Source organism: Macaca thibetana, chromosome 14, assembly GCF_024542745.1.
Source record: "Macaca thibetana thibetana isolate TM-01 chromosome 14, ASM2454274v1, whole genome shotgun sequence".
NCBI classification, from domain to species: Eukaryota; Metazoa; Chordata; class Mammalia; order Primates; family Cercopithecidae; genus Macaca; species Macaca thibetana.
The window spans coordinates 37974034-38217826 of NC_065591.1; the positions used below are offsets into that span (position 1 = coordinate 37974034).

At 39.5% G+C, this 243793-nt stretch overlaps 2 protein-coding genes, 1 long non-coding RNA gene and 1 pseudogene across 6 annotated transcripts; 3 read left to right on the forward strand and 1 right to left on the reverse strand.

Moving 5' to 3' along the window:
• Positions 1-43763: 43763 nt before the first annotated feature.
• LOC126934735 (uncharacterized) lies at positions 43764-222751 on the forward strand. Its single transcript, XR_007719105.1, has 4 exons — positions 43764-43886; positions 45063-45226; positions 110944-111046; positions 222402-222751. It is a non-coding gene; the product is annotated as an uncharacterized LOC126934735 (long non-coding RNA).
• On the reverse strand, positions 133717-227036 carry BBOX1 (gamma-butyrobetaine hydroxylase 1). Of its 4 annotated transcripts, none has more exons than XM_050755447.1 (8): positions 226733-227036; positions 210637-210890; positions 208780-208894; positions 168782-168980; positions 146750-146855; positions 142204-142400; positions 135904-136070; positions 133717-134101 (listed from the first exon to the last, which is right to left on the reverse strand). In XM_050755447.1, exons 2-8 carry the CDS (start codon positions 210853-210855, stop codon positions 133941-133943), a joined length of 1164 nt encoding a protein of 387 aa, XP_050611404.1. In that variant the 5' UTR covers positions 210856-210890; positions 226733-227036; the 3' UTR covers positions 133717-133940. The 4 variants fall into 4 exon arrangements, with proteins under 4 accessions (XP_050611404.1, XP_050611402.1, XP_050611403.1 ...); XM_050755445.1 differs by lacking the exon at positions 226733-227036 and adding an exon at positions 226300-226566; XM_050755446.1 differs by lacking the exon at positions 226733-227036 and adding an exon at positions 218997-219084.
• LOC126934647 (cTAGE family member 15-like) lies at positions 196938-199506 on the forward strand (annotated as a pseudogene).
• On the forward strand, positions 218288-219618 carry LOC126934689 (ETS domain-containing protein Elk-1-like). The gene is given in 2 exon segments (XM_050755474.1): positions 218288-219111; positions 219114-219618. Coding segments are annotated over 2 exon segments (1278 nt in total). The 5' UTR covers positions 218288-218318; the 3' UTR covers positions 219599-219618.
• Positions 227037-243793: the final 16757 nt, after the last annotated feature.

The following is a 243793-nucleotide window of genomic DNA, read 5'->3' on the forward strand; positions in this document are numbered from 1 at the left end:
TGGTCTTGAGCTCCTGATCTCGTGATCCACCTGTCTTGGCCTCCCAAAGTTCTGGGATTACAGGCGTGAGCCGCTGTGCCCAGCCTGTATGATTTCATTTATATGAAGTGTCCAAAAATAGGTCAATCTATTAAAAAAAAGTACACTGAATTGTTGTATCTTTGGGAAAAGGGTCCAGCTTTAAGAGGAAAACAGTATGAAAGTCAGTATTTCAAAAACTTATATATATATATGTATGTATACACACATATTATATATATTTATAACTATGTTATAAAGGGCACCTAATGGTGCCCTCCTACCATTTTATATACCTCCTACCATTTTCTAAATGTATTAATACATATATAATTTTTCTTTTTTTTTTTTGGCAGGAGAAGACAGTAGGTAACCAATTATGTATTCATCCATCATCGATTTGTTTATTCATTTATTCTGTCGAAATCTGCCTACTGTTCAGCTTTCAATGGTAGAATAGATGGTTCCTGCCCACATTCAAATGAGAGAGATAGTTGAACATTGATTAAAGAATCAGGCAAATAACCAAAATCCACTGTGATAAGGGTTGTGGAGGGGAGAAGCATCCTTGGAGCTAACGAGCAGTCTAAGGCAGAGCTCCCTGGCCAGGGAGGAGGAGAAGGAGTGGTTTGGTGAAAACGAGGGAAGTGGAAAAGGTTTCCAGCCAGACAGGATACCTTATGTAAAGTCTCTGATAGGAGGATAATAGGGAGTTGGAGGAACAGAAAGAAGCCTAGTGGGGCTACTGCTCAGAGCACAGTAGGAGATAAGGATGGAGACATCTGTGATGAAAAAACCTCATGGGACATTAAAAAGAGGGGGGCCACATAACTTACCATATAAACTGAAACACTTGTGAGAGTAAAATAAAGGGGCAAACCCAAACAGGCATAAACTCCAATTACCCTGGGGACACCAGGACATATGCACACCTTACCTATAGAACATGCTAGGGATTTTAGTCTTCATCCTAAAAGCAATGCTAAGCTACTGCAAGGTTCAAGATTGGGGATGAGAATGAATGAAGACATGATCACATTTGTATTTTGAATAGATCTTTCTGGTTATGCTGTGGAGACAGGAATAGTAGTTATTTCCTTATATGCCGAGAGACCTGGCTTGGGATTTTCTTTATGTGCCACTTTCCCTTCTCTGCTCCCAGCCCAGTGCTCCACACACATCTGTGCAGCAGCTGCAGAATTGGATTCCAGAGGCTCTGGTAATTTGTAGCATTATGGAGATGTTGTCTGGCAGTGGACTGCTCCCATTAGTGCTGCTCATGTAAGCTTGATGCCTTCCACATGCTCCTGGTTTATTCCAGTCCTCCTGAGGCCAGGCCAGTAATGAACTCTTTGGGGAAATCTAGTCCGATCTAGTGTCTTTCATTGCTCAATATGCAAGAAAACAGGGTCTGTGCATGTAAATCAGTGGGAACAGTGCCTCAAACCCACAAGGGGTCTATGTCTCTTCCAGAATCTCTTCTCTGCTTCCCATAGAGTCATCGACTCAGAAGGGGCTTCAAAAGATCTGAAACCCTCCCTTTGAGGGATATTGAGGGATGGCCTGTAGAGAAGTGGTCATCCCAGTTCTCTTGAGGGATGGCCTATTGAGAAGGGGTCATCCAAGTTCTTCCAGGGACCTGGACCACACTCCCTCCCAGGACTCTATCCCAGATCTGCTCTCTTCTCTCTGTCTCCATTGCCACCCCCTTGGTCCAAGCTGCCGTCTCTCACCTAGATCACTGCAATAGCCTCCTAACAGACCTCCTTGCTTCCACTACAGCCTCTCGAATCCATTATCCATAGCAAAGTCAGTGACCATTTTTTAAACAAAAATCAGTCAAGTATTAAACTTGACTGCTTAAACTTCTTCAACAGTTTCCACTTCTTGTGGCCTTTGAATTAGGATTCAAACTCCTTACTATGCCCATAGGGTGCTGTTTTCTGCTTATTTCCTCAACCTTCTCTCTCTCTCCATTCTCCTCTTCTCACACTATGCTCCGGCACCATTACCCTTCTTTCACTGTTTCAAACACATAAGCTCTTTTTTTTTTTTTTTTTTTTTTTTGCCTCTAAGCTATACCCTGGAATATTTTGTTGCTGTTTATATGACTGGCTCCTTCTCATTCTTTAGATCTCCACTGAATTGTCACCTACATGGAAAAGTTTTTCTCAACTATTTGTTTGTAGTGGTCACTCTCACTACTCTATTTCAGGCCCTTTTCTTGTTTATGACACACAATTTGTGATTATTATTATTATTATTATTTTTAAGACAGAGTCTCTGTTGCCTAGGCTGGAGTACAGTGGCGCTATCTTGCTCACTGCAACCTCCACCTCCTGGGTTCAAGCGATTCTCCTGCCTCAGCCTCCCGAGTAGCTGGGAGTACAGACATGCGACACCACATCCGGCTAATTTTTTTGTATTTTTAGTAGAGATGGGGTTTCATCATGTTGGCCAGTCTGGTGTCGAACTCCTGACCCCAAGGGATCCATCTGCCTCGGCCTCCCATAGTGCTGGGATTACAGATGTGATCCACTTGTGCCTGGCTTGTGAGTTTTAATTGGTGTATTTGATTGTTTTGTTTCAGTTGTGTCTCTGGCTAAAATGTGGGCATCCTGAGAGGGGAGCTGAGCATGATTGCCTTGTTCCCTGCTAGCACATAGTACTTGGCACATAGCAGGTGTGCTCAATAAATATTTATGGAATAAATGGACAAATGACAGTGGCTGGCTTTTTGTTTAACAGCTCCATTTGTTATGAAGTAATTTCTTAATTTGAATCTTATAGTCATGGTTACCTTTTGTTACAGTTCTCTTTAGAATTCCCTTTTCATAATAAAAATCCCTCAGATATTTGAAGACCATTATCTTGTCCATTCTAAGACATCTTTTCTCTAGTCAAAACATCCTCAGTTCTTTCAACTCTTACCCTGTGAAATGCCATCTTGTTTGATTCATTGTATTGTATTTTCAGCCTATCAAATTCTCTTTGGATTCAGAATCTGTCATCTACCATAATGGTTATGACTTTCAACTCCTAGGCCACTTACAAATTTGATAAATATGCTGGCTAAGGCCTCATTCAATTCACAAGCAAATATGTTGAATGCCCCTAGAGTCCTTTCTTCAGGTAATGATAACTTAATATGACCATGGAAAAAATTACAGAGACCATTGCATTAAATAGAAAGCAAAGAATTGAATGCTTCAACCAAGAAACAAATTATTTGTGGAGCTGTCTAGATGACATTTCCAATTGGATCTCTTGCCTGCTGCATACACTTAACATGTTTGAAAAGAAACAAATTAAGATACATAATAGTAAGTGGCCACTTAAATGGTGGTTATAAAGACTATGTAGCAATATAGAATAATGATTCTGCTATGTGATACATGGTAAATGGAAAAAGTACAATGCCAAATTATGAGCGAATTTTCTTCTCTATTTTGAAATATGTGTTTTTCATATTTATAATGAAAAACATACATTTATAGGAAAACTACTTCTATTCCTCTTGTAAAAATCAGTACTTTCTACTAAGGAGTCTTGCTTTCTCATAGAAATAGGAATCGGGACTTTTTTTTTTAGGAAATACAAGGATACGAATTTTTAGGGACTGGGAGAATCAATTCCCTTGTATCTTAACCACTTAGAGAGCTTAAAATTGTACCTACATACCATTTTGTAAGTTTGTGGCTCCTTTCTTTTGAATGACACTTTTTTTTCTATGAAACTTATTAGGAAAAATTGTGAAATGAAGACAGTTTTTTTTTTTTTTTTAATTTCCCTTTTTCCTTTACCTTTTTTCAGTCCTCAGATACCTTGATTTCATGCTATCCCCACTATAGCACCCACCTTAATCCCAGAATTCTTTCTTTAATTCTCCTGACCTTCATCAAAGTTTACCTATTCTGATTCCTACTTCTTCCTACTCCAAAAGTAATATAGATCAGGAAAGGTCTCTCTATTTAAAAGATACATATAAGAATTCAATTTGGCCTAAAATGTTTATGGATGGTAATGCCTTAGTCTCTCCTGTCCCTTTTTTACTCTAAATGAATAGTGGTCTTTAAACTCCTGTACTGGAAGGAGTGGCTTATTGGCGGACATTTTATTTCCCGTAATGAGGTTGCAGGAGAATTTTCTTAGGAAGATCAGGAAGAAGGAGCTATTCACCTTCTTCAAATGAGACCAGTAAGCAGCCACTTACTCCATCTTCTTAGAAATGCATCCTCTCTTCAAGCTGCCATGTGGAGAAAATGCAACGTAATACTCTTCCCTTATTTCTTCATTCAATAATTTATCTCAGTCCTCACTTCCCACTCCTAGGCAGTTCTCCAGCTTCCAGTGCTATTTATTGGGGACAGGCCACCCAGCTAGTCCATGTCTTCTCTAAATTCCTATTATATTTCATTGTCTATTCTGCTTGATTCTTTCCAGCCTTGTATATTTCCTTAGTTGTTTCTTAGAAAGAAGGTCAGCCTTTCACCCAGACATGATTCAAAGGGCCAGCTCTGGGCCTTACGTAGAAAAATCTCATTTAATCAGAATGATTCAGGGGGCTTAGGGCTGGTGCACTTTACTATAAATGTGAGTAACCAAAAAACTAATCTGAGTTTTTTTTTTCTTCAAAATGTATGCAAGATAACTGATTCTTCTTTTATGTCTCCATAATAAAGTTTAGAGAATATCATGAACTTTCCATAATTTTTAAAGAACTTGTAGATTCAGTATTCTGGGCAAAGGTTCTCATTTCCAAAAATCTTACTCTTAAAGCAAGAATATAAGATTCAAGGTTTCATAATCTCTTTCAGTCTTTATTCCCAAGACAACCTTCAGTCATCATCACTTGAGGTGTCCAAGTCAATAGAAGTGATGTTGAAAGGGAGGATGAAAGATGGTGTTGGTAAGACAAGAGAAACTCAAAGTTATGGCCAGGGCTACTCATGTGATGAGGAAAGATAGCAGGGCACCAGGAGCCCAGATTAGGGCAGTCAATGCATTAAGTTTCCCTGAAGGAGTGTCAGTCCTGTACAATTTTTCATAGGGCAAAGGGTGGTTGTTTGTGATGCTGGATCCCAGAGACTCAACTTTTGACTAGAGGTAAAAACACATTTTACTATAATTTTTCTTTCCCCTCCCCAGCATCAAGTCATCTGTTCTCTTTGGAACTCCTCTGAGTATGTGATTGAGATGATACCGTTAAACATTAATGGGTGAAAATATAAAATAAAGATTCAGAGTCTGAAACATAGAAAGCATTCAATAAATTTCTGGTGGCTGGATGAATAAGTACACAGATTTGAATTCTGCCTTTGCCTCTAATTTCCTGAGGGACCCTGGAAAGTCGCTTAACCTCACTGAGCCTTAGTGTTCTCATTTGTAAAATGGGGTGCTAGTACCTTCCTTATAGGATTTCTGTGATGATTAAATGAGCTAATTGATATAGTTTGGCTCTGTGTCCTCACCAAATCTCATGTTAAATTGTAATCCCCAGTGTTAAAGGTGAGGCCTGGTGGGAGGTGATTGAATCATGGGGACAGATTTCTCATGAATGGTGTAGTACCATCTCCTTTGTACAGTCCCCACGATAGACAGTGAGTGAGTTCTTGTGAGATCTGATTGCTTAAAAGTGTGTAGCACCTCCTACTCTGTCTCTTCTTGCTCCTGCTTTAGCCATGTGAAGTGCCTGCTCCCCCTTCGCCTTCCACCATGATTGTAAATTCCTGAGGCCTCCCCAGAAGCCAGCAGTTGCCAGAATCATGCTTCCTGTACAACCTGTGGAACTGTGAGCCAATTAAAGCTTGTTTGTTTAATAAATTACCCAGTCTCAGGTATTTCTTTATAGCAATGAGAGAAAGGACTAATACACTAATGCATGTAAAATATAGAGTACAGTGGGGTTTTGTATGTATGTTTTCTGTACTTTTAGTTGTGTTTTCTTTTTTTTTTCCTTTTAACATTAAACAAACTTTTATTTTAGGTTCAGGGGCACTTGTGCAGGTTTGTTATGTAAGTAAATTGCATGTTGTGAGAATTTGGTATGCAGATTATTTCCTCACCCAGGTAATAAGCATAGTATCCGATAGGTAGTTCTTTGCTCTTCACCCTCTTTCCATCCTCCACCCTCAGGTAGGTTCCAGTGTCTGTTGTTCTCTTCTTTGTGACCATATGTACTTGATGTTTAGCTCCCACTTATAAGTGAGAACATGCGGTATTTGATTTTCTGTTTCTGTGTTAATTCACTTAGGATAATGGCCTCCCTGTGTTGTATTCCATGGTGGATATGTACCACATTTTCTTTATTCAGTCGACTGTTGATAGGCATTTAGGTTGATTCCATGTCTTTGCTGTTGTGAATAGTCCTAAAGTGAACAAACATGTGCATATGTCTAAATGATTTGTATTCCCTTGGGTATATACCCAATAATGGGATTGCTTGGTTGAATGGTTATTCTGTTTTAAGTTCTTTGAGGAATTTTCCACAATGGTTGCTTTCCACAATGGCTGAACTATTTTAAATTCTCATCAGCAGTATATAAGTGCTCCCTTTTCTCCACAACCTCTCCAGCTTCTCTTGTTTGACTTTTTAATAACAGCCATTCTGACTGATATGGGATGGTATCTATTCATTGTGGTTTCTATTCACATTTCTCTAAAGATTAGTGATGTTGACCATTTTTCATGTTTGTTGGTCACATGTATGTTTTCTTTTGAAAAGTGTCTGTTCATGTCCTTTGCCCACTTTTTAATTTTATTTTATTTTTGTTTTTTTTGCTTGTAAATTTAAGTTCCTTATAGATCCTGGATGTTAGACCTTTGTTGGATACACGGTTTATAAATATTTTCTCCCATTCTGTAGTTTGCCTATTTACTCCGTTGATATTTTCCTTTACTGTGCAGAAGCTCTTTAGTTTAGGTCCCATTTGTCAAGTTTTATTTTTGTCGCAATTGCTATTGGCGTCTTCATCATGGAATCTTTGCCAGGTCCTATGTCCAGAATGGTTTTTCCTAGGTTATCTTCCAGAAGTTTTTATATTTTATGTTTTATATTTAAGTTTTTAAATCTTGAGTTGATTTTTGTATATGGCGTAAAGAAGGGGTCCAGTTTCAATCTTTTGCATATGACTAGCCAGTTATCCCAGCACCATTTAGTGAATAGGGAGTCCTTTCCCCATTGCTTGCTTTTGTCAACTTTTTTGATCAGATGGTTGTAAGTGTGCAACTGTATTTCTGTCTCTATTCTGTTCCATTGATCTATGTATCTGTTTCTGTACCAGAGTACAGTGGTTTTTATAAAGTAAAATGGTAGCAATAGTAGAAGTAAGCCCAGTAATAACTGCTATTATTGTTATTTTTAGTATGTAATGCCAGTAAATTAGGACTACTTTTAGTTATATTCGATGTGTTGAAATTTGTATTATACTTTTATATTGTAGTAGTCTAGTTGCCCAGTATAGGTCTGAGAAGACTGTAGGGCCTCAATAAATGCTGTTGCTGTATTTTTGTTCTAGGGGCAGAATTGAAATCTATTCCTTTGATTCTTTCTCTAGCCTCTTAGACCATGCACCCTTCCTCATTATTCACTAAATTATTGCAAATAACTTAATTATTGGTGGCAAAATTATTTCATGTATAAAAAATGTCAGATAACTTCTTTAATGATGAAATTGCCACTTATGTCATACATGTATTTTGGGGGGAAAATGCTTAATTATTTTAAGATGTTGATCTGCCCAGTCAGAAGAAATGACCTTTAGTGTCTAGTAGATTTTGTGGATCAAGCAAATAGGTTCTTTGGGAGAAGAAAACCAGTGATGGTTTGGATCTGTGTCCTCACCCAAATCTCATGTCAAATTGTAATCCCCAGTGTTGGAGATGGGGCCTGGTGGGAGGCGATTGGATCATGGGGGTGGTTTCCAGTGGTTTAGTACCATACTTGTAGAACTGTTCTTGTGATAGAGTTCTTATAAGACCTGGTTGTTTAAAAGCTTGTAGCACCTTCCCGCCAGCCTTCCTCCTGCTCTGGCCATGTAAGATGTGCCTGCTCCCCCCTTTGCCTTCTGCCATGATTGAAAGTTTCATAAGGCCTCCCCAGCCATGCTTCCTGTACAGCCTGTGGAACTGTGGGCCAATGAAACCTCTTTTCTTTATAGATTAGCCAGTCTCAGGTATTTCTTTATAGTAGTGGGAGAATGGGCTAATACTACCAGGTTCTGCAGAAACTTCTTAATCTTCAAAGTCCTGTCTTCATTTTGCATTTCTCGCTCTTATAATGAACCACACCTTCTGGTATTCATGCCTTTGTGTAGTCTTCATCCTCCTACTTTGATTGTAGGCTTGACCAAGTGACTTGCATTGGCCAATGGAATATTAATAATTGTGATGCAAGCAGAGACTTGATAAACACGTGCACATGGGAGCATGTCCTCTTGGAAAGTTTCCTCCTGAACTCCAGGCTTCATGCTGTAAATAAGCTTAGGACAGTCCACTAAATGATGAGAGACCATGCGAAAAGAGACTGAAGGATAAGAGCCAACTTGGACATTCCTACTTCAGCTGAACTCAGAGTTGAATGCAGTACCTGAGTGACCTCAGCTATACCATATGAAACAGATAAACCACCTAGCTAATCCCAGGCAACCACAGACTTGTGGAATTTAAGACATTAAATTTTGGGGTGTTTTGTTTACGTAGCAATATACAATGGCTACATAACCTCTTTTCTCCCTTCCTCCAGCACTCATGGACAGACCAAATGGAAGCATCGCATGATGTATCACCAAAAATATATTGGTGTTCAGAATAGTCACAGCTCTTATTTATCCTGGGAAAATATCATTCATCTCTTCAAATGCCTTTGCTTTAAAAATGTGAATATTGAGGCTCAGAGGGAGTAAGTAACTTTTCCAAAATTACTTGTTTAGATCTTTGGATTCAGCATCCAATGCCTTTTCTATGAAGAGCCATGAAAATATCTTCAGTTTCAGAGAGAATTTCAGATCAAAATCATGTCATAACATCCAATGTACACATAGAAGTTTCTATCTACTCACACAACAATCCTTGTTTATGGGATGGGATTCTTTTATAATATGAACTAGTAATCAAAATATCCTAAGGAGAGTCATGTTGGCCATGGAAATTAAAAACTAACTTAGCCCAGGGAATGCAGATAAGATGCTAGCAAAAATACAAATGGATATCATAAAATGAATATAGATGCAATTCCTACTGATTCTTGCTAAAAGTTACACAACCTTTTATAAGTTCAAATTATGCCTCACCTATTTCTGCAAACCCACTCATTCAGCACCTATTCATTGGGCACGTCCTTTGTGCCAGGTGCTGTGGTGGATGTTAGGGATATACTGTGAACAAGACAGTCCTTGCCAAGGGAATTTAACGTAAAGTTTAAGCAAATCATTCAGGGTCATTTAGTTAGTTAGTGATAGATCTTGGGCTATACACAAGGGATGGTCTTGTCTCCTTAGTGGCTGCCAAAGATATGCCGATGGCACACTGGAATTGTCGCATACTCTTAAATTTAGTAACTGTGATCTCAACGGGGATATTTTCCTTGGGCCTCTATCTCCTTTTAAGATTAGAATTGTGATTTCTGAGGCTTTGCCATAATTTACTCTTTCTAATACTCTCCTTTGTATGTCAAGAAAAGTTTTCTTATAGATTAGATTCAGCTTTTCTCTCTCTTATTCATTGAGGCAGAGTATAATCTGTGCTATAGTGTTATACTTGCATTCCTGAGAAGTCTTTTTATATAAATCACTTTAAAAATAATTATTTCAAAGAGTAAATAGGGGATTTGGGGATGGGCCATTTCAACTCACAATAATAATTTTGCCTGCAGCCATTTCAATAATACTGGTGTTTTTATAGCTTTAAGTCTATAGATATAAAGCTAAATATCCCTGGGCAAATCCAGCCTTGATTACATCTCGCTTTTGATCAAGAGGAATGGCCTTTGTTTTTCTATCCTCCCAAGACTATCACTGGCACAAAGCTTTTTAGTCATTTTTATCACATTTATTACCCATTGTTGGATAAACATATCACAAAGCCACTCAAAGAAGCTGAGAGCAAGTTTTTTCCTCCTTGTCTTATATAATGTTAGTTCTAGCATTATAATCATGTGCATAATGAAAATCACATGTCCCATCCTTTATTTGACAAATATTTTTTGATGCCTACCTAGTGATAGGCATTGAGTTAGGCAATGGGGATATACTGGTAAATAAGACAAACACGTTCCTGCTGTCATGGAGCTTCCATTTCAGTAGAGGAGATGGTCCATAAACAGATAAACAAACATACAATATCATGTCACCTGATGGTAAGTGGTATGGAGTCAACCATGATAGGATCAGGGAATGGCCAGTAGCCAGATCATGGTGAGCCTCAGGAGTCATTGAAGGTACTTTGGATTTTATTCTGTGTGTGATGGAAACAATTAGAAGTTTTTGATCAGGAGAATGGCATGTTATGATTTACATTCTAGAAAACCTACTCTGGCTGCTGTAGAACTGACTCTAGAAGATTAAAAGGGATTCCTGGGGGAAATTAGGAGGCTGCTGTAGCCTGAGTTGCTCTACAAAACCAAGCTTGAGACAAGAGCTTGTGTGTAGCAGTTTATTTTAGGAAGTTATTGAAGGAATAGAAGTGAAGGAAAGGGAAGTGTTAGACAAGAAAGGAGGCAAAGTCAATCTGGTGGGGTGGAAGATGCTAATAAACTCTGTAGGACTCTGAGCCACTGGAGATCCTCTAAGGAGTAGGGTGGGAATACAGCTCTGATGTGCTCAGCTCCTGCCCCACATTGGTCCAGGCTGCCCATGGGGATAATTCCCTTGCACTGAGGGATGAGGCAGACTGAAGTAGAATGACTGAGCAATCCCCATAGGCATCCCACATTTCAAACAGCAGTGACAGAAGCAGGAGTTCTGTGAAGCATCTGAGACTCAGTGAAGGCCAGTTACATGCAAGAAGTATCCAATATAGATAAGCTGGTGGCATGCGAGATGATGTGAGGTTGGAGTTGGATGGCAGAGGGAAGGTGATAAGGACTGGACAGATGCCCAGGTAACATGGTTTGGATTTATGTCCCTGCATAAATCTCATGTCAAATTGCAATACCCAGTGTTGGAGGAAAGGTCTGGTGGGAGGTGGGGACAGATTTCCCCCTTGCTCTTCTTCTGATAGTGAGGAGTTCTCATGAGATGTGGTCATTTAAAAGTGTGTAGTGCCTCCTACTTCTCTCTCTTTCTCCTGCTCCAGCCATGTAAGACATACCTCCTTCCTCTTTCCCCTCTGCCATGGCTTCCCACAACTTCCCCAGTTGTGCTTCCTGTACAGCCTGCAGAACTGTGAGTCAATTAAACTTCTTTTCTTTATTGACTACCCAGCCTCAGGTAGTTTTTTATAGCAATGTGAGAATGGACTGATACATCAGATTACATTCAAATTACTCAGTGAAAATTTGCACTGGAATAGAAATATCTATATTTCTACAGTGAGGGCAGGCCACTAATTTCATAGTTACTTGCCTCTATGATGTTGTATTAGTCCATTTTCATGCTGCTGATAAGGAGATACCTGAGACGGGGCAACTTACAAAAGAAAGAGGTTTAATTGGACTTACAGTTCCACGTGACTGGGGAAGCCTCCCAATCATGGCAGAAGGCAAAGAAGAGCAAGTCACATCTCACAAGGATGACAGCAAGCAAAGAGGGAGAGCTTGTGCAGGGGAACTCCTCCTCTTTTTAAAACCATCAGATCTCATGAGACTTATTCACTGTCATGAGAACAGCATGGGAAACACTTGCCCCATGATTCAATTACCTCCCACCTAGTCCCTCCCACAACACGTGGAAATTCAAGATGAGATCTGGTTGGGGATACAGCCAAACCATATCAGATGTTGTCTTCATTCCATAGCTGTGTTCTCATTCATACTCACACAATTACCCATTTTGTGAACATCAAAACTTAACACTTACAGTGATGAATGAAGAGTAAAAACCACAAGGAAAAATAAGGTAACTATGAAAGGTGATAGATATGTAATTTGCTTGACTCTAATCATTGCACTATGTATATGAATATCAAAACATCATGTATACCTTAAATATATACAGCAAAAATAAATTAATTAATTGAAAAAAGATTCAAGAACCCATGAACAAGTCTCTGTAGCCTTAGAGGTCTTCTGTGTATAATATATTTGATAGACTGTAGAGGCAAAGGAAGGTGAAGTAATGGGAACAAGCTTGAACTTGCTATATATTTGGACAGGAAAATGCATTTTGGTTTAGATAAATGTCTGAAAGGGTAGAAGACTTATGGGAAATGTCAAAAATGTCTGTTTAAAAGTCAGAAAACAAAAGATTATCCCTGCATTGGTCATGGTTATTCAAGTTTCTTGTATCATGCTAACGCAAGGCCAGGAACACAAGTTTCATGGCATGAAACTGAACATTTTGAAAAACAATATGTGTTAGGGTGTTTCTCAGGAAAAGAACATCTGTAATTTGTCAAAAAATATTTTCTTGTTGATGAAGGTGCCTAGGAGAGTGATTCTGGAGAACAGCAATTCAAAATCCTCAGTAAAGAGGTTGGGGAGAAATGCACTCGGTGTCAGAGGTAGCTGTGCATCTCCTGGGAATATTTCAGGGTGTTTTCACAGAAGCATTGTCTCTCTTGCCTAGAACCTGGCCCTTCTGCATTTTTGTCATTCTCTACAGTCACTGTAAGCTTTCTGTTTAAGCTCACTTAGGCAAAGTGACAATAATAATGCTAATAGTAATAATAGTAATTTCCATTTAATGAGTCCTCTTTTGTGCAAGCACTATGCAAATCCCTATGCATACATATGCATTGATAAAGAAAAAAATGTTTTCTTAGTAGATGATGTGAGAATTCTTTGTGGAGAGAGATTTTTTTTTTGCTGAAAAGTTAGTTTCTTCAACCCACCGAGGTATAGAAGGAAACCTCTGGGGCTTGGGCGGGGCAGGTTTAAAATAGGGTTCTGTGTAGTAGAAAGTGGGGCAAAAGGAGCTGACAGAGGATACTAGCCTGCTATACATGAAGGGTGAGGAAAGAACTGGCACCACATGGCTAGAACCAGGAGAAGCGACTTGGGAATAAGACTTGTCTAATGGGGACTTTTATTTTCTTTTTTCTCGAGAAGGAGTTTTGCTCTTGTTGCCCAGGCTGGAGTGCAATGGCATGATCTTGGCTCACTGCAACCTCTGCCTCGCAGGTTCAAACGATTCTCCTGCTTTAGCCTCCCAAGTAGCTGGGATTACAGGCATGTGCCACCATGCACAGCTAATTTTGTATTTTTAGTAGAGACAGGGTTTCTTCATGTTGGTCAGGCTGGTCTCGAACTCCTGACCTCTGGTGATCTGCCCGCGTCTGCCTCCCAAAGTGCTGGGATTACAGGCCTGAGCCACTGCATCTGGCCTAATGGGGACTCTTTTAAGTAAATCATTTGTGCTCCTTGTTTAGTGAATCCTCCTGGTGAAAGTCATGCCTTTAAGCAAAAGTGCTGTCTGCTCTCAAGGTGGACATGGAACTGAGGCACCAAGGGCTTTGAAGATATGGAGGAGAGAAGCTAACTGGTTTACTCTCAAAAGGCAATGGAGTGAGTGGTTAATAGTATGGATTTGAATCCTACCTCTACTGTGTTTTAGTTTTTCTCCACTTGCAAGTCCTGGTCCATTCTGGGCCTTATTCTGTGTCCTGGGATGCTGACCTCTATGTCCAATGTCACCTGGGATCCCTTGACCTATGACTTCCAGTTGAGTTTGATCTGTGAGAAGTACTGACAGAAGATTAGAGGTGAAGAGAAAAGAGAGGTCAGGATATGAATCTCCTTTCTTCTCTCTTGCCAAGATGTGGTTTTGGCAGTGGCTGGGTTTCTCTATGACCGTCTCTCCCATGTGTACAGTTCTCACCTGGTTTCAGCTATACTGGTCTCTCTTCTTGTTCGTTCTGGCTGAGAGGTGAGAATGACTCTGTTCGGTAGTCCCTGGATCTGCCATCTTATTAGTCGGTTTTCATATTGCTATAAAGATTCTACCTGAGACTGAGTAATTTATAAGAAAAGGAGATTTAATTGACTCACAGTTCTGCACGACTGGGGAGGCCTCAGGAAACATACAATCAAGGTGAAAGAGGAAGAAGCAGTCACCTTCTTCGCAAGGTGGCAGGAGAGGGAGAGCATGTGTAGGAGGAACTGTCAAACACTTATAAAACCATCAGATCTCGTGAGAACTCACTCACTATTAGGAGAACAGCATGGGGGAAGCTGCCGCTACGATCCAATCACTTCCTATGAGGTCTCTCCCTAGACACATGGGGATTATGGGGATTACAATTCAAGATGAGATTTGGGTGGGGACACAGAGCCAAACCATATCAGTCACTATCAAACATTCTCAGTTCACCCTTTGAACATGTCTGCCTCCCTGTCTTAGTCTGTTCAAAGTGCTAAAACAAATATACCTTAAACTGGGTGGCTTGTAAAAAAAAAACAAAAACAAAAACAGAAATGTATTTCTTACAGGTATGGAGGCTGTCAAGTCCAAGATCAAGGCGCTGGCAGATTTGTTTCTCATGAGAGCCTGCTACTTCTTAGAGAGTACCGTCTCACTGTGTCCTCACATAGTAGAGTGGGCAAGTGGTCTTCCTTTGGTTTCTTTTATAAGGGCACTAGTTCCATTCATGAGGACTTCATCCACATGACCTAATCACCTCCCAAGGGCTCCACTTCCTAATACCATTGCCTTGGAAGTTAGGATTTTGACATATAAATTTTGGAGGAGCATAAACTTTCAGTCCATTGTACTCCCTGACTGTTGCAGTGAGCGATCTTGAGCAAGTTACTTAACTGTTTTGTGCCTCTGCATTCTCATCTGCAAAATGAAGTTGATAATAGTGTATACCATAGGGTATTGACTGTTGTAGGATTAATTAACATATATAAGATACTTTGCATGCAATAAGTGTTAGCTACTATTATAAATCCAGTTTCTTATTTAATCTTTAAAACTAGAAATAATGTAGGCATTTTCTTATTTTATATATGGGGAAACTGAGACATAATAAAATTTAGATGACAGCGTTGTGATTCAAAAACCAAGTCTGATTTAAAAGTTATTTGTCATCTCATTGCATTAAATAAGATTTCTTTTCTAGTTAAGGGGCAGAGAACAAATGGTAAGATTAATAGCTAGCAAAAAAAAAAAAAAAGCCCTACTGAAACACTCTAAGTGATGATGGAGTATGGAGTAGATTTGTTTTTAGAGAAACCAATCTCCTCAAAATGACTTTGGACAGTAAAAAGAACATTGATCAATGTCATGCCAATCATGCCATGAAAAATGGCTTTTTCCCTCCTCAAAAAGAGCTTTTCACTTCTATTTTTATTTATTTTTTAAGCCAATTGATTTTTTCTTTGGCCTCAGGGGCCTTTCCCTTTTAGGATGCTTTCGTGTCCTCAAACATGGATTCTAGAAAAGGACTATTTTCATCTTCCCTATTGCCCACTGGAAAAATCTGAAATCCTGTGATTAACCAAATAATTCTCACTCTCATTTTCCAAGGTAGGGCTTTTGTACTGAAGGTAGAATGGAAAAAGTGAAACTGGAAAGTCTCAGTTTCACATTAAACCTTCCTTTAGAAGGTTTTGTGTTGTGTAAGGGAAGACAAGGAAACAATGCATGTAATCAAGTTGGATTTGTCTAAGTCAGTAATACAGGATCTCCTGAAACCTCTTTGGAAGGAAACAAATTCTTCTTGGCTTCTACAGCATGAAGGAGGCATTATTTTTCAGACTGAAAACAAAACGATGGGCTCCAGACAAAGATAACTCGGGAATCTGTGCATGCCAAGTTCTGTCCAACAGTCTCCCCTAAGGCAGCTGGACCAGAAAGAGGAAGTGTAAAGCAGCTGTGTTAGAAAGGAGATTGGCCGGAGCTGTCAGGAACAATGTTTCTCTACAAGAAGGCACATTGAGAGTAGAAATTAGTAATCAATTACATTCAAATTGAGTACGTGAATATATATTATTTATATATAAATTTGTATGTATTATGAATATATATATTATTTTTCTTCCTGGGAGATTACATGAAGATTCTCCCAGGAAGAAAAGTAATTCACTTGAAAATAAATAGAAGAAAGATTTGGTGGCATGGGAGAAAAGCCAAGCCTAACACATTTGATTTTATGAGGTTTTGGACAGCGGTCATCATTCACTTGAGTCTGTATAAAACATATCCAATTCACCAACTTCCTTTCCTTTTCCTTTTTCTTTTTTTTTTTATGGGGTCTCACTCTGTTGCCCAGGCTGGAGTGTGGTGGCGCAATCATGGCTCACTATAGCCTAGACTTCCCGGGCTTAGGTGATCCTCCCACCTCAGCCTCCGAGTAGCTGGGACTACAGGTGTGCACCACCATACCTAGCTAAATTTTTGTATCTTTTGTAGAGACGAGGTTTCACCATGCTGCCCTGGCTGGTCTCAAACTCCTAGGCTCAAGTGATCTGCCCACCTAGGTATCCCAAAGTGTTGCGATTACAGGTGTGAGCCACCGCGTCCAGCCCTCCTTTCTTTTCATATCCCCGCCAAACCTGGCCGGTGTGTAGTGGTGCCTGCATTAGCACACATAGGCTAATTGTGATAAGAAACAATCTTTACATCTCAAGACAAGCACAGTAAAGCTTATTTTGTGGCTCACTTATAGACCAATACAGATCAGTAGAACAGATTTGCCAAATTTGTTTCCCTTTATCTTAAAATTTTTTAAGCCATCCTTTTTTTCCCTCTCCCCAATGACAGGAGCTCTATGATCAGGAACTGTCCTTGTCAGTATGCCTGTCATCATTATCAGCATCATCACTAACAGGTGGATGAGAGCAACCACCATTTATTGAGTGTTACTAAGGGAGGAGACCACCCCTCATATTGTCTTATGCCCAATTTCTGCCTCCAAAGAAACAAAAAGTAAAAACTAAAAGGCAGAAATGAAATCTACAAGCAGACAGCCCCGTGCCACACCCTGGGCCTGGTAGTTAAACATCGACCCCTGACTTAATCGGTTCTGTTGTCTATAGAATACAGACATTGTACAGAAAAGCACTGTGAAAATCCCTATCCTGTTTTGTTCTGATCTAATTACCCATGCAGCAGCCCCCAGTCACATACCCGCTGCTTGCTCAATCGATCACGACCCTCTCACGCCCAACCCCTTAAAGTTTTGAGCCCTTAAAAGGGACAGGAATTGCTCACTTGGGGAGCTCAGCTCTTGAGACAGGAGTCTTGCTGATGCCCCTGGCTGAATAAACTCCTTCCTTCTTTAATTTGGTGTCTGAGGAGTTTTGTCAGCAGCTTGTCTTGCTACATTACTTTGTGTCAGTTACCATGGCAAACATTTCACATAGATTGTTTCATTGATCCTTTATAAGGAATGATCATTAAAAGGAATATGTCATTGGTTCCTACTTAATAAATTAGGAAACTGAAGCTTAGAATCACATAGACCTGGAACACAGACCCATATTTGTTGAAATCCTAAATTTATATTCATTACCACTTTTCCGTAGTGCCCTAATATGTCTCAAACATGGAAAAAAATTGAAAAAGGTAGAAGGTAAATTATCAATTCAATTCACTTTTCACTTAGAATAAAAGGGAGAAACCACTAGAAAATTTAGCCAATTCTTAGGGGTTGAACCCAGTATCATTATGATCCCTAATCCCTACAACCTGAGTTTAGCAACACACACAACTATCTCTTTTCCATATTGACCTAGAAGCGAAACTCAGGCCTTTTTTGGGGTTTGCATAAGGCCATACTCACACAAAGCCATGTATGTATTTATTAGATTTTACTGAAATGTTGAAATGTGGTTAGGGGGTAAAAGAACAGTTTATATTGCCCAAAAACAATGAACTATAAGTTGAACCTCAGGTTCTCCTATTCCCAGGACTTTGTATTGGGTGCTTGGCCCTAGCCTCAGGCCATCTCCTCTCCTGGTCACCTTTCCCTTCTGTCCTGGATGGTTATTCAAACTCTAAATTTTCCTTATTCTATTAAGTAGGATCATTCAGTGTTCTCTCATTTCATACTCTGCTTCATGCCCACCTTTGTGCACATGAATCCATCAAGGTGCCCAACAGAGCAACAGAGGTGTCCATTTAACAGATTCCACCATCCTTAGAAGACATTAGAGATTTCCTGTACTACCTTCTCTGGAGCCAGTGCCCTGGAGAGATTGGATCTATTCCTGCAAGGACCTAGCAGAGCCTAAGATCAGCATTAATGGTAACTCCAGCATCTCACACGTCTCCCGACAGCTTGGATTAAGCAGATTCCCTGGAGACTAATTTGACTGGAGTCTGGGTCTGTGTCTCTACCTCCCACTGACTCTGGGTTAGGCTGGGGTTTCTGGAACCCAAGAGACTGTTTTGGGTTTCTAGGCTCCTTAAAGGGCATTTGGCACCTTGTAAAAGCTGCTCATTAAAGGAAACAGTAGGACTGCTTTCCCTTTAATAGCCTAGCTATGGAAAGCTTGATCCATTTGGGGAGGTCGGAGGTGGAATACTGCAGAGTTTGAGAGGGTGGGATGAGCCTGTTTGGCAAGGTGATAGCAAGGCTACAGAGGGAAGACCAGGCCTCTGGAGCCCTGAGGCCTGGTCCTCGGTGGTCAGGAAAGCCCAGGAAAGGCTCTATAAAAAATAATGATAGCAGCTAAATGTTCAAGGGTCCAGTTTGGAGCTGCAATTCCAGATTTTACTTTTCTTCCCCCCTCACTCTTGAGGTTTGGCTCACTGCTATTTCCCCTCTCCTAAGGTCCTGTTGACACATGAGTGTTATGAAGTCTTCCGGAGGGTGGAATGAAGGGCCGTCATGTCACAAAGGAAGGCTAATTGGCTGGAACTCCCTCCTCTGCCCCCTCCAGCTGGCCTGAATCTTTTTGGTTTTTAGTTATTCCTAAAGGGTCTTGGCATTGGTGGCCTGCCTGTCTTTTCAAAATAATTAAAACCAAAGAAATTCAAATGAGAGCCTTTCTCATTGTCAGTGCCGTTTTGCCTTTGTTTGTGAGGTTGGCGGAAGCAGTGTTCTGTTGGGGTATTGGGGCTCCCTGGCTGGACCTGAACCAGTTAACTCCTCCTGCAGACTATGTCCAGGTTGTGACATCCCCTAAGCAGGAACAGCAAATTCTGGGCAGGCAAGTGGTTCCCAAACTTGTGGCAGATCTTACTAACGGGCAGAGGTTTGTGTTTTTTTTTTTTTTTTTTAAACGTTTCCAGCTAAGCCTGGGCAAAACCTCACATTTCTTCTTACTAGAACTCTCTCAGCAGCTATCACCAGGAAGCAATGTTGGTGCAGGGGTTGGAATCTATTTAGCATCCTTGCCCTTACCCTAAATTGCTCTAAAACTCAGAAGGCATTGCCTTCTTGGTAGGGGCTGGGCCACAGTTAATTGGGTCTATTGTAGGTTTGTTTCCAAATCCAAAAGAACCTCCTTTCTACGTCTTCAGGCTTCTTGTGCCCTCCTTCTTCTCTCTCCCATCTGCCTCCACTCTTCTTCTTCAAAATGTATCATTATAGCTTCTGAGGGGAGGCTCTCTGCTTTCTAAGATGCCTGCTACTGAGAATCCCAGTATTAGTGATGAAAGGGTTCACCCAGTCCAATTGAGGCCCCTCCAGCCCAAAAGTTATACCACTTACAAACAAACTTTCAGGTTAGACCCCCAGTTAAAATGAAAAATATGTTACCTAGAAGGAATTGAGCCCATGATGGCATTTCTGTAATGTCGAGTGAGCAGAGCAGAGTGATTTAGATTCAAGGTACTAGGACCTGATACAGCTGGACCTAAATTGCAGCTGGACCACTTCCTTGCTGGATGACCTTCAGGAAGTTAATTAAACTTCTTTGAATATCTGCTTCCTAATTAGTGAAATGGAGAAAATAATAAAATCTTATCTTTTGTTGTGTTTTAAGGATAAAGCAAATTCATATCTTTAAGGTACTTGGCACATTTTGGCAAATTCTGTGCATGTGTGAGGCCCCTTCCTCAAACTTGTGGCAGACAATATTAATGGACAAAGCATTTAATAGAGTTGGGCTGATTTTATCCTCTACTTTTTGACTACTTGAGAAAGGGGTGAAATTTGTTGTCCAAGGTCACAGAGCTAATAAGACAGATTTAAGCTTTGATTCTGTCTGCTGGATTTCAAAGACCATGCTCTTAAACACCTTGATGCTTCCTGTTTGACCTTAAATAAGCTACTATGATTTTTAGCTTCCTGGAGGGAGAATTAGTTTCCTCATCAGTAAAGTAGAAATAATAAGATCAATTTCACTGAGTTATTGTAAGGATTAAATGCATCATTGCTTGTAGAATAGTGCTTGGTTAGAAACACATGCTATCGCGTATTTATCATGATCATCAGCATTATTGTTTTTATCTGAGTTCACTCCCTCTTCCCTATCATCTAGCACCATAGTTGGCACATACCAGGTGTTCAGTATATGAGTAGCTCTTTTGAAGCAACATATGGTATTATTACTCCAGTAAGAGAAGCGGAATGAATGACTGTCAGGACTGCGTACTCTGGCTGACCTTCTGCTATCCTCATAAATAATTCCAGGAAATCTCTTTCTGGCTACCTGGGGAAAACCCTGGAGAAGAAGCTTAGCCAAGCGAGGATCAGAAGCTCTTCCCACTCCCAACAGAATCCCTGCTTTCTGTGACTGTTCTGTAGAGGTTGGCCTTCTGAAGAGTGAGTGAATAAAACTTGAAGGAGATCTCATTAACTGTTGTGTCCATATCTTTAATAGCCAATGTCTGGGATAGACAACTCATGTTGAGATTGTTAAGAGAGGTGTATTTTGTCACCAAGAGTTCTAAGAAAAGCAGCATTCCTTGAGCTTTTGCTTGAACTGTGCCCAGACAAATGCTAATATAGGATGTATTATCTGGATTCTTGTACTTCCCCATCCCCATTAGGGGATCATTATGATTCAAGCAGTCTTGCTTAAGCTCTGAGTGATCATTTCCGTCTTAAAAACATGTCAATTTCAGTGATGCCAACTTTATATTTCCAATGGGCAAATGACAGTGGTATTCTTTGCTTCCAGTCTGCACATATCTGTTATTCCTCATGGTTCACATATTTTTTTTTTTTTAAAACAACTTTTTTCTAGATTACATTTTTAGAGTAGTTTTAGGTTCACAGCAAATTTGAGAGTGAGGTACAGAGATTTGCCCCCACATATGCATCGCCTCCTTCATTATCAATATCCCCCTCCAGAGTGGTACAACTGTTACAATTAATGAACTTTAAAAGACAACATAATCAACCACAGTTTACCTAGGGTAAAGTTTACTTAGGGTCCATTCTTGGTGTTGTACATTTCATGGATCTGGACAAATGTATTGTGATGGTTAACACTGAATGTCAACTTGATTGGATTGAATGATGCAAAGTATTGATCCTGGGTGTGTCTGTGAGGGTGTTGCCAAAGGAGATTAACATTTGAGTCAGTGGGCTAGGAAAGGCAGACCCACCCTTAATCTGGGCGGGCACCATCTAATCAGCTGCCAGTGTAGCTAGAATATAAAGCAGGCAAAAAAACATAAAAAGGCGAGACTGGCCTAGCCTCCCAGCCTACATCTTTCTCCCATGCTGGATGCTTCCTGCCCTTGAACATCAGACTCCAGGTTCTTCAGCTTTGGGACTTGGACTGGCTTCCTTGCATCTCAGCTTTCAGATGGCCTATTATGGGACCTTGTGATTGTGTGAGTGAATGCTCCTTAATAAACTCCTCTTTTTATATGTATCTATCCTATTAGTTCTGTATACGTATATGACGACATGTACCCTCTCTGCTTGGCCTGTTTATTCCTCTTCTCTCCCAGCCTCTGTCTTTTTACCGTCACCATAGTTTTGCCCTTTCTAGAATGTTATATAGTTAGAATCATATAGTATGTAGACAAAATTTTTTTTGAAACTTTTAATTTCCAAACAATTGTAGATTTACAGAAAAGTTGGAAAGAAAGCGCTGACAGTTTCCGTATACTTTCACGGGCTTTCCCTAACATCTCACACAATCATGGTACATTTGTCAAAACTAAGAAATTGGTTTTGGTACAATACCACTAACTAAACTACATGCTTTATTTGAATTTCATTAGTTTTTCCACTAGTATCTGTTTTGTTATGGGGTCCAATCCAGAATATCACAGTTTCTGAGTTTTTCTTAGTTTCTCATGGCACTGACAAGATACATTGCAGAAAGTATCTCTATTTGGGTTTTTTAAAATGCACTTATTTATTTAAATAAATTTTTTATTTAAATAAATTTACAAAAATTGCAAAAATAGAACAGAGAGTTCCATACACCCCACATCCATTTTCCTTATTCTTAACATTATCTTACATTATTATGGCATATTTATCACAATTAGTAAACCAATATTGATACATTATTATTAACTAAACTCTATAGTTTATAAATATTTTCTTATACATATATTTTTTACCTAAAGCACTTTTTGTGTTCCAGAATCCCACCTAGGCTACTAAATGTAATGTACATTTAGTTGTCATATCTCCTTAGGCTCCTGTGTTCTGTGACAGTTTCTTAAACTTTCCTTATTTTTGATGACCTTGACAGTTTTGAGGAGAACTAGAAAGGTATTTAGTAGAATGTCCCTTAATTGAGATTCATCATATGTTTTTCTCATGATAAGACTGGGGTTATGGTTGTTTGGTAGGAAGACTACAGAGGTAAAGTGCCATTCTTACTACATCATATGAAGGGTACATATTATCATTATTTATCATTGTTGATGTTGACCATGTACCCTGGCTGAAGTAATTATTCATCAGATTTCTCCATTGTAAAGTCACTCCTCCCTCTGTCATCTTTCTTATCCTGTAATCTTTATAAAAATGTCTTTTAAGGAGTGAAGAGTCATGTTCCACCTCCTTGAGGGCAGAGTATCTAAATATACTACTTGGAAAATTTCACATGTAATATTTGTATTATCTCTCCTACTTATTTATTGATTGATCATTTATTTATATCTAAGTAGACTCATTAATTTTATACTTTGGGTTATAACTCAAGACTACTTTATTCTGTTGCTCAAATTGTTCTAACTTTGGTCACTGGAAGCTCTGTCACTTGGCTCCTGTAGGTCCATCATTTTGTATTGATTTTTTTCACTCCTTATTTTCTGGTACTACAAGATGATTCAAACTCATCTTGTGTAATTCCTGCCCAAATTCTGAAATCAGTCATTTCTCTATGAAGCTCTGGCTCTTTTTTATTAGAGACTGGTATTAGAAACCAAGATTTGGGTACTAGGAGTGCTCATTGCTATTGGGGTGTTATTTTTCTAGCCCTCTCAACTGAGTGAGCAAGGAAATATAGGTGTGTATACTAACCTATGTATCAATTAATATTCCTATTGTTAATATCTGCATCTATATTATGTCAAACATGAATTTGTCCCAATTTCTCTGGTTCTAGTCCAGCTTCCCATCCTTGCTTATTGGTAAATTCTTCCTCCAAAAGTAAGAAACCTGGATGCTACTATCTTCCATCCACTTACTTAATTGTGAATTCTAGTACATATGTAGAGTGGTTGCAGAATTAATTCATACACCCATGGAAAGCAACTTTATCAATTATAGTACAGTGTTATATATAGTTCCTTTTTCCCTTAGTCTTACAGACTATACTCATTTCTAGTTACTAGGTTGGCACTTTTCCCCAGTATGCCGTTCAGTGAGGTTTGCTTCATGCTTTTGCAGTACAATTATATTCTTTTGTCACTATTTGCATTTCATCTGGGATTCTCATGATTTCCTAAATGATTTATTTTTAATTTGGACTCATTATGGTTTGCTCTTTGTGTTGAAAAGTTCTATAATTTTTTGACAAATATATGGTGTTGTCCACTTATCCTGTTATTCAGCAATACTTTTCAAGAGTATTTAAAAAATCTCTCTCATACAAATATAAGATGTGTCAAAGATTCTGTTTAACTCATGAAGTATTGAAGGGAACTGAAAGATATTAAAACCAGCCCAAAGAGCATTTGAGATGCTAAGTATCTAATATTAGGGTAGGAGTTCTAGATCAGATACATAACTGGTTATTGTCCAACAGAACCATAAACCACAAATTATAAGATTATCTATTCCAGGCCAGGTGCAGTGGCTCATGCCTATAATCCCAGCACTTTGGGAGGCCAAGGCGGGTGGATCACTTCAGGTCAGGAGTTGGAGACAAGCCTAGCCAACATGGTTAAACCCGTCCTTACTAAAAATACAAAATCTATCAGGGCATGGTGGCATGCATCTGTAATCCCAGCTACTCAGGAGGCTGAGGCAGGAGGATTGCTTGAACCTGGTAGGTAGAGGTTGCAATGAGCCAAGATTGCACCACTGCACTCCAGCCTGGGCAACAGAGTGAGATTCCGTTTCCAAAACACAAAACAAAAAAGATTATCTGTTCCATGGGAAGGAAATTATTTCCATCTCTACTGGATAAAAATGTTCCAGGAGAGCTTTAAAATAGCTTATATAATAAAGACCAGAACTGTACTGGGAGAATATTCCATAATTGCTTTTCAAGTTTCAGATACTTTCTGATACTGAGTTGATAAAAAAAAAAAAATGAAGTGTGGGTGTCTAACAAAAGTACATAATTGGGAATAGGACAAAAATTGGCAAAGAGATAACATTAAGAGAGGAAAGGGCTAGCCAGAGCCCCTTACTAATTAAACCAAGATCATGGGTCTACCTGCTATGAACCAGAGAAAAGATAGCTCTTTGATGTTCCCCACTGTAGTGTGTCTGGCTAAGTTCATTTTCTATATATATATCACTTGAAAACGTGATAAGTTTGTGTTAATGGTGATAGAATAACAAATCCCCACCAAACTGCCTGTCACTAGAGCTGGTATTCCCAATCTTTTGGAACACACACATTCAAGGGCTGGGGGACTAAGAATCGCAAAGAGATCTCTTTAGGCTAGAACAGGGCTCAGAGCAGAACAGAATTAGAAAGTCAACCATGGAAAAGTCAGAAGCTTGCTCCTGCTTCTAGCTTACTTTGACTTTTTTTTGGTTAATCTCCCTGTCATGTTTTTGCATTTTAGGTAGAGGTCCTTTTGAAATGTGCAACCTTTGTTCCTTCATCTGCATTGCAGCAGCAGAGACAAGGACATGTTAAATCTCCATGGGTGGCATTGGAATTATCATGAAAGAAATCCTAGAAGGGAGGAACGTATCAGAGGCCAAAAGTTGTGGTTACTTATGTGGCTGGGTCCTCCCAAGAACTGTACTTCCTAGGAACACATCTCTGCCCTGGTTTTAGAAGGAAAACTTTGTAATTGGTTCTTTTAAGGGGTGATTCCCTGACTGTGTCTTTATGTAGAGCTGGAGTTGAGATCCTTTATACCTGAATCATGATCTCTCAGTCAAGAAGCAGGCTGTAGGATATTTCCCCCATATATTAATACCATTAATGGAAAACAGCTTTGTTTGTTTGTTTGTTTGAAAGGGTGTTGGAAACCGAATCCCTTCACTGGTCTCAAATTCAGGAAGATCACTTCCAAGACAAGTGTTCTCTATTGAACCATTTTCATTTTCCCAGTGAGGTCACCACTTGCCTCCCTGGGAGGCCTCCCACATAGGGGAACATCACACCAACTTGCTCAGCCCTGGAGATCCTATCTGGCTGCCCTGGCATGTGTCCCAAGTCTGAGACATGGTGAGAGCAGATATGGCTCCTCCTTGTCTCACCCACAAAGATGTGAATCTCAGCACTTTGAGTGATGGTTTTGTGGTTTACACATGGTGAGAAGTGCTTACGGCAGCAAATGAGCATTGTTTTATTCGAGGGCGCTTCATAAAACACAAATGTCAGGTTTAAGGCTGCAAAAACTTTGAGGAATTTTCCATTTTCATCAGTATTGCTTTGTTATAAATTACCATAATGATTAGCATCTGGAAAATTCTAGGGACCAAAAGCATGAATATTCTACATATCACAAAAATGCAATGTCATATCTATACCTAGATACTATTTTTTTATTATTTACACCACCACCACTGCCAGCACAGAAAACAACACTGCCTATAGTTGCATAAAAATGTCTCCTTTGTATTTCTCAAGATTCTACTCACAGAATATTTTTCTAAATTAAGAAATCTCTCAAAAATTATAAGTTGTCCTCTAAATTGAAGTCCATGAGACATAAATCATTCATGCTTCAGTCTTGTTTAATTATATAACCTGCTTTTTTTTTTCCTATCATCCTTCTGAGAATTGGCCCCTAGGGGATTGGAAACTTTTATCAGAAAGGAGTGGGGTGGAGATTTGGGGTGGGAAGGACTTGAATTGGGAAATATTGGACCATATCATAGGATCCTCGCAGTCTTCCGAATTTCTCTTGTTCAAAATATCCTTTACTTAAAAATGTATGTCCTGTATGTAAGCCAGTCTAGAGTATAATATGTGGTTACATTAATACACACAGGAGGATAGTCACTTAAAACAAACACCCAGTCAGGCTCTGGAATTAAATTTAAGTAGTGGTAAGAGAGCAGTTCCAAGTGAATGGTTTATTGTTTAGTGTGTGGCTCCTAAGGGGATTTCAAGCTATTGGTAACTGTGACTACAGAGTGAGTCAAAAAGTAGGAGGGGGAAAGTGGTGTCCTAACTTCTGAGACGCTTATAGGCAATCAACATGTAGCATATTCCACATCTCCCTCATCCCATGATAAGGTCTGTCACCCTTTTACATTGCCCTGTTCAACACTCTCTCTTGGGTTGTTTGATCCATCCATTAATATCTTCACCCATCCATTCATTTATTCATTCATTCTCAAGCAGTTATAAATTATGATTTTTAAATGGCAAACAACAGAAGCTGACTTTGATTAACTTAAAATTAAAAAGGGATGTAGTAGAAAATTAACAGGGAACTGAATAACAAAGCTGTGATAGTTTGCAGATATGACCATATTTTTCCACTCTCTCTGCATCCACACCCTTTGGAACATGACTTTACAACTCCTCCTATCAAGAAGGAGAACCTAGTTTTCACCCTCTTCAATCTAGGCTGGTCCTATGACTTACTTTGGCCAAAAGAATGCAGTGGAAATGGTGATATACCCAGTCTGAGCCTAGGCCTCAACAGGTCCTGTGTATTTCTATTCCCTTTCTTGGAAATCTGCCCAGCTGCATGTGAATAAGCTCAGGCTAGAATGCTGGAAAACAGCAAGACTCAGCTGAAGCCACCCTAGACCAGCAAGTTTCCTGTTCACCAACAGTCAGTTATAGTTGCATGTATGAATCCCTCCAAGACAAGAGAAATGCCCAGCCTAACCAAGTTCAAATTGCTGGTCTCTAAAATTTTGAGACAAACAAATAGATATTATTTTATACTACTAAGTTTTGAGATTATTTGTTACACAGCAAACACTCACTGGTACAAAACCTTGAGAAGAATAGAATCTAGGAACCAGGGCACTTGTAGCTCTCCTAGAGTGCTGCCACCAGGTAACATAGCTCCAGTTGCCTTTTATTCTTTTTGAATCCTCTTCATTCCTGGGTACAAAAAAAAATTGATTGGTCTATCTTGGGTCATATGCCCTCCCTTAGGATAGGGATGGAGTCCTCTGGTTTAGTAGCTTTGCCTAAACCACAAGGAGCAGAGAAAGGACAGTCCCTTAAAGGATAGTAGCAGCTGCTATTTCCATGAATAGGGAAGAAGAGGTCCTGTATAGACAAAGCATATGTCTGCTATAAGGATTTACACTGTGTACTTACTCAGGGAGAGTAAGACATTCACTTTCAGCAAGGAAAGTCCTGGTCTTTTAAGGAGTCAGGTAAGCAATGGTGTCAGGCAAGTAACAGTGTGGTTACTGCTGTCACAAAGGGGCCAGAGATAGCTTTGAGAGCTGGAGGAGGACAACTAACCCAGAATGAATACCAGGATGATTTCTGGGGAGATGGCATTGGAACCGCGCTCTGTGAGATAAATAATGAGCTAGGTGAAGGAGTAGCAGTGGTAAGGGACACAGGAGGCCTTTTTAGGCACTCGGATTTTAGCATGAGTGAAAACCTGGAGGGAGAGTCTTCATCTGTCACCACGGGCCAAGTATAAACCATGTTTATGCCTGGTTTGGCCTAACTTCTCTTAAAAAAAAAAAAAAAAAAGAGATAACTCAATTCACAGACTCTACTAGTTCCTACTGTTTTATCTCCTCCAGTTCTCACACTTGTTATCATTGGCTTGGTCCTTGTAGGTACCTGAGTTTGCCACTCTTAGCTAAGGCCAGAGAGCATCACTTGTGGTTACAGTGGTAGAGAGGGTATGAGAAGGTAAGGGAGAAGGGCTTGAGGCTGAATAGGTAGTGGGGAATTATGGAGAGCCTGGTATGCTTGCTAAGAAACATGTACTTTCTCCTATAAACAATGCAGAACTATTACAGGTATTTGAGCAAGGGTAGTAGTCATGCTCAGACTTCAAAAGGACCAGTCTGGTAGCAAGTAGAAGATGGATGGCAAGTGCAACAAAGGAGGCAGGTAGAACAATTAGGAAGTGATTTTTGTTTTCTAGACAATAAGTACTGGCTTCCACCAAAGGGCGTGGGATGAGGAAATGGTGAGGATGGGATACATCTTTTCATGATGTCCTCCAGGGAGATCTGGAGATGCTGGTTGCTTCTATCTTTAAAAACTACTGTTGTTTCCTTAGAGCAAAATCATAATTTAAAAGGCCTTTTGCATCTGATAACAGAACTTCCCTTTGTCAAAATGAGACACACCTGTTCTGGAGAAACTGGCGATAAGCTTTAGTCTGCATGATGCTGAGACAGAAAATCCCTCCTCCGTCTTGCTAGGAAAAATAAACGACTCCCCTGGACCAAATCAACTTGCCAGAGACCAGAGCAGTTTCCACACCACTTAGAGTCATGGATGGAGGGCTGTCAAAAGTGGGCCCCAAACTAGAAGCAGATGGGAGAGGATTCTTGCCAGAGACATCATCCAAACTTCTTGCTATTCAGTGATCAGAGGTTGAATGTTCAGAGAAAGTGCATCTGATGCCCTATTCACAACTGGATCAACTGAAATAACAATGAAAGGCGGTGTCTGCCTCAGGGGGGATAAATGGAGCAGCTGCCAGAAGATTCGTGTTTGCCTTCTGGGGAGAGGGTAACAGGAAGGGATAGTGTCCTTACTCAAAAGGGTCTGGACAGAAAGCAAAGAGAAAGCATTGATTTGAGAGTTCTTTTTCCATATCATAGAGTAGGCATGACAAGGAGGATGTATATGAGTTGGGATGGTGAAGAAAAAGTATGAATTTATGTTGGAGAGAGATAAATTTTTTGTTACCTAGTTTTCTTTCTTTCTTTCTTTCTTTTTTTTTTTTTTAAAAAAAGTATCAGCAATTCAATTAATATGTTGCATGTCTGTTACAAGCATGAGAAGTTATAGCAGAGTGTATGACCCTTTTAGTCTGGTTGGGAAGCCCAGACATTTGCATGGAAAAATGTCAGTAATAATACAAGGAATAAAGGCTAATGGTGCAATCAGAACCTATTGGTGGTGATAAAAGAAGGTGTTTAACGGGAAGCAATTTGGCAACAAATCTCAATTTTAGACTTGTTTTTAATCTCCAAATGATGCCACTGAGTCACAGAGCTTCAGGGAAAGGATTGAAGGAAGGTGTACATCGGAGAGATCTACAGTTTTTTCTCCTTACTAGGCGATCTTGCCAACACGATGTGTTCACAATCCATTATTTGCTTTCCATAAATCTTGAAATTATATTGTCAATTGCACAATTCGATTGTATTTTGGTTTCGCATGTGTATGCGTAATTAAAGCATTGGCTTGTTAAATGAAACATTTCAAATACATTGCACATTTTATAACTCTGTTTTTCCATTTTTCTATTTTTATTTTTATTTTTTACTAAACTAGGCAGCTGCAGGAAATGAAAGTGAATCTATTCACTCTTGACAGGGAAGATCTCCTGATTTCCATGCAGGAGAAGTTAGAGCACTGTGATGAATTGCCAAATAATAGTGATTACTATTTATCAAAGACCTATAATGAGCCAGTTACTTTACTCATATCTTTTAAAAAATGTTTACAAGAAAGCAAATGCATTTATAGTGGAAACTACAGAAAAATCAGATGAGAAAGAAAATAAGCAACCTGCAATACTGTGGGATATCCCATTCCTGGAGCCCTTCTAAAAGGCAACCACATTGTCTCAGAGTCTTGACACCTCACAGTTGGGTGGCGACAACACTGCTTCGCTCTGGTCAGTGGGGCTGAGAGAATGAGGGGAAGGTGAGAAGACACTTTGCAAGGGAATGAAGTTGAGAGAGGTCTTGATGATCCTGGGCACTGCTGGTCAGCAAGGGAGCCTAGTCCTGAGGTACCAGCAAGGGCAAGGGACCCAGAATAGAGATGGGGAGGATCACTGGGGGACTTTTTGCTTTAAGCTGGCTAGCCTTTAGAAAGCACCCCCAGACTTTTTTGTCCAACATTCTGTTTCCCTAGTGAGATGTCCTGGGCTCTGCTAAGCTACCAGTCCTGCTTTGCTCAGGGATGACAGTCTGGGTGTGAGATGCTGTGGTAACCCCTTCTGCCTAGGAGACAGACACCTGGCTGGCTGTGCTATTGTTGGGTCCAAAAGAACAGCATCTGACCTGCCTTTCCTTCATGATGTTGTTGCTCTTCTGATGGCTTTATGGTATTTACCTTATGTGTTTCTCTTCCCCAGGCCTGCCAAAGGTCAGGGTGAAGTGTTTTCCCTGGTGAAGATATCTCCTTAGCCTAGTGAAGATATCTGCTTTCACCAGAATCATTCTCAGGAGGGGTGTAATTTAAAGGCAATAAGATGCTGTGTTTAGAGCAGGGCCTCCATGAGCCCTACATATTCTGACTTTTGGAGGCCTTACCATACCACATATCAAACATGCTAACGACACCCATATCCCACATTAAATATACTTTTTGGCTTCAAATTCTTTTTGTAAGGGCCTTTATATTTGTGCTTTAGAAATTACTTGGCTCTATGTAACTTTCATTTAATTTATGATCGGCTGTGAGTTCCCAACAATCACTGTGTGTACTTAGGGGAATGTGTGAAGTGAGAAAATTGAATCTATAAATTGTATTAGATATAAAGAAGTCTTTATGAATATTAAATTTTAACAGTTAATGAAGTTGGCATGTTGGTGCTTTTTTGTAGACATTTAATTAAACATTTATTCATTTTAATTTTTATTGTTTTCTTTTGTAGTTCTGGAGCCAACAACTATTTTTCTACCTGAGGCTTATATATTTTCTAAGCCCCTGAAAAGCTCTTAGCTCTGGGATCACATTGCACTGATGAAATTTTGATGAAACAGTGCTTCTCAAAGATTTTGGCTTCAGGACCCTTTTAAAATTATTGAGGATTCCAAAGATTTAAAAATTACTGTGGACTTCAAAGATTAATTTAAAAAATTTTTAAATATGGGTTATATCTGTCAGCATTTATTGTAGTAGAAATTATAACTGAGAAATTTTAAAATCACTTATTTACTAGTGAGCTGACTGCATGTTACATAATTAACTTTTTAATGATAAATAACTGTATTTTCCTCCCAAAACTGTAGTAAGAACAGCAACATTTTTATAAAGCTCTTTAATGTGTGACTTAACAGAAGATAGATTCTCATAATCTCTTTGGCATTCAATGCGTTGCCATAGATTGTTTTGGTTGCAGTATAGGAAAAAAATGTAGCTTCATGCAGGTATGTATTTGGAAAAAAGAGGTGCGTTTTAATAGACTTTTTTTTTTGATACTACATCAAAACTTGACTGCCAGTTTTCTTAAAGGTAGTTGTAATATAGAATCTGAAACTATGCAAATGAAATTTTCATACTGTTACCTTAAAAGTCACTGGCCATGTTATGCTTTGAATCAACGTTTACCTGTGTGTGATTTTGCAATATGATACAGTGAACATTTAAAAAATATTGGTTCACTGAATTATACAGATCCTTATATACTATCAAAGGATCACATTCTTTAATGCCAGCACAGATCTAATCAGAAAAGTCTTAATATATTAGGAAACTGGTGAGTTAACAGTGACATATATATTTTCTAAAATTTTAATTTTCACATGAAAGTTCAGATGTTACCATTGGCAACAAACATGGTCAGCTATTTTCCTTCCTTCCTTCCTTCCTTCCTTCCTTCCTTCCTTCCTTCCTTCCTTCCTTCCTTCCTTCCTCTCTCTTTCTCTCTCTCTTTCTTTTCTTTCTTTCTTTTTCTCTCTCTCGACGGAGTTTTGCTCTGTCACCCAGGCTGGACAGCAATGGCGTGATCTCAGCTCACTGCAACCTCCGCCTCCCAGGTTCAAGTGATTCTCCTGCCTCTGCCTCCCGAGTAGCTGGGACTACAGGATGCACCATCACACCCGACTAATTTTTGTATTTTTAGTAGAGACGGAGTTTCATCATGTTGGCCAGGCTGGTCTTGAGTTCCTGACCTTGTGATCCACCCGTCTCGGCCTCCAAAAGTACTGGGATTACAGGTGTGAGCCACTGCGCCCGGCTAAGCTGTTTTCTTTGAAGTAAGAGGCTCACTTAGTTAAGTTTTGAGAACATGTCTGCCAACTACCAGAGTCTGAACACCTATAGTTTCTCTTTTGTTCTTTCAAGTAGAAATGGTGATCTATGAAGACTGAGCTTAGTTCAGATTGCAACTCAACAACTGTGCAGGTGCCTTTTCTTTGAGACAACCATGGTAATTGGACATGCCTTATGAGTTCTTCCTGTTTCCTCATGCAGAATCTTAAAAAGATGTTTGCGTGCTCAAGGGTTAAAATTTAATAAAATTAAAAATGATTCTGCTTCATCAAAGACATGCTTATATAAATAGCCACATTTTTCTACCACAAGTGGGTGGCATTGAAGAATTCAATGACTACTAGCGCAGTTTGGTGCACTGCCTTGATTTGTTCTATGGTGCTGGCAGCTTTCCCATCAGCAGTGCAAGTGTAAATACAATGGAAAAGGTGAACACTGTTTTATTGTTTCTATGAATATTGTTTTGACCTTGTAGATCTCCTATAAGGGTGCTGGGAACCCAGAGAGGTCCACAAATTGCACTTTGAGAACTGCTGGGATACCCAGCCCTACAGTAAGCACATAATAAATGTTCAATCAACTGCAGCTAAGACCATATTCTGTTTACTTTTCTAGGCATCATTTTTCTGTTTTTAAAAATAGGGTTAATGTTACTTCACAGGGCGATTGTGGAGATTAAATGCAGCAAAGTATGTAAAATGCTTACCATAGTGTTCAGTATATAATAAATGTGCTATGAAGATTCAGTATTATCATTAATATTAATATTACTAATAAAAAGTTATTTAAAAACTTTTCCTGCAGAGCATCAGCAGGGTTGCTTCACATTTCCACTGCTGGTGCTTGACTAGAGTCTCTTTCCTATGGAGACTTTTACAGGCGGTGGTACTTCTTTTCCCTTTTTATCTTCATCCTTCAAGCCAAGGCTGCTGCTGCTGCTGCTTCTGGGGATTTGCTCCTGTGTACTCTGGGAAAAGGGCCCCAGCCAGGAATTCCCACTTGTTTGAGAACCACAGAAAGCTGCAGTCATTTTTTTTTTCCCAGCCTTCGTAATCTAGTCTAGACACTCTGAGGAGGTGAAGGATATAATTACAGCTTGAAACACTTCACATGCACCAGCAATGCAGCTCCTCCCGCACATGTGTGATTCAAGCCCCAAGAGGGCAGTGAAATCTGATGATTCACTTGTCTAGATAAGCTGGGAGTGAAACCCTAGCGGTCCAGGGTCCAGTTGCCTTTACCACATAGCACCCCTAACTTGCAACCAGTTTCTCCATTCGGTTCAGTTGAATTCAAAGCAGCACATGGGCCTCGAGGTCTTACTGAAAGCATGCCCTTTGTGTACCACACTGTGTCAGCTACTGTGCTGGTTATTCACTCTTGGCTATCCCAGTCTCATTTCTGCTTTTCTCTGGGCTGCTCAAAGGCTGACCTTCATGGATGGCATTTCCAGGCTCTTCTGCTTTCTGGCCTCCAGTTGGAGTCCATCTCTGGCAAGTACTGGCAAGAAAGAGATTGGAGGGTCATAGGAGAAACAGGTTGGTGCCACCTGACTAATTGTATAGCTGGTCTGCTCTGGCTAAAACTTCTGTTGGGAGACCCCTCTTCCACTGTTACAGCAGGCTATAGCTCTTGTCACAATCTGGTAATAACATTTTCTCCCTTTGTCCCTTTCAGGGTGGTAAGAGCCTCCCTCTGTGGCTAGTCCCTGGCAAGCCGCTACCCCTGCTGTTCCCTTGTGCTGCCTGCCCAGACCGCTATAAATATGTCCTTTGTTACATCCTTTCCAGTTAACCCTTTGAGTGTGCTATCTGTTCCCTGGCTGGACCCTACTGACACAGACAGAAAGCTGCCTTGAGAAATTTATGGTCTACTTAGACTAGTTATCCCAAGCACTAGTCAGATACATACCATCTTCACAGCTGTTAAAGCCAAGAACCAGCTCTACTATTACTATGCATTTAACACTTCTGCTTAACCTGATTAACTTTTTAACCATAGATTATTTAATTCAGATAAAAAAAGGAAGGGGCCGAGTACGGTGGCTCATGCCTGTAATCCCAGCACTTTGGGAGGCTGAAGCGGGCGGATCACCTGAGGTCAGGAGTTTGAGACCAGCCTGACCAATGTGATGAAACCTCATCTTTACTAAAAGTACAAAAATTAGCTGGGAGTGGTAGCATTCGCCTGTAATCCCAACTACTCAGGAGGCTGCGACAGGAAAATCACTTGAACCTGGGAGGCAGAGGTTGTGGTGAGCCAAGATCGCGCCATTGCACTCCAGCCTGGGCAACAAGAGCAAAACTCCATCTCAAAAAAAAAAAAAAAAAAAAAAGAGGGAGGGAAAGAGAGAGAGAGAGGACTTTTGTCACCAACTAAGCAGGAAATAAATATACTTGCTGCCATGGTCTGAATGTTTGTGTCCTACCAAATTTGTATGTTGAAATCCCAGCAGGTAAGGCCTTTGGGAGGTTATTAGGTCATCAGAGTAGAGCCCTAATGAGTGGGATGAGTGCCTTCATAAAACACACCTCAAGAGTTAGGTTGTCTCTTCCACCCTATGAGGATGCAGTGAGAAGGTGCCATTCATGAAACAGGAGATGGGCCCTCCCCAGACAGTGAATCTGCCAGTGTCTTGATCTCGGATGCCTCAGCCTCCAGAATGGTGGGAAATATATTTCGGTTGTCTCTAAACTACCTAGTTTATGATATTTTGTGATAGCAGCCCAAATAGACTAAGACATTTGCCAAAAATATAAGAAGAGGGTAACAACAAATCACATGAAAACAAAACAGTATTGCTAAACCCCAGCACAGCATCATTGTGGTTAAAGAGCACCTGCTCTGTATACACTGGCTTGGTTTGAATCCTGGGTTCTCCCACTTTCCAGCCAAGTGACCACAAGCAAGTCACATAACTCTTCTGTGCCTCAGGGTCTTTATGTTTAAACTAGGAATGAGTCTGTCTACTTCGTAGAGTTGTGAGGCTAAGTGAATTAATATGTGTAAATATATGTAAAGCGCTTATAACACTGCCAGGCACACAGAAAGCACTGTGTGAATTTAAGTTTTTTTTTTTTTGAGCCAGAGTCTTACTCTGTCACCCAGGTTGGAGTGCAGTGGCATGATCTCAACTCACTGCAACCTCTGCCTCCTGAGTTCAAGTGATTCTCCTGCCTCAGCCTCCCGAGTAGCTGGGATTACAGGTGTGAGCCATCACACCAGGCTAATTTTTGCATTTTTAGTAAAGATGGGGTTTCACCATGTTGGCCAGTCTGGTCTCAAACTCCTGACCCCAGGCAATCTGCCCACCTTGGCCTCCCAAGTGCTGAGATTACAGGTGTGAGCCAGTGCACCCAGCCAAGTAACATTATTTTTTTATGATCATGATGATGATGGTGATGATGGAATTACCTGACTCAGGCTCTGAGCTGGAGGGTTATTAGCTAGAGGAGAAAGACACATCAGCTCCAGACTGAGGCTTTCTCCTAGTGTAATCGGTAGAGTTTGGAGAGAACTGAAAATAATAAACTTCCTTACCACGTGCTTCGGTGTCATTTGTTTCTCTGTTATCATCCAAAATTATTGATATTCCACAAAAACGTGCCTCAGGTCCAACAGGGGAGCACGTCCTTTTGAGAAATGCAGGGAAACAATGGTTACACTACAGCAAACAAACAACAAGCAAGGTGGAAGAGGCGGCACAGAGAAAAAACCAGCGACAACCTCGGGGGTGGAGAGTGAGGAGGAAGCTGTTGGCCAGGTTGATCAGAGTCTGAGTTAGGGCTGGAAAATTGGCAGACAAAGGGGGTTCTTGGGGATTAGAGGAAATAGCTTGTTTGAGGACGGTGAGGGGGATGAGTTAACAACGGTAAGGTTAGGAAAGAGCAACATTCACAAAGAAATAACTTCCCCCAACAAAGAGACAGTAAAGGCTTATGAAGAGCTGCCTAGAGAAGCGGTTCTCCAAGGGTGGTTCAGAGAGCTACCTCATCAAGACCTGGCAACCTGTTAGAAATGCAAATTGTCAGGCTTTATCCCCAGACTGACTTAATCAGAGACTCTGGAGGAAGATTCCAGCAATCTGGAATTTGATAAGCCCCCATGTGATTCTTACACATGTCAGAGTTTGAGAACCACTGGCCTAGAGAAGGTTGGGAGAGTATCAACAGCAACTGAGCTTGAGATTTTGTGCCCAATAACAGTAAGAGACGTTTACTGAGCACTTTCTATGCACCGGCAATTGTGCTTATTATTTTACCTGCCCTAGCTTCTGTAATCCTCACAGCAACCCTGAGAGATACATTATTATGCCCATTTTACAACTGAGAAAATTGAGGCTTATGTTGACGTTTAATAACCATTTGTTCTCAAGGCAATGGAGCCTAGAGTAATGAGACAATTAGGTGGTAGAAAGAAAGGCAGAGGGCAGACTGGAACAGACTGTTGGAAGATTGTCTACAGCAGCTTTGTCTGGTAGAACTTTCTTTTTTTATTTTTTTGAGACACAGTGTTGCTCTGTCACCCAGGCTGGAGTGTAGTGGCATGACCTCGGCTCACTGCCTCCTTTGCCTCCTGGGCTCAAGCGATCCTGCCACCACAGCCCTCCAAGTAACTGGGACCACAGGGGTGTACCACCATGCGTGGCTAATTTTTGTATTTCTAGTAGAGACAGGATCTTGCCATGTTGCCCAGACTGGTCTCAAACTCCTGAGCTCAAGTGATCTGCCCACCTCAGCCTCCCCAAGTGCTAGGATTACAGGCATGAGCCATGGCACCCTGCCTGGTAGAACTTTCTATAATGGTGGAAATGTCCTGTACTTGTATGGTCTGATATGATGGCCACTAGCCGTCTGCAGATAGTGAGTTGACTAGTGTGGCTAGTGTGATGGAGGAGCTGAATATTAAATTTTATTTAATTTTAATGAATTTAAGTGTAAATAGCCATGTGCAGGGCAAGTCTAAATTCATAGAACAAGTAGGTTCAAGGGCAGGACTTCACCTTAGGTCTGTCTGACTCATGAGCTATGGTCTTTTCTACTATTGCTCCTAATGTAGAGCCATTCTTGTCCATTGTCTGAAAACAGCTGGGATCCCTTTCTGGCCAAGTCCCTATGAAATTACTTCATAGAACCAGAATGGCTCTCTGAGAACCCTCTTCCTTAGCTGATCAGTATGGTTGGAGGGAAGGCATAGAGAAAAGCCACAACAGACTGCCCTCAAACTGTTCCCTCTTATATGAATGACAGCTGACTGGTGGCTTTCAGGGCAAAGAGAGTGCAGGTTGACCCGCTTCTTCCTTAGCCTTTACTGTGTTCCTGGTGCCCTTTATGTCAATATTAAACATTGGATGGACCAGCCAGAGACGCCAGGAGATACCCTGGAAAAGATTTTTCTAAGCTAAATGCCAGAACTTGAGCATGTTTTTTTTTTATTTGCTTGATTCTCCATGGAGCTGATGGAACATTGAAAACTCCTGCTCCCAGGAATTCTTGGCCTCATCAGCCCTATAACTTCTTCAGATCCACCCCCTGCCTTTCTTTCCACCATCCAATGACCTCATTATTCTAGACAAGAGGTTGGCAATCTTTTTTCTGTGAAGAGTCAGATAGTAAATATTTTAGGCGTTATGAGCCATATAAGGTCTCTGTTCCATATTCTGTGTATGAGGTTTTTTTTTTTAGACAACTAAAAATGTAAAAGCCATTCTTAATGCTCATGCAAGATTTGGCTTACCAGCTGTGATTTGCTCCCATTCTAGGCTCTCTTGCCTTGGAAACAAATGTTTATGAAACTTCAAGAAGCACAAGGATCTTAAACCCCAGATTCCTGTGCTCTCAGAAGACTGTGATTTCGTGGGGTTGGGCTAGGGTGTAGGAATGCATGTTTTAACAAACATTCTAAGTAACTGTTCTCATGCAAGTGGTCTGTAGTCTACCTTTTAAGAAATGCTGTTACAGGTGGAAGGGCTCTTAGACTCGTTTAGTGACCAACCCCTGCATTTTACAGATTAGGGAATTGAGGTCCAGGGAAGGGAAGTAATTTGTCTCAAGAGTTATTGAGTTAAGGCCACAAAGTATCTGTAGGAAGATCCCACTGCCCAAGGCAGGGCAAGGAGATGGAGACAAACTGGATCATCATTGATTTAGCCAAGGGAACAAGCATCCCCTGAAGGTGATCATACTGGTGCATTTTCAACAGAATTTCCTTTATGACTTAAGCCAGTTTGAATCAGATTCCCTGTTGCTGGTACGTGAAAGCACCCTAACTGATACAGACCCCTCTTGTTACCAGCCTTCTTTGATCCATCTCTTTTGAGAGAACTATCTTTGAAGAAATACTCCCAAGGCCTCATCCAAATGTTTAATCCTTTAAATGTCAAGGCCTTTGTAAAGAATGGGGTAGGTTACACACACCTCCCTGCACCTGAAGGCAGAGTGTATAGAGTTGAAAGTGGGCCAGGCCCGGAATTGGGAAATTTGGCTTCTATTCTTGCTTCTATCATCATATATCTGTTTGAAATGGGCAAATTACCTAATTTCTCTGTGCCTGGCTTTCTCATTTGGAAAATGAAGGGGGTGGAAAAAGCCATTTTTAGGCCCCTTTGTCCTAGGTATTATCATTGCATTTTAATTGTTGACACTACTTTTCTTGATTTTCATAACTTGTTCCTTGCCTGTTTCTCTCACTCTCTTTCCAGAAAATAAACACACACAAAAAATGACAGCATTGACTTTGGGCCAGTCTATTCTTTCCTGGCAGAAATTATACCCCTGAAGAGCTCATATATGTTTGCATTTGAATCAACAGCCGTCAAAGGTTTCTCTAGGGAATGTGAATGTTTCCTTCCCAGTTTGAAGAATGGAGCTAATTGATACAACATAGCTTTGTGTCAGGTGGAAATACATTTTTTTTTCATTTGCTAAAAAATAATCAGGCTAGTCAGTTAAACTGCAACAACAATTAAAAAAATGCACTGGTGCCTTAATTTAGTGGTGCTGATGGAATAAATTACCTGTGTCCGGCACTCCGGGGAGAGCAGCCACCACGTCTTGGCAGGTTTTCCTTTTCACTGAGGGAGGGAGGACATTACCTAACTTCGCCTTCAACATGTTGTGACAGGAGCCAGGGAGGCCTAGGCAGTTACCACATTCATGTGAAATCATTCTTGTTTGGGTTTCAGTAACGTTTGTTCTTTTTTCTTTTAAACCCGAATGCATTACGTGTTCAAAGCATAAGCTTATAGCTTTACTACAAGAAAATATAGTAAAGCAAAACAAAACAAAACAAAACAAAACACCACACACACAAAGCAACACAAATCATCCTGTAAGTTCACAACCGAGAGATGACCACTTGTAGTTTTTTAATTGTTTTGTTTCAACAACTTCTTTTCTAATCACCAAAGCAATATAGGCCCAATACTCAAGCAAACACTGAAGAGGAAAATGAATCACAGTGAATCCTACAGCCAATGATAGTCACATGAAGTCTTTGAATAAATACCCCACCCTGCTATGGCCTCCCAGCTTGCTGCCTTTCCTCGCTTTTTTGTCGTTCCCATTCTCCAGGATTTCACGTTCCGTGAACTGAAGGCATTGGGCCTGGCAGAGAGGCACCAGTATATTTGTTTTAGTGCTTTGGAAAGATGCCTCCCCGAGGTCTGGACCCCAGGGAGGGTCTGTGCACAGGAAAACCAGCTCCACAGAAACATACAGCCACCATGACTCCCCCTGCCCCTCCCCTCATTAAAATTTAAAAAGTGTGACTGGAACTCTCCCCCAAAAAGTTTTTCAAATTGGTGTGGATGCCAGCTGTACTCACAGGCAGCAATATCACCTAAAATTTTGTTGTTTGATTTGCAGAGTTAGTTTCTGATGCCATAATGTCATCGATCACCTTTCTCCCCAAACTAGTTCTCTTTTCCTGATCTTTCTTTCTTTTGCCAGAAACCCCATCGTTCTCTCTAACGCCCAGGATCCACATTCTCTGGTCCCATCTTTTCTGCCTTGAAAAAGGTCTGGATATTTTCTTACGAGGTGATAAAGAGTAGTGGAAGAAACTTTCCATTGACTTTGGAGTCAAACTGACTTGGATTTAAATTCTACTCTTGCTGCTTACAAGCCTGTGAGCTTGGATGAATCAGTTTACCTCATTGAACCTCAGTTTCAGCTTCTGTAAAAGATAATAGCACACATTATGTGTTGAGTGTTTACTATGTGCATAATACTCTTCTTACTGCTTTATATATATTAACTTATTTAATCCTCACTACTACCTTATAGGTATCATTATTCTCATTTTACTTGACAAAGAAATTGGCCCAGAGAGATTAAGTCACTTACCCCAGGTAACACAACTGACATTCACACTCAGGTGGTATGTTACCAACCATGCCTCTATTTGGCCCTCTGTTGAGGGAAGTATTTCCCCATGATAAAGGTTGAATGAGAGTTTATGTGTAGTATGTATAGCAGAACCTAACCAATTTATGTGCTTCGCTTTTCTTTAAAAAAATTGTTAAAAATATTTTTCTTTCTTTCTAAATTTTATCAACCTTGTCCCTTTTTTTTGAGAGAGGGTTTTCAAATGCTAATAGTCTATACATTTTCAATGGTCAGGTCACAATAACACAATTATATACTGATATAGTTTGACTCTGTGTCCCCACCCAAATCTCATCTTGAATTGTACTCCCATGATTCTCCTATGTTGTGGGAGGGACCTGGTGAGAGATAATTGAATTATGGGGGCAGTTTTCCCCATACTGGTCTTTTGATAGTGAATAAGTCTCACGAGATCTGATGCTTTTTTTTTTTTTTTTTTTTTTTGAGACAGCGTCTTGCTCTGTCACCAGGCTGGAGTGCAGTGGCACAATCTCGGCTCACTGCAACTTCCGACTTCCTGGTTCAAGCTATTCTCCTGCCTCAGCCTCCCGAGTAGCTGGGATTACAGGCACGTGCCACCACACCCAGCTAATTTTTGCATTTTTTTAGTAAAGACGGGGTTTTACCATGTTGGCCAGGATGGTCTCAATCTCCTGACCTCGTGATCTGCCCACCTCGGCCTCCCAAAGTGCTGGGATTACAGGCGTGAGCCACCGTGCCTGGCCAATCTGATGGTTTTATAAGAAGTTTCTGCTTTCACTACTTTCTCACTTCCCTCTTGCCACTGCCATGTATGAAGTGCCTTTTGCCTTCTGCCATGATTGTGAGGCCTTCCCAGCCACGAGGAACTGTGAGTACATTAAACCTGTTTTTCTTCCCAGTCTCTGGGATGTCAGCAGTACAAAAACAGACTAATACATATACTATGAATTTACTGTGTTTCAGGTACTATGCTAAATATTTTAAGTGAATGATTTTTACAAATCCTCATGGTAGCCTTGTGAGTATGCACTGTAGTACCCTCATCCCATGGAAGACATGATTCTTCCCGGTGTGGTTAGGTAGCACTGCCAAGGTCAAGCAGGGGAGAGACAAAGCCAAGATTCAGACTGAGGTTACTTCATTTCAGAGCCTGAACTCTTAATCGCTTTTGCTAAAAAATATCATTATTCGTGGTATTAATGCCTTTCCAGGGGTAAGGAGTGAAGTTGGGCAGAAATAGATAAGATCCTCTTTGAGAGATTATCAAATGGTCATCCAAAGTGGTATGACTGCTCTGGCGTCATTGATAAGGACTACTGTGACATCTGGGGGAAGGGGCATCATTGCAGGGCCTGGAGTCTGAGACATCGGATGGAGCAAAGCATCGACCTATGGGTGAATGCATTCACAGGGTCTTGATAATGTGGGTCCCCTAGCCTTGTGCTTGAATATACCTAGGGAGCTACCCTGATGAACACTGGGAAGGAGAAGACTTTCAGATATTTTCTTAGCACAGGGGACCAGAATGTGGGGATTTGGGGTATAGGTGGTGGGATTAGGAAACAGACGTAGAGGAGTGGAGTTTGGGATGCAAGGTTTTTTGTTTTTTTAATTACTGTAATATTTCCTGTGCCTAGTGTGAGGAGTTGGGGGAAAGTAGTTAAATGTATAGAGCCCCTACTATGTTTCCAGATGCTTTCTGTATGCATTATCTCTTTTGAGCTTTATAATAATTTTTTGAGGTAGGTAGTACTAGGACTAGCTCAATTTTTGTATATGGGAAAACTGAGGCTGAAAAAGCATAGATTATTTGTTTAGGATCTTGAAGAAATAAAATGGCTGAGCTGAAGTTTGAAATCAGATCCTTGTGACCCCAAATTCCCTTAGGGCCCAGGAATAAAATGACACCACTCTGATTGAAAGCTAACAACCTATACCAGTGATGTATTGATATGGTGCTGTTTCACTGAGAAAAAACTTAGTGACCAGTGCAATCAAAAACACAGAGTAAAGGGGCAAGACTAGTCCTCCTGTGGATAAGAAATGGAATTCCTGACATGTCTACACTGTTTGTGAAAGTGAGTATATTTGTGATTTTGTTCCAGAAATTACTAGGTTTTTTTTTTTAATTGAGAGACCAGAGAACATTCTGAATAAATGCTAACAACTGCTTTTGGGGAGCAAAGTAAGGTAGTGCGATGTGATGACCTTGGTTGTAGTTGTTACCATGGAGGGTGTCCAGGTTCTTGGCATCTTGAACAAATAATTGGACAAAACACACAAACAAAGCAAGGAAAGAATAAAGCAACCAAAGCAGAGATTTATTGAAAATGAAAGTACACTTCACAGGGTGGGAGCAGGCCAAGCATAGGGGCTCAAAACCCCCGTTACAGAATTTTCTGGGGTGTAAATACACTCTAGAGGTTTCCATTGGTTACTTGGTGTACATCCTATGTAAATGAAGAGGAAGAAGTAAAGTTACAAAAAAGTTACAAAGTCATTTACTCAGTGTATGTTCTATGTAAATGGAGAGGATATTTCCTGTCATAGCTGAAGTGTTTCCATTTGATTTAGTTCTAGGAAGTCAGCATGAATCGGCCTTATGTTCCCTGCCTCCAGACCCTATTCTCCTGCCTCATAGGGAGTGACCGCACAGAAATGCTTTTTTTTTTTTTCCAAGTTGGAAGTTTCTTTCAATTCAAACTCTGCCTGCTTTTAGATGGCTCCTCCTGGAACTATGCCTCAACATCTCTCCTGATACTTGGATACTTTTCCTCTGACTGGTGAGACCTCCATCTCTGATTCCATCTGCAGTCATTTGGGTGCAGTTCAGCCCACAGGATTAGAAAAATCCATGGCCGGACCAGCAAGATCTGGCCTGCAGTGCTGGTCAGTGACTTCTGTGACCCACCATCCCTTGGAGACGGACAGACCCTGGGCCTCTTCACCCTCCTCTCTCCTTTCCTGGAGAAGCCAACTCTTTCAGGTTGGGCTGCTTCCTAGAATTTCTTGGTTTACTTAGTTCCAAGTGAGGTGGGAGGTGGAAAAGGGGACAGCTTCCAAGTTCTCCTGGGGAGAGCAAACTCAGGGCCATATCATCCTTTGACCACAGACAACCACTCATGGAATTTTTCCTGATGTCTGTGTGGTTCTCAAGTTTCCCAACCTGTTCACCCTGAGCACTTGGAGTTGGCTTTTGAGCTCAGAGAAAATACTCACTGTTGCCAGGCCACCAGTTTAGCCTTGGGGAGCGATGACTAAATAAATAAGGGGACCCCGCCCCCAACCTTGTTAGTTTATTTTTACAGATCGGACTTTCCACGAATGCTGCCCAGAAAGCCCACAGAAAGGACTGTGGGGTGGCTGCTGTGGCTGTGCATGGCAGCTGGGGACTCCTTCTCTGACCCATTTAAGTCACACTATGATTGATGATCAGAATGGAAGGAAAACAACTGCAGATGGAGAGTCAGTGGGATAATCAAAACCAACACAACCTGTTCCTGGTGTCTGTCCTTGCCTGATGTTGAGGGGGCACTTGAAGTAGTACAGTGGTTAAAAGCACGGGTTATGGAGTCAGAAAAATCTGAGTTCAAACCCCAAGAGCAGCAGTTAATGATTGGGAGACTTTGAGTAGATTTGTATCATTCTTCTGAGCCTTAGATCCTTGAGGGTGGTGGGGATAATAATACCTTCCTCTTAGTGTTGTTCTGAGGATTAAATGAGATAATACAGGGGGAAGTACATACAGCAGAGCTTGGCAAATAACCAGTGCTCCATCAGTCGCAGCTCCATCGCAGCTATTTGTTGGCTGCGATGATTTTGCGATTATGTGAAATACTCGGCACAGTATCTGGCACAGAGGAAATAATAAATGGTAGCTGTTTCATAGGATTATGGAATGTCAGGGTTGGAAGGAATCTTGTCTGAAGCCAAATTACTTTTATCTTCTCCTTTTACAGATGAGGATCCTGAATACCAGAGAGGGCCGCTGACAGGTCCAGGATTACACTCTTAGCACCTAGCAGAAAGAGGATTCACTGCATCGTGCTTCCTGACATCTCTCCCTTTGAAGAGCAGTCAGACTCCTGCTTTGCTCTTCAGACTTGGTTTGGGCGTTTAACAGGTGAGGTTGCTGGGGGAACTCTTTTGCAACATCTCTCTGAAAGAATCCAGGCTGCCAGTTTCATTTGGTTTGGGAGTCAGTAGCATGATGGAAAGACAAAAAAACACAACTTGACATCTGAAGAAATGGGTTCAAATTTTACCTGCAACTTACCAGTTCTGGGGCCTTGGTTCAGCAATTAAACTCCCTAAAACTCAGTTTTTTCTTTTGTAAAATGGGGTTATGAACAGTACCTACTTCAAAATGTGTTTGTGAAGATTAAATAAGTTAACATAAAGAGTTTAGAAGAGCGTCTGGCATATTGTGCTCAGTAAGTGTTTATTTATTGCTGAATAAACCAGTAATTTACCTTGTATTAATAATTAGCTATTACTAATTAAACTAGTATAATATAGTAATAAATTATTACTAAAGATCAGGTTGCAAAGACTTAGTGCTTAGGAACTCATTTCCTGCCTCCAGCCAATTTTGTGCCTCAGTGACAGAGTTGGTGGCCTTGGTCATGAGACAATGGGAAGGCAGTGCTGCCCGCAGGTAGAGGGTTAACACAGGAGTTTCCAGAATCGAGGGACAGCAGGGGATTGGTTTGGAATGCTGGTATGGATTTGGGGTACAGATCCGGATGCCTGGACTTTCTCTGTGGCTGGTGGCCTTGAGAGACACGTGTTACATCATTCTTGTTATTTATTTTTTTGTCACTGGAGCAAAGCAGAGGCTTTTCTTGGTTCAGTCAGGAGTCACGAGCAAGGACAAGCAGAGAAGCTGACCAGCTGTTGGGAGAATTCAGGCTGGAGTGGGCTCAGTGCCCAGGCCTTGCAGCCTGAGCTAGGGAGGAACACATCGAAATATGACATCTGCTGCCCAAGCTCCCCCGACACCCACCCCTTCCTTGTCCAGCTGCTCAGGAGAAGGGAGGAAGCTAGCATTTTCCCACTGCCATTGTATACCTGACAAGTTCATTAATCTTAGCTTATCTCATCCTTATGACCTCTCAAGCTGGTTATCATTTCTTTTTTATGGAAGAGGAAAAGGAAGAGGAAGAGGAGATTCAGATGTGCCCAAGGGCACACATGGAGGCAGAGCCAGCATGCAAGCTAGAGTGTTGGACTCTAAAACCCATGTCCCTTTCACGGCACTCGATAGTTCTTATGGACTCAGTCAAGATATCACTGGCAGCATCTGGTTTATCATGAATCTGTGCAGTATATGGCCAGAGGAGACAGAAATAAACCTAGAGGCAGGTGGCTCCTGGCATTAATGGCCTGAAGAAAAGAGAAGCCCAGGCCCAAGACTCCTTCCTAGTTTGTGTATCCCTCCCTCCCCCACTACCTCCTCACTTTGCCTTCCTGCCCCTGGTGCCCTGGACCAACCCTTGGCCTGGAGAGGGCAGCCTGTCCCGGTGCCAGCCAAGCATGCTCAGGACTAACAACAATAGCTGGAAGGGCCCCTTGGAGCAAGTACTTCCTGAAGTGCTCAGAACAGCCACTGTCCTTGCGGCTCAGGAACAATCACAGCTCACGGCAGCTTCCGCGCTCCATTTCAGAGCCTCCAGCACTCTCAGTGGAGGTCCTGTGCCTGCTGTTGCAGGCTCCAAGCTTCAGGAGATACAGGTAGACAAGGAGTCCAGGAGGCCACCGCTCAGACTGCTCAAATGCCTAGGGTTTAGGAGGACCTCAGGGTTTTTTTTTTTCTTAAACTTGGAAGAAAAATCTGGATGGTCGTTTTCCTTTACCCTTCCTGTAAACCAGCGGCCTCATCCTTCATCTTTGTTCTTCTGTCGTCTTTCTTTGGGCTTTGAAAACAAAGAGGGAGAAAAAGAAAACCACAAGTAAAAATTCAATTCTGAAATAACATTATACACTTGATTCTTCATTCAGCAACACTGAATGAGGCCTGCTATGTGCTAACCACTTTAGGGTACAAAAAAACTATTCAATATTTACTCACTTATTTATAAATGTATCTGGTCATTTCACAGTAATGCTAGAGCCCCTGCCAAGCTGCAGGCTTTGTAGACATAGAAATGCCTGGGCAGCTTGGGACCCTGTCCTGTGCAGCTTCAAGTCAAGGGTGGGAGGTGGACAAGTGAACCTGTAGTTGAAATACCCAGTTTATGTGCTGAGTGCTGGGAAGGGGAAGCACAGGGTGATGTGGGGGGCACACACAGGAGGGGCACCTGACACTGACCAAGAGTCCTGGAGGATGGATAGGAGGGAACCCAAGGGAAAGTGAGGTTAGGTGGGTAGGAGAATGCATAGGAAGAGACATTGACATTTGTGAAGGCTGGAGGTGAATAACAATGCATATTTTGCACCAAACATAAAGGAGATTCATGTGGCTGGATTGCGAGAGGAACAATAATCTCTAGTTGTTAGCAGTCCAAGCTCTGGATCCAGTCTGCTTGGGTTAGAATCTTTGTTGGGCCACCTATTACTGTGTATCCTTAGTGAAGCTATTAATGCTTCTGTAACTCAGTTCTCTTGTCTGAAAAATGGAGAGGATGAAAATAATAGTACCTACCTCATAGGTTGTGGCAAAGATGAAAATGAGAAAATATGCATGAAGTACTAGAACCATAGCTGGCATGCAGTAAGTAAGGGCTTTAGAAGTGTCACCTATCATTAGGTGAGGAGTAGGGGACAGGAGGCTTGGACAAGCAACGAAGTTAATTCCATACACCTGTAATGCCTGTGGGCCAGGCATTAGCGAACCAAGCAGAATCAGAAAGACCCAGCTCCCGACTGCAGGGGACTTGCAGTATTGATTTGTTAAAAACTTGGACCTCGGAATCAGAGAGATCTGCCTTCCAACCTGTCTAATCTGTGTAGTCATAGGCAGATTATTTACCCTCTTTGAGCCTTCTTCTTTTCATCGGTAAAATGGGCATAATGATAGTATATTCTTTATAGAGTTGGGGCAAGGATTGGTGAGACCGTGTGTTTGTGTATGTGTGTGTATGTATATATAGTCTCTATGTATATAAAAACACATATAATGTAAATATATATATGTGTGTATATAAACATAGTGCTGGCAAAATAGTAGCTATTATGCCAATGACAGGGAAATAACCATAATACAGCGAGAATATTTTGTTATAATCAGGATGGTGACGCCCTTAGACACGGTGGCTACAGGCTCTCAGCGGTTTCCCACAGCTCTAAAATAAAGACATATTTAGCTCACTGGCTTCATCTATCTTCATTTCCTCTGCTCTCTCTACTTCGTCTACCCAGCTTTGTACTACGCTGCCTAGACATTCCTGCTGTCCAAACCTACAGATTCCAGGTGAAGCGTCGTTTACCAGCAGAAGCTTTTCTTGAACCCCAGATGGGGTCAAGTTTATGTCCCCCGCTGCACACTCTCACAGTATCCCTTACTTTGATTAGTGTCTGTTGTCCATCTGGACTATAAGTTCCATAAAGTCGGGGTCATATCTTTTTTACTTATTATTGTCTCTCCATCCACTATTATGGTCCCCATATTAAGAAACCAATACATATTTACTAAATACGTCAACACAAATGCAGCCAAGATCGAACTTTTATAAAGGGAGAAGCTGGAACCTGCTCCACTTCCACTCAGAGAACACAATTTTCCAGGGCCCTCTGCAGATTCCGAGACCCCATTTCTTTGCCTGAACAGCAGTGTAACTGATATGTCACACTGTAATGAACTAGAGGGCTGATTAAGAGCTTATGTAAATGTTGGGACTTTTGGCAGCATTCATTTCCCTCTGATTTTGGCATGACTCAAAGCATGGGAATTTTTCAAAAGAGAGAGCTTTCAGAAAATACCCACACCCAACGGTGGAAACCTTAGAACACAGTGCAGAGGAACGTTCCTCAGCGAGGGATTAAGGGACTCTCAGCAGGTTTTCAAAGGCATATGGAGACAAGATGTCAGTGTGAGCTTGTTTCTCTGACAGAATCTGAAACGCTTTTAACCAGCAAGTTACCAAGAGGCTTTTAAGTGAAGAGGCTAATGTTGTAGGTTTATAAATAAATGGATGTTGGTGGTGACTTCTTTGTGGTTCATGTGACAGGAAGAACTTCAGGGAGGGGAGATTATGTCTTGCATTAACAGGTAAATTGCTTTTTCTGCCTCTTGGTTAAGTGAGCAGGAGGAGAGAGCGCCCTGGGTAAGGAATCGGGAGACCCCCCCTTTTCTTTTTAACCGATCCTGTCTTTCCCTGTGATAAGCAGTGTGACCATGGACACGATATTAACTGTTCTCTGCCTCAGTTCCCTCATCTGCCCAATGAGTTTGAAAACACCTTGTCAAATTTTTATAAAATTAACTTGTAATACTGGTAGCTGAAACTCATTGAACACTTAATATGTGTCAGCCCCATATGAACTCTGTCAATCTTCACAACCACCCATGCGATAGATTAGATTACTAGTATTGTCCCTACTTTACAGAAGAGAAAACTGAGGCACAGACACTCTAAACACCTTGTCCAACGTCACACAGCTAATAAGTAGTGGCACCGGGATTTGAACCTAGGCTACCTGGCTCTGGAACCAGATTTAATGACTGTACTCTATGCTACTGTCTTTCTAAGTAGAGAGGGCCTTCTTAAAGGCCTTACGAAGAATAAGGCCTGCTGGCTAACTGGGCAGGATCTCAACAGAGAGTCTGCAGGGGAAAGGAGAAGGGTAGAGTGTCTACCAAGGGGAGGCATTATGTCTCTTTGGTAATCGTCTCCAGAAGGTCAGCTTTACCTTTTTATGTCTAGTATGGGAGAATGAGAGTGCTTAGACCTTGGGCTTGGAGACAGATATGGGCTTGAATCCATGTTTGGCCACTTAATATGTAACTTTTAGGGTAAATTACTAATCCGATCTGAGTTTCACAGCTCACCTTAAAGACAGAGCTATCAAGGTTACAGGATGTTGTGTGGATTATGTGAGAATATGTCAGGCATATGGTGCTCAATGAGTTTCCCCCTTCTCCTGTTTAACATGGCTCCCCGAAAATGAATGTATTTGGTGTCAATCACACTTTGAAACTGATTTGGGATATGTTTATTCTCTGGGCTGCATTTTACGTTGATAGTGTTTTTTCAGGTCAGGGTAATTGATAGGTTCTTGGGGTTCACTCCCACACTCACATGTGTCTACTAATGGACAATTTTCTGGTCCTTTGGTGTGGGGCATATAGCCATTTCCAAGGAGGTTTTATCCTTGTTGAGGACAGGGTCTCAGCCACATCCCAGTCATGAGCTGGAAATGGACAGGAAACACAAGGACACTGGATTCCATACACTTTTCCTGGGTAGCATTTCTGTGCTGGAACCAGGGGGTTTGGTTGTTCAGGCAGGAAGCCAGCTGGCTAGTTGACTGTGGTCTCAGCTGAGGAAATGGGGAGCCAGGAGAGTCAGCAGACAAACCCATGCCAGAGTCTATGAGGGCTGCTTGGACTCATACTCCAGAGAGTCCAGATACAAAGTCCAGTAAGGTCAGGAGAGATGGGGATTACACATAAAATCTTAAAAGCTGGACTGCATCTGGAAAAGGTCACAGTGCAAGTTCTTGGTAAGTCCAGGTAAATAGGTACAATCTGAATTTATGGAAAAGAGGGTACACTGTGTGTGTGAGTGCCAGCTGATTTCAAATTAGGTGGCATATTAGGCATTGAAAGATAGCCAGATAAAACCTAGCATCCCCTGGCAACAGCACACTGGGGCAGACATTCAGGTGGGAGGGATATGTTATAACAGGAAGAAAAATTGATTTTGATTTTTAGTCCCTTCTTAGCTTATAATAGAGCAGTTGCATGTAAAGAACGCTTACTATGTGCCACAGACTGTGAGCATGCAATCTCCTTTAATCTCTGCAGCAAGCCTATAATATTAAGACCAATTTTTTCCATCTTATATATATTTTTTCCTTTGAGACAAGGTCTCACTCTGTTGAACAGGCTGAGTGCAGTGGTGCGATCATAGCTCACTATAGCCTTGAACTCCTAGGCGCAGCCTCCTCAGTATCTGGGACTACAGGAGCATGCCCACACATCTGACTGACTTTTAATTTTTTTCAGTAGAGATGAGGTTTCACTATGTTACCTGGGCTGATCTCAAGCTCCTGGGCTCAAGTGATCCTCCTGCCTGGGCCTCCCAAAGTGTTGGGATTACAGGCTTGAGCCACTGTGGCCAGCCAGATTCTCTTTTATTGCACAGAAAAGTATAAGCCTTGGTCCATATCCACAAGGTATTGATGTTGCCATCACCACAGAATGATAGAATGTCAGAAACATCCCTCTGATCAGTCCTCTCCCCATCTTCTCCAGCAAGCTTAGTGCAAGTTTGGGGGCCTGAAGGCCAGTTTTGGGATTTGCTCAGTTGTAGAAGGCTGTAGAAGGTGGCCCCTCTACCCATTCACTCACTGTATGTTACCTGAGGTGCCCACTATGTGTCAGAAAATGTTCTTGACATAGGTCACGAGATAGACCCTACTCTCGCAGACCTTGCAATCATAAGAGTGACCAGATTACCAGTATGATAAGCTCTTTTGTTAAAGAAGTAGAAAGTGTTATAGGGACTCATAAATGGAGCACCACTTAAATAAATCAGAAGAGACTTCCTGAAAGAAGTAACAACTAAACCACATACACGGAGTCAAGCTTTGCATGGAAGGTGCCATCAAGGCTTCAGATTCAAAGGGGATGGTCATATTCACTGTATACACTGGCATGGAGCAGAAATTTAAAACAAAAATGAAAAAGTGTAATTAAAAATCTAGGCTTAAAATTAAAAAAAAAATATATATATATAAAACAGAGCCCTTGTCTACCATCTCTCTCACCTCAGCACTGTGCGAACCCACTTGAGTATTGTTCAGTTCTTTGAATGCTGATTGACACTGACAAACAAGAGGGCATTAAAAGGGGAGGTCATGGGTGGGCGTTGTGGCCGATACCTGTAATCCCAGCACTTTAGGAGGCCAAGGCGTGTGGATCACCTGAGGTCAGGAGTTAGAGACCAGCCTGACCAACATGGCAAAACCCTGTCTCTACTAAAAATTTGCCGGGCTTGGTGGTGGGTGCTTTCAATCCCAGCTACTTGGGAGGCTGAGACAGGAGAATCACTTGAACCTGGTAGGTAGAGGTTGCAGTGAGCCAAGATCACACCACTGCACTCCAGCCTGGGTGACAAGAGCAAAACTCCATCTCAAAAAAAAAAAAAAAAAAAAAAGGAGGTAACCAAGAAGTGGAGAGATTTGAACCCTTATAATGCAGGAAATAGGTTGCATTTCGAAGGGCACACAGTGAGGCAGAGGCATAGCAAGGGGAAGCCTCACTTCTTGTCTGGGCTACAGTAGGCCTCCATCTTCCTCTTCTTTACACACACTCCAGATAAAATGCCCTATATGATGACTCAGAGTCATTAATAACACGACCACTTGTGCAGCCCAAAGATTAGACAGCCAAAAGCCAAGAGTCTGTTGTGTTGAAGTGGCTCTGGGTGGGAAGCATTCTCCCCAGAGACTAGGGCAGGGTATGACTTGCCAGGGAGGGTTTGCAGAATGTTTAGACTGTGACTCATGAAGGTCTTAGATGAATAAATAGCTCTCTTTCTGCTGTGACTGTTGACAGGGCTGGTGACAGCTTACCTTTGAGGTTGCCAAGGAGAATCTCACTCTGATTTTTTGACAAGTTCAATTTTCTTAGCCAGCTGGGGTCTCCAGAATGACCACCATGAATAAAGGCCTGGCCAAATATAAAGGGCGATGAAGCAATAGGAGATATTTGAAAGTATGAAATCTGAAGTGCAAACATCTCCTCTTAGCCAAGGAAGAGTCATTATTGGGAAGGGAAGATTAAAGGAAGAAATTTTTCTGTTTTCTGGATTGGGAAAACAATATCTTGCATCTTCATGTGGCTAGTTGGCCACTTTATTGATAGTCTTAGAGCTACATAATGCTGGTGAGAAGAAAGGTAGTCCTCTTTCTGGAAACATCTATATAATTTTAAATGTATTTGGCTATAGTAATAAAACCCTGACTGATAGTGGCCCACACCATATCAGCTTGATTATCTCACATAACAGGATGTCTGGAGGTGAGTAGTCTAAAGTGAGAACAGCAGTTCCACAGTATTATTGAGTTGACAGACACTTTTTAATCTCCATATTTATGTAAGTAATTGATTCTTGTTGTCTCATGGTTTCAAGATGGCTGCCATGTCTCCAGATATCACAACAGTATTCAAAAGTAGAGAGGTGACAAGGAGTAGGAGTGTGGCGTGGCAAAAGATCCTTTTCTTGGAATGACTATGTCATTTTATCAGTGAGGAAACAAAAGTATCCCAGAAGCCCTCCCAGCTGATTCACTCTTATATCTAAATGACCAGAATATTATTGACCAGAACTGGGTCCCATAACTGCCCTTAGATGCAAGGGAGCCTGGAAAAATGTCTGGCAAGTTAATGAAATAGTCATGGCTGACTTAGGTCAATCATGATTTAACCCCCACCAACCCAGGGCTGGCACTTTTCTGTCTTGAATAAAAATAATGTTTTGTTGGTAAGGAAGAAGGTTGTTGGGGATGGGGACAGTTTCTACCACATGCCTTTGGAAAGCTAGTCCAACATTATACTATGACGACACATCATTAGTACAAAATAAAAAAACTAGAAATAGAGGTGTGAATTTGCAGGATTTTCAAGGCACGAAGGTCTTTGAGAATGTGATGGACTCCAAAGACTGTCAGTGTGTGCTAATTAAAGATAGCAGAGAAAAATAACAAGTCACTTAACACACCCATTGTGGTACTCACCCTTTAAGGCCCAAGCCAACTTTGCCTGCATATGAATCTTCCCATCCCTTGCAGGTAGAGCTAGCCCGTCCCTCCTCCTTGCTCCCATTGCACTTTTCACACACCTTGATTATATGAATCACCAACTTGAATTCAGAATCAACAGGTATTTATTGTGTCCCTATTCTGTCCTGGCCCTGTGTTTGGTATCTCTCTGTGTCAGTTTACAGTAGACCTTCCATGGCTTCCCCTTGTCATCAGGTAATGGACATTCAGGGATAGTAAACTCGAGAGAATTTTAAACTTAGCTCACAAGGCCTTTTGTGCCCACTCTGGTTTACTTCTCTTATCTCAACTATCCTGACCACCATCTCCTTAAACCTGTATTTCAACCATTCTCTTGACTCATGGAAGCTATCCATTTCTTCTCTCTTTCCCTGCTATTCCTACTACACAAAACAATATTCTTTTCTTCTATGCCTGGTCAATTTTCACTTATCTTTCACGCCTTATCTTAGATGTCATTTCCTGGAAATGAGCTAGGTAGGACTGAGCTAGGTAGCCTTTGTCTATGATCTGTCTTGCCATCTTAGTCTGCTTGCATTGCTGTCAAAGAATACCCAAGGCTGGGTAATTTATAAAGAAAAGAGGTTTATTTGGCTTTATGGTTCTTCAGGCTGCACAAGAAGCATGGCAACAGCATCTGCTTCTGGTGAGGGCTTCAGGGAGCTTTCAATCATGGAGGAAAGGAAAGGGAAGATGGCTGTGCGGAGATCATATGATGAGAAAGGAAGCAAGAGAGAGAGGTGAGAGGTGCCAGGATCTTTTTAAGAAACCAGCTCTTGGGGGAATGAATAAAGCAAGATCTCATTTATTACCATGAGGAGTGGACCAAGCCATTGAGAGGGATCTGTTCCCATGACCCTAACACTTCCCATTAGACACCACCTCCAACACTGGGGATCACATTTCAGCATGAGGTTTAGAGGGGTCAAACAAACCATAGAACCTGCCCTGCATATCATAATTGTAGTCACTGTAATGTAAGTGCCTGAGTTTCCCAGTGGTGGGACTGAGGTGCATTCATCCCTTCATTGCCAATGCATGGTATACTGTCTGATCCATCCTGAGGGATTTTTGTTGAATGGCTGAGTGACAAAGCTTTTCATCAAATATTTAGTGCTAGATTATGCATCAGACCCCATAGTTGTAGCCCTGACTCAGAAGGGGAGGTTCCTGAGCACTCAGTGGTGCTGCAGTTAAGTAAACACTGGACTTGATGGCCTGTCATGGAGTGACCACAGAAAAAGCCCATTCTGTCTCCAGGCATAAGCATTATTCTTCTGGGGGAAAAAAAGAGGAATTAGTTTTCAACTTTGAAAAAAAAAAAACAAAAAAAAAAACAGGAAAAGTCCCCTTTGTTTTCTTTCCCAAATAAAAGATCACACTGAAAATCAATCTCAAAAACATAGTGGAGATGATTTGCCTAACACAGGGGTATATGAAATTGCTATTTCTGTCATAACAAATGACCACAAATTAAGTCATTTAAAACAACATACTATTGGGCCGGGCATGGTGGCTCACACCTGTAATCCCAGCACTTTGGGAGGCCAAGGCAGGCAGATCACTTGAGGCCAGGACTTTGAGACCAGCCTGGTCAACGTGACCAGCCTTAGCCAGGCATGGTGCCACATGCCTGTGGTCCCAGCTTCTTGGGAGGCTGAGGCACGAGAATTCTTGAACTCAGGAGGCAGAAGTTGCAGTGAGCCAAGTTGGTGTCAGTGCCCTCCAGCCTGGAAGACAGAGTCAGACTCTGGTCTCAAAACAAAACAAAAGAAAACAAAACAAAACAAAACACACGATTATCATCTTATAGTTGAACAGGTTAGAAGTCACATGGCTTTCATTGGGCTAAAATCAAGATGTTGGCAGGACTGAATTCCTTTCTGGAGGTTCTGTGGTAGCAGCTTTTTTTTTTTTTTTTTTCCTTTTCCAGTTTCTAGAAACTCCAGTTTTGGGGCTCATGGCCCTTCCTCCATCATCAAAATCAGCAACATTGCATCTCTCTGATCATTCTTCCACAATCACAACTACTTTTGATCACAGCTGGGAAAGGTTCTGTATTTTCAAGGTCCTGTGTAATTAGATTGGGCCCACTTGGATAATCCTAGATAATCTCGCTGTCTCCCAGTCCTGAACTTAGTCACATCTGCAAAGCTGCTTTTGCCGTGTAAGATAACATATCACAGGTTCTAGAGGTTAGAACATGGGCATCTTTGGAAGGCCATTATTCTGTCTACCACAGGGAGAAAGAAAAGTAAGATGGGTGGGAGTCTTTCTCTCTGACTCTCCCTTTTTGGACAGCGCTTGTGCCTACAGTAGTCCTAGAAGCCCTAGAGCAGAGTTAAGACCTCACTGGTCTCTAAAATGTATTGTGGCTCTAATGAAAGGCCCAAATAGCTGTAGGACCTTGGAATGTCATTTATCTCTCCATCTCTTTGTTTCAGTATCTGTAAAACAGGGAAAATTAGTCTATTTAGCTGATAGGGTTGTGCTGAGGTTATGGGACACAGTCTATGCGAAATACTTAGCCTAGTGCATGGCACATAGTAAACATTCAGGAAATGCTAGGTATTTTCATTATTAGATGTCCTAGGGCCCCTTTCCATTCAAATAGCTGGCTCTATCATCCTAATTTAAAACAGAGCTGCAACAGATGGAATGAGAACTGCTTTTCCTGGTTCATTTAGCCATCACAATAAACTCTTTTTTTTTTTTTTAAGTTTCACTTATTTTCCCTAAAACACGAAGCACATTTTTGTGCCTGTACGGTTAAAAACTCCTTTTGTTCTTTTGAGCATCTAGAAAATAATGGAAAATATGGTGGGTACCAATGAGAACCAAGAGGCTGGGTGACAGCAGAGTTCTGCTCTGACCAGAAGGCAGTGAGCAGGACCTGGTGTTTATTTAGGAACATATAAAGAGAGCTGAGGCTACAGCTGGGAGACAGTTTACGAAACACAAACACTAGGGAAGTTTACCAAATATTAGGGTTGAATTTTATAGCGTCGGGAAGAAGCACTGTATTCCCGATGACAATAAAAATCTGGCCTTCTAAAGGTGAATAGTCCCTCATGTCCCTTTTGAAGACAGGAATGTTCATGGGAAGGGCCCATTCCTGTTTGAGAGACGCAGGTCTTCCTTCTCTTGTCTCCCAAACTTCTTGTGGCATCGTTGAGCTGGAGCCATCCAGACCAGGGAGTGTCAATACCCTTAAGGGTGTACTCATCCTTTCTGACTCGATCATACCGCTTGGGGAATTCTACCCTTATATGGAAACTTCAAATGTGGAAAAAACTTTATGCACAAAGATGGTTGGTGCAGCATTATTAGTAATAGCCTTAGATGGAAGGCATCTCACATTGTCTGCTGTTAGAGGAAGGTCTTGGCAAATTATGGCACATCTTGACAATGGAATAGAAGGTGGTCAATGCTTACGAGGAGCCTTGAAGGCATTACAGTAACTGAAAAAAAAAATAGATACAGGATACACATTTGTATATTTAGTCTAATTTCTGTGTTATTAGGAAATATATCAGAAAGTTATCTGTAGTTGTTCTCGGGTGTTTGGGGTAAAGGAAAATTTTTCCTTCCCCTTCTTATTACTATTTTTCTCTATTTTCCATTTTTTACATTGAATGAATAACCTAGTGTATAAACACCTTGGATATGGAGGCTACTGCCTGTGTTTGAACCCTGCCCCCTGCTGGCTGGCTGCTGAACCTTTCAGTGTTCTCTTCTGTCATGTGGGGTTAATAATCATTCCTACCTTGCAAGATGGATGTGAGCATGAAAGAGATAATCCAAGTGAAGGGCTTGACACAGCACTTTGCAGAGTAAGTGCTCACAAGATGCCAGCTGGTATTGTATTGCTATGTTTGGATTTCAAAACTATTTCCAACAAATCTAAAAATCTTAGAGATGGGGCCGGGCACAGTGGCTCACACCTGTAGTCCCAGCACTTTGGGAGGCCAAGGCGGGCAGATCACTTGAGCTCAGGAGTTCAAAACCAGCCTGGCCAACATGGTGAAACCCCGTCTCTACTAAAGATATTTTAAAAATTAGCCAGGCATGGTGGCAGGTGCCTGTAATCCCAGCTACTTGGGAGGCTGAGGCAGGAGAATCGCTTGAACCTGGGAGGCGGAGATTGCAGTGAGCCGAGATCGCGCCATTGCATTCCAGCCTAGGCGACAAGAGTGAAACTCTGTCTCAAAGAAAAAAAGAAAAATCTTAGCAATGGAAGGCATCTCAAATAGTCTGTGATTAGAGGAAGGACTTGGTAAATTATGGCACATCTTGATAATTGAATGGAAGGCAGCCAATTGCTTACAAAGAGGCTTGAATATCAAAAGAAAACTGTTACTCTCCTACCTTAGTCAGTGAAAAAACTTACCCCACAGGTTTATCAAACAAACTTTCTTTTTCCTATTTCTTAATCACTTATGATGTTTTGGAGAGCATCTACATAGTTAGCAGCTAAAGGCCTTCTGAATGAGAATACTCAATTTTTCTCTTGGGAGAAAAATCTCTAAGACTGCAGCTGTCTCTTCAGTTGCTGACAATCCCTGCTCTTCTACCTTCTCTAAGCATCAGTTACCATTCCTCCCATTTTGGGAGGTCTCCCTAGATGATCATCTGTGTATCCACCAACTCTATCAGTTTGGCTGCACATAAGGAAAAGCTGACTAGAGCTGTGTAAAGGAGTGTGTTAGTCATTTATTGCTGCGTAACGAATTGTCACAAACATCATGGCTTAATGCAACATGCATTGATTGTCTCGAAGTTTCTGTGGATGAAGAGTCCAGGCATGGTTTAATTGAGTCCTCTGCTCAGGGTCTCACCAGCTGTTATGAATGTGTCAGGTGGGCTGCATTTTTATATGGAGGCTTGACTTGGGAAGAATCCACTTTCAAGCTCATTCAAATGGTTGGCAAGAATGTATTTCCTTGCCGCGGTGGGACTAAGTGCCCTGGCTTCTTGCTGATTGGAGGCTAACTTTAGCTCCTAAAGGCCACTCACAGTTCCTAGAGGCCACTTGCAGTTCCTTGCCATGTAGGCTTTCCCGACAAGGCTGCTTACTTCATCAAGTCAGCAGGGAGAATCTCGAGAGTAAGCCTGCTAAGAAGCTTTACATAACATGACGCAAGCACCAGAGTCACTTTCCATCCCCTTTGCCACCCTGGTTAGAAGCAAGTCACAGGCCCTACCCATATTCAAGGGGAATAGAGCACATACAGACATGACCACCAGCAGGTGGGGATCATGGGGGTCGCCTTAGAGTGTCCGGCACAACAAGGAAGGGTTTATTTTTTTTATGGTGACGAGGAGCCCAGCATGGGCAGATTGGGGTGAGGGAACTTATCCACGGTGCTATCCATATTTTAGGCTCTTCTGTTTGTTTTGCCATTTCTCACTCTGTTTTTTGTTTGTTTGTTTGTTTGTTTTGAGACAGAGTTTAATTCTTGTTGCCCAGGTTGGAGTGCAGTGGCGTGGTCTCGGCTCACTGCATCCTCTGCCTTCTGGGTTTAAGCGATTCTCCTGCCTCAGCTTCCCAAGTAGCGGGGATTACAAGCACACATCACCATGCCTGGCTAATTTTTGTATTTTTAGTAGAGACGGGGTTTCACCACGTTGGCCAGCTGCTCTCAAACTCCTGACCTCAGGTAATCTGCCTGCCTCAGCCTCCCAAAGTGCTGGGATTACAGGTGTGAGCTACCACGCCTGCCCCACCCTTTTGATTATAAAATGGTTCTCCTAAGATTCACATCATCCTCATTCAAAGAGCTTCAAACAGTAGATTCCTGGAAGCCCTACCCAGACACATGGCCCATTGACTCTTGCATTTGTATCAATGGGCCATTTCTACCACAAAGACCATTGGAAAACACACCCAGTTAATAAACAATATCCACTGCGACCCCAACAAAAATGCCAAATGTAGTTGGCATGTGTCTTTTGACCTTCAATACATGGGCACATGTGTTAACGCTTCCACTGAGGGCTGGCCTATGAGTAAGTTACAAAGTTTGAATGAGAAAATACATAAATAATCATTTGCACAGTGCCTGGCACATGACACTTTCTCAATCAACGTTGCCTCTTTTCACCATTCCCTACCTGCTCTCCCACAACTCTGACACCTTTTGTTTCTTTTTCTGTGTCGCCCCTGCCTCTGGGTTTAAATGCTCCAAACACAGCAGCACCTCTAGAGTTAAGCACCCTGTCAGGCAGACAAGTCTGTATTTATGAGGGAGGAATGTAATAGCCCCAGCTGGAACCCTGCCAGGGGACTAGCAACTGCAACACCCTTATTTGCTCTGGGGAGGAGCAGCTTGGAAACTTTTTATGAGATTCCAGAAGCAGCAAGGTCATCAGTTTTATGGCCATCCCGCTTCGTTTGTAAATACGGCCTTTGAATGATAATGTTTGGGCTCCTTGACACAAACAAGGCTGGTGTTAGCTCCGTTGGAATGGGAGACAATAAAATAAAATATATTCTGTTCCACGTGACTGCAAGGCGTTCTGAGCAATTTCAGACCCCAACAAACAACAAACCAGTTGTACATTCAGAAAGCTTGATTTTTAGATAGCCTCACCATAAAGCCCCTACGTGCGTCTGAAGCAGGTAATCTGATTTGTCAGGTCACAAGCGAAGCAACATGTGTTTACTATCACACTCATTTCCCAGCCAGCTGCAAGTGTCTGGAGGAAAGCTCTTGGTCAGGCCTGTTTGCTATGATAAAGTCAAGGCCAAGGAGGAGGGCTGCCTGCTCACCAGGCTCCATGTGTTCTTGTAAATAAGAACAACCCTCTCCAGTGACACCTGGGCCTCTTTCTCTAATTGCTCCCTGGACCGTGGCTTTTATTAGAGTTGAATATTTACTAGGCTGAGCCCAAGAAACATTCAGCTTCCATTGTCTGGCTGGCTGCCACTGTCTGCTCTGCATTACAGTTGGCCATGGGTACAAGGTCACCCCATTTTTGGGTTTCTTTATTTTGGGCCAGCCACTTGGCAGCAAAGACAGAGCCAGCCTCTGTGTGTGTGTGTGTGTGTGTGCGCGCGTGGACTGACGGGGAGTATGAGCAGAGGAGGCAGGAAGACGTAGGGAAGCAGGAAGACACTGCATAAATGAATGAAATTCTCCTTTATAGGCACAACTCCTGGTACCAAATACACTTTTGACGAATGTTTGTTGAATGAACAAATGAGTGATTCTATTCATTTAACCAGCATTTATTGAGTACCTACTATTTGCTAGGTGCCTAAAGTCTGATGATAATGCAGAACTTTACAAACAAAATTTATGTTCTCATGGAAAATGAATTCTGGTTGGGGGATGAAGAGGATCAACAAATGAATGAGCGAGATGTAATTGACAGTGACAAATGCCCTATGAAAAACAGGAGTCAGGGTGTGGAGGTGGAGGTGGAAAGGGCTCGGGATGGAGAGCTACTTTAGATAGGAGACCTTCCTGAGGACGTGACGTTTGAGCTAAGACTTAAATGATGAGAAGGCACCAGTCATGAGATCTCTGGGAATGCATGTTCCTGGCAGAGAGAGAACACATTTCTAGAAGGTGTAAGGAAGGCTGAAGCTACAAGAGACAGGAAACTATAGCTTAGACACTTCAACTGAGAGAGGGCTCATCTTTCCTTTAGAACGTGGGCAAAGATCAGGAAATGAAAAAATAAAGGTATAAGGAGTAGCAGTAGGAGTAAAGAGTGGTGTTGGAAACAAGAGGTTTAATGTCTGCTCTCTGAACAGGTGGCCCTCCACCTTTGCAATGGAACTTCTAGGAGCTAGGCTCTATCCCCAAGGCAGGCACATTGAAAGGCTATTCTCTAAAGAAATTGGATGGCCCTAGACAAATGAATTCCCCATTGAGGAACTTGGGGGATCCCTCTGATTGATCATCCTACAGGGAAGCCTACTAGTCAGTCCAAGGCTCACAGGGGTACACAGAGCTCCCAAGCAGTCATTTATTCTTTGTAAATAATGACAATTAAGCTTCACTAGACAGATGAACAACACTTGCGATAAAAATGAATGAATAATGTTTCCACTTAGTAGACTGCTGACCACTGAAAGTCTTGCTTAGGGCCTATCAGAGTTAGAGGGACCTTGGGAGTTAGGGAGGTCATTTGGCTTTGAGCTGCACAGACACCTAAAGCTTTCAAAGTTAGGCTTTTAACATTGTCTAGAAATGCACATATAGGTTTGAAAGAGGAAGATGTTCATAATTAAACTGATATGCCATTACTGAACAAAATGCCTACAGTATACTGTGAATTAACATATTACATAAATCCTAAATTAACTTTTGAATAACCTAAGTATATTGCATTGTAGTTTTTAACATTAGAAGTATACCTTTGTTAAATATAAACATTTAACACATATCATAATTTCAAAAACTATTTTGGCATATATGTATTTTGTAATTTGCTACAAATGTCAAGGAATAGAAGTAGTCTGCCCGTATACCTGAATCATCTGGATTGAAGTTCAAATGTACCCCAAAGTGTCATTATACATTTGCGACGGCTTCTTAGATGATTTTCTCTTACCTAGGACCAGTACCACTTTCATGCAAATTTGTCTAATTTATCATTCAGAAGTCCTTATACCTGAAGTTATGGGAACCCCTTATAATGGACAGAACTAACAATTTAGACAATGTTGTCAGCCTACTTAGGAGAGAGCATTGGGCCTCCCTCAGCACCCTCTTGGAGTATTTTCTATATGGTAAGAGAAAATACTCTTACCTAAGTAATAAAGATGTAGAATTAAAACCACATTAAAATACAGGAAGTGAGAAGTGTAGGAGGGTCAGAAAGGTCGTGAATAGAAGAATATAGTGTGCCCTGAGGAGCCCTGACTCTTAAACTCAGTGCCAGCTTTATGCTGTGTGCCTTCTGTACATATTTCCAAATGGACTTTTGCAGGCTTCCCGTCTATTGCCAGTCAGTTAAAATCCTACCCATTTGTCAGGGTCCATCTAAATGCCCTATTTTCTGTGAAGCTTTCCTTGGATGCCTGGCTGGAAGTAATCTCTCATTTCCACATGTTCTCATTCTGCATTCATCATATTTCTCTCTCTCTCTCTCTCTATCATCTATCTATCTATCATCTATCTATCTATGTATCTATCTATCTATCTCTATCATCTATCTATCTATCTATCTCTCTCTATCATCTATCTATCTCTATCATCTATCTATCTATCTCATCTATCTATCCATATGTTTAAATGCCCATTCAGTGCTTCACTCTCTGCTAGGTGCTAATATTTGTACAGTGCTTTATGGCTCACAAGTGACTTTCACGTGCATTTTCTCATTTAATTCTTAACAATTCTATAACTCTCAGCACCTAAGAGACACAGAGCCCAGAGACAAGAAGTTGTAAGCAGATTGACTTCATACATTGTGGCTACAAGTCAGACAAAGTTATGTGAGATATCCAAAATTCAGTAGCGAAACAATGCACGATTCCATTAAGCACAAAGATCTTTAGAGTTAGACTGAAAAGACATTCACATATTTTTAGATTCTATTGCATTCAAGAGTCTATAACATGAGCCAGAAGAGACATACAGAGATCTTAGGAACCAAAGAAAATATGTAGTCTAATCAAGAGATTGAGCTGGGCTGGAGTTTCAGGTATCTGTGACTAGATGGCTGAATCAGGGGTTTCGTATAACTTGAGTCCCGTGATTTGACCATGCCGCCTTTGAAGTTATAAAACCATTGATATAACCACTAAAAATAGAGTTCAGTTGTCACATCAAGGCCACCAACATCTCTGACAATTACAACTCCCCACATTTCTTTGGATGATTTGATAGTTTTCTTAGTTTTTGTAAAAGCCATCACAAGGAAGTCTGAATCTCCAAATCTTATGTCCAGCCTAACAGCTCTTTGAAAGGTAATTTCAGTTAACAAAGATGATGTTTGTGTTTCTTACTGGATAAGTATCTTTAATTTCCTGGAAATCTTAGCTATATATATAAATGATGATTCAAAGCATCATATAAACATTTTTGTACTAAGAGTCAGACCATATTTGGCATTTCTATATACTTGTAATATTTAAGATAAAACAATATTTATGTTATCCTAATTTAAAATGTATATTAATAAATTATTGCCATACAACTTTAAATGGAAATTCATATCAATCATATTTATAAGCATATTATTAGATTAAGTATTTGGGAACATTAATTGATCAGACAATTGGGGCCCTGAAAGTGAAATTGAATTTCTGAATGTAGTTTAGACAATTTGAAGAAATGTAATTACCTAAGTTTGCAAATATAATCAAGCATTGGTTAAAGACTCTTTAAAAGTGACTAAAGAAGGTGACATTAAAATTTGTTCCATTTGTAAGGGAAAATAAAGATTAATAAGTTGAATGTGAAACCCAAAGAGAAAATAAGTTTTTAAATTTATAACTTTAGTAAATTGACTATTAAAATTCAAGATAAACTCCTCATTAGTCTTTTCAATGCACAAAACTTGCTCTCAGGGCCACAAAATGACTTAGATTCAAAGAGGTGTCCTCCTAAGGTCACACGGCTCATAAGTGGCACAGTCATGACTACAGCCCAGGGTCCAGGCCCTGTATCTTTTGGTCAAACCTTGCTGCCCCTCTTGGCTGCATTTTCAGTACGTCCTTTATTAGCACCTGTAATATTTTGTCCTAGATTTTGGTTTATTTATCTGTGTCTACTTGCGTCTTCCCAGCTGCCAACACTAGGTCAGACATTGGGTAGAGGTGGGGGTAACTCAATAAATGTGTCAAATTCAAATGATTGTAACCCATAAACAGCCTCTGAGAAAGGGCGTCTGCCTGGTGTGGGGGATGGATAGAGAATGTTTTCTCTCTGTGATACTGTTTAGCTTTAACAGGGTCTAAGTCTGCAACCCTGGACTCCAGAGGCCCATGCTCTGATGAAGCGGATGTAAGCTAGCCCTGTGCTGTCCTCCTTATTTAAGATTTAATTCCATGGATAACCTTCCTACTGCTCTCAGGATAAAGAATAAAATCCTTCCTATGCTCAGGGAGACCAGTATTGTCTAGCTCCTGCCCATCTCTCTAGATTCTTATTCCACCTGCTCTGAGTACCCTGGCCTTCATTTAGTTCCTTGAACAAACCAAGATTATCCCTAGATATAGGCAGGTCTCCACATTGGCCACTCTTAGAGTTCTCTGAACCTCCTGTCTTTCACAGCACTTGCTAGAGGTTGTAACTATCCATTTTTATTTGCAGTTATTTATTTAATATCTTCCTCCTGTGGAAGGTCTTTAGCTCTGTGCAAAGTGCCTGCTTTGCTCACCCTTATGCTTGGTGCACTGTAGGGGTTTAATAAATGCATGCTTCTATTATTATTATCTTTACCATTTAATACGTATCTGTTGTTGTGATGGATGAATGAATGAATATGTGGGAATCGATTTTATGGTGATCTTTTGGACTGGCCTGATCTCCACTCAGCCAGGAAAGATTTTAGATGAAATCTTATCAGACAGATAGGGGACATGATGTCTGAGATTCCTTCTGGGCCAATGAGCCTTTTACTTCGGGAAGGCTGTTTGTCAGTTTGCTTTAGCCATTGCTTTTATCATTCTTACGGGAATCTGTGGCTGTGTGTGCGTTTGTGTGTGTGTGTGTGTGTGTGTGTGTATCACTAGAAAGAAAGAGAGACAGAAAAAGAGAGACAGAAAGTGTGCTGGCATGCAAAGTGATGGGAAATGACCCAGGGAGGCCCCTGGAAATGACCTTGGTGTCCCTGTTTGCCCCACTCAGGCAAGTGAGATCTCATTTGGCAGGGAGCACATCAGCTGAAAAATGTCAAGCCCTGCACATCAGTGAGTTTTGCATTTCCAAATGATGGGTTTATGATTAAACGCCAATAACTCAAATGCACCATCCGTGAAGGATGCCATTTCCAACTGGTAATTCTTGTTCTTTTTAATCCCTTCCCCTGTTTATTTTCTGGTCTGTGCCTCAAAATCTCTCAAACCACAGTCATGGGTGGGTGTTTAATCAAATTTTCTGATGACACGTAGACGCTTACCCTCATGGGTAATCATCTACATTACTTATCCTGAAAATTGTAGAAAAAGACGCCAAAGAGCATGAGGCTAGTGAGGGACATAGGCTGATCTAAAAACAGGATCCTTGCTTTCTTCCTTGGAAAGACCAGAGTAACCCTGACCTCTAGCTGGATGGAGACAGCTAGACAGTGAATTCAACTGGTCTGTCCTGCTCTGGTTGGTGGATGTTGCCTGATCCTCTGGGATTAAAAGATAATATTTGGAAATCTCCCTTCTAAAAATGTTCACTGTATCCTGCCTGGCTTGTCTTCCCCTCCTCAAAGAATATCACCATTTATTTAGTCCTCAAGATTGGCCAGACATGAATTCCTGTGTTAGTTCAAATTACACCCAACAACTCTGTGAGCTAGGTGTTACTGCACCCACTTCCCCAGCAGGAAAATGGAGACTCAGCATTTTGTAACTTGCCTGGCACATACCATTATGAGGTGGCCGAACCAACATGCTTAATCAGGGTTGTCAACTCCAAAGCCTGTTTTCCTTTTAACTCTGAGTCTGGGAGAGATCCTACGGAGGGTTCAGGTGTCTGGTCTTTTCCCCTCCTCTATGGGAACTTGCTTTGTGGGAAACGTCTCTCAATCACTGTGCTTATTTGTTCTGCGTCTACCTTACTAATTCCTATTTATATTCAGAAGCCAGGCCGATTCTTGTTCCAGATACGTCAGTCCCTGTAAAAGCAACCAGCTGTCTCCCAGGCCCTTCACTTTCTCGGTGATAACATCTTCATTCTTGCAGACTGAGAGCTCTGTTTGAAACCACGAGGTGACTGGTTGGTAGTGAATCAATGAAGCTACCCAATAATGACCCAAAATGGAATTTGAAAGCCCACTGGGGGTTGAAATGTCCAAGAAAGTGTAATTCAGTTTTCTGTTTATCTTTCTCTGTGTGTTTTTAAGATGTTCTAGTTGAGATTTTTTCTGGTTGATGAATGGGTTTCAAGAGAACTCTGTTCAGATGGGAATGGGGGAGGCTATAGAAAAACAGTTTCACTCTCTCTTTGATGAGATGATTGAGCTGAGCATGTGGGTGGTGAGATGGGTGCAGTAAGAGGAGGAATTCTAAAAAAAAAAAAAAAAAGCAATAAAAATTTCAGTTCTTTAAAAATATGTTAGCTGATGTGAGGACAATGTTGCTTATGTAATGTGGGCATCTCAGCTTTCCACGGTGGGGCGTCTTCCAGTATGTGTCTGGGTTAATTCACTGACATGGCTAAGATTTTTCAGTGGCTTGCAAACTAACACATTAAACTAATGGACTTTTTCTGTATTACTTCATTCAGAAGAACGAAGCTTGCCCAGGGCAGTTTGACATGTTCCTATTAAGACGCAGTGTTTACCTGACTTCACATTGTCTTATTTTTCTCATTTTAAACTTTTATAGTCACTCAAATAATTAAAAATAATCACATGTTCTTTTAGACATTTTCTATAAAGAAAACATTTATTTTAAAAATTTGATTATGAGAGCGCACCATATTTTTTATTTGTTAGTATAACATTGTCCTTGTTCCAAGGCTGCAAATACTTCTATAATATGGTTCTTTCTTTTTCTCACATTTATTGAGCATACACTCTCATTCTATTATGTGAATGAACCATTATTTAGTTAATACAACTCTCATTGTTAAGAATTTTGATTGTTTACAATATTTTGAAACTGTAAACGTCGCTGTGATAAACTTGCTTATACATATACAGGATTCCTTTCTCAGATGAAATTTTCAGAAGTGGAACTGCTAGGTCAAGAGTGGCATTCCTACTTCTGAAAAGGTATGGTTAAATCCCTCTTTCGAAAAGTTATACTAATTTACGCTTCATCCATGAGTGTGCATTTCCCTGTCCTTTAGTCTGATCATAGAGACTTGTTTTCTTGCGTGTGTGCCTGTGCTTACCCAGAGACTTCTTAGCCTACTAAAAACTTCATGTTAAGAAAACTGACAAAGTTGGAGACTTTAAATATGTTCGGAAATCTCAATTTAAGAAACACTTATAGACTATAAGTAGTGAGGCATCCTGCAAGCTGGTGAGAACACAAATACCACTAAGACCAGCCACTGTCTGCAAGAAGCCCACTGCGTATCCATAGAATTAGACGTGAAAGTGCAGAGTGTGTCTGGAGAAATGCTGGCAGAGTGACGTGGCAGGAGCAAAGCGTAAGAAGATGGTGTTAGGATGGGGAAAGAAGGGTGAGTGTGGGACCCTTGACTTCTCTAAGAAGCTGGACCATTCTGTTGGCCGCAGAAAGACATGAAAGCTTGTGAGAAGGGGAATGTTGTGAGCAGATTTGATTTTTTTGAAAAATCTTTCTAGTTCTCTCTCTTCTTAGCCCTTTACCTCTTTATCACCTGTTTGCTTTTGCTTCCTTTAGGAAGCAAGAGGAGAGGGTTGAGAAAATTCGTGTTTGTTTTTGTCTGCATGGATTATTTACTTCTTAAAATTGAAAGTTGGGGGTACAGAGGAATTTTCTTTTTTAAAAAATAAAGTTATATTTTTATTAAACAGCCCAAAATCTTAAGACAAATACCTACAGACCATTTCTTCATTGGCAAATATTTTCCAGTCATAAAAGGTGATAATTTATGGGATTATATTCCAGGTCCCGTACAGAGGAATTTTCTTGTTGTGTTGGTGTCCATGTGGAAAACTAGGAGAGCTTAAGAATAAAACAGAGGGCTGGTTAGAAGCGCTGATCACCTCACAATGCAAAATTGATAGCATATTCCACTTCTTTTTTGTTGTAGAACTGAAAAAAAGATTAATTTTGGAAAAATTATTCATTTAGCTTTTTTCTTTAAAAAGGCACATTTTCTATTTATAGTCAAAAACTCATCATTTAAAAAGGTTAACTAAAAAATAGCTTGACCAATATTTCAGGAAATTAAATATTATGTATTTTATTATGTATAAAGATAAATCAATACTATAGTCATCCAGTTCTGCAAAGAATGTTGCATTTGAAAGGTTGACGAGTTAGCTTTGGATATGAAAGAAGAAAGAGCAACTCAAAGGAAAGAAGGAAGGGGAAAAGGTGAAGGAAGAAAGAAGAGAAATGGAAAACTTGAGCATGTTTTCTCAAGTCGTTTTTTTGAAGCACAGGCTCCCTGCAGAATTTTTTTTTCTACCTCTCTGCATAATCTGTTAGAAGCAAATGGAAATTTATGGCAAACTCATAATCACATTAAGTCCTGGTATCTGTAACTTTGTATTCCCTTCTTTGAGATCATATAGAAAGCAACTCAAGAGCCATAAAATTCTGCTCTCTGACATGACATGTGGCCAGAGTGTATCCAAAACCTGCAGCCTCATTCACTTTTGATCTTTACTCCTGGACCCCGGAGAAGACGTAAGATAACAGATATGGGAGTGTTCTGAAGGATAAAAAAAATTCTTTACCATTATCACCTTTTTAAAAAAATGGTTTTTTTTTTTTTTTTTTCTGTTTTTAGATTAGTTTAACATAATGCATTTGAGACACACACATGACTCAGTGAAGCGGCGATCTATTTCCAGCACAGAAATCTCCTGGTAACATACCCCATCTCTCTCACATTGTCACCAATGCAGAATGAATCCTAAGTGGTATTTGTTGCACTAATCTTGCTGTGCAGATGACAAGTGGTTTTTCTTAAATATCCATTTCCAGTTCTTCCAGAGATATAGACCATACTTGTTCTGTTTCACATGTGTGCATTCCACCTCCCCGCCCCGTGCCAGTAGCTAAAACCAAGTCTACTCATATTTTGGTAAAAATAATGTTTACTAATTGTTCTTACAATATCTTACATGTTGACCGGAAGTTTTATTGCCTCTTATTTAAAAATGAATAATAATATAAACAGGAATGACATTATCTTTCTATTCAAGAATTTCTGAAAGGGCCAACATTTTGTGTGGTCAATGACCTATAATGTGTTAGCATAAACCTCTCATTTTGTAGAAATGGAAGGGTCATTTTTTGCACTGTTGTTTTATGGCATTTATTTACGCAGATACATAGCATAAGTTTATTATGAAAATTAAAGAAGGCCGGGCGCGGTGGCTCAAGCCTGTAATCCCAGCACTTTGGGAGGCCGAGACGGGCGGATCACGAGGTCAGGAGATCGAGACCATCCTGGCTGACACAGTGAAACCCCGTCTCTACTAAAAAATACAAAAAAACTAGCCGGGCGAGGTGGCGGGCGCCTGTAGTCCCAGCTACTCGGGAGGCTGAGGCAGGAGAATGGCGTGAACCCGGGAGGCGGAGCTTGCAGTGAGCCAAGATCAGGCCACTGCACTCCAGCCTGGGCGGCAGAGCGAGACTCTGTCTCAAAAAAAAAAAAAAAAAAAAAAAAAAAGAAAATTAAAGAAATATCCAGGTAATTTTCTTTTCTGGGCTTCTGCTTTAGACATTTGAACCTCTCAGCCATCACTCCTTTAAAACGTTCAGGCCAGGCATGGTGGCTCACACCTGTAATCAATCCCAGCACTTTGAGAGGCTGAGGCAGACAGATCACCTGAGGTCAGGAGTTTGAGACCAGCCTGGCCAACATGGTGAAACCTCGTCTTTACAAAAACAAAAATTAGCTAGGTGCGGTGGTGCATGCCTAGCTACTGGTGAGGCTGAGGTGGGAGAATTGCTTTAGCCCAGGAGGTGGAGGTTACAGGGAGATGAGATGGTGCCACCACACTCCAGCATGAGAGACAGAGCAAGACCCTGTCTCAAAAACAAAACAAAACAAAACACCCAAAAGTTCAATAAATTTTCTGAAGAGATCTACCCCTCCCCCACATTTTAATCCCTCATACTGTAAAAGAAGTTATTTTCTATGTACAGCTGGAAACTCCCCAACTTTCTTTAAACCCTGCTGGCTTTGGATAGGCCCCTGATGTCCCACTTGAGGCCAACCTAGTAAGGGGAAAGAGTGTTAGATTAGAAGAGGTCATTGGCTTAGGCTCTGATAGTGGGATGTGAGGTCTCAGCTGAGAAGAAGGGAATTGATGGTCCTGTCCTAGATGGGATTATTGATGGAGGACCCGAGTTGCCCAGAGCTGACCTTTTGGCCTTCGAAACTAGTATAACACGGAAAACCCCTCCTAGAGCCATCCTTCTTCATGGCAGTGTCAGGAGCCTTCTGTCTGAATATCTGACCTGTGTGGAGCATTACAATAGAGACAGAGCACCTCTGAGAAAGGTGATGTTTACCATGAGTAGAAAGAAGACCGATGGAAAGTCCCAGTTTATCTAAAACCCAGGGACCAGGCCTCGAGATAACAGCACACTGTTTTTAAAGCATTTACATCCATAAAGAGGAATTTAGCAAGGTGCCACAGCATGGCCTTTGTGGCATTAATTGGGTCTTCCTTACCATTGCTTAACCCTGAAGGTCTATTTTGGAGAGTACCACAAAGTGTTTGGGAAAAGGAAATTTATATAGTACTTATGACTCTAAAATTTTAACAATTGGTAATAACAAAGTAAGATAATCTTGGTTGTGGGGAAAGTGAGATTACATATGAGGAGGGAGATTTCTTTATGAATATTCCCTCCTCACTTCTTAATAACAACTATCACTGTGAGGGCCTACAATTCTCAATGCTTTGCAAAGACTTGCAACAACCTTGACTGTACCATCTCCTTTTACAGATGAGAAAACTGAGAGTCAGAGAATTTAAATAACTTGCCTGTGGCACAGAACTGCATATACAAATACACATGCATACGGGATGGATGAATTATATGACTAAGCCAATGAGAATCTCCATACTCCACTGTTAGGATCTAGAGGCCAATTAGTGGACAGACAAGTAAATAGCATAGGTTTTCTCAAAAACAATAATGAACAAGTCAGTCTCAGTGAATTTTGTGAAAACAGTCAAGACTCAATCCCATACCTTATTCATCTCCACTTATTGCCCTGAACAGTAACAACTGAATGTTGTTACTGGTGAAAATGGTGCCAAGGCCCCATCAGATTTCCAGGTTACAAAGAACATTACTGTCATGTTTGCTGACTTGGACTTCCAGAGCACTACAGTGGCTTCATACTTTTTGGAAAGAGCTTCAACTGAAAATAGTAGAATCATGAACCTTGTCTTGCTTATTCCTCAGTTAATGACAGCATTCTAGTTCATTAAGGTTCCTCTGTATGTATTTGGTACATTTCAAGGAACAGAATGGACAGGGTGGCTGGAGTGGAGTGAAAGGAAGGAGGGAGGCAGATGAGGCTGCAGAGGTGGCAGAACCAGCTCACAGTGTGATTTGTGGGCCCTGCCAAGAATCTGGGATTTTATTACAGTGCAAAGGGAAGCCACTAAGGAATTTGAAGCCAGAGAGTGACATGATCTGATGCAAAATTTAAAAAGATCATCCTGGCTGGTTTGTGTACTTAATGTTTGTGTAGTGAATGCATTGAAAGGGGACAAGAAAGACCAGGACAGTTTGGACTTGGGTGGTGGCAATAAAGGTGGAGAAAAGTTGATGGATAGATTTGAGATATATTGGAAATAAGAATTACAGGATTTGGTGTTGGATTGAATGTGGGAAGGCAAGAAAGAAGAAAGAGTCAAGGATGACTCCAGGTTTTTGGCTTGAGTAACTGAATCGATAATGGGACATTCGTCGAGATGGAGAAGACTGCCAGAGGAGAAAGCTTGAAGGAGATAATCAAAAGTTCAATTGTGGATATGTTAAGCAGATATCCGAGCGCAGCATGCAATAAGTAGCTGGAGGTATCGATTAGGAAGTCAAAGCAAGTATCTTGAAGAGAATCATTGGCATGTGGGTAGTCTTTGAAACCTTGGGAATGAGGAAGAGCCTTATAGTTAAAATGTCAAGTGAGAAGAAAAATGGATGCACAGGTGTGCTTTGAGTATTCCAATATTTAGCGATTTACTGGAGGAAGTGAAGCCAATAAATGAAATGGAAAGAAAGCTACCAAGGAGGAGACCAAAGGAAGGATACTTTGAAAAGGAGGGAATGAGGCCAGGCGTGGTGGCTCACGCCTGTAATCAGAGCACTTTGGGAGGCTGAGGCGGGTGAATCATGAGGTTAGGAGTTCGAGACCAGCCTGGCCAACATGGTGAAACCCTGTCTCTACTAATAATACAAAAAATTAGCTGGGCATAGTGGCAGGGGCCTGTAATCCCAGCTACTCAGGAGGCTGAGGCAGGAGAGAATCACTTGAACCTGGTAGTTGGAGGTTGCAGTGAACTGAGACCGCACCACTGCTCTCCAGCCTGGGTGACAGAGCAAGATTCCATCTCAAAAAAAAAAAAAAAAAAAAAAGAAAAAAAAAAAAAAAGAAAAGGAGGGAGTGGTCAGTTACATCAGTTGAGATCAAGTAAGACGAGGGTTACATTGTAAGGTTAAATATGCACTTACTAGGGAAAGTTATATGCCTTGGGTAGTCGCAAAATTAAGGATTTGAAAAAGTCTCAGGACATATATTGGGCAAACAGTAAGGATTGACTGCTAGTTTATAGAATATAAAAGCCCTTTAAAACACTTCTCAACCTAGCCAGGTTATTGGTGTAGTGGGGGTAGGACTTGGGACAAAGTTAGGACTCCTTTTCCAGTTGATATTCCCTAATGGACAACTCACACAGAGCACAAAGTTCTTATCAAAGTGCTTCTTAAGTAAGGAGGGAGAGAATTCAGGGAACATTCTCTTTGCAAAATCTAGAGCCGTGTGGACAGGACAGAGTGTATTGCCTTTATGGTCACAGCAAGAGTTACCAGGCACATTTTTCTTTTCTTTTTCTTTTTTTTTCCTGATATTTAGCTCCTTTTTTTTTTTTTTTTTTTTTAAATATCAGTAGGTTTTTGGGGAACAAGGTGGTGTTCAGTTACATAGATAAGTTCTTTAGTGGTGATTTCTGAGATTTTGGTGCACCCATCACCTGATGGTCACAGCAGAGTTATCAGGTACCTTTTTCATCGTCATTAACAGTATCTTTTGACAGAAGATCCGACAGGGGGATCTTGAGGGCACCAAAGATCATATTAGGCTTTAAAGACTAGATCTTGCTTTTGGGGTCCTGACTAGGGACTGGGGTTCTTTTTGGGAGTGCAGGAAGAAGACTGTTATCTTCTAATCTGATAAGCATCAATATTTCCCTTCAGGTGAATTTGAAAAAAAATTTGATTTGGGCCAGGCAAGGTGGCTCATGCCTGTAATCTCAGCACTCTGGGAGGCAGAGGCGGGCGGATCACCTGAGGTCAGGAGTTTGAGACAAGCCTGACCAACATGGAGAAACCCGGTCTCTACTAAAAATACAAAATTAGCCAGGTGTGGTGGTGCATGCCTGTGATCCCAGCTATTCGGGAGGCTGAGGTAGAAGGCAGGAGAATCGCTTGAATCCAGGAGGTGGAGGTTGTGGTGAGCCAAGATAGAGCCATTGCACTCTAGCCTGGGCAACAAGAACGAAACTCCATCTTAAAAAAAAACAAAAGAAAGAAAATAAACTGATCAAACCTGCTTTGCCAAATTTAGGCTTCTTTTGAGAATGAAAAAAGAAAAAAAAAAAAGAAAGAAAGAAAAGAAAAACTTTGAAGACCAAAATAGAACAGGAGTTTATATCCAAAGGAGATTAACAGATTTCTGGCAATCACTGCAGAGAACCAGAAGGACCCACATGCACAGTTAGGGAGACAGAGAACAGGACACAGATCACAGAGAGAAGCTCGCAGCACTGGAACTGGAGAGTGAGATTTTGTGGGGAAGAGATCACACGCCAGAATTCTCCCATGAGAGTAGCTTTATTTATGGAGGACCAACGTCTTTCTAATTAGGTCCCAGATCCTTCTTAGTATCCTACAAATCAGGAAAATAATGCACCTGGAAAAGAAAAGAGTTAAGGACATGGATGGTTTTATTTGCAGTGTAGGGGCATTTGAGTTTCTTTGAATTCCTTGAGTCAGTCCAGGGTGAAGTTAATGTCTCTTTTAGGGGACAGCAGTATATATACACCAAAGAGAACCCTCTCACTGAAGGATAAAAACATTAAGAAAATGCAGCCTTTGTGAATGTCCCTGCTAGGTCTGATTGGACTCTGGTGCTGCCACTAATGCCAAGATAACAACATTAAGTTCATTCATTAGTTCAACAAATATTTACTGAGTATCTATCATGTGCTAGGCATTGTGCTGAAGGCTAGAGACACAGATTGAAACAAAGCAGACAGGGTCCTTGACCTTCTGGTACTTAGATCCTAGAGGTAAACACAGACAATAAACAGGTCAACAAAAAAGCAATTAATAATATAATTTCAGTTAGTGATAAGGAATGGAAAGAAAACAAACACAAGCTCAAAGAGTGCTGGATAGAGAAGGCCTTGGGGTGGGGTTGGGGAATGGTAGAGTTTTACTGGTGATCAAGAAAGGCTTTTCTGAGAAGATAACCTTTGTACTGAGATAAGAAGGAGCCAGCCATATACAGATCTGGAGAGGGAAATTATCAGGCTTACAAAGCTGCAACTGCCAAGACTGTTGGAAGTTTGAGAAATGAAAAGAGTCCATGTGGCTGGAGCTTAGTGGAAAGGAGGAGAAGAGTAGACAATGTGTTTGGATAAATATTCAGGGAATAGACTGATTAGGGCCTTGAGGGCCAATGATAAAGGTCTGAATTTTGTCCTAAGTGAAATAGAAAGCCCTTGGAGGGTTTGAGTAAAAGAGTGTTGTGGTGTAGGGTAAAAGAACACACTGAAGAGAATGAGGAGAATAGATTGAAGGACACGAAGAGTGGATATGGAGATGGGTTAGGAATCTATTACAATGGTGGTCCAGGCAAGGACGAAATGACAGGGGCACAAACTAAAGGCACTGCAATTTAGTGTCTGAGCTGGGGGAAAACTTAGAGTGTTCAACATAGGTTGCATGAAGTTCTAGGTTTTGGAGGAAGTGCATCAGGACTGGCCAAGGCAGCAGAGAATTGAATAGGTGGAGCCACCGACTTGCACTTGGGGTTGCCTCAGGGTCAGAGCTAATCACAGGGGATCTGATAACTGGGGGCTACAAGTGAGTGGGATTGCAGTGCTTTCAGTGGTGTGTTGGTAAATGTTTAACGGCAGGCACTAGGAGGAGGTAGAAGGCTGGATTTGTGGTGTTTGCCAATTAAACACTGCAAATGATCCCACAGTTGTTGATTTCAAGCTGCCAAGGTGATGCAAAGTGGGAAGGGGGTACATAAAATTGACTCCTTAGAGCCTGTGCTACTGACTCCAGCCCACCACTGAGCACCTTCCTCACATCCATTGCTGGCTCTGGCTACTATACTAAACTTTGAGAACTGGGTTGCTGAAGCCATAGCAAGGAGTAGAGTGGAACCAGACTCAGTTGTGACACTCTCCTCTACAGTCACAGGACATGTGGAGAGGTGTACCTTCCTCCTTACAAGTAGGCGACTCCTTCCTATTCTTTCTGGAGTGTGTGTCGGTGGGACCTTTCTAAAACAGCCCCCACTGCCTCTATCTGTGCCTGCACTTCTACCATTAGTAAATACTTCTTTCCTTTTCTTTCTGAAGTTCTTTAAGAAATTGAGAGTTCATGGATTGGGTGCAGTAAGTTCCCAGCATTTTGATGTGGGCCTGTTTGGCACACTGGAGAGAGATCTTGAGCTGAACAGGCATAGGTAGGAGCTAAGGAACTCAGATAGTTCGGGGTCAGTGTGCTCATTTCTCACAATCTGCTCATTTAGTGAGGCCTCCAAAAGAATAGTAGAGGAGGCCAATTAGATTCTTCTTCCCCTGAAGTCCTTGGGTAAAGCCTATAGTTAAAAGAGTTTGCCCTAGTGAATGAGCCTAGAAAATTGAGTTAGACAAAGGGAGGCGCAGGACAGTTCTGAAAGATTCCGTTCTACCTTACTTACATCATAGCCCAAATCAATTCCAGAGGGCATTAATGTGAAAGGCAAAACCTTAAACATTTTAGAAGAAAATATAGAAGAATAACCATATGACCCAGAGGTAGGAAACGATTTATTAAATGAGACTCATAGAGTACTTAATGTAAGATAGATAAAGTCAACCACATCAAAATTAAAATTAATTTCTGTTCATCAAAAGGCACCATTAAAAAAAGATGAGCCTCAAATTCCTCAAATTGGGAGAAGGTATGTGTGATATAATTAATTGTGATTAATATACAAAATATTTTTAAAAACCAAGAAATCTATATGAACAATGCAAACAAATATAGTTAAAAGAGAAATGGGAAAAATTACATGAACAGGCAATTCGCAGAAGAGGAAACATAAATAGCCAATGGTTATATAAAAGATGCTCATCTCATTAGTAGTAGATACTATATTCCACCCACTTTATTCCAACTAGATTGGCCAATATATATATTTTTAAAAGCTAACAGTAATAAGTGTTGGATATAATATGGAGTGATGAGACTTACATACTCCTGGTTGGTGTAGAAATTGGTACAACCACTTTGGCACTCAGTGTGATACTACCTTGTAAATTTGAAGTTGACACACTTATAACTTAGAAATTTCAACCCATGTGTGTCGTCCAGAGCAGGGTTTCTCAGACTCAGCACTGCTGACATTTGATCTGGATCATTCTTTGTTGTGCAGGGCTGTTCTGGGCTGGTGAACAGCATCCTTGGCTGCTAACTTCTAGCCAGTAGAAGCCCTCTGTCCCCTTCTCTCCAGGGGTCCCTCTGGTTGTGATGATCAAAAATGTGTCTGGATATTGTCAAATGTCCCTGGAGAGGGAAAATTGCTCTGATGAAGAACCACCGCTCTAGAGAAACTGTTGCACATGGCTACCAGGAAATATTAAAAAAAAAAAACCATAGCAAAATTCTTAACAATTAAAAAACCCTGGAAACCATTCACATGTTGATCAATAGTAGAATGGATACATAAATTATGGAATATTTACACAATGAAATACTATACAGTAATATAGATGAATGAGCTACAACTTTGGAGATCTTTGAAATATAATTTTAAGTGAAAAATCAAACTACAGAAGAATGCAAACTGCAGGATTGCATTTGTAGAACATCTAAAAATGAGTGAAACAAAAAAATTCAATGTCTAAAGATATGCACATATGTATTAAAGCTTAAAAGAGAAACTAAGGGAATGAAGAAAGTAAAATTTAAGAGAGTGGATGCCTCTTGGCAGGGAGGTAGGGAGTGGGGTCAGGGAAGCACATGTGTAGTTTCTATTTTTTTTAAATTAAGGGGTGGATTATTGGTGTTTATTTTATTTTTATGCTTTATTTCTTTGTGTGCTACACACATTGTTTTCTATGTAACAACAATTTTATAAGAAAAAAGTTAAAAAAGGAGAAGGAATTACAAAATATCTGTAGAAAGATAAACAAATTGGTCCAAAGTGTGTCAGGACTACTTAGCTGAGGTGAGAGAATCACCCGTGACTTTGAGAACAGAAAACACAGGAGTATTCCTTGTCTGTTGACCCTGTACCCTAAACTGAGCTGCCTCAGGGTTACAATGTTTTGAAAATTCACCCCTTGTCTCTTAGCTGAATGACCTTGACCACTTCCTTTTTCTTCTCTGGGCCTTAGTTCCCCAATCTGAAAAAAAAAAAAAAAAAAAATAGTGGGTCCTGGATTAGAGGTCAGGGTTAGTACATGCATGCATATCCCACTCCGTTGTATGCTCCTGGCAGACATGAATGATTCATTGCAACACACATTCTTTCTTAATTGGGAAGAGGCATCCCGACTGATTTCAACATAGAACTTCAGGGAATTGATAACATGTAGCAAAAGAGAATAAATCTGTGTTCCTAAAACTTGATCTCTGAAGGCCCTTCAAGATTTTTCCCTTCTCACCCCTCACTTTTATATTTAGTCACCCTAATTAATTTGGGAGTTCTTTAAATGAAGGAACTATCTCTCATTTCCATTATACCACCCATTTCCATTTCTCGAGGCTAATGGACAATAAGTTTCAGTAAAAAATGACTCTCTGGAAAGCACCTTCTCTTCTACCTTTTGCACCATTCACATCCCAGATCAAGAATGAAGGGAATCTGCCAGAGCCCATTATATGGATCCTGGCTGTTTATATACTAACCCCATTCAGTCTGCTAGGGCCATATTAAAGAGGCCCAGGCCCTGGTTTCTGCTGGAGGTTTGTGAAAAAAACAAGAGAACTCGGAGAAGCCATGTGCAGGAGTGAGGAGAAGAAGAGATGGGCTCAAAATCTCTTAAGAGCTCCTCTCTTAAAAAGTTAAGAGAGGATGTGGCATGAAGGGCTGTTTAGGGATAATATTATGGAGAAATGAAGGTAGTAGAATTGGCATCAGGCAGATTAAGCACACTTCTCTCTGTTGACTTTTCTAACTCACAATGTCTCTGCAGGCTGCACCTCCTCACCTATTAACTCTGTCAAAGGAAGGAGGTGGTTTCTTTGATTCTTTGATTCCAATTCAACGGTCTGAAATTGAAGTGTGCAAGAGAGCTAAAACCCAGAAGGACATTTTACAAACAAGTACTGCACGCCCTCCAGTGGCAGAAAACCACTAAGTCAAGTGGTAATTAACTCAATTTTTGCTGCAACTAATTTTTGGAAGTATTATATTTTTTTTCTTTTGCTCTCAACTGGATATTCAGGATTCTATACAGGCTTTTAAAAACAGCTTGGATGCTTCACAAGAGTGTTATAGGATTTTATCAATTCACAAAATGTCAGAGCTGAAATTAACACAAAATTTCTGTCCAATTTTTATTATACTTAAGAAGAAACGGAAGTTCAGAGAGGTGTAGGGAGAAGGTTGATACTATGGTCTCTGTCTTTTGGCTCAAATTTAGTGTTGGCTTCATTCTCTTGGCTTCTCTGTAGCTGTTTTTTTGTTTTGTTTTGTTTTGTTTTGTTTTTTGAGATGAAGTCTCACTCTGTCACCCAGGCTGGAGTGCAATGGCATGATCTCGACTCATTGCAACCTCCACCTCCCAGGTTCAAGTGATTCTCCCACCTCAGTCTCCCAAGTAGCTGGGACTACAGGCGGGTACCACCATGGCCTGCTAATTTTTTGTATTTTTTAAGTAGAGACAGGGTTTTATCATGTTGGCCAGGCTGGTCTAGAACTCCTGACGTCAAGTGATCCACCCACTTCGGCCTCCCAAAGTGCTGAGATTAAGGCATGAGCCACTGTGCCCAGCCTGTTTTTGAATATTCCCAATGAGCATGGCACCATGTTGGCCATTACTGGGGGAATAACAGGAGCCAAATACTACTGAGTCTTACTCTGTGCTGGGTACTATTCTAAGAGCTTCATGTTGATTATCTTATTAATCCTCACAACAAGTCTATGAGATAAGATTATTATTTTTATTTTATAAATGCAGAAACTGAGGCTCAAAGTAGTAAGAAGGGAGTTACTAAAAGAAGTAGATGATATGTCCCTGCCCTCAAGTCATTTAGGCTATTTTTGCATTTTACCACATTTGTTAATTTTATTTTTAAATTAGGCTTCTGACAGCCTGGTCAGAAAGACAAGCTTGCTTATCTTAGCTGGAGGGAAAGATATATCTGTTATTGACTATAGCTAATTTGTCTAGGACACACAGAGTTTTGGAGACAGGACAGTAAGGCACCAAAAAGTACGTGAGTTCTCTTGGTGGATTTCTCTGTAAATGCTGCTGGATGGGACTAACATCAGTCCTCCATAGTTCACCTCACATGACCACTCCTACAAGCAGCAGCTGCCCTCTACAGTGCTCTATCTAATGGGCATATTTAGGCTCAGGAGGAAATTATGTTTGAACAATGAGTGATCTCTGCTATGGGTGAGGGATAGGGAGTGGTTGGCATATGACACATATTTGCCATAATTGCTCTAAACGACACATATTTGCCATAATTACTTTAAATGAATTAAATAATACAAAGCCTACACATCTTTCAGTATTGTCTACAGACACAGAGGGGCATCACCTAGTTGTTGTACTCAGGCCCCATCTCAGACCCACTGAATGAGAATCTTCATCCTAACCAAAGCCCCAAGGAATTTATGTGCCTATTAAAGTTAGAAAAGAGCCACTGTAAAGCTTTTTTTTTTTTTTTACAAATCTAGTTGTGACATATCAGAGGTCAAGGCTGGACTTCTGCTGCATATAATTCAACAATGTGATTGTTTTTGCATTTTATCACATTTGTTAATTTTATTTTTAGTTATCATACAATGAAATGGACTTTTTTTGGCTGTACAGTTCTATGAATTTTAAGACATGTATAGATTTGTGTGACCACCATCACAATTACAATGCAATACAGTTCAATAAGCCCCCAAACTCTCTAGTGCTATTCCTCAGTAGGTACACCTGCTTCCATCCTTAATCCCTGCTGACCACTATCAATTCTCTGCTACTATAATTTTGTCTTTTTTACAATGTCATTATAAATGCAACTGTACAGTGTGCAACGTTTTGAGACTGGCTTTTTTCATTCAGCATAATAACTTTCATAACTGAGTCCGTCCGTCCGTCCTTCCTTCCTTCCTTCCTTCCTTCCTTCTCTTCTCTTCTTCTCTTTCTCTCCCTTCCTTCCTTCCTTCCTTCCTTTTTCTTTCTTTCTTTCTTTCTTTCTTTCTTTCTTTCTTTCTTTCTTTCTTTCTTTCTTTCTTTCTTTCTTTCTTTCTTTCTTTCTTTCTTTCTTTCTTTCTGTCTTTCCTTCTTTCTTTCTTTCTTTGTCTCTTTCTTTCTTTCCCAGCTATAAAGAAAATACTGTAGAGTAACATTCTGTGACTCCATAGAAAAATGCGAATTTCACTGACATAAATGTTGAGGCTAGATGATTCTAGGAATATATCAATATATTCCCTCCAGGGTGTCTATGTTCATTTAGGTGTGACAGTGTATGTGGAGTTTACTTCCTAGGCACACGTAATCTGTTGTTACTTGGTCTTTGCTGTGCTTCATAAAATGCCTGTAATCCCAGCACTTTGAGAGGCCAAGGCGGGGGTATCACCTGAGGTTAGGAGTTTCAGACCAGCCTGGCCAACATGGCGAAACTCCGTCTCTACTAAAAATACAAAAATTAGCTGGGCATGGTGGCAGGCGCCTGTAATCCCAGCTACTCGGAAAGCTGAGGCAGGATAACTGCTTGAACCCAGGAGGCGGAGGTTGCAGTGAGCAGAGATTGAGCCACTGCACTTCAGCCTGGGCGACAGAGCAAGAGTCCATCAAAATAAAATAAAATAAAATAATAAAATAAAAATTTTAAAGGATGTATTCCTTACCCGTCTTTGTAAATCATGTTTTGGATGGAAAACTTAAATACATACCTACCCCAATCCACCAGACATTATACAATGGGATAAAGTTTAACATTTTTTTTTTTAAGTTTTGAAACAAATAGCTTTATAGAAATCTTTCTAAAGAAGGAAAACAACAAACAGAATGTTAAAAACAATTATGCCCTAGAATATAATCTTCATTATCATAGCCATCCTTTGTGTTTATAAATCAGTTTCCCCTCCATCCTCTGTTTGAAATCAAGAGTCCTGAAAGGGAAGGAGCCCAGTTCTTTTTACTGTTATTGTGCAGACGAGAAATGTAAAAACCAAAGGGGAGAGGAGTAGTCAAAGGTTACACAGATGGTTGGTGCTACAGTCAGAATCAGAATGCAAAACTTTGGGCTCAGTTCTGCTCACTAAGCCTCTGGTATTGCAAAAAAAATTTTTCTATTAGATAATCACAAAGGCTTTGTTAGATCTTTGTTTTAAAAGACAGGAATAGTCCCTTATGATAAACAAAGACTGTCTAATCATGGTACTTTTTTTTTTATAACCTCATGAATATTTTGATGGTAATCCTTTTCTGTTCTTTTTGTTTGATTCTGGTCCCGCAGAGCAGCCGGGTTTGAGGATACCACTCATTTACCATCACAACCACACAAATAGACATTTTTGTTTCCAGAGAGTAAAACTGTGAAAGACTAAATCCATTTCCTAGTTCCCTATTCCCCTGCTTCCCATTTTAGAGCCTTCTAAAAATAAAGTCTAATACAAAGCAGGACTGATTAGAAAATAAGACAGGATTCTCTTCTCCCTTGGAATTGCCATGGGATCTGGTAGCCACTTCTTTATATCCTTGAGATCAGGTTTATGGGAAAATTTTACAGTGCAGGCAATAAGTAATATTTCAATGGAAGTGGTTATGATTTTAGTTCATATCCTCACAGACATTTTGTTTGGGATTTTATCTGAAATGTGCGGCACATTGGACATTTGGAAACCATTATCTTCAAAATCATGGAAACGAAAGCTGAGAGCCTCTTTAAAGCTGACTGGGTCTTAATAACGGAGGAAGGCAATGCTTAGCCCTGGTGCATAAAAATGGCTTTATGTTCTCTCAACCACCTTTTTACCCATCCCCAGGATGTACCCTGCACTGCCTCCAATCAAGAACAGTGCCCAGACTGGGCATGGTGGCTCACATCTGTAATCCCAGCACTTTGGGAGGCTGAGGTGGATGAATCACCTGAGGTCAGGAGTTTGAGACCAGCCTGGCCAACATGGGGAAACCCTGTCTCTACTAAAAATACAAAAATTAGCCGGGTCTGGTGGCGCACGCCTGTAACGCTAGCTATTCAGGAGGCTGAGGCAGGATAATCCCTTGAACCCGGGAGGCGGAGCTTGCAGTGAGCCGAGATGCACCACTGCCCTCCAGCCTGGGCGACAGAGCAAGACTCTGTCTCAAAAACAACAACAACAATAAACAGTACCCAGATGCCATGTGGCTCTCCTGCAGGGATGACCCGCAGCCATCCCATGCTGCAGAAGCCTACTCAGGGTAAGCAATAGGCCCAAAATGAATTCATTAATTAACAAGGGTGATGGGAAATTGTAAACACAGCTGCTGGCTGCTGGCTCTGCAGACCTGCCTGCATATGGCAAGTGCAGAAATCTTGTGTGGTAACACAGCCATACTGTCTGGGGCTCCTTAACTGAACTCGGCAGAATATCTTTGGCAAAGGAGTCAACAGCAATATGGCAGTCTCTCCAGAGGTACCCTGAGGCAGGACTCCTTTTTGCTTGGAGTTTCTCTCCTTACAGTCAAGCTGATGATGACAGAGTCTTGGCAAAGAGTTGGAAGAGAGCAGCCACCCATTTACAAACAGGCATATTTTCCAGTCATTGAGCAATTATGTTTTTGATGAGTTCCCAGAAGAGACAATAGCTGACCTTTTCTTTATAGCCATCTTTTAGTAGTGATTACTTAACTTTCACCCAGAACTGGGCCACAGCAGTTTTCTGCCTGGGAGGGACACATTTATTCCTTTAGCAGACCAAGTTGTTTGATATACAAGATAGTACCTTACTTTCCAGAGATCTAGGGTCTAGAAAATATTTCCATACTTGCTTTTTCATATGAACTCACCTATGGATGAAGAAACCAAGGTTCGGAGACCTCAAGGAACTTGCATGAGGTCAAATAAAAAGCAAGTGGGAGGTCTGAAACTTGGATCTTCAGTCTCTGCACTCTGCATTCTTTCCACTACATCCTACAGGCCCCACCAGGCCTTTGGAAAGGAGCAGGAACACATAACGCAGTCTGACTATTGGCCCAAGGTGTTGGAATCCCTCAACATGCTGCTGGAACCAGGGCTCAGACTTGCTGACGAACACTTGCTGCGTCAATATTTGCACCAAAACAAAGCTCATTGACAGTGTGTTCTGGTAGCAGAAAAAGAAAACACATGAGGCAGCTTGTTTGTAATTAAAAATGAGGAAAACAAGTGGACCCACAGGCAGGCCCAGGATGAGGGTGCTCTGATGAATTCCTTCCTACTCTGGGCAAAGTGTTTTCCGTTTGTGCTTCAGAAGGCCCACATGATGTCTAGCGCTCCTGGAATTTCTAATACTGGGTTCTTTGAACAATTCAACTTGACCCATATACATACAGGATTGTGTATCTGTGGTTTGCAAAGCACTGTGGTAGAGGTGGGGGCATCAGAAATGACTAAAGCAGGCTTCCTGCTTTTGAATTGCTTCCAGTCTTGTGGAAAAGACTGACCTGTTGTAAACAACTTTTTGGAACATGAGGCAGAATGAAATAAACGCCATAACTGAATGAAAAATTAAGTGCTATGTGAACCAGAGGATCACGACAGGGAAAATGGAAGACTTCAGTTGGAGGAGGGATTTGGGGTGGGCCTTGAGGGACAGTAGGATTTAGATAGAAGAAAGCAGGGGAAAAGCATGCCGAGGTCATGGCCCAAAGGAGCACAAGCCTATCTTGTGTGTTCTGTTTCACCAGGGGATATCCGTAGGGTGAGGAACCTGTGAATGGCTGACAACAGAGGAAAGGGGACCAGGCATCAGGGAGGAAGGTCAGAGAGGTGTTAGGAATTGAGATGAGGTTTTTAATGCATTTATGCCCAGAGACCTGGGAAGGCTTAGATCTACTCCACCAGTCAGTTCTCTTCCCAGTTGATTTCTTGATGAAAATAGGGTCAAGGAATAGAATCTAAATGGAGATCTAATTAGTCCCACGTGTACCCAATAGCCCTCAATGCAGAATGCTGGGAAAAGTGCTGTTTTAAGCTTGAAGACTAAGTTGGGCTTTAAATCTCACTAAAGACTTGAATCTGAATCCTTCTAACCAGCTCAATTCTATATAGTGGCAAACAGCAGCATGCTCAGGCATGCATATGGAGATATAATATATTTGGCCTACCTGGATGTATACTCCCAGCCGTGTGAAGATAATAGGACAGATAGCTTTGTGCCTTTAACATATAGCAATCTTGCCCGCAAATAAAATGTGACATGAAAAATGTTCTAGAATTTTGATCAACCACATTAGTCACTTTCCCTCTCTTGAAAGGTCAGGGCAGGAGCTAGGAAGGGGTGGCAGAAGTCTGCATGACGTGGGGAGGTCTGTCATCCTGTGATGACAGGCAGCAATGGGTGAAAAGTTGGGGGAACCTCCATGAACCAGAAGGACACAGGTTCTGGTTGGCGGAAAACAATGGGGGGGTGGGGGTGGACTCAGGTCCTAGAAGGCAGTTAGGAGCTGATAAAGTTTATGGAATCCCTTAGCCACAAAAAGGTGGCTGGTCAAAGGATGGGGAGGTTGACAGGAAATAAGGAGCAAGGTAAGACAAACAAGAGAAGGAACACATGGTACTAACAAGGCAAATGGAAGTATCATTGTCCAGCTTTCCTCTTGTTGAGGTCAAGTCCCTGGTGAATGTCAGGCAATGCTGACCACCAGCAGCTGCCTTGGTAGCAATGGAGTGCGTGGGGGGCATGTGGGGAGACATTTATTTGTGGCAGTGGGAAGTAGGGTGGGCAGAAGGTGTTGTAGGCACCCCCCCACCCCCGCCACCTGTAACAAGGGAAGTTCTACTGTGTTACATCTTGATGTGCCATGTAAAGACATTCTTTCCTTAAAGAGGGATTTTGATCCTTTGAAATGTTTGGAAACTTTCAGTATGGCAGAAAAGATTGTATTGGAAGTCAGCAAACAGGAGTTTTAGTGCTGATTCTGCCATTTCAGCTACATGACCTTGAACACTAATTAAAAACTGTAATGATCCTGATGGTCACTAATTGATATTGTGTGTTAAACTGAGTGTGAGATTGTATATGTAATAAGTACCTTATATGTACCACTTAATTTAATACTCACAATAACTCTGTGAGATAGGCATGTTATTCCCATTTCACAAATGAGATGCAAAAAGTAACTTGCTCAAGGAGATGCAGCTGATATTAGACCAGTCCTCAAACCCAGGTCTCTCTAACATCAAGGACTATGCTTTTTTTGTACTCATTCTACTGCTCATTATGACTGTCAATCCCACCTATAAGAGATGAATAAGGATCCATTCCTATTCTCCTCAGAGTGTGGTGGGAGATCAAATGAATGAATGTTTGTGAAAACAAAATTATAAGCTAAAAGTGCTTTAAAATAGAAGCAATTATTACCCTGTTCCAAGCCTGGTACTTTAAAATTTTTGCTGAATGCATGCATATTTAATTTGGAATGCATTCTCTCTCTCTCTCTATTGATATTTTTTAAGGTCCCAATTGTGTGAAGAAATTGTCTAAGCCGCAGAAAAACCATCTTTAAGAAAATATTTTAGTAGGAAAACTTCCTCCCAAAATTCGGTTGGTTTAAGTGGGTCTAAGAATGATTGTCCTTGGGTGAGCTTCGTGAAAGGAATGATAGAAGAGTTCCCTATTTGTTTATTTTTAAGGCAGGGTCTCACTCTGTCGCCCAGGCTGCAGTGTAGTGGCACAATCACCTTATGCTGCAACCTTGACCTCCCGGGATCAAGTGATCCTTCCACCTCAGCCTCCTGAGTAACCGGGACTACAGGCACACGCCACCACATCTGGCTAATTTTTAAAGTTTTTTGTAGAGACGGGGTCTCACTACGTTGCTCAGGTTGGTCTCAAACTCCTGTGCTCAAGCAGTCCTCCCACCTTGGCCTCCCAAAGTGCTGGGATTACAGGCCTGAGCCATCACACCCAGCCGAGCTCTCTTTTATTAAGCACATGGTATTTGTCAGGTGTACGTGATGTCTCATTTAATCCTCAAGTGTGGGTATTATTTTCATTTTACAGGTGAGTGAACTTAACCTTTAAGAGGTTGAGCAATTTACTCAAATTTATCTAGCTCTAAATGCAATCGCGAAACCTAAAATTATCTGCCAACATGAAATGTGAATATAGCCTTGGAGGCACAGTTTGGGAATATCTTATAACCTTCCATGGCCTACCAAGCCAAGAAAAGAAAATGTGTACCACCGCCTATTAGAAAGGCAATTCCCAAAAGGTTTGGATACATAAGAAAAGTTTCAGCAGCCTATGACCCTGAAGCATGAGGAATGATTTGGGGGCCGGGGCTGGGGGCCGGTTGCGCTCCCTGGAGCCCTGGTGTGAGTCTCTAACTCTTCCCAGTAGCCTTGGCTCCAACACTCATCTGGCGAGAATTTTGTTTTTCTCCTCAGCATGGCTAGGCTGGAGTTTTTTGATAGTGTTCGACTTCAGCAAGTCTCTACATGAGCCTCTGATCCAGTGTTGGAACAAAGCAACGGCGAAGGGAGGCCCAGCTTGGAATGAGTCAGGCGAAGACTGATGCCTTGTTTCTTGTTAAACACTGTTCTCCCTCCAGGTATGTACTTTTCCCCAACAGTCAAACTCTGTCAACACAAGTCTGGGCTTCCTTCTGCCGCTAAAGCAAACACTGTCAATAGAAGGAAAGGAGAACGAGGTGATGGCTGAAATTCGCAAACCTATGTTTTCAGATGGAGGATCAAGAGCCCTTTACCTTGCCAAACATTATTTGAATTTTGTAGAACAAACACTGGAGTTTAAGTTACATCCTCAAATTCAATATTTGGCATAGGTGATTTCTCCCACTTGGTGTACCTGTTAATAGCTTTGAGATAATGCAACAGGCACTATCAGAGGATTTTAGGAGTTTGTATGCATTAGTCCACCTCTTTTTTAACTAGTGAAGAAACTGAACCCCAGAGACGTGAAGTGATTCACCTAGGATTATATAGCTGCTTGAAAATGGACTGTAGAGAACCCCGGGCTCCTACCTCATATTACAGTGCCCTTTCAACTGTATGAGGTTTAATTCTGTTTCTGTTGGAATCTGTATCCACTAAAATAAAGCTATTTGTCTTGGATCAACTTGAAAACACATTCTTTTTTTTTTTTTTTTTTTTTTTTTTTTTAAATTTCAACTTCTATTTTAGATCAGGAGGTATGTGTGCAGATTTGTTACATGGGAATGTTATGTGATGCTAAGGTTTGGAGTATGGATCCTGTCACCTTGGTAGCAAGCATAGTACCTGATAGGTAGTTTTTTAAGCCACCCCATTCTCCTTTTTCCCTCCAATAGTCCAGTGTCTATTGTTCCCATATTTGGGTCCATATGTGCTCAATGCTTAGCTCCCACTCATAAATGAGAACATGTGGTATTTGGTTTTCTGAAAACCACATTCTTAAGAAGTGATCTGCTGGTAAATAACAGTATTTACTATTGTTAACTATTCTGATTCAATTTACCAGCACCTGTAAGGATGTGGTTAAAGGTGCATATTCTAGAGTATGCCTGTATTGCATATCAGCTGCACTCCTTACCAGCTCTATCCTCTTAGGAAGTTTTGTTTACCGCTTTGCACCTCAGTTTTCCTTTTCATAAAATGGGGATTCTAATATCAACCTAAAAGGGTTGTGAGAATCGAGATTATCCATATAACCAAAGTTAGAATGTGCCATGTGCCTAGCAAATGCCCAATAAATGTTAAGTTATTTATTGCTAATCTTACATCGAACCTTGAGAAATGTTAGTTTTGGCTCTGTCATAAACTAGACTCTTCGTGCCTCAGTTTCCTCATCTGTGAGATAAAATTCTTATTCCTTTGCCTTTCAAAACAGAAATGAGTTTATTTACATGCTGTGCAATGGAGACAGTAATCCATTTAATTTATTCATTGATGGGTGAATATTTATTGCATGCCAGCTCTGCCAGGCATCATGTGAGCAAGACTGACAAGTTCTCTGTTTTCAAAGACTTTGCAGCCTGTGGGGGAAGACAGAAAATTAACAAGTAGTTATGGTAAAGGATGATAATTGTTATGATAGTTCAAGCATGGGGTGCTGTGGAAAGCAGGGGTAACTCACATAGTTTGGGGGTGGAGGTGAAGAGGTTAAGGAAGCCTTCTGAGAAATGTTGATTAAACCAAAATCCAGAGGATGGTAATAGTTACCCAAGCAAAGAGAGAGAAAAAAGTGTTCTAGGAAGGGAGAACAGAATACATGAAAATCAGAGGTCAGAGAAAGCAAGAGAATAAGGTGACTCCACTATATTTAGTCTAGTTCGAGATATCATGGATTTCAAGATACACCATCATTTCATATACCCATAAGAAAGAAAAAACATTGCCAGTTAAACTATGGCACAAGATTTTCTTATCACTTAGAGTTTTAATACTTTCTGAAAGAGCATTTTTTATCCTCAATTGGACATGCGTGTTATTATACGGCACTCTATCAAATATAACAAAATAAATATAAAATATGGCAAAATAAAAGTATATGTGAAATAATTTGCTTTCAGTATTCCTGAAACTTCACTTTTAGAATCAGATTCTTCTGAAAGACTTGATTCAGAGGCATTGACATCATGCTTTTCCACACAATATGGGCAAGAGCACTGCAGAGGCAGCATTTCTTAACAGAATTTATGGAAGATCTGAAAACCATCAGGACTTGGCTTTTAAGCTGGGTTTGTGAGTATGTGGCATGAACCTACTTTTGATTCCCACTTGTGTAGTGTTGCTAAACACCTCTGCTTCGCTGCCCACCACCAACTCCCCATTTGGTTCCTAGAGATTAAAAGGATTGTCCAGTGTTGTTTCTGAGATTTTCTTCCAAGCAAACATTCATTCTGACAGTTTTGAAGCTGGTGCTTTTTATGTTTGTGCATGCAAAGCCACAACAATTAGTTAAATCTCTTTTGTTTGTTCTACAGTGATTTCCAGGTAATCTCAATCTCAGCAGTATTAGGATGTGTCAACATTGTGCATCTTCAAGGATAATGGAATGTGGCTGAAGCAGAGAGGGTGTGTGTGTGTGTACACACTCATGTGTGTGTGTTGTTGCAGTGGGCAGGGTGAGGTGAGTAATCTGTAGCTTATCATCAGCTCAAACATCTTAAGGCATTTTGACTTATCCACAAAGTATTTGTTAAGCTAACATGGAGAGTAACCAGAGGAATGATAACCCTTGCTGCTGAGTGTAGAATAGATAGAATAGAAGCAAAATAAAATTTAGAGGATTCAGAGAAGAGGCAGGTTTTAGAGGATTCTTGCTTTGTGGGTTATTATTATAAAAAGGAGACAGAATGTTAATCATTTTAGGAGCTCTTAGTGGGGCCTTCAGCCATAAAGATTACTTCTCTAGGGTAGCCAGCTCCCCACCCGATTCCCAGAACATGTGGTGTCTCAGGCAGAGGATTAAACACAGAAAAACTGCTAGCTTTTCACCTTGAATGAATATCCCAGATAACAGAAACTTATCTCTTTAAAAACTAAATTCTCTTTCTAGTGAAAATCTCTTTCAATTCAAATTTACATGCCTTCTTACATTGGGGGCTATTAAATATATCTATTTTTAAACTGAGGACTATATTTAAGAATATTAGCATTAACTAAAGTACTTGGTGGCAGTGCAGTGCATTTCTGAAGGCTGTTATTGGGCTGTCAAAACAATTTGCCCCTGTATTTTAAAAATAATTAATACCTAATACTTGTTTCTCATTCTATGGTTTTCAAAGAATGTTTGTATTCATGATTTCATTTGATTCTCACAGCATCTTCCTGTGTAATCTCAGGTCCTCCTTGAAGCAGATGCTAAAATAAAATGAAAAGTGCAAGAGAGTTATTGCGGGAAATGACAGTGAAAGATAAAGGAGAAGATATATAAATAAGCATTATTATGTACAAATATATATAAAATGCTCAACATCTCTAATCATCAGAGAAATGCAAATGAAAACCACAAAGAGATATTACTTCAAACTTGTTAGATTGGTTATTCTCAAAAAGATGATGAAAGATAGGGGGTCCAGTTTCATTCTTCTGCATGTGGCTAGCCAGTTATCCCAGCATCATTTATTGAATAGGGAGTCATTTTTCCTTTGCTTACTTCACCATATAAAAATTAACCCAAGATGGATTAAAGATTTAAACAGACCTCATACTATGAAAATCTTAGAAGAAAACCTGGCAAAGACCATTCTGGATATCAGCCTTAGCAAAGAATTTATGGCTAAGTCCTCAAAAGAAATTGCAACAAAACAAAAAATTAACCAATGGGACTTAATTAAATGAAAGAGCTTCTGCACAGCAAAACAAACTAGCAACAGAGTAAATAGACATCCTACAGAATGGGAGAAATTTTTTTTTTTTTTTTTTTTTTGAGACGGAGTCTCGCTCTGTCGCCCAGGCTGGAGTACAGTGGCCGGATCTCAGCTCACTGCAAGCTCCGCCTCCCAGGTTCACGCCATTCTCCTGCCTCAGCCTCCCGAGTAGCTGGGACTACAGGCGCCCGCCACCTCACGCGGCTAGTTTTTTTTGTATTTTTTTAGTAGAGACGGGGTTTCACCGTGTTCGCCAGGATGGTCTCGAACTCCTGACCTCGTGATCCGCCCGTCTCGGCCTCCCAAAGTGCTGGGATTACAGGCTTGAGCCACCGCGCCCGGCGGGAGAAAATATTTTATAAACGATGCATCCGACAAGGGTCTAATATCCAGAATCTATAAGGAACTTAAAACATTCAACAAGAAAAAACAAATAATCCTATTAAAAAAGGGGGCAAAGGACATGAACAGACACTTCTCAAAAGAAGACATACAAGTGGCAAGGAAACATGAAAAAAGTTCAACATGACCAGTTACTGGAGAAACGCAAGTCAAAACCGCAATGAAGTACCATCTCACTCCAGTAGGAACTGCTATTATTAAAAAGTAAAAAAATAACAGATACTGGTGAGGCTGTGGAGAAAAAGGAATGCTTATACACTGTTGCTGGGAATGTAAGTTCAGCCACTGTGAAAAGCAGTTCGACATTTCTTAAAGAACTTAAAATAGAACTACCATTCAACCCAGCAATTCCACTACTGTGTATATACCCAAAGGATAATAAATTGTCCTACCATAAAACCCCAGATACACTCATATGTTCATCACAGCACTATTCACTATAGCAAAGACATAGAATTAACCTAGGTGACTATGGATGGAGGATTAGATAAAGAAAATATGGTACATATACACCACAAAATACTATGCAGCCATAAAAGAAGAACAAAATTACATTCTTTGTAGCAACATAGATGCAGCTGGAGGCCATTATTCTAAGTGAATTAATACAGGAACAGAAAACCAAATACTGCATGTTCTCATTTATAAGCAGGAGCTAAATACTGGATACACATGGACAGAAAGAAACAACTCTAGGAACTACTAGAGGGGGGAGGTAAGGAAGGGGAGGAAGGGCTGAAAAACTACCTACTGAGTACTATGCTCACTACCTGGGTGACAGGACCATTTGTACTGCAAACCTCAGCACCATGCAGTATACCCATGTAATAAACCTACACATGTATCCCTTGAATCTAAAATAAAAATTGAGTGTTGGCAAGAGTGTGGAGGAAAGGGAACTCTTGTACACTGTTGGTATTGTAAATTGGTGTAGCCATTTTGGAAAACAGTGTGGAAGTTCATCAGAAAACTAAAAATAAAACTACCATATGATCCAACAATCCCACTTCTGGGTATATACCCAAAGGAATTGAAATCAGTGTGTCAAAAAGATGTCTATACTCCCATGTTCATTGCAGCATTAGTCACAATAGCCAAGATATGGAATCAACCTAAGTGTCTATCAAGGAAGGGATAGAATTTTTTTAAAAATGTGGCATATTTACACAGTGAAATACGATTGAGTCATGTAAAAAAAAAAAAAAAAAACCAGGAAATTCTGTCATTTGTGATGACATAGATAAACCTAGAGAGGATGATATGTTAAGTGAAATAAACCAGGCACAGAGAGACAGACGCCATATGGTCTCATTTTTTTTAAACTCATAGCACTAGAGAGTAGAATGGTGGTTACCAGAAGCTGGGGTGGGAGTGGAGGTAGTGGTGGGGTTGGATGGGAAAAGTCTTACAGTAATACTAAAATTAAAAACTGTGATAATAAAAATTAATTCTAATAAACTTCATTACTAGAGTAAAGTTGGTCATGGTTACAAAGTTTAAGTTAGGAGGAATAAGTTATGGTGTTCTATTGCACAGTATAGTGACTATAGTTAATAGCAATTTATTGTATATTTCAAAATAGCTATTGGAGAGGATTTTAAATGTTCTCACCACTAAAAATGATAAATATTTGAGATGATGGATTTGCTAGTTAGTACCTGATTGGATCATTCCATAGTGTATACATGTATGAAAACATCACAGTGTACCCCATAAATATGTGATTATTCACTTTAAAATAGAACAAAAAATGAATTGAAAAAGATAAAGGGAAGGGGGAACAGGAACTTGAAAGGGATGGCTTCCAAGTTCAATGCATGTTTGACACGCATGGAAGGACAAGAAGAGGGAAAACTGGGTAGAAAAAGCCTTAGATTGCAGTGTAGCTTTAAGTCTCTACTAGGTTGATGGGGAGCTTCTGAATGAAGAGGGCTTGCTAGAGGAACTTGACAAGCAGAAATGATTTGGTTCTTGTTCTACTGCCATACTTAGTCACTAGGGAAAAGCAAACTGTGGACGGTGTGGTCCTAGCATGAATGCTGTAGCAGATCCCCAAAATGCAGCAGCTGGAAGCTCTTGGCTAATTATCCTCTTCTGGCAAGTTTTTTTTTTTTTTTTTTTTTCTCTCTCTCTCTCTATTTTTTTTGACAGAGTCTCACTCTGTCACCCAGGCTGGAGTGCAGTGGCGTGATCACAGCTCACTGCAGCCTGGACCTCCCAGGCTCAAGTGATCTTCCCGTCTCAGGTTCCTGAGTAGCTGGGACTACAGGTGCACACCACGACACCCAGCTAATTTTTGTATTTTTGATAGCGATGAGGTTTCACCATGTTGCCCAGGCTGGTCTCTAAGTCCTGGGCTCAAGTGATTCACCCACCTCAGCCTCCCAAAGTGCTGGGATTACAGACATGAGCCACTGCACCAGGCCAGTTTTTCTTTTTTAAGGGAGATCTTAGCAGCAATCCTTCATGGCTGCCACATCCTGTGAAGTAGGCAGAGCAAGAACTATTAACTCAACTTTAAAGAAGTTTCAGATAATTAAAAATAATCAATGTGATAATGGCAGATTCCTAGGGTTCACAGTTGTCTTACTGGGTAGGTTTTTACAAGTAGTTTTGTAAATCCAATTGTGATAGTCTTCAAAGATGGTGACCATCTATTACTTCCTTTCTGCATCCAAAAGAGGAATCTATGGCTTCTCCCCTTGAACCTGGGCTGGCCCTATACCTTGCTTTGACCAACAGAAGGCAGTCAAAATGTTGATGGCTACAGGCTTTAAGGGGAAAGGTAGCTTCCTGTCTTCCCTCTTAGAAGCCAGCCATTATGTGAATAGTCTGACCAGAACTTCATCCAATTATGAGAAAACATCAGACAGAACCAAACTGAGAGATATTCTATAAAGTAATTGACTCGTTCTTGTCAGTGTGTCAAGACCATGAAGACAAAGTTGATGAACTGCAATAAATTGGAGGAGAATAAGGAGAAATGACAACTAAGTACAATGTGGGATGCTGAATAGGATCTTGGGATAGAAAAAGATCATTAGTAGATCAACTGGTGCAATTTAGTACAATCTGTAGTTTAGTTAGTAGTATTGTACCATGTTAATTTCTTAGCTGTCGTGTATTAAGGTGTCTAAGGTGTTAACATTAGGGAAACCCGGGTGATGAGTATACAGGAATTCTACTCTTTTTATAATTCTTATGTAGGTCTAAAATTAGTTTACAATAAAAAGTTAAAAAAAATGGAAATGTCTGATCATTCTGACATCTCTGTGCTGAAAGAAAGCCAAAATTAGCCTTAAAGAGAGAAAGGCCACATGGAGGAGCACTGAGGTGCCACACGTGTGAGTATAACCTTTCTGGATCAACCAGCCTGATTTGGCTTTCTGGATATAGTCAGTGAGTGACTCCAATCTACGCCATGTGGGGCAGAAGAGCTTCTCAGCTGAGCCTTCCCTGAATTCCTGACCCAGAATCATGAGGAATTGTGTCATGGTTGTCTTAAGCCACCAAGTTTCAGGGTGATGGTAATGCAGCAGTAGGTTCCTGGAAAGTCCATAGAAGAGGCAGCAGCTCAGATAATCCTGCAGAGTTTCTCCTGGGTTGGGGCTCTTGGAAAACAGGACTGATCCCATGATTGAGACTTTGGTAGCTTTTTCTGCGACGTTATTGAAAGGGTCATCAGGTCTTTGCTTACCAAACAACATTTTCACTTATCTATCTCAAACCTGAAATTCCATCCTTTAGGTAATCCATTAATTTAAGGCAAGCACCATAGAGGGTATCTAGTGTAATAGTAATATTGGGAGATCCACCACAAATGAAAAATCTTTGTTTAATGTTTGAGAAACAATTGGAAAGTTTACTTCTTGAAGATTACCTGTAAACATTAGCAGATGAATGACTTGAGAAATCCTGCAGTGGAAAAAAATATATAAATAACTTTATTTACCTAGCATTTATTCCCCAAATTTATTACCTGGGAATCTTTCTTAATTTTGTTTTTATTTTTGAGACATGTCTCACTCTGTCTCCCAGGAGGGAGTGCAGGGGTGCAATCTCAGCTCTCTGCAGCCTCGACCTCTCAGCCTCAGGTGATCCTTCCACCTCAGCCTTCTAAGTAGTTGGGAGCACAGGTGCGCACCACTGTGCCTGGCTGATTTTTATTTTTTGTAGAGCTGAGGTCTCCCTATGTTGCCCAGACTGGCCTCGAACTCTTGGGCTCAAGTGATCCTCCCACCTTGACCTCCCAAAGTGCTGGGATTACAGAAGTGAGCCACTGTGCCCAGCCACCACAGAATCTTAAGTCTGTGTATGTAAACATTTTTCCATGGAGGCTACTTTAGAAAATGCCATATGAAAGCATCTTGAGCTACAAGGGACTTCAAGTAACAAAAGTGAATCCTCTTTCCTTAGAAGAGATAAAAGTGAGGCTGAGTATCAAGATTAATAAAAAGGTCTCCCACATTAGAAGTTAGTTTGGACTTGCTAGCCTCTATATATTCTTTACCACTTAAAAAGTCTGTCAGTCAATAGAAGGGTGTGTTAGCCAAGATTCTTAGCGGTGAAAAACAGAATCCACTCTAGAACAGGGATTTATGACAGGACATTACTTAGTTAATTTAATTTATTTTATTATTATTTATTTGAGATGGAGTCTCACCCCATCACCCAGGCTGGAGCGCAGTGACGCAATCTCGGCTCACTGCAACTTCTGCCTCCTGGGTTTAAGCAATTCTTGTGCCTCAGCCTCCCGAGTACCTGGGATTATAGGTGTGCACATCACCCGGCTAATTTTTGTATTTTTAGTAGAGATGGGTTTCACCATGTTGGCCAGGCTGGTCTCGAATTCTTGGCCTCAAGTGATCCGCCCTCCTTGGCCTCCCAAAGTGCTGGGATTATAGGAGTGAGCCACTGTGCCGGCAGTTTATTCAGTTTAAATGAGGGCCAGGGAACCTGTTTTAATACCACATTATAGAACAACACAGGAAGGAGAAACCCTCAACAGCATTATGAAATCCCATTGCCTATAATGTCCACCTGTTATCACCTGTGACGCCAGAACCTTAATCATAACTATGCAGAAGAAACCCAGCAAGATCTCACAGACTATAAGTCATAGGAGTATTCTAGCAGCAAAGGCCTGTGGGAAAAGTAGTTTCCCCCCTTCTCTGGGAGCGATAGTACAGGAATACACATTAGAAGGGCTTTTAATATTTGTTGGATAATCTAATTTGCAGCGTTGGCCACAGAGTGCTGCATTTACCCATTCTTCATTTGACACATGCAAACATGAGATTGGTTTCATACCATGATTGTCATTCCCCACCCCCTCTTCTATATAGGTCTTAAAAGTAATTATTATTTTGTTATTTATTCATTTATTTATTTTGAGACAAGGTCTTGCTCTGTCACCAGGCTGGAGTACAGTGGCGCAATCTTGGCTCACTGCAACCTCTGCCTCCCGGGCTCAAGCGATTCTCCTGCCTCAGCCGCCTGAGTAGCTGGGACTACAGGCACACACCACCATGCTCAGCTAATTTTTGTCTTTTTAGTAGAGACGGGGTTTCACCATGTTGGGCAGGATGGTCTCGATCTCTTGACCTCGTGATCCACCCGCCTCGGCCTCCCAAAGTGCTGGGATTACAGGTGTGAGCCACCGGGCCCGACCAAAAGTAATTATTAACACACTAAATATTATAGCAATAATAAAATCCTGAACTGTGACAATAATAACCATCACCATAAAACCCAGTACTAAAATAATACATACAATACATTATTAATATTAAGCCAAGTGTTATAGTAATACTAAAATTCAAAACTGTGGTAATAAAAATTAATGCTAATAAAATTCATTACTAGAGAAAAGTAAAATTCATTATTGTAATAGCAATACAACTTAATACTCTAATTAGACTGAATAATATAGTATGAACCTTAGTATTTGAATTTAATTTCTTTCCCCTTCGTGGTTAAGAACTTGGGTTCTGGAATCAGAGTTCCTGTCTCTATCCTGACTTTCTAAGGGACATTAGGTTAGTTAGGTAAGCAATTTAGTTCTCAGTTTCACATTGTAGACTGGAGATAATATTTGCGTCTTCCTCATAGGGCTGCTGCAAGAATTAAGTAAGAAAATACTTATTAAGAAAAGCATCTTGCATATTGTAAGCATCTGTCTTAGTCCATTTTGGGCTACTATCACAGAATACCTGACACTGGGTAATTTGTAAAGAACAGAAATTTATCTCTTATAGTTCTGGAGGTTGGGAAGTCTAAGAGCAAGGCACCAGTAGGTTCATTCTCAGGTTCTAAGATGGTGCCTTGTTGCTGCATCCTCTGGAGAAGAGGAACCTTGTGTCCTCACATCGCAGAAGAACAGAAGAGAGAGGATCCACTTCTGCAGCCCTTTTTATAGTGGTGTTAATCCATTAATGAGAGAGAAGCTCTCATGACCTAAATATCTTCCAAAAAGCCTCACCTCTCAACACTATTGCATTGAAGATTCAGTTTCCAACACATGAATTTTGGGGTACTCACTTAGATTATAGCATCACTTAATAAATGTTAGCTTATGGTTGGCATTCTCTGCTTCTGTGAGACAGGAAGCCTGCCTCTGTAATCCCGCCTTCTATGACACCCTGATGTATCCCTATTGAGTCATTTCCCACTGTCATACCTACCTGTACTAAGGTAGATATGCCATTCGTTTCTGTTTTTAGATTTATCCCTTCTTAACAAACATGGAGTTTGGGACCTGCATTCTGTCAGCGTCATGAGGACCTTTCTGGATCTCCCTCTGTAGGGCCTAGCTTTCCTTTGAGCTTAGGGGTCTGCCTATCCCTTTAATTATCCAAGACATGGGTTTTGGAGCCAGTCACAGTTGTACTCAAATACTGTCTTCATCACTGATTAGCTGATCTTAGGCAAATTATTTTACCTCTCTAAACCTTGGGTTCACATGTAAAATGGAGTTCATGACACTTTTCTCAAACTGTTGCTCTGAAAAGCAATGAAGTGATGCTAGATGGTGTCTGGCATAGGTCTTAGCACGTAGCAGGTGTTTGTAATGAATATTCCACCCTCTCCCTTGTTCCCTCCCCTGTCTGCTCTCTGCTCTGTTTTTACAGTGCCATTATTCCCTTTTCTAATAATGTTCCTATAGTGGAAGAGGGTGGAGGCTGGACCTTGAGTTTGTTCTGACCTCAAAAAATCCCTAGATGTTGTGATTTTTGTTCTAGGTCAAGGAAATAAATCAGCTTGTTCCCTTGTGTGTGTGTGTGTTTTCCCCCTAGAAGTGAGACTCAGCTAAAGTTGTGGGAACAGAGAGTTCAGGTTAGCTGTGTTCTGCTTGAGAGGTTTTAATGTGTCTCTCCATCGAGCAGGTTAGTCCTGGGTGTCTTGCTTGGGCAGATACTTTACTTTTTATTCAATAGATTAATAGCTACATTTTCTTCAGGGCCTTGAAAGAGTTTGTACAGCTTCTGAGACTCTACATTGAATCAGTATGATCATATAATCTTAATATAGTTATTAGCACAGTGTTGGAATTTACTATTTTGGTTATAGGGCAGAGAGCTCAAGAGGTCACATTTTGGTGTGACCTAGGTAGACCTAGGTTTAAGTTATAGGCTGTGTACATTGAGAAAATGATACCAGAGCTTCTTGGTGTGCCTTGAAACAATTCACTAGTAGTCTCAACTCTTGGGTGGCTAGATAGGGCCTGAGGTGGCCAGTGCCCCTACAGATGGTTTCTTATGCCTGCCAGGACCTACAATGTGCTGTACAAATGTTATTCTTTTCGATCTGTGCCTTGACATGACAAGCCTTGTGTTTCTCATCTGTAAAATGATTACGACAATAGTATTTACCTTAAAATAATTAATATATACAAAGTGTTTAGAATAGGACCTATCATGTAGTAATGTATGTAAGTAATTATTGTTGTCCGCTATAATTGTTTTCCAAATATTATCTATAAAAGGGAGATGGATAAATATTTATTTGTATTTTGGATAATAATCTAATATTACATTATTTTTTTCTTCAAATTATTTTAGCTTTGGCCGTCAGGTGCTCTTTCAGTTTGACTCCTATTTTTGCTTTTTGAATACTTCTTTACTTTCTAGCACTGAAAGATACTTCGGGCTCACTTTGTATTTTCCATGCTCCAGCTCTGGAATCAGCCATTTTTCCAAGGATCCCTGGTTCCTTATATTGAAAAATAGTATTAGACATCAAGTTCTGGGTACTAGGTGAACCACTAGATTTTGATCCAAATACTTTTGCTATTATGTTGGTGTCTGTGAAATGACACATTGAGATGAGTTGGTCAGGGAGGCACTGCAGGACAGGGTATAGAATAGTTATATCAAGCCAGGGTCACGGAATGAGAGTGTTTACTGGAGCTTGAGTATACCCAGAAGGGAACGTTGCTGAGGAGAGTCTGTGGAAGAAATCGAGGATGTTTTTATAGACAGTGTGAGTCACAATTATTCTGCAGTGGTGATTATATTCTAATGATCTCTGACTTCTTTAGAATTGTTTCAATGCTTTCTTTTCATTCCAATTATTTACCACTGTGTAACAAATTACTCCAGAACTTACTGGCTTAATACAACAATTGTTTTATCATCTCTTGGTTTCTGTGGGTTAGTGATTTGGGGAAAGGCTCTGCTGGATGGTTCTGGATGAAGTTTCAGTGAGCTGGTGGCTACAGCTATAACAGTAGCGATATGGAGCAGCTGGGGACAGCTAGATCTCTCTCACTTATATCTCTTCTTCAGATAGTCTCAGGGCTTCTCCATGTTGTCTCCTCATGTAAATTAGCTTGCTTCCTCACAGCATGGCAGCCTCAGAGCAGTTGGAGTGCTCACATGGGAACTAAAGACCTCAGTGCAGGTGTTCCATGGGACCCTCACCCTTTCTGACCTCACTTTAGAATTTACTTTCACTGCAATCTATTTGTTATAAGTGAGTTAGAGACTGCTCAGATTCAAGGGGAGGGGACACAGACCCCTCTCAATGGGCAGGATGCCAAAATTGCATTTTAACAAGAGTCTCTGGGATGAAAGTCATTGTTCTGAGCATCTTTGGGGGAAAAATATCCTCCACACATTCACGTATGCTCCCAAGATTTCTAGCATTTGAAAATATGCCACACATTCATAAAAACTGAAAGCTCCTGCCCTAAATTGGAAGGGTCTTCATCTGGTGTCTTTCTGTACATTTCTTCCTTTATTTTTCACTGTCATGACTTCTTAGAATTTCTTTCTTACTATCACTCATCTGCTTTCCCATGTCATGTTTTCTGATTCTCTCTTGAGGGACATAAAGATTTTCTTTAAGTGGGCTCTTTGCTCTTCGTGTGGCTGAAAGAAGACATGTCTAATAAAGAAAGACATGTCTAATAAAGAAAGCACATAAACGGAGAGAGATGACACAAATGAATAATGGAAAATAGAAGGAAAAATGAACAACGCTGGGGAAAACAGAGTCAGTGGCACTGAATAATATGTGAGAGCACACACAGAAGGGACTCAGAAATGTTTAAGAGTGAAAGTAAGGAAATATCAAACAAAGGAAAAAACTGCACCAGTGCTAAGAATTGTCACGGGCCTATTTTCTACAAAATACTAAAAATAGGAATCAAGGATGTCCTTAAATCATAAAAATTGTGTACAAAAATTAAATGTAAGTGAGAGAAGAGAGTCCATAGTGCTTATCGGACCTGCCAAGGGGTATGTGGCCTAAAGCGGCTTTAAGATCCAGTGATAAGGTCAGGTGTGCTGGCTCACACCTGTAATCCCAGCACTTTGGAAGGCCGGGGCAGGTGGATCACCTGAGGTCAAGAGTTTGAGACTAGCCTGGCCAACATAGTGAACCCCCGTCTCTACTAAAAATACAAAAAATTAGCCGGGCATGGTGGCACGTGCCTGTAATCCCAGCTATTCAGGAGACTGAGGCAGGAGAATCACTTTAACCCAGGAGGCAGAGGTTGCAGTGAGCCAAGATAACACCATTGCGCTCCAGCCTGGGAAACAAGAGTGAAACTCTGTTTAAAAAAAAAAAATCCAGTGATAAAATGTCAGAAGCTCACCTGGAGAAGGACTTGCTCAAAGTTGCATATAGGAGCAGGAGAGCTCTGGAAATCTGACGTCACTGATTCAGGGCCTTGAACTATGTATGTCCCAGCTGATATTCAGCTTGTTTAGGCCCCATTCTGCTTCCTGGTCCTGGTCCTGTGAGGCACTGTGGTGTTCCTCCCTTGCAAGTTTGTGCAACTGCTTTTATCTCATTGTCCAATTAACATTATTCCATTCTCCTGTTGTTCTTACTAATACATATGCTATGTCCATACCTTTACCAATTGCTGTTGTTTATTCTACAGCTGAGCTCTTTCTTAGCACAGTCTATACACTCTACACACACACACAGACACACACAGTTTTGTTTCTTCGGTCGTTAGAAATCACAGTTTTCTTCTATGTACAAAGAGATACACTGGTTGAAATCTCCATGAATGGAGAGGGCATGGCAAAATCTAGAGGTTAAGAATGCTGCAGTTCTCAGCAAGCAATGAAAGGACAGGATTCAGTGGGTTCAGGAGGGAAATTTTCCTCAGCCATGCTACGTGAGGGAGCTCTGGTTTTCTATTTTCATAAAGTCTGTGAAAAGAAATAGTGTGTATTTAATAAAGGCTGTGGGTTAATTTCCAGGGCAAACCACTAGATGGAGTCCCTGCCTAAAGAACACACTTGAAGGATGAGTCACTCCAATCTGCAAGTTCCTCCTTCCAGATAAAAACGTGAACTGGGGGACCGGGAGCGGTGGCTCACGCCTGTAATCCCAGCACTTTGGGAGGCCAAGGTGGGTGGATCACGAGGTGAGGAAATCAAAACCATCCTGGCTAACATGGTGCAACCCTGTCTCTACTAAAAATACAAAACAAAAAACACACACAAAAAACCAAACAAACAAAAAAACATGAATTGGGGGCAACAGGTGAAATCCTAATTTATCCAAAGGGCTCTGTAATCTTGTCTTGGTGTGGACTATGCCTCCTTTCTAACCACTTTATCAATTCTCTTACTCACGAATTGCCTCAAAATTGGCTCATGCAATGCCCCATGGTTCAGTACACTTATACAACTAACTATAGGAATGTTTTTCATTCTTTAAAGACTTTTCCCCTCTGAATGCCAGAATGGCCAACTTTGTATTTATTCTCCATTGCATGAGCTTTAAGTGCTACCTGACCTGTGAAGAGTTTGTGTTTCTTGAAAGGAAACCTTGACAACATGGGTAATCTCCCCAGTATGTGATTTAGAGTCTACATAGTAAATAAACGGAGACAATCTGAAGGTAACTAACCTCTCTTTCTGGGGGTGGAGTTAAGTTTTTCTGACTGATACAGATTACTCCATAGCTAAGGCACTTGGGACAGGCCTAATTTTTATTGTGTGGATTATTAGAAGCAAGTGTACATTTACTCTGCCAATAAAACTCCATTAATTTAAACATATAGCTGCACCTCATGAGCTATAAACTCACAAATATTTAACATTTTCATCAAATAAATCTTCACACTTGAGATATGCAAGTCAGCCAACAATTCACAGAGTTTATCTGCATTTCTTTTGTGTATAGGAAAGCAAGAACTTTCGGCCAGGCACAGTGGCTCACGCCTGTAATCCCAGCACTTTAGGAGGCTGAGAAGGGTGGATCACCTGAGGTCAGGAGTTCGAGACCAGCCTGGCCAACATGGTGAAACCTCGTTTCTACTAAAAATACCAAAAATTAGCTGGGCATGGTGGCACGTGCCTGTAATCTCAGCCACTTGGAAGGCTGAGGCAAGAGAATCGCTTCAACCTGAGAGGCGGAGGTTGCAGTAAGCCAAGATCGTGCCATTTCACTCTAGCCTGGGCAAGAGAGCAACACTCCATCTCAAAAAAAAAAAAAAAAAAAAAAAAAAAAAAAAAGGAAAGAAAGAAAACAAACTTTGCATTTGACAAAGAATGACCTGTTTTCTAGCTTAGCCAGTTGAAGAATTGGGCTACACTAATGTTAGCTTTGGGGAAGTTTGATACTGAGTAGCCTGAGTCCATCCTTTCTAGGATGGCCAAGGTAAAGGTTGCAGAAAGAACACTGGAGGCTCTCTAGTGTTCTCCACATTCTGTTAGGGCCCCTGCCACTGTTCAGCTTCCCTTCATCTCTGCACCCCTTGCAGTCAGGAGCAGGGGATGTGTTTATCAGTTTGCCTGCTTGCGTATATCCCTGGTCAAAAGTCTGGGAAGGGGGTCATGTTATCCTACCCTCCCAGCTAACTGGACCAGGGGTGATTCTGTCAGGTTTAACCAGGATAATACTACTTTAAGTATTGTAAACATAGACTATTTAATGCAGAGAATTAAAACATGAGTGATGAAAGAGCTGAGAAGCCTAAGGGGGCAGTCAAGAAACTCAGAGATTAGCAATAGTAAGACGTCAATACGACTCCTAGGCTGGAAGGGACAAAAAGAGTATATGGTGTTTCCTGAGCCCAGGGGCTAGGATCACCAGTCAGAAACCGGAACCACAGGAGGCCTGATAGCAGCAACTGAAGCCATCGGAAAGATACATTCTCTACCTGAGATGCCGTTGACTTCGAGCTGGAAGGGGAATACCCCTTCTGGCTCTCCAATCCACCAATGGTGCCCAGATACTAATTACTAAATACGACTGTATCTCCAAATAAGAGATAAAATCACAAAAGGATATCTTGATTTAGGAAAGATTCTTTTGAAGAAGTGCCTAATTTTAATTAGGAATGCTTATATTCTGTTACAAAATGGAATGAAAACAGAAATGCCTATAATTTAGTAACATCTAAATCTGGTGACACATTCCAAAGAATCACTAAGACAACTTTTTTGATAACTGTTGCTTTGTAATATAATATTACTAAATAATAATATTTTAAAGAGGCAAAAATAGAGTTATTTTGGGTATACTTGGGTTAAATTTTTATACATTTAATCCCCCAAATTAAAAAAATGCTAATGTCTTTAATTCAGTAGAAACTGCCCTGAATTTTCCAGTAACCTCAGCACCTGCAAAAAGTATTTTCTAATTAAATATTATAATGGTCTACTGAGAAAAGTCAATTAAACTGAGAAAAGTCATTAATTTTATATTTATTAAGCATAAAATAAAACTTTGAAGTTTGCAGATAATTTTATGAAAAAATTTAAAAACAAGATTATGTAAAGAAAGTCTTCAGAAGCATAACAGTGATTCAGTTTTAGACTCAGATATGTTTTAAAATACTCTACTCAGCTATTTTTTTAATGTTCACATTATTAGTTTAAATAAGCTTTAAAGATTATTTAATGTATATGGACCTATGCTGTTTTAACTTTTAAAAATGGATATTTAAAAATAGTTTTAGTTGAGCACAGTGGCTCATGCCTGTAATTCCGGCACTTTGGGAGGCCGAGGTAAGAGCATTTCATGAGCCCAGGAGTTCGAGACTAGCCGGGGCAACATAGTGAGACCTCATCTCTAAAAAAAATAGAAAAATTAGCTGGGTATGAGGGTGCACACCTGTAGTCCCAACTACTCTGGAGGATCACTTAAGTCCAGGTGTTCGAAGTTACAATGAGCTATGATCGTTCTACTGCACTCTAGCCTGGGAGATGGAATGAGAGACTCAATCTCTAAATATTAATGAGTAAATAAATAAAATAAAAATAATTAAAAACTATTTTACTTTTTAAATTGATCCGTTTTCTAGGTCAATACAGTGAAGTTTTTATTATCTTGTAATAAAAACACAATTTGTTGGTCAGCAAATACATTTAACATTATTAAGAAATAGTAAGAAGTGGGTCATATTAAGACCAAGAAGCCTTCCATATTAGGTTTAGAAGAGCTCTTTACTGACTTTGAGCTCCCCGGGGATACCCACGGTTGAAGTACTTAAGCTTTTATCTCGTACTCCCCTTTATTCTAACCCCTACTAACATCTTAGCTTACCGCAGGGAGATTTAAGCCTCTGGTGCTCAGAGAGACTCCGAATTGTACTTGTTATAGTTTCCCAATCCACAGACTACTAATAATACTTACTAATGTCTATGAATTACCAAGAGAACAAATTGGTAGATTTCTGAAGAGGAAAACATTCTACTTCTCTTGCTTGGATTATGAGCTATTCCTGCAGATTATCTCTGTGCTTTTCAGTTATGTAATTTAAATAACCAGAAAAGATATAATAAAAATTAACTAGTTAGAAAAATTTAAAAATGCTAAAGCAACTGAGATTAGAATAAAAACAGGATAAAACAAGTAAAATGGAAACTTGATAAAGCCCTAAGAAGAATGGAAGTAAGAAAGTAGTATCAATAATCATAAAGAGGCAAAATAAACTAAGAACAATGAAAATAGAGTAAAAGGCCAGGCGTGATGGCTCACACCTGTAATCCCAGCACTTTGGAAGGCTGAGGTGTTAAGATTGCTTAAGGCCAGGAGTTCAAGACCAGCCTGGGCAATGAGGCAAAATCCCATCTCTGCAAAAAAATTTAAAAAATTAGCTCTGTGTGGAGGCATGCACCTGTAGTCCCAGCTACTTGGAAGGCTGAGGTGGGAAGATCACTTGAGCCCAGGAGGTTGAGAATTCATGCCATTGCACTCCAGCCTGGGTGCCAGAGCAAGACCCTGTCTCAAAAAAAAAAAAAAAAAAAAAAAAAAAGAAAGAAAGAAAATACAGTAGAAAAGTTATTACAAAAAGAATAGAATAAATGCAGCTAAAATGATACAAAAGTGGGCACAGGTTTAGGTTTATAAAAATCAAATCAATTAAAGAGAATGCATACTTAGCAATATTAGGAATTCTATATTTTAGCCCATCACATGAAAACAATTTTGGCCTAACTGGCTAAACCAGACCTGTAAATTCTGGAGGCCTTGCAGGACTCTGTGGAACGAACTCTAGGGCAGAGGACCCTTGGTGCTCTGAGGTAAAAGCTGGAAAGCAGCTTAAACCCATTAAGAAAACCCTTTTTTAGGTCACAGGTCATGGTGCAATAGATGATTCCTTAGAACAATTATCTAGTCCAATCTTCTTTCTATAGATCTGTGAACTAAGGCCTACATTGATGAAAAAGGTGCAATTTCAGTGATGGGAGTAGAGAGAGGTAGAGCCACAGGGAACTGTTCTTGGCAGCACATTCTGATTGGGAGGCCTATACATTTAAAGTTTTATCAGCACCTTCTTGAGTAATTCTTTTTTTTTTTTTTGTGCTCAAAGTTTGGAATTGACACAGGTGTGTTTGATGTGTCCTAGGTGGGCATTGACCTCTCTGGGAGCTTACTCCCTAGGCTGTCTGGGTGTATCCAGTTGCACAGTAGAGAAGTATCTGAGAACAGTGATTTCTTCCAAAGACACAAACAGCTCTGCTGGCCTGGGGTGAATCAAGGTTGAGGCACAGGTGGAAAGTATGGGAGGGTAGTCTTCTAGAGCCTTGCCTGGATTTGATGTGGCAGCTGGTGAAGGCCCATGAAGGGGGAAAAGGAACAGAGTGGGCAACAATCCTGGGCTGCCCCAGCTTCACTCAGCCTCCCAGATGGTGCCTGGGGATCTCTGCAAGGCTGCCTCTGGAAAGAGAGCTGCAAACACAGAGGTGGTGCAGGTAGGTCAAGGCATCTACCGTAAGACTCAGAAGGCTTGCAGGTCTCTTCAGTTGTCGACAGCTCTGCAGCGAGGGACTGTGTTAGTTTCCTATTAGCTGCAGTCACCACGTATCACAGATTCATTATCCTGCAGTTCTGGAGGTCAGATATGTGAACTGAGTCTTACAAGGGCTAAAATCAAGATATCAGCAGGGTGCATTCCTTTTGGAGATTCTAGGGGAGAATATATTTCTTGCCTTTTTTAGCTCCTAGAGACCACTTACATTCCTTGACTCATGACTTCCTTCTCCACCTTCAAGGCCAGCCATATAGCATCTTCAAATCTCCCCCTTGACCCCGTCCCCTCTTACCTTTGCTTCTCTTTGACTCTCCTGTATCACTCTTATAAGGACCTTTGTGATGATATTGGGCTCATTTGGATCATATGGGATACTGTCGCCATGTCAAAATCCTTAACTTTATTGTAGCTGCGAAGTCCTTTCGGCCATGTAAGACCATACATTCACAGATTCAGGGGATGAGGATGTGGATATCCTTGAGGGGCATTACTCAGCTTACCACAAGAGCTGTTCATTCCCTGTCATTTCAGCACATGTGTCCTTGTAGGAGAGCACACACTGAAGATGTTCTTCAGCTCCTGGTGGGAACTGGAGTCAGGCACTGGCTTGTGGTTTCGTTAAAAATAATGAGTGATTGAGCCAGCTGCTTTCAGACTAACCTGTGATTCCACTTCCTCTTGGAAGTTTCAGCAGCTTAAGCCTCTAACTGCTTAGGCAGGAGGGAGCTGAGGGTTGGCCAAAAGTGTTACAGTACTAGACATGTTCATTGAGCAAATTTATACTCAGTACTTGGTGGGGAGTGAATATTGTGCAGGGCAGTAGAGACTCATCGGTGAATAAGATTGCTTGCTCTCAGATATTAATGTTATTTATGTGCTATCTCCCCTTTTGTGGTAGAATCTAAGCTACATTAGAGAACATATTTTGTCTTAATCACTACTAAGTCCTGATGGCCAGCTTTTCAGGGATTTTGATGGTAAATTCTCGATAGTTTTTTGCTGGTTTAGTAAAAGATATGATCTTTGACCTCAGTGAGCTTGTAATTTAATATGTTGGACTAGAAGTTGGCTAATTACAGCCCTTGGGCCAAATCTGCCTTACTGCTTGTTTTTGCAAATAAAGTTTTATTGGAACACTGATGTGCCCATTCATTTACATATTGTCTTTGGCTGTTTCGTCATATAACAGTAGAGTTGAGTGGCTGTGCCAGACCATATTGGTCACAATTTGGGGTTAAATATTTACTGTCTGGCCCTTTACAGAAAAAGTTTACCATCACCTGGGCTGACAAATGGTAGCCAAAAATGGTAACAAAAAATGGTAGCTATATTGAGCATAATAAGATCCATGATAGGATGCCTTAGGCACTCATGAGACAGACAACACTTTCATTATTCTTGGAGCTTCCCATGCTCCAAAGTTCACACATTTAGAGAGACCCTTTAGCGCATCAATCATCTGACCACAGTGGTTGTCACGGAGAGCCCATTGTTCCAGCCTTCATACCCTTTTGATTCCTGCAGGTTTGTGGATTGGTAGTCACCTATGAGACTCTTTGTTGAAGTGGGAACTCTAGTGCCTAGGATCTAGATTCTCTGGGTGGACCGTTCCGCCTTTTATTCTGAGGACTCTCCACCTTTCTACTGCACTATTGAGGTGTAGCATTTAGATTCCTATTGTGCATACATTTTTCTATTTCACCCCCAATGTCCTACAATTATTTTCTATGACTTCATCTGTTCTGTCTCCTCTTCTTCCAGGTACTGTCTAAGTACTGTCTAAGTCTAATCTAAGTACTGTCTAATCTAAGTACTGTCTAAGTCTTCAAATGATGTAGATATTTATAAAAGACCTCAGTTTCTAATTTTCTTCCATCAGAATCTCTAGGGCAAAGAATTGCAAAGCTTGGTCACCAGTTTGGAAGCAGCATTAGGTAATAAAGGAGATAACAAACAAAAATGGTATTTTATGAAATTATCTCTCCCGCTTTGCATTAAATTATGTCCTGAAAACAATACATTTTAAATAAGAGAGTGGTTTTAAGGAAGAGAGTGGCAAGATCAACTCCCAGGATAATATTTAATATTTAGCAGGCGCTACATATATTAACCACACAGACTTAAACAACTGTGTGGCAATATGGGTACTTACTGGCTAAGGATCAGCAGGATTTGTGTTTTGGAAGTTGATTTGGCTGTCAAGGGCAGAATGGATGGGAGTCATTCCCATAAGATTAGAGGGAGGCTAGGGAGGAGGGTATTATATTAGTCTAGGGAAGAGATAATAGGATCTCTACTTGGAAACTGACAGTGGGAATGGAGTAGCGTATACAGAATCTAGTACCATTGTATATATGGGACCAAAGGGATTTGGCGAGTGGATATCTGGAGTGAGGAAGTGGAAGAAGTGTGGATTGCTCATAGGTTACTGACTTCAGCAATGGGATGGATAGTGGAACTCTTAGGAGACAGGATGAAGAAGTAAGTGTGGAGTATGTTAGGAAGATGTAAAATTAACTCTGGTTGGGGGATTGGACCTTCTGCTCTACCTCTGGAATCTTCCCTTTAATTGCTTAGTAATATGGTTTTGATATCTGTCCCCGCTCAAATCTCATGTTCAATTGTAATCCCCAATGTTGGAGGTGGGGCCTGGTGGGAGGTGATTTGATTATGGGGGCAGATTTCTTCCTTGGTACTGTTGTCACAATAGTGAGTGAGTTCTTGTGAGATATGGTTGTTTAAAAGTGCGTAACAACTCCTCCTTCTTTCTCTTTCTCCTGCTCCAGCCATGTGAAGGGCTCACTCCCCCTTTGCCTTCTGCCATGATTGTAAGTTTCCCGAGGCCTCCCCAGAAGCTGAACAGATGCTTCCCGTACAGCGTGCAGAACCGTAAGCCAACTAAACCTCTTTTCTTTATAAATTACCCAGTCTCTGATATTTCCTTATAGCAGTGTAAGAATTGACTAATACAGAAAATTGGTACTAAGGAGTGGGGCATTTCTATAAAGATACCTGAAAATGTGCAAGCAGCTTTGGAACTGGGTAATAGGCAGAAGTTGGAACAGTTTGGAGGGCTCAGAAGAAGACAGGAAGATGAGGGAAAGTGTGGAACTACCTAGAGACTTGTTGAATGGTTGTGACCAAAATGCTGATAGTGATGTGAACAATGAAATCCATCTAGGCTGAGGAGATCTCAGATGGAAATGAAGAACTTACTGAGAGTGAGAGTAAAGGTCACTTTTGCTATACTTTAGCAAAGAGCCTGACTGTATTGTGCCCTTGCTCTAGGGATCTGTGGAGCTTTGAACTTGAGAGAGATGATTTAGGGTATCTGGTGGAAGAAATTTTTAAAGAGCAAAGGTGTTTAAGATGTGGATTGGCTGCTTCTAGCAACCTATCCTCATCTGCATAAGCAAAGATATGGCCTGAAACTGGAACTTGTATTTAAAAGGGAAGCAGAGCATAAAAATTTGAAAAATTTGCAGCCTGGTCATGTGGTAGAAAAGAAGAGCCCATTTTTAGGGGATGAATTCAAACAGGTTGCAGAAACTTGCCTAAGTGAAGCCAGATGCTAACAGCCAAGACAACTGAGAAAAAGCCTTGAAGGCATTTCAGAGACCATCTTGGCAGCCCCTTCCATCACAGGCCCAGAGACCCCTGAGGGAAGAATGGTTTTGTGGGCCAGGCCCAAGACTTACTGTAATGCACAGCCTCAGAACCCTGCTTCCTGTGTCGCAGAAGCTCTAGCTTCAGCCATGGCTAAAAGGGGCCCAGGTAAAGCGTGGGTTGCTGCTCTGGAGGATGCAAGCTATAAGCCTTGACTATTTCCATATGATGTTAAGCCTGCGGGTGCACAGAATGCAAGAGTTGAGGCTTGGGAGCCTCTACCTAGATTTCAGAGAATGTATGGAAATGCATGGATGTCCAGGCAGAAGCCTGAATAAGAGGTAGAACCCTCATGCAGAACCTCTACTAGGGTACTGCAGAGGGGAAATGTGGGGTTGAAGCCCCCACACAGAGTTCCCACTGAGGCACTGCCTAGGGGATCTGTGAGAAGAGGGTCATCGTCCTCCAGACCCCAGAATGATAAAGCATGGTAGAACCACCAGTAGCTTATACCCTCAGTCTGAAAAAGCCATAACCACTCAATGCTAGCCCTTGAGAGCTGCTGCAGGGGCTGTATCCTGCAAAGCCACAGGGGGGGACTGGCCAAGGCCTTGGAAGCCCACCCCTTGCAACAGTGTGCCCGGGATGAGACATGGAGTCAAAATAAATTCTTTTGGAGCTTTAAGATTTAGTGACTGCCCTGCTTGGTTTCAGGCAAGCATGGGGCCAGGAACCTTCCTTTTTTAAAAAAAATTTTTTTTGGCTGATCTCTCCCTTTTGGAATGAGAATATTTACCCAATGCTGATACCCTCATTGTACCTTGGGGGTAATTAACTTGGTTTTGATTTTACAGGCTCATAAGTGGAAGTGACTTGCCTTGTGTCAGATGAGACTTTGAACTTTGGACTTTTGATTTAATGCTGAAATAAGTTAAGAATGTGGGTGACTGTTGAGAAGGGATTTTGAAAAGTGAGAAGGACATGAGTTTAGGGAGGGGCCAGGGACAGAATGATATGGTTTGGATATATGTCCCTGCCCAAATCTCATGTTCAATTGTAATCTCCAGTGTTGGAGGTGGGGCCTGGTGGGACGTGATTGGATCATGGAGGCAGAGTTGTCCCAGGGTACTGTTGTCATGAGAGTGAGTGAGTTCTCATGAGATCTGGTGGTTTAAAAGTGTGTAGCACATCCCCTCTTGCTTTCTTTCTCCTGCTCTGGCCATGTGAAGTGCTTGCTGCCTCTTGGACTTCTACCATGATTTTAAGTTTCCTGAGCCTTTCCCAGAAGCCAAGTAGGTGCCAGCATCATGTTTTCTGTACAGCCTGTAGAAGCCATGAGCCAATTAAACCTATTTTCTTTATAAATTATCCAGTCTCAGGTATTTCTTTATAGCAGTGCAAGAACTGACTAATACACTTAGTAAATGCCTTAGGTATCCCAGGAAAGAGAAGTCCCTTTATACAGAAATGGCCTGTTTTATTCAAGCCAAGCTCAGGAATCTTGGAGGGTTGCATATTGTGATGGGGACATAACTGTTTTCTAAGTCACTTTCTGCTAGTCTGCCAGAATTTCTGTATGTGGAGTCTATTTTATTAAATTTGGAACCTTCTGGTATAATCTATTTCTCTTCTATTTTAGGTCCAGATTTTCTATGTAGCATTTAAGATCACATAAAATCACAATAAAACCTTTCCATTCTGATTCTATTGAGTTACTTTTTAAAAATTTTTGTCCCTTCAAAATAAATCATATAAACCACATAAAACACAACACATGCTGGTTCCATTTACTATGATTCTACAGAGAGAGATTTTCTGACAGGACAATACAGATAAGAAGCACAGGACAAAATTATAAAAAGAGAGCTTGTTCTTCTTCTTCTCCTCTCTTCCTTCCACATTCTGTCATCTTTTTCCTTTTCTTCCTCATCCTTCTCTTCCTTCTTCCCATATTAGTAAGAACTGATTATCATACAGTAGCCTAAACACATTTCTCTGCCTATTATTCCCAAAATAGAAAATAGAAGAGAGGTTAAGTAATACATTTATTTTTAAAAAATCAAATTATGAAAACTGTTCAGAACTTTTCCAATAAAATTTTGATTCTGATTCAGTCCAAATTCTTTTTTATTTAAGTGGTTGGCTCAAACTTAGGAGCTCTTCAGGGAGTAGAATGAAACATTAAAAACAAAATCCTTCTGGTAATTTTAACATTACTAGAGCTTGCTGTTTTTGTCTTTCCATTAGATCTAAAGCCAATGTCATTTTAGTAAGTGTGCTTTTAGAGACAGTTTTATTACTATTTTTTAATCAAGAAGCTTTATCTTTATAGAAGTTTTAGTTTTAGCAAAATTGAGCCGAAAGTGCAGAGAGTTCCCGTAAAGCCCATGTCCCCACACACATACAATCTACTCCGCTATCCACATCTCACACCACAATGGTACATTTGTTATGATCAATGAACCTGTATTGCCACATCATCACCTAAAGTTTACATTAGGGTTCTCCCTTGGTATAGTACATTCTATAGGTTTTGACAAACGTCTACTGGCATGTATCTACTACTATAGTATCATACAGTTCCCTAAATATCCTCTGTGTTCCACCAATTTTTCCTTCATCCCAGCAAAACCTGGCAACTACTGATCTTTTTCTTTTCTTTCTTTCTTTTTTTTTTTTTTTTTTTTTTTTTTTTTACTGTTTCTATAGTTATCCCTTTTCCAGAATGTCATATAGTTGGAATTATATGGTAGGTAGCTTTTGAAGGTTGGCTTATTTCACTTAGTAATACGTATTTAAGTTTCTTTCATGTCTTTTCCTGGTTTGATAGCTCATTTCCTTTTAGTGCTGAGTAGTATTCCATTGTCTGATGTACCATAGTTTATTTATCCATTCACTTACAAGGGACATCTTGATTGTGTCCAGGTTTCGGCAGTTATGGATAAGGCTGTCATAAATATCCTTGTGCAGGGTTTTGTGTGGATGTAAGTTTCCAGTTCATCAGAGTAAATACCAAGGAGTGCAATTGCTGAATCATGTGTTAGTTTACTTTCTAAAAATCTAAGAAATACTTAGTGCTCTTCAATCAATGAGGCAATAACTCGAGGCAAATTAACTCATCCAAAATAATTTAATGGAATAGACGTTAAATATAATTGTATTTAATATTCAAATTATTTAGTATTTAAATTATATTTAAATACAATTATATCAAATATTTAAACATAATTATAAAGTATTTTCTTTTCTTTCTGATTTTACTTTAAGTTCTGGGATACATGTGTAGAATGTGCAGGTTTGTTATATAGGTATATATGTGCCATGGTGGTTTGCTGCACCTATCAACCCATCATCTAGGTTTTAAACCCCGCATGCATTAGGTATGTATCCTAATGCTCTCCCTCCCCTTGCCCCCCACGCCCTGACAGGCCCTGGTGTGTGATGTTCCCCTCTCTGTGTCCATGTGTTCTCATGGGTGAGAACATGTGGTTCACTTATGGGTGAGAACATGTGGTGTTTGGTTTTCTGTTCCTGTATTAGTTTGCTGAGGATGATGGCTTCCAGCTTCATCCATATCCTGCAAAGGACGTGAGCTCATTCCTTTTTATGGCTGCACAGGGTGTATATGCACCACATTTCCTTTATCCGTTCTATCCTTGATGGGCATTTGGGTTGGTTCCATGTCTTTTTATAAATTTACAAATATATGCAATTTTGATTAAGTGTTTCAGAATCTTTCAACTTCCAAAATACTGGTTTTCTACAATGACTGGGATATTCTTAAACAGGAAATTTTCTCCTGAGACAATAGCTATTTGATGATTATGGATCAGAGGTAGGGGAAAAGGAACACATCAACCTGTAAGTGTGTGGCAGTCAATTTAAAATTATCTTTTGGGAAAGAGGAAGCCTTCCTAAAATGCACTTTAGTCTCATTTGTTGGCATATGTAAGCCACCACATTTTATTTCTTACAAACCCTTAAACACTTTTCATTTTTACCACCCTCTCTTGTGCTTGGTTTCTTAACTCATTTCTTCCTACTATCTTTTTACTTTGAAGTTTTTTGATCAATTTAATTGAATAATATTTTAGATACAATAAACTGCAACCATTGGAGGTATATAGTACACAGATGAATTTTGACATCAGGAAAACCACAGTCAAAATCAAGTTACAGAACATTCCCATCACTTCAAAAGTTTCCTTGTGCTCTTTTGCAGTCCAAACATCCCTCTGCCCCAGCCTAAGAAACTCACTGATCTGTTTTTGTCATTGTAGATTATTTTACATTTTCTAGAATTTTTTTTTATAAATGGAGTCACACACACTGTGTATTCTTTAATTTTTTTTTATACTCATGCATGGCTCATGCATCACAAATTTGTTCCTTTTTATTTGCAGAGTAGTAGTTAGTTGTATAAATATATCACATTTTATTTATCTAGTCACTTTTTGGTAAGCATTTATATGCATCCAGTTTTTGGACATTGGCTATTGTGAATAATGCTGCTGTAAACATTTGTGGACATGTTTTCATTTCTCTTGGGTACATATATCCATGAGTTGAATGGCTGGATCACATGGTAAATATAATATGACTTTTGCTTTAAGTATTTGTATCTATTTTAAAGACATTAAGAAAGAAAAAATTGCTGGACATGGTAGTTCATTCTTGTAATCCTAGCACTTTGGGAGGCTGAAGTGGGAGAATTGGTTGAGGTCAGAAGTTTAAGACCAGCCTGGGCAACATAGTGAGATCCCATCTCTACAAAAAATAGAGAAAATTCTCCTGGCATGTGGAATGTGCCTGTAGTCCTAACTACTCAGGAGGCTGAGATGGGAGGATTACTTGAGCCTAGGATTTCTAGGTTTCAATGAGCTATGGTTGCACCCCCACACACCAGCCAAGATGACAGAGTGAGACCCTGTCTCAAAAAAAAATTGGTTCTTATATTAACCAAATTTTTACTATTTTGGATGCTTTTTGTTCGTTCTTAAAAAGATCTATGTGTAACTCTGTCAAATTCATTTAGTCTGAAGAATTTGCTTTTAGCATGCCTTTTAGTGTGGATCTTCTGGCAATAAATTCTCTTAGTTAATTTTATATGAAAGTGACTTTTTTAAACCTTTATTTGTAAGGGATATAGAATTCTAGGCTGACAGTTTTCTTTCAGCAATTTAAAGTAAATCACACTGTTTTCTGGATCTCACAATTTCTGAAAAGTTCATGGTTATTTGAATCCTTGTTCCCTTTCTGCAATATGCTTATTTCTGGTTGTTTTCATTTTTTTTTCATTTTGTGTTTGGGTTCAGCAGTTTAACTATGATATGCCTAGATGTGATTTTACTACTGCTTATCCTGCTTAGTGTTTGCTGAAGTTCTCGAATGTGTGAATCAGTATACATGTCCTTTACCATATTTGGGATTTTTCAGCTATTCTTTCTTCAAATAGTCTTTCTCTGTTCTCTCTTTTCTTCTTTTGGACAAAAACTACACATATTCTATATGTTTTGAGATCTCCCCACAGGCTCCTGAGTTTCTGTGTATTATTTTTCAATCTTCTCTCTCTCTTTTTCAGACCGAATAATTTGTATTGATTTATTGAATATTTCCTCCATTATGTTCATTTGTGTTTTTAAACCCATTCAGCTGATTTTATTTCAGATTTTGTACATTTTAGTTCTAAAATTCCAATTTACTTTTAATTTTCTATTTCTCTGCCAAGATTTCTACTCTTTTGTTTCATTTAAATATGTTTTTCTTCAACTTGTGAGCATAGTTTTAACAGCTTCTTTAAAGTCATTGTCTGATCATCTCCAAATCTGGGTCATTTTGGGTTGACATCTAATGTTTGTGTTTCTTCACGGGAAGAATGGCTCATACTTTCCTAGCTTGTTATAATTTGGGGAATTTGGGATTGTCTCCTGAATGTTGTGAATTTATGTGTCAGGACACTACGTATGTTTTCATCATCTGAAGAATGTTGATGTTTTTGTATTACTAGGCACTTAACTTGATTAAACTCAGATTAGAAAGTGAAAGTCTGTCTCACTTGCAGTGGAGGTTTAGAGCTCAGATTAGTTTAGTTTTAGAGGGGTTGTTTATTGAGTATATCCAGCACATATGTTTCAGAATTCTGTTTTGTTTGTTTGTTTGTTTTGTTTTGTTTTGAGACCGAGTCTCTCTCCGTCGCCCAGGCTGGAGTACAATGGCTCAATCTTGGCCATCTCCTGGGTTCAAGCAATTCTCTCGCCTCAGCCTCTTAGGTAGCTGGGATTACAGGAACCCGCCATCATGCTTGGCTAATTTTTGTGTTTTTGTAGAGACGGGGTTTCACCATGTTGGCCAGACTGGCCTCAAACTCCTGATCTCAGGTGATCCGCCTGCCTCAGCCTCCCAAAGTGCTAGGATTACAGGTATGAGCCACCACGCCCAGCCTGTTTCAGAATTCTTGCCCATCATTTGGAGCCCACTTCTTTAGATTTCTACCCTCTAAGACTGCCTCTTCATTTTCTGGTGACTGAATTCTCCAGGCTCAATTGTTCAGTCCCTGCCTGGTGGAAGGCTTTCTTTCAGGGAATTAATCTGCCTACATAATGTTATCATTGCAATTTGTCCTTAGGCCAAAGGAACAAAAATTAAAAACCCCTTCCATTCCAATTTCTTTGCCCAAGTTTTGAAGTCTCATCAAAATTTTCCTGTCTTGCTCACTCTGTAGAGACCACAATCAGGGCTTCTTTCTCCACCATATTTTCTCTCTTTTTTTTTTTTTTTTTTTTTTTTTTTTGAGACGGAGTTTCACTCTTTTTGCCCAGGCTGGAGTGCAGTAGCACAATCTCAGCTCACTGCAACTTCCGCCTTCTGGGTTCAAGCAATTCTCCTGCCTGAGCCTCCTGACAGCTGGGACTACAGGCACGCACCACCACGCCAGGCTAATTTTGTATTTTTAGTAGAGATAGGGTTTCTCCATGTTGGTCAGGCTGGTCTTGAACTCCCCACCTCAGGACATCCATCTGCTTCGGCCTTCCAAAGTGCTGGGATTACAGGCGTGAGCCACCATGCCCGGCTACTTTTCTTTTCTTTTCTTTTGAGATGGAGTTTTTGGTCTGTTGCCCAGGCGGGAGTGCAATGGTTCCATCAGCTCACTGCAGCCTCTGCTTCCTGGGGTCAAGTGATTCTCCTGCTTCAGCCTCCCAAGGCGCTGGGATTACAGGCTCCCGCCTCCATGCCCGGCTAATTTTTGTATTTTTAGTAGAGACGGGTTTCAATGTGTTGGCCAGGCTGGTCTCAAACTCCTGACCTCAGGTGATCTGCCCACCTAGGCCTCCCAAAGTGCCGTGATTACAGGTGTGAGCCACCATGCCCGGACCTGAATGTTTTATACATTCTTTGTTTCTTACTTTCTCCCTTGCTGTTATCCTTTGTGATTTGATGAATTTTTAAATAGTGTTATGCTTCAATTTAATTCTCTTTTTAGTTGAAGGTACTACGGGTTTTTTCTTAGTGGTTTCCAGGAGGCTTACATAAAGTATCTTATAATTATACCAGTATTTTATGCTGATAATATATAACTTCATCTAGACACTGTACACTTAACAAAAACTACACTTTTACCTCTTCCTCCGTATTTATGTTATTGATGCCATAATTTATACTTTTTAATATTGTATACCCATTAACAAATTATTGTAGCTAATAATAGCTATAGTTATTTTTAATACTTTTATCTTTTAACTTTTTTATATTTTTTATATTAGAGTTAATAGTGACTTAAGCACCAACATTACCATATTAGAGTATTCTGAATTTGACTATATGGTTACCTTTATAGGGACTTTTATATTCTCATGTTTTCATGTGGTTAGTTAGCATCCTTTTAGGTTAACTTGAAGAACTCTTTTTAGCATTCCTTGTAAGGCAGGTTTACTGGTAATTAACTTCCTCAGCTTTTGTTTGTCTGGGAAAGTCTTTATCTCACCTTTGTTTCTAAAGGGCAGCATTTTTGTGTGTGTAAATTATTCCTGGATGACAATTATTTCATTTTAATAATTAAAGATATCATCCCACACTTTCTTAGCCTGCAAAGTTTTTTTCTGAGACGCTTGCTAATAGCCTTATGGAAGTTTCCTTGTGTGAGATGACTTTTTTTTTTTTCTTGCTGCTTTCAAAATTCTATCTTTGCCTTTGATTTTTGACAATTTTCTTATTATAATGTGCCTTATGAAGTTCTTTTTGAATTGACCCTGTATGGGGACATACGAGTTTCAGGAACCTGGATGTCCATAATTCTCCAAGACTTGGAAAAATTTTAGTTATGTTTTTTAAAATAAGCTTTCTGGTTTTTTTTTTGTTGCTTTTTTTTCCTTTTCTATACCTTCTGGAACTCTCATAATTTGAATATTGTTTACTTTGGTGGAGTCCCGTAATTCACATATGTTTCTCCATTGCTTTTCCTTTTTTTTTCTTTTTCACTTCTGAATGGATAGTTTCTAATGACTTGTCTTCAAGCTCAAAAATTTTTCTGCTTGATCAAGTCTGTTGTGGATGCTCTCTATTGCAATTCTCATTTCATTCACTGTATTTTTCAGCTTCAGAATTTCTGTTTGGTTCTTTTTAATGATTTCTGTCTGTTGAACTTCTCATTTTGTTTGTATATTCTTTCATTATTATTTTTCCGATTTCATTGAGTTATCAGCTTATCTTCCCTTAGAGCTCACAGATCTTCCTTAAAACAATTATTTTGAATTATTTGTCCAGGAAATTTTAGATGTTCATCTTTGGGGTTTGTTACTACAAAATTATTGTGTCTTTTTGGTGTTGTCATCTTTCTTGATTTAAAACAATTTTTTGTTATAGTCTTGTGTTAATGTCTGTACATTTGATGGATCCAATTACCTCTTCCAGATTTTATGGACTAGTTTTGGTGGGGAAGGACCTTTATCTTTGGGTAGATAAGAAGGTGCCAGCTGGGTGGAGTGTGGCAGTTATAGTTCTGGGAAAGGCCCAGTGATATAGTATCTGTGCATCTCTGTCATCTCTGACCAGCATCACTGAAGATTTTAGGAGTCCTCAATGGCCAAGGCTCTGGGTATCTTCAGTAGCAGCAAGAGCTGTTGGTGTAATTGGTGGAAGGCTGCTAAGGACTTCCTGGTCTCTTTTTGCTGTTGTTTGCTTCTCATGGGGGATTTCATGGCTGATGGGATTCCTCTTGGTGCCAGGTCCAGCTCATAGATGGTATTGTGCTAGACAGCCCATTGTTTCAGTTGCTAGCCCGCAGTGGTGATAGCTTCACGTATGACATGCAAGTGCACACAGAACAGCCATGGAGCTGGGGTTAGGAGCATAGACACTTGTAGAATGACAGTGGCCATAGGGTCCAGGGCACAGGATAGCCAGCCCACAGTGGTTGTGGCTCCAGTGATTGAGATGGTGATACAAACTGAACCAACCATGAAGTTGGAACTGGGAGAATAGGTATGCATGGAGAGACAGTGACTCTAGGGTCTGCGTTGCTGCTAAAGGAAAGTTAAGTGGCATCCTAGATTGTCTTAACTTAAAAGATTTTCAGGGGGACCCTGATTCAATTTTTTACCCAATAATCCCAGTGGCAAACAACTTAGTGATGGCTTCAGATGTGAGCTTTTTCAAGCTTGAGACTGGGTCTCCCTTTGATTGCTGAGAAAGTCCATTATTCATCATGACTAGAACTTTCAGCTGTTTTCAAGAAAATGTATAGGACATTCCAGAGATCATTAAATGCTAGCTTTCATGAGAGTTTCATTTGAATTCTGGTTGAATCCGATATTTCAAGGACCCTGGCTAAAATTTGAAAGCAAATTATGCAGGGAAAAATAAAATCTTATAAATAAGTTTTCTTTCCCCTTGCATATTTATATTCATTGCATCCTTTTTCTTCATCTGCCTTTGTCCCACCATTGGTCTGAGAATGAGGACTTAACTCAAACAACTAGGGTGGTAAGAACTGAGTTTCACATAGGTGTATTAAAAAAGGAAATGTTATGATTTATGTCTTAAAGTGAAGCAGCATATCTATATTCACTGCATCTTCTGCACCCTGCTGCCCTACCGCCAGCTGAATAATTGGTCTCTCTGTATATGACTTAACCCAGAACAGTCAGGTGACAAATTCTGCAATTTTACATGAGTGTATTAAAAAGGAAACCTTGTGATTTATATCTTTATATGTATAATGAAAACTAAGCATCTGGGTCAGCATACTGATATTTCTTGGAGAGAAATCATAGCAATATTTGGACTCATGAAGCATCAGTGACAATGATATTTTCCATATGGCTTGCAGAGATTGTCAAGCTTAGGTCAGGGCTTCTACTTACATCATATACAAATAAACAAAAGTATTCATTTTGAGCTCAGTATAAATGTTTTATTATTATATTGATTTCAGTAATTTGAAAGCAGTTATAATCAACATCTTCCCAGCCACATAATGGAATCATAATTATAAATGCAACTTTCTCTAAAAACAAAAGGAAGGGAAAATGTCTTCTCTTCCACCTATCAAATGTGAGTTTTGGATTATTTCCAAAAAAAAATTCTGCACTCAAAAGTGATACTTTACTTATTTATTCAGCAACTGTTTATTGAATGTCTGCTGGGTTCCAGGTATGCCATGTGTTGTTAATATAACTGTGCCAATGCCATCATATTTGTCTAGGGAGGAAAAAAAAATCTGGATCATTAATTATGCAGAAAACCTTTTGCTTACAGCTGTGGTAAATGCTTCCAAGGAAAAGTTTAGGTTATAAGGAGAGCATGTGGTGAGAGGCTGAGGAAGAAGTATGACTTATTATGGCTGAAAAAAGGATCTAGTTATCAATCCCTAATGCCATCGAATACGGTAAGCATACCCTGTCCTGATGCCTTCCTTTGCTACTGACATACCAAAGGAAACTAAGGGAAATCTTTGCCTGAGGAAAGTGAGACAAGTACAGACAATGCATGGACATTAAAATCCCTCAGGACTTTTCAGTCAGAATGAAATGTTTCTTTTGGACCAGGTAATATGAATGCTATTTCTTAAAGTATGGTTCATGGACCACCTACACCCAAATCCTTTGGATGCTGGTTTAATATCCAGATTCTTAGACCTAGGTCAGCAGAATCTGAATGGGGGTGGCCTAGGGGTCAGCATTTTAAATAAGCTTCCCAGGTGATTCTAATGTGTTCTGCAATTTTAGAGCTTTTGCACTGATTTAGATTCTCATAAATATTAGACCCTCAAATGACCTCTTTGCCCCTTCATGTTTGTTCCTGAATCAGTTCTGGGATTGCTTCAAAGGAAATGCAAAGTAAAGCCATTGGTCAGACATTTGGAAGCAGCATGGAGCCAAGCTAATTCCACATGAAATTGAAATCCTCACAGTTTGAAACAGTGGAATGAGAAATAACGTGGAATCCAAAACTTATGTTTGAATTCTGGCTCTGTCATTCACTATGTATAGCCATGGAAAGTAATTTCTCTTCTATGATTCTGTTTGCTTGTTCATAAAATGATCAGCATTTTCCAATCTTCAGTCAGTTCGGTACTATCTTCAAAATAGTACCACCTGCACTGTTAGCAGTATTTTTTTAATAGTTACTTAAGTTTAATTTTAAAAGGAGCTTTATGTCATTATCATAAGTGGAAAATCAACATCACTTACCATAATTAGAAAATTTTAACTATGAAATATATAACAATTAAACATTAAAAAAAGTTTAATTCTAAAATTTTAAAATAACTATCTATTGCTAATGATATTGTTATACTTTTGGGAATAGTGAATTTAATGACATTTAAGATGATTTTATGTTTTATAGATCTAAGTATTTATTGGAGTGTAATGCAAAAGGTTATTTCATTATTTCTAGAGGGAAGGGGAATCCAAGTTTATGAAGAAATTTCTGAAAAATCGACGCTGGGTGATTATCAGACAAAAATTTCATAATAAAAGTTGTAGAAAAATAATGACTTTTCCTCTTCCTCTAAAAATGGCTTTTAAATACAGCTCAAATATTTAATTAAATGCTTACATTGGGTATGTAGCATTTAAGCAGGAAATATTTTTCTTAATAACATCTGCTAACCCCATCTGTTTCTATTTTCAAATCTTTAAAACTAAATTGGAATTAGAAAAAAATTTAGTTTTAGCAGAAATAAAATTCCAAGTCTGTTCACAGTATACTCATTGTGCTTTCTTTAGGTTACTGGGTAGTGAGGATGGGGAAAGTTGGGAGGTAGGTGTTTGCAGTAATGAATCTGAGGGTGGTTCCTTCTAAAGAGATACTTCCTAATAATTTCAGATTGTACTGTTGGGTTTTATACTGACCCGTTCACACTGCTTATCTTAATGATGGGAAGGGGCAGCTTCCATTAAGACTTGCCACAGCGATCATCACTAAAGGCATTTATTATGGTTGAATACATGTTAACAAAATAATTGGTTAATTCAGTAGGAAAAAAGGATAATCGAAACTAGCTATCGCAAACACTAATAATGTAAAGAGTAATAGCTAGTTTCGATTATCCTTTTTTTTTTCTGTGAGACTGACTAATCTTGTCCACTAGCAGTATTGAAGTAAAGATGAACATAAACTCATCTCATTTTGATGTAGTGTTCTACCAAACAAAATGAAAAGACTGTCTCATCTACTGGAAAAAGGGCAGAACAACCTTGCCTATTTCAGAGACGTGTTATAAATATAAGCAAATGAATGGGTTGAATGTGTTTTTGAAAAGCTGTAAAAGGCAAAAACCCAACTGATTTTATTTTATTTTATTTTATTTATTTTTTATTTTTTTATTTTTATTTTTTTATTTTTATTTTTTTTGAGACGGAGTCATGCTCTGTCGCCCAGGCTGGAGTGCAGTGGCCAGATCTCAGCTCACTGCAAGCTCCGCCTCCCGGGTTCACGCTATTCTCCCGCCTCAGCCTCCCGAGTAGCTGGGACTACAGGCGCCCACCACCTCGCCCAGCTAGTTTTTTTGTATTTTTAGTGGAGACGGGGTTTCACCGTGTTAGCCAGGATGGTCTCGATTTCCTGACCACGTGATCCGCCCGTCTCGGCCTCCCAAAGTGCTGGGTTTACAGGCTTGAGCCACCGCGCCCGGCCGTGATTTTTTTTTTTAATCCAAGGGCTCAACAAGAACTGTATAAAAATAGTTTTTTGTTTGTTTGTTTGTTTGTTTTTTCAGGGGATCTCAGTTACCTATAAAAATCTGATGAAATAATAATCCTTTGACTCAGAAAAACATGTGTGATACATATCACATGCATCAACACATAGTACATATAATTTCAAGGTGTTCATGAACTTTCTAAAGTCAAATGCCTGAGCCTAGAATCCCAAGAGAGAGCAAGATCCTCTGGTTTTATTACAATGATTACAGTCTGATACCAACATGGTAATACTGTAGCCTGATATTAACATTATAAACATGGAAAACAGTACTATCTACTGACATTAGATGAAAGAAAGAAGTCCTGTGACTTGATCAAGTTAGTTCATGTTCTAACTAAAGCTGGCAAAAGCTGATTCTCATCAGAGACATTGACTGATGGATTCATGTAACCAAACACTTGAGAACCTACTTACCGCTCAAGGTATAGTGATGTTTTATTTTACTTTCACTTACTTATTCTCTGGTGCTCTTCATTTTTATGTAGAGTTTCTGGCCTACATCTTTTTCTTTCTCACTGAAGAATTTCTTTTAACATTTCTTGTAAGGCAGGTCTACTGGCCACAAATTCCCTCAATTTTTGTTTTAGAAAGTCTCTATTTCTTTTTCGTTGTTAAAGGATTGTTTCTCTGGGTTCAGAATTCTAGGCTGATGTTTTTCTTTCTCTCACACTTAAATATTTCACTTCTCTGTCTTCTTGCTTGTTTGTGTGCATGATTTCTGAAGATAAGTATAAAGTAATTCTTATCCTTGCTTTTCTGTAGGTAGTTTTCTTCCCTCTGACTTCTAACAAGGTTTCTTCCTTTATTTTTGATTTTCAAACTTTGAATATAATATGCCTAGGTATAGTTTTTGTTGCTATTGGGATTTATGCGGCTTGTTTTCTGAACTTCTTGGATTTCTGGTTTAGCAACTGATATTAATTTGGAGAAATTAGTCATTATTGCTTCAAATACTGCTTCTGTTCCTTTCTGTCTTTCTCCTCCTTCTCATATTCCTGTTACACATTACGCCTTTTGTAGTTGTCCCACAGTTCCTGGATATTCTGTTCTGTTTATTTTTTAAAATAAGTTTTTTCTCTTTATTTTTCAGTTTGGGAAGTTTCTATTGTTATGTCCTCTAACCCAGAGATTTTTTCCTCAGTCATGTCCAGTTTACTAATGAACCCATCAGAGGTGTTATACATTTCTGTTATAGTTGTTTTCATCTCCAGTATTTCTTTTTGATTCTGTGAATTTCCATCTCTCTCTTTACATTATCCATCTGTGCTTGCATGCTGCCTACTTTTTTTCTATTACAAGGACATATTAATCATAAAAGAACTCCTGGTCTAATAGTTCCAACATTTCTGCCGTAGATGACTCACCTCTTATCGAAGAGACTATCCTTTCCCCATGTATGTTCTTGGGGTCCTTGTCAAAGATTTGTTGACCTTATGTGTCTGGGTGTATTTCTGGACTTTGTGTTATGTTCTGTTATCAATGTGTCTGTTTTTATGCCAGTACCATACTGTTTTGATTACATAATTTTGTAATAGAGTGTGAAATCAGGAAGTGTGATATCTCCAGCTTTGTTTTTCTTATTCAAGATTGCGTTGGCTATTTAGGGCCTTTTGTTGCTACCTATGAATTTTAGGATTGTTTTTAGTGTTTGTGTCTTCTTTAATATTTATTTCTTTCATCAATGTCTTACAGTTTTAAGTATACAGATCTCTTACCTCTTTGGTTAAATTCATTCTTAAGTATTTTATTATTTTTAGTGCTGTTGTAAATAGGACTATCTTCTTAATTTATTTTTCAGATAGTTCATCATTAGTGTACAGAAATGTGACTAATTTTTTGTATGCTGATTTTGTATCCTGCAAATTTACTAAATTTGTTTATTAGTTGTAACAATTTTTATGTGAAGTCTTTAGGGTTTTCTATGTATAAGATCATCTCATTTACACAAGGAAACAATTTAACTTTTTTTTCATCTTGTCTAAGTATAGCCAACCTTGTTCTCTTTTGGTTACCATTTGCGTGTAATATTATTGTCATCTCTTCACTTAAAGCCTGTATATGTCCTTGAAGGTAAATTGAGTCTCTTTTCGGTAACATATAGTTGGGTCCTGTTATTTAATTGATTCAGTAACTCTATGTATTTTGGAGTATTTAATCAATTCACACTTAAAGTAATTATTTATAGGTAAAAAACGACTGACATTTAAAAAATTGTTTTCTATTTGTAGTTATTTTTTCCTCTTTTTCTGTCTTCCTTTGTGACGTGTTGATTATCTATAGGTGTACGCTTAAATTCTAGAGGCTTTCTTTGTGGGTACCATGAGGCTTGCATTAAGTATTTTACAGGTATAACAGTTTATTTTAAACTGATAACAACTTCAATTACATATTAAAATTCTACAGTTTTACTTTACCCCTCACATTTCATGTTATTGATATGTTTTTTAAAAAATATTCTGCATCTATTAATAAATCATTATGGCTATAAGCATTTTTAATACTTTTATCTTTTAACTTTTACACTGGATTTAAAAATGACTTATGCACCACTATTTATAGTATTCAAATATTCCAAATTTGACCATATAGTTGCCTTTACCAGTGAATTTTGTACTTTCTTATGTTTTCATGTTGTTACTTAGTATCCTTTAATTTCACCTTGAAGATCTCCCTTTAGCACGTTTTGTAGTCTGGTCTAGTGGTGATGAATTTTCTCAGCTTTTGTTTGTCTAGGAATGTCATGTTTGCTTCTATTCACTTTATCTCTTCTTCATTTCTGAAGGACAGCTTTGATGGGTATGATATTCATGATTGATATCTCCCCCACACCCCTGGCAGCCCCAACACTTTGAATATATCATCTCACTTTCTCCTGGCCTGTAAGATTTCTGCTAGGAGTGTGCTAATAGCTTTATGGAGGTTCCCTTGTAGGCTGTAGTTGCTGTTCTCTTGCTGATTTCAAGATTCTCTCTTTGTCTTTGATTTTTGACAATTTGATTATAATGTGTATTGGTGTAATCCTCTTTGAGCTAATGCTGCTTGAACCTCATCAATATGGATAGCCATATCCCTGCCAAGATTTGGGAAGTTTTAAGACGTTATTTATTTAAATAAGCTTTCTACTGCTCTTATTCTTCTCCTTCTTGGACTCCCATAATGCATATGTTTATATGCTTGATGCTGTCCTTTAAGTCCCATATGCTCCTTTCCTTCTTTTTCATTCTTTTTTTTTCTGTTGTTGTTGTTCCTCTCATTGGCTATTTTCAGATGACTTGTCTTCAGGTTTCCTGATTCTTTGGCACTATTGAGTTAGCTGGTGAAGTTATCTGTTGCTTTTGCAACTCTGTCATTGTGTTCTTTAGTTCAGGATTTCTTTTTAAGTCTTTTTTATGGTTTCCATTTCTTTATTAGACATCTAATTTTGTACATGTATTTTATTCCTGATTTTGTTTAGTCTTCTATCCTATCTTCTTGCATCTTGTCGAGCTTCTTTTAGATGATTACTTTGTGTTATTTATCAGAAAATTGATAGATCTTCATTTCTCTGGGGTTGAGTACTAAAACTTTAATTTCCTTTAGTGATAACATATTTGCCTCCATTCACTGTGGTTCATCTAGCCTTGTATTGGTGTCTGTGCATTTGAAGGAGCAAACGCCTTTTCCAATTTTTATAGACTGGTTTATAAGGCTACCTTACAGACTGTTTGGCAGGTAAAGACCTTTTCCTGTTAGGTCCTTGCCCTGATGGGATTGCCTGTAGGATCACAGTTGTGTGGGATTGGGGTCAATTTGCATGGCTGCTGATGGGTCTATCGTGGATTCAGTGATTGGTAGGCCTATTACCAGAGGTTGGTCAGATATGGATCCTGTCTGGTCCCTGGGTAGACTGGACTGCCTCCAGGACCTGGGTCAGTAAGATTGCAGCTGGGACAGGACTTACTTCAGGGTCTGCAACAGTTAGGTTCGTGGGCAGCTGGCATGCTATCTGGTTTACAGACAGACAGTTGAGGCTCCTGCCAGGCCCCTTGGATGGTTTTTACCAGTTTACTGGGTAAGTTTCTGGGTGGGTTCCTGGACAGGGTGGCTTGGAATCAAGTTATAGTACTGCTTCAGAGTCTGTATCTGAGAGTGTAGCCTGTATGTCTGCCTCCAGATGTACGGATATGTATGCCACTTGCTGGGCTCAGGGGAGCCATTTTCTAGGGCTGCTTCAGGATCTGCAGTCTGACTGAAGTTGGTAGACCTGCTTCTTGGGATATGAATGGGTATGTTTTTTGGCAGGTCCCTGCAGATGGGGACCATTCTTGGTCTGCAACTGAGAGGGGCTGGAGTCAAGTTGCAGGGTTGTTTCAAGATCTGCTATGAGATTGAGGTGGGCAAGTCTGCCTCCAGGGGCATGGGTCCTGGTGGGTCACAAGACTGGAGCTGGGTCACAGGCTGCTTCGGTGTCCTCAGCTGACTGTGGTCAGCAGGCCTGTTATCTAAGGGATGGAGTGGGGGGTGTGACTTCTCCTGGGTCCCTTGGCAGATGGTACTGCTGGCAAGACCAATGCGAAACAGGTGTGTATCTAAGTCCATAGGAAGATGGGGACTGTTTTGGGGTCTTTAGCTAGTACCATGGTCAGTGAGCCCTACACCTGGGTGTAGACTTGCCTTCTTAAAACAGCCCTCTTTGGTCTTGAGCTTCACTGGATTTCAAACCTCCTACCTGGTTCCCAAAGCTTCTACAAAGGCACTTTTGTCTGTTGATGGCTGCCAAATTATAGTTGCTGTGGAGGAATATGAGTGGGAAACCTCCTGCTTTATTATCTTGCTGACCAATCTTAGGCTGAACTTTGAAGGAAGAAGGGGAGTTTTCAGGCATAAAGGGTGGTAGAGCAGGGTATTCCAGACAGCTGGAAAAAATGTGCAGAGACTCAGAGGTATGCTCCAAACCATAAAGTCCAACCAAATTACATTTTCATTGCAAGAAATTTTGGTTCACATCCCTCCTCAAAATGTTATTTAACATAAAGGAATATTTTTGTTTATAAAATACCTCTTGTTTCACAGTTTAAATTCCTGAAGAGCAATTACCCTCAGCATCACCCTGTTTTTCTATAGAATTTCTTTTTTTTTGTTTGTTTAAATGCTTTATACCAATATTCGTTTGCCGGCCCTTTAATGGTTGACTGGGGAGAGAAGTAGAGACCAATGAAAATACTTTGTGACATGTAATTCTGGTAACCTGTGGAGTTATTTTGATGAACTAGCCAAGTAGCTAACATTCTCCAAGTCAAATCAGAGAAATGGAACAGAGAGTAAGAATCCATACTGCCAAATAGAGGTAAATTCTAATCCAACTTACATCAGGTCTATTATGAGTTTGGAGAGAAGTCAAATCTTTAGACAATTATATCCAGGAAACCTAATCATCTTCAGTTAGCACCAGGTGCTGTAGCCCATAATATGTCATGTCCTATATAACACTTCAGAAATTGTTTAACTGCATCCAAACCTTCTGTCTCTCTTTTCCAGGACAGAAATAATATTTGCGATACAGAAGGAAATAGCCAGGCCATGGGGTAGTGTAATGGAATGCTGTTTTTTTTTAGAGACAAAATATAATATGTAAGAGATTTATCTGATTTTGAATATAAACCTTCTCTGATTCTGAGTTTAACTGATTCTATAAGCTAGGCCAATATCATTAGCTTATCATCAAACCATTAGGAAGGTGACTTTGGTCACATCACTAAATGTCTCCATGAAAACAAATGATGATTTCAACTACCATCTATATACTTTGCAAGTGTAGATGTCTAATTCAGATTTCTGTTCGGTAGTCTATGTGCACATATATTCAACTGTCAGATGGAATAGCTCAGTGGCAACTCAAGCTCAGCTTGTTCAAAATTGATTTTATTGCTGAACAAACTTGGTCCTACTATTGTGCACAACCCATTTCTCCTAACTATAAACTGATAGGACAACAAGTTAGACATCTCCCTCATTCTTTACATGCAGTGGGTCAAGTCCTCTAGAGTTTTCCTTCTAAGTATCTCTCTACTCCTTCTTCTAGTATTCTAATTCAGTGCTCCTTAATTTTGCATCTGGCTTCCTGTAGTAACCTCATAAATAGATTTATGGCCTTTTCTCTTGCCCATTTACAATTCCCTTCACCATGAAGCTAGATGAATCTTTAAGAAATGAATATCTAATCAAGGCACTTTGCTGCTTAAAAACCTTTAAATGGCTCCTAATTGCTTTCAAGATGAAATACTAACTCCTTAATGCAACATGCATCTAGACATTTCATGACTTGATCATTGTTTCTGTTTCTACCTTCATATATCCCTTTTCATCCTAAATCACCCTCTTCCTCTGCAAACTCTGCTTTTATAACTAATTTATAGTTAATGTCTATTGAGTACTAACCCTCATCCTGGAACTATGCTAAATGTTTTATATCAGTATTTTCCAAACTTCACTGATGATGCATATCACCTGGGATCCTTGCTAAAAATATAATTCCTGGTCCTCATTCCAGACCCATTAAATCATAATCCTCAGGGAATGATCTGGGAAGATGTATTTTTTACAAAAGCACCATGGGTATGAGTTATCAGCCGAGAAATTTGAGAAAACACTACTTTACATGAACTTTCATTTAATCCTCATAAAAATGTAATGGGATAAGAACTGTTATTAGTTTCATTTATAGATAGAAATAATGAGGCTTAAGGGGAACAGTAACAGTTATTTGTCCAAATATTCATTATTATGGTTTGAACCTAGGCATACAACCCCAGAATTCACATTACATCGTAATCTATTTCTTTCACTTGTAAGTCAACACGTGCCATGTTTCCACTCTCAATTCTCTGTGCCTCTTCTGCCCTTTAACTTGGAGTCATTTCACCATCTTTGCCTGGAGAACTACTATGAACCTTTATAATTCAAATCAGACTGAAGGTTTTCTTAGCATTCCCAGTCTGGTTTGGTTGCCTTCCTGGAGGTCATTCTGTTAACATGGCACATTATAATCTATATCCTCATCTGTTCCCCTACCAGACTCTAAGAAGGTACATTTCAAGTCCTTTGGTATTCTTCTTTTAGCAGAGTGCCTGACATATATCAGATATGTGATAAGTATCTGTCAAATAAGTAGAAGTATAAGAAGTCACTTTAGCTGGGCAAGTGCCTTAGGTTTAGATGCTATGAATGGATGAATCTAGGGTCACTCCAGAAAATTACTTGTTTTTAGGTATTGAATGTTGTGTTTTAGAACCAGGCCATGCCTCTTGAATTTACTTGTTTTTATTCTAGGAGCATTTTAGGAGGTATAGGGTTGAGAACCCAACTCATTCCCTTTGTAGTTCAAAGGAATCAAATGCGTGATATACTACAGTAGACCAAATCAAGACCAGATGATAGAAAAGGACAATGAGGACCCCAGAAAGGGGCAGTGTTATAAGGGAAGGAGGAGTCTTGACTGGAGATGTGGACTTCATACCAGAATTCAAAGTGTCAGAGTGGTGTGCCCACATGGGATAAAGGTGGTTTTCATCTAGACTCCCCATGCAATGGGCACACTTTGTGGAAATTGAAGTGGATGTGGAGCAAAAGTCAAAACAACAATGGAAGTAATGTTTTCACTTGGTCTTGAGGCAACAGGTAGAGAGCTCTGCAATGGTGGCAATAATTAAGACTTTTTGAACAGGAAGCTTGATTAGGTCCAAAAATTTATGAACTACCAGGATTTCAGCAAATGGTAATGCTAAGTCTTCTTGGCAGGGGTAGAGAGAGACTGGATTCAATAAGAGTAGGACTTCCATTGCTGGCAATGACACCTGTGTTCCATCACTAGGGCAAGGCAGTGACTATGGAGGAAGCTGGGACCAACAGGTAAAGATGTCCAGAGATTTGCAGACATCATGTTATTCATAAGTAGTACATATCTCTTAGTTTTTCCTTTTCCAGTTGTTAGTCAAAAACAAGAAATGAGGAGATCTGATTCATAGACACATTACATGGAAGCAATACTGACAGTGGTTGGGAGTATTTATTCGGGACAAGAGAAAATTAGACTAGGCTGATCACAGTGGCTCACGTCTGTAAGCCCAGCATTTTGAGAGGTCGAGGCCGGCGGATCACCTGAGGTCAAGAGTTTGAGATCAGCCTGACCAACACAGTGAAATCCTGTCTCTTCTAAAAACACAAAAAAATTAGCTGGGCGTGGTGTCAAGCGCCTGTAATCCCAGCTACTTGGGAGGCTGAGGCAGGAGAGTTGCTTGAACCCAGGAGGTGGAGGTTGCAGTGAGCTGAGATCGCACCATTGCACTCCAGCCTGGGCAACAAGAGGGAAACTCTGTCTCAAAAAAAAAAAAAAAAAAAAAAAAAAAAAAAATTAGTGAGACTAGATTTTCTCTTTATTAGTCATGTTTCGATGTCATAATTTAGGTAGTAAAAGAAAATGTTGGAATCACTAAATTGGTGAGGTCTGGAAATTTGGATAATATAATTCTATAATAAAAGTGCATACAACAGATCTTTGGAAATATAAACCCTTTTTCCAAGCATGCTAAACATGGTCATATGCAGTCTTGCAAATTGAGATCCTACAGGCAACAGGGTAAAAGCATGTTTTGAGACAAGTTTTATTTGAAACGAAAGGCTTATTTGAAGAAATGTTTCATTTGCTACAAAAACTATTTGTAGACATTCTGGAGATACTCATATATGGGCAAAAGAAATTAGAGTAGGCATGCAACAGAGCAGAAAAGATGCTTTATTTGCAAAAGAGTGGTGAAACATCTAAAAAGTTGACATTGTATATGATTACAAAGTAAAGAGTACTCTTGTGAGAGAAGTTACATGTTCATTGTTAAGGAAATTATATGTAAATGACAAAATCATGGTCTGTGAATAATGTGTCATATCTTACAAAATATACTCATTGGAATCTTCCTAAAATTATCTACGGGAGACTTCAGTTTCCATTCTCGACCCTCTGCCTTAAGATACGAAGCCTTGACAGGACCACATCCCAGTCAGCATAAGCTCCTTCTAGATGGCGGGATATCTCAGTTCCTGCTTCATAGCTACGTCGGCCATGAAGTAAGCGCCAGTTATCAAAAGTAATCACATCACCTAAAGAAAAGATTTTTTTCAGTATGAATAATTGTGTTTTAAATGACTTACAGAGCTAGAAAATGTAACATGCAAAACACAGCTGCTACTTGGTTCACATCAAGAATTATCGCTTATTTCTTTACATGAAACTGCACATTTACTTTTCCATACAAATCAGGCCACTGGATGCAAACTGCTTTAGGCCTTATGACAATTCAACTACCTAGCCTGGTAGTCTCCTGAAGGTACTTTAATCATTCTTACTTAAAATATTATCTCTGTGTAAAACATCTGTATCTTTTTGACTGATCCATACCTGATTAGAAATATTTCTTCAGCCGGCGCGGTGGCTCACGCCTGTAATCCCAGCACTTTGGGAGTCTGAGCTGGGCAGATCATGAGGTCAGGAGATCGAGACTGTCCTGGCTAACACGGTGAAACCCTGTCTCTACTAAAAATACGAAAAAAATGAGCCAGGTGTGGTGGCAGGTGCCTGTAGTCCCAGCTACTGGGGAGGCTGAGGCGTGAACCCGGGAGGCAGAGCTTGTAGTGAGCTGAGATCAGGCCACTGCTCTCCAGCCTGGGCGACAGAAAGAGACTCGGTCTCAAAAAAAAAAAAAAAAAAACCAAAAAAAAGAAGAAAACAAAAAGAAATGTTTCTTCTCAGTTTAACAGCTTCAGAAAATAAAAAGGAGAGTGACATTCTTGGTTTGTCTTCTGTGTGCCTGGTATTTTAGGTAACATTATTTCTAAGCCTTATAAGAATCCTGAAAAGAAAGTATTCTCTCATCTTTTTCACACATGAAGAAACCGAAGCTTTTAAAAATTGAGGAATTTACCCAAAACTACACTGCCATTAAATATTTGAAGCTTGGATTCTAACTTGTATTTTTTTGTATTTTTTCCCCCCATAATGTTTTCATTTTATATGTTGCCATTTTTAAAATTAACCTGCTGTGACTGCATGGCAATGGATTTATGGAGATTCATATTAACTTATTATACCAAAGATCAATTAAAAGTATATACAAAGGAAAAGAATCTTCCATTTGGCCAAATCAACAGCAGAGTGAGATTATGCCTTTTACTGTAGATGCCAAAAGCCTCAGGTTTGATGGCACTTTACTGAGTAGAGATGGTCCAGAAAAAATATAATGCTTTCTGCTTTTTTAATTTCAAATAACTGGAATACTTAGGTACTACTTTATTTCAGGTAGTACTGTCTCCATTAGTAAGCCAAATGAGTAAGCATTACTTGTGTGTGTTAAGAATAAGAATCGACCGGGCGCGGTGGCTCAAGCCTGTAATCCCAGCACTTCGGGAGGCCGAGACGGGCGGATCACGAGGTCAGGAGATCGAGACCATCCTGGCTAACACGGTGAAACCCCGTCTCTACTAAAAATACAAAAAACTAGCCGGGCGCGGTGGCGGGCACCTGTAGTCCCAGCTACTCGGGAGGCTGAGGCAGGAGAATGGCGTAAACCCGGGAGGCGGAGCTTGCAGTGAGCTGCGATCCGGCCACTGCACTCCAGCCTGGGTGACAGAGCAAGACTCCGTCTCAAAAAAAAAAAAAAAAAAAAAAAAAAAAAAAGAATAAGAATCATGAGGATATTTTTATTTGTTTATCATGATAGAATAATTAAGCATAAACCTCAATGAGGGCCAGGAGTCTACTACTTAAGCAAGTCAGTTGCTCACCAAGATTCTGTTGTCGGTGTTCTATGTGATACCTGAGAAAAACTGCTCTGGATATAATTCTAGATGGTTAAGGTTGAAGAAAATCCATGCTTTTGGTTGTTTGAGAAAATGTATTCACTGACCTGGATTCATCTTGAAGGTAAACTTGGATTCTTTGCTGTTCATGAGGTCAATAAACTCCTTCAGAGCAGCATAAAAAGGTTGAACTCTTTCAACAGGCACATCAAATACTGTGTCCCTAGTTGCATTATTGAAGTTGATGCGAACCACTTGGCCTTTATCATCTAACCTGTTTTATTAAGAGAAAAAGTTAATATATAATTCATGAAATACCTATTTATATTGATAAGGGTCAATTCCTCTTCAAAGATATTTTTGAAACACCATATTAAAAAATCCAAATACATGTACAGAAGATCTTAAGGCTACCTGTGGTACAGTGTATTCCTTGTTTTTTCATTCATTCATTTAGATTTTTTTCTAAATCTTACTACTTCAGTGCCAGGAGAATTCAACTTAAATTAAAATAAGTATTACTGAGAGAGTCAAGTTAAAAATTTTTTCATGCTTGGTTAAAGTCATTCACTCTTTGTTATTCGAAACAGGTATTAAAATCCTTTCATGTCACAAATTTATAGGTCAATTGTTCTATGTGTTTCATTTATTAAGGTTCTAAGTGTGATGGTTTTATTTGGGGGGTATGATGGGAAGAAAATTCTATTTTTAAAATGGTTTGAAATGCATGATTCTAATTCAATCCTTAGTTTACAGGTGGGAAAACTGAAGCATGAGAAAAGAAGGGACTAGCCTGAGGTATATTCTTTCCATCTATTTACTCATCCTACCTATCTTAGTATTGAGGCTTCCAGAAGACAGTGCCATATCTCATTTAATGTTGTATTCCTAGCATTCAACATAGAGCCTGGACATAACAGGCAGTTAATAAATATTTGTTGCACATGTCACTCTCTATATTTTTTAGTACCTTGGGAGGGCACTAAGGTTTTTGTTTTGTTTTGTTTTTAAGTAATTTGAGAGCTCTTAATGTTGTGATCTCTATTCTCTTTCTTAAAATATGGATTATCGCCATGCCAATGTAAGGTAATACAGCTTTTAATAAAAGGAAAGAAGGTCGGGCACGGTGGCTCACACCTGTGATCCCTGCACTTTGGGAGGCCAAGGTGGGCAAGGCAGTTGAGGTCAGGAGTTCGAGGCCAGCCTGGCCAACATGGCAAAACCCTGTCTCTACTAAAAACACAGAAAAAAAAGCTGGGCATGGTGGCACATGCCTGTAATCCCACCTACTTGGGCGTGGTGGCAGGCACCTGCTTGTACCTAGGTGCCAGAGGTTACAGTGAGCCAAGATTGCACCACCACACTCCAGCCTTGGCAACAGAGTATGACTCTGTCTCAAAAATAAATAAATACATAAATAAATAAATAAGGAAAGAACATTATTTCTTAGATTTGAGCTTTGGTGGTTATAATTAGCAAGACATGAACATCACCCAGATACAGAGGCAAAAAGAGGAAACTGTTTTATAGCTTATTGGGAAGGTGGACCTTCAGACAGTTTTAAAGTGTCGATCAACTTTATCTTTCCTTTAGGTAGAAACAGGATGAAGGCATGCAAACTGAAGGTGGTCAAGGATGGTGGCAAAGTGCCTAGGATTACTCCTGGGAGCAGCATCCTAGAAGGACAAGTGCAGGAAGTGGTAATGAGAACCAACAACTTACCAGGGCCCAGGCTTGGTCAGTCAGACCAAACACATTATCACATATACCTGGGTTTGGTGACCTTGGTTTGGGGTCTGGGTTAGATTTAGTGAATATTATCAGCAAATGGGGAAAGATGCCATTGACAGTGAAGTACAAATTGTGACTATCAGGGCCCCTTGTGCATGGTGGCTCTGGGCCAAATGGCAATTGTAATGGTAAACTCAACAGCTGGTGATTAGCACCAATTTTTTGCTTACTGGGTAAGGCCTGAAAACTACCTATTGAATCCACACTGGGAAAGAAAGTAAAAGGAAGGAACAGGCTTTCAAAAAGGCTCTTAGACTCTTAAAACGTAAATTTACATGTATTAATAACAATACAAATGTGACTCACTAGGTAATGCATGACCCTACCCGCTTCCACATGCTTTCACATAAATCAAGAATTTTGAGCCTTTTGGATACAGCTTTATGTACAAAGAATCAGATAGAAGGTAAGTCAGCAGAAAAGACCTCTAGGATTTAGTGGAACAGAGAGTACACGACCTTTCAATTACCCTCTTAGAGTTCATGCTGCTGGTTTAAGACCTCTGTCACGGTATCTGAGGCCATTTGCCTGTTGATATTACCTTCAAGATTCTAGCCTTACGGCTTCTGACCCACTTTTCCTCTTTTTTTTTTTTGGTTCTTGTTATGTGTTCTGTACATATAATATTATCGTCTGTGTCATCCACCAAAGGATGTCATGACTTTGGAACTTCTGGGGGGTCATCTGTTTCAGTCACCCTCAAGATCTGCTTTATTTTTTTCCCACTATTACCATAGCTCCTTGATTTGAATAGTTATGCTAATTTTGAGCTAACTATTCTAGAGTCCTTGGGTATATCCTCATGTATCAGTGAAAGGAATTTTGTGATTAATAAATGTAATGACAATCAGAATTGGATGCCTCATGGTATACTAGATTAGGTTTTCATTTTTAAGAGTTTACCTATATAGAAAAGTAATCAACTTTTTTTGTGTTTATAGTGTAACACAGTCCCTGCTTTCTTTTACCTACTGTTTACCTGAGAAAACAAGACACAATTTTATTATTTAGCATTCTCAGCAATAATAGAGGAATGGAAAGCAAATTTTGTTATAAGATATAGAGGGGACATTATTCTGAGGATTGAAGAATGTTAGAGGAGATGGGTAGCTGGTACCTTGAAGACCAACCTACAATGCAAAATTGAATGTTAGCAAGAAATTTGATGCCTAATAACAGAACAACAGGGTCTAATGTAAGTTTGCATGCTGAGGAAAGGTAAAAAGCCACAAAAGATGGGAGTAACTGGCTATATATTAGCTATACATAAAGGACAAATTAATTAAACTTAAACCAACAACATAGTGGCTGCGAACCAGCAAAAGCAAAACATTATCAATGATGCCAACAAAAAACAACCAAAGAAAGGACTTTAAAATGATCTTCTACAGTTTGTGTTGTGAGTACTCCTCACTAGTGGCAGCATTCTGCCTCAATGATAGATACAATGTTTTATGGAACTTGCATTTGTTATGGGAATGCCACTACGGTGTTGTCTACCATGTCGTAATTTATGAGAATCTGCAGGAAAAATTTATTTCAGACTTCAAAAGCATCTTGCCTTGTAACTGATTATATTCTGTTTGCTTTGGTTTCTAGAAACTCAGACCTGAAATAGAAATCTCTCCCCAGTGAGTGTGTTGGACTTCATGCATATTATAGCTAGCTAAAATTTATTTTGCATTTTCTAAACTAGGCGCAATAGTAGGGGCTTCCATATATTAACTCTGCAATTCCTACTTCAATCATGTGTGGTAGTATATTTTGTTTTCTTTTTTTTTTAACTGGAAAATATACTGTGGATCAGCACGGGTAAATAATCACATAAGAGATTACACAGCTGGCAGGTAAAAGACTTGAATTTACGTGATTGAATTTGTAATTGATAGGATAGTTGAGTCTCACCGTCATTATTTTTGCTTGTTTCTTTATTGGTTTATTTTTCTTTGTACTGAATTATAACTAATTCAGTCAGCAACATAAAAGACATTTTTGTACTAGGACATACAAATTTAAAAATTTAATTGCAAAGTAAATTAAATTAACCCAAACACTTAGGAGATGGAGGCCCTCTGTTAACTGAGAACACTTTGTTTCATTTCCTGTTGTTGAAAATATACTTTTAAGTGAATTAATGTTAACCACTTGATATTTATTCTCCAGGGGGTTATTCCTGAGACCTCACAGATGGCCGAATTTTGAAATTTTACTTCAGAAAATATCAAAGTCAAGTCATGAGCCACACGGTGGTCATTCAGTTAATCTAATCTATAGCTATGTTTCTTATCTCTGTTCACTAACCTTGCAGAATCTGTAATCGTATTGTGTCTCAACAAAATTTTGATTTGTCATGAATTTTAAGGTAATATTTGACTAGTTAAAACTGTCACGTTGGCCGGGCATGGTGGCTCACGCCTGTAATCCCAGCACTTTGGGAGGCCGAGGTGGGCGGATCACGAGGTCAGGAGATGGAGACCATCCTGGCGAACACGGTGAAATCCTGTCTCTACTAAAAATAAAAATTAAAAAAAAAAAAAAAAAAAATTCGTGGGGCGTGCTGGCGGGCGCCTGTAGTCCCAGCTACTCGGGAGGCTGAGGCAGGAGAATGGCGTGAACCCGGGAGGCGGAGCTTGCAGTGAGCGGAGATCGCGCCACTGCACTCCAGCCTGGGCGACAGAGTGAGACTCCGTCTCAAAAAAAATACAAAAAAAACAAAAAACATAAAAACCTGTCACGTTATAACTAAGAGTCTCCAGTTATTTCCTTTTCACCTTGATGAGTGAACTCTCAGAAAATGTCTCAGGTTTATTCTGAACTAGAATTTCATTCTTGGCGTCTTTTTCTCAGACGCTTCCTCCAATCTTTCAGGAAAACGATCTGTTTATACATGCAAATTGTAACCAAAAACTGACCCTTCTCCAAACCACCACTGCTGTCACTCCAGCCACTCATGTTCAAGGCACCACCATTGCTAGTCTGGAGTCATGCACTAGCTTCCTAGCTGGTCTTCCTGCTACTATCCTTGCTCTTTCTAGCAGTCAGGGTGACCCATTTAAAATATAAAAGTTTTTCCTTTGATCAGGATCTTGCAGCAGCTTCTTATTTCACTCAGAGTAAATATTACCGTTATAATTTGCTAACAAGACTCTACAGGAACTTGTCCCCATCCGACTTCCTCCCCTAATACTTGCCTCCTTCACTCTGTTCCAGTCACACTGGTCTGCTTGCTGTTCCTTGAACACCGCAGACATGTTCTTAGGACCCTCTTAGAACTTTTATTCCTGCAGTTTTGGGAAACTGCTTCTCTTTTGAAAACTCCCTCACTCCTTTAAGTGTTTGCTCAAATCTCAGTAAAGCTTTCCCTCACCACACTGTTTAATAATGCAAGTTCCATCCTTGCTAAGCCCTACAGATTCCCCTTATCTTGCTATGCTTTTCCTTTTTTTTCTTAAGCACTTAACAGTTTTTAACATTTATTATAATATGCTCATCTGTTTAAAAATCTTTAAAATTTCCCTCCCCCATTAGAGTATAAGCTGTATGAGGGGAGAAATCTTTGTTTTGTCCACTGATGTATTCCAAGTACCAAGAAAAGTGGCTGGTCTCAATAAATATTTGTTGAATGAATAAATTAATGTACTGGGGATTTAATTATTTTCTAAATGAGTTTATTTTCATACCATTTGGCTGTTTCTCTTAATGGAAAAATTTAAACTCAATTCTAAAATTATACCCCCCTACCAAAATTAATTGAGGTATTATTAAATAAACTGTTGTAGAAACAAAATGTAAGATAATTTGCAAATAAAAGGATAAATTTGTGGCCTTTGTAGGTACTTGGAAAAATCATGATAAAATAATATTTAATAAAAAGAAAGGGAGAACACAAAATGTTCTGTGTAGGTAATATATGATCTTTGTTGGCTTAGCATCTCTTTGGGGAGTCTCCCTGTTTCATTCTCAGTCCGTGCGGTTCAAATGAGGCTGACCCTGCTCCACAGTTGAACATGTGATCCAGGCATGGACAATCAGGATTCTCTAACCCATTGACCATGATGATTGGTTCAGGGATAGACTTGGACAGAAATTAGGGAGTGGGTCATCTAGCTTTATTGTAGGTATTGGGAAATAAAAGCGTTCTTTGTGGTGTGATTACTAGCTCTAAGGACAATGAAAACTTGGAGCTTCTGCTGATCATCTTTGAAAATAAAGCTAACATAGAAGATTGCAAAGCTGAGAAGAAAAAAGGGACCAATATCAGGTGACATTGTTTAACTCTCGGATCAACCTATTTTGAGTTATATTATTTCACTTCTGGCCAAAAGCTTTCTGACTAGTATGATCACATTGATTATAGCTATGTAGAACTTATATTCAAAAAATGAAGTATACATGAAATCTTAGTTACTTTTCCTTTAATATTAGTTAGGAATAAATTTTATGTAATTTGATAAAAAATATTATAGTGAAAATACTATCACTCTAAAATTGGGTTAAATGTTAATAAAAATAAAGCTCTGAAGTTCACTGAAGTTTTGTTCTGTTTAAACTTTAGATTAATGTAGTTTTGCTGTCAATTGTTTTATTGCTATGGGAAATTTATAAGTAGTACTTACTCTATAATTTTGTGTTTTGATTGTACAGAAAAATCACAGTAATCCACTCCAATGTCTGTAAAGTCCACGAAGGTAGAGGATAAAATCTGAAATGCCTGAGGATTATTTTGTTTTAGCTTTTGGCACACATTAAACCCATCTACAATTTCTGAATCACCCCCTGTGACTGTTTGCTTTATGCAGTGAAGAAGCTGAACCTACAAAAAGAAAATATGCATTATTAAATAAATACTAAATTAAATTTTAATTATTAGAATTAAATAATCTTCAATAAAATAAAATAATACGCATGCACCATTTTTTGATACTGTGTTAAAGATTCAAAAGGCTATGAATAAACCAAAGCCAACAAACCTTTTTTTGTTTTTGTCTCTCTTATGTTATCGGAAAACAGTTGGGAAGAAAAACGTTGCTTATAATCAATACTGTATAGTTCAAACATGTTACAGTTGAAGACATAGATGCAGGCATGATAATGCTCATTAGCAAACAAAAAGCACAGCTTGTAAGAGCTGCAGAGATGGAGCACTTGATGTTAGAGTAGGCAGGGAAGGATTTCCAGGGGAAGAGGCGGGTAAGTTAGACAAAGGAGGATAGATGAGATTTGGGTTATGCAGAATAGAACGAGAAAGCAAATCAGGTGACAGAAATAATGATGTGCAAAAATGCACAGTTCACTGGGTAATAAAAAGTCTGGCTACAGCAGAGGGCCATAAATAGAAAGAGTGAATCAGGTTGGAAGGGCAATTTGAGGCCTCATGATGGAGAGTCTTAAATATCAGATGAAGGGCTTTTGTACTTGTGCATAGAGGGAATTCACTGAAGCCTTTTGAATACGAAAGTAATGTAGTCGGAACTGAGCTGCAAAGTATTAGGCCAGTGGTGTTATATAGGATTATGATTTTTTTTTTTTTTTGAGGAAGGAACTGGTCAGAGTAGCAAAACAATAGCATAACTGTTTTTGGAGGATCACAGTGTTCTTTAAATCCTTTTAGATTTTGCCATCATGAACTGACAGAATATTTCAAATGCTAATTTTTAAAAAGATTAGCTGATGTTATTTACATATATCAAAGCCCATTAATACTTTCTTTTGTACAGTTACACTTTTAATACAATCTTCCAATAGGAAAAAGATGATGGAGCCTGATAAAACTTTTATTGCTAGGTTAAAAGGCAAATATATGCCTGTCAATGTATAAAACCCAATTTTACTTCATGTGAGTCATTCAGAACCCAAAATATTTTCCTTCTAAATGTTACTTAATGCAGCATGTGACTTCTGCAAAGACAGTGAGTGAAGCAACATCTCTGTTTCATTAAAGATATGGTGACTTATCTCTGCCCCACATAATCCAAATCGATCAAACTGAACTCTCAACAGGTAACTCATTTTCCAGATTATTTCATCTGTACAGAAAAATATATTGGTTTGTTCTATTTGTTATTGAAAATATCAAACCTTGGCACAACTCCCCTGGAATAATTCAAAATGGAAATTTGAACAATAGTACAAACAGGTTGCCTATATTTTATTATTCTAGTAGAATCTAGACATTTTAGGAATCATCTATTGTTTAAAAATCTCCTATCAAGTCACTTAGTTTGAATGTTTTATTTACTGGACACAAGTACAAGTTTGTTGCACTTCTTTGCCTCTTTATAGCATATCTACGACGTCTGTATTACATGCAACGTGCATGTAAGTATTGAGATACAAAGTATTGAGATACGAAGAACTGTGAGTCAATTCTTGTCTTTAAGAAGTTTGTAAAGTATGATAAAATCTATAAATATTCTATTTTACTACATAAATTATAATAAGTGGAAATTCCAGCTCAGGATCTGTGTGGTGTGACAGAAAACTATATAGAGGCCTGGGTTCAAGTCCAAGTTCCTCCTTAATCAAATGCCACCCTATAAAAGTATTGAATCTTGCTGGGGGTGGCGGCTCACGCCTGTAATCCCAGCACTTTGGGAGGCCGAGGTGGGCGGATCACGAGATCAGGAGATGGAGACCATCCTGGTTAACACGGTGAAACCCCGTCTCTACTAAATATACAAAAAATTAGCTGGGCGAGATGGCAGGCGCCTGTAGTCCCAGCTACTCGGGAGACTGAGGCAGGAGAATGGCGTGAACCCAGGAGGCAGAGCCTGCAGTGAGCCGAGGTGGCGCCACTGCACTGCAGCCTGGGTGACAGGGCGAGACTCGGTCTCAAAAAAAAAAAAAAAAAAAAAAAAAAAAAGGTGTTGAATCTTGTGTTTCTACCTTAAAGGAATATCAAGAAGAGTCAGATAAAATAATGAAAGTAAAACTGCTTTGAAATAGTATAATGTGCTATGAAAAAGTCACGCATTTTATTGTTCTTCAGGAACATTTATGAAGCCATTTGATCACTTTTCCTTAGGCTTCGAATTTTAACCCAGAAACAAAACTTAAATTCTTAAAAGACAGAAGATAACTTAAAAATTCAAACAAAACTTTTAGTTTTCTAGTCTCATTCTTTAGTCCTTATTCCATCCAACTCCCTCAATCTATCTTTGGAAGATGAGCTGAGCTGATTAATTTGACTCTTAACCCTAGGGTTTTAGAAAAATCTGAGCCACATTTAGAATAAAGTCACGTGGTATGTCTCCTGCCTCCAACCCTTACACCAAAAAGTGTCTACAGGGGTCATTTTACTGCCACTTAGTTCAAAGAAATCATGTGGTGTTTTACAATCAACAAAATAATTTAAAACATGTAAAGTCAAATACTAGACTAGCGTAGCCAATACTGGCAAAAACAATCGGTAACAACAAGGGTGCAGATAAAACATGTTCAGTGAAGATAATGAAAAAAATGGGCTAATTGTGATTTTGGCCCATTTCTCCTTTGTTAACTTAAGAACTGCCCAAATTTTCATTTACCTTTAAAGATGCAGATTTCTATGTGGTTATTTCACATAGTCGAACTTAGCTCTAAAAATAGGGATGGCATATCTTTAGGAAGGTAGTTTCCTAACCACTTATTTTTGGTGTAATAAAATGAAGGTTTTGTAAAAATGTAGCTCATTTAGTAAAATGAAACTTTTGTAAAAATGTAGAGAAGGAATGTCCACCCAGAGATTCTCCTGGGGATTTGTGGCTTCACACTGAGCATTTCCCTCCTTGACAAGGAATCTGATAGATGGGATGTTGGATGGTTTCCAAAAATAGCCACTGTTATTCTGTTCCTTGTAGTCACACAGTTTGTAATGCATTTTTGCAGCTTCCTCCATAAGGGGTCTATTTCTTCACCTCCGGAATGTGGGCTAGATTGATTACTTCCTTAGACCAATATAACATTGCAGAGGTGACTAGCCTAGGCCTTGAGAAGCTGTGCAGCTGTCTGAAAATTCTTCCAGTTGCCATATGCATTAAACTTGGGCTAGCCTACTGGTGGTCAATAGACCAAGTGGAGCAGAAACCAGCCATCTCAGTGAAAGTCAGTCGGTCCCAAGTCAACTTAGAAACCGATTGCAGGTATGTGACTGAAGACAGGAGCTGCCTAGCTGAATACAGCCCAAATTGAAAAGACAAGGGCTAAGTAAAGGGCTATTTTCTTAAGTCATCAAGTTAGGGAGTGAGTTATTATTTTTTTTGTGTTACACTTTAAGTTCTGGGATACATGTGCAGAATGTGCAGGTTTGTTACATAGGTATACAGGTGCCATGGTAGTTTCTGCACCTATCAAACTGTGATCTACATTAGGTATTTCTTTTAATGCTATCCCTCCCCTATCCCCCCAACCCCCCGACAGGCCCCAGTGTGTGATGTTCCCCTCCGTGTGTCCATGTGTTCTCATTGTTCACCTCCTACTTATGAGCAAGAACATGTGGTGTTTGGTTTTCTGTTTCTGTGTTGGTTTGCTGAGAATGATGGTTTCCAGCTTCATCCATGTCCCTGCAAAAGACTTGAACTCATCCTTTCTTATGGCTGCATAGTATTCTATGGCATTTATGTGCCACATTTTCTTTATCCAGTCTATCATTGATGGGCATTAGGGTTGCTTCCAAATCTTTGCTATTGTGAACAGTACTGCAATAAACATACATGTGTATGTGTCTTTATAGTAGAATGAGTTTTAATGCAGCAGGAGTTAATGGGTATGAATGATGCCCATGTGACTTGGAGGGAAACCCTACATTTTGTTTACTGATTCCATTTTCTCTCTTAACTTTCTTAGAAATATATGTGCAGAAAGACTTCAAGATTTACTACTACCTTAAAATCTGTCTTAGCAAAGCAAAAAAAAAAAAAAAAACGCTAATAGTAATTTCTAGGAAGAACAAAGAAATGTTGTTGTTGTTATTGTTGTTTTAAATGTATGAAATTCTCTCCTTTAGGAAGGTGAAGATATTTAGGATTTAGGTACCGAGATTTTGTGAGCTTGGATTGTGTTTGGAGAAAGAAAATTTATGTAAGACAAACTACCTGGTGAAATATGTAATCTTCTAGACTCAAAATACAAAAAGATATCGGTCATTGGCCTGCTTTGTGGAAAATACGTTGAAGCTCATCTTACCCCAGGTGGATGATGGAGGGCTGGATAATCAGTGTGAAAGCTTAGCTTCCCAGTTGTGTAAGCCACATTGTTTGCATCGATTTTGTCTTGCACTTGCCAAGTATGTCTGTAAAATGCAAGAAACACATGTTTAAACAGGTTGTCACTAAGCCAGAGGAAATGTGTTAGAATGAATTTGATATGTGGGGAGAAATGGAAAATTTTCATTTGTTGAAATAATTACCATAATGACTATGAGCGAGAAAAGGAACCTGACTTTTCTCTGTCTAAAGTCACTATTTCAGAATTAACATCTCCTCATTTTTCCTCTCCTCTCAACAAGAGAGTACTTTTATACATCAGTCTATTTTACAGTTTGCAAAGAAGTATATATGGAATTGTAGGTTATCGTTTTACTGGCTTAATGCATTTTAAAAAGTGATTTATTGAGGTGAAGTTCACGTAACAGAAAATGAATCACTTTAAAGCGAACAATTCAGTGGCATTTAGTAAATTCACAATGTCGGCAACCACCACCTCTACCTATCTAGTTTCAAAACGTTTCTATTACTCCAAATCAAAACCTTTTATTTCAGAAAGCAGTTTCTTTACATTCTACCCTTCCCCAAGACATTGGTAATCACTAATTTGCTTTCTGTCTCTGTAGATTTACCTATTTTAGATATTTACCATAAATGGAATTATATAGTAAGCTCATGCTTTTAATGTTATATCTAAGAATCCACTGCCCAATCCAAAGCCATGAAGATTTACCTCTATGTTCTCTTCTAAGAGTTTTATGACTTTAACTCTTATATTTAGATAATTTGTTCATTTTGAATTAATTATTGCATATGATATGAGTTGTGGGTCCAATTTAATTCTTTGCATGTGGGTATTCAGTTGCATCAGAACAATTTGTTAAAGAGATTGTTCTTTCTCTATTGAATGATATTGGTATGTTTTCTGAAAATCGATTGGCCGTAGATGTGTGGGTTTATTTCTGGACTCTCAAAATTCTATTCCATTGATCTATTTGTCTGTCTTTATGCCAATATCATGCTATTTAGATTACTGTAGATTCGTAGTTAAGTTTCAAAATCAGGAAGTGTGAGTCTTTTAATTTCAGTCTTCTTTTTAAATATTGTTTTGCCCACTTGGAGGCCCCCACAATCTCATATAAATTTGATACTGGCTTTTCCATTTCTAAAATAAGAAAATGATACTGAAACTTTGGTAGGGATTGCAGACTGCTTTGGGGAGTATTGACATCTTAACAATTTTATGCCTTCCAATCCATGAATACAGGATGCTATTCCATTTCTTTAGGTTTTCTTTAATTTCTTTTAGCAATGTTTTATAGTATTCATTGTACTAGTCTTTCACCTATGCGATTAAATTTATTCCTATTTATTCTTCTGGATGATGTTGTAAATGGATCTGTTGATTTCCTTTTCAGATTGTTCATTGCTACTGTATATAAAGACAACTGATTTTTGTGTTTTGATTTTGTACCCTGAAACTTGCTAAATTCATTCATTAGCTTTAGTAGCTTTTTTTGTGGGTGGATTTTATGGGATTATATGTAAGTTCATACCATCTGTGAATAGAGATAGATTTACTTTTTCCTTTCTCATTTAGATGCCTTTATTTCTTCTGTCTAATCGCTCTGGCTGGAAATGTTGGTGCAATGTTGAAACTCAGTGGTGAAAGCTAACAGTTTCGTCTTGTTTCTGCTCTTAGGGAGAAACTTTTTTTTTTTTTTTAACTTTTAGATTCAGGAGTACATGTGCAAGTTTGTTATATAGGTAAATTGCATGTCACAGGGGTTTTGTGTACAGAGTATTTTTGTCACTCAGGTAACATATATTGTAGCTGGCAGGCGGTTTTCTTGATCCTCATCCTCTTCCCCACCTCCACCTTCACAAAGGCCCAGGTGTCTAGTGTTCCCTTCTTTGTGCCCACGTGTACTCAGTGTTGAACTCTCACTTCTAAGTGAAAACATGCTGTATTGGGTTTTCTGTTCCTGTGTTAGTTTGCTTAGGATAATGGCCTCTGGCTCCATCCATGGTGCTCTAAAGACATAATCTTGTTCTTTTATGTAGCTGTATAGTATTCCATGGTGTAGATGTACCATTTTTTTTTTTTATTCAATATATCACTGATGGACATTTAGGTTGATTCTATGTCTTTGCTATTGAGAATAGAGTTGCAATGAATGTATGCATGCGTACGTGTTCTTTATAGTAGAACAATTTATATTCCTTTGGGTATACACTCAATAGTGGGATTTCTGGGTCAAATGGTAATGTTTTTAAGGTCTTTGAGAAATTGCCAAACTGCTTTCCACAATGGCTGAACTGATTTACTTTCCCGCCAGCAGTGAATAAGTGTTCCTTTTCTCCACAACCTCACCAGCATCTGTTATTTTTTTAACTTTTTATAATAGCCATTCTGACTGGTATGAGATGGTATTTCATTGTGGTTTTGATTTGCATTTCTCTAATGATTAGTGGTGTTAAGCACTTTTTCATATGCTTGTTGGCTGTGTGTACATCTTCTTTTGAAAAGTGTCTGTTCATGTTTTTTGCCCACTTATTAATGGGGTTGTTTTTTGCTTGTAAATTTGTTAGAGTTCCTTATAGATTCTGGATATTAGACCTTTGTCAGATGCATACTTTGCAAATATTTTATTCCATTCTGTATGTTGTCTGTTCACTTTGTTGTTAGTTTCTTTGGCTGTGTAGAAGCTCTTTAGTTGAATTAGGTCCTATTTGTCAATTTTTGTTTTTGTTGCAGTTGTTATTGTTATATTCATCATGAAATCTTTGCCAGGTCCTATGTCTAGAATGGTATTTCCCAGGTTATCTTCCAGAGTTTTTATAGTTTTAGGTTTTACATTTAAGTCTTTAATTCATCTTGAGTTGAATTTTGTATGTGGTTTAAGGAAGGGATCCCATTTTAATCTTCTGCTTATGGCTATCCAGTTATCTCAGCACCATTTATTGAATAAGAAGTCCTTTCCACATTTCTTGTTTTTGTCCACTTCATTGAAAATCAGAGGGTTGTAGGTGTGTAGCATTATTTCTGGGATCTCTATTCTGTTCCATTTGTGTATTTATCTGAGAAACTCAATTTTCAAATTACACTCTCGAAACTTTTGCTCAGGTCAATAAATAAAACTTTAGGTACCTATGTATGCCCCATCGCAGTCGCAGACACTTCTGCCTTCTCCAAAGTAACTATGACTGTGACTTCTATAGTTATCATTTCCTTGCTTTTCTTTACAATTTTATCACCCAAATGTTCATCCAAGGACACTATGAACTTGCTCATTAATAATAATTGTTATATGTTTTAAGTCTATTAATCTACAAGTTTTTCCTTCAAACTGTGCTCCTTACAATTGTTGAAGAACTTAGGGAATTTGACCTATAGAGTTTCCCACAGTCTGGACTTCATTGAGTACGTACTCATGGTGCAGTTTCTGGGAAACTGGCAGCGAAATGCAGAGTCTTCGACAGTCTCTATTCTTTGGCAAAGCCACAGATAGCAGTATGTTCTTGTATTGCAAGACACATAACGCCTGGCTGTGTTTCTTTTTTGATGTTTGTACTGTTCATGATCAATGGCTATATTCGTTAATTCATCAAGGGTTTCAAACAATGAAATATCAAACTGATACTCTTTTTAAAAAGATTTATCACTCAGAATACTTTTAAAGGGAGCCACTTTTCCTCATCCACTATTTGGTTACTCAGTATAACAGCTTACAGAGGGATGATGAAATAAATATTTGATTCTTTCTCTTTCTTTACCATTTGTAATATAACAAATTTGTTTCCTATCATTCCAAATTGAATAGTTTAAAAAATATGATGTATGAAAATATATTAAACTAGATAGAGGTGATATTTGCACAAAATTGTGAATGTATTAAATGACACACAGCAGAATATACTAAATAAAGCTAATTACACTTTAAAATGGCTATTTAAATAATTTCAGCTTTTAGTTTCAGGGTGTACATGTGCATGTGCAGACTTGTTAGATGGGTATATTGCATGATCCTGAGGTTTGGGGTAAGATTGATCCCATCACCCAGATACTGAGCATAGTACCCAATGGGTAATTTTTCAGCTCTTTCCCTTTCCCTCTCTCCTGCCTCTAGTAGTTCCTAGTGTCTATTGTTGCCATCTTTATGTCCATGAGTACCCAATGTTTAGCTCCCACTTCTAAGTGAGAACACGTAGTATTTGGTTTTCTGTTCAGTTATTAATTTGCTTACAATAATGGCCTCCAGCTGCATCCATGTTGCTGCAAAGGCTGTGATTTTGTTCTTTTATATGGCTGTGTAGTATTCCATGGTGTCTATGTACCACAAAATGATTAATTTTATTGTCATGATACATTTTACCCAAATTAAAAAATACCTTAGCTTAAAAGCTAAAGAAAAGATGAGTTAAAAAAAGAACTAAGGTTACTTGCAACTCTGTAGCAAGAAAACAAACCATTATTCAGACTTTGTAAGCTATTATCCTTGGAAGATCCAGACAATTTGTAATTGAAAGGAGGCCATGTTTAAAAATAGACCAAATATGGCTTGAAAAATGTCCACTATATATACATGCCATTTGATTGCTGTTATAATGTCTATTAATATATATTCATATGCATCAAATTATCTTTGAATAAATAAACATTGAACACCTTTTTTATTTCAGTCATTGATTTAGCATCAGAGATATAGCAGGGAACAAAAAGACAGAAAAGTAATTGTTAAATTTAATAGAGATAGGTTCTACAAAGAAAATGAGGCAAGGTAAAGAGATAACGAATGGGGCCAGAGAAGTATTTTTACAGAGATGATGCTGTGAGAAGTGTTCTATGAATAGGTGACATTTTCCCCACAGAAACCCAGGCAAAATAAGGGAAGGAGAAATGTGAATTTCTGGGAGATGTATTTTAGGCAGAGGAACCCAAAGTGAAGAGGTTTTGAGTTTGGAGTATGTCTAGCGTGTTTGTGGAAGAACAAGGGCAGAACAAGGGCAGCATGGTTGAGACACAGTCACCAGGGAATCAAGAGTGGGAAATGTACCAGATGCACAGAGAGAAGCCAGTTTCCAAAGGGCTTTGGAGTCTAGGATGAGGACTTGAGATTTTGGTTTACATGTGATGGGAAGCCATTGTAGTTTTCCATTACGTAAATTATACATTGGAATTGTCGTTTCAAAGAATTGCTCTAGCCTCTGAGTAAGGGGTAGATGGTACTGGGAAAAAGGTGGGAGGAGGGAGAGATAATGGCAACCAGTTCTCTCCTAAACATGGGAATCATGATGATTCTCTCCTAACCATGGCTACATGCATAGGAGAGAATGATTGCATTTGATCTTGAAAGGTAGAGTTACCAGGATTCTCTGACAAATTGGATGTAGGATATGAGAGAAATGGAGTCCAGAATGATGCCAAGGTTTTCAGCTTTAGAAACCAGGTGAGGGAGGTCCTATTTATTGAGATTCACTATATAACAATTTATTATCTGGTTGAGGAGGAAGTTTGCTTCACCTAATTTAAAAAACTTTTAAATAAGTGCTTTAAAAAGTCTCCATTCACATATGGACAAATGAGCACACAAAAGATGACCTTTGGTCTGGATGTTTTAGCTTCCCAGAAAGTCACTCTAGGCTGGTATTCTACTCTGCCTCTGGTATTCCCCCACACAATACATACTACAACCCTATACAATATATACTACAAGCAGGCAAACCTTCCTAGTGCTTCATGCTCACTTTGCCATTTCTCTGTCAGAAGCTCTTACTGATTCTTGAGTCCCAGAAGGATATAATTCAGTGCTGCTGATCCAGAATTCAAGAACCCAATGCAATTTTCTAACCTTGCCAACTATTGCCATATTTAAGTCATCTGTTCTAATCATGTTGATTTTAGCACTACACACTTTCCTGCCTTTTTTTCTGGTTTCTTTTTCTGCCCTTTTTTTCTGTTGTTTTCCCCATCTCTGTAATCATTAACGAAAATCTAGCTCAAGTTCCAACTATTTCATAATCTCAATTCTAGAAAAACTCTTGGTCTTTAGGTTCAAACTGCACTGGCTTCAAAGCCTTGGTTTCTAATTCACGACTATATAATCTTGGACAATCCATCTATTATTTCTGAGCCTCAAATTATGTATTTGGAAAATAGAACAATAATGTATTTCAAAAACTTGTAACAAATAAGAAAGTCTATGTCTGACACACAGGAGATGCCCCATAGGACTTTTCCTTCCTCTCATTCTCCTAATTACCCAGTATTTACTCCTACACTCAGAACTCTCATAAGCATGTTTTATTCATCTCATTTATTAGATCTGAATTATTCATCTCATTTATTCAGATCTATGTGTTTTATGAAGATGGTTATAATTTTTAAAGAGTCTAAGCTCATTTAAATATACAAATACATAATTCTGCTTCCTCTTCTGGACTGTAAACTCTTTTAGTGTACAACAAATACTTTTGATCTCCTACCATTAACTAAACCAGTGCCAATTCTAAAGCAGGGAACCAATACATTTTGACTGAATGAGTGTAAGCAGGGAGGGGGTGACTTTTATGAGCTTTCATTTTCATACGGTATATAGTAAAGGGTATTAATAGGGTGGTAGTGGCAGGAGGAGAGTGGGAATACAATCTATAATCTCTTCTCACATGTGGAGATATTTTTCTTAATGGGAAAAATAGTTCCTTACCTGTTCCCTGGGATTGAAGATAAAATTGACTATTTTGCTCTATGTTTCTCATTTAAAATTAGGGTAGAACACCTGATAGATCTTTCACTAAGGGTCAAGCAGCCATCCATATGTGGCCATGAACTGGAAACAGGCTGAGTGAAAAAAGATGAGGAGTATTACAGTCTGCTGCAACTCATTTCAAACATGAGTCAGACAATCCATTATATTGCAGTGAGAGTCGCCAAGAAATACTTGTTCTCTATGAAGTTCATGTCACTCCATAGACCATACAAAATACAGATCCAGATGACTGTCAACACTGGCATTTGAAAAATAGTCAACATGTGAGAAGAGATTTAAGGAGGTCAAAAAGGTAATTTCATCAAGGTGCAGAATGCATATCTTCTGACTAAGAAAATGCTGCTGTTGACATGATCAACAGGAAATGACCACTTGGATTCTTTTTCAAGAGTGGTGATGGTTTTGCATTGATTCACCTACATACTTTTTCCTGGTTCCTTCTATGATCAAGGGTAAACTGACAGAATTTTACTGCAGCCAAAACCTGGTTGAGATTCAAGGTGTAAGCATTAGCCAGAGAACAGATCTTTTCTTTGACATTAATTGGCCTCTACAGGGATGGGGGTCTGTGACTTGGCTTCACCAGAGCGGTTCTCTGACCCTCTGAGCTAACTGGTAGGGAATGATAAAACATTTATTAGACCTAGAGTGTCTTAGGCGCGGTATAGGATGTGTAGCCTAAAAGTCTATGCTCACATCTTATGATAAATCCCATGAAAGGAGCTCACCAATTCCAATCATAAACATTCTCTTAATGGTCATAGCACAAGTCTGGAAAATCCTAGAAATGTCATCTGTTTTACCTTTCTACCTTGTCATAGAAATGAATCATGCCAAGAAGTCTGCTACTGATAGTTGAGGACACTAAGTTCTTTCTTATGCATCCCAAATCCACATCTCCAAGAAAACACAGCAGAAATCAAACGCAAACATATTTGCACCATATAACCCTGAACTTGCCTGATCTTGAAGCTAAGCAGGATTGGGCCTGGTTAGTACTTGGATGGGAGAAACAGGTGCAAATGTGATTCATTGGTCATGAAGGAACTTTTTAAAAAACCTAATGGTGAGGCCTTGGTGAGGTGAAGGTGTATTTACATGTCCTTCTCATTCGAGACAGATTCTAATGCTATTCCAAGTAAGGCAACAACTCAAGCAGATTACTAAGAATGGCCGTGACTGAAGTAGAGGTATGGGACCAGATTCTTTTAAAACTGAAGAGGCAAGCTCAACATAATATCTTAATCCAGTGGTATAGACTTGTTTACTATTGTGCTGGGGTGAGTGACTGAAACTCTGCAAATTATCCTGCTTTTATCAAAGATGCTGTTTTAAACAAACCTAAGTGTTTCCACTGAGCCATTTGTGTCATTCTCAACATTTCACTAAACTCTCCGTTACATTTTATTGTCTATTCAATATTTTTTGTCAAAAGCTCCTGTACTTTAAATAACTTTTAGAGACTATTTCATGAGATTGAGTTGAATGCTAATTTACTAAATTTGCCCAAACATAGATGACTGCTCATAGATAATCAAGATATTAATAATGTTTTGTGACAAATTCGGTTCCTTCAGTGCTTGTGGAATACTTGAATATTGTTTTTGCTGGATTTGTTCTTTATATCTTGGTGATGTCTTATTTTTTAAAAATGCAGTGTCATGGGATTTGTTCCTTATACCTTTGGTGATAAGTTTTACACTTCTTTTTTGAGTCAGGGTCTTGCTCTGTCACCCAGGTTGGAGTGTGCCATGGTATGATCATAGCTCACTGAAACCTCAAACTCCTGGTCTCATGTAATCCTTCTGTCTCAGCCTCCTGATTAGCAGACATGTGCTACCATGCCTGGGCTAATACACTTTTATTTTTATTTTTGTTGGGACAGTGTCTTGTTCTGGTGTCCTGCCTGGTCTTGAACTCATGGCCTCAAGCCATCCTCCTGCCTCAGCATCCCAAAGCACTGGGATTACAGGTGTGAATCCCATCACCTAGCCAACACTCTTTTGATTAATGGTTCACACATAGAAAATCATGCTGGATTAATTTGTAAACTTTTCCTTTTTAAAAGTAATTTTTATACGAAAGGATGTTTTATGAGTGCAAACCTGGATTTATTTTTACTAACAGTTGTAACCACTTGCTGCAAGCTCTCTTCATCAGATTATGTAAGAATGCCTTCTTTTGAACATTATTACTCATCCCATTGGATCCAAAATACAATGCCCATATATTGTTTATATTGTAAAATTTCAATATCAAATATGATCTCCTAGCTAAAAAGCAAAAAATACATTTTGTAGTTAATTAATCAAAGGAATACTATATTGCTTACTCTAGTTACAGCACTTCCATGTATGAATTCCTAGATGCAGTCCCTCACCAGAGCTCCATATATTTATTTTTCCATTATCATTTATTAGACACCTACAATGGTCCAGAAACGAATGGAATAGACGTGGTACTTGTACCGCACGGAATTTACAGTCTACAGGGAGGATGAATTAGTATGATTTATCTTACAAAGCTAAAGTACACCATGTTATGAGAGTAGGAAATAAAGACTAAATGTAGACCTGAAGATTAAGCAGGATTTACCTAGGCAAAGAGAAGAGTAAAGGTCATTGCAGGAAGGAGAAACAGCATGTGGGAAGGCCCAGTGGAGGGAAAGAACATCACCTACGAGAGGAACTCGAAGTTCAATGTGGGCCAGAGTGGGGAGGGTTTGCTCTATGGCTATCCTTAGCTTCTGTTCAAATTCTGCTTCTGCTGTCCTGTAAAGTCTCAAAAAAATCTCATTCCTTGAGAAACTGAGTTCAAACATATTCTATTCTTTTTTTTTTTTTTTTTTGAGACGGAGTCTCGCTCTGTCACCCAGGCTGGGGTGCAGTGGCCTGTTCTTGGCACACTGCAAGCTCCGCCTCCCGGGTTCATGCCGTTCTCCTGCCTCAGTCTCCCGAGTAGCTGGGACTACAGGTGCCGGCCACCAAGCCCGGGTAATTTTTTTGTATTTTTAGTAGAAACGGAGTTTCATCATGTTAGCCAGGATGGTCTTGATTTCCTAACCTCGTGATCAGCCCGCCTCGGCCTCCCAAAGTGCTGGGATGTGAGCCACCGTGCCCAGCCCTAACATATTCTTTGTCTCATAGCATTTAACCCAGTGCCAAAAATGTTTGTTGAGTAAAGACGTGGATTCTAGAATAATAAATTGTGCTATTTCCTGATTGACTATAAACTTTAATTTTGGTTTACACTGTATATTTTAAGTACATTCTAATAATGAATACTTTGGCCATTAACAGTTTTTATTCCTTACTTCTAGAGAGAAGTGCTTACAGTTATTTGTAAACAATGTTTGGCAAAATTTCAAGAGTTGTGTTTTAAAAAGTAACTATCTTTTGAGTTCTTCTTTCATTATAGACATTAATTGACATTTAATCCATCCCTGAAAAAGAAAGAGTTTATGCCTTTTTAAAAATAATTTCAACTTTTATTTTAGATCTGGGGGTATAAGGGTAGGTTTGTTATGTGAGTATAATAAATGGGTATTGCATGATTCATGCTATTTTTTAAGGTGAGAATTAGTATCCCCAAACACAAACTAGGGAAACAAAGATAACCTTTCTGATCTCTAGAATAGCTCTTACTCAATCCATTAAACTAATACGAAAATCTCCACAAGACCTAAAGATATAAAGTAAAGAGAGAGGTTTCTTAAATGATAGTGGTGACATAATTTAAAAGAATCTCTCTGAATTATCCCTATAGAACATCTAGAGTGAAAATTCAAGAATTCAATGACAACATCTAAACAAAAATTAAGTGACAAGATATTCCCACGAACCAGGAAATAGGAGGGGATAGAGACAAACCTTTCAAAACCACAAGACCTACATGATATTGGCAACTGTGCAGGAGAAAGCAGAGAGAAGCAACTGGGTACATCATGGATCTAAAACATTCCCAAATCGCTAACAGGTGTTTACTGGACAGTGCAGTGGGGCAATGTGAGAATGGCAGTTAAACTTGGGAGGGGATTTCTACATTCCAGTATAGCTGAGTACCTAAGGTCCATGGTAAGGGATCTGAATAGTCTGGAATTCATGAATTCTAGAAACTAACCAGATAAATCTCCCTTCCATGACCTTCCTTCTGAGAAGAGTGCATATTGAGTGGTACAGGAACAATATAGACAAAGAAAAAAACAAGGTCCTCATAAAAGTAAAGGAGAGGAACTAGAAGGTCTTAGAAAGCTGTCAGCCAGTTTTGAAATATAGCTTAAAACCATAAATTAAATAAGGTTTCTGAATCATATCTCCTTTTAACAGTTAGGGAAACAAGTTTCACCTAAAATTAGCAACAACAACAACAAAAATCAAGGTTTAAACTCAAAATTATTTTAAGAGAAAAACTCAGGATTAGTAGCAAAATAGCATACCTACAGACAGGCAGTACATGTCAGAAGGACAGGCCACCCCCAATAAAAAAGATAAAATATTATTTTTTTCTAACTTCTGTTTTTTTAAATAACCACTTCTAATGAATCCAAAAGTCTTTGTCAAAATGGTCCAATATGTAAAAGAATAACCAACATCAGAATTAGAAACTTGAAAATGGACTGATGTATTAGGAAAGGAAAAATCTTTAAAAAGTCCTTAAACAACGACTAAATTAGAAGGAATGCAAGATCAAATAAGTGTAACAAGCCTTTAGGTAACTAGGAGATAAGTGGGAGAACAATTTAAAAGAAATCAATAGAAATGATTTGAGAGAAAGTAACAAAAGGACATGCAAAGAAGCCTTAAGATATGCATAAGAGTCCTCAAAAGAAGAAGCCCAAAGCAAAGGAACAGAACGGATACTAAAAAATGTGATTCAAGAAACATTTTCTGAAAAAAAGTAATTAAAGCTGCCCTAAAACAAATCATATCCTCCCAGAAAAAGCTGTCCCAGAACAATCAATATCAAGACATAGTCTATAAAATTACTGGACATTTAAACAACAACAACAAAAATTCAAAATCCAGGTAAAAACGTCAAATTACTATTTTTTTGTTGTTGAGACGGAGTCTCACACTGTTGCCCGGGCTGGACTGCAGTGGCATGATCACTGCAACCTCTGCCTCCCGGGTTCAAGCAATTCTCCTGCCTCAACCTCCCAAGTAGCTGGGATTACAGGCACCCACCACCACGCCCAGCTATTTTTTCGTATTTTTAGTAGAGACAGGGTTTCACTATGTTGGCCAGGCTGGTCTCAAGTTCCTGACCTAGTGATCCGCCTGCCTTAGCCTCCCAAAGTGCTGGGGTTACAGGTGTGAGCCACGGTGCCCGGCCATTAAATTACTTTTAAGGAAAAGAAAATCATATTACCAATAAAACCATAAGTGACATATTAAAGATGCTGTGAGCCAAGAATTTATATTTAGCCAAGCCAATTTTCAAGTATAAAGGCCTTAAAACTGCTGTCAATATGCACAAATTTAGAGAATACTGTCCCTGTGAGGCCTTCCTTAGGAATTTAGGAGAGAATGGACTTCAGAAAACCAAAATGAATAGATACGTTGACGTAAGTTTGGTGCTGAGCAGTAAATTTATGTTTACGTGAATTAAATTGTAGGGGAGGGAAAAGAGATACTGAAAAACTAAAAAGTAGAAAAACCAAACTGCAGTGGTAAAGATGCATGTTGATGATAATACTCTAAACCAGGAAAGAAAGGAAGTGAGCACCATAAAACTTAGGAAAGTCGTTACATTTGGGAAAAAGGCAAGGTTTATGCTTGGTTGGGATGTGTCAATGGGTTTTGGGGTGGCTGGCAATGTTCCATTTTTTGACCTGGCTGATGTTTAAGGGTGTTTGCCTTATGATAGTTCATTAAGCTATACATTTATTTTATGTGATTTTCTATATTTGTATTATATTTTACCATGAGAAACCTATTTTGCCAAACACAAACCTCACTTTTCTCCCCAAATGTAACAGCTTTCCTAAATTTTATGGTGTTCACTTCCTTTCTTTCCTGGTTTAGAGTATTATCAACCACATGCATCCTTAGCACTGTAGTTTGCTTTTTCTATTTTTTAGCTGTTCAATATCTTTTTTTTCCTCCCCTACAATTTAATTCACGTAAACATAAATTTACTGCTCAGCACCAAACTTATGTCAATGTATCTATTCATTTTGGTTGTCTGAAGTCCATTCTTAGTAACAGAATAGCACAGTGGTTACAAGGGATGGGAGTAGGAGAAAAGGGGAGATATTTGTCAAAAGGGTGGAAATCTTTGGTTATTATATGAATAAGTACTGGAGACCTAAAGAATAGCATGGTGACAATAGTTGATAATAATGTATCGTATACTTGAAATTTCCTAACAAAGTAGATGTCAGGTCTTTTTGCCACAAAATATAAAGATAACGATGTGAAAGAATGGATATGTTAATCAGTTTGATCGTGGCAATCAAAATGTCATGTTGTACACTGTAAATATATACAATTTTTGTCTCTCATACCTCAATAAACCTGCAAAAGTAATTTAAAAATAAAATAAATAAAATTGAAAAAAGAAATCTTTGTTGTACACTTATTTTTAAAGGTTAATAATACTGCCATTAATAAAAATGAAGTCAGGTAGTGATAGAAGGATGACAACCACCTGTAAAAACATAAAGAAAAAGTTATAGCAATTTGCTCCAAAGGAAGCCCCAAAGGCTTCATTATAAAAAAACAAATAATGTAGTGCATTGCAAAAAAGTGAAAAAATTAATGAGAATTCCACATTAAATACATTTAGTAGGGTTCTTTTTGAGTTGGAGGCGGTCAAATTTTACTTAATACATTTTATTACAACAAGAATTGGGTTTTAGTTTTGATTTTTTAATGGGAAAGATTGAATAAAATGTTTTTTGATTCTGTATCAATTGCCATTTTCCCTTTATGTAAATGGTTGGTGCTAATTTTAACTTAGGAGAAAGCAATGAATATTCTGGTGCTGTCATTCTGACTTAATTTGATAAATTTCTATGTAATGCTGTCTGATTATCTCCTTGCATCTGAGCAATCAACAGTTATTATGGCATTGGAAATTAGGAGGTAAATGTTAGATAACAATGAACCACCACAGTAGCATGGTATAAAGGAAAGACTGCAGGCTATTGAGTCAGGTAAACCTGGGTTTGTAGCCTGATTCTTCCGCCTCATTTTTTTGGGGATGATGGGTTAATGATTCTTCTCAGAATTGTGAAGATTCAAAAGAATCTATTCTGTTGCTAAGAATGGACCTCAGACAACCAAAATGAATAGCTACATTGACATAAGTTTGGTGCTGAGCAGTAAACTGCTGAGCTCAATACTTAGTACATAAAAGGGGCTTACTAAAAAAATATTTCTATCATCTCAATAACAGCCACCTGTCCTGGCTGCACAGAGTACAAGCAGGGAAGGAAGGTTGTATGTGTGTGTGTTGGGTGTGGGGTGGGGTATCAGAGGACCTGTTGAAAAGCAATTGCCTTAATTGGTTATCTCATGCATTTCCTCAAGTGATTTCTAAAAGAGCATGAGACACAGAAATTATTTTTCCTTTCATTCATGAGATGACTTCATACTCAAGGGGTTTTGTTGGCAGCAGTATTAATTACTATGAAACTTAATATTACAAAGGGAACCCTGGAGACTGGCTCTTGGCTGATAACATAAGCTGAGATTCACAATGGCTCAAAGAACATAGCTTGTTACTCTGCTTAAGAAACCCTAATACTTACTAGAATACACATTTTAAAGAGTTTTTTTGTCCCTCTACCAAAGCATTATAATTAGCACATTAAGTTATTAAGGAGTCCCAGTGTAAATTTTGGTTGTTTGTTTGTTTGTTTTTTGAGACGGAGACTCGCTAAGTCGCCCAGGCTGGAGTGCAGTGGCGGGATCTCAGCTCACTGCAAGCTCCGCCTGCCGAGTTTACGCCATTCTCCTGCCTCAGCCTCCTGAGTAGCTGGGACTACAGACGCCTGCCACCTCGCCCGGCTAGTTTTTTTGTGTGTGTTTTTTAGTAGAGACGGGGATTCACCTTGTTAGCCAAGATGGTCTCGATATCCTGACCTCGTGATCCGCCCGTCTCGGCCTCCCAAAGTGCTGGGATTACAGGCTTGAACCACCGCGCCCGGCCCCAGTGTAAATTTTTAAAAAGTAGAATGGGATTACAATTAAATTTAGAACTCTGGCAATTTTTTTTGTCTTCTTCTCAAGTTTGAATTATTTCTCGGTTGATTTTTCATAACCCAGAAGCCATTTTTATTCAAAAAGGGCTGTGTGGTTTTCTCAAACAATTTCCTAATTAGAAACATCAACAAATGGGTAAACTTGTTTTTTCTTTCTCCGATCCCCACACTTCACAAATGTTTTCTGGTAATAAGTATTTCAAACAAGTAACTGTTTCAAAGTCAGATTTGGAGGCAGTACTTATGGTAGGAGCAATTTCTTAGGGGCGAGATGCCAAGAAATAGTAATATTTTTCACTTGTACCTCCTCGAATACAATCTAATGTGTGAAATGCTGCTGGGTTGGCTTAGAAGACATCTTTCAGAAATGCGAGCAGAAGTCTAGTGGATGCTGGAAAGCTATATATTATGGTTGTACTTCCCAGAGGCCATTTCAATATTGCAAATCCTTAACTGGTCTGGGTGGTGAATTAGATAAACAGCTCACTAGAAACATTTCTATTTGACCTTATTTTGTTTATCCAATGAAGCTTGCATGCAAGGAACTCATGAAGATATAACACTGGGCAGTAGTAGTAGCATTCTACATGTTTCCAACAAACTTTCACCCAGGGACCTCAAAGGACATAGCAAGTATTAAAACACCCCTGCAGAAAGAGTGAGGCAAGTCCTCAGTAGAGGAGAATCAGAGAGATCTGGGAAATTACATGAAAAGCTCAGATTCACTTCTCACTTACAAAGAGCCCATGGTGAAGCCATGATTAGACTGCTTCCCTGTTGATCCTATGAGCAACGCTAGAGGAAGTAATCCAGTACAGATGCTCTGGGGCACTGGGTCCCCAATTCTTCCTAAACTTTTTGGGCACAAAGTTTCCAAAGTATTACTTATATTTTCTACTATAAACTTGTGGCCTTACAAGTTTTATTCAGCAGTTATATAGCTTCCATACAATGCTATACAAGATAAAATTTGACTACCACCAAGATCCACATTTATCTCCTTTTCCTATTGCCTCTTGCCTTCTTTATTTCATTCCTTGAAGTTTATATCTCAGATTTTTGTTTCCAGTTTTATCCCATTATTCTTACCAGTGTAACCCTTATTACATGTATTAATGCAATTTGCTGGTGCCACCAAATAAAACATTCTTAGAAAAAAAACAAATCTGAACTTCTGGGCTTAGTTCTAAAAAGAAGGATGTCTTGCTAGCTAAGGTTAGAATTGTTATTCTCTTCTGCTTGACTTTTTGAGGAAGAAGAGTCACTCTGAGCTGCCCATGAGGTTAATTTTTAAATTATGGATTGACAAATTTTGACAATGTTGTCAAAGAGTTTTTGTTGTCTTGTTCAGATGGACGTCCACAATATCTTACTTCACACATATTTCCTTTCATTAAAATTTCCTGAGAGATAATTGTGTGTCAGGTGCTGAGTTAACAGTAAAGATACAACCCTGATTATGCCACCATTTATGCCTATAAGGAGCTCAACATGACAGTGGCAATGGCAATGATATATGCCTTCTTAGTTTTCAAAGGTTATTTTTGACTGGTAGAGTTACAAGCAGGATAGTTAATTAATAATATAAAATATAGTTGACAAATATTTTTAAAAATGACACTGTACTCTTCCCACCAAGTCTTTCTTTCTCTCTCTCTGTCATGTACACACACATACTCACAGATGAGCTTATGGAAATAATAATTCCCTGGCCTCTCCAGTTTATTGAGTTGTCCAACTCATTAAAAAAGTAATTTTCAGGGTTTGAGTTTTGCCATTTTAGAGAAGATTGTCTGAACTTCTCAATATTATCTTACCAGAATTATAGTATGAAAAGACCATGCATTGGTACAGTCCAGCCAAAACAAAACAAAACAAAACAAAAACACAGTAGTGACATCTTACATGAGTGCTGTTCATTTTCTTTTATTAATATAGTGCATGTATTACTACTAAAAATAGAATCTGCAACAAAAAATAGAAATTGCCTTACTTAGTGTTATGAATTTGTGGGAGGAAATTTCCACTTCTCTTTCCTGGTGGGCCATCAAGAGTGCGAAACTGGTTCATTTGAGTGAGGAGCATATAATTATTTTGCTTTATTATAATGCCAGGGCTTGGGGATGAGGTACTGATAGTGGTTTCACAGAACAGAGGCTGGGAGAGAATTTCTACTGGAGCGATGCAGAGGATGCCAGGCTGGGAGGATGTAGCAGGTGTGGTGGTTGGAAGGGAAGAGGAAAAATATTAGTAAGTCAACTGAGAAGGGCAGGAAAGGCCAAAAAGCAGCCAAAAAGACATGAAGACTTGGCACAGGTTGTCTGTAGGCAGAATAAAGGTCCAGGAGATATAAAAGCAAGAGAGATACATGCAGCAAACAAAAGGTTAAGCAGGAAGAGAAAGAAGCAGTCCTGAACAAACAAGTGAGAAAGGGACTGATTGAGGGGATGGCCAGGAATGGGGAAGAATGGCATGTCATAGAAATGGCATGTGTCCGAGTTGAATTAGCTTAGGATGGGGAGGAAGGGCTGCACAGCATTGCATAATCTTAATTAAATTTATATTATCTTACCACACCTTTTTACACAATGGTATCCTGTGTAAATTTTGAGAAGTGGATTCATTTTGTCTGAAAATCATATTGGTAGATGAATATTTCCCCATCTTGACCATGATTTGCATCATCCTGGGGATCACATTCCTGTTATCCACCCTCTTTGAACTGCTGTTGGCATATATTGACTGTCATGTTCCCTCAGTTGGAATGCCAAAAGTCCGGGGTTACTTTTCAGTCTGTTCCTTGGTTTTACAGAATTTCTTATTGGCTTAGATTACTTGAAGGAAGCCAATTCAAATATTTACATTTACCCACATACAGCAATTACAAAAGATATTTTTTCATAAAGTAGAAACCCAAATCTAAACCCAACAAAATGCCTAGTACAGTGCCATGCACGTATCAGTATTCAAGAAAGATACTCTGTTTGGATAGAAATTGTGCTTTCTTTGGGATTTACTTTGTAGGATACATTCTGAAAAAACATCATAACTTGGTATAATCCTTGAAACTGACAGTGTATGGTAGAATGTAGTTTACAATAACTATTTCCCAATGTATTAAGTCATGTCATAAAATTCATTTCTTCAATAATATCACCTTTCCCAAAAGGGCTCCAGAAAATTATTTTCATTGATTTTCTTTTTTTTGGTGGGGGAGAAAGGACATGAGATGAGGCATTTTGGCGCTGGTCTGTAAAAGCATTGTCCTAAATCAAAGGTTTAAATTCTCAAAAGATTGTCTTTTTACATACTGCTCCATGTTTACATGTATTTGACAAAATTGACAATGAGAGTTTCTTTACCTACTCTTATTCTTTTGTACCAGGAAAGTATTCATCATTATCAAGTCATTAAGTTACTGAGCATTTCACATGGTTGCATAAAAAATATTGTCTAGATGATGTGCTGACAAAATAATGACAAGCATCTGAGAAAATACAGATGTGGAAAATGACATGCACTTTTGTCCTGAAAGTTATTGCCATTTTGATTTAGTTGAACGTAAGTTTATAATGGTGAAAGATTCTAATAATTATTGCATTCATCTGCTGGTTTATAGTCCTTTACAAAGATTTAGGCATGATTTATTCATTAAACATTTATTCCTTGCCTGCTGTATATGAAGACAACATGAAATGCTGTAATCTACTGTTTTTTTGTTCATCCAACCAACCACTTAACAATTGAGATGACAGCCAAGAACCAAAAATAGCTATTCGCATTCTCATTTTCATTTTAGACTCATGCATTTAACAGTTTTGAAACTAATAACCCTACTTGAATGGAAAAGTGTGAGGTGGGTACACTAACGTGGCACCATCAGCAAGCTATTATTGTTTTAGGCATCTAACCAAGAGCAGTCATAAGCTTCCTTGAAAAATCTGCATGGAGAGCAAAGTTTACTTTTAATCTGTTCCACTTTCCTTTCTCTATCCCTCTTCTGTTGTTTAATCTCTTTTCTCCATTATTTATTGTGTGCATTTATTCATTCCATTCACTCACTCACCAACTAATTATTTTTCAATAAAGAGTGAGATACTTTTCCAGTGCAGAAACAAAGATATGAAAGAGAGGGACATTGTTTAAGGCAGCTACTGAGTCTGTTCTGAAGATGTCATGTCCAGGCACAACCAAAGTAGAAAGAATAACGTGGTAAATGCCATTTAGTGCACATCACTGTGAGAGTTCAGACGATGTAAAGCACCCCGGTTCTATCCCAATGGAGACCTGCCTTCTATTGAAGTCTCCCTTCCTTTCAGCCAGAGGTTCTCAACCTTGGCTGTACATGAGAATCACCTGCAGAGTTTTGAAAAGTTCTGATACTCAGGCCAAATACCAGTACTGTTAAAAAAAAATAAAAAAAGGAAAACGCACTGTGGAGATGGGATGCAGATTTCAGTATTTTCTAAATGGGCTATTCCAATAAGCAGCTTAGGCTGAAAATCACTGTTCTAAGTATTCCTTCTTCTTTTAAATATCAGACTTCAGTATCACTTCTGCACATTACTATGCAGAGAAATGGAAAAAGGGGACAATATTAGAGAAAATATTTATTTTTCATATTCTCTGAACAACATCAACAAAAACAAAAAAGCAAATAAAACAACAATAACAAAAACAACAAAACTGTTCTGTCAGTTCTTGAGGTAGAGAATTAAAAATTGTCAAAAAATATATGGACAGATCTTGATAACTAGTGGTGGAAGTAAGGGGTAAGGTGGTAAGAAAGGCGTTTTCTGGCATGTGTATAATTTGAGAGATTCAGGTAAGAAATGTGATCATCTAAGGAAGGTAGGATGTGGTAGGTTAACTTATCTGGTTATATGGCAAGGTCCATAAAGGACATGGAATGGTAGTAGGAGGTCTGATTTGTTTTGAGAACAGACCTTTAGTATTTATTCCAATAATTTCACAATATTAGATCAGTGGCCAAATTATTAAGCCCTTTTATAGAACCTGCAAAAACAAAACAAGACACACATAATAAATCAAGCTTAGATTTGACCCCTAGCATGATGGGTTTGGGGGGTAGTTTAGAGAACTCTAACAAAGAGCCCAAAATTTGGCCACTGTTATTAAATTGTGAAATACCTTGGAATAGATACAAAAAGTTTGTTGTCAGCAAATAAAAACTAAGTGAAACGACTTAGAAGAGATTCGTTTCGAAGTGTCCTATTTAACACCAGTGGCTAAAAGCTCTTCTTTTCCGTGTGGTTTCTTCATATTATTGGCAGCAAGGTAGAGTAGAAAGTCCATAGATAGGACAGACTCTGGTTCCTTTATTACTATCTGTGGGCACTTGGGTTACAAATTAATTCTCTGGGCTTCAGTTTCCTTATCAGTGAACTGAAGGATAATATTCATTTCGGAAAGTTGTTGTGAGAATTAAATGAACAAAACATAATACATTTGAGGCTCTTAATAATTTTGAGACTTTTCCCCCTCTTTCCTTTGTCTGTTGTTGCTGTAATCTCTAGGGCAGCTCAAATTCTTGCAGGTGTAAGGGAGATACAAATTTTATCCAACACAAATCCACTAATGGTAAATGTAAGTTTCGGAGTCAGAGTAGGTACTGGGTTGTCTAAGTCTAAACATGGCAGAGATGGCAGTCTTTCAGTGATTGAATATTTTCAGTCTCCTGTTTATCTACAGACCAAGTCTTACTCTAGTTTAGGAGTGGCAAACCTAAAGAGTAGCAGGACACTTGCAGGTCTGGAGAGGGTGGAGGATTTTGGCAAACTGGAGAGTGAGTCTATGATCTCTTCAAAGGCAGCCTCTATTTGTATCCAGCAGATTGTTTGCATGCAAGGATTTAGGCTCTGTTGTTGCTAGAGATGATTCTTCAAGAAAAGTCAGGTCCACATGTAATGTAAAATCTCCCAGTTTTTAAGTGTTGACAACTAATTCCGTTTTCCTTTCAACATCATGTGGGCCAAACCAAATATCTGAATACAGCCCGTGTGCTTCCAGTTGCAACCTTTGGAGTTGGAAGGTCCCTTTCACTTTCAATGCTCTCTACTCTATGAGCCCAAGAATAATTGTATTAATGTCACATGAGGGGCTCACTCTAAAGAAATATAGTTATACTCCCATGTCTACATAAGTGTTTCCTGTTGTTGTGTTTCACTATCCGTAATTAATGTTACCTCCAAGGAAATTCTTATGCAAACAGCCTCTTGTTCCAAAGTTAAAATCAATTATATCTCCCTATTACTAACTAAAGCACATAGGACTAATTTTATGAATGTTAGTTTTATCTTTTTAACATATCTGTGACTGACTTTAATTTCTCAGGGCCCAACTTTAATTTTCAGCCAACTCTTGGGAGGTAAAAGTTTAAGAAACTTTAACATAAAGTTTAATATGTTGTAAAGTCTTGGAGAAACACAGTCTTTCATCACATCTGTTGTGGAATAAATTATGTCCCCCCAGATTCATATGATGAAGGCCTAACCCTCAATGTTTGGAGATAGAGCCTTGGGCCCTAAGCTAACAAGACTGGTGTCCATATTAGAAGAAGAACAGACAGCAGGAGTGTGCTATGCACTGAAGAAAGGTCATGCAAGGACACAGTGAGAAGGCAGTCATCTGCAAGCCAGAAAATGTAAGCCTCACCAGAAACCAACCCTGCCAGTACCTTGATCTTAGACTTCTAGTTTCCAGAACTATAAAAAAAATAAATTTCTGCTGTTTAAGTTTTCTGATCTGTGATATTTTGTTATGGCAGCCCAAGCAGACTACATATACCACTTATAACCAGCCTGATGTCTTTGGTGCCTGGTGTCTTTGGGCTTTTAGGCTCTTAAAAAATTATAATTCTCAGCAAAATACTACTTTTAGATTTTTCTTTTTATCTGGCTTCCTGCTCAAGACATTATGAAAATTTCTGTACCTTCAATCAAGGGGGTCTTCCTCAGTTGCGAAGTATTTCAAATTTTATCTGTGATGGCAGAATACAAACCATTTGGTGACTCACCCATAAAATGTGAGATAGAGGAAACCGATTCTTTTCCCAAGTTTTGAAACTTCTCCTGGTTTGTCAGATGCTCCGGTGAGTCGTACGATGCCTACTTTCTTGAGGGTGGAAAGCCACTTGTATGCATGTTCGTCATATCTTAAAACATCTTCAAAATCCAAAGTGGGTAGCTGGAGCTCTGAGCCCCAGTATTGACATTCTGTGAATTAAGAAAATGAAGAAACCAGATGGGATTACATTCTTTTTATATAGGATGATAACCTAGAGAAAGGGCTAGTTCATTAAAGTTGATTGTTGATTTATAATGGAGTTTATGAAATGTTATTCATATTAGAAATGCTCAAGTCACTAGGCCTTTCTTCCTTGGTGCCATACCAGTCTGTTATATGCCTCCTGCTTACAACTGTGTCTGGCCCATAGCAGGTATTCAATATGTCCCATTTGTTAAGGGAATATTGTTTAGCTGATGAATGGCTCTTGATCTGTATGTTCTAAGGGCTTCTCTGCATGGACACTGCTTAGAAATAACTCTGAGATACTGTATGTGTTAATGGCCAAGTTATATTGCTCAACTCCAAATAGATGATAAAATCAAAATGGTAGATTAGAACAGAATATGTCTATTCTTGGGGGCTGGGGGCTGGGGGCTGGGGGCTGAGGAGAGCTTTGACATGGTAGCTACAGCTCTTCTTTCCTCTTATTTCACCTGATAAGAAGCAACCTCTGGGATCAGATCATCCTTTGGGGTCAGCAAAAAAAGATGAAGGTATATTCCTGGAATATATAGACCTTTTGGTGGGAGTGCCACACAGATAAGGTCAAATGCTTTCCATTAGCTCTCTCATTCTTCATGATTAAATGCTCATAAAAACGCTTAACTGAGAAAACAAAGAAAAATGTAAAAAATAATTGGCTTGCAAACCGGGCTCTCCCAAAGGAAGTGGAACACAGAGGAAATGAAAATTTGCCAATGAAAATAACACAGATATCACCAACTGAATTCAGGAAAAGCCTGACTCTAGCTAATCCATTTGATTTCTTCCTTCCTTGGTAAGAAAATTGCCCTAGGAAGGTAAGCCTTCCTAAAAAGTGACAGAATGAGAACTTCTGATCTCAATATCATCGTGAGCAATGCTTTACTTTTCTAGCTGGGGAATGTGTCATTTTATAGAAACAAAATAAAGCCCCCGTTTAAGAATGAAGAATGGGTCAGTGCCTCTTGTAGTAGTTGTGGACTGGAAATCATTGCTTCTTTGATGTCAGCATAGCTGTTTCTGCAGAAATAGGAGTTTTTGTAGGAGTCAGTGGCTTTAGTAGTAAAAAGATACATGCAGGTGCAGGGAGCCACTTCTTGCTCTTCCACCAGCTAGTTGCATAAAGACATTGGCAGAAGTTAGTAGGTGTGTGTATGTATGAAAGCCTAATTAGGCTATAAATGCACATATTGCCAAAGTTTCTGGGTTATTAAGCATAGCAGTTTGTATGATGAGCCAGAATTTCCAGACCAAAATTGCAAACTGTAAATTAGGCCTCCCTAGAGGTGCATTAATTATTTTTTACTATGCTAATATTCGTTAGTACTGAACACATTCCACAGGCCCCAGTGACTACTGTATTGTCTCTGAAAGTTGAGCTGATATCCAGCCACTGGTTCTGAATTCCTAATTTTAACTCTTTTCTCTCTGTGAGGGGTAACCAGAACTGAAAGAACCACAGTCTTTCCAGCTCCTTAAGCATTGCTTTTCAAGTGCTTCTGATATTTGAGAAAACTTTAGAATTTAATATTAATCAAGTCACTTTGGCAAAGAGAAACAGGTCAGCACATGGGCTATGTTTTATTAGACCAGAGCAAGTTGGTTAGATCAATAACAGACAATGAGGTGTGAAGGTTTCAGGATGGTTTTACATTTCGGGGGAGGGAGGAAGGATGGTTTGATACAGTTTCTTGGTATTTCTTGATTATATGAGCTACCTAATCAATAGTCATTTGTTGGTTTATATTTTTAATAAGGCTAATATTTTATCATGTCACAAGGCATGGTGATAGGCAGTAGATTTTGAAGAGTTCACAGTCTACAGGAGAATTTGACATGGAAGGTGGCAATTAAAACAAAATACAGTCATTGCTATAGTTGAGATATGTTCGGGATACTAAGAAGGTATCTGTTGTGGGAAGTCATGGACCCCAAATGGAGGCACTGGCTGGAGCCATGGCAGAGGAACATAAGTTGTGAAGATTTCATGGACATTTATCAGTTCCCAAATAATACTTTTATAATTTCTTATGCCTGTCTTTACTTTAATCTCTTAATCCTGTTATCTTCATAAGCTGAGGATATACATCACCTCAGGACCACTGTGATAATTGTGTTAACTGTACAAACTGATTGTAAAACATGTGTGTTTGAACAATATGAAATCAGGGCACCTTGAAAAAGAACAGAATAACAGCAATTTTTAGGGAACAAGGGAAGACAACCATAAGGTCTGCCAGCAGGGTTGGGCAAAAAGAGCCATATTTTTCTTCTTGCAGAGAGCCTATGAATGGACATGCAAGTAGGGAAGATATCACTAAATTCTTTTGCTAGCAAGGAATATTAATATTAATACCCTGGGAAAGGAATGCATTCCTGGGGGGAGGTCTATAAATGGCTGCTCTGGGAATGTCATGCAGTTGAGATAAGGACTGAGACACGCCCTGGTCTCCTGCAGAACCCTCAGGCTTACTAGGGTGGGGAAAAACTCCACCCTGGTAAATTTGTGGTCAGACCAGTTCTCTGCTCTCGAACTCTGTTTTCTGTTGTTTAAGATGTTTGTCAAGAAAATACATGCACCGCTGAACATAGACCCTTATCAGTAGTTCTGCTTTTGCCCTTTGACTTGTGATCTTTGTTAAACCCTTACCAGGAGTTCTGCTTTTGCCTTTTGTCCTGTTTCCTCAGAAGCATGTGATCTTTGTTAGACCCTTACTAGTAGTTCTGCTTTTCACCTTTTGAAGCATGTGATCTTTGTACCTACTCCCTGTTCTTACACCCCCTCCCCTTTTGAAACCCTTAATAAAAACTTGCTGGTCTGAGACTCAGGCGGGCATCACAGTCCTACTGATATGTGATGTCACTCCTGGAGGCCCAGCTGTAAAATTCTTCTCTTTGCAGTGTTTCTCTTTATTTCTCAGCCAGCTGACACTTATGGAAAATAGAAAGACTCTAAATTGAAATACTGGGGGTGGGTTCTCCCAATAGATATCAAATTTTCTGATCCCTTGTCTAATGCTCTTTCTTAATGCCCAGCTACCCTTTCACGTTCATGAAGTTCCCCAGGGCAGTCCCTCAGACTTCAACTATTTCCAAAAGAAAACGGGATTGATTTCATAGGTAAGAGCCTCTTCTCAGAGAGGCAATAGATGTGGCTTTGTTTTGAATATTGGATTATGTGATTGTTTGCTTTGTCACTCCCATTTGCTCATTGTGTTTATAGTCCTCTGATTGTAACATCTGACACCAATTAAAAAGGTTTGCAGGAAGAGGATGATAAATGTTACACAAATTACCTACTGACTGCCTAACTAGAAAGGTCATTTGGGTTTTAGTGAGAAGAAAAATTTACTGGCCAAAACATCAGTGTTAAGGGCATAAATAACAAATCACCATTTCCTCTTTCCAAAGCTCACACCTAGGTGGACCATGTCCAGAACATTAAAAGATTTATTGAAAACAGCTTTAAGCTTGTTAGAAATCAGGGGCTCATGGAGTATTAGAAGTGGATGGGATGTTAAAGACTCACTTAGCATTTCGTATTGGTTTTTAGATTTCCCATCACTGTTTGTTCTTATCGCTGAACAAAACATTTGCCTAAATTGCAGATGAAAATTCTAGTTTTCTGGCACTGTGGTAATTGGTCCAAAAATGTATTTTCTATTCCTATGTAGACTGTTGTATGGAATTAGGTATGGTCTACGTGATTATCTATAGTAAATGTGTTGCCTTTACTGCAGCTGTTTAAGTAATTTATTGATGAGCATTTATTAAGATTTTAAGAAAAATGTATTGTTTCCTATTGAGAGTAAACCAGCCTAGAGAGATGATAGTGGTACAGACTATAGTACTGTCCAATAGGGCTTTCTGCAATAATGGAAATATTCCATATCTGTGCTGTCCAATATCATAGCTACTAGAAACACATGGTTATTGAGATTTGACATCTGGCTGGTGAAACAGAGGCACTAAAGTTTTTACTTTATTTAATTTTAATTAATTTAAATAAATAGCCATATGTGACTGGTACTATATTAGATAGGTCATTCATGAAGAAAAGAGCATGGAGGCAAGAGGCTTGGGTTTGAATCATTGTCTAGCCACTTACCAGATGCTGTCATTTCTTGGCTTCTTCTCTGTGTCTCAGTCTTTTATAAAATAGAGACAGTTATACTTATTCTGTAGATCTTTTGTGACCATGTAATGATATTATGAAAGGAGTTTGGTACAGTACCTGGCATATAGAAGATCCATAGTATCAATAATAATAGCTAATATTTGCTGAATACTTTCTACGAGTGCTAGATGCTTCTGTACCTTATTTCTTTTAATTTCCACAGCAAATGTATGTAATAGATGCTTGCAGTGTTGCTGTGTTATAGAGAAGGGAACAGAGTTCTAAATCATGCAGCTAATGATTTACAGGACTACTTGGTCAAATCCAGGTGACTGATTTTAACAACTGCATATAAAATAAACATTTGATGCCTTGAAATACTATAATCATAGGTATTTTTATGTCCTGTATCTGAATGTTCATAGCTTAGTCTGTCCCTCATAAAGTAAATCTACTAGATAAAAATGAAAGCAGAGCAAGCTACAATTAGGAACATTTTGTCTGAACTTGTTCAAGCATGGGTGTTTAAAGATAAACCTTGGCTTCTATTCAGAATTTTAAAAGCAGGAAAAACACTATGAGCAGGTTTCATTGCACAACATTGAAACAACATTGCTATTCACCTTTGGTGAAATGAACCAAGGCTTTGCACACTGAAAAATCAGCTAGCTTCTCTTCTTTAGTATACATCACTATATTTCAGTGATCCATACCTTTTTGGTTTTACTTAAGGTCACTATTACTTTCCAGAGAGTTTCAGTGTGACCATGTGGCAGGGAAATATAATACACAGTGATTGAAAAATCATTTTCACAAGATGAATTTTCTTTAAACGTTGAGTTTATATTTTGACTACTTTGTTGATTCAAGAAGCATCTGGTTAGGGCACACACTATATACTTCCATAGCATGTTTCAATGAATTTTTGTTTCTATATGAGCTTTTTTTTTTTTCCCCATTATAAAATAGCACCCACACACACTCTCACATAATATTCTTTGTTTTAAAAATACAGAAAGATTTATATTCTTTAAAAAAATATGTTATCCTTTAAATGTGTAAAGTTAACCATATTCATACAAAGAGACTCCAGGATAATGCACAGCTATCAATACAGTAGGCAGCATAGCCTGTAGTATAAATAATTCTGATTTTACAGGAGTTTACCATCACAATGTGGTACAATGGTTTTTCAGTTCTTCAAAGTTTATACTTTTTCAACCATAGCTCTCATTTTGAAGTGCTCTAGTTAGGAGTTTTGCTGAAATCAGAGACTAAGGGCCATAGCCCATTAGAACCTGTGTCCCAATGTGAGCCTCTCCTAAATTTGGTTACGCTAAATATGACTTTCACAGACGCTGCTGTGACTAACCAATTTTCAAATTCATCATAGTGGCCTGAATGTGAAATGCTCTAATTTTCAGGGATACAGACGTACCCTTGGAGTTACTGTGGGTTGGGTTCCAGACTGCCACAACAAAGCAAATAGCTAAATAAAGTGAGTCATGTAGACTTTTTGGTTTCCCAATGCATACAAAAGTTATGTTTACATTATACTGTAGTCTGTAAGTATGAAATAGCACTACATCTGAAAAATATGTATACCTTAATTAAAAAATATTTTATTGCTAAAAATTGCTAATGATCATCTTAGTCTTCCGTGAGTCATAATCTTTTTGCTGATGGAGGGTCTTGCCTCAATGTTGATGGTTGCTGACTGATCAGAGTGGATGTTGGTGAGGGCTGGGGTGACTGTGGCAGTTTCTTAAAATAAGACAACAGTGATGTCTGCTCCATTGATTAATTCTTTCTTTCACAAAGTATTTCTTTGTAGTATGTGATGCTGTTTGATAGCATTTTTCCACAGTAGAACTTATTTCAAAATTTGGGTAAATCTTCTCAAACTCTGCCACCACTTTATCAACAGTATTTGTGTAGTATTCTAAATCCTTTGTTTTCATTTCAACAATGTTCACATCATCTTTATCAGGAGTGGAATAGATTCCATCTCAAGAAACCACTTTCTTTGCCCATTCATAACAATCAACTCCTCATTCATTCAAGTTTTATTATGAGATTGTAGCAATTTAGTTACATCTTCAGGCTCTACTTCTAATTCTAGTTCTCTTGCTATTTTCACCACATCTACAGTTACTTCCTCTGCTGAAGTTTTGAACCCCTCCAAGTCATCCATGAGGGCTGAAATCAACTTCTTCCAAACTCCTGTTGATGTTGATATTTTTTACCTCCTCCCATGAATGAAAAATGTTAATAATAGCATCTGGAATGGTGAATCCTTTCCAAAAGGTTTCCAATTTATTTTGCCCACAGTCATCAGAGGAAACACTGACTATGGCAGCCATAACCTTATAAAATGTGTGTTTCTTAAATGATAAGAAAAATGATAAACCATTTGTACAAGGTTTCCTTTTCAGGGTTAAGCATCACATTCTGGATCCTGAGCTGTATTTCAAAGAAGGAAAAGACACAAAATGTGTGTGTTTCTTAAATGATAAGAAGCCCAGCTCCCTGGGCTGCAGAATGAATGCTGTGTTAGCAGGCATAAAAACAGCATTAATCTCCTTGGACATCTTCATAAGAGCTCTTGGATGACTACATTGTCAGTGAAAAGTAGTATTTTGAAAAGTATCTTTTCTTTCTGAGCAGTAGGTCTCAACAGATGTTGAACAAATATTCAGCAAGCCATGCTGTAAATAGATGTATGGTCATCCAGGTTTTGTTTTTCCACTGATAGAGCACAGTCAGAACAGATTCAGCATAATTCTTAATGGCCCTAGAATTTTCAGAATAGTAAATGATCATTGATTTCAACTTCAATTCAATAGCTGTATTAGTCCGTAACAAAAGAATCAGTCTGTGTTTTGGAGTGTTGAAGCTAGGCATTGACCTCTCTTCTTTAGCTGTGAAAATCCTAGATGGCATCTTTTCCAATATTAGGCATTTTGTCTACATGGAAAATCTGCTACTTAGTGTAGCCACCTTCACCAATGATCTTAACTAGATCTTCCAGATCACTTGCTGCAGCTTCTCCATTACGCTTGTCACTTCACCTTGCACTTTTATGTCATAGAGAAAACTTCTTTCCTTAAACCCCATGAACCATCCTCTGCTAGCGCTAGACTTTTCTTCTATAGCTTCTTTACCTCACTCAGCCTTCACAGAATTAAATAGAGTTAGGGCCTTGCTCTGAATTAGGTTTTGGCTTAAGGAAATGTGGCTGGTTTGATCTTCTATTCAGACCCCTCAAACTTCCTCCACATCAGGAGTAAGGCTGTTTTGCTTTCTTATCATTTATGTGTTTACTGGAGTAGCACTTTCAATTTCCTTCTGCAACTTTTCCTTTGCATTCTTCACAACTTGGCTGACGGTCTGGTGCAAGAGGCCTAGCTTTTGACCTCCCTCAACTTTCAACATGCCTTTCTCACTAAACATAATAATTTCTAGCTTTTGATTTAAAGTGAGAGACATGCAACTCTTCCTTTCACTAAAACACTTAGAAGTAATTGTGCTGTTATTAATTTGCCTTACTTAAATATTGTTGTCTCTCAGAGAACAGGGAGGCCCAAAGAGAGGAGAAAGAGAGAGAGAGAGAGAGAGGGAGGGAGGAAAAGTTGGATGGTAAAGTAGTCACAACACATACATTTATTAAATTATCTGTCATATATGAGTGCTGGTTTTGGTACCCCAGAAAAATTACAGTAGTAAGCTCAAAGATCACTGATCACAGATCACCATAACAGATATGAAAGTAATTAAACAGTTTAAGATACTAAGGTAATTGCCAAAATGTGACACGGAGGCAAAAAGCGAGCACATGCTGTTGGAAACATAGCGCCGATAGACTTGCTTGAGTGTTGCTACAAGCCTTCAATTTGTGAAAATCGCATATTTGTGAAGCTCAGTAAAGTGAAGTGCAATAAAACAAGGTATGCCTGTACTAATATACCTGAAATCACACTACATTTTATTAAATCCCGCAGGAAAATTATTCTATGATATCAGCACAGAAATTTTAACTTTGCGTGTGTTGAAAGAGTAATTTAAAAGCATTTTCTTATCTTCCCCCAACTGTAAAACTTAACTATCCAGGGAACCAAAAGAAAATACATTTGACTAGAGTAAATCATTTGTCAGGAGAATACATTAAAAACAAATTTAAGTTTCACACTTGGGTCTGGGTACATAAACAGTACAGAAAGTGATGGAATATTTAAGGTATGAACCACCCTTCCTAATTTAACTTATGGTCTTACTAATAAATACTTCCTTGAACATGTGCTTCACACATCATAAAATTTATGAACAGGCTACATGCTGGTTTTCAAGGAACCATTTGTACAAGGTTTCCTTTTCAGGGTTAAGCATCACATTCCTAGATCCTGAGCTGTATTTCAAAAAAGGAAAAGACACAAAGAAGCTCTTTAGTTAAAGATTCATGAACACAGCATGCTAGGTTGCAATGTGTTATTTCAAGAGTTCAAGACCTTCTGTCCACCTGCACTGAACTGAGCTGTTGGCTCTGAAATAGCTTATCGAATATGCAGGAGATCAGCCAATCTCTTACTGTCTTTTCCTGTAAATACCTTCTAGGGACCCTGACAAAAACAAAGTCTGATCCCTCCTAGAGGAAAGGCAGCTGAGTGGAAAATAGAGCTTTGATTTTCTTCTCCTGCACTATGGGGATCCTGCCCTCTTCAGATTTTCTTTTTTTTAACTTCTTGTCTAGTGAATTCTACATGTCTTTCAAGATTCTGATCACTTCTTTTATGTTGAGATTTTTCCAGAAGCTGACCCTGTGATGAAGATTTAAATGCAAGAAATTTATTGAGGCAGTCTATCTGGAAACACTCATAGAAGATAGGGAATTAACACAGGAAAGAAAACCTCTGGAACGTGTTGTAATGAACAGGTTACTGCTTTGGCAATGGGCTCAGCACCACTAGACTTCATAGGGACACTGTAGGGTATACCTTAGAGGTTTCACACTTGGGGAAAGGACACTCAGGTGCTCAGGATACCCATGCCTACCCCTCTTTGGTTGAGAGCTGCTCCTCTGGGCATCCACTCCTGGGTCTTTTCGGCCTTTCTTGTGTGCTGGCCAAGCGTGCTTTCTCAGGCAGAGAGGGGAGATTGGCAGTCTTGCAACATGTGCTGGCATGTATGTGACAAGTGCTAAGGGGCTATGGCAGGGCACTGGCAGCCTCTGCAATGCCCTTCTGGAAATCTCCTGCAACTGCTAATGGTGCTCTGGATGCCTGACTTCTCTGGCCCCCCAGCACGTCAGTCCCAGTGCTCATGATGTTATGTTGACATCTTTCACTCACACAACACATCTGTTGAAATCCTTGCTATGGAAAAGAGATCGCATTTGTGAATAAAGACAGATATGATCACTTCTCTTGTTGGGGATAAAGGGTGCAAAAACAAGGAAGCAAACACATAAATATTAATTCATAAAAACAAAAATTTTGGCAAGTGCTATGAGGGTAACAAAAGGGGTGTATAACAATAATAAATGAATGTTGGGATTGGAATAGGGAATTTATTTAGACATGGTGATTAAGGAACACCAAGCTAAAGAGAAACTATTTATGCCAAATCCTGAAGGGTGAGAGAAGACAGTCATGCAAAGGGCAGGGGAAAGAGTGTCAGGTAGGAGGGACAGTGGGAAGATGGGAATCATCTTGTTTGAAAAACTCAGTCATCAAGGCTAGAACTGGGGCAAGAGGGCATGTACCAGATGAGGTAGAAAAGCAGGAAAGGGCTGGGTCAGGCAAGACTCAGTCTCTTCCGCTAGATTGTAAGTTCCTCAAGACCTATGAGGATCATGTCACTTATCTGTGTTTTCACCAATAATGCTCCTTTCCTTCCTCCCCAACTTGTATAGTCCAACACTGAAGGTTTTCCGAAAACTGTTATGGTCCATATCCAAAACAAATCTTTGCTTATTTCCTAATGATGGCTACAGCAACCCCTGAAAAATGAGATTGAGACTGAGTACACTTTTATATTTTAAAAGACGAAGAAATTCATAAAATATTTAGGTGGTAACCCCATAAAACTCTGAAAGTATTGCTGAGAATGTACAAATGGGGCTTCTAAACAAGTCTAACCTGCTTGAAAGGAGAGACACACATTTTCATGTTGGACTGTTAGTAACCTGACATATTCTGTATGCTCAGTCCTATGACCAGAAAGATCATCTAGCTGAAGAAAACAAGAATTACACATAAAATAATAAAGAAATCGTAAATGGCAGTGTATGATAAATAATTCAAAAAACAATGGACCCTAACATTTATTGAACACTTATATTTTCAAGCACCCTTCTAAGGACTTTATATGGATTAATTTATATAAATCTCACAACAATCCCATAAGAGATGCTCTATCACTCTTCTTCTTTTATTGATGAGGAGACAGGCACAAGGAGCTTAGAAAATTTGTTGAGCATCAGACAATATGTGTCAGATTTGGGATTCCCACACAATTTGACTGAAGACAATGGGAAAAGAGTTGTATGGTGAAGGAAAACATGCACCAAAGGATGTCAAAAGGAAGGATTATTATCCCAGACTTCCTTAGAGTTGGCAGGGAAGACAGATAATTCAGTTTTATTCTCTGTCTTTGTGATTCTCCTCTATGACATCCATAAAAAGGTCACAGAAGGCCCTCTTCATCCCTTTCAACGACATGCCACACACCTCCCTGTGGGACAGCGGGTTTCAAACAGCTCCAATTGTCACAGCTTCTTTATTCTGCTGAGGCACAATAGACCTTTTAAACCCTAATTCTGTGCTCCAGAATTGCAGAATAGTGATATAGTTTGGATATTTGTCCCTACCCAAATCTCATGTTGAATTGTAATCCTCAGTATTGGAGGTATGGCCTGCTGGGAGGTGATTGGATCATGGGGGTGAATTTCTCATGAATGATTTAGCACCATCTACTTGGTGCTGTCCTCACAATAGTGAGTGAGTTATTGAGAAATCTGGCCATTTAAAAGTCTGTGGCACCCAGCAAAAGAAACTATCATCAGAGTGAACAGACAACCTACAGAATGGGAGAAAATTTTTGCAATCTATCAATCTGACAAAGGGCTAATATCCAGGATCTACAAATAACTTAAACAAATGTACAAGACAAAAACAAACAACCCCATCAAAAAGTGGGCAAAGGATATGAACAGACACTTCTTAAAAGAAGACATTTATGCATCCAACAGACATATGAAAAAATGCTCATCACCACTGGTCATTAGAGAAATGCAAACCAAAACCACAATGAAATACTATCTCATGCCAGTTAGAATGGTGATCATTAAAAAGTCTGGAAACAACAGATGCTAGAGAGGATGTGGAGAAATAGGAACACTTTTACACTGTTGGTGGGAGTGTAAATTAGTTCAACCATTGTGGAAGACAGTGTGGTGATTTCTCAAGGATCTAGAACCAGAAATACCATTTGACCCAGTAATCCCATTACTGGGTATATACCCAAAGGATTATAAATCATTCTACTATAAAGACACATGCACACGTATGTTTATTGTGACACTATTCACAATAGCAAAGACTTGAAGCCAACCCAAATGGCCATCAATAATAGACTGGATAAAGAAAATGTGGCACATATACACTATAGAATACTATGCAGCAATAAAAAAGGATGAGTTCATGTCCTTTGCAGGGACATGGATGAAGCTGAAAACCATAATTCTCAGCAAACTATCACAAGAACAGAAAACCAAACACTGCATGTTCTCATTCATAAGTGAGAGTTGAGCAATGAGAACACATGGACACAGGGAGGGGAACATCACACACTGGGGCCTGTCAGATGGTGGGGAGCTAGCGGAGGGATAACATTAGGAGAAATACCTAATGTAGGTGAAAGGTTGATGGGTGCAGCAAACCACCATGCCACGTGCATACCTATGAAACAAAATGACACGTTCTGCACATGTACCTCAGAACTTAAAGTATAATAATATAATAAAAAAGTCTGTGTCACCTCTCTCTTTCTCTTGCTCCTGCTTGTATGTGTGATGTATCTATTCCCTCTTCACCTTCTGCCATGATTGTAAGCTTCCTGAGGCCTTTTTGAAGCTGAGCAGATGCCAGCATCATGCTTCCTGTAAAGCCTACAGAACCTTGAGACAGTTAAACCTCTTTTTAAAATAAGTTACCCAATATCAGGTATTTCTTTAGAGCAGTGCAAGAACAGCCTAACACAGGCAGTCTTGAAGATGTGCATAAAGACAACTACTGCATTAACTATTTCTTTATAAGGGTAAGTGGTCTCTTTCCTCCCCAGTATTTCTTCATGCTTTCTGGGTACCATGCACTCCACTAACCTTTCTGCTTTTCTTCAGATGACATGTTTAAATTTACTGATGCCCCATGACAGCACTGGCATCTTGAATCGGACATAATACTGCAGGTATAGTCTGGTCTATGCCTGCAGGGTGGGCTCATTCCTATATTTTTTACTAATGCAGCCCTTATCTAATTAGTGTTTTTTGGCAGTCCCAACTCTGATGACTCATATTAACTTTTCAGTCCACCAGAACATGTAAGAATTGCCTGTTAGCCAAGTATTTGTCTCCTGGATTCATGTACTTTATTTCTGAAGCTAGTTCATTGAAAAATAACTTACTAAGCACATACAGAGATGAGAATAAAGACTACATCTGATATGGTCATTTGTTAAATTTAACAACTCAAGGTTTGAAGGTGAAAAATCTGGGTTCAAATCCTAATTTCAACACTTCCCATCTGCATGACATTTGGAAAGTGAGAAATTCTCTAAGTTCAGTTTCCTTATCTGGAAAGTACAGGATGAGAACAACCTACAGAGTTGTAAAATTTGAATGAGATAATATCTATCAAGAATTTAACATGATGTGCCTGCTGTCCGGTTAAATCTTCACTTGAACCAAAGCAGCTGAGTGTGGCTGGAGGAAAACACACGAGGATGACTGATTTTATTGAAATCTCTAGTTAACTATACCTTACATAGTCCTATCTGACTGTTTCGTATGTTTTCTATCCTCAAACCTTCCACACTTCCTCCTCATATTTATACTCATCTGGTGACTTTGATTCTTACTTCAGTGAAAAGACAGAAGAACTCACAAGAGAATTTCCATACACTGCTACCACCATACCCATCAACCTGCCTGAGTCTGTGTCCTTATCATTACTTGATATATTATAGGTATATTTGTACATTTATTTGTCTATTTCTCTACCAAAATGTGAACTGCTAAGGGGCAGGATTTTTTTCTTATTTTGTTCACCACTGATTCCCTAGTACCTGGAACAGTGCCTGGTACATAGCAGATATTCATTAAGTGTGATGAATGAATAAATGCACAATCCATGGAAAGTGCTCAGTAATGATATATGTTACTAATATTAGTTATTTCTCTATATTTCAACTGACTATTGTGAAAGAGAGTCAAATATTATAGATAATGACCATTCGGTGTAGTAATTGTAGTGACAGACAGAGGATCCATACAAATTGCTGTGAGTACATAGATGAGGAAGAAAATAGAAGGTATTTAATAGTGCAGATGCTCTTAAATCAAACCTTGGCTCTTTCACTTCATCTCTCTTTGATTACAAACTAGTTATTTATTTCTATCAGCCCAATTTTTCTTGTGTATAAAATGGTTACAATAATAATGCTGCCTGGGAGTTATTGCTAATATTAAACAGGGCAATAAATATTAAGTGCTGAGCTCAGTGACTCTAACATGGAAAATGATTTTAAAGCATTTTTTAAAAAGAAAGAGCAGGACGGGAATAGGAAATAAGCTATAGGAGGAAGAAGAATGGCATATGATGTTGGTAGTGTGGACAGAAGGTTAACAGTGGAAGCGGCAAGATATGGTTGGATTCTGAATTATTTTGATGATAGAGCTAATAGAACTTTTAAATAAGTTGAATGGGTATCATGAGAGATAAACAGTAGTCAAGGATAAGCCTGCTACTGGAGAGATGGAGTTGCCACCATCAGCTGAGATGGAAAATGCTGTATGTGGAGCAGAATTAATCTTAGACCACCTGCTCCCAGCAGCGGGTTCATTTTTCCCTCTGGTTTTCCTCAGTGTGTTTCTTATTGTTCCAAGTAAATAACTTCATTAATCCCCTCTAGGGTTTCCCATCATGTATCTTGATTGGTCAATTTATTCTGGGCTAGAAACTCCTATTACACCTTACTGAAGTTCGAGCTTAAAGACTGTGGTTCCTCATTATACGGGCACATTGTTTTCTTTAGATATTTTTCTTTTATATTCCCTATTGAGATCTGCTTTTCTATGGTGATGAGATTGTACTGATTTTTGGTTTGGAATTTTTCTTTTTCAAGTATCTAGCAGATATGTGACATATAATGTAGCTGATGATTGCTGTTATTTTCATCTGTAACTATTCTTGACTAAGTAATAGATAACACAGGATCACTTTCTTCCAAGTGTGCTGGTCATTCCAGCTTCACCAAACATTTCTATACTCTTGACTGGAATTAGGTTCATAATTGACCAGTCCTTTCACTGCCTTCTTTAATTCTATTTAAATGAAACTATCTACCAGGTAGGTAAACTTTTGCTAGGAATCAAACCAATGTGTGACTAAATGGCAATTGTCCACCTTTGAGATACTCTCATGTGTTTAATCAGGAATAGAACATGATTGTTCTTCATGTAAGGGGAGCTCAAACATTAGATATTATAAGGCACTCTTCTACTCTCCTGTCTTTTTCCCAAATGTTCTTTAATGTGCCTTTGCTCTTACGTTTATGGTGCTTTAACTGGAAGGAAAAGGGGAGACAGGAAGGATCTAACAGGTTTTGGGCATCCACAGTGTGCCAGACACTGTGCTAAGTACTTACAGTTTATCACTTATTCTTCATCTCCCAAGGCTAATAGGCATCACTTCTTTTAAATATGGAAAAAGTGAGGCTCAGGCCATTTATGAAACTAAGTCAAGTTCACAGAAAAAAGTCAAAACTAGCTCTTCTGACTCCAAAGTGTGTGCTCCTTCTGTTAACACCATGTTATTTCATGAGTGAAGAGCTTTCTTGATATACTGGACTCTTTCACCTTCTCTTCTAGAAATTCTAATAAAATTCTTTTTGAAAAATGTGTATGTGTGTGATGTTCCCCTCCCTGTGTCCATGTGTTCTCCTTGTTCAACTCCCACTTATGATTGAGAACATGCAGTCTTTGATTTTCTGTTCTCGTGATAGTTTCCTGAGAATGATGGTTTCCAGCTTCATTCATGTCCCTGCAAAGGACATCAACTCATCCTTTTTTATGGCTGCATAGTATTCCATGGTGGGGGACTAATGGAGGGATAGCATTAGGAGAAATACCTAATGTAGGTGATGGGTTGATGGGTGCAGCAAACCACCATGGCACATGTATACCTATGTAACAAACCTACACGTTTTGCACATGTACCCCAGAACTTAAAGTATAATTAAAAAAAAGAAAAGAAAAATGTGTATGTTTCCATTTGTATATGAAAGCCTTGCTGTTTGAATGTTACCAGTGAAATGATGGCTGTTTCCTGGGCTTACTTTCTTTCCTATTGATATTTGTGGCTTGGTTTAGGGATCAATATGAATGTAGGGTGGAATAATTGATGAAGGTCTTCATTAGGATGTGAGTAAACCTTGTAGAATGGGTAGGTAAAGCTTGACCAGTCAGAAAGAGAAGAATAAGCCATGCAGGAGGCAAGCAGAACTTGGACAAAAAAGGGAGTCCACATGCTCGTGGAGGGCGTACCAGATTGTGGGATGATTGGAAAGCCCCAGTGAATACTTTTATTCTTTAGGCAATGAGACACATGAGCAAGGGGGATAAGAGATGATTGTGAGCCTCAGGGGGATTGCCTTTAGAATTGTGCAAGCTGGGTATGAACAGAGAGGCCATGTTATGTCAGTCATACAGACATGGGATGATAAAAGGCTCCAACTAAGCTGTTGGCAAGAAAGACAATCTATATAATCTTTCCCTCCATAAACCTAACTTAAATATCAATCATCTCTATGCAAACAGCAAATACGTAATATAATCGAAAGCCAATAGGAGACGAGAAAGCAATTTTAATAATAATATTCTACATTTTTCAAAAACAAGTATTCTGCTCAAGAGGGTCAATAAAACTGTTTTTTGTTTGTTTGTTTTACGGTGGATTGGAGACATTGTTAGTATGCCTCCCGCTTTTGGAAAGACAAAACAGTGTGTAGAGATTCACACCGTGAACTTTTTTTCCAAGAAGCAACACAGGAACTTAACAGGAAAACTGAAAGAAACCACAGGCCCTTTGAAATAAGTGGCAGGCTGCAGTCTTCATTGTAAGCCAGGTGGAAAACTATAAGTCCCCAGAGTGCGAGGGCAGATAAACTGCCTCCAGGATATACCCTCCCACTGGGGAACCTGGCAATACAGCCCATGGGGGAAGGCCTTAATCCTACCCAGCACTGGAGCTGATTGAGGGAGTGGTAGGGAACATAAAAGTAGGAGCAGCAGCGGGAAGAGTTCTGTGCATTCCCAGTCTCCAGCATGGATGGAGGGAAGCCATTTTTGGTCTTACAGAAGTCTGTCAGCTAATGCAGGTAGCAGTCACAGGTTGAGAGAGGCTCCCAACTGAAATTCAGGATATAATCTCAAGTGCGGACAAACACCGTTGGCCAGAACTTAAGGGTAGGTGGGAAATGTGCTGCTGCCACAGGTGCAGGAGCCGGGTGTTCTGGCTTTCTGGGTGGACTGGAAGGGGTGAGGTCTGAAAGCCATGGTAGCATCTTCTGGGGGAGTTCTGAGCATAGACTGCTTAGGACTTAGCTAGCTGCTGCTAGTGGAGAGCACTGCAAGTGTGAGACCTGCCTTGCCAAGTGAATGGGAGCTGGGTGGGGTTTATTGCCACCTGCTATTCCTCACTTCCTGCACAAACTCTTCTGTGCAGCAGAGACAGCTGTGCTTCTCTCTGGAACACTACCCCAGTGGCAAGAGAACTGCCCTCCAATTTCACAAAAACTGCTGCTTGTCCTGCATGTGGAGAGTCAGAGTGTGGCCCTGTCTGACCCAGATGCTACCTGGCTTTGCCCCTCCACCCACCCTGGTAACTTAACACAATGGACAGAAACTTTTGGGAGCTTTATGGCCCCACTCATTGTCCGAGAATACAGAATACCTCCCCTAGGTAACAAAGCAAGCACAAATCCCACTGCTACTAACACAGTTTGTGCTCTTTTGCAAGTGCCACCTCCTGGCTGGAGGTCAACTGACACAGTCCATTACAACATCTGCAGGTAGAATAACACAGTGCTCAGGAAGAAGAACATGTGTGCGTTACCTCAGTTATCACCATTGTTTGCAGTACCATGGCTAACCAGGAGGTCTTGAGTTTGCCCGTGTGACCAATTCATTACTTTTTCTACCAGCATTTGAGAAAGCCAACATACTAAAGTTATTTATAACCAAGGAACTTTACAGAGTTTACGTCACTCCCCTGCCATCTCCATCAGAGCTGGGAGACTTGAGGACAGATCACATCACTGGTTCCCTTGCAGACATTTCCCAGCACCAGCCTGGAGTGTGGCAGCCCCACTAGGTGGCTAGACCCAGAGGAGCAGCCGCCTTCACAGTAGTCTGGTTCTCAGCAACTCCTACTCCTAGGCGGACAGCGAAGGTACCACATTAAGAGAACACCTTGAGAGATAAATGAGTCTGGATGGCAGGCCTTGAATCCCAGAACTTTCTGCTGGTGGGAAGTTTCTTTCAGCAGAGGCACAGATACGGTGCTGGGCTCAGTGGGGAAAGTCTGAAGCTCTGCCCCAACTGTGAGGCAGCCCTTGTGCTCACAAACGGTCTTGGAGAAGAAGAATTCTTTTCCCCTCTTGTCAATCACTGAAGACACAGCTAGGGCTTCTCCCATAGGAGTTCAGCATGAGTCCACCTATAGGCAGCCTTTCTGGAACACTTCAGGGTGACTGAATCCCCACAGGAGGAGTGCCCTCTGGGTTCAGGCTTGCATGAGGGGTAGTGTCACAATTCATCTCTATTTGGAATATCAAGTATTCAACTCTACTTGGAATTTCATTCCTGTAGATGAAAAGAGATGCCTGTCTGATTTGAATAGCTGTAGCACTAGATCAGGAGTGTGACTGGGAGATGGACTGCTTTCCTGCTGGCCTGTCAAGGGAGAGGCCATTCTTCCCCCTGGTAAGATCTCAGTGCTCACTGAGAGCTCCCCTGGCCACCTCTGTCAAGACTGGGACTTCTGCCGACTATTGGGTGTTGCATTTACCCACCTGCTTCAGCCACAACTGGTTTCTACACAGGGACACCTCTCCTACTAGGGAAAAATAAACAAAAATGTGCACCCCATGGGGGAATGAGATAAGCTTCAAGAGACCTCTGCTATTCCAACCTAATAAGAGATAGTGAACTTAGTCACACACCAAGCACATCATTACTACAGCCAGCATCTGAGAAAGCCATCATACAAAGACCATAACAAGAAATTCTTACAGAGTCTTCACCCCTGAAAGCACTAAGAGCTAAATAAGGCTGCAATAAACTATAAACATTAAAGTCACATCCTTCAGGGGAAAAAAGACATAAAACAGTCAAATAAAAAGAAGTCAACAATAACGAAAAGAAACAGTCTATCCAAATTAGAAGGAACCAGAAAAATAATCCTGGCAAGTATGAAAAAACAGGGTTCTATAACATCCCCAAGGTATCACATTAGACACTGTCCTCCAGACCCCAGAATGGTAGATCCACTGACAGCTTGCACCACATACCTAGAAAAGCCACAGACACTCAATGCAAGCCTGTGAAAGCAGCCACAGGGGCTATATAACCTGCAGACCCACAGAGGCAGAGCTGCCCAAGGCCTTGAGAGTCCACCTCTTGTGGCCTGAATATGAGATATGGCGTGAAAGGAGATCATTTTAAAGTGCTAAGATATAATGACTGTAAAGTTTTCAAACTTTTATGCTCTTCTTCCCTTTTAAACATAACTTTCAGTTTTGGCTAATCTCTTTGTTCACACATATGAGAATAGACTTTTATAAACAGCCAGGTCACATCTTGAATGCTTTGCTGCTTAGAACTTTCTTCTCCCAGATACCCTAAATCACCTTTCTCAATTTCAAAGTTCCACAGATCTCTAGGGCAGGGGTAAAAGGCCATCTTTCTTCTTGCTAAAAACTGACCTTTACTCCTAATACATTTCTCATCTCCATCTGAGAGTACCTCAGCCTGGACTTCATTGTCCATATCACTATCAGCATTTTGGTCAAAGCCATTCAACAAACCTCTAAGAAGTTCCAAACTTTCCCACATCTTCCTGTCTTCTTCTGAGCTCTCCAAACTGTTCCAACCTCTGCTAATTTCCAAAATCACTTCTACATTTTTAGGTATCTTTATAACAGTACCCCACTCCCAGTACCAATTTTCTGTATTTGTCCATTCCCACAGTGCTATAAAGAACTACCTGAGACTGGGTGATTTATGAAGGAAAGAGGTTTAATTGATTCACATTTCCACAGGCTTACAGGAAGCATGACTGGGAGGCCTCAGGAAAGTTACAATCATGGTGGAAGGTGAAGGGAAAGCAAGCATCTTTCTCACATGGTGTCAGGAGACAAAGAGCAATGGAGGAAGTGCCACACACTTTTAAACCATCAGATCTCATCAGAACTCATTCACTATCATAAGAACAGCAAGGGGGAAGTCAGCCACCACGATTCAATCACCTCCCACCAGCCCTCTCCTCTCACACGTGTGGATTACAATTTGACATGAGGTTTTGGTGGGGACACAGAGCCAAACCATGTTGCCTTACAAGCCCAAAGGGATTGGGATCCTATCTTTAGCCATTTTATTTTTGGAGGCGGAGTCTCACTCTGTTGCCCAGGCTAAAGTGCAGGGGCACAATCTCAGCTCACTGCAAGCTCTGACTCCCAGGTTCACGCCATTCTCCTGTCTCAGCCTCCCTAGTAGCTGGGACTATAGGCACCCACCACCATGTCTGGCTAATTTTTTCATATATATATATATATATATATATATATATATATATATGTAGAGATGGGGCTTCACTGTATTAGCTAGGATGGTCTCTATCTCCTGACCTTGTGATCCGCCCACCTTGGCCTCCTAAAGTGCTGGGATTACAGGCGTGAGCCACCGCACCCAGCCTTTTTAGCCTCTTTAAAGAGAATAATTGTCAGGCAAGAATTTTGTATCCTGCAAAACTAAGTTCCAAAAATGAAGGAGAAATAAAGTCATTTTCAGACAAGCAAATGCTGAGGCAATTTGTTACTACTAGACAAACCCTACAAGGAATGCTAGGAGTTCTAAATCTTGAAACAAAAGGTTGACATGCACCAGAATAGAACTTCTTGAAAGCATAAAATGCACAGGCCTATAAAACAATAATACAATGAAGAAAATAAAGTAGGTAACAATTAACATGATGACTGAGAAAGTATCTCACATCTCGACATGAACATTGAATGTAAACAGCCTAAATGCTCCACTTAAGATACAGATTGGCAGAATGGAAAAAAAAATCACAAACCAAGTATCTTCTGTCTTCAAGAGATTCACCTAACACATAAGAATTCATATAAATTCAAGGTAAAGGAGTGGGAAAAGATACTCCATGCAAATAGAAATCAAAAGTGAGCAGAAGTAGCTATTTTTATATCAGATTAAACAGACTTTAAAGCAACAATATTAAAAACAAAAAAGAAAGAAGGTCATTATACAATGATGAAAGAATCAATCCAACAAGAGGATATTACAATCCTAAATATATATGTCCCTAACTCTGGAGCTCCCAAATTTATAAAACAATTACCATTAGACCCAAGAAGTAAGACAGAGAGCAACACAATAATAGTGTGTTGTTATTGGGGACTTCAATAGTGTGTTGCTGTCAGTGGGGACTTCAATACCCCACTGACAGCACTAAACAGATCACTGAGACAGGAAGTCAATAAAGCAACAATGGACTTAAACTATACTCTATAACAAATGGACCTGATATTTATAGAACATTCTACCCAATAACTGCAAAACACACATTCTTATTAACACATGGAATATTTTTCAAGATAGACCATATGATAGGTCACAAAACATGTCTCAATACATTTAAGAAAATCAAAATTATGTCAAGTACCTTCTCAGAACACAGTGCAATAAAACTGGAAATTAACTCCGAAAGGAACCCTGAAATCAATACAAACACATGGAAATTAAACAATCTTCTCCTGAATGATTTTGGGGTTAACAATGAAATCAAGATGGAAATTAAAAAATTCTTTGAAATAAATGACAATATTGACACAAGTTATGAAAATCTCTGTGATACAGATGTTGACTACTATACATCACATAAACAGAATTAAAAACAAAAGCCATATAATCAGTTCAATAGATGCAGCAAAAGCATTTGATAAAATTCAGCATCTCTTTAGGTAACCCCCAATAACAAACTAGGCATTGAAGGAACATACCTCAAAATGCCAGGAGGTGAATAAAGGCCATATATAACAAACCATCAGCCAACATCATACTGAATGGAGAAAAGTTAAAAGTGTAAGTTAAAAGTTAAAAGCAAAAGTTAAAAGGTTAAAGTTAAAAGTTTCAGTTCCTGAGAGCTGGAACAAGACAAGGATGCCCACTTTCACCAGAAAATGGGCATCCATTTTCTAGAATGAATGTCCTAGCTTGAGTAATTAGACAAGAGAAAGAAAATAAAGGGCAACCAACTTGGAAAAGAGGAAGTCAAATTATTACTGTTCACTGATGATACAATTGTACACCTAGAAAACTCTAAAGATTCCTCCAAAAGACTTCTAGATTTCATAAGCAAATTCAGTGAAGTCTCAGGTTACAAAATTAACATACACAAATCAGTAGCAGTACTATACACCAACAATAACCAAACCGAGAATCAAACCATGAACTCAGTCCTTTTTACAATAGCTGCAAAACAAAATCTAGGAATATTTTTAACCAGGGAGATGAAAGATCTCTATAAGGAGAACTACAAAACACTGCCAAAAGAAATCATAGATGACACAAACAAATGGAAACTCATCCCATGCTCATGAATTAGAACACTCAATATTTTAAGAATGACCACATTATCCAAAGAAATCTACAGATTCAAGGCAATGCCTATCAAAATATCAATACTATTCTTCCCAGAATTAGTAAAAAAAAAAAAAAAAAAAAAAAAAACAAAAACCCAAAATTCATATGGAACAAAAAAAAAAAAAAAAAAAAAAGAGCCCAAATAGCCAAAGGAATCCTAAACAAAAAAACATATCTGAATGCATCATCTGACCTGATTTCAAATTATACTATAATGCTATAGTTACCAAAACAGCACGGTACTGTACAAAATTAAACACATAGAACAATGGAACAGAATAGAGAACCCAGAAATAAAGCTAAATATCTGTAGCTAATGGATCTTTGACAAAACATATGAAACTATAAATTGGGGAAAAGACACCTTATTTAATAAATGATGCTGGAAAAACTGAATAGCAATATATAGAAGAATGAAACTGGGTCCCTATCTTATACCTTATAAAAAAATTAACTCAAGGTGGATTAAAGACTTACATTGAAGATCTGAAATAATACAAATTCTAGAGGATAACCTAGGAAAAACTCTTCTGGACATTGGCCTATGCAAAGAATTTATGACTAACACCCCAAAAGCAAATGTAACAAACAAAAATACAAAAATAAATGGGGTCTAATTAAACCAAAAAGCTCTGTATAGAAAAACAAATAATTACCAGAGCTAAACAACCCACAGAATGGGAGAAAACATTTGCAAGCTATCCATCCTAAAGGACTAATATCCAAAATCTACAAGGAACTCAAACAAATCAGCAAGAAAAAAACAAGCCCATTGGCAGATGACATGAATGGACATTTCTCAAAAGAAGATGTACAAACATGAAAAAATACTCAGCATCACTAGTCATCAGTGAAATGGAAATTAAAACCACAGTGAGATACCATTTTACCCTCACCAGAATGGCTATTATTAAAAAATAAAAAAACAACAGATGTTGGCATGGATGTGGTGAAAAGGGAAGCATTCACTGTGGGTAGGAATGTAAATTAGGCCAACCTTTACAGAAAACAGTGTGGAGATTTCTTAAACAACTAAAAGTAGAACCACTTTTCAATTTAGGAATCCCATTACTGGGTATCTACCTAAAAGGAAAGAAGTCATTATGTAAAAAAGACACCTGAAAATGTATGCTTATTACAGCACAATTTGCAATTGCAAAGTTATGGGACCAATCTAAGCGCCCATCGACTAATGAGTGGATAAAGAAAATGTGGTATATATACACCATGGAATACTACTCAACCATAAAATGAATAAAATAATGTATTTTGCAGCAACTTGAATGAAGCTGGAGGCCTTTATTCTAAATGAAGTAACTCAGAAATGGAAAACCAAATATTGTATGTCCTCACAAGCGGGAGCTCAACTATGGTTTTTTTTTATTTTTGAGATGGAGTTTTGCTCTGTCATCCAGGCTGGAGTGCAGTGGCTCAATCTTGGCTCACTGCAACTTCTGCCTCCTGGGTTCAAGCAATTCTCTTGTCTCAGTCTCCCGAGTACCTGGGACTACAGTCGTGTGCCACCACGCCTGGCTAATTTCTGTATTTTTAGTAGAGATGGGGTTTCACCATATTGGTCAGGCTCAAACTCCTGACCTCAGGTGATCCACTCGCCTTAGCCTCCCCAAGTCCTGGGATTACAGATGTGAGCCACTGCACCTGGCCTGGAGCTCAACTATGTGCAAAGGCAAACAGAGTGGTATAATGGACTTTGGAGACTCAGAAGTGGGAGCGTGAGAAGAGGTAAGAAATAAAAAATGACATATTTGTTACAACGTACACTGCTTGGGTGACAGGTGAACTAAAACCTCAGACTTCCCCACTATGCTATTCATTTACGTAATAAAAAACCACTTACTATCCAAAAGCTATTGAAATAAAATTTAAAAAAAGAAATAAACCTATTTTAAAACAAAAAAGAAAACTCTCAGAGTTGCTGTTTATAGTTATTTACAACCACTTTCAAGGAAATGTTTTGAAAAAAATAATGAGTTGATACGCATTGTGCAACACTACCCTTCACCCAATATTGCACTGATTGAGAAGTTAAGTATATACTATTATTATGTATGTTGTGCAGATAAGGATATCGAAGCACAGAAAGGTTAAGTAAGTTGCTCAAAATCACAGACTTAGCAAGGCCTAGGGCCAAAATCACTCTTAATTTCAGTACCCTACTTTCTTATTGATTAATAACAAAGTTACTGATTGAGAAAAATATAAAATTTTAAGAAAAAAAGAAAGAAAAATGAGAGGATTTATTGGATAGAGTAGAACTCAAACATTTTTATTTAATTTGCTAAGCCAGAAATTAGGCAAATCAATACTATGTATGAATGTAAACATCAACAAATTCTTAAAATCTTTTTTTTTTTCCCCCTACAGGGATATCCCACAGCTATTCCACGGATGGGCACATTTGGAAGTTTGGTTCAGTGGCTCAAGCCTGTAATCCCAGCACTTTGGGAGGCCGAGACGGGTGGATCACGAGGTCAGGAGATCGAGACCATCCTGGTGAACATGGTGAAACCCCGTCTCTACTAAAAAATACAAAAAACTAGCCGGGCGAGGTGGCGGCGCCTGTAGTCCCAGCTACTCGGGAGGCTGAGGCAGGAGAATGGCGTAAACCTGGGAGGCGGAGCTTGCAGTGAGCTGAGATCCGGCCACTGCACTCCAGCCTGGGCGACAGAGCCAGACTTAGTCTCAAAAAAAAAAAAAAAAAAAAAAAAAAAAAAAAAAAAAAAAAAAACCTAAAAGAAGAAATTTAGGAATAGGAACAGCTCCAGCCTCCAGCTCCCAGTGTGAGTGACACAGAAGACGGGTGATTTCTGCATTTTCAACTGAGGTACCAGGTTCATCTCACTGGGGAGTGTTGGACAGTCTGTGCTGGTCAGTGGGTGCAGCCCAACCAGTGAGAGCTGAAGTAGTCCCAGGCATTGCCTCACCTCGGAAGTGCAATGGGGAAGGGAATTCCCTTTCCTAGCCAAGGGAAACTGAGACACACAATACCTGGAAAATTGGGTAACTCCCACCCTAATACTGTGCTTGAGAGAAGAAGACTTCAGTCGATCAAACGTCTCAGAGCTAAAGGAGGAACTACGTACCCAGTGCAAAGAAACTAAAAACCTTGAAAAAAGAATGGAAGAATGGGTAACTAGAATAATCAATGCATAGAAGTCCATAAATGAACTGAGAGAGATGAAAACCATGACACGAGAACTACATGAAAAATGCACAAGCTTCAGTAACTGACTTGATCAACTGGAAGAAAGAGTATCAGTGATTGAAGATCAAATAGATGAAGTGAGAAGAGAAGTTTAGGGAAAAAAGAGCAAAAAGAAATGAACAAAGCCTCCAAGAAATATTGGATTATGTGAAAAGACCAAATTTACATCTGATTGGTGTGCCTGAAAGTGATGGGGAGAATGGAACCAAGTTGGAAAACACTCTGCAGGATATCATCCAGGAGAACTTCCCCAACCTAGCAAGGTAGGCCAAATTAAAATTCAGGAAATACAGACAACGCTGCAAAGACACTCTTCAAGAAGAGCAACTCCAAGACACATAATTGTCAGATTCACCAAAGTTGAAATGAAGGAAAAAATGTTAAGGGCAGCCAGAGAGGAAGGTCGGGTTACCCACAAAGGGAAGCCCATCACACTAGCCATAAGTAGAAAGCTGAAACTGGGTCCTTTTCTTACTCCTGATACAAAAATTAATTCAAGATGGATTAGAGACTTAAATGTTAGACCTAAAACCAGAAAAACCCTAGAAGAAAACTTAGCTAATACCATTCAGGACATAGGCATGGGCAAGGACTTCATGTCTAAAGCACCAAAAGCAACAGCAACAAAAGCCAAAATTGACAAATGGAATGTAATTAAACTAAAGAGCTTCTGCACAGCAAAAGAAGCTACCATCAGAGTGAACAGGCAACCTACAGAATGGGAGAAAATTTTTGCAATCTTATCTGACAAAGGGCTAATATCCAGAACCTACAAAGAACTCAAACAAATTTACAAGAAAAAAACAAACAACCCCATCAAAATTGGGCAAAGGATATGAACAGACACCTCTCAAAAGAAGACATTTATATAGCCAACAGACACATGAAAAAATGCTCATCATCACTCGCCATCAAAGAAATGCAAATCAAAACCACAATGAGATACCATCTCACACCAGTTACAATGGTGATTATTAAAAAGTCAAGAAACAACAGGTGCTGGAGATGATGTGGAGAAATTGGAACACTTTTATACTGTTGGTGAGACTGTAAACTAGTTCAACCATTGTGGAAAACAGTGTGGCGATACCTCAAGGATCTAGAACTAGAAATACCATTTGACCCAGCCATCCCATTACTGGGTATATACCCAAAGGATTATAAATCATACTGCTATAAAGACACATGCACACATATGTTTATTGCGGCACTATTCACAATAGTAAAGACTTGGAACCAACCCAAATGCCCATCAATGATAGACTGGATTAAGAAAATGTGACACATATACACCATGGAATACTATGCAGCCATAAAAAAGGATGAGTTTTTGTCCTTTGTAGGGACACAGATGCAGCTGGAAACCATCAATTTCAGCAAACTATTGCAAGAACAAAAAAAAAAACCAACACTGCATGTTCTCACTCATAGGTGGGAATTGAACAATGAGATCACTTGGACACAGGAAGGGGAACATCACACATCGGGACCTATTGTGGGGAGTCGGGAGGGGGAGGAATAGCATTAGGAGATATACCTAATGTAAATGACGAGTTAATGGGTGCAGCATACCAACATGGCACATGAATACATATGTAACAAACCTGCATGTTGTGCACATGTACCCTAGAACTTACAGTATAATTAAAAAAAAAAAAGAAAAAGAAAAACAAGCAGAGAAACAAAAATTGATACAGAAAAAAATGTCAGGCTTATGCACTAAATTATCCATAATTAGTTTAATTATGAATGGTCTATCAAGAGACAGATAATAGAAGAGTGTATTTAAAAGTATGACCCTTTCGTATATGTTTCTTGTATGCTGTGTACAAGAAACTCACTTGAAATTTACCAATCCAGGGCAGGCCAAATTAAAAGGATGAAAAAAGATATATTACACCAACATTAATGCAAGGAAAGCAAGAGTGCTTGTATGTATATCAGATAAAGCAAAGAAAATTACCAGAAACAGAGAGATTATGTAATGATGAAAGGTTTAATCTGTGAAGAAGACAGCAATTTTAAAAGTGTACTCACCAAACAACAGAGCTTCAAAATATGTGATGTGAAAATTGCCAGAACTAAGGCGGGTCGGGCTCGGACCTGCGCTGCCTCAGGATGTAAAGTGTAACAAGGTGGCCGGGGAGGGGGGGACTGGGGGGCCGCAGCATGGGTCTGTGAGGCCTATGGGGTGCCCGCGTTCCCCAGCGGCCCCGGCAGCCGGCTCCGCAGTGGTCCACTCCAGTTGGTTGCCGCCTGCGGATTCGGATTCCAGACCCAAGGCTGCCTGTTCTCCACCGTTTGTTGTGGCCGGTGTTACTGCGGTGATCCCAGAGCAGTTTGGCGCTATGGAGGAGCCCGGCGCTACCCCTCAGCCCTATTTGGGATTGGTCCTGGAGGAGCTAGGCAGGGTTGTGGCAGCACTACCTGAAAGTAGGAGACCAGATTCGGATCCTTATGATTTTCCATGGGAATTGGTGGTATGTGCAGCTGTTGTTGGATTTTTTGCCATTCTCCTTTTTCTGTGGAGAAGTTTTAGATCGGTTAGGAGTCGGCTTTATGTGGGAAGAGAAGAAATACTTGCTGCAATGCTTTCTGGACTAATTGAAGAAAAATGTAAACTACTTGAAAAATTTAGCCTTATTCAAAAAGAATACGAAGACTATGAAGTAGAGTCATCTTTAGAGGATGTCAGCTTTGAGAAGGCGGCAGCAGAAGCACGAAGTTTGGAGGCAACCTGTGAAAAGCTGAACAGGTTCAATTCTGAACTTGAGGATGAAATCCTCTGTCTAGAAAAAGAGTTCAAAGAAGAGAAATCTAAACATTCTCAACAAGATGAATTGATGGCGGATATTTCAAAAACGATACAGTCTGTACAAGATGAGTCAAAATCTCTCAAATCACAAATAGCTGAAGCCAAAATCATTTTCAAGATTTTTCAAATGAATGAAGAACGATGGGAGATAGCAATAAAAGATGCTTTGAGTGAAAATTCTCAACTTCAGGAAAGCCAGAAGCAGCTTTTGCAAGAAGCTGAAGTATGGAAGGAACAAGTGAGTGAGCTTAATAAACAGAAAGTAACATTTGAAGACTCCAAAGTACATGCAGAACAAGTTCTAAATGATAAAGAAAATCACATCAAGACTCTGACTGGATGCTTGCTGAAGATGAAAGATTGGGCTGCTGTGCTTGGAGAGGACATAACGGATGATGATAACTTGGAATTAGAAGTGAACGGTGAACCGGAAAATGGTGCTTACTCAGATGATCCTCCAAAAGGAGCTTTGAAGAAACTGATTCATGCTGCTAAGTTAAATGTTTCTTTAAAAGCCTTAGAAGGAGAAAGAAACCACATTATTATTCAGTTATCTGAAGTTGACAAAACAAAGGACGAGCTTACAGAGCATATTAAAAATCTTCAGACTCAACAAGCATCTTTGCAGTCAGAAAACATGTGTTTTGAAAGTGAGAATCAGAAACTTCAACGGAAACTTAAAATAATGACTGAATTATATCAAGAAAATGAAATGAAACTCCACAAGAAATTGACAGTAGAGGAAAATTACCAGATACAGGAAGAAGAGAAACTTTCTAAAGTGGAAAAAAAGATCAGTCATACCACTGAAGGACTGGAGACCTATAGAAAGCTAGCCAAAGATCGTGAAGAAGAATTGGAGAGAACTATTAATTTTTATCAAAGTCAGGTTATTTCCTATGAGAGAAAAGGACATGATAATTGGTTGGCAGCTCGGACTGCTGAAAGAAACCTCAGTGATTTAAGGAAAGAAAATGCTAACAACAGACAAAAATTAACTGAAACAGGGTTTAAATTTGCACTTTTAGAAAAAGATCATTCTGCACCTGATGTTTCAAATACAGCATTTGACAGAGAGCATTCCCCATATGGTCCCTCACCATTGGGTCAGCCTTCATCTGAAACGAGAGCTTTTCTCTCTCCTCAAACTTTGTTGGAGGGTCCACTCAGACTCTCACCTGTGCTTCCGGGGAGAGGAAGAAGAGGCCCAAGAGGCCCAGGGAATCCTCTGGACCATGAGATTACCAATGAAAGAGGAGAACCAAGCTGTGATACATTAACTGATCCTCACAGGGCTCCTTCTGATACTGGGCCCCTGTCATCTCCGTGGGATCAGGAACAAAGGATGATGTTTCCTCCACCAGGACAATCATATCCTGATTCAGGTCTTCCTCCACAAAGGGAAGACAGATTTTATTCTAATTCTGATAGACTGTCTGGGCCAGCAGAACTCAGAAGTTTTAATATGCCTTCTTTGGATAAAATGGATGGGTCAATGCCCTCAGAAATGGAATCCAGTAGAAATGATGCCCAAGATGATCTTGGTGATTTAAATATGCCTGATTCATCTCTCCCTGCTGAAAATGAAGCAACTGGCACTGGCTTTGTGCCTCCACCTCTAGCTCCAATCAGAGGTCCATTGTTTTCAGTGAATACAAGGGGCCCGTTCATGAGAAGAGGACCTCCTTTCCCCCCACCTCCTCCAGGAACCATGTTTGGAGCTTCTCGAGGTTACTATCCACCAGCGGATTTCCCAGGTCCACCACATGCTCCATTTGCAGTGAGAAACATCTATCCACCGAGGGGTTTTCCTCCTTACCATCACCCAAGACCTGGATTTTTACCTCACCCTCACATTCTGAAGGTAGAAGCGAGTTCCCTTCAGGGTTGATTCTGCCTTCAAAGGAGCCTGCTACTGAACATCCAGAACCACAGCAAGAAACCTGACAATATTTTTGCTCTATTCAAAAGTAATTTAGACTGATCTCATTTTCAGTTTAAGTAACTGCTGTTACTTAAGTGATTACACTTTTCTCAAATTGAAGTTTAATGGAATTATAGTTCTTAGTATAGTATTTTATAAATAAAGATTATTTAAACACAAAAGAAACTTAAGTGTGCTGAAGATAACTGCAACTCCAAACCTAACGCTGTGTAGTTCTATGTTTTGCCATCTCGAAGCAAAGTGGAACCAGAAATGAGAGGTAATGGTTTGTGAATCAATTGTTCTCTTTTTTATTGTCTGGTGAATCTGCTGATATATAGGCACTAACAAAATTGGCAGGCTAAATTTATCCCTTATGTATACATTTGGTAAATGTGAAGCCAGTGTAGAAAGTAATGTATAAATTCTAAACTTGTAGCCCAACTGCCAATGTTATAAAACTTATTCCTGGGCTACAAAAAACAAAACAAAACAAAACAAAAAACAAAAAACCACACATACAAAAACACAAAAAAACCTAGCTTGTAAGAAATGGAAGCTCATCATTCACTAAGGAAAACCCATTCTATTTTGTTTTCTGTGTTTAAAAAGCAATACATTTATTTTAGTATAACTACAAAAAATTATTTTTCCATGAGCAAAAAGTTAGAATATTTTCCTTAATTCTCAATGTGGCAACTACACTAAAAATGTATAAAAAGGGAAGGGACTGTAATAATTCTTTCTGGAAATATATTTACTATAGGTTCTCAAAAATACCCTCAAACTTTACCATGGCTTTTTAAATATTTTAAAATACCAGCTTTTCAAGGTCCTGTCTAGCACTAACATTGTTTTATGAAGTTGTTAAGTAATGAGAAAATAATTTTTGAAGAAGAATATAATTAATATACCTCTTACTCAAGCATTTAAAAAAGTAATAGATGTAGTAGTATACAGGCTTTTAAAAAATTTATTTAATACATCTAGTAAAATAAACTTATTTTTAACATTTATATCTGAACATGTGGTATGTGTTTTCTAGCTGGAAGTATAGGTGGAGTTTAGAAAAGGAATGAGGAAGATAGGTTTATCTGGAGTTGACATATGAAACCCAAACTAGGCAGATTTTGTGGGAGCAACCTGCAGATTAGTGGCACCTACGAAAAGCACAGGGCACTGCAGTGTGCTTCCCAGGTTCTAAGTCTCCCCTGGTGGGTTTACAGTCAGAACAAGGGTAGCCTCATCTTGCATAGGTACATTAGACTCTTTAGATGTTATGCCTGATTTTACCAAGCGCAGTGCAGAAATTGAGAATAATCTATTATTATATAATTCAGGAAAGAATAGGACACATTGAAAGACATCAATATGGCACAGAGGAAAAATGAAGCAAGGTACACATTCATAAATTGACATGCATTTGAGATAACTGTATTCACTTAATCAAAACCCCAAAGATATTTCTCTGAAAGTCAATAGGTCCCTTTGCAAAAATTATACCAGTGAGAAAATTATGGCAATGAAAGAGAACTGATCTAATCCACCTCCCCCATCTTGCCTTTCCCCTAATCATTCCTGGGCTTAGGGTAAGCTGTCTTTGAGAGATATTTAATTTATAGTTTTAAATGGGAATGGGCCTTCCCCAAGAACTCAATGGCCTTTGCCAAACGAATGAAAGACCATCAGGTTAGGGGAAAGAGAGGAGCCTGATTCTGCTAAGGCACAGAAACAGATTGTCAGCCATTCCTGCAGGTAACACCACTATTGTATATTGGCCTTTGAGATTTTTTTTTCAGTTTTTTGGGTTTTTTTTTCATGTCTGACACCTATGGTTCCACTGGACCCCATGGCTCTACCTGGACCCTCCAATGCTGCCCCTGTGGCCCCACCCCCACCCAGAAACAATTTAGCCCACAGGAGGACAGCTTTGACCCCCTAAAATTTCATCTCTGCCCCAACCAATCAGCAGCAAGCCTAGCCACTGGCACTCCTTTCCCCAAAATGCCTTTGAAAAACTCCTAACCTATGAGCATTGGGTAGATTGATTTGAGTACTAACTCAATCTCCCCCGTGGCATGGCTGGCCTCATGTCTATTAAACTCCTTTTTTTACTGTAATACCATAGTCTTTCTTTGAGCAGCAGGCAGGAAGAACCCCTCAGGCAGTTACAGTAAAGTCATATGCATTTGAGATAGCTATATTCATTTCACAAAAACCCCAGAGCTATTTCTCTGCAAGTCAATAGGTCCATTTTGCATATGACAGGCAAAACAGAACAAAGACATGCTTCTTAAACATATAAATCCTGTGAGCTCTTCTCCCACCTGTGTATATGAGTTATGAATTTGGGTGACCTTAGGGAAGGAAACTTAGTCTCTCTTGGGCATAGAATGCATTTCGGAAGATGATGTGGTGGTGGCTTAATTGCTCTAAGGCAGCTGTTTTGACAGGGCTGTTTGGAAGCCATTCTGACCTGGCAGCCCTAATACTGTTGGGATATCCTAACACAGCTTGAAAAAAAACAACTCACCAAATCTTGCTAGTTCTTTTTATAATTACCAAGAAATAGTGAAACAACTACACTCACCCCATCTCTGATTTGCATCGCAGGCTCCCACCTCTGAGGATTCAAGAATGGATGTAGCAAGGCTTAGAACGGGGGGCAAAATGTCACATGGGTGAGGCATATTTATTTTGCACATTACTTGAATTAAGAAAAACACACACAATTTTTGCTTTATGACAAGGCTTTGTAAAAATGGCCTCTGCACCAAACCAAATCTGTTTTTTGCACCATCATAAAATCTCCATCTTCAAGTAAATATATGGCTCTCTGCAAGAAAGGAAGAACTCTCTACTTTGTCTTGACATGTACAAGATGAATAGATTTTAGAGGGTCCCAACAGTTACTTGTGAGTTTTCACTTCCTCTTGTGGAATGTTTCCTTTGAAACAAAAAAGTGCGTTATAGCTTTAGACTGAAGGGCTGTAATCTGATTAAGTAGGTGGTAAAGACTGCCATGAGAGAAGCATAAAGAATTGTGGGGCAATATTCTTTTTTTTTTTTTTTTTTTTGGCTGTGCAACGTACTCCATCCCTGGATTACTGAGAAAACTGAGCAGCCTGTCTCCACGGAAATAAAATATTTTCTTCAAGTTATAGCTTTTTAAATCTCAATTTTCTATAAGAAATATTATTAAAGTCAGAGATTAATACAAAAATACTTCAGTACCAATTCAAAGAGATAAAGCAAGCATTTATCATTCTGATATTGAGGATTAATAAAAGAACAAATATTTAGGTTCATATGTATATCAAACTATACAGTGATTTTTTTTCTCCATTTTGGTCCTGCCAGTTATATGTTGAGAATGTTGCATATTAAAGTTAGTGACAAAAATGAGAGTATAATTATGTCAAAATTTCACACGAGAGCTAAATTATAATTAGTACATAAAAATCTTGTCTCTAGTATAATTTAAAGTCTTTCATTTTCACCCATATGTTTGGAAACATGTACCTGCTAGGCTTGGAGTGTTCGGATTTCAGTTGATAGAGACTGGAGAATATAGCCAGCAACTTTCTGTCCTACAGGTCGTGTATATTCCGTTTGAATACAGATTCTACATTCTCCTCCATCCTCCCTGCCTCTCAAAATTTCGTTGTCTTTTACAGGACTATTTCTAGGTCGTGTTATGGTCACCCTGACCCCAGGCACTCCCTATGCTGGTCCATCCAAACTCAGAGCCATGATCAAGGCCCTTCTACAACACAGATCTGATTACTTCACTCTCTTTTGTGGGGTAAATACAAGACAAGAGCCAGGCAGGTGCACTGTGGAGGAGGGGAGAATGCAAGCAGAAAAAAGGAAGCCCACTGGGCACAGTGGCTCATGCCTGCAATCCCAGCAGTTTGGGAGGCCAAGGCGGGCAGATCACGAGGTCAAGAGATCAAGACCATCCTGGCCAACATGGTGAAACCCCATCTCTACTAAAAATACAAAAATTAGCTGAGCGTGGTGGCACATGCCTGTAGTCCCTGCAGCACCTGTAGCTACTTGGGAGGCTGAGGTGGGAGAATCACTTGAATCCGGGGGCAGGGGTTGCAGTGAGCTGAGATCGTCCCACTGCAGCACTCCAGCTGGACGAGAGATAAAGACTCTGTCTCAAAAAAAAAAAAAAAAAAAAAAAAAAGGGAGTAGGAGACATGTACAAACTTGTAGGCATTTGAGAAAATATGTTCATTTGACTAAAACCAGAAATACATAACTCGGAAAATGTAAAATACAGATGAAAAAATGAAAGCAATCATCTTCTTAAACTTATGCAGATCTTAAACTCATTTCTCTGGCTTTAAAAGAAGAACATCAGTCTGGAGAAGCTAATGGTATGGTGTATCGGAGGCCTTGTTGGGAAAACTCTTAATTGCCTACAGGTTTAGGACCAAGCAGGGCATATAAGTGACTTCATGGTTCGGCCCCTTCCTTCTTCTCTGTTGCCTAACAATTTTAACTTCACCAATATTAAACTAATTGCAGTTTTCTAAACCTATCCTACCATTTTACCCTTTGATGATTTTCTACCTGCCTTTTTCTTTGTTGAGAATTTCCTTACTTTCTATCTATCTTACGCTGACAAACTGATTGATTCTCCAAAATGCAGCTCAAGTATTACCTCATTTCTGAGAATCATTCTTTCATCCCTTCAAGTTCCTTCCTATGTGTCATCATTAACTTTCTATGTGTGGTTTTAATGTACTTCAAGTAATGTCTTATACTTATTTTCTCGTGGCTATTGTTCCCTTTCAGACTTGATAAGTCCTCAAGGAGAGAATCTATGTCTTTTAAAAAAATCTTGATATTTCCTTACAGAGGTCCTGGCACAAAATAGATACCCAATATATGCACAACTGAATAGAAATTTATGAGGGAGTGATCACTATCCATGTCTTCCTTTCAGCTAGGACTGTGTCCCATGACAAAAGTTTTTTTGGATGATGATCATTTGTCTTGTCATTTTTTAGTTCAACAGCAAGTGCCAGGGGAAGATCAAGGAAAAACTGTCTGCATCTTGATTCCAGATTTTAAAAGCTCTGTAACCCTCACTCCGATGGTTGTGCTTGCAGAAGAGAAAACATTACCACTGGGACTAAAAAACAAAATCCTTTCACAAATGTAACTGAGTTTGTTTGCATGCTCTGGAATATAAATGTTTGAAAATCTGCAATGGCAATGAAATAAGGGATCAAGTTCTACAGGCAAAAAGCCATAGAACCAATATTCCAAAAATGGCTCATTAATTTCTTTTTTTACCCACCAACTGCACAGCTTGAGAATATATTTTAAAAATCTGATCTTGTTTTAAACTATTAAAATATTTTCCAGTGTCTAAATAGCAGCCAGTTCTTATATTATTCATGATTGCAGCCTGTCATTGTGACCAGTTTTTTCCACTACTTAATTGAGTGTAGTATCATTTCCATTTTGCTACTGCCCAATAGTACTGAAAAATGTAAGCTATAAAACTGTACTCATCAAGAAATATTAATGGAGGAGGATGTCCATATCCTTTCACAATACTTAAAAGCTTAAGCTGTAATAATAAAAAGTTGGCATGTATTTCCTGAAAAAAATCAAAAGAAGAACTTGAAGGAAATGAAAGTAAAATCCAATAGGATTACAAAATTAGAACAGAGTTAAGGAAAAATATTTTGAGTACCAGAAGAAATCTAAAATAAATAAAAAAATATAGTTTTGATACTGCGATGTGACCCAGACAATTGGTACTCAATTATGTAATTGGAGACTCCTTGAAGAATCTAGCAGTGCACTCATTGGAGGAAGGCAATAAAAACATCTTTCCCTGAATATCCATCTAGATTTAACCAGCTAGATAAAGGGAAAAATGAACTGGTAGTTTAGAGAGAAAGCATTAGAACAAAACCTTGTCAGTCATCAGAATGGTGAGACTAAGGAAATGGAGCAACCAAATTCTTGACATGGCTGGTCTATGCTTAAAGAGGAAGGGGACAATATCATACCCTATTATTGATAACCAGAAGAAATGGTGAAGCTATTTGGTTCAAGTTGATTAGCAACATCTTCATACATAGTAAAGTGTCATAAGTCTCATTTAAAGCCACAGAGAGTTACCACACATGTTTAAGAATTTCAGATTTGAAAAGAGTTAAGGTAAAATCTCTCTCTTGGTATGTGGTTAAGAATTTCCAGGAAAGGTATTACAAAACTCAGCAAGGCTGGTATATTAGTCTGTTCTTGCATTGCTATAAATAAAAATCTGAGACTGAGTAATTCATAAAGAAAAGAGGTTTAGTTGGCTCACTGTTCTACAGGATTTATAGGAAGCATGGTGCTGACATCTGCTTGGCTTTTGGGGAGGCTTCGGGAGACTTAAAATCATGATGGAAGCTGAAAGGGGGAGCAGGCAGGTCACATGGCAAAAGCAGGAGAAACATAGAGGGAGGTGTTGCTACACACCTTAAAACAACCAGATCTTCAAAGAACTCATTTGCTATTGTGAGGATAGTACTAACCAGATGGTGCTAAACCATTTACGAGAAATCAACCCTTGTGATCCAATTACCACCCACCAGGCCCCATCTCCAACACTGGAGATTACAGTTCAATATGAGATTTGGGTGGAACATGCAAACCATATCATTTTGCCCCTGGCCCCCCAAATCTCATGTACTTCTCATATTGCAAAATACAATCGTGCCTTCCCAATACTTTCTGAAAGTCTTAACTCATTCTAGCATTAACTCAAAAGTCCAAAGTCCAAAGTTTCATCTAAGACAAGGCAAGTCTCTGCCACCTATAAGCCTGTAAAATTAAAGACAATTTATGTACTTCCAAGATATAATGGGGTTATAGGCATTGGGTAATCATTCTCATTACAAAAGGGAGAAATCAGCCAAAAGAAAGGGGAGTACAGGCCCCATGCAAGTCCAAAGCCCAGCAGGGCAGTCATTAAATCTTAAGGCTCCAACATCATCTTCTTTGACTCCATATCTTGCCTCCGGGACACAATGGTACAAGGGGTGGGCTCCCAATGCCTTGGGCAGCTCTGCCTCTATGGCTTTGCAAATTTGGCTCCAGAGGTTGCTGTCACAGGTAGTTGAGTGCCTGTGGCTTTTCCATGCCGAGTATGCATGCTGACGGTGGATCTACCATTATGGGGTCTGCAGGATGGTGGCCTTCATCCCACAGCACCATTAGGCAGTGCCCCAGTGGGTACTCTAAGTGGGGCCTCCAACCCATTTTCCCTCTGCACTGCCCTAGTGGAGGTTCTTTGAGAGGGCTCTGCCCCTGCAGCAGGCTTCTGCTTGGGTACCCAGGCTTTCTTATATTTGCTGTTACTTTTAATGGCAAAAACCACAATTACTTTTGCACCAACATAATACATCCTTTGAAATCTAGGCAGAGAACATCAAGCCTCATTCACTCTTGCACTCTGTGCAGCCACAGGCTTAAAGCCACATGGAAGCCACCAAGGTTTACAGTAGCTTATGCCCTCTGGAACTACGGCCCAAGCCGTACCTGGCCCCTTGGAGCCGAGGCTGGAGCCGGAGCAGCTGGGATGTGGGAGCTGCGTCCCAAGGCTACACACAGGGCAGTGGAGCCCTTGGCCCAGGAAACCATTCTTCCTTCCTAGGCCTCTGGGTCTGTGATGGGATAGGCTGCTGTGCAGATCTATGAAATGCCTTCGAAGCCTTTTTCTTGTTGTCTTGGCTATGAGCACTTGGCTTCTTCTTAGTTATACAAATATCTCTAATAAGTGGTTGATCCACAGCCTGCTTGACTTCCTCTCCTGTAAAAGCTTTTTCTTTCTCTGCCTAGACATGAAGAGGTTACAAAATTTTCAAACTTTGACACTCTGCTTTCCTTTTAAATATGAAAGTTCCAACTTATTTGTTTGCTCCCATATCTGATCACAGGCTGTCAGAAGCAGTCATGTTACTTCTTAAACACTTACTTTGCTGCTTAGAAATTTATTTTGTCAGATACCCTAGGTCATCACTCTCTATTTCAAACCTCCACATATCCCTAGGGCATGGACACAATCCAGCCAGGTTCTTTTGCTAAGGCATAACATATGTGACCTTTGCTTCAGTTCCCAATAAGATCCTCATTTCCATCTGATACCTCATCAGCCAGGCATTCACTGTCCATATCACCATCGGTATTTTGGTCACAACCATCTAACTTGTCTCTACAAAGTTCCAAACTTACCCCGTCTTCTTCTGAGCTCTCCAAACCCTTCCAACATTTGCCTGATACTCAGTTCCAAAGCTGCTTCTAAATTTTAATTATCTTTATAGTAATGCCCCACTTCTCAGGACTAATTTTTTGTATTAGTTTGTTCTTGCATCACTATAAGGAAATACCTGAGACTGGGTAATTTGTAAAGAAAAGAAGTTAAATTGGCTCATGGCTTTGCAGGCTATACAGGAAGCATGGCACTGACATCTGCTCAACTACTGGAGAGGCTTCAGGAACTTACAATCGTGATGGAAGGTGAAGGCAGAGCAGGCAGGTCACATGAGGAAAGCAGGAGCAAGAGAGAGAGGGGAGTGCTACGCACTTTTAAATGACTAGATCTTGCAAGAACTGTTTTTCAGTTTATCTTTGATGCACATAGTTTCATGCAATAAATCTTCAAAATAGTCAGGGAATGAATTGTAAACACCCCTCACTCCTTACCAGTTCCTCTGCTTGAGTTCTATTACTGTATATCTCCTAAAATTTATATTTAAAAAATATTTCCACCTGTTTTAAGTATTTATTTTGCCTCTTTGCTCAGCAATGGAGCCCTCTTTATCCACTGAATCCACGCTCGAAGTCTTTCTGAACATTGTTCTGTTCACAGATCCCCTTAAAACCCATATAAATTCTTCCTAGACAAATGTGGCTTTGCGTGCACGTGTGTACATGCACACACACAAATTGTCCCACATTCACAGGCATGTGCAGTGCTATGCATACCATTTCATGGGTTGGTAAATCCCATAATTCCATCTGTGAAGACCAGGTTAAGAATTCTTGCTTTGTTGATTTGTGTTGTTCTGGTCTTAGACAACATTTTTATAAAGGGCCAGTCTGCCTCTAGTTCATCCTGCTTCTTTGTAGTGAGCACTTACGGAGTGTCTGTGGTGTGCTGTGCCAGGTTTTGCTTTAGATGACAAAGACACAAGTTTGCTGGGCTTATTTTGTTCCTTTCTCTATAGAATGTCTAGAATTACTCTGTACTCTTTTTCATCTCTACCCAAATGATCTTTGTTGGTAAAACTTTAAACACGTCACATAATTTACACATCACATATTTTAATCAAAGCACAAAAGTTTGAATTTTCTGTGAGCAAATTTCTTAATAAAAATCCTTTACTGTAAGGGTTTAAAAAGACATTGAAGACTTTGGCAAAGTTACCTGGAAAAAACAATTCTCTTTGGAGCTTTGCTCTGGCCTGCTTGGAAAAGCATCTTTTCTTCAGCCAATCAGCCTGGAATTCACTGTAATGCTCATCGGGCCATGTGATGTACACCTTATAACACAAAAAGCAAATTTCACCTCTATGGATTTTATTTCCGTTCTCCACTATTGCTGTTTTTGAATGCTGTTTAAGATAATCAGGGAATCCAAGTATGCTTTGCTTAATTTATTTTTTTTTTTTAGAAGGAGTCTCGCTCCATTGCCAGGGTGGAGTGCACTGGTGCAATCTCAGCTCACTGCAACATCTGCCTCCCAGGTTCAAGTGATTCCCCTGCCTCAGCCTCCCAAGTAGCTGGGATTACAGGCAAGCAAAACCACGCCCGGCTAATTTTTTGTATTTTAGTAAAGGGTTTCACCATGTTGGCTAAGACGGTCTCAATCTCCTGACCTCGTGATCTACCCGCCTCGGCCTCCCAAAGTGCTGGGATTACAGGCGTGAGCCACCATGCCTGGCCAGCTTAATTTTTAAGATAGAGATTAAGCATAAGCTTTTGGAAAACAAGGAAGCCAAAGTAATACATCTGAGGTCTGAAGCCCTTAAATAGCACTCAAGAAATAGAGCATGGATAGATCTACAGTTCTTGACCTACATCCTCTAAACCTGGGATCCCCAAACTTTCTGTGATAACTGAAGCTAGTTATCAATTAAGATTCCTGCCAAGAATATTAGAAATAGTAATGATGCGGCTGGGTGTGGTGGCTCACGCCTATAATCCCACCACTTTGGGAGGCCAAGGTGGGCAGATCACAAGGTAAGGAGTTTGAGACCAGCCTGGCCAACATGGTGAAACCCCGTCTCTACTAAAAATACAAAAATTAGCCAGGCATGGTGGCCCGTGCCTGTAATCCCGGCTACTTGGGAGGCTAAGCCAGGAGAATTGCTTGAACCCGGGAGGCGGAGGTTGCAGTGAGCCGAGATCGCCCTACTGCATTCCGGCCTGGGCAACAGAACAAGATTCCATCTCAAAAAAGAAAAACAAAAATAGTAGTGATGATAAGGAGGACGACAGCAATAATAAAAATAACACTATTTTGAGTGTTTATAACAAGTACTATAGACATAACACATTTAATCTTTACAACTCTAGGGGGAAGATACTACTATTGTTCGCATTTTTTTCAGGTGAGAAATGTAAGAGTAAACAACATTTCTATCTAGTTAGCAAGCAGTGAAATCTGGGAGTAAAGTCCTCAAGTCGGGATGTGGACAGGAGCGTAATAAGAATCCTAGTAAATTTGGAAGAGAGAAACATGGAATGGTGGCTGCCTCTGGTTTGTAGTTTTGAGAGCTGTGCTTTTGGGAATCCAAGAGCAAGGCTTGTATCTCTACATACTAATTTGACTAAAAGACATTAGTTAATGTCATTTTTTTTTTTTAGTGTTTACTGTATGCCAGGCACTGTTAAACATTTTTATCCATATTATCCCAGTGATGCCTCACATTTCTATGAGCAAGTTCTTTTAGTATTCCTTTTTGCAAATGAATAAACTGAGGCTTAGAAGCATTACTTTTATTGTAGACAGTTTGTGTTTTCAAGGCTGCCACTCATTGAAAGAGTGACAAGTAACACTGCAAATTTTATTAAAAATAGTAGTAGTAATGATAATAGTAATAATAATAGCTGAAGCTTCCATTTACTGAGTATACTTAATTTGCACCAAGTACTATACAAACCTGGGTCCATATGTGGTTATATATGTGTGACCAAATAAAAAAGATTTATCTAAATTATTGTTGACTAGCCCCATTATTGAACGTGAGAAAGAAGGGAGACATAATTTAGAGATAATTACCTTTTTTCTGTCAAATGTCAAGCCTTTAATTCCAATGTTCACATCAAGAGCTTCAACTAGAAGTTTCCGTGCTTTTGCAGAATCCAGGTAGCAATCAGAGCACGGGCAGTTGTCTCGCAACCATACAGCTGGGTAGAGAGACTCTTCCTCATCATGCCAGAGGATTTGCATCAGACGAGTCCCGTCAAGTGCTTCCGCCTTTTGGATGGTACAAGCCATGTTTCCGGTCTTCAGGATTAAATTCTGTCAGCTACCTGCTATGACAAATCAGTGTTAAAAGGATTCTCAGGCAGATAAGATCTAAACTTGGTCTCTGGAAGTGTGAACACTTCAAGTGGACTCTGGCCTCTGCTATTCACTCAGCTGTCAGAGTCTGGGATTTGACTTATTGACGCTGGGACCTTTGTTCTGGTGAGAGTATTTCACATACTGTAAGCAGAAACACAGTGACTAAAAGTAAATGAGACATAAGTGCTGAGTCAGGATCCAAATGAAAAGAATTCCTTGTTTTTCTCACAGAAAATTCAGATAATAAGTTCAGAACCAATGACATATGCACTTTAATAATTATGTTTGCATAAAAGCTCTGGAATGTTTAAGGAAGAAAAATGTTCCACAAATTGAAAGTGTTACAATCATCCCTGTCCTATTTTAACTGGCACCCCCTTGGACATGGCTTTTGAAAAAAATGTTTTTATGATACTAAATTAGTAAACTTGCTTTTATGAAGAGAATATTAATGCTTATTATTTACTTAAAGGCCACTATAATTCAGAATATTGTGCTGTTTCTGTTCTATCATTTGCTTTTTTACCTTTACAATACATTTTCTTAATGAAATACAGAAGTCCTTAGGTTCTGCAAGAAACTCGTTTGGTTTCTGGAGATTTTTTGTTTTACTACATATCAATAGAGTGTGCCTTGTTACTTTAGTTACTTTATTCTGAAACTTTTTGGAGTACTTGTGTATACCTTCATATTACGTGGGATTGCATGACTTACTTTTTATTAAAAAATCCAGCAAATTTAAGGACATGGACTATTTACAGGAGAGGAAATTTAGTGAAACAGAGACACCATGGTATTATGCTTGAGCATCTGTGTTGATCCTGATTCCATTAGTGACTGTATATTTGACCTTCAGAAGCCATGCCAATGTTCTACATTTTACTTTCTTCATATATTATTTTCCAGTACTCTAAACTTACAAGGATGAAGTAGAACTTACACAGGAAAAGTAGAATTTATATGTGAGAAGTAGAACTCCTTAACTTCTTCCATGTAATGAATTGCTCATCGTTAACAGAAGGTGACATGTGATAATGGAAACAAGACTTCATTGCCTTGAGATGAAGGGGAGGTAGCAATGCGTGCACACGTGTGCACGCACAAACACACAGAGCTTATAATTCCCTGCCAGGCACTGCAATAGGCACTGGGGGATTTAGTGACAAGTAAGATAAAATTGCTCCCTCTGCTTCTTGAGATTACAGGAAGACTTTATGCAACATTAAGATAACTTAAAATATACTTTGCACAACATGAAAGTAAAATACTTCAAGGTGGTTTCACATACGCTTCCTCAAATCACTGGCTTGGATAATTTAGTCAAGGTATGGAGCAGAGTCAATAGGAAAAAGATTGCTTTAGCCTCACATATAGAGTTCTTCAACAATTGCATGGGTGAAATACAATTAATTGGTTCTCATGCTTATTTCTGCTTCAGAACCATAATTTTTTTCTTAAAATTTGCATAGTCATAGGAGAACATTATTACTTAAAAATCATCAAAAATTATGATGTACTTTCAAACCTGAAAATTTAGCTCATAAGTCTGAGTGAGGATCATTACAGAAGTCCTAACATCAGTTTCTCTGTGGAATGGGTATAGGACATTTGAGTTTCCTGACAAGAGAAAGGGTTGGCTGGCAAGTTTTCTCACATACATTGTTTCAAAAGACAAAGATGGCTTCAATGACCCTGGAATAATACAATTAAATCCTTAACACTAAAAAAAAGAAATGTAGTACATGTTAACCTATATCAAGGGATGGCAAATATGTTCTGTAAAATGCCAGATGCCACATCTTTTAGGCTTTGCAGTTTATATACAGTCCCTGCTGCATATTCCTGTTTTTATTTTTTAAAACACTATAAGAATGTATCAGCTATTCTTAGTTCATGGTGTGCACAAAAACAATGTAGGCCACATTTTGCCCCCAGGCAGTAGTTTGCTTATTCTTGATCAAGTTATCTAAGTTTATGCTTTCATTACAATGGAATACAATCATGCTTAAATGCAGAAAATGGCTTTCTTTCCCTTGTCATTTATAAAGTTAAACTTACTCAAATATATAATAAGTATCTTCTTAGTGCATGCTGCAGTAGAAGGTACAAAGATGACTTTGAAGTTCCAGACAACCAGGAAAAGATAATTATGAAAACAAACAAATAATAAGGCCAACATTGCTGAATGCATATTGGTTTCACCTTATTTTCCTTCCTCACTAGTACAACATTTTCTGACTAGTAAATATTTTGTCAGCTTTCTTTATAGCTAAGATTAGTTATAATTATGCCCAATGAAATATATTTGGAAGTTACTGTGCAGGGAAATTTTTAAAAAGGTGATAAGACTTGCTGTGATATGCTGTTTTCCCTATTTATTTTTTCCACTTCCTCTCTGGAATGTGAATGTAGTATTGGAGGTGAAGCAGTAATTTTGGAACCATGAGGCAAGAAGCATAAGTATAAAATCTAAAAGAAGTCAGAGTTCCCCAGGGTTCTGTGAAAACACTTTACCAGCAATAGATGGTCATGTCTGGACCTCTTTTTTACATGATAAAAATTAAATTCCTTACTTATTTAAACCTTTATTTGCTAGCTCATCTGGGTACAGATAAGTTGGATTTAAGAAAGATTTATGAAAGGTCATTCCACATTTAAGGTGCAGGCTGAGCCAACAACAACGATATGAAAGTACAGTGTTTGAGCAGTAGAAAACATGTTGTTTGGATCTCATTAAACTAAAGAGCTTCTGCACAGCAAAAGAAACTACCATCAGAGTGAACAGGCAACCTACAGAATGGGAGAAAATTTTTGCAATCTACTCATCTGACAAAGGGCTAATATCCAGAACCTACAAAGAACTCAAACAAACTTACAAGAAAAAAACAAACAGCCCCATCAAAAAGTGGGCAAAGGATATGAACAGACATTTCTCAAAAGAAGACATTCATACAGCCAACAGACACATGAAAAAATGCTCATCATCACTGGCCATCAGAGAAATGCAAATCAAAACCACAATGAGATACCATCTCACACCAGTTAGAATGGCAATCATTAAAAAGTCAGGAAACAACAGGTGCTGGAGAGGATGTGGAGAAATAGGAACACTTTTACACTGTTGGTGGGATTGTAAACTAGTTCAACCATTATGGAAAACAGTATGGCGATTCCTCAAGGATCTAGAACTAGAAGTACCATATGACCCAGCCATCCCATTACTGGGTATATACCCAAAGGATTATAAATTATGCTGCTATAAAGACACATGCACATGTATGTTTATTACGGCACTATTCACAATAGCAAAGACTTGGAATCAACCCAAATGTCCATCAGTGACAGACTGGATTAAGAAAATGTGGCACATATACACCATGGAATACTATGCAGCCATCAAAAAGGATGAGTTTGTGTCCTTTGTAGAAACATGGATGCAGCTGGAAACCATCATTCTTAGCAAACTATCACAAGAACAGAAAACCAAACACTGCATGTTCTCACTCATAGGTGGGAACTGAACAATGAGATCACTTGGACTCGGGAAGGGGAACATCACACACTGGGGCCTATCACGGGGAGGGGGGAGGGGGGAGGGATTGCAGTGGGAGTTATACCTGATGTAAATGACGAGTTGATGGGTGCTGACGAGTTGATGGGTGCAGCACAGCAACATGGCACAAGTATACATATGTAACAAACCTGCACGTTATGCACATGTACCCTAGAACTTAAAGTATAATAATAATTAAAAAAAATAAAAATAAATAAATAAATAAATAAATCTCAAAAAAAAAAAAAAAAAAAAGAAAACATGTTGTTTGGCTGGGACAAAAGGCTATAAGGGGAAATGGTGGTTGAGAGAGATTAAAAGGTATGTTGACGCCAGATCATGAAGCACCATGCATAGCAAGATAAGGAGTTTGGGTTTCATTCTATTATGAAAGGGAATTTTTATATATTTTTTTCAGGTAGCAGATTTGACAATGAAGTTGATGACAGTGTGTATGGTATATTGAAAGAAGGTTAAAGGGCTAAAATCAGATACATCGTATGGAGCTGTCATAAAAATTTAGTCTAGAAGAAATGAGAACTTGGGAGTAAAAACATATATGGGAGGATACATGTAAACTATGTTCCAAAGATATACTTTAAATTGCCTGCAGTTTATGTTCTCACAAAAAGTTTTATTATTCTCTTGGCTATTATATGAAATATCATTTTATGAAAGATAATGACTTTGTCTTCAAATTAATACCAGGGGAAAAACTGAAAAACTCCTGTGAATTTTCAGTTTTCACAAAACAACAAACTCCTGAACAACAAATGGGTCAAGGAAAAAATCAAAAGAGAAATTAAAAATATTTTGAGACAAACAAAAATAGCACACGTCGTAACAAACTTTTGAGATGCAGTAAAAGTAGTTTGAAGAGGGAAGTTAATAGTGATAAATGCCTTCATAAAATATAAAAAAAGATCTTAAATAAGCAATCTAGCTTTACACTTCAAGGAACTAGATAAAAGAAGAACACACTAATCCCTAAGTTATCAGAAGGAAGGAAATAAAAAAGATTAGAGGAGAAATAAATGAAATAGAGATAAGAAAAAATTAAAACTTTTTTGAAAGGTAGAATCGACAAACCATTAACTAACCTAAGAAACAGAGAGAAGACTCAAAATCAGAAATGAAAGAGGAGACATTACAGCTGATGCCACAGAAATACAAAAGCTCGTAAGAGACTACTATGAACAGTTATATGCCAATGATTGAATAATCTAGAAGAAATGAATTCATTCCTAGAAATGTACAACCTACCACGACTGAATCATGAATAGAAAATCTGAACAGAACAATAAGTATGAAGATTAAGTCAGTAATCAAAAACTTTCCAACCATGGAAACTCCAGGACCTGATGGCTTCACCAGTGAATTCCACCAAACATTAAAGAGGAATGAACATACATTCTACTTAAACTTTCCCCAAAAATTGACAGAGAGGTAATACTTCCAAACTCATTTTATGAGGCCAGCAATACCCTCAAACCAAAGGCAGACTGGAACACTGAAAGAATAGAATATTACAGACCAATATTCCTGGTGAACATAGATGCAAAATCTTTAACAAAATACTAGCAAAAAGAATTCAATACACATTAAAAGGAAAATACAGTATAATCAAGTGGGATTTATCTCTGGGATGCAAAGATGGTTCGACACACACAAATCAGTAAATATGACACAACAATTAGCAGAATTCAGGATAAAAATTAGGTGGTCATTTCAATAGATGCAGAAGCAGCATTTGATAAAATTCAACATCCTTTTATGATAATAATTATCAACAACGATGTATAGAGGGAATGTATCTCAACATAATAAATGCCATCTGTGCCAAGCCCACAGCTAACATCATATTCACTGATGAAAAGTTGAAAACTTTTCCTCTAAGTTTGGGAACAAGATAAGAATGCCCACTCTAACCACTTCTAATGTTATAGTACTGGAAGTCCTAGCCAGAACAATTAGGCAAGAAGAAGAAATGAAAGGCATCCAAATCTGAAAGGTAGAAGTAAAATTGTCCTTGTTTTCTGATAACATGATCTTATACACAGAAAACTCTAAAGACTACAGAAAAATTGTTTTAGAACTAATAAATTTAGTAATGTTGCAGGATACAAAATCAACATACAAATATTCGTAGCGTTTAGGTATAATAACAACTAACATTCTGAAAAAGGTATCAATAAAACAATTCAATTTCCAGGATCACTAAAAATACTTAGGATTACATTTAGCCAAGGAGTAAAAGATCTATACACTGAAAACTATAAGACAATGACAAAAAAAATTAAATGAGACACAGGTAAGTGGAACAATACTCTGTGTTCTTGGATTTGAATTATTAATATCAGTAAAATATCCATACTACCAAAGTCATCTACAGATTCAGTGCAATTACTATCAAAACTCCAATGACATTTATCAAATAAATTTTAAAAAGCACTCTAAAATATATATGGAACCACAAAAAATCTGAGTGGCCAAAGCAGTCTTGAGAAGGAAAAACAGAGTTGGAACTATCACATTATCAGATCCCAAAATAGCCTACAAAACTATAATAATCAAAACAGCATGGTATTGGAATAAAAAATACATATAAATCAATAGAAAGTAATAGCCTAGAAACAAATTTGTGCATTTAAGGTCAATTAATCTGTCACAAAGATCCCAAGAACACTAAATGGGGAAAAGACAGTCTCTTCAACAAATGGAGGAGTGTTACTAAATATCCAGATGAAGAAGTATAAAACTGGACCCTCATCTCACATCATACATAAAAATCAACTCAAAATGGATTACAAACTTAAACATAAAATATGAAACTTTAAAACTATTAGAAGAAAACATATGGGAAAACTCCATGACATTTGTCTGGGCATGGATTTTTTTGGATAGGAACCCAGATGAACAGGCAACAAAAGCAAAAATAAACAAATAAGATGGTATTGAATTAAATCCCTGCACAGCAAAGGAAATAATAAAGCAAGTAAGGAGACAGCCTAAAAAATGAGAAAAAATATTTCTAAAGTATCCATCTGAGGACCATCTATGTTTTTACTTATTTTAATCAAGTAAGTTAAGCAATCATCCTATATCATTCAATAAGCTAAAGTCACTTTCAAATGGAACCATGCTGACTCTTCTGTAAGCCACAGCAGGGCCTATACATCTGATAAGGGGTTAATCCAAAATATATGAGGAATTCAAACAACTCAATAGCAAGAAAACGAACTACTCAATTAAAAAATGGGCAGCTGGGTGCAGTGGTACATGCCTGTAATCCCAGCTATTTGAGGGGTTGAGGTAGGAGGACTGCTTGAACTCAGGAGTTTGAGGCCAACCAGGCCAACACAGAAAGTCTCTACCTCTAAAACAATAAAAGAAAAATTTTAAAAATAGGTAAAGAAAAGGAATAGATATTTATCTAAAGAAGACATATAAATGGCCAGCAAGTATATAAAAATGCTATCAATTATCATCAGGTAAATGCAAACCAAAACCACCTCATGAGATATCATCTCACACCTGTTACAATGACTGTAATCAAAAAGACAAAAGATATGTCTTGGTGAGAATATGGAGAAAAGAAAACCCTTGTACACCGTTAATGGGAATGTAAATTATTTTAGCCATTATAGAAAACAGTATGGGGCTTCTAGGTCTGCCGCCGCCGCCACCGCCACCACCACCGCCACCGCCTCCTCGGAACCCAGGCCTGGGGGGCGGTGGGGCCGCGTATGGAGCCCCAGCCCCCCGGAGCTGCCAACATTGCCAATGCCACCGCCACGCTACACACAGATACCCCTGGGATGGCGTGAGCACTCCCCCAGTGATGGACCCATCTGTGACGCTGTGGCAGTTTCTGCTGCAGCTGCTCAGACAGCAAGGCAATGGCCACATCATCTCCTGGACTTCACGGGATGGTGGTGAATTCAAGCTGGTGGATGCAGAGGAGGTGGCCCGGCTGTGGGGGCTACGCAAGAACAAGACCAACATGAATTACGACAAGCTCAGCCGGGCCTTGCGGTACTACTATGACAAGAATATCATCCGCAAAGTGAGCGGCCAGAAGTTCGTTTACAAGTTTGTGTCCCATCCTGAGGTCGCAGGGTGCTCCACTGAGGACTGCGCGCCCCAGTCAGAGGTGTCTGTTACCTCCGCCATGCCAAATGCGGCCCTTGCTGCTGTACATGCCGCCCCAGGGGACACTGCCTCTGGAAAGCCAGGCACACCCAAGGATGCAGGAAGGGCAGGCCCGAGCGGTTTGGCACATAGCCGCCGGAACGAGTACATGGGCTCGGGCCTCTATTCCACCTTCACCATCCAGTCTCTGCAGCCACAGCCACCCCCTCATCCTCGGCCGGCTGTGATGCTCCCTAACGCAGCTCCTGCAGGAGCAGCAGCGCCCCCCTCGGGGAGCAGGAGCACCAGTCCAAGCCCCTTTTGCCTGGAGGCTGAGGAGGCCGGCTTGCCTCTGCAGACCATCCTGACCCCGCCCGAGGCCCCAAACCTGAAATCGGAAGAGCTGAATGTGGAGCCAGGTTTGGGCCGGGCTTTGCCCCCGGAAGTGAAAGTGGAAGGGCCCAAGGAAGAGTTGGAAGTTGCCGGGGAGGGAGGGTTTGTGCCGGAACTACTAAGGCCGAGCCAGAAATCCCTCCACAGGAGGGCGTGCCAGCCCGGCTGCCGGCGGTCGTTATGGACACCGCAAAGCAGGCGGGCGGCCCCGCGGCTTCCAGCCCTGAGATCTCCCAGCCGCAGAAGGGCCGGAAGCCCCAGGACCTAGAGCTTCCACTCAGCCCGAGCCTGCTAGGTGGGCCAGGACCCGAACGGACCCCAGGATCGGGAACTGGCTCCGGCCTCCAGGTGCCTGGGCCGGCGCTAACTCCGTCCCTACTTCCTATGCATACATTGACCCCAGTGCTGCTGACACCCAGCTCGCTGCCTCCCAGCATTCACCTCTGGAGCACCCTGAGTCCCATTGCGCCCCGTAGCCCGGCCAAGCTCTCCTTCCAGTTTCCGACCAGTGGCAGCGCCCAGGTACATATCCTTTCCATCAGCGTGGACGGCCTCTCGACCCCCGTGGTGCTCTCCCCAGGGCCCCGGAAGCCATGACTACCACCTCCCCCCCCCCCCCCCCCCCCCGCCTTCTGGGGTCACTCCATCCATGCTCTCTCCAGCCAGCCATCTCAAGGAGAAACATAGTTCAACTGAAAGACTCATTCTGTGATTGTGGTGGGGTGGGGATCCTTGAGAAGAATTACTCTCAGGAGTAATTCTCATTATCTCCTCCACAGAAATCACACAGCTTCCACAACTTCTCTGTTTTCTGTCAGTCCCCCAGTGGTCGCCCTTACACGTCTCCTACATCAATGGTAGGGACAGTTTATTTATTTATTTTTTGAAGGCCACTGGGAGGAGCCTGACCTAACCTTTTAGGGTGGTTAGGACATCTCCCCCACCTCCCCGCTTTTTTTCCCCAAGACAAGACAATCGGGGTCTGGCTTGAGAACGAAGTTTCTTTCTTTATTTCTCAGCCTGCCCTTGGGGAGATAAGGGAGCCTTGTCTCCATTTTCAGATGTGAGTAGAAGAGTTAGTTTGTTTTATTATTCCTGGCCATACTCAGGGGTCCAGGAAGAATTTGTACCGTTTAATGGGTTGGGAGTCTTGGCCAAGGAAGAATCACACCCTTGGAATAGAAATTTCCACCTCCCCAGCCTTTCTCTCAGACAGCTTATCCTTTTTCAACCAACTTTGGCCAGGGAGGAATGTCACTTTTGTTCTTCTTTCCCCTGAAAAGCCATTCCTTTGTCTGCCAACCTCCCTGGGGTCCTGCCTGTTTCCTCCCAATGGAGGGTTTTTTGGGGGGGGTGGTCCCCATCTGGGGGGCCCCTTCAGCCAGTACTCCAGGTCTCCCTGTCTCTCCCCCGCTGCCATTTTGATAGTATAATCCATTTTTAAATGGGGCTTTTCAATAGGGGAGAGGGAGTCATCTCTTCCTATATTTGGTGGGGTGGGTGGGAAGGAAGGGATTTGGGGGGGAATCTTCCTGCCGCCTCCCTCCTCCAAGTGTTTATTTTTGATACCAAACGTGTATTTTCAGTTCCCTCCCTCCCAGCCCCCCAATTACCTGCGGGAGGGTACAAAAGACCCTTTCAATGTCCCTGGAGTTGGGAGGGAGGAATGGGGGACATAAAACCTGTCCTGTCTCTATTCTAGGCAAGAGAGAGTGGGTTCAAAAGACTCCCGGGCTCACCTGTTAGCGCTGGCCCAGCCCAGGCCTCGGGACCTGGGAGTTGGTGATTTGGGGGACGGTGCTACACTCATCTCTACTGTTTGTTTTACTTCCCCAAAGTGGACCTTTTTTTCCCCTAAAGAGTCCCAGAGAATGGGGAGTTGTTCCTGTAAATATATATTTTTCAAAGTGAAAAAAAAGAAAACAGTATGGAGGTTTTCCCCCAAATAACATATAGAATTACCATTCCAGCAGTATCATTACTGGCCATATAGGCAAAGGAAATGAAATCAGTATGTCAATGAGATATTTGCATTCTCATGTTCATAGCAGCATTATTCAGAACAGCCAAAATATGGAAACAACTAAATGTCCATTGATAGATGAGTGGATTAAAAATGTGGTATATATCTAAACCCATATCTATCTATCTATCTATCTGTCTATCTATCTATCTATCTATCTATCTATCATCTGTCTACACACACACACACACACACACACACACACACACATATATACACACACACACCGCTGAATATTATTCAGCCCTAAAAGGGAAGGAAAATTCTGTCATTTTTGGTAACACAGATCAACTCGAAGGGCATTATGCTAAGTGAAATAAGTCAGGCACAGAAAGACAAGTGCAATATGATCTCACTTATACAGGAGTCTAAAATTGCCAGACTCATAGAAGTCATGAGCAGAACAGTGGGTGCCAGGGGCTGGGAGGTGGGAGAAATGGGGATATGTTGGTCAAAGCATACTACTTATTCAGGATAAATAAGTTCTGGAGATCCAATGTACAACATAGTGACTATAGTTAATAATACTGTCTTGTGTACTCGAAATTTGCTGAAAGAGTAATCTCAAGCATTCTTGCCCCCCAACATACAATGATAACTACGTAAAGTTATGAATATATTAATTAGTTTGATTGTGGGAATTATTTCACAATGTATACATAAGCATCACATTGACCATTATGTTTACAACTTTTAGTTGTCAATTTACCTCTATAAAACAGGAAAAATAACAACATAAAGTGAAAAAAGATTATTAGTTTTAATTGTATTGACAGTAAGATTACAAGAGTAGTAATAGTAGTAGAGGTAGCAGTAGTAGTAAAAAGTAATGATAGTTTACATTTTTTGAATGCTTTCTTTATGCCACTCAGTGTTTGAAGTTCTTTTATATAATAACTCATTGAATCCTCATTTCAAGCCAAAGAAAAAAAACTACTGTAATTACTAACAAAACAGAAGTAGAAAGAGGCTAGGAAATACCAGCACACAGATGATTTTTCTTAAGTTCTTGTAGGAATAAGACCATTTAAAAATTATTCTTATTTATTTTTATGAAGTTCTTTGTGTGCTCATATATATATTAAACTCAATGCATTTAAAAAAATATACTCATTCATGTGTTTGAAAGTTTTTTGGCTGAAAGTATTTTGATATAACTTGAAATGTGAAACACTAATACTTAATGAATACTCAGTCCAGGGATTCATTTTCTACCATGAGGAACATTGTTCCTCTGCTTAAAGATGGTGTTGTGCCCATGTCACACCAACTATTGAAGTGACTGACCACTCCTATAGACATCTGTGCCAGGAAACATCAATTACATTTCAGACTGCTCTTTTGAGCTTTCCATCTTTTATTTTTTTCTTCTACTAGGTTTGAATGAGAGAGGAAGAAGCACATTTCCAATCATTAGGGGAACCTGAGAACATTATCTCCAACCCATTTTGCCAAATGGATGTCCTGAGAAAGGTGTTCCAAGAGAGGTGATGTCAGGTTAGTGTCTGATTGGAGGGTGCCCAAGGCACATGGGAGAATGTGGAAGAACTAGAAAGACTTCGGTGTTGCTCATGTTAAATTACTTAGGTATCTCTGTAGAAACTTGGTGGATCATTCCTTCTCTTCACAATCCGTTTCTTAAATTTATGATAAATGTGAAAGGTCATCAAAACAAAAGCAGGGCAAAATGGGAAAATAAGTTCCCACTTTAACTTTTTCTGGATTATTTAAAGGCCTGCTGGGACAAATGTGATGAAAATTAAAAAAAATAAAAAAAATCACAGATCATCAGTATTTAAAAGCAAATACTTTCTGAAAATTATAGCTTGTATGTTAACATGATTTGTTGAAATCTGTTTTTGTAATTTAACCATCTTGACTTGTTAGAATTGAGCTCAGTTGAAGCACCATGGCAATTTAGTTAGATGATAAGCTACTGTGTTTCTCTGAAGTAAAGAAAAATGTAGATGCTCCTAGCTATACAGGATGAATTTTTATCAGTGAGATTTCTTTGGCAAACTAAATAACACCTGCAAAACAAATTTTCTTATTTTATACTTATTTTTCTTATTTATTTATTTATTATACTTTAAGTTCTAGGATACATGTACATGCAGGTTTGTTACATATGTATACATGTGCCATGTTGGTGTGCTGCACCCATTAACTCATCATTTACATTAGGTGTATCTCCTAATGCTATCCCTCCCCCGTACCCCCACCCCACGACAGGCCCCAGTGTGTGATGTTCCCCTTCCTGTGTCCAGTTGTTCTCTTCGTTCAATTCCCACCTATGAGTGAGAACATGTGGTGTTTGGTTTTCTGTTCTTGTGATAGTTTGCTGAGAATGATAGTTTCTAGCTGCATCAGTATCCCTACAGAGGACATGAACTCATCCTTTTTTATGGCTGCATAGTGTATGGTGTACATGTGCCACATTTTCTTAATCCAGCCTGTCACTGATGGACATTTGGTTCCAAGTCTTTGCTATTGTGGCACATATTCCATATGCAGCCATGTGCAGAAAGCTGAAACTGGATCCATTCCTTACACCTTATCCAAAAATTAACTAAAGATGGATTAAAGACTTAAATGCAAGACCTAAAACCATAAAAACCCTAGAAGTAAACCTAGGCAATATCATTCAGGACATAGGCATGGACCAAGACTTCATGACTAAAACGCCAAAAGCAAGGCAACAAAAGTCAAAATTGACAAATGGGATCTAATTAAACTAAAGAGCTTCTGCACAGCAAAAGAAACTATAATTAGAGTGAACAGGCAGCCTACAGAATGGGAGAAAATTTTTGCCATCTATCCATCTGACAAAGGGCTAATATCCAGAATCTACAAAGAACTTCAACAAATTTACAAGAAATAAACAATGCCATCAAAAAGTGGGCAAAGGATATGAACAGACACTTTTCAAAAGAAGACGTTTATGCAGCCAATATATATATGAAAAAAAGCTCATCATCACTGGTCATTAGAGAAATGCAAATCAAAACCACAATGAGATACCATCTCATGCCAGGAATGGTGATCATGAAAAACTCAGGAAACAATAGATGTTGGAGAGGATGTGGAGAAATAGGAACACTTTTACACTGTTGGTGGGAGTGTAAATGAGTTCAAGCATTGTGGAAGAGAGTGTGGCAATTCCTCTAGGATCTAGAACCAGAAATATCATTTGACCAAGCCATCCCATTACTGGGTATATACCCAAAGGATTATAAATCAATCTACTATAAAGACAGATGCACATGTATGTTTATTGCAGCACTGTTCACAATAGCAAAGACTTGGAACCAACCCAAATGCTCATCAGTGATAGACTGGATAAAGAAAATGTGGCACACCCTATGGAATACTATGCAGCCATAAAAAAGGATGAGTTCATGTCCTTTGCAGGGACATGGATGACACTGGAAACCATCATTCTCAGCAAACTATCACAAGAACAGAAAACCAAATACCACATGCTCTCACTCATAAATGGGAGTTGAACAATGAGAACACATGGGCACAAGGAGGGGAACATAACACACTGGGGCCTGTCATGGAGTAGGGAGAGCATGGAGGGATAGCATTAGGAGAAATGCCTAATGTAGATGACGGGTTGATAGGTGCAGCAAACCACCACGGCATGTGTATACCTATGTAACAAACATGCACATTCCGCACAGGTACCCCAGCACTTAAAGTATAATTTAAAAAAAATTAGTAGCTAACCTTCAAGATTGTTGTGTGTTAATTAACCTCACCATTTGACATTTCAGCTTTGGAGAGAGAGGGCAAGAAGTTTTCTAGACATTACACCATGGAGGTTTAAGTATATTGTTATTATTTTATATTTCAACCTTTAAATAATAAAATCAATTAATTTTTACTTGGTAAGATGGAATTTGACCAGACAATATTTGTAGTGCCTCTCTTTAACATCATTTAAATACATACATACTCTACTCAAGATACCTGCTACCTAAGGCTCTTCAACTTGAAGTCTTTTTAAAATTGTAAAATGGTCATTATTATTATTTTTAAACTTGGTTTAATAGGTGGCTGAGATACTGAACAATTTGTGAATATATTCTCATGTGAATAATGAATTCTATAAAGCGATTAGAGGCCAGGTGCAGTGGCCTATAATCCCAGCACTTAGGGAGGCTGGAGCAGAAGGATTGTTTGAGAACAGGAATTTGAGACCGGCCTGGACAACATGATGAGACTCCCCCACATCTAGAAAAAAAAAAAAAAAAAAAAAAAAAAGGCAGGCATGGTGGTGCATATCTGTACTCTGAGTTACTTGGGAGGTTAAGACAGCAGGATCGCTTGAACCCAAGAGTTTGAGGTTACAGTTAGCTGTGATTGCATCATTACATTCCAGCCTGGATGACAGACCAAGACCCTATCTCAGCAACTATAACAACAAAAATAACGCCATTAGAAAAACCAGTCCATTCTCCAAAATAGGTTCACAATTCTGCTTGCATTAAATTTCATGCGAACAATTCATTTGTAAATTATACAAAGGAAAACATTAGCTTCACTTCAGTGGAATCACCATATTCAGATTGGAACTCAAATTATCAAGGTTTTGTTTTCTGATGCAATGGAAAGTACTGGGTTTAGATTTTAGGAAACTCCTAAATTATTTGAACCAGAACATACATTCATTATGAGAAACCTTACATTTTTAATCAAATCCATACCTGTAATATACATTCTTGAGTTTCATTAAGGGAACAAAACAATTGAAAATGTGCACAATGGCTTTAATTGGCCAACATTTTAAAGAGGCATGTTAACAAAAAGCCAGGGTATCACATGCAGTCACCATTCTTTGGGATGGGTTGTGGATTATTCAGGGAACATTGTGAAAATCCAACCAGAATCCTCCTTCCCCCATCCCCAGTCTCCTTTTAGACAGCGTTCTCTCTGTCTCCTCTGTATACTTTCTGGATCAGCTTAGGGATTGCAAAGTAATTTGACTATCAGACTAAGCCAAACGTAATTGGGAAAGAGAAGCTGCCAAGAAGCAATCAGATCCACTGCATTCCAAAAACCAAGTCTATTCCAAATGCTTGATCGACCATCCCCAGCACAGCCCACATGGCTGTGAGCTACATGTGACTAGAGTTCTAACTGGATGCTCCCCACCACCTCAGTCCACAGACTTGAATTCACAAACCCTCCCAATAAGGAGAAAAGGAAGTTGAGCTGAATAATACCTGTTCTCAGATATGCTTTACACAGCAAACCACACAAAACTTACCAAGTACAGAAACTGTCAGGTTTGGTTCTTAAGTCCTTTGGAGAGGGAGCCTTCTGATGCCCGTCATATCCCAGGATTGATCTGTCCCCAGTTTCCAGTCTGATGTGGTACTTTTTCTTGGAAGCCTTTTTGCTCCTGGCAGTTTCACTGTGGCCCTGCCCCTGGACACAGCTGAGGTTTGCAAATAAGGAAGGATGTCTCAATCTGAAGGTGTAGCAACTACTGAAGGGAGCTTGAAGGTATTTTTGTCTTTGTTTTTTTTTGTGCTGTTTTGTTTTATTTAAAAAAGAAAAGAGCCTTTATGGCCTAAGGAGTTACCAAGAGAAAATACTTTGACTACTGCTGGTTCCCAAAACCACAAAACCCCAGAACTCAATGCAAAGCATTGCCTCAGTTTAGAATCTTTTTTGATAGAAGGAAAAGCAGTTCTCACCTGTCTTATCTTCTATTTCTGGACCAGCAGTGGCAACGGCAGCAAGTGAACAAGCAGTTCACTTCTTTCCCACCTGTTCAGTGTGACAGCTCATTTATTGCACAACTCACTTAGGGCAGAGGCATTGAGATGTGCATTTAACAGGGAGGAGCTACCAGCACTCACCCTAGCAGAGGTGAAGTGGTATCTACTTGTCAACAGAGTATTCCAATATGAGCCTCTTTAAATGGAGCTTGAGTTGTTATAAGGGACTGGTAGAAAGACAGGGATTGGCCCCCTAAGCTTGATGCCCTCCTTTCTCTGCAGTTTTGGCTGGAATACACAGTAATTGCCAGAGAGCTTGGGGCTCTTTTGAAGGTACTTCGTTGCCCAGTGATTTGATTCACAACACACAGCCCTTAGGGCAACAAAAGGGAAAGGCCAGAATAGGCAGCATGCCAGGATTCAGAGCCTGACTGCCAGGCATACTCTTGGAGAGTGCCCAGTGCAGGGGGAGCGATTGTTGGACTGGTCTCAGGTGCTAGGTCCTAACAGAGTCTAGATTACATTAAAAGAAAGTCTGCAGGTGGAAATTAAGGTCCAGGTGAGAGATGCATGAGTCCTCTGCCCTCCTCCCACCTAACACCCGCTTCCTAGGCAGATGTAGAAGAAGCCTGCAACTTGTTGCTTCTTGCCCGAAGGATTTACAGGGCTGTGAGTGAGACTCAATGAAAAAAGAATAAGAGGTAACCACAGAGAAAGAAAATGCAGCCCAACTCTCTGGTGGCCTCCTTTATGGGAAATCTCCCCTTCCAGAATGGCAGAATCCCCTCCCTAAATGATGCTTTGTCAGATCCTTTAACAATAAAATTTAAACTGTTTCCCTGAATCTGAAGAAAGGAACCTCTTTTCCACTTTCCTCCTTTCTTCCCCCCAGTCTCCAGGTCTAATTATTGACACACACTATCCAGTGAAAACAACAGCAGGTTTTGTTTTCCATGTATAAGAGGAGGGTGTGTATATGTGGGTCGCCGTCATAAATGTGACCAGCATCTTAAACCCACAGTAACTGAAGTTATAGGTTTGCCAAAAGCATAATAATTCATGACATCACAGAAATACACACAATTAATTTTTCCTTTACACTTTGTACTTTAGTAACAATTACTGGAATAAATTAGGTAAATTCTGTTTCAGCTTTAAGAAAGTTGCTGACAAGAGTGTGCCGAATATATGTGTTTTCTAATGGAATGATTAAATAAAACAAACAACAAATAAACCAACAAGTAAATCTGTTAATAAAGTTTACAGACTTGCACATAAAGAATCGATTCTCACAAATAGGCAAATAATCAAAATGCTGCTTTCCACTGTAAGAAGCTTCTTAAGTGAACATGGGAGTGCAGCCATCTCTTGGACATGCTTATTTTATATCCTCTGGATATGTATCCAGAGGTGGGATTGCAGAATCATATGATAGTTCTATTTTTAATTTTCTGAGGAACCACCATACTGTTTTCCATAATGGTTGTACCAGTTTACATTTCCAGCAACAGTGTATGTATTAATCTATTCTCACACTGCTATAAAGACATACCTGAGACAGGGTAATTTATCAAGTTTACTGACTCATCGTTCTGCATGTCTAGGGAGGCCTCAGGAAACTTACAATCATGGCAGAAGGCAAGAGAGAAGCAAAGGCATATCTTACATGGTGGCAGGCAAGAGAGAGCAAATGAATGAAGGGAGAAGAGCCCCTTGTAAAACCATCACATCTTGTGAGAACTCACTCACTATGACAAGAACAGTATGGAGGAAACCTCTCCCATGATCCATCACCCCCCACCAGATCCTTCCCTGGACATGTGGGGATTATGGGGATTACAATCCAAGATGAGATTTGAGTAGGGACACAGAGTCAAACCATATTAGTGTACAAGGATTCCTTTTTCTCTACATTCTCTTCAATACTCATCTGTTGTCTTTTTGATGAAAGCCATTCCAACAGTGTAAGATAGTTTCTCATTGTAGTTTGAGTTTTAATTTACATTTCCATGATGAGTAGTGATTTGAGCATTGTTTTCATATATCTGTTGGACATTTGCATGTCTTCTTTTGAGAAATGTCTATTCAGATCCTTTGTTTATTTTTTATCAGATTTTTTTTTTCTATTCAGTTGTTTGCTGTTGAGTGTTTCTTATATATTTTGGATACTCCTTGTCAGATGGATAGTTTACAAATATTTTTTCCCATTCCATAGATTATCTTTTCACCCTGTTGACTGTTGCTTTGTTTGTGCAAAAGCTTTTTTTTTAATGCCACCTCATTTATTTGTGCTTTTTTTGCCTGTGTCATATACAAAAAACCATTGCCTAGACCAATGTCATTATAGCATTGTTCACAATAATCAATAAAGGAAATTAACCTGGGCTCATCAATAGATGAATGGATAAAGAAAATATGTTGTGTGTGTGCATCTGTGTATGTGTGTGTGTGCATGTAATGGAATTCTATTCAGTCTTGGAAAAGAATTATAATTTGTGACAACACGGATGAGCTTGCAGGACATGTACTAAGTGAATTAAGCCAGGCACAGAAATATGAGCACTGCATGATTTCACTCACACGTGGCAACTAAAAAAGTCAAACTCATAGAAGCATAGAGTAGTATGGTGGTTGTCAGGGGGTGAGAGTGGGGACAGGGGAGTGGCGAGATGATGGCCAAAGCGTACAAAAATTTAGTCAGATAGGATTAATAAGTTCAGGCGATCTACTCTACTACAGTTAATAATAATATCTTATATACTTGAAAATGGCTAAGAGACTAAATAGTAAATGTCCTCACAACATAAAATAATAGGTATATGAGGTGATGGGCATGTTAATTCGTTTGATTTCATGATTTCATAGTATATAATACATTAAAACATCAAGTTGTACACCATAAATATATATAATTTTTACCTGCCAACTATACCTTAATTAATTTTTTTAACCTTAAGCTCAGGGTTACAGATGCAGCTTTGTTATATAAGTAAACTCATGTCTTGGGGGTTTGTTGTACAGATTATTTTGTTACTCAGGTATTAGACCTAATACCCATTAGTTATTTTTCCTGATCACCTCTCTCCTCCCATTCTCTACCTTGCAATAGGATGCAGTGCCTGTTATTCTTTTCTATGTGTCCATGTGTTCTCATCTTTTAACCCTCATTTATAAGTGAGAACATGCAATATTTGGTTTTCTATTCCTGTATTAGTTTGCTAAGGATAATGGCCTCCAGCTCCATCCATGTCGCTGCAAAGGATATGATCTCATCCTTTTTTATGGCTGCATAGTATCCCGTGATGTATATGTATCACATTTTCTTTATCCAGTCTACCATTGATGGGCACTTTGGTTGATTCCATGTCTTTGCTATTGTGAATAGTGCTGCAATGAACATATGCTTGCATTTGTCTTTATGATAGAATTATTCCTTTGGGTATATACTCAGTAGTGATATTGCTGGGTTGAATGGCAGTTCTGCTTTTAGGTCTTTAAGGAATCACCAAACTGTTTTGCACTATGGTTGAACTAATTTACACTCCCATCAACAGTATATAAGCATTTTCTCTGTAACCTCACCAGCATCTTTTTTTTTTTTTTAAACTTTTTAACTGTAGCCATTCCGACTGGATCTGAAATGGTATCTCTTTGTGATTTTGATTTGCATTTCTCTAATGATCAGTGATGTTGAGCTTTTTTTCATATGCTTGTTGGCTGCATGTATGTCTTCTTATGAAAAGTGTTCATGTCCTTTGCCTACTTTTTAATGTAGTTTGTTTTTTCTTATAAATTTGCTTAAGTTTCCGTATGAAAGCTGGATATTAGACCTTTGCCAGATGCATAATTTGCAAATATTTTCTTTCATTTCTATAGGCTGTCTGTTTACTCTGTCAATAGTTTCTATTGCTGTCCAGAAGCTTTTTAGTTTAATTAGATCTCATTTGTAATTTTCCCTTTTGCTGTAATTGCTTTTGGCATCTTCATCATGAAATCTTTGCCCATTCCTGTGTTCAGAATGGTATTGCCTAGGTTGTCTTCCAGGGTTTTTATAGTCTTGAGTTTTACATTTTTGTCTTTAATTGTGGGTTAATTTTTGTATATGGTATAAAGAAGGCATCCATTTTCAATCTTCTGCTTATGACTAGCTAGTTATCCCAGCACCATTTATTGAATAAGGAGTCCTTTTCCTATTGCTTATTTTTGTCAGCTTTGTTGAAGATCAGCTAGTTGTAGGTGTGCCACTTTATTCTGGGTTTTTATTCTGTTCCACCAGCCTATTTGTCTGTTTTTGTACTGGTACCATGCTGTTTTGGTTACTGCTGCCCCATAGTATAGTTTAAAGTTAGGAGTAGCATGATGCCTCCAGTTTTGGAGAAGAGGGAGTTCCTTCTCCTCAATTCTTCTTGCTTAGGATATTCGTGGCTATTAGGGCTCTTTTTTGGTTCATATGAATTTTAAAATATTTTTTGTACTTCTGTGAAGAATGTCATTAGTAGTTTGATAGGCACAGCCTTGAATATATAAATTGCTTTGGACATTATGGCCATCTTAATGACATTTATTGTTTTTATTCATGAGCATGGAACTTTTTTTTTCATTTGTTTCATCTCTGATTTCTTTGAGCAATGTTTTGTAGTTCTCCTTGCAAATATCTTTTAGCTGTATTCATAGGTATTTTTTTCTTTTTGTGGCAATTGTGAATAGAATCGAGTTTCTGATTTGACTCTCAGCTTAACTATTGTTGATGTATAGGAGTGCTAGTGATTTTGGTACACCAATTATTTTTATCCTGAGATTTTGCTGAAGTTGTTTATCAGCTTAAGGAGCTTTTGGGCTGAGACTATGAAGTTTTCTAGATATAGTATTATTTTGTCTGCAAAAAGGGGAGTTTGTCTGCAAAAAGGGTGGTGTCAGCCAAAGTGGCAGCAGCCATCCTGCAGTAGCAGCAGGATCCATTCTCATTTGCAGTGGCAGCAGCACAGTGGGTACATACTCCTTAGTTGTGCCCAGGCCTCCCTCCATGCAGGCATTCACCACAGTCGTGAAGGCAGCATGGCTCATGGTGGTGGTGGTGGTGGGGGGTGTTGCTGGCAACCGTGCCTGTGGTGGCACTGGTGATGGGGTTAGCATGCGGGTGGAGTGCTTGTAGGTGCAAGACTGTGTGTTTTCTGTGTGCCACAGGCAAGAGTAGTCACTCAGGGTTGGGGAGGGTCTGCTGTTCTCTGTGCATAGTTTCACTCCCTTGGTAGTGTTGGCACCAGGGCTAAGCAGGGGATGGGGCTGGTTGGCTTTGTGCCTGCCAAGGCTCTACTATAGTGATGGTCCAGGAGGGTGAGCAGAGTGCACTCCCACCCCATTAGTAACAGGCAGGGTGCATACATAAACGTGTGGGACAAGGAAGGCAAAACCTGCCCAGGTACATATGTGCCAGCAAAGCCGTATCAGGGGTTGCTGTGGGCCCAGGGTAAGCTGCAGCATGGGGAGGGAGCAGGCAGGTTGGTGCACGGCAGTGAGGGCCAGGCACCATCAGCCAGTGCAGGAGCTATGATGCAGCCCCCGTGGCACCCTGTAGCTGCCCTGCAAGCAGGTGTGGCTAGGTTTGGTCCTGGGAGAGGCCATGAGTCCAACAGGTGCTTAGGTCTTACTGACACAGTCTTATGGGCAAGACATTGCTGCAGAGTTCAGGTCCGAGACAATTCTCCTAGAGCTAAAGTCTCCTATGGGAGCAAATTGCACCTAGGAAGATGGGCTTCCCTGGCTGTATGCTGCTACAGACACTCCCACGCCAAACCCTGTAGGCCCTGCTTCCACTGGCATGCTGCTCCTATCACTTCTCTAAGCAGCTCTGCCTGCCAACTCAAGTGTCTGTGGTGTTTGAGGGGTCTCCGCCCACTGCAATTCCAGAGGCTGATGGCAAGAGTGGGTTTCTCCTCACTGGTTCAACTTACCCATTCCCTCGAGGTTTTTGGGGGCCAGGAATGAGTCCTGGTGCATGATAGCCCCATGCACGGTTCCCAGCTTCCTCCCACTTCAATCCAGCTTCTGTGTCTTCCCTCCGTCCACTCTTGGTGCCTTCCCTCCGAAGATCTGTTGGGAGTGCACCAGTTGTCTTGGTCCCTTGGTGGCAGCTGGTTCACCTGGCTGTGAAAGCCTCTTTAAGACTGAAAAAAAAAAAAAAAAGAAAAAAAGAAAAAGAAAGCATTTCCCTGAGGACTCTCTTTTCTCTATGTTAACTTTTTACAGGCTTCAGCTTGCCTTCACATACAGCCTCTAAATGTACTATCCTAGAAGTAGTGAACAATGTTAATATTCTAGATTTCAGATGGAGAAAATGAGACCATAGTGTTTCATGAACTACAGATGGTTGCAAAACATGTAAGAGGCAGCATTGGTATCACAGCCAGTGTTGCTGACACTTTGCCTTCCAGGTTATTATGAAGGTATATTTCTAAATTCTTAGGTAAATAATGAAAGTGCTCTTATTACCCATGGTGACATGTGCCATGATCGGGGAGCAAAACTAATCCACAATTTGCAAAACGATTCAGCTGGGCAGGTAGAAGGAGCACTTTTTTCATGGAATGCGAAGCTGCTCTGAGTTCTTCCAATGACAATTATTTTGTGATAAATAAATATCACTAATTGTTTTGCTTACCAAAATTAACACCTAGGCCCTGAATTTTTAGTCATTCAGTCTCCAAGAACTTGGTAAGCTCTGAGCAAATAGTATGCTGCCAATAAATGGTAATTACTAATATTTTACTTGAGCTAAAAAGGGGTGTTAGTATAAACAATTAGATCTTTAAAATACTTTGATGATTTTATAACTTACCTTAGTGGAACAGGAGTTCCATGAGGGCTTTGAAACTTCTGTATTTAGTAGCATTCTTAGATCAGGCAATAGAGGCCTCTATCCTGAGCCCTGTGTCTTCCATCTGCACCACTCTCTAAGGGGTGATTTATTGGTAAGAAAAAGGGACTTACCCAGAGCCTACACCGTCCTTCTTTTCTAGATAATGCTGAAATTTCAGACCTTTAAAGACTTGTGTCTGCTTCCAGAATCTGTGAGTATTCTCTCCCTTCATCCAGTCGACTGAGGTTGTTCTGTACCCCTGGTGTATATGCCCCTAGGCCCAGGGAGGTGATCTAGGGCAGCTCTTTCTATGTGTGTGTGGTGTACAGATAGACAAAGCTTTGATGTGTGTGCTGGAGTGTCCACAGGGGTTCACATGAACTCCTTCCCAGTGCGTGATGAAACTTGGGATGTGATGAGAAGTGGAGAGGGCTAGGGCCTCATCCTGCAGGTGAGGGGGCATAGTTCTAGGGAATGGCTCTCTCTCCTCTGCCAAATTCTGGTGTGGAACAAGTAGGAATCTGGGACTAAATTCAAACTTGGCCTTCCATGTAACTATGAAGGTATATTTTTAAAAATTAAGGAGTATAACATATTTTATTCAAAGGTTAGGTTGTTATAAGAAGTGCTGTGCTTGTAAATGCTTAAAAAGAGGCTCTCTAAAGACAAACCAACAAACAAAAAGACAATTTGTAGTGTCTGCCCTTTACCATGGTCTAAATATTCCCACCATGGCTGATTTCAAGCTACCAGTACAACATTAATAAATCTGAATTTGGGAAGAGAGGCCTATGGCCTGTACCTGGCTCCAGCACACCAGCGTTTATAATTTTAAAAATTTAGACATCTGGTATAGGGACCTCAATTTGTATGCTCATCCTGAGTCCCCCAAATGTTAGTGATGGGCTCTAGTGCACAGGAAAGTACCAGCATGGGGCCAGGCATGGTGGCTCATGCCTGTAATCCCAGCACTTTGGGAGGCCGAGGTGGGCGGATCACCTGAGGTTGAGAGTTCAAGACCAGCCTGACCAGCATGGAGAAACCCTGTTTCTACTAAAAATACAAAAGTATCCGGGTGTGGTGGTGCATGCCTGTAATCGCAGCTATTCGGGCGCTGAGGCAGGAGAATTGCTTGAACCCGGGAAGTGGAGGTTGCAGTGAGCCAAGATGGTGCCATTGCACCTCAGCCTGGGCAACAAGGGCGAAACTCCATCTCAAATAATAAAAAAAAAAATTGCCAGCATATAGTAGAGTCCCTTAAATACTTCTCACATAAAAGAGTCTGTTAGTTGTGTGACTTTAGGCAAGCCATTCATCTATAAATTAATATGTATTTTACAGAGTTCTTGACTAAATGAGACAGTTCATGTGAAAGCATCTAGCATGGTTCTTGGCATCTTATATACAACCAATAAATGTTGTTGAAAGAATGAGTACTAGACATTCAATAAATTTTAATTTCTTTTTTTATTATCATATTTAGGGAAAATTCAAGTTTTTTTTTTTAGTTTAAACTATTCTTAGGTGTTTGTAATTTTCTACAGTTCTTTCTAGGTCATGACAAATGCCCATTTTTGAAGGAATTTTTTTCTTGGAGAAACCTTTGTGATAGATATCTCATTTTCATAAAGTTCCCAAGGGAACAGTGCTCACACAGTGTTACTCATTTTAGAAAGTTTGGTAAAATTCCATTTGGCTGCGTGTCTGTTTTCTGAGCCTAGGGGAAGAAAGTCTGTGTTTTATACTCTGACTTTGTTCTCAGCTGCATTTTGTATCCTGGGATAGTGGAGAGAAAAATGGCTTTGAATTAATACTTGAGATTTAGTCATTCCATATGTTGCCCTCAGTGAAGAATGTCTTGAGTTTTCAAGATGAACACATGAGAAATAAAGACATGTACAAGATTCAGTGGCATTTTCTCTCTCATTTGCTTGGGTAATTGAATAAAGCTTAATGATGAGTGATAATTTATATTTGAAACAGTTGTCACCCGTGAATATATTCCATTGGTTGGTAATTTATACACAGTATAAGCGTTGCTCTTTTCTCAGTAATTTATAATAACAGATGTTTTAACTCTGGCGAGGACTTTTTCTTTCTCCTAAAGTATTTCAGTGTTGTTACATGCCTTAAATGAGCCATTTTCTCCCTCCTTAATATTTTCTCAGCAGCTAGACTTTCTTTTTTTTTTTTTTTAATTTTTTGCTTCATAGTGCTACAAATAGCTTTTTTTTTAACCCTACTAATTACTAACAAAAAGTCACTTTTGCTGAATCCTGTTTCTATAAGCTCAAATCCCTAGGAAAATTAGCAAAGGTTTTGTCTACAGTTTTCCTTTATACCAACAAAAAGGAGTCCTTTCTCAAAAAGATCTCCCAAAAAGAGAGTCCTGTGATCAGATCACAAATGTATTGAAAATGCATCAGAACAGGCTGTTGAATGAAAACATAGATTTGTCAATATGGACATCAACTTAAAGTCAGAGCCTAGGGAAATAATTGGTAAATTTAGAAGTATATAGTAATTTGCAACTTGGAAGCCCTTTCACACTTTCTTACACACTAATCTTATTTTATAGGTGATGAACATGAGATAATTCTAAACTAAAACAAAAATGGATATAATCAGAGGACAGCCTAGAAGTTTGCATCTTTATATTAGTTGTAATGAGTTAAGTCATGGTATGTAAATAAATAACTGCAAAATCTTAGTGGCTTAAGACAAAGGAGAGTTATTTCTCACATACATGATGTGCTCATCATGAGTCACCTGGGGGATCTACTCAGTGAGCTTGGGGATTAAAATTGATGAAGCCTCTTGTATTAGTCCATTTGGTGTTGCTATAGAGGAATACCCAAGGCTGGGTAATTTATGAAAAAGAAGAGGTCTATTGTGACTCATTGTTCTACAGACTCTACAAGAAGCACAGTACCAGCACCTACTTTTGGTGAAGGCCTCAGCAAGCTTTTACTCATGGCAGAAGGTGATGGGGGAGTGGGTTTGTCACATGGTGCTAGAGGAAGAAAGGGAAATGCCAGGCTTTTTAAAATAACCAGCTCTCATGTGAACTAATAGGTCGAGAACTCACTCATTGCTGCAGGGATGGTACCAACACCCTGGGGTCTGCTCCCATGACCCAAGCACTTCCCGCTAGGGCTCACCTACAACATTTGGGGATCACATTTTAACGTGAGACTTGGAGGGAACAAACATCCAACCGATGTCACTTCTACTGCCTGGACCATCACCTAATGCTGTGGCAGAGAGAAAGCAAGCACAGCCAATCATGCCTGGAATTTAAAGACTGCCACCTGCAAGTGCCACATATCATTTCCACTCATTTCATTAGTCTAGCAAGTCAATGGCCATGCATCCCTTCAAGGAGATAGGGACTGCAATCCTTCTGTGCTCTTGGGAGGAAGAAAACTGGAATATTTTTGAACAGTCAAAATAGTTGCAAATCTTTATTATTCTTACAGTTGTTCACAATTTTCAATGTGTTAACACATAAACTTAGATAGTAAACATGGAATACACTAAGGCATAATAAGACTTTAAAAACGAGGTGGGCGAATCATGAGGTCAGGAATTCGAGACCAGCCTGGCCAACATGGTGAAACCCCATCTCTACTAAAAATACAAAAAATTAGCTAGGTGTGGTGGTGGGCACCTGTAATCCCAACTACTCAGGAGGCTGAGGCAGGAGAAGCGCTCGAACCTGGGAGGCGGAGGTTGCAGTGAGACAAGATTGCACCACTGCACTCCAGCCTGGGCAACAGAGTGAGACCCTGTTTCAAAAAAATAAATAAATAAATAAATAAAAGGAAAAAGAAAAAAATAAGACGTTTTGAAAATGCAATTGTGGAAAATGTAGAAAGTTATCTAGAAAATTATCATGTAACTGCATGGCTGAAAAGTTTCTTCCATCCTAGAGAATATGCTATCACCTGGCTGAGCCAGTAAGACCCAAGCCATTGGAAGATAAATGATATTAAGATATCTAGGGAATGGATTAGTTGAAAAGTGAAGAAACATTGACAAACAAGAGTTAGGGGAAGAAAGCTGATAGCATCGCTCCAGTGCTAGCTCGAGGATTTGGCAGTACAGATGGAAGTATTAGTCTCTACAGCACGTATCCAGTAACATCTGAGACCTACAAATCGTTTCCCTTGCCAAAACCATTTTTACAACAAAATCTGATTTTCAAGTGTTTTTTTTTTTTTTTTCCTTAGAAGAAAAGAATGGACTGCTCAGGCTAGTATAAGTATTTGACATTGGAAAGTTCAGGTTTTTACTATAACTCAACAAATGGCCTTTTGTTCATATGACATTATGAGGCAGTCTCAGTAAGTGTTATCAGCCCTGGGAGACTGATATTTTCTTGACCTGCATGGCCAATATTTGATTGTGGTAAATTCATCCAGGAAATGCTACTGGTTAAGACCTTCTACTCACTAGCCAAGTGACCTTCTCTTCGCAAAATCTGACCATCTCTCACCCTGCAACAGATAGTTCCTGCTTGCTTCTCCATCAGTAATGTTATCCTCAAAGTTTAATGTGAGGAGTGCTAGTTCTCTTCTTAATGAGCTTTCTTCTCTCCCTAAACAAAGTACATTCATGGTAGCCAGGCACAGAATCATCTGTGTAAAATTTAGCCTATTCTTGAAATCTTTTCAGATGCAAATATCCTTTGAGTGAAGGAAGGATTCTTTTGTCCCAATGTTTACTGAATATTTATTGCAGGGCAGACATGTCAGTCAATGTTTTATGCTGTACTTTATTTAATATTCAAAAAACCCAATGATACTATCATTTCTACTTTACAGATGATGAAACTAAAGCTTAGAGAAGTTAGGTAACTTGCCCAAGTTTACTAAGCTAATAATGAAAGAGGCTGGGATTCAAATGAACTTTGACTTTAAAACCTGATCTCTTCATCATTACGTAAAAGTGAAGAGACTAAATTGTTGATAATATTCATTTACTCACTTATTCAATGAGCATGTCTAGTCCACTATAAATTCCTCAAGATGTTTCTTAAGGAGCTTTTATTCTGTTAAGGAATACAGAAATTAATTGATAAGTTAATTTTAGTGGTATAATAGGATGGACAGAAATTTGATAAAAATAAATTAGTTATGTTGATCAGATAAAGCTTTTTTTTCAAATGAAGAAAATGCTCAAGCTGAGACATGAATGATGTGGAAGTCAGCCTTCGGAAGAAGGTAAAAACATTCCAGGTAGAGAGAACAACAGGGCTAGAGAGAGAATAAAAACATTCCATGCAGGGAAAAGGGCAATGGAAAAATGTTCGGGTCGAGGATCAGCTTGGTGCATCTGAGGAACAGGCAGGCCACTGTGAATGCACATAGTGATAAAGGTGCAAATGGGAGGAGATGAAGTTGGAGAGACAGGCAGGTATCAAATCATGCAGAGGATAGTAGCACATGAAAAGGGGAGCAACATCTATTCTTGGATTCGATTAAAATGTATAGGAGGGAAAGTTGAGGAGTCTCAAAAGACAGCGACTTGCAGTGGCATGTACTTGTAATCCTAACACTTTGGGAAGCTGAGGCAAGAGGATAGCTTGAGGCCAGCAGTTCAAGACCAGCCTGGGCAACAGAATGAGATCCTGTCTCTTAAAAAAACAAAAACAAAACAAACAAACAAACAAAAAACCAAGAAACAAACAAAAAAGAAGACAGAAAGTTTTTTTCTTTATACTTCTTTCCAAGAGCTATGCCTGTCCTCAGTTATTTTTAACTTTCTCTCTACTCTCCAGAACACCCAGTGATGTACAATACCGATTTGGTTTTAGATATGCATGCCTTCAAGCACTTGTTGAACACAAAGCAGGAGAATTTCTGTAGTGTTGACTAAAATTATGTCAAGCATGTATTGCAACAAATAGCTTTATTAATGAATAATGATGTAAAGTAGAGTTCAGCCTATTCTAAGACCTCCAAAAGTTAGTGTTTAGAATATCTACATTCAGAAAGATGTGTAACAGGCCAGGCACGGTGGCTCATGCCTGTAATCCCAGCACTTTGGGAGGCTGACGTGGGCAGATCACTTGAGGTCAGGAATTTGAGAGCAGCCTGGACAACATGGCAAAACCTTGTATCTACTAAAAATACAAAAAAAAAAAAAAAAAAAAAAAAAAAAAAAAAAAATTTAGCCAGGCATGGTGGTGCACACCTGTAATCCCAGTTACTCAGGAGGCTGAGCCAGGAGAATTGCTGGAATCCAGGAGGTGGAGGTTGCAGTGCAGTGAGCTGAGATCTTGCCACTGCACCACTCCAGCCTGGGTGACAGAGCAAGACTCTGTCAAAAAAAAAAAAAAAAAAAAAGGAAAGAAAAAAGTAAAAGAAGAAAAGAAAAAGATGTGTAACAAACTGATGGTGGCTGAGGTTAACTCAAAATTTTGGAAATGGGACAGAATAAATGTTGCCTATGAATTTGAGGACATAGGTAACATTTATAACATAAACTGATGCCTTCTTATGATTATCAAATGGTGCCCAAATCAACACTGTAACATTGGTCTGAATCTTACAGATTCACCTTGAAATTAATTAGTGTTGTCTGAGTCTCAAAGCAAAGGTACAAGTGATCCAGAAGGTGAAACATTGTCTCTCGTTCTTTGAGGCAGTTCTATGAAACCTAGTGAGACCCAAGGGCACTTTCCTTGCTATCTTTTTCTATCTCCAATATGAATCTTTTCTGCATGTAAGCAAACAAGTTACTTCTATAAAGTAACAGATAATTCTGTTGGCTGATTTGTTGTTCAGCAAGTGAAGTGCTCTCCAGGCTTTTTTCTACTTGTGGGGCATTTGTTGAATACCTCAATCAAAGACTTCAACATACGACTGGGCAAATGGATTTAATATTTGACAATATGCTGTAGAAGATGAATTCAGAATGTGACTGGAAGAAAATATACGCTACAGTGAAATCTCTTCAACAACACGGTCCAATGCATGCAATTCTGTGGGCAAACTTGTATATGTTTGGGAGAGTATATTAATGTCTTTTGCTTACTTGAAGCTGTATTCTAAGTCTCATATTTCTTCCATATCCAGATGTATTTACAATACTTTTTTTTTATGAATTTAATGTTTTTTTATAAATTTATTTATTATTATTATACTTTAAGTTGTAGGGTACATGTGCATAATGTGCAGGTTTGTTACATATGCATACCTGTGCCATGTTGGTGTGCTGCACCCATCAACTCGTCATCTACATCAGGTATAACTCCCAATGCAATCCCTCCCCCCTCCCCCCTCCCCATGATAGGCCCCGGTGTGTGATGTTCCCCTTCCCGAGTCCAAGTGATCTCATTGTTCAGTTCCCACCTATGAGTGAGAACATGCGGTGTTTGGTTTTCTGTTCTTGTGATAGTTTGCTAAGAATGATGGTTTCCAGCTGAATCCATGTCCCTACAAAGGACACAAACTCATCCTTTTTGATGGCTGCATAGTATTCCATGGTGTATATGTGCCACATTTTCTTAATCCAATCTGTCACTGATGGACATTTGGGTTGATTCCAAGTCTTTGCTATTGTGAATAGTGCTGCAATAAACATACGTGTGCATGTGTCTTTATAGCAGCATAATTTATAATCCTTTGGGTATATACCCAGTAATGGGATGGCTGGGTCATATGGTACATCTAGTTCTAGATCCTTGAGGAATCGCCATACTGTTTTCCATAATGGTTGAACTAGTTTACAATCCCACCAACAGTGTAAAAGTGTTCCTATTTCTCCACATCCTCTCCAGCACCTGTTGTTTCCTGACTTTTTAATGATCGCCATTCTAACTGGTGTGAGATGGTATCTCATTGTGGTTTTGATTTGCATTTCTCTGATGGCCAGTGATGATGAGCATTTTTTCATGTGTCTGTTGGCTGTATGAATGTCTTCTTTTGAGAAATGTCTGTTCATATCCTTTGCCCAATTTTTGATGGGGCTGTTTGTTTTTTTCTTGTAAATTTGTTTGAGTTCTTTGTAGGTTCTGGATATTAGCCCTTTGTCAGATGGGTAGATTGCAAAAATTTTCTCCCATTCTGTAGGTTGCCTGTTCACTCTGATGGTAGTTTCTTTTGCTGTGCAGAAGCTCTTTAGTTTAATGAGATCCCATTTGTCAATTTTGGCTTTTGCTGCCGTTGCTTTTGGTGTTTTAGACATGAAGTCTTTGCCCATGCCTATGTCCTGAATGGTACTACCTAGGTTTTCCTCTAGGATTTTTATGGTATTAGGTCTAACATTTAAGTCTCTAATCCATCTTGAATTAATTTTCGTATAAGGAGTAAGGAAAGGATCCAGTTTCAGCTTTCTACTTATGGCTAGCCAATTTTCCCAGCACCATTTATTAAATAGGGAATCCTTTCCTCATTTCTTGTTTCTCTCAGGTTTGTCAAAGATCAGATGGCTGTAGATGTGTGGTATTATTTCTGAGGACTCTGTTCTGTTCCATTCGTCTATATCTCTGTTTTGGTACCAGTACCATGCTGTTTTGGTTACTGTAGCCTTGTAGTATAGTTTGAAGTCAGGTAGCGTGATGCCTCCAGCTTTGTTCTTTTGACTTAGGATTGCCTTGGAGATGCGGGCTCTTTTTTGGTTCCATATGAACTTTAAAGCAGTTTTTTCCAATTCTGTGAAGAAACTCATTGGTAGCTTGATGGGGATGGCATTGAATCTATCAATTACCTTGGGCAGTATGGCCATTTTCACGATATTGATTCTTCCTATCCATGAGCATGGTATGTTCTTCCATTTATTTGTGTCCTCTTTTATTTCACTGAGCAGTGGTTTGTAGTTCTCCTTGAAGAGGTCCTTTACATCCCTTGTAAGTTGGATTCCTAGGTATTTGATTCTCTTTGAAGCAATTGTGAATGGAAGTTCATTCCTGATTTGGCTCTCTGTTTGTCTGTTACTGGTGTATAAGAATGCTTGTGATTTTTGCACATTAATTTTGTATCCTGAGACTTTGCTGAAGTTGCTTATCAGCTTAAGGAGATTTTGGGCTGAGACAATGGGGTTTTCTAAATATACAATCATGTCATCTGCAAACAGGGACAATTTGACTTCTTCTTTTCCTAACTGAATACCCTTGATTTCTTTCTCTTGCTTAATTGCCCTAGCCAGAACTTCCAACACTATGTTGAATAGGAGTGGTGAGAGAGGGCATCCCTGTCTTGTGCCAGTTTTCAAAGGGAATTTTTCCAGTTTTTGCCCATTCAGTATGATATTGGCTGTGGGTTTGTCATAAACAGCTCTTATGATTTTGAGGTACGTTCCATCAATACCGAATTTATTGAGAGTTTTTAGCATGAAGGGCTGTTGAATTTTGTCAAAAGCCTTTTCTGCATCTATTGAGATAATCATGTGGTTCTTGTCTTTGGTTCTGTTTATATGCTGGATTATGTTTATTGATTTGCGTATGTTGAACCAGCCTTGCATCCCAGGGATGAAGCCCACTTGATCATGGTGGATAAGCTTTTTGATGTGTTGCTGAATCCGGTTTGCCAGTATTTTATTGAGGATTTTTGCATCGATGTTCTTCAGGGATATTGGTCTAAAATTCTCTTTTTTTGTTGTGTCTCTGCCAGGCTTTGGTATCAGGATGATGTTGGCCTCATAAAATGAATTAGGGAGGATTCCCTCTTTTTCTATTGATTGGAATAGTTTCAGAAGGAATGGTACCAACTCCTCCTTGTACCTCTGGTAGAATTAAGCTGTGAATCCATCTGGTCCTGGACTTTTTTTGGTTGGTAGGCTATTAATTATTGCCTCAATTTCAGAGCCTGCTATTGGTCTATTCAGGGATTCAACTTCTTCCTGGTTTAGTCTTGGAAGAGTGTAAGTGTCCAGGAAATTATCCATTTCTTCTAGATTTTCCAGTTTATTTGCGTAGAGGTGTTTATAGTATTCTCTGATGGTAGTTTGTATTTCTGTGGGGTCGGTGGTGATATCCCCTTTATCATTTTTAATTGCGTCGATTTGATTCTTCTTTCTTTTCTTCTTTATTAGTCTTGCTAGTGGTCTGTCAATTTTGTTGATCTTTTCAAAAAACCAACTCCTGGATTCACTGATTTTTTGGAGAGTTTTTTGTGTCTCTATCTCCTTCTGTTCTGCTCTGATCTTAGTTATTTCTTGCCTTCTGCTAGCTTTCC

What these genes read in the sequence shown, in the direction of transcription:
- BBOX1 (XM_050755447.1), bottom strand. Translation starts at nt 210,855, where the DNA reads ATGGCTTGTACCATCCAAAAGGCGGAAGCACTTGACGGGACTCGTCTG. An exon ending in CCCTCCATCATCCACCTGGG is followed by an intron (nt 142,401 to 146,749) that starts GTAAGATGAGCT and finishes TTCTTTTTGTAG; the next exon opens with GTTCAGCTTCTTCACTGCAT. An exon ending in TACCTTCAAGATGAATCCAG is followed by an intron (nt 134,102 to 135,903) that starts GTCAGTGAATAC and finishes TCTTTTCTTTAG; the next exon opens with GTGATGTGATTACTTTTGAT.